The following is a 283267-nucleotide window of genomic DNA, read 5'->3' as shown; positions in this document are numbered from 1 at the left end:
TTTCTCCCTTCCTTACACCAGGGCACACCTCCCACGGCCACCAGGTGGCGCGCGGCCACGGTCCTCTAGACCAGCTGTGGTGGCTGTCTTCAGTGTCGCCTCCCACCTCCCTTAGGAAAACACTGTTGTAGTAAGTTACAGTCCAGGACATAGGAGCTATCTGTCCACCTAGAAGACAAAGACCCCTAGTACTTTGCTTGCTTGTCCTCTGTTGGGTCATTCAGAGGTGTCTTCACTATGTCACCTCACTCTGCCCCATCTGCCTCTGCAGTTCTCTGGCAGTTCTGGGTCATTCCTTATTTAATTGTTTAAAAGTCTTTATCCTGGTATATGCAATCTAGCCTGTTCCAATTCCTGCCCACAGTGCTCCCCTTCTCTTGCCTGCTCTTCAGGAGACTTTGCCACGCCTTCGTGCATCTACCAATATTAGTTAGCCTGGGTTTCATCCTTAACAGCCAGCTGCTGTTATGAGAGATTTACACAAATTATATGTTATCTAGACCTCCCACACCTGCTCAACGAGGTATCCCTGTTATTGTTGTTCTCACATGCCAATGAAATGGCCCAGAAGTGTTTGCTACTCAGTGGGTCAGAAAGCTGGAAAGCCACTGAGCAGTGGTGGCACACACCTTTAATCCCAGCACTCAGGAGGCAGAGGCAGGTGGATTTCTGTAAGTTTGAGGCCAGCTTGGTCTACAGAGGGAGTTCCGGGACAGCCAGGGCTACACAAAGAAAACCTGTCTCAAAAAAAAAAAAAAAAAGAAAGAAAGAAAGAAAGAAAGAAAGAAAGAAAGAAAGAAAAGAAAAGAAAGAAGAAAGCTGCAATGTCCTTAGCCTGACCATTGTAAACTCTTAACTCATCTTTTTAGATCCTGTTCCATTTCCTCAGTTGCACTTCCTTAATACCTCCCATCAAGGGACAGCTAGGTCCCTCTGTGTTCCACATGGCCCTGTCTGTCTATGTGGACTATAAGAAATGGTCTTGAAGTGGTTACTACCTTGCCACTGTTTCTGAGCTCCCCAAGGTCAGGGAGCTGTACTCTGAGGCAGGCCCCTGCAACAAAGGAGGTCCCTTAGTGTTGTGGGGAAGAAATCCTTCTTCAGCTGTGCATTTTAAAATGTGTCAGGATCACGTGGATGCAGAACTTCCCTTTCCCTGAATGTTCTTCCCTGGAATGCCAAGTGCCCTGCAGACATCTGACACCTGATTGAAAGGTGGATGGAGACTAAGTCAGCCCAAAGATTCATTCAACCACATGCACAGCTCCTGAAGACAACTCTTCCTCCTTTTCAACTCCATGCTTCCTCCTTCCCAAAGCCTTCCCAGATACCCTTGACCAGCCAATCCTTTACTCTCTCACCATTATCTCCTCTGCTACCGAGCAGAATGCAGTAGATACTCACTAAATAGGCATCCACTAAGGGTCCAGAACTCACACTGGGCCTTTTTTCTAATTTTTTAACATTTTCCCCACAATCCTGAAAAGTGAGAGCCCTCTGCTCTAAGTTGAGGAGACAGGTTCTGTAAGACAAATTTAAAGGGCTCTCAGCATTTACAGGGAAGACAGAAGAATGGGAAGGAATATATCTAAGGATGAGGGTAAGTCTGCAGAAGACCCATCCTGAAGAGGCCAGAGGCAGGCAGGGCTACAGCTAAAAACAAGCCAAGTGTGGGCCTCATCATGGCATCCTTGCCATACAGTGAATGATGCAGACATAAATCACACAAACCTACAGTCACATGTGTGCCATAGCTAAGAATCTCAGGTGTGCTAAGTGGGCAGAGACAGGGAACACCGAAGGTGGGGAGTTTAGCAAGAGTGAGCCAGGCTGAGTGAGAAGACTGTCTGTGGAAGTAACAGCTCAAATGGAGGTCCCAAAGCCAATTAGGGTCTTGGTACATTTGAGCTATGGGTTATTTATTCATGGTAACAGAGTAGGAGGACACTAGGTTGTCCAGAAGGGGACAGAGTTCCTCTGATGGCCTTTCTCTGCCTTGCTCTAGCAGGACCTGCCTTAAAGAGGCTGCCTGCTCCATGAGAAAGCTGGAAAAGAGAATTCTTGCCTTGTTGGATTTGTTTCAAGTATACCTTGTCACCTGGTGGCAGTGGTGGCACAGTCAGTGGTGGCACAAGCCCTTAATCCCAGTACTTGGGGAGCAGAGGCAGGTAGATCTCTGTGAGTTCAAGGCCAGTCTGGTCTACAGAGGGAGATCCAGGACAGCCAAGGCTACACAGAGAAACCCTGTCTGGGGGGAAAAAAAAAAAAAGATGTACTTTGTCTATATTTTGAAAACATAGAAGGCATGTTGTAAAACCCACAATTTAAAAAAAAAAAAGAAAGTATTTAATAAAGATTCTTCATCAGTTCCTGTCTATAAGATCCTCGTCCTTGGAAATAGCCACCATGCTGGTGTCCTGTGTGTCCTTTCAAACTTGGTCTGTGTACAGAAGAGCATGCCCAATAATTGGTTTTTATACTAGGTCTAGAAGAGTTCTGCAGAGGATCTCCAGAAACAAACACTGCACACATGATCTTTTACCTGAAGTCAGCTGAGAGTCATACAGTAATTAGGCCTCAGGCTAGCTCAGTAGTTCTCCAACTCTAGAGCCCCTGAGGGCTCCTGAGCCCCCACCTCCTGGTGAATCTGGTTCAGTAACTGGGCTGGGGCCTGAGAATTTGTTTTTCTAACAAGTTGAGGCTGCTGGCTGGAGGAACTCATACAAGCAGAGGTAAGGAGCAAATGGGTTTGGCAGCATTTGGGGCACAAGTCAGTGTTCCTTGCTTGTGCAGTGGAGGCCTGGTAAGCCAGGTTAACATACAAATGATCAGAAGAGGGGTCACCTACAGTGACTATAGAAGAGAAAGGGAGCCCAGCCCCTAAGAGTGTGCAGAGGGTTGGAAGGGCCTGCAAGAAAGTCTGGGAAGGCCTCCCTGTTAAAATAAAAGGGGGAGACTGAAGTGGGAGCAATTTAAAAGAGTGTGACCCAGAACTCAGGCTAGGGAAATGAATGACTGACTCAACAGTTACTTTGCAAACATAAGAACCTGAATCAGGAACTCCCAGCATCTACATTAGAAGGTGGTGGGGGTGTGTGTGTGTGTGTAAAACATCAGAAGTGGAGAGGCAGAAACAGGAGGATCCCTGGAGTTCATTGGCCAACCTATATAGCCAAAAGAAAGGGCTTCAGGTTCAGTGAGAGACTCTGTCTCAAAAAAAAAAAAAAAAATAAGAAGCAATGGAGGAAGAAGACACCCTCATCTTCCAGGAAGTATATGTAAATAAATACACTACACTACACACTACGGACGGACAGAGAGAACACCGAGAGCACTAGCTGCCTGGGAAACTGAAGACTCAGACGCTCCACTGAGGATGGAAAAGAGAGGGTTGTTAAAAGGTAACTGTTATTGGCACAACAGAGAGGAAAAAGATGGAAAATGTAAAAAAGAAGGGGCTGAACCTTGAAAAGGCTAGAATCGACAGTCTGAGAGAGAGATGGGATGGCGTTGTCGGAGCAAAGGGTGACCTGGAAGTACCATTTGAACTTTGTAACCATTCCAAAAAGACTATTTGACTATTTTCTCCTTTTTGTTTGTTTGTTTGCTTGTTTGTTTTTCGAGAGAGGGTTTCTTTGTGTAGTCCTTGCTATCCTGGAACTCCCTTTGTTGACCAGGCTCGTCTCAAACTCAGCGATCCTCCTGACCTTGCCTCCCGAAAGGCATGCGCCGCCAGCGCCCGGCTGTTTTCTCCCTTTTATTGATGTGGAAATTGAGACTCAAAAAGCAAAGGGACGTGTCCAAAGCCCTTCATTTCACAGAACGTGCCCTGGGTCCGCTGCGAGCCCGCACTTCTCTTACTGCCTGGTTGCTGCTACTGCTTTCTCCCAGAGGCATTTGACAAAGCCGCAGGACGGCAGGGAAGGGGCGGGGAGGGGCGGGCACCCCTCCACCCTAGCTCCGCCCCCAGCGGCGCTGCAGGAGCACCGGGCTGGGGGCCTTACCCGCTGCGGTGTTGCCGGCGCTCCCTAACGGGCTTGCGGAGACGTCGGTGCCCGTCGAGCCATGGCAGCGGCAGCCCTCCGGCCTTGGTGCCTCCAGTTGAGGCTGTTGCTGCTGCCGCTGCTGCTGCTTTTGCTTCGGACGGATCCTGTGCGGCCCGACAATAAGGTACGTGCGCTGCTGGAACCTGGCGCAGCTCAGCGGTGGCCAGCGCCAGGGGGCGCTATGGCTGAGGGTGCACGCCAAGGAGGGTGCCTTCAGTAGGGAGATGGGGACTAGGAAAGGCAGATCAGACTTCGGACTTAGTCTGGACTCTGCTAGAATCAAAACTCTTGAGAAAGGAACATGTGCGAGAAGAAGCACTGATAATGATAGGGTGCTTAGATCCTGGAGCCTGAGGAAGAGGTGCTGTGGACCTTCTCTTAATGCTCAGAGATCAGGCCTCAAACCCAAAGCCTCCGTGAATCTTTCTGGGCTGGCCGCTTGCCTTGGCCTCTGAGACCTGAATTCACAAACTATTCACCTGTCGCTGGTGCATTTACCTCTTTTAGCCTCCATCTGTCCTTTCTCCCTCCCTCCCTCCTTCCCTTCCCCTTCCTTCCTCCCTCCCTCCCTCCTTCCCTCCATCCCTTCCTTCCTTTGTTTAACCAGTCTCACTATGTAATTCTGGCTTGCCTGAGTGGTAGTGGTGCATGCCTTTACACTCTAGAGGCAGCCATAGGCAGATCTCTCAGTAAGTTAGAGGCCAGCCTAGTCTACAAAGCGAGTTCTAGGATGGCCAGGGCTGTTACACAGAGAAACCCTGTGTTGAAAGAAAAAAAAAAATCTGGCTGTCCTGGAACAAACACAATGTGTAGACCAGGCTGGCCTAAAACTCTCAGAGACGCTATAGCATCTGCCTCCCCAGCTCTGAGATTAAAGACATTCACCATTTCTTCACCTATAAGCATGGGGAGGGGAGATTATACCCACTCTCTACTGTTGATGATTTCTAGATTCAGTGAGATTATGCAGAATGTTGAGCACCACACCTAAAATCAAACCCAATCCCAAAACCAGGTATTAAATCCAGAACATAGAGGAAGCAAGCATTTGAGAAAGATCAAGAATCCCTTAAGGGTCATCTAGAAATGACCTGATGAAGATGAAGATGAGCCTAGAGCAATATTTTTCAACCTGTGGGTCTCGACCCCTCTAAAGTCTAATGATCCTTTCACTGGGGTCACATATCCTGCATATCAGATATTTACGATTCATAACAGTTATGAAGTAGCAATGAAATGATTTTATGGTTGGGGGTCACTGGCCTAGAGGAAAACTGCTTATCACAGAGGGTAAGGGAGGCAGTGACTTCTCTTGATGTCATTCCATTTTTCTTCTAGTAGAATCGAAGTCTGCCTATGAGCAGGTAAAGGGTAAAAGCTATTCTTTTGCTGTACAAACTTGGAAATATGACTCTGGGCTTCAGTTCCTCCTGGGACTCTTGTGATAGCATAGTATCATCTATTGGGCACCTACGAGGTGTGGTGCTAAACATTCTGCATAATCTCATTGAATCTAGAAATCATCAATGTTCCCTCTGGTTCAGTGAGCAAAATCTCAGATCAGCACTTTCTCACCCTCTGACTGTCCTCTGGCTGGGAAGAACTTTTGGACTTGAGCATCTCTGAGTTTTTGCAAAGGACTAGAGAGCAAGAGGGCTCTCCAAAACAAAGCCAAGACAAAGAAAACCCAACACCCTGTTTATGTAGTGAGTCAGCCAAACACTTGCTAGGTTGGGAAGGGGGTAAATTTACTTGTCCCAGGGCAAGCTGGAGCTGGTGGAATCAGGGAGGATAAAGCCTCTGCAGACCCAGCACAACCCTCCCCGAGACACCTCCCATCCCTGCTCTGCTTCAGCCAGCTGGGAAAAATAAAAATCAAGTGATGGGTGAATTTACTCTGCATTCCTGCCCAGCCAGTCTCCTGCTGGCTCTGCAGAGCTGTTCTCATTATCACCCTCTCTTTCCACTGTAAGGAACAACTTATTCCCCTCCAAACATGGCCTGTTTTTGTTGGGGTTGGATGGGGGGTTTAGAGGACCACCTTGAAACTTGAAATGGATTGAGGGTCCTAGAGCTTTGAATTTGTTCCTCAGCAGGCTTCGTCTTTCTGGCAGGCTCCTGCCCATTCTACTCACCCTAGTACTCTGTGGTCTCCCTGCATTTTAAGTTCATGTTTATAGTGAGGCTCTCCTAAACAGGATTTGGAGTTTCCATCTAAGGAAGTGCTTTGTCTGACCTGGAGTAGGAGGGGGACTCACAGCTGCCCTGGTATTTCTGCATGGCTGGCGAGCATTGAAGGTTGGGGAGGACAGGCAGGTCCTCCTATGACACCCAGGCATGGCAGTAGACATTCCTGGGAAGTGGTCATTTACCTGTCTCTCTTATCTGAGAAAGAGCTGCTGGGACCTCACTCTGCATACATGTAGGGGTGGAAAGGTGCTTGAGCAAAGAGAGAAAACTGATACCTGTGGGAACCAAAGCAAGGGACCAACCAGCAGGTGGTGGTTTCCTGGGCCAGGTCAGATGTCCCAGGCAAGCAAGTCCCAGGGGCTTAGGTGTTGTTTCACATCTACCCTAGAGTTTCCCGCATGTGGGTGTAATTGGAAACAGGCTTCTGAGCAGAAAAAGCAGAATGACAGGCTAATGGAGTCCTTTTTCTGGTACAGTGTCAGGCCAAGCAAAATCCCACCATCTCTCTGTAAGAAATGAACCTGCAGAGTTGGGGATTTAGTTCAGTGGTAGAGCACTTGCCTAGCAAGCGCAAGGCCCTGGGTTCGGAACTCAGCTCTAGGGAAGAAAAAAAAAAAAAGACAAAATAACAAAAAAGAAATGGACCTGCATCAACACTCCTTTTGGCAGAACACCAGGACCAAGGTCCATGCCCAGCATTGTACATTTAGCATCACATACAACTGTCCTGTTAACACTACCAAGTATAGTATTTCCTCCCCTGGGAATAGATTTGAACACCCTAAAGAATCACACTAGGCTGCCAGGAAGTGGTGCATAACTTTAATCCCAGCACTCGAGAGGCAGAGCCAGGCGGATCTCTGAGTTCAAGGCCAGCCTGGTCTACAGAGCGAGATCCAGGACAGGCTCCAAAATTACACAGAGATCCCTGTCTCGAAAACAACAACAACAACAACAACAACAACAACAAAAGAATCACACTGGGGCTGAGTGGTGGTGGCTCACACCTTTAAGCCCAGCACTCAGGAGGTGGGTCGCTATGAGTTGGAGGCCAGCCTGGTCTACAGAGCTAGTTCCAGTATAGCGAGGGATACACAGAAAAACCTGGTCTCCCAAATCATCATCATCATAATCATCATCACTCCGGGACACTGGGGTATCTGCATATTCCAAGTACAATCCCAGATACTTCTGAGGCACAGCCCCAGCCCAGTCCAGAATTTATGGAGGCAATATGAAACTAAGAGAGTAACAGATCATCAAAGAAAAGTGATTTTGGAAGATTCATCCAGCAGAGAGGAATACATACTGACATTGGGCTATGGTAATGAAGTTGGTAGCAAGGTGCAAAGGTAGGAAATATTTAGGGTAACACCTTAGGAAACCATTACTAGTAAATTGTCCAGAGTTCAGAGAAGGCACAAAGACCTTGCCTGGGAAAGAGGGAAAGTGGATAGGATGGGAGAAGATTCTGCATATAGCTTACCTGGATTGAATTCGGGGCCTCCAGAAAGAGGTGTCCAGATGACCATGGACTTCAGTTGAGGGCTTTGCAAGGAAACTGCCTCAGGTGAGATGGAATAGTCATGAAGAAGAAGGCATCCCCAACTTCAAAAGACAACCTCATATAAGTCTGCCCAGCCATTACAAGAACACTCCCTTACTCCAACCAGATTTATCTTGCTCTCTCCAAAAACACCTTAAGCTACCCTCTAGCAGCTCACTGTGCACTTTCCTTGCAAATAAATACTCAGAGGCCTTCTAAGCACTAACCACCACCACTAACACATCTGGGAGCTTTGGCAGGGGCATGTGCTGTGCACAGCTGCAGGGAAAGATGGGGGCTAAGGCAGGGACTTTCCTATTTGACAGCAACTTTCAGCCAAGGAACAGACCCAGGAGGTCGCCCCAGATCCTGTGACCTCCTTCTGTGCAGACTTCTGTCAGTCCCAGCTCAGTTGCTAGGACAGAAGCTTTGACTTGGTGGCCATAGGTGTTCAGGGGAATGACATTTAAACAAAGTTTTAGAGTCAGTCTGAATGGACAAGCTTCTAGCCTTCCCTAAGGCACTGTGGGGTTGTAGCAAGGACAGAGATGCAAAGCCCAGAGGTAATATGGTAATAGGAGGAAGGGCTTCCAGGAACAGTACATATAGCACAGATTGCTTAAAGTAGGAGTTACTGTGGGCAAGAACTATACCAGGTGCTCTCCATACATTGACTACAGTTTCATGAAAAGCTCAAGAAGGGATTAATAGCCACCCCATTTTACAGAGGAGGAGGCTGAAGTTCCAAGGGCTCAAGGTAATGCAGGAAGGAGGTATAGGTGCCAAGACTATAGTCCAGACATAGCTTTTCACCATGGTGCTTGGCTATTTCCAGCTTTGCCTTACTGGAGGCAGGACCCTGCTGCATTCCTGGCAACTGGGCTTGGGATCAGGGGCCTTCTTCCAGCTCCTGGCAGTGTGAGAGACTTGACCACCCCTGTCAGGACATAGCACCTCATCTGAGGAGGAAGGAATGTAGCAGTCTAATGTGGAGGCAGCTGCTGGTTGGGTGGGGTTCGAGGCAATAGATGGGGGCCTCCAGGAGACCCCTCTATGGTTTGACCACACGAAACACATACAAACATCTACCTACTGGGCTTTTGACGCTGATGGGGAAGTGATACAGTGTCCTAGAGTTTTAACAGAACTCAGAGAGGACACTGGGTTCCTATCTGATGGGTTTCTGGGGCCAGCAGAAGGCTAGAGAACCAGCAGGCCTCTGAGACTGACTGTCTATTCGAAAAGAAGGGAACATTAGCCTGCAGCATCCAGAGTGCACTCCACCCATAGAGGAACAGGACAGAGAGCAGGACTGCACCCTCCTTTCTAACTCTTCCTCCACCCACTGTTCCCTCTGCACAGCTGCAGACACACACAGACACACACACACACACACACACACACACACACACACACAAAAAAAAAAAAAAAAAACCAAAAAAAAAAAAAACCCAGGAAATCCACATAGCCCAGGCTCATCCTCTCCAACTGGGCATTTCATGGCTTGGGGCTGTTTTCTCGTCTGTAGGATGTTGCTAATGTTAGAAAAAAGTAGACCAGTGCACCCACACAGAGAAACAGATAGCCTACAGCCCAGTGTATTCCTGCCTTGTCTGAGTGTGGGACCGGGTCACTCCATCTGTCAGCCCACCTGTGTCCTTGGTGGGATAGGCAGCAGTGATCGGTGCTCACAGGGGTCAGCCCAAGGCTAACCTGGTTGGCCATGGACTCCAGCCACCCTGCCATCAAACAGCACATTGGGCTGGGTGGTGGTGGCATGCACTTTTAATCCCAGCACTTGGGAGGCAGAGGCAGGGGGATCTCTGTGAGTTCAAGGACAGCCTGGTCTACAGAGCAAGTCCAGGACAGCCAAGGCTACACAGAGAAACCCTGTCTCAAAAAAACAAACAAACAAAAAGCTCATTGGAGAAGGTGAGCCCAGGTTGTGTGGACTTCCTATGTTTCTTCTGAAGCTATGGAGGATGCAGGTTGTAGTGAAAGATGAAAGGAGCCGGGAGGGAAAGGGAAGGCAGAGGGTGGGCTGCAGATAAGACCCACTCTTCAGGGCACACCCTCAGTGACTTACTTCCCTCAGCTAGGCCCCCTCCTGCCTTGCACCACCTCTCAAAAATGCCACCCAGTTATGAATTCATCAGTGAATTAAGCTACAATGAGCTCAGAGCCTTTGTGATTCCACCTCCCTGGCCCATCAGCAGTCAACTGAGCCTTTACACAAGAATCTTGTCCTCAAGGGCACCCTTCTCTAGGCCACCCTCAACAGACTTTGTGCCCTCAGAGCTTCTTTCTGTGTTGCATCTTGGTGTCTAAAGGAGTCAAGAATAAACTGGGCTTGGTGGCACACACCTTTAATCCCAACACTCGAGAAGCAGAGGCAGGCAGATCTCTGAGTTTGAGGCCAGCCAGAACTACACAGAGAAACCTTGTTGGGAAACAAAAACACGAAGAAGTCAAGAATGTTCCCTGATCTACTTCTCCTGCACCACTAGCTGTTACCCACTCAGGGCCTGGCAGAAGCCAGGGACTCAAACAGGTGTCTGAGGTCTAGAGAGGAAATGGAGGTCTGAGTCCCTTTCCTTAGGGCTTTGGTGCTTGGCAGAGGCTCAGGGTGCCACGAGCTCACTTGTGTCCTTATGGTTTCTTATCCAGTGATAGCTGAGCAGCCATAGGCCTAGGGTGAGTTTTTGTGGACTGGGCTGAGATGAGCTGTACACTAAGGGTCTGGAGCCCAAGGTGAGATGTTGTCATGTGACCCCCATTTTGAGAAGGCTGGATACAAGAGTCCTCCATTCTGCCATTGAAGAAATGGGGTTAGAACCTGTTGAAGGTCACCTCTACCCACGGTGTAGGAGAACAGTTCTATAGAAGTCACCTAGGAAAAGAGGCTTTTGAGTCCTCACTCCTCACTCTGGGACAATTGGCAGTTAATGATTGTGGAGGAGGGGTGTCATTTTAAAACTCAGTGGGGCACACACACTATCAAAGTAGGAGGGGACATGGGGAAATGAGTGAAGGGCTTCAGCAGGAGAGAGAGGGGTAATAAAGGGTAATAGGGAAGAAAATGACCAGAGTATATTGTGTACATGAGTGAAACTGTCAAAGAATAAATAAAAAGAGAAACAAAGCAATGTGTCTTGGAGCCAATCTTCTACTTAAAAAGCTATGCAATCTTTGAGATTGTGACTCCCTGAGTCTGTATCCTTATCTTTTTCTCTTTTGGTTTTTCAAGACAGGGTTTCTCTGTGTGGCTTTGCACCTTTCCTGGATCTCACTCTGTACCAGGCTGGCCTCCAACTCGCAGAGATCCACCTGCCTCTGCCTCCCGAGTGCTGGGATTAAAGGTGTGTGCCACCACCGCCCGGCCCTTATCTATCTTAATGGCTTACACACAAGACGCACTTTGTATGTGCCAACTACTATTTGAGGGGTTTTAATTTTATTTTATTTTTCTATATTTTATTGAATCTCCACTAGCCACTGAGTCAGGAGCCTACTTTTCCAGATGCAAGAAGATGACAGGAACAGTATGCTGCCTTCTCACCCAGGATCCAGGCCTTGTGGTTTTTTTGTTGTTGTTGTTTTGTTTTGTTTTTGACAAGATTTGCCTGTGTAGAACTGGATTTGTAGACCAGGCTAGCCTCAAACTCACAGAGATTTGCCTGCCTCTGCTTCCCAAGTGCTGGGATTAAAAGCATGAGCTGAGGTGCCACACTGACAGTCTTTTTTTTTTTTTTAAACTTTTCCACAGCTGTGCATTAACATTTGAATTGTAATTATAATAATGCTGCTGCATCCCTGTTCCTTCTCTCTTACCTCTAAGTGCCACCCAAAGACCAGCAGGTTGAATTCTGCTACACTCACCATCCATCTCCCCACCCCTAGCCCTGCCTCCACAGTGCTGGCCAAATGGAACCCCTCTTGCCCACACTTTGCAGGTGTTTGGCAACCTGGACCAGGTACGGATAACCTCAGAGGGCTCTGACTGCCGCTGCAAATGCATCATGAGACCACTGAGCAAGGATGCATGCAGCCGGGTACGCAGTGGGCGTGGCCGAGTAGAGGACTTCTACTCTGTGGAGACACTAAGTTCAGGGACCGACTGCCGCTGTTCTTGCACTGCTCCACCTTCCTCACTCAACCCCTGTGAGAATGAGTGGAAGTTGGAAAATCTCCAAAAGCAGGCACCTAAACTACTCAAGGTAGGCTGACACAGTGAGGGGGTTGGCCTTGCTCTCTCATGACATCAGTATCACAAGTCAGCAAACTGAGGCTTCTGAGTGAAACCAGCTGAAGTCAGTGGGGCCCTTGAATCACTTGCTGTCCTGGGTGTCATCTAAACCATTTACCTTCACCTGGCTGTATTACAAATGCTGGGGCACTTTATTATTGTTTTGTTGGTTTTGTCTTGCTTTTTGAGACAAGGTCATAATCTGTTGCCCATTTTGGCCTGGAATTTACTGTATATACAGGGATAACCAGTCTGGAATTTTCAGCAGTCCTGCCTCTGCTGCCTGAATTCTGGAATTATAGGCATATGCCATCATACTAGGCTTATTTTTGTTTATTTTAATTGAGATAGGGGTTCATGTATACCAGGCTTGCCTCAATCTTCCTATGTAGCCCAAGACAACCTTGAACTTCTGATCTTCCTACCTCTACTTATCAAGTACTGATATTACATGTGGGCAGTGCCATGCCAGTGTTCAGTGTGCCAGGTGGGGCTAGGATTTGAGCCCAGGTCCTATTGTGTCTAAATCATATATCTAAACCACCTGCTCTTTTGCCTTTCTCTAAAGGACCACTTTGTTGGACCTTATATTAAGGGCAGGTTTGTTCCATATCTTATAAATTTTTTTATCTTATAATACATTATAAGTGTTTTGCCTACATGTATGTAAGTGTATTACATGCATGTCTGCTGCCCATGGAGGCCAGAATTGGGCATCAGATCCCCTGGAACTGGAGTTACAGATGCTGGGAGCTGAATCCAGTTTCTCTGCAAGAGTAGCAAATGGTCTTAACTGCTGAACCATCTTTCTATTCCCCTCTTGATATCTTTGTAAGTCTTTTCTCTTACAATCTCTTCCAAACATGCATCTCATTGGCCTGTTTGGTGTCAGAAACCATGAATGGTCTGAGATGCTACCTGACTTGTATAAGTTTATAAACTGACATAGCCCTGGATGCTAGTGGAAGGTTACAAAGGGACTTCATGACTCCCAGCTAATCTCCATTCTCATTCACTGGTTTGCTGTGCTTCAGCATACTATATTCAGTATGGTGTGGGATAGAAGAACCCTGAGTTCAGAGAACTAAAACCTTGTGTCATTTCCTGGAGGAAAATGTTGTCTCACCCAAGCTTACTCACTCTAACTAGGTGATTCCAAAGTAAGATGTTTGGTTCCTTTGCATACAAGATACACAGAGAAGCAAGAGGCCCATGAAGTGCTGTCTCCAGGATTTGGCTAAAAATGTTTTATTTAAATTTAACTTTAGGAACTGGGCAGTGGTGGCATATGCCTTTTATCCTATTACTCAGGAGGCAGAGGCAGGTGGATCTCTGCAAGTTCCAGGCTAGCCTGGTCTACATAGTGAGTTCCAGGACAGCCAAGGCTACACAGAGAAACCCTGTCATGGAAAAACAAAAACAGAAACAAAACAAAACAAACAAAAAATTAACTTTAGGTTTATTTTTGTACTACATACATTTATGCCAAAATTATTAAACTTGGAGGGAGTAGCACATTTTAAGCCAGTGACCTTCTAACAGTTTGGTGGTGCCTGGATCACACTGTCTCCCTGGAGCCTCCCCAGTGCCCTGTGAACTCTAGCATCTAACCTACAGGCCTGTCTGCAGTTACAGGGATAAACTCAGTTTCTTCTCAAGTCAGTGGTCCAATAACTGGAGGTCCTATTGTTTTGACATGTGGATCCAAGATCTCACACTGTAACCCAGACTGACCTTGTACTTGTAGCAACACTCCTGCCTCAGTCTCCCAAGTACTGGGCTTACAGGCATGCCCTATCATGCTCAGCTTCTGCAGCTGAGTTGTGAGCATGCTCACTATGAATTCGTACAGGGCCTTTTATCTAAAGGCTGCCTCATATCATCTCTGCTAGAAGCCTTTTAGGAAGGGAGCTTATGTTGTCAGCTTTATTTGTGAATCTGAATCCAAAGAAAGGATATAAATTGCCTGAAATAACAGAAAGGAGTGACAAGACTAAACTGAGCCCCAAATTCTCTGTTGCAGTCGCTTGCCCACCTAAAAGGTCATGAGGCTGAGGTTCCCACCAAGCCATTGTCCCTTAGGCCTTCTCAGTGGATAGCAGACACAGGGTCTTGGCCTGGCCTTAGAGATAGCGTTACCCTACCAGGTAGAACATGCGAGAGGTGGAAGAGATTACCTACAGGCTACCCAGGGAAACCCTAAAATGAGAACAGGGCAGAGGCAGTGGGAGCCAATACAAGGGTTTCTTCCACTCAATTGGATCTGCTGCCCTCAGCAAGAAGTTTGTGTAAACATCCCAGGGAGGGAATTAAGAGGACCCTTTGGGTACAGAATTTGCCTTGCAGCCCACCTCTCTATCCAAGCCCCTTTGCCCATGCTAATAACTCCAGCTGTGGTCTGGCCTAGGCTACATAGCTGTATAGGAGAGGGGATGCCATCTTGCCCCATTTCTTGGGTAGACTGGCCAAAAAAGAATGCCTCTTACCACTTCTCTCTTTGTTTTTGGACATGGGCCAGGCATAGGCCCATCCTTAGGCTTCTAGGGACACAGCTGCTGACCCCAACAATGTGCTTTGTGCTGGGCCAGGAATTGCCAGGGATTGTGGGAGCCCCAAAGTGAGGATAACATTGGGCATGGGCCTGGGGATGCATAGGAGTCCTCAGGCAGACAGCATTCTGGACAGAGGTTAGTGGAATGCTCTGACAGGGAATGCTGCCCTGCCCTCTCGCCCTTACTTTAGTCCCATGGCTGCCTGTCACTTCCTCACGTATATGGCTTCTTCTGATACTATCTGTAGTGAAGGTCCAATTTAAAAAGTGGGTGGGAGAGCTAGAGGTGGGGCTCAGTGGTTAGAGCACTGCTGCTCTTCCAGAGAACCTGGGTTCTGTTCCCAGCAACCACATGCCAGCTCACAACTGTCTGTAACTCCTGTTCCAAGGAATCTGACAAACTCATATAGACATACCTGCAGGTGAAACACCAATGTACATAAAATAAAAATAAAATTATTTTTTAAAAAAAGAGGGCCTGGAGAGATGGCTCAGAGGTTAAGAGCACTGGCTGTTCTTCCAGAGGTCCTGAGTTCAATTCCCAGCAACCATATGGTGGCTCACAACCATCTGTAATGAGATCTGGTGGCTTCTTCTGGCCTGCAGGCACACATGCAGGCAGAACACTATATATATAATAAATAAATAAATCTATTAAAAAAAAACAAAACAGAGGCTCTCTGTTGGGCTTGAGAGATCGCTCAGCAGTTGAGAACTCTTGGCTCCACCTTCAGAGAACCAGAGTTTGGTTCTCTACACTCAGATTGAACAGTTTACTACCTGTAATTCTAGCTCTAGGGGATCTGACACCCTCTTCTGCTGCTGAGTATACCTGTACTCATATAAACACACACACACACACACACACACACACACACACACACACACACTAAAATAAGTCTTTACAAAAAAAACTGAGGTTTTAAAAAGTCTGTCAGGGCTGGAGATGGCTCAGAGGTTAAGAGCACTGGCTGCTCTTCCAGAGGTTCTGAGTTCAATTCCCAGTACCCATGTGGTGGCTCACAACCATCTGTAATGAGATCTGGCGCCCTCTTCTGTGTACGTAATAAATAAATCTAAAAAAAATTTTTAAAAAAGATAACCAACAGAAAAAAAACAAACCCAACATTAAAAAAAAAAAGTCTGTCAATGCCAGGTGTAGTGTGTCATACCTTTAATCCCAGCACTTGGGAGGCAGAGGCAGGAGGATATCTGAATTGGAGGCCAGCCTGGTCTACAAAGCAAGACCCTGACTTGAAGAAACAAGCACCAGAGTCTGTCAAGGACTAATATTCGTGAAGTATTCTAGAAATGGTCTTTGGATAAATGGAGCTGGAGTACAGTTCAGTGCTAGAGGACTTGCTTAGCAAGCATCGTTCCTCCTCAGCGCAGAAAAGGGAAAGATGGGGAAAGAGAGGCACAAGAAGAGGAAGGGGCTGGGGGGAGGAGGCTTGATGGGTAAAATGTTTGCTTTGCAAGCATGAGAACCTGAGTTTGGATCCCTAGCACCCACACATAGGCCAGGCATGGAGACACATGCTTGTAACCCAGTGCTGGTGGAGGCAGAGACAGAAGGATCCTGGAGCTTGCTGACAAGTCAATCTAGCCAAAATGGTGACTTCCAGGTTCCCTGTCTGAGGAGATAAGATGGAGAGTGTTAGGAGATGTCTAACATTGACCTATAGCCTCCACAGTTGAGCTCCCCTGCATTGGACGTGGGGAGGGAGAAATGAAAGGAAGAGAGAGAGAGAGAGAGAGAGAGAGAGAGAGAGAGAGAGAGAGAGAAAGAAAGAGAGAGGAAGCAGGCATGCCAAACTTTAAGTCCAGTATCTTCTGAGAGTCAGCACAAATAAAATTGCTCTGCCAAGTGGCTACAAAGCATCATGGAAAACTAAAACCTCTTCTGTTCTCTACAGATTTTTGCCACAGCAGGCACCACAAGCAATTTGTGCCCATGCCGCTCACACGGCAGTAAAAGAGTAGAGCTCCATAACCCAGCTTGCCCAGCTCTGAGCGCAGGCCGCACCTCTGCTCCGCCAGTGTATGCCCCATCTCTAGAGCTCAGTTCAAACAATACTAATCTACTGGGGCTGTAGGGATGGCGATTCGCTTAAGAGCACTGGCTACTCTTGTAAAGGACCAGGGTTTTTATTCCCAGCACCCACATGGTAGCTCACAAACATCTGTAACTCCCGTTTCAGGGGATCCAATGACCTCTTCTAGCCTCCACAGCACCCACGTGATGTACAGACGTACACTCAGGCAAAACACCCATACACATAAAATAAAAATCTAAATATGAAAAAGTAAAAAGGTCCATATTTGGGGTTGGATTATCAATTGAATCAAGCAGGCCTGTCAGCCAGTGACTCATGACCAAGAAGCCTGTTATAAAAGCGCTCTCCAGAGTCACTACAGCAAAGTACATAAAGCAGGGCCATGAGGGGAGACCTCCCAAGTAAAAATGTGGCCCCAAGCCAAGGGGCAACTGCAGCCTGGCTGCTGAGGAGCCCACAGCCATCAGTCCCACCTCAGGACTGCCTCTGGAGAGCATGCTGACTGTGTCTTTGGAGGTACCTACTTTGTCATTCAGGAGGAGGTTTGCACAGAGAGGATGGTTACTGGGTATAAGGTACAAGGCATGGGGAGAGCTCCCATGTTCCATCAAACAGACAGGTGATTGTGGGTGATAACAGTTAACTGTCTATTTCAAAATATTTTACAAGAGAATGGTCCCATCACAAAGAAACTGGAGATACATGTATCACCCACATATATCCCCAACTTATTAGAGATGTGACCCAATGGTGGAATATTTCCTAGTATGTAGAAGACCTTCAGATCCATCCCCATATTTGTAAAAATGCATCAATGAAATCTTATCTGCTCCTTGTGTCCTATGATTATGATTGGCTGTAGCCCAAGCCACTGTGGGACTCTGGGATTCTGGACTTCTCTCCTGCAGTGGGGCTCCTTTTGTGCCCTCTGCTTGCTATGTTCATATACTTGCTTAACCATCTGTCTCCTTACTTCACCCCCCACCTCCAGCTGCAGTCTATGGTGGATCTCCTGGAGGGTGCTCTATACAGCATGGATCTGATGAAGGTGCATGCCTACATCCACAAGGTGGCCTCCCAGATGAACACGCTGGAGGAGGTAAGAGCAGGGCAGGGCCTGGGGCCCAGGGCTGTATCCAAAGGGGCATGAGACGTTCTGTTTTACCCTGGTGGCCACAGGAAGCAGAACAGAACTCCAGCAGGGAACTGGGAAGGCTGCAGGGTCCTGCCTTTGGCGAAGAGGTCTGGGGGTTTCCAGGACCCAAGGAAGCCGAAAGCCTGGATGAGGGAATTGAGGTACTATTTGGTAGCACAGAAGGAGTGCTGAGGGGGTGCTGCCAACATCAGGGTCCACACTGCACAACTCTAGGGTATCATTCACAGAGAAGTATCATATCAGTGGTGCCTCTGGGTTGGTACAATGTAGCAGAACAGATCAAACCTCCATGGGGCACAATCCCAGTACTACCTGTGTGGAAGCAAAGGTACTAGAGTACAAACTGGACAGGCTGTGTATTCTATAGGACTACCCTCTGGGTACGAGAACAGTTGAATAAGCCTGGAGGTCCGGGCTGAAGGTTCAAGGCTTGCCTTTCCCCTGGCATCGCCTGACCTCCACCCATTTCCTGCATCCGGCCTCTGCTGAGCACTAGGGATCTAGGGACATGCCGCTGCCAGGAGCAGGCATGGGGACTTCCTTTCCAGAAGGAGGTGGTAACTGGGCATCCTGTGCCATGGGAGGGAAGACTGACCCCTGATTAAACCCCAAGCTGGGGGTCACAGTGACACGGATCATCTGAGACCTGTTGGATCATCTCCTCCTGGCTGATCCCAGGCCAGCTTGGGAAGCTGACAAGAGAACTTTTCCTGGTAACAGTGTTACCTATACGTGCTGTCACACAGCCGGCTCTCAGGCCACCCTCCGCTGACCTTTCCTCTTTGTTTGTTTTTTTTTATATTTATTTATTATGTATACAGTGTTCTGTCTGTGTGCCAGATCTCATTACAGATGGTTGTGAGCCACCATGTGGTTGCTGGGAATTGAACTCAGGACCTCTGGAAGAGTAGCCAGTGCTCTTAACTGCTGAACCATCTCTCCAGCCCTGACCTTTCCTCTTTTTTTTTCCCCTCTGGAAATGCAAACTGGCGCCTCATAGCTCTGAGTCTGCTGATTGTCTCTTTAACAAGTTTGGTTTGAGTGCTGGCATCACAAGCAAGCACTACCACTCCCAGCTTTGAAAAAGTAATATTAAAGTAATTATTAAATTAAATTAAATATTAAATATTGGAGACTTTCAGGGGCCACCCTTAGAGACAGGCTAACTAAATTATGGCCTAGGTGTACAGTGGCATACTATGCATCCATGAAAAGGAGTTGGGAATGCTTTGTAGACAGATATGGAACTGTTCTCAAAATAAGCTGTTAAGTGAAAAATACAAGTGTTGAAAAGCTCGCTCTGTGTGTGTGTGTGTGTGTGTGTGTGTGTGTGTGTGTGTGTATTTGTCCCTATCATTAAAAACATGTAACATTGTCATCCCTGAAAAATGAATAAGAGAGAGGGATTTATTTATTTATCTCTATTTATTTAGTTGAGAGGGTCTCACTATGTGTCTTTGACTGTTCTGGAACTGCCTATGTAGCCCAGGCTGGCCTCAAACTCACAGAGATCCACCTGGCCTGCCATCCTGGGCTACGTGAGAAAGCATGTAGTACTGGGATTCGAGGCATGTGCCACCATACCTGGCCTACTTACATCTTTTTCATTTACTAATATGAACATATATTACCTATTTTTTATTCATTTGTTCATGAGAATAAAAATCATTAACTACAGGGCCTTATAGGACATGCTTTCTTCCACCCTGATTACCAGCCCCACTTGTATCTATGCCTCTCAAGTCTCGATGGACAAGTTGGTGTGTCCCTCTAGGGTTGCAGCAGCTCAGAAGCAGCAGGGCCAGGAATGACCATGAATCCTGCCCCACAGAGCATCAAGGCCATCCTGAGCCAGGAGAATGAGATGGTGAAAGACAGCATATGTCACCTCAATGAGCAGCTGAAGAGCTATGAGAACCAGTCAGCCATCATGATGAGCATTAAGAAGGAACTGTCCAGCCTGGGCCTCCAGTTGCTGCAGAGGGATGCCACCGCCTCAAACCCTGACAGCAAAGCTCAGGTGAGACCTCTGCGCTGATCACAGGGACAGAAGGTGGCTGGGCTTGAGAACACAGGCTTGTATGTGTTTGGAGCCTTAGGAGACAGCTAACAGAAAGCATAGCAGGAGAGTCCATGGTGTGCAGGGCAAGAACTGGGGAGTGTCTGTTTCCACTTTGTGCCTAGCACAGGTAAGCTAGGGCAGACTTGCAGATTCAGTCCAGGGGGATGGCTGGCCCCTAAACTTGGTATTTATTCTTATCCCCAGTTACCAAAGTACTGGAAATGAGGTTGGGGGAACCTCCCTCTGGCCCTAGAATGTAGTTAGAGTTTTCCTGTCTGGCCCAGTCAGGACAAATCTCTCTTACCCGCCAGTCCCACAGTCGCTCAGACCCAACCAAGAAAGCACACAGAGACTTACATTGTTTAGAAACTGTATGGCCGTGGCAGGCTTCTTGTTATCTACTTCTTCTCTCTTAAATTAACCCATTTCTGTTAGTCTATACTTTGCCACATGGCTTGTGGCTTACCAGTGTCTTTACATGTTGCTTCTCATGGCAACAGCTGGCGGTGTCTCTCCCCAGCCTTCTACTTCCCAGAATTCTCTTCTCTCTTGTCCCACCTATACTTCCTGCCTGGCCACTGGCCAATCAGAACTTTATTTACACAGAGCGATATCCACAGAACTAGAAGACCAAGCTAGCTTTCCTGTTTCTAGCCTCTTCTGTTGCAGCTGGGACACCGGGTGGGTGCAGAGTAAATAAATGGCAGTATCTCAGGGACCCCTGAGGACTAATACCATCTGACCCACAGCAGTCAGCATGTCTTTGCACAGACTTATCCCCTTGTTCTGGTAGATCCTTTTGTTCTAATTTGCCTTCAGAAGTATTACTATGATAAAGACCATAACCAAAAGCAATGTGGGGAAGAAAGGGTTATTTCATCTTACATACTCAGGTCATACTCCATCGCTAAGGAAAGTCAGGATGGGAACTCAAGGCAGGAACTGAAGCAGAGGCCATAAAGGAATACTGTTTACTGGCCTCCTTAGCCTGCTTTCTCATGTAGCCCAGAACCACTTGCATAGGGGTAGCACCACCCACAGTGGGCTGGGCCCATCGAATCCATCATTAATCAGGAAAATGCCTGCAGACTTGCCTACAAGCCAGTTTGTGTCAAGCCAGGAAAAAAAAAATTGACCTCCTATTTTCCAGATAAGTTAGGAAGTAAGTGTTCTTTCTTTGGGTGGCACTCAGAGTGTGTCACTTGGCCATGAGTGCAACAAGTAGCCACCCTTTTGGTGCCCCTCAGATCAGTCATCCATGGGCAGGACACAACCCAGTAGCCTCATTTTCATATTTTTAGGAGTCAAACTCTGAACTTGACTTCCTCACATACAATATTAGTTCATCCTACAACCTGTAAGTAGAATTGACCTCCTGCCTACTTGGCACATGAAGAAACATGGAGAGAGGTCACAGGGAGAGGGCGTGGCTGAGCCAGGGCTGCAGCCAGCCTACATGACTGCCTAACTCCAGCCCTTCTTCCTCAACTTGCAACCTCCTGTGCTGACAATGTGGTAGTGGGACTTGTTGACTGCAAGTGGGACCACCTAGATACAATAAAGCATGAGGAAGCCTGTGCCTCAGCCAGGAGCTGAGCAGCGGCCAAAGTGGGACTCGCCTTCTCGGTGAGATGCCTGATGTGCAAGTGCAAGTGAGTCCCACTTTGGCCACTGCTCAGAAGGCGTCAGATACTGTACGAGCTTTATCTGCCTCTCTCACATGGGTGGTGTCCCAGGCCCTGTGTTCTTGTGCCAAGCCAGCCTCAGAGCATTTGAGTAGGAAGCGAAAATAACAAAGCTCACAAAATGTTAGACACGGCATTCCTTAGGGCTAGCCAGACCAACATGGGACTGAAAGGCTTTTCAGGATGCTAGGATTTGAAGGCTAACATGGGAAGCATTCTGGGTGCTCTATAAAGGGACTCAAGAACCTCCCCCTTTCCCATACACCTAGACCAATGATTGAGAGACAATACTAGGAGGCCTGCTCAGGAGCCAAGCCAAGAGAACAAGTGGACAGGAGTTGGGAGTGAGTATGTAACCCACCAGACTGAGTCTCAAGTCTGCAGAGGAACTAGAATGCTAAGGAGGGAAACAGAGGCAGACAAATTATGAGTGTATCTACAACTTCACAAACACTGTGACCACCTCCATCTCCCACAATGAGCTTCTGAGACTCCTAGCCCATCAGTTTTCTGCCACGCAAGTCTGAGACTTCTGCTCTTCTCAGGACACAGCTGAAGGGCAAGGCAAAGACCTCAACAAATATGGCAGCAGGCAAAAGAGCTTCTCAGACAAGGGCCTTGCAAAGCCTCCCAAGGAGAAGCTGCTGAAAGTGGAGAAGCTGAGGAAGGAGAACATCAAGGGCAAAATACCCCACCCCTCAGCCAGGCCACGTGCCCTGGCCCAGCAGCAGGCAGTGATCCGAGGCTTCACCTACTACAAGGCAGACAGGCAAGAGACCAAACAAGAAGCACCCCAGGCCACGGCTGGTGAGTGGAAGGGAGTGGGGCCTATTTGAGGGATGGCCAACTCCAGAGATCCACCTGCCTTCTCAGCAGCCATAAAGCCACAGATCTCAATATCATTGTTTACTTTTTGAGGGTCCTTTGCTCAATCACATACTGGGTAGAAGACCCCAGGCAGGGTTGCTGATAAGGAAATGATGGAGGCAATACAAAGGACCTTTCTTAGTACTTACAGTTGTCCTCACTTTTTCTGGACTTTGTTTTGTTCAAAGATTTGCTGCCAGTCAGCTATGTACCAGATGACAGAGTGAGGTGGACACGGATCCCCCTCCCACAGAGCTTGCAGTTCTGTGGGAGGAGTGGCACCCATGACAGTGTAGGTGGGAGAACATGGGGCTTCCCTTGGGGAGCCCTCTCACTTCTAGACTGGCCTCTCCAGTTCTCTCATTTGTCATCTTCCTGAAGAAGAGCCCACAGACCCTGTACTTTTCCTGCCAACTTGTTCCCTGGTGTCTCCACCTAGGTCATGGCAAAGGGCTTCACAAGAAGTGACTGTGTTCTTCCGAAGGCAGGGAGGTAGAGCAGTTAGAGTCTAATATTCTTCAAGAATTCCCTCCTATCAGGTTCAGTGGTGCAATCCCAGGCACTCAAGAGGTTTAGACAGAAGTTCAAGATCAGCCTGAGCTACACAGTAAGAGCCTGACTCACACAACAAAAAAGGATACCCCAGGCTTGGTAGCATTGGCCTGTAAATTGCAGCTAGTAAGTACCAAGGCTAGAATATTGTTTGTTGTTGTTGTTTTAAAGATGCATTTATTTATTTAATGTACATTGGACTTTGCCTGCATGTATGTCTGTGTGAAGGTGTCAGATCTCCTGAAACTGGAGTTTTAGACAGTTTCAGACATGTGAGCTGCCATGTGGGTCTTGGGAATTGAACCTCAGTCCTTTGGAAGAGGAGCCAGTGCTTTAAGCTCTGAGCCATCTCTCCAGCCCCTAGAGTATTATTTTAAGTTCAAGGTCTCCCTAGGACACAGAGTGATTTCAAGACTAAGGTAGGGACTGAGACCCTGTCTCAGAGTGAAAAGAGGGCTAAGGCTGTAGCTTAGTGTAGAGATGGTACAGTGCTGATCTAGCACGCCCAAGACCTTACGTACAAGGTTAAATTCCCACCTCAGGTACTGGCAAAATAGCTCAGTCAATAAAATACTTGCCTCAAAAGCATGAGAACCCAAATTTGATACCCAAAAGCCACATTTTAAAAAATACTGAGTATGGTAGCACACACGTTTGTTTGTTTTTATTGTTGTTTTGATTTGTTTTTTGATTGTTGTTGTTAACTTATTTATTTTTATTTTATGTGCATTGGTGTTTTCCTGAATGTATGTCTGTGTGAGGATGTCAGATCCCCTAGAACTGGAATTACAGAGGGCTGTGAGCTTCCAGGTGGGTGCTTAGAATTAAACCTGGGTTCTCTGAAGAGCAACTAGTGATCTTAACTGCTGAGCCATCTCTCCAGCCCCACCCCCACCCCCCGCCTTTTAAAATAGTATTTTATTTTATTTTTTAGAGATTTATTTATTTTGTGTGCATTGGTGTTTTGCTTGCACACAAGTCTGTGTGAGGATACCAGAACCCCTGGAACTGAAGTTATAGACGGTTATAAACTCCATGTGGGTGCTGGGAATTGAACCTGGGTCCTCTGGGTCCTTTTAACCACTGAGCCTTTTTTCCAGGACAGTAACACACATTTGTAATCCCAGCACTAGGATTACAAGAAGATCCCTCAGGCTCACTGGCTAGCCAGTCTAGCAAATCTTTGAACAAAACAAAGTCCAGAAAAAGTGAGGACAACTATAAGCACAAGGTCCCCAGGAAGGTGACTGAGGAGATGGATAGTATTTCTGAGGATGATACCAAAAGTTGTCTTCTGGCTTCCACACACATTCACACCTCATATGTTTATTAAAAGAGAGACAGAAACACTAGAAAAGAAAAGGTCCCTTCATTTCTGAGCCCTTTAGGGTTTTACCTCCTCCCCTAATCCCTGATGCCAGCTGCTGTCCTTGAATCCTACCAGCTCAGCCTGTCACAACACAGGGCCTCTGATCCCTGGCTGGGCCACTGCCCAGGCACAGCTTTGATATCTGACTCTGCCAAGAAGGCTTGTGGTAACAGACCTCTCAGGTTCCGTTTTATTTATTTCTTAATAGCTTATAATTAAATAAGAATTAACAGTTTATGCTTTAAACTAGTATCTGGATAGCCAGACGACTAGTATTAACTTATATTCCTTAACATAGAGAACATATAAACTCAGACATTAAAAGCCAAACATACATGTGGCCACATTTTCATTCATACCTACAGAGTAGACAGACCCTGACAGGCTGCCAAGGCCATGCTCCCTGTGGATATCCTGACCAAAGAGTCTTTGCTCCCACTGGGTCCCAGGTATGGGGACAGAGTGACCTGCCCAACTGCAGCTAAGCCTGTGCCAATAGTGGGGACCCAGAAGGTACAAACACAGCTGGAAAAGTAAGTATCCAGAGATGAACAAGGGGCAGAGGTGGGGCAGAGGTCTGTAGTCTAGAACTGATAAGACATTGGCTTCATCCATCCCTTCCTAGCTTGAGGTGACAAACCCTAGGTGAGGGAGGCTAAAGGCTGTCAAGGTCCCCAGGAAGGTGACTGAGAGAAAGTCTACAATCCTGAACAAGGAGCTTTGCCCCTGGAACTAAGTTTAAGGCACGACAGAGTTGGAACAATGTTGTTAACACTTAGGAGAAAAAAAGAACCTCGCGTTTGCCACCACATGTTTGCAGAGTCAGTAGAGATGTTTTATATACATATTCCTCTAATCAGCACTATGGTTATGGCACTCATTTTACAGAGATGGGAATACAGGGCTGAGAGCCTGCTCATTAAAAACTCACCCAGTAAAGGAGTGGCAGAGCTGGGCCCCAGGACAGAATGATCATCAGAAAGTCCTATCCTGTTCACTAGAAAGTCTACCCATCTCCTACTTAAGGCCTCTCAATTCCTCCATGATCAGAGAAGCCCCTGAGGAGGTCTGTGGCAGACCTGTGCATCAGCACTGCTGGGGCACGGGCACTGAGTCCTCTTTTCTCCCTAGACAACACTCTCAGGGGCACTTCCTGGCTAGAGAAACTGCCACCCAAGATCGAGGCCAAACTTCCAGAGAAACTGTCACCCAAGATGGAGGCCAAGCTTCTGGAGCCGAACTCTGCCAAACGTGATGGATTCATGCTGCAGGCTTCAGAAGGAGCCATCTTGACCCCTGACATCTCCACTTTCACCCCAACTCCTGTCAGCACTCCCTGGCCCACTGAGCCATCTTTGTATCCAGAAGGCCCCAGCCAAGGTGAGTGAGTTTCCTAAGAATCAGAAATCACAGCTTATGACTAAATCCAACTCGGGTCTTGTTCGGCTCTTGATCCAAGAATGTTCAGCTTTATCAAATTATTGATGGTTTTTTGTTTGGTTTGTCGCTGTTTTGAGTTTTAGTTATTTTGAGGCAAGGTCTCACTGTAGCTCAGGCTATGCTGGAGCTCAGAGCTCACACCCTTCTTCTGCCTTAGTGCCTTAGTGTTGGGATTATAGACATGTGCCACCATGCCTGACGTACTTTGAAATTTTTTATTTTTTTAAAGGGGTGTGTATGAGTGTGTGTGTGTGTGTGTGTGTGTGTGTGTGGTGTGTGTGTGTCTGTGTCTGTGTGTGTCTGTGTCTGTGTGTGTGTGTGTATGTGTGTGTGTGTGGTGTGTGTGTGTGTGTGTGTGTGTGTGTGTGTGTGTTTGTCTGTGTGTGTGTGTGTGTGTGTGTGTGTGTGTGTGTGTGTGTGTGTGTGTTTGTCTGTGTGTGTGTGTGTGTGTGTGTGTGTGTGTGTGTACAAAGAGAGAGAGATCCTTTCTATCACTTCTAGCTATTCTTTTTTTGAGGCAAGGTCTCTCCCTAAACCCGTGACTTGTGTTTTCTTAGCTAGGCTGAAAGCCAGAAAATTCCAGCCAACTTGTTGTCTCTGTGCCCACAGAACTGGGGTTGCAGGTGTGTGTAGGATGCCTCACTTGCTAGTATGCTGGGGGCAGACACAAATCCTCAAAACTGCACAGCAAGCATGCTTAGCTGCTAAGTCACCCTCCAGCTGGGACTTTGCATTTTTAAAGAGTTGTATGGAAAAAGAAAGACTATGAGATAGAAGTTTGTCCTCTCCGTTTAACATAGTTATCCCAGGAGCCTTTACAGAAAGATTGCCAACATTTAAAGTGGCGATTAAACAAGTATATTTGCAGTAAACTCTCTTTAAAATGTCACTGGAACCCCATCACTAGATCCAGCCACGGATACCTGTCTTTAGGTCCTCTCCAGTCTGTTTTGTTTGGGTTTCAAGATGTTAGGACTAAGCCGTTGGCCTCTAGCTGTCACCCTGAGCTACATGAGCTACACCCCTGCACTCTACACCCCTGCACTCTTTGGCTGTTTTTTTTGTTTGTTTCTTCATTTTATTATTGTTGTTGTTGTTTGGTTTCTGGGTTTTTGTGTGTTTTTTGTTTGGTTGGTTGGTTGGTTGGTTTGCTTTGCTTTGCTTTGGTTTTTTTGAGACAGGATTTTTCTGTGTAGTCCTGGCTGTCCTGGAACTCGCTCTGTAGACCAGGCTGGCCTGGGAACTCCCAGAAATCCTTCTGCCTCTGCCTCCTGAGTGCTAGGATTAAAGGCGTGCACCACCACACCTGGCTCTTTGTCATTATGTCCACATTTATAGCTGTAATTTGTGTCACACGGTAAGCATTGTCCTCAGTAAATCGTGGATCTGTCCTTCTGTAGGGCTCTTGACTGTCTGTGATTGCAAGCCTTCAGACCTTCCTCAATCTGGCCAAGTGCCAGCTCTTCACACTTGTTTTTCCAGAAGGATCGACAAGCAATGCAGATGACAGCTGCAACTAACATGGTTTTCTCACAGCACAGTTCCTGGGCCAGAGCACTGGAGACAACCTACAGAGCTGACCCTGGGAGTGAACAATTTAAAGGGCACAGCTGTCTGGTGGCCTGGCAAGGGACCTAGAAATCACATCATTAAAAGACTATTTAATAATGTGAGACATCGGTCCATGGAAGGAGAAAACAGGATACAAAAAGCCATACATTCGGAAGGATCCCAGTCTTGAAAAGTCCGTGTGACTACAGACAAGGGAAGGATGAAGGGAAGGAGCACCACATATTCAAACGTTTCTTTGTGTCCTAGAATCCATCTTTTAATGTCTTCCCTCCTTCCTTCCCACCCCTCCCCCCTCTCTTTTGAGACAGGGTTTCTCTGTGCAGCAGCCTTAGCTGTCCTAAAACTCGCTCTGTAGACCAGGCTGGCCTTGGACTCACAGAGACCCACCTGCCTCTGCCTCCCGAGTGCTGGGATTAAAGGCGTGCGCCAACACATGCTTCTTTCCTTCCTTTTTGAGACAGGGTCTTACTATGTAGCTTGACCTGCCTGGCACTATATATAGAGCCCAGGCTGGTCTCAGATTCACAGCAATGGTTTTCTTCCTACCTCAGCCTCTACAATTTGAAGGTTACAGGCATTTATAACACCCAGCTTCAATTTTCAAGTATTAGGAGACACCCTGGACACCTTCTTCTGTCAAACCCAACCCCACTATTATCCACCGTCCTGTTCTCTGCTACTCTGAGATGGCCCTCTTTTTTGTGTTTTATTTTCATATAGAATGGATGCTGGATTTTTGAATAGTATGCATTTCCTCTGTTCCCCTTTCTGACTGTTCCTATTTTTTCCAGGAAGACGTTGAAAGATGAATTCTAGTACACAAAGAAACTTTTGAATATGTGGTGCCTTGCTCATAGGCCAAACAAAACCTTCAAGAGAGTTAAAGTGGACTTGGATAAACCAGGCATGGTGGTACATGCATTCAATCCCAGCATTCTTGAGGTAGGAGCAGGTGGATCTCTGAGTTCAATGCTGGCCTGGTCTACAGGGCCAGTTCCAGGACAGCCAGGGCTACACAGAAAAACTCTGTCTCAAAAACAAAGCAAAAGAAAAAATGGACTCAGATCACCTTCCTAGACCCACTGCTCTGGCTTGGAGCTAGTGGCTCTGTGTATGAAATACTGTGTCCTTTGCTCCTTGCAGGTAGGGAAGGCAGCTGTGAGGGCACCCTCCGAGCCGTGGACCCCCCTGTGAAGCACCACAGTTATGGGCGCCATGAAGGGGCCTGGATGAAGGACCCTGCAGCTCTTGATGACAGAATCTATGTCACCAACTACTACTATGGAAACAATCTGGTGGAGTTTCGAAACCTGGAAAATTTCAAACAAGGTCAGGGAAGCTGGGTAGGAGAGGGAAAAGTGAGAGTGTGGTTGACCTGGGGCAGGGGCTCCTATAAGACTCAGCCTTCTTGTGCCTGTTATTTCCAATGTACAGCCTGTCTTAGCTCCAGGTAGCCCACCTGCCCTAAGGAAGGATGTCTGGGGTTGCAGAAAATCCTGTTACCCACTGCTGGGAACTGAAATATAGAGCAAAGGAGATAGATATGGTTGTACCCCATGACCACATAAATGTGACCTATTATCACAAGCTTCTAGTTGCTGAGTGCTCTGTACCATTGCCTATGTATGTCTGTCTTAGTTTGGGTTTCTATTGTTGGAATGAAACACCATGACCAAAAGCAAGTTGGGAGGAAAGGGTTTATGAGGTGGCTCACTCTTTCTTTCTTTCTTTCTTTCTTTCTTTCTTTCTTTCTTTCTTTCTTTCTTTCTTTCTTTCTTCCTTCCTTCCTTCCTTCCTTCCTTCCTTCCTTCCTTCCTTCCTTCCTTCCGTAGTTAGAGTTTTTCTGCCTGGCCCACAGTCAGGACAAATCTCTCTCACCCGCCAGGCCCATAGACGCTCAGAACCAACCAAGTAAACACAGAAACTTACATTGTTTAGAAACTGTATGGCTGTGGCAGGCTTCTTGTTATCTACTTTTTCTATCTTAAATTAATCCATTTCTATTTATCTATACTTTGCCACATGGCTCGTGGCTTACCAGTACCTTAAATCTTGTTATGGTGGCGGCTGGCGGTGTCTTTCTCCACCCAGCCTTCCACCTCCCAGAATTCTCTTCTCTCTTGTCCTGCCTATACTTCCTGCCTGGCCACTGGCCAATCAGAACTTTATTTACACAGAGCGATATACACAGCCAGCACTTCCCCTTTTCTTTTTTTTTAAAGGAAGGTTTTAACTTTTACATAGTACAATTACATATAACAAAACAATTATCAAGCATGAATTACAGTTACAATATTAAAGAAGATATCCTATCTATCTTATATTTGTGAGTCTAAGGTTTTATATCTAACTTATCTTTTGTCATAACTGAGGAAATTATAACTATCTAGTCTTCAACCACATCAAAGACCTCAGAAGGATATAATATTATCTGAGAACCGGAAGAAGGATGCAAGTAACTTTCGGGAGTCTTGTAGGGTAGACAGAGACAGCTGGCAGCCTGGACAGTCACTTAATGTTTCTTTGTAAAGTTGGGGCATTTGTCTTCAGCCCACAGGGCTAGAGTCTCTTGGTCACTTTTCTCAGTGTCCTGTAGAATGTCTGGCAGTTTCCTCTGCGAAGCAGGAACCTGAAGGACCATTTTGTCAAGCAAAGTTTAATGGTTACCCTTTTATGGGTCCTGTACATCCAGTCGATCAGGCAGTCCAGGCAAGAACAGTTTCTTGCCCAAATGGCTATATTTGCCAAGGTGAAGATAAACTCCATATGAAGTGTCTTTAATGCCCATCCTCCTCTCTGAAGTAAATTGGTGCTGCCAGGAGCAGACATGTCTCACTGTCCAGAAAGTCTAAATTTTAAAAATATTTTAAATGCCATATTCTGTAGACCTTTGAAGTGTTTGAAGATTACCTGTCTATCTGAAATATTTCTGTGTATACCTAGAAGACTTAACTAACATGGCTATGAGTATGATTATCATAGATGACCAGTTATTAATCTATTTTTAATTATCCATAACAATTTTAAATGAGCTGTACAAACATAATACCTTAAACAAGAATAGAAATATACACACAGTATAACAAAACTAACTTTAAGTTTGTATCAATAGACTAAAATCTATACCAATGTAAAACATTTTAAACAAGTTGTTGCTCTTTAGAAGTTCCTTAATCCTCCCTTTCATCCTATTATATCTATATCATATCCCCTTTTTATCTTTAGAAAGAGATTGCATTTATAATCAACCTGTTTTAAATAAAATATTGGTTTTTCTCTGTCCCACACCAGAGGGCTCTTCTGATTTGGGACACAAGAATCTCTTAACCTTTTCTTTTAACAATGTGCTTGGGTTTATAGAAGGAGTGAGCCAATTCCATCTCCAAAGCCAGCTTGATAATTTTGGGAAATTGGGCGTAGTTTTTCTTACTACTTCTTGCTGGAGGGGGGCGCTGTATCTTATGGGAGCACAAAGAAAATTTTAGGATTATGGAGTAGTCTGTGAGGTTAAACCTCTGAGATCAGAACTTTATTTACACAGAGCGATATCCACAACATCCTTCCTTCCTTCCTTCCTTCCTTCCTTCCTTCCTTCCTTCCTTCCTTCCTTCCTTTCTTCTTTTTTTGTTTGTTTTTTGTTTGTTGGTGCCTGTCCTGGTTCTTGCTCTGTACCCCAGGCTGGCCTCGAACTCACAGAGATCCGCCTGCCTCTGCCTCCCAAGTGCTGGGATTAAAGGCGTGCGCTACCACCGCCTGGCAGCTCACAGGACGCCTTTAATCAGGAGGCAGAGGCCAGCCTCTGTGATTTGTAATCAGCCTGGTTTACATAGTGACAGGACAGCCAGAGTTGCATAGTGAGACAAACAAAATCTGTCCAGCTCAGTTTCCACTCACATTTTATGAATCTTCCTAAGTCCATGAGATTTTTCTCTGCCCTCCAAGAAAACGGGCCTCAGGCCTTAGAAAGTTGCAACTCTTGGCAATGCCCACAGTGGGGCTGTCAGCACATGGAGGGCAAGTTTTGGTTATAAGATCTGGGACAGGATAAGGGAAAAGTCATTAAAACCATCTCACCTTCCAGAAATCCATACTCTGTAGGAGACAAAGGCTTAAGTGGGCAATCTTCATACAGCTTAGGACAGTCTAGTTCAGTACTCTGTGGGAAAGAGTGTGGAGATACAGAAAGGCTTTCCCAGGGGCCTTCAGGTGCTGGACTGAGCCCTGTGGAGGATCAGGAGGAAAATAGGAGAGAGAAGGAAAAGTTCCAGACAGAGGCCAGCCAGAAGCAGCATGGTGTCATGGAGTAGGGTAGTGAGAATAGGCTGGGGTGCACACTGTCAGTCCCATGGAGGAGTTATGGATATTTACTGAGAACCATGGGAATCATGGAGAGAATAGCTAACATCTTTTCTAAGCTCAAAATTGGCTTTGTCTGTGTCTGGAGCAGCTTACAGGCTAGTGGTTGTGGAAGTGTCAAGACAAAGGGTTAGGAGAGGCCCTCACTATGACCTAGGGAGGTCACATTGGCTAGGGACAGGTAGGCATTCCCTATGCAGATTGGATGGGGAATAGCAAACCTCACTTAAGGAACATCATATGCAAAGTCTCTGAGACAAAGCACAGGGTTGGCATCACCTTACACCTCAATCCTAGCTACCAGTGTCACAACTGGGGACCTGGAACCCAGGACTCATAGACTCATGGACACATGGATAATGTCAGTACTTCCTTCATGGCACTATTGTATGAACAAGATGATGGGCTTAGGTCCAATCACATGGTCAAGTTTTGGTGCCAAGTATTTTTTGAGCACTGGTGAGCCCTTGATGGTTTCTATGGTGAATGTGTGAGGTTCTAGTTAGCTTTCTGCATGATCCCAAGCAACTTGAGATGGAAAGAGTTTACTTCATACTTCCAGGTAACAGTCAATCATTGAGGGAAATTAGGGGCAAGAAATCAAGGCCAGAACTCCAGAAGAACCCTGACAGCTCTCTGGATCATACACAGATAGTTTTCTTTTTTGGTTAGTTGATTGGTTGGTTGGGTTTTGAGCTTTTGTTTGTTTGTTTGCTCATTTTAAGACAGAGTTTCTTTTCTTTTTTTTCCAGAGTTGAGGACTGAACCCAGGGCCTTGCGCTTGCTAGACAAGTGCTCTACCACTGAGCTAAACCCCCAATCCCCAGAGTTTCTCTTTGTAGCCTTGGCTGTCCTAAAACTAGCTCTATAGACCAGGCTGGCCTGGAACTCACAGAGATCCACCTGCCTCTTCCTCCCAAGTGTTGGGATTAAAGACATGCATCACCCCATAATTGTTGGGTTTTTGTTTTTTGTTTGTTTTTGTTTTGTTTTGAGACAGGGTCTCACTAAAAAGTTCTGGCTATCCTTGGAACTCACTATGTAGACCAGGCTGGCCTCAAATTTACAGAGATCCACCTGCCTCTGCCTCCTAAGTGGATTAAACGCATGCACCTCTACATCCAGTCCAGCTAGCTTTCTTATACAGCCCTGGCCACTTGCCTAGGCATAGTACCACCCACAGTGGGCTGTGCCCTCCCACATCCATCATCAAGCAAGATAATTTCACAAATATGGCCACAGGCCAATCTGATCTAGGCCGTTCCTCCAGGGTTGTATCAAACTAAGCAGCACAGGTGGACTGGGGCTGCCCAGGGTACTCTGGTATGACCCTCCACTTTCCATATGCAGGTCGATGGAGTAACATGTACAAGCTACCCTACAACTGGATAGGCACAGGCCATGTGGTGTACCAGGGTGCCTTCTACTACAACCGTGCCTTCACCAAGAACATCATCAAATATAACCTGCACCAGCGCTTTGTGGCCTCCTGGGCACTGCTGCCTGATGTGGTCTACGAAGACACCACACCCTGGAAGTGGCGTGGCCACTCGGACATTGATTTTGCTGTAGATGAGAGTGGTCTGTGGGTCATCTACCCAGCTGTGGATGAACAAGATGAAGCCCAGCCTGAGGTGATTGTGTTGAGCCGCCTGGACCCCGGAGACCTCTCTGTGCACCAAGAGACCACATGGAAGACACGGCTGAGGAGGAACTCCTATGGGAACTGCTTCCTAGTGTGTGGCATCCTGTATGCTGTGGATACTTACAACCAGTACGAAAGCCAGGTGGCGTATGCCTTCGACACCCACACAGGCACTGATGCTCACCTACAGTTGCCCTTCCTCAATGAGTATTCCTATACTACTCAGGTTGACTACAACCCCAAGGAGCGGGTGCTCTATGCCTGGGACAATGGCCACCAGCTCACCTACACCCTCTACTTTGTGGTCTGAATGGGGACCTATGTTCACAGGGGAGGGCAGCAGAGGAGTAGGGGCTGCTCCAAGCCACTCCTGCAGCTGATATCAATATCAACTGAGGGTGTCCTGGGCTAGGTATTGGCTTTGATGGCAGCGAAGGCAGTACTTCTGTAGCACACAGCAGGTGACACTAGCTTCCATTTTGACTCTTTCCCCTGCTTCCCAGGGAGGCAGAGATCCTTAAGCCCATTGAGCAGAGGAGGTGACTGAAGCCCAGAGGGGCAGCATTCCAGTTGCAGTAGGGCAGGCTATGTTCTCACAATAGCCACACTTTATAGATGAGGTGACCTCGCCTAGTTCTTCCCATCTCCAGGATCCTTCCCAGGACTCTGCAGAGGTCTTTGGGAACCTATGCACTGAAGTTCTGCAGCTCCACTCACTCTTCTGGTTGAATGCCCATGACTTTGAGCCCAGAACTGCCTGTGGTCAGCCCCTGGGCTCTCTACTGTCTGACTACATTCCAGAAGTTCACCATCAGAGCCACAGAGCAACACCACACCCTGAAGTAAGCACTGGCTGGGTCCATGCCAGTCCCTCTGTGGCTACTTCTTATCTTCCTGTTCCTTGCACATTTCTCAACAGATGAGAAGGTATAGGTATCTCTGGCAGAAGAGGCTGCTGGTCTGAGCCCCCTCTCAACTCCTGTACCACCCACGAGGCCTTGGCTCCTTCCTATCCATTCCCTCGAACCTGGAGTCCTTTATGGGCCTCAAAGCTAGTCTTCCCACACTCAGGGGATGCTAGGAATAAGGCCTTTGTCCCTGGAGAGGGTGGCCCCAAGATGGATCAGGGTCCCTCTTCCTTGTCGATCCTGATCTGGTCATTTGGTGGGCTGGTCCAGCAGCCTGGGAATCTGGGGAAGACAGAACAGAGGGGTTCAAAAGAGACCTTGGGCCTTCTCAGGTTGCAGGACAAAGCCAGGAGGTGGTTTCAGCACCAGGATTTTCTTTGAGATAGGACTTGGGATTGTGGACATACTAGTGAACATGTACAATGGGACTGGCAATTGTCCTGGTGCTGCTTGTGGCTCACAGCACCTACATGTAGACACAGACAGCCCTGAGAACACAACCTTTCAAGCCAGCCTATGGCTGCTCTGGACATTCTTTTTAAAGCTGTAGAGAAGTTCTTTTGCCCATCTCCTCTTTTTAACCAAAGAAAATATAGGTCCCAACAGTTCTAAGATATGGAGTGGAGTCATATAGGGCAGGACATAGCTGATCTCATTTGGAAAAACCCTATTCCCTCCCACCTCAGAGACAGCTCTGCCTGCAAAGATAACAGACCCCCACAGCACCTTTGAAGGTGTCTACCACTGGACGCTGGACCCTTCCTTGCACGCTGTGCCTGCTCCTAGGCAATCTGCAGTGGATACCAGCTGCCCCATTATGAAATCCCACAGTGCAGCATTGGGTAGGGAGATTCAGGTTCTGTGCAGACTTCATTTCTTCCAGACATTGTTGGGTGATGTTTTGCTTAAGGAATAACTCACCCTTGAAATAAAGAGGGACAGTGACACCCAGCCCAGCCAGGTCTGACTCAGTAGTAGCCACATCCAGCTCCCCCACCCAATTGACCACCACAGACTCTCCTTCCAGCCTCTTCAGAGGATTTGGAACCCCCTTGTGCCACTGCCTGTGTACACCCTGACCTTTCCCTTGGCCCTGGGTGTTTTTTTTTTTTTTTTCCAAGACTTTGTTTTGTGATGTCATAGCCCAACCATGTGAGAGGTGCTCAGGCAGCTTGCAGCAGACTGAGGAAAGAGAACACTAGACCACATTGGTTTGAAGAGTAAACATGTAGCATAGTTTCCAGGGGTGGGACACAGGGCCTACCATAGAGCCCAGTCATTCTTAGGTCCCTTCTGTTTTCAGGTCTTTGTGTGTTGTGTGGCGAATATAGTTCATTTCCTCATCTATAGATAGTCACACTGGATCCCAGGTGAGCCACTTGTCACATAGGCTGGTAATGGAAGAGCCAGGTTTCCACATCAGGTAACCTGTCACTGTTATCTGAGAACCATCAGTATGCTGGACATACTGTGGAAAGAAAGGGCCCATGGACAGGTGAACACAATGACGTGGAAGAATTTGCCTAAGGTCACACAGCAGTGTCATTTGGCAGAGCTGGGGGTTCAAGGCTGCTCAGAACATGTTGTTTATCATCTTCATGCCGTGTTGGTAGCAAGCTCCAGGAGTGCTGGCAGTTGCAGTTAGTCAAGATGGCCATGGGAAAAGCCCCCCAAAAGGCCAGCTTGTGCAGAGCTTTGAATGGCAAGCCAAGGCGTGGACACATCTAGCCATGTCTAGAACAAAACAGTATAGACTAACAGAGCCCAGAAAATTCTGACATGGGTTCTAATTGGATTTTGTCCTATTGGTGATGAAAAGCAGCTGAGGAGCCTGAATCTGCCAGTTTGTGAGCTCTAGAGGAAATCTGGCTCCCACTAACACACACCACACACACACACACACACACACACACACACACACACACACACACACACACACCACTCATACTCACATACACATTCACATACATACCCATGTGTGTACTCACATAATACCTTGATGTATTATGCTGGGCAACAGGTACTTCATAGGCGGGGCCTGTACTGTATAGAACTGCCCACTGACCTTTTTATGAAGGCAAACCTTCGCCATAGGTGAAGGACCTTCGCTTTCCATCATGGGTTCCTCTCCAGAGATTGCCAAGCCTTGAATGGGTGTTGGGCGTGCTAGGCAAGTGCTGGATCACCGAGTCACTCCATCCTCTTGGTCTTTGAATCTTATCTGCGCTCCAGGAAAGAAAGAAGGGGAGCTCCACCCTGGGGCCGCACAGAAGGAGGACAAATGGGGGCTCCTGCGGAGAGTTTTCTTATCCCTACTGCATCAGAGAAGTTTTGTAGTGCAGTGCAGTGTACTGTATGGTGGTCAGAGAGCCTAGGCGCAGGAATCAGGAGCCTGCCTCTTTCATGCTGCCCTTCCCTCAGGCTGGGTCAGGGTATGAAGTCCCTGAGACAGCTGGGACCAAGGCTTAGTGAGGGCAAGGGACTTCAGGAGACCTCCCAGCACCTGCCAGAATTGGAAATCACCTCGACCTGTAGTCTCACTTGCTAACCCACCCTGGAGCCCCTAGATTTCTCTCATTGTAGGTTATAAACCTCAAGTTCAGAGAAGCTGAGCAATGTGCTCAGGCCCAGGTATCTAGATCTGAACTAGGTCTCTTTAAACCAAAGCTCCCAACTAACTGTTGTAAGTGGTCATGTTTTTTCTTGGTTTGGGCCAATAGAAAGCTTAAAGACAAGTTTGAGATCATTTTAAACACTTTTATGGAGTTTAACCAGCTTCATTCTAGCCTTTTATATGTACCTTTACCCTGATTTACTTTTATTCTACTGTATTTAATCTACTTTATTAAGGTGCCACAAGATCTTTTTGTAACAGTATGGACTATACATAAATAAAACCTGTGACCACAGCTGAATGTGGTAGCACATGACTTTGATCCTTGCCCTTGGGAAGAGGCAGGCACATCTGAGTTCAAGGCCACCATGGTCTACAAAGCAAGCTCCAGGACAGCCAGACTTATACAGAGAAACCCTGTCTTAAAGAAAAAAAAAAAAAGACTGAAACCTTGCACTGCATTGAACTACAACTAGGGGTGTAGCTCCCTGGCACACTATTGCTTACAGCATGTGTGAGGGCCTGGGCCTGATGCCCAGCATCACACAGGAAGCAAGCAAATATTTCAGGGTCTGTATCCTTGTCATATCATACATATTTAGTAATTTTTTTGACCCAGGCTGGCTGTTGGTTTTAAATAATAAGTGACACTGTTACCGTGCAAGGAACAGTCATGAGGCAGGGCAAAACCCAGTATCAGAGATTTCTTAGAAGGAGTAGGGACAGAAGAGAGCATCCAGGCCTGGGAAGAGGCACATGCAGAGTGGGGTGGGGGAGGAGAGGAGGAGTCTATGTCTGGCTTTTAAGGATTCCCCTACACATGTGCTGTGTGCATTTGCGCAATCACGCAGTGCACAGATGACGCAAGACCCCTTGCTTAGCTACTGAACTGCACATGTGCAGTCATGCAGCTGGAGGAGTGGCCGGAATCCTAACATTCCAAACTTTTTGCTTATTATTTTAAAAAGGCAGGTGAACAGGAATAGGGGCATTGTTTCTCCTGAAAAACTGCTTCCATCTGACTCAGGTGTTGGTTAACTCTTGGGGTGTAGGGAAGAGGGCTTCTGGGGTAGCAGGCATCCTGGGATGGTGAGCTATCATTTCTGCCTTGGAGCTGTTCATAGTTCTTGGCTTGAGACTCTGGCTGCTTGAATCTAGGAGAGTGCTGGTAAAATAGAGAAAAGCACAGAAAAATAATTATGATTTTTATTTTTTCCTTTTGTGGGGATTTCCAGGGGGAGAGAGGAGGTCCTGAGACCAGGAAAGTTTGGGGTTGGCACTTACCTGAAGTAGATCCAACGTGTCCAGATGGATTTAAGCTGGTTTCTGGAGCTTAGGAAAAAATGTAAACATATTAAGAAGCAGCCGTGAGAAAAGTAAGGTCTTGGGCTGGTGACCATGACATGACAGTGTAGTGTTTAGTACTCTGCTTATATTGGCTAGTGATAGATAGATAGATAGATAGATAGATAGATAGATAGATAGATAGATAGATAGACAGATAGATAGAGAGCGAGCACTGAGATAAACCTTATCAGAGACAGATTATTTTAAGGCACCTGTTTCTTGTATTAGTTTAGCATCCAGGAGACACAGATGATCAATTGTTGAGAGCATTTAAACAGTAATAGATGGTTATATTAAAGTCTGTTTTTGTGGGGTTGGGGATTTAGCTCAGTGGTAGAGTGCTTGCCTAGCAAGCGCAAGGCCCTGGATTTGGTCCTCAGCTCTGGAAAAAAAAAAAAATTTAATTTAATTTAAAATTAAAAAAAAATAAATTCTGTTTTTACAGGGCCCAGACACTTTTTGGTCTGGGGGTATAAATACCTTTGAACTGTTACTGTTCCTTATCACTTGATGGTCCTTGAACTCCAGCTCTATGGTGATCCTATAACAATTGGCCGAGTAGTTCATTAGAAGAGGGAATCAGGAAGGGAAAAGCTTGAGGGGTGAGTTCTCATTCTTCTGGAATTGGTGACAAGGATCCTGATGTCCTCTGGAACTTGAGAGAGAGCAGGGCCTTGTCTGTGTCACTGTGCATGAGGAGGAGAATCACTGCTGACCGGTCTGGAGTGAGCAAATGAAACAAAAGCTCCTACCTCAGCCGGAAACTCTTTTCCTATTAGGTACACCTGAAAGGACAATTAAGTCTGGTGAGGTGGGTAAGGCTGTCTTCCTACCCCAACAATAGGGAAATGAGGAGAGGTGGGACCCCAAAACTCCCTCAGGACTGAGTAAGTGGCTCGGTGTCCAACAGGAAGGAAATGGATCACCCCATTGCATCCTGGGTTCCCTGTGGTCCGTGGCCAAGCCTAGGAGGTCTACTGGAGGTCTTTGTTTGATGTCCCTATGCCACCAGGTGCATGAGGGCAGTCAGCTGACCAGTTATCTCTCTAGGTGGCACTTTGAACAAGGCTCAGTTGATGGCCGGAGGAGGGCAGGGCATGCACTAGCCTGCATGGCCTTTTCTAGCACACATTTGAAACAGGGACCTGGAAGTCCTTATGCAGTAGCCTCTCGGATAGCGTGTGCCAGCATTTGGCAATTTTGTTTATGGGCTTTCTCATCTCTCCCATGGTACCTTAAATGCCACAGCTGAAACTTCCACCTGTGGGGTCAGAAGCCTTGCTCTCCAGATGCCTAAGTTTAGCCCTGATGTCAGGAAACTCTGGGAGACAAAATGGATTTTATTTCGTATCTTGAATTACTTTTTTTTTTTTTTTTTTAATAGTTTGCTGGTGTGAGGACAGCTTTAGGAAGACCTGCAGGAGGCAGGTTGTAAACTGATCTCTAAGCCATCCAGATCATTATGATCCCAATGTGGGTTCTGGTTGTAAACTTATTTGCATGTGTCCTAGCCTGCTTCCAGACCTGTCCATGCTTAGCAGCCTGCCTGGTACCGGAGAACAGAGTGGAGGTCAGTATGTGAAGAAGGTTCTTTGGCTTCAGAGATTCCTCAGGTTCAGGTTGCACGTGGGCAGGAGAGAAAGATTCAGAAAGGGAGGGTTCAGAGTTTAGGTAAAAGTGTGGGGATAAGGTAACTCTTTTCATTTGCCTGTTCCCTGGCAGAAGTTAGATAATTCCCGTGAAATATCAGGGTTTAAGCAACCATTACAAGGCCAGATTTACTGGTATCTGAGGATATTTAATGCATTTTCTCAGTGAATGAATGGGACCAAGAGGAAGAAGCCTCTATGTCCCATGACTGCAGCTGAGAGAAAAAAAATTAAAATAAGCCAGGTGGTGGTGGCACACACCTTTAATCCCAGCACTTGGGAGGCAGAGCCAGGCAGATCTCTGTGAGTTCTAGGCCAGCCTGGTCTATAGAGTGAGATCCAGGACAGGCACCAAAACTACACAGAGAAACCCTGTCTCAAAAAACAAAAACAAACAAAAAAATTAAAATAACAAATGGGATCCAAGACTCCCATCCCAGGCATCCCTGACGGGAGGTAATCTGTGGACCAGCATAAATGAACAGCACCAGTTACCCCACCTAGTTGTCATGGGAGGCGCAAGGGCTGGGGCCAGATGTACTGTAGGAGCCCCTGGGGGTCCAGACAGCATTCTATACTTCATTCAATACTTTGTCAAGAGAGAATGGGGTTCAATGCCCAAGGACCCTCCAGGGGTCCAGTGCAAGAAATATATCTCAGGCTACAGTGGTGGGAAATGGTGAGGGATCGGAAAGGGAAAACTCATCAAATCCAGTTAGCTGGTGTGTTGTGTGGAGCAGCACCAGCAGCTGGGCAAATGAAAAAAAGTGGAGCAGGCAGTTGTAGGTCCAATAAACCTCAGTACAGGGTCCTGGATGCAGAGTTCTGGGAGAGCCTGTTTTGTCACAGCATCAATGTTGGTTTTCAAAAATGAGCAGCACTGTTACCGTTTAAGGAAAAGACACGAGGCAGGATAAAACCCAGTATCAGAGCTTTATTTGGAGGAGGGGAGTGGACAGAAGAGTGTGTCCAAGCCTGGGAAGAGGAACATGCAAAGAGAGCAGAAGAGAGAGAAGGAGTCCGTGTCCAGCTTTTAAGGATTCCCCTGCACATGTGCAGGTGGGCTACAGAGCTACACCATGCATGTGCAGATTGTGTGACCACGCTGCTCGCATTTGCACAATCATGCAGCATACATGTGATACCCCTTGCTTAGCTACTGAACCACGCATGTGCGGTCATGCAGCTGGATGAGTGGCCGGAATCCTAACACTGGCTTCAAACTTGGTATGACTCAAAAAATGGTCTTAATTCCTGATTCTCCTTCCTTGCTTCTTGAGTGGATCGCAGGCTTCAGTTATCATGTCCTGCAGTTTATTTGTCCTTGTTAGGTTTATGTTGGTGGAATAAAAATGATCAGAAACATATAGAGTGTTATTTATTAAGCAATGCTGTTTACCATGTGAGAGAAGCCATGGAATGTTATTTATTAAGCTTCGTTGTTTACCGTACAGGAGAAGTTACAAGGTGTAGATGTAACCGTCTTGTTAAATAAGAAACACAGAGCCGATTTTAGAGTTAAAAGCCAAGAGATCAGAGCAATAGCTGAGAGCTGAAAACCTTTACTGCTTCTGCTGTCTTTCCGCTCCACAAGAGAGCTACTTCCTGTGTCCTGTCTTTTATACAGACTTTCTGTTCTGCCTTCTCAGGTTGTAAACCCAGCCACATGACCTCCTCATCACTGCCTGTCTGTACAGACCTCCAGGTCTTCTATGGTTGGTATTGAGATTAAAGGCCTGTATCGCCATGCTGGCTGTATTCTTGAACACACAGAGATCTGCCTAGCTCTGCCTCCCAAGTGCTGGGATTAAAGGTGTGAACCACCACCGCCCAGCTTCTGCTATGGCTTGCTCTGACCCCAAGGCAACATTATTAACATACAAATAAAGTCACATTTCAATACAAATAAAAATATCACAAAAAAATCACTATATTTCCCCTTTTCTATTTTAATAAAAAGAGAAAAAGGAAAAAAGTTATAACTAATATAAGGAAACTATATACAAAAGTACAATAACTATATACCATATATACAAGCAATAAATACCGAAACAATTTCTAGTCCATTTGCATTTGACAAATTCAGAGAAAATAATTCCATTATCTATCCTATTTTGGTAAGTCTAAAATGTACCTGATTCACTTTCTATCCTAACTTATATTACTAACGGAACTGTCTTATAATGTCTTTCAAATTTATGCACTTACACCTCTAGTGAGTTTCTTTTCTGAAATTCTTTTTTTTTTTTTTTTGGTTTTTCGAGACAGGGTTTCTCTGTGTAATTTTGTGCCTTTCCTGGAACTCACTTGGTAGCCCAGGCTGGCCTCGAACTCACAGATATCCGCCTGCCTCTGCCTCCTGAGTGCTGGGATTAAAGGCGTGTACCACCATTGTAGAGAGCTGCGTACCGCACCCTAGAGATGGCGCTGGCTTCCGCCTTCCGCCTTCCTGATGGTGAGCACTCTCGGTGGTAAACAACTCCTTATTTGGCTTGGCTTTAGGATCTGGCTTGCTTCCGTATACCTGGACCAGTCTGCGATGCCCACGTGGCGGTTTAGGGTTGGCTACCTAGAGGCTATTAGGGCTGAGGGAGGGCTCCCCCCGCCCTCCCCGGGTCAGAAGATTGTTCGAGGTTCCTGAATAAACTGCAGAAAGAAGAGCTCGGTGTTGGCGGTCGCAACACACCACCACCACCACCCAGCTTAAATTCTTAACAAGGAAAACTATAACTATAACTAACTGATCTTCAACTCCCTCAGAGACCCAATAAGGAAATAATACTACCTAATAAAAAATAAAAACAGGAAGTGCCTGCAAGCAGCTTCCAAAAAAAAAATGTGAGTTGACAGAAACAGCCAGCTGCCTGGACAGTCACCTGAGGTTTCTCTGCAGTGTTGGGGCATCATCTTCAGCCTATAGGCTTAGCGTATCTGACAGACTCATTTGTGAACTAGGATGTACACAAGGTCAACAGTTTGACCTCACATTTGGTGAGAGCAGTCCATGTACCAGAAACACCTGAATTCCATTAGTGTCATGTCATGATTCAGGATTTTAAATTCTGGAAATTATTGATGTTTTTTTTTCAGTTCAGCTGTTCATTTTTCTTGGCTGTGGCTTCATCTTGGCATTCCATTCTTCTCCACATCCCTCTATTAAATGCCAGTCTACTATTGAGAGGGGTGAGCTTAGTTATTCTTCAAGAATAACTGTTTCAGCTGTTGTTCCACTGCACATCAGAAGCCATCGGTCCACTCCCTGTTCAGCTGCCTTCGAGGAAAAGGGCACGGTACCTTTTCCAGATTGCAAAGGCCACTCAGTTCAGGAATGGTGCCATATTGTCCTGACTTCAGAAGATGCCTTTTGTTAAAGCCACAACCACACTTGTTTTGGCAAGAATCGGTAGTCCTTGGTTTCATGTCCTGTCTATTCAAGGATACTTTGTTGTCCAGTGGCTAACTTTTGCCACAATGAAAGTTAACTCCATATGCAGTTTCTTCAATGCCCATATTTTCTCTGAAGTAGATTGGTACTGCCAGGAACCAACATGTCTCATAGTCATAGCTAAAAAGAAAAATTCCTAAGTTATTAAAACATTTTAAATGCCATATTCTGTAGATCTCTGAAGGGTTTGAAGATGACCTATCTAAAATATATCTGTTTGATCTTGAAAACATACCTAATATGACTACAAGTTCAATTGTAATGTCTAACTACCAACTTTCATTTCTATATATCCTAGTAGTTGGTAATAATAATATTCAAGGATTAGCAAATTGCATTACATTGTTAAATGAATGGTATAAGTACAATATCTCGAGCAAGATTAGAAATATGTTTATGGCATATTCTAACTAACTATATATATATATAATTTGTATACAATATAAAAAAATCCAATCCAATGCAAAGTAATTATCTTTTTCTTTTTTTCTTTTTTTTTTTTTTTTAAAAACAAGCACCTTAAATCTAATCTCCTTTGCCTAGCCCTTTTCCTAACCCTTAACAACAACTTGTAACCAACCCTCCTAAACAATGAAAACTATTCCAGACCCAAAACCCATAAAAAGACCAAAAAACCACCCGCCCCACACCACCCCTTTGTGAACGTGGGCGTCATATTCTTAAAATTGCTTCCTGCTGGGTATGGGCGAAGGTATCTTTATTCTGAAAAGAAAAATTTTGGGTTAATTGTCAAATTCTAGGAAAGGTAACTATATTCTTTGTTATCCATAATTTCAAAGTTCAGGGTTTATCTCAAGTCCTTATTCAAGTAGTCTTTGAAACTGGATCATCTCAGCTAGCCATCTCAGAATTGCTCTAAGCACTTTGTAGTCCAAAGCTGATCTGTAGATGATGTTTGTCAGCTTAGTGATATTACTATTGTCCGTGTGGAATTGTCGTTGTGGGGCCCCATCTACTTCCTGGAGATTTCAGTTGATGTTAGGCCTGGCTGTGATTTCCTGCAGAAAACTGATAAGAGACTCGAACACAAAGATATGTATAGGCAGCTAATTGAAGCCTTTTTTCTATGGTTTTGAACAAATTATTCAGTTCATCATTTTTTACCCCAACAATAGTTTGTAGATGAGAAATGTCTCCAAATAATCTTTGAAAGTCATTAAGAGTCTGTAGTCAATCTCTCCTAATTTGCACCTTTTGAGGTCTAATTTTTTTGTAGTTCTGTTTTATATCCTAAATAATTAATAGAATCTCTTCTTTGTATCTTTTCAGGAGCAATTTGTAATCCTCAGCAAGGTAATATTTTCTTAACTTCTTCAAGCATTCTTTCTAAAGTATCTGCATTTGAGTCAGCTAGTAAAATATCATCCATATAATGATAAATTATAGATTTAGGAAATTTTTTACATATCACTTCCAAGGGCTGTTGTACAAAATATTGGCACAGGGTTGGACTATTCAACATTCCCTGTTGGAGGACTCTCCATTGAATGAAATATTTAAACCGGTTGAGAATTATTGTAAGTAGGCACCGTGAAAGCAAATCTTTCTTTGTCTTTTTCTTGTAAGGGTATTGAAAAGAAACAATTTTTTAAATCGATAACTATGAGAGGCCATCCTTTAGGTAACAGAGTAGGCAAAGGAATTCAGATTAGAGAGCCCATTGGCTGAATTACTTTGTTAATTGCTCTAAGGTCTGTTACCTTTCTCCATTTACCAGATTTCTTTTTTAATAACAAATACAGAAGAATTCCAAGGGCTGGTAGATTCTTCAGTATGCTGAGCATTTAACTGTTCTTCTACCAGCTCTTCTAAAGCCTGGAGTTTCTCTGTTGTTAAAGGCCACTGATGAACCCATACAGGCTTGTCTGTTAACTATTTTAAAGGTAGATCTGTTGGTGTCTTTGGAAGATCATGAGTTTTTGTGCCCTATTCTTGTATAATATGGATGACTAGTAACCACTCATTAGAATAATACCTTCTAATATTTCTCTCAGAAACATGTGCTAATTTATGATTTATATCTGAGGTTGGAGGGATGTTAATCTGAGTATTCCATTGTTGTAACAGGTCTCAACCCCACAGGTTCATAGCTATGTTAGCTACATATGGTTTTAATTTTGTCCTTCTGGGCCTATACATTTGAGCCATCTTGCACTCTGTTTCACTTGAGATAATGTTCCAATTCCTAACAGTTGAACATTTACCTCCTGAAGAGGCCAAGATGGATGCCAAAATTCTGGTGCAATTATGGTCACATCAGCACCTGTGTCTACCAGACCAGACAACAGAACACCATTTATTTTTATTGTTAATTTTGGTCTTTGTTCATTTATAGAAGTTTGCCAAAAAATTTTCTTTATGGTTTCTCCTGAATTTTCTGTTCTCTCTGTCTCAGTTGTTCCATTACTCTGAGTAGCCTGGTTTATTCCAATAGGCATTTGGTTATTTAACTGCTCTGAGTAGGCGTTTCCTCTATGATTGCAGGAAAGTCTGAACTGGATTCACTGTAGGGGCCTGCCTGAGGCCCCTCTGGGAGTTTCCCAAAGTCTGAGGCAAAGTATTACCTTGTCTGTCCCTTGTTGATCTACATTCGTTGGTCCAGTGTCCTCCCTTACCACACCTTCTACATACTCCAGAAGGAAGGGGCATTCTGTTGCCATTGTTCCTTGAAGAAACATTGTTTCTAGAAGTGCCCTGTTTACAGTCCCTTTTCAAATGTCCTTGCTTTCCACATCCAAAACATCTGACATTCTTCAAACCTCTTGAAATTGCTTCTCCTACCCACATATTACCATGATCATGAGCCTCAACATTAACTGTGTCTCTAATTCAATCTTCCAAGGGTGCAGATCTTGCCTTTAACAGCCTGATTATTCTCTTGCATGCTTCATTTGCATTCTCAAAAGCCAAAGATTCAATTATTATCTGGCTAGCTTCTGAATTTGGGACCATTCTCTTTACTGCTGAAGTCAGTCTTTGTAAGAAATCTGTGAAAGATTCTTTTGGACCCTGTATAACCTTTGTAAATGGCTCAGTTTTCTTTCCTGGTTCCTCAACTCTGTCCCATGCATTCAAGGCTGCCATTCGACATAGAATTAGAGTTTGGATATCATATAAACATGGTGTTTGTACTGCAGCATATTGGCCTTCTCCAACAAGCTGATCCTGGAAGATTTGTATACCTCTATCCCTACATTGTTTTGCTATGTTTTTAGCTTCCTCTTTGAACCACATTTGCCACTGGAGCTGTTGTCTGGGTTCCAGAACAGCTTGTGCCAGCTCCTGCCAGTCCTGTGGTATAATCCTATTATAAGTTGACCAGGAGTTTAACATTTGCTTTACATATGGGGAATGCATGTCATAAGATACTATTGCCTCCTTAAACCTTTGTAAGTCTAACATTTCAACTGGAGTCCAAATATTTTGTCACTTGACCAGGTAGCTGTTTTATGGTCACTGGATAAATTAAGGGTGATTGTGTGAAAACAGGCTTTCTTTCTATAACCTTATAATCCAATCCTGAAACAACTTCACTGTTAATTTCTTCTGTCTGTATCTGAATTTCTCTATAATTCATTTTAACAGGTTTAACAGGTTTTCTAAAATTTTTATCCTGGCACTTAAATAGACTATCTTTTTAAATTGTAAAATAATAAGAAGAAGAATGTACATAATTCAATCAACATTAATCTTCTCATATAGTTGTTCCATTGTCAGACTGCCTAAAATTTCAAACAAAGCCCAAATTTCTTCTAATGTACACCTAAAACCCATTTTTTTTAATGTGGAAAAAAAATCTCTCTTAAATAGTTTCCTTTAAAATATCTGATATAATTGACTTTCCAATTCTGCATAGAACAGTAGAAATCCAAGGGAATTTCAACACGCTACCTAGCATCTGAGGTGGGAATTGAGAGAGAGAGAGAAACCGTAGCCACATTCTGACTAAAAGCTTGAATCCAACCACGTGTTCCCGCTTGAGCCAAGTCGAGCCTGGGCTCTGGCTTCCTTAAGCTCTGACCGACCACATGCGCTGGCGTTTCATCCAAAAGCAGCCTATCCACAGTTGCGTGTAGCTACTGCAATTAGCAGTAGCTCCCACAGGCCTGAGTTGTTTATAGCACTGGCTTTTTAAGCAAGTAACTCCAGCTGCAGCGGTAACTGCTTGTAGTTAAGGTAGGTTGGGCCTGAGTCCTAAGCTGAGCTAGGCCTGAGTTAGGCCAAGTTAGGCCCTAGCTAGGGAGCTGGGCCCACCCAGGCGGGAGCCGGACCCACTGCCAAGCCAAGCGGTTTTTTTAATGAATTCTTGCTCCACATTGGGTGCTAAATGTAGATGTAACCATCTTGTAAAATAAGAAACACAGAGCCCATTGCAGAGTTAAAAGCCAAGAGATCAGAGCAATAGCTGAGAGCTGAAAACCTTACCCTTCACCGCCGGGCAGTGGTGGCGCAAGCCTTTAATCCCAGCACTCGGGAGGCAGAGCCAGGCAGATCAATGTGAGTTTCAGGAAAAGGCACAAAGCTACACAGGGAAACCATGTCTCAAAAAATATAAAACAAACAAACAAAAACAAAAACAAAAACAAAAGAAAAAGAAAAAGAAAACCTTACCCTTCACTGCTTCTGCTATCTTTCCTCTCCACAAGAGAGCTACTTCTGTGTTTTTTCTTTTTTATAGACCTTCTGTTCTGCTTTCTCATTGGTTGTAAACCTAGCCACATGACCTCCTCATCACTGCCTGTCTGTACAGACCTCCAGGTCTTCTATGGTTGGTATTGAGATTAAAGGCCTGTATCGCCATGCTGGCTGTATTCTTGAACACACAGAGATCTGCCTAGCTCTGCCTCCCAAGTGCTGGGATTAAAGGCATGCACCACCACCGCCCAGCTTCTGCTATGGCTTGCTCTGACCATGTAATCTTGCTCTTAATCAGGTAATCTTGCACATATGGATTTATATATCTATGTCACTCATGCACATATGTGCACAGATTACTTTATCAAGTAGCGCATGGATTACAGAGGACATAAGGCCCTGGAGTGACTAAACATCTTGCCTGACTGCTGGACAGCACATGTGCAGTAATGTAGCTGGGGGAGTGGCTAGGAATTCTAACTTAGAGGAAAGGTTTTATCTCCTGGGCATGTCCAGGTAACAGTTTGTCACTGAGGGAAGTCAGGAAAAGACTCAAGGAAAGAACCTGGAGGCAAGAATTGAAGCAGGAACTGTGAAGGAATGGTGCTGACTGGCTTGCTCAGCTTCTTTCTTATACATCCCAGGAGTGGCTCTGTCCACAGAGGCCTTGACCCTCCCGCATCAATCATTAATCATTAAAATGCCCACACAGACATGTCCATAGGCCAATCTGATGGAGGTGATTTTTCTAATGTGGTTCCCTCCTCCCAATCTGACAAAAACTAACCAGCACAATATTTAATAGCTTAAAAAACAAACAAACAAAACATTTAGAGATAGGCACGATGGTGCATGCAATGCACTCAGGAGGATGAGGCAGGAGGATCTTGTGTTTGAGGCCAAGAAAGATCCTATCTAAGGCGGGCGGGCAAACTTATTTCAAAACAGCAACAAAAAAAGTTTAGTCTGAGGACTGGCATTGCTTCTCTGTCACTGGAAACCAACCAGTATACTGTGCTATGTAGAATATGACAGGGTAAAAACTCTGGTTTTTGCCATTTCCCACTTTATGTGCCACTATAGCAATAATTTGTTTGTTTTTCTCATTATGCCTCCATGGCTGTCCTTGAACTCACTATGTACACCAGGCTGGCCTCAAATTTGCAGAGATCTTCCTGCCTCTGCCGCCAGAGTGCTGGGTATTTGGCTGGAACCTCCAGCTCACTCCTGCTTAATCCAGAAAGTCCCACTCCTCTCTCTCCAAACCTAGCCCTTGGAGAATCTCCAACAAAGAAAAGGCACCAAAAAGTCCAGTTCTGCATTCTTGGTGGCTGCAGTGGCAGCTCCTCCCTGAAGTTGCCAGAAGCCCAAGACCCAACCTGAAATGGTCAGTTTTGACCATACTTGGGCACAAACCCAGCTTGGGAGGACTCCTTGCCTACAGGGTGTGTATATACACTCCCTGCTTTACTTCAGGCATGACTCCTCTGCCCTCCCCATTGCCCATCTCTGGGGCTGGAGGACTTGCCCAGGACTCGCCTTGCTCAAATAAACCTCTTCTTTTACTTTTTCAATTCAGCGTGATCTGGCTTACTTTGTTGGCGGAGAAACCTATTATGGAGTTACAGAAAACCTATTACTGGGCTTAAAAATATGCACCACCATGCCCAGAGAAAGAACTTCCATGTGCTCCTCCTCTGGGATCAGAGATGGGGAGTGGGGCAGTAAAAGAAGCAAGAACAAGAAGAAATGTTTTCTGTGGTTGGAGGTTTCCTGCCTGGCCCAGTCAGGACAAATATCTCTCACCCGCCAGTCCCACAGTCTCTCAGACCCAACCAAGAAAGCACACAGAAACTTACATTGTTTAGAAACTGTATGGCCGTGGCAGGCTTCTTGTTATCTGCTTCTTCTATCTTAAATTAACCCATTTCTGTTAATCTATTCTTTGCCACGTGGCTTGTGGCTTACCGGTGCATTTACATGTTGCTTCTCATGGCGGCGGCTGGCAGTGTCTCCTCCCAGCCTTCTACTTCCCAGAATTCTCTTCTCTCTTGTCCCACTATACTTCCTGCCTGTCCACTGGCCAATCAGAACTTTATTTACACAGAGTGATATCCACAGCAAGATACCCCATAGGTAAGAGCCCTGGCTGCTCTTCCAGATGAGCTACGTTCTGTTCCTGCTTGCCATATGGTGGCTCTGTGGCTCCAGTTTCAAGGCCTTTAACACTCTCTTCCGGCCTCCAGAGGCACCAGCAGGAATAGGACTCCCAGATGCTCATGCAGGCAAAGCACTCATACGCATACAATAATACATTTTTAAAGAATCAGAGAAAACAGCCAAGCTGTGGTGGTGCACGCCTGTAATCCCAGCACTCAGGAGGCAGAGGCAGGTGGGTCTCTATGAGTTGGAGGCCAGCCTGGTCTACAAAAGTAAGTTCCAGGACAGCCAGGACTGTTACACAGAGAAACCTTGTCTCAAAATACCAAACAAAAACAAAACAAAACAACCAAAAGTAGTAGACAGGAATAAACATGGGGCAAACATTAATGAAATAGATATAAACAAATATATAATATATATATATATATATATATATATATATATATATATATTACAAATATATATAAAACAAATAGTATTGACAGATCCTTAGCAAAACTAGCCAAAAGAAAGAAAGAGAAGGCCCTAATTAACAATATTCAAAACTGGCCAGTCATGGTGGCACATGTTAATATTTGTGCTCACTCTGGGAGCAGAGGTAAATGAATCTCTGCCAGTTTGAGGCCAACCTGGTCTATATAGTGAGTTTCAGCAAGGCTGCACAGTGAGACCCTGTATTTTAGGGTTTTATTGCTGTGAAGAGACTCCATGACCATGACAACTCTTTTTTTTTTTTTTTTTTTTTGGTTTTTCAAGACAGTTTCTTTGTGTAGTTTTGGTGCCTGTCCTGGGGCTTGCTCTGTAGCCCAGGCTGGCCTCAAACTCACAAAGATCCATCTGGCTCTGCCTCCCAAGTGCCGGGATTAAAGGTGTGCACCACTGCTGCCTGGCACTATAACTCTTATAAAGGAAAACTTTTTTGGGGGGCTGGATTACAGCGTCAGAGGTTTAGTCCATTATCATCATGGCAAGAAGCATTACAGCATGCAGGCAGACAGAAGAAGAAGCTGAGAGTTCTACATCTTAATCCACAGGCAGCAGAAGGAGACTGTCACACTAGGCTTAGCTTGAACATATGAGACCTTAAAGCCTGCCTCCATAGTGACACACTTCCTTCCAAGAAGGCTACACCTAGTCCAACAAGGCCACAACTCCTAATAGTGCCACTCCCTATGGGCCAAGCACTCAAACCCATGAGTCTGTGGGGGGCGTTCCTATGCAAACTACTATACACTCTCTCAAAAAAATATTAGAGATGAGAAGGGAGACATCACAGCAAAGATGAAATTCAGAAAATGACAAGCATATCTCTCCTCTTTAATCCCAGCACTTGGGAGGCAGAACCAGGTGGATCTCTGTGAGTTCGAGGCCATCCTGGTCTACAAAGTGAGTTCCAGGACAGCCAAGGCTACACAGAGAATCCCTGTCTCAAAACAAACAAACAATTATATATATATAAAATAACTAACAATACTGAGTCAGTAATAAAAATCTCCCCAATAAAATAAAGTCCAGGCCTCATTGGATTTGCTGAGGAATTCTACCAGATTCTCAAAGCTCTAATGGCAATGCTTTTCAAACTATTCTTTAGAAAAGGAACGAATGCCTTCAAACCCTTTTTATAAAGCCATTGTTACCTTGAAACCAAAACCGTACAAAAACAGAACATGAAAAGAAAATTACAGTTGGGCGGTGGTGGCACACGCCTTTAATCCCAGCACTTGGGAGGCAGAGACAGGAAGATGTCTGTGAGTTTGAGACCAGTCTGGACTACAGTGAGTTCCAGGAAAGGTGAGTTCCAAAGTGAGTTCCAAAGCTACACAGAGAAACCCTGTCTCAAAAAACAAAACAAAGCAAAAAAGAAAAGAAAATTACATCTCCCTGACCATAAATGCAAAAATTCTCAAGAAAATACTTATAAGCTGAATTTAAAAACACATAAAAACTATCATTCCCAGGACTGGAGAGATGACTCAGCAGTTAAGAGCACTTGCTGGAGGACCTGGATTCGGTTCCTAGCATTTACATGGCAGCTCACAACCTCCTGGAACTCCAGTTCAGAGAATCTAACATCCTCTTCTACCCTCTACAAGAACCAGGCATGTACACAGCACATATACATTTATACAGCCAAAATACTCATCACATAAAATAAAATAAACCTTAAAAAAATCATTTGCCATGGCTTCATTACAGCACTCAGGACTGATTTAACAAACAAATCAATAAATGTATAATATATCACATAAATTGACTCAAGGACAGAAAGCTCATGACCACCTCAATCAACCTGGAAGATTGTTGATAAGAATCCAACATCCATTTGTGATAAAAAGCCATGATGAGACTAGAACTAGAGGGAATGTAATGCAACATATCTAAGCAATATGTAACTAACCTGTAGTCAACATCACGCCAAATAGAGAAAACTCTCAAAAACGTTTCTACTAACATCAGGAGCAAGACAAAGATGTCTACTGTCCACTTCCATTCAATATAATACTTAAAGTCTTAGCTGAAGCAATAAGACAGAAGAAACTAAAAGGGAAATGTTTAGGGAAGAAATTGAAGTATCCTCATTTGGAGGTGATCTGATTCTATACATAAGGACCCTAAGGATTCCGTCACAAAATTCTTAAAGCTGATTCACACTTTTAGCAAAGAAGTAGAATAAAAAAAAGAATGTACAAAAAATAGTAGTGTTAGGGCTGGAGAGATGGCTTCATGGTGTCATCTGCTCTTAGCAGAGGACCTGGGCTTGGTTCCCACAACCTGCATGGTGGTTCATAATTGCTTGTAATTCCAGTTCCAAGGACCTTCTGGCTTCTGCAGACTCCTTCATGCATGTGGTATACTTAGTTATTTGGTTTTTGTTTTATTTTGTTTTTTTTGAGACAGGGTTTCTCTGTGTAGCTTTGGAGCCTTGTTGTGCTACCACCACCTGTTTACCATGTCTGAGCGAGGGGCTGTGGATCGAAAAACAGAGACAAAAGACAGTGGGTCATTCATGCCAGGCGTTTATTGAAGAAGGGAAGAAATCTTAAATACAGGCTTACAGCACAATGGAAGAACCCCTGGAGGGCAGAAGTTCGCTATTGAAGTTTACAATCTTACATCTAAGCTGTTAACGCCCAAATGCAGGATACACAGACAAAGAACCTCCGCTAAGCGTTCTGGAGGGTGAAGACTGGCAGGGAATCAGCATAGGGAGGACATCTGGTCAAGGTCGGCAAGCAGGGTGGCAGTTACCCAACATGGGAGTTCCAGGGCACTACAAGCCTGTCCTGGCACTCACTCTGTAGACCAGGCTGGCCTCAAACTTGGAGATCCGCCTGCCTCTGCCTCCCAAGTGCTGGGATTAAAGGCGTGAGCCACCACTGCCTGGCTGGTACACTTAGTTCTTACACAGTGCTGGTGGGAATGCAAATTTATGCAGTCATTATGGCAGTCAAGATGGAGGTTTCTCGAAAACAAAAATAAAAACAAAACAAAAACCACCCTCACAACTGGGCCAGTGAAATGACTTAGCAGGCAGAAGGGCTTGCCATGAGGCCTGACACACACATACCAGGAAAAAGATTACTGTGAAAATGATAATCTTACCAAAAGCTGTCTACAGATTTAATGCAATCCCTATCAAAATTCCACACAATTCTTCACAGAAATGGTAAAAAGAATCTTAAAATTCATAAGGAAATACTGAAAGCATTGGGGAGCTGAAGCAATCCTGAAAACAAAGAATAGTGCGGGGAAGAACACCTCTGTCCTAGTGTGCTCTGCTTGGGATAAAAACCGGTCAAAAGCAGCCCAGGAGGAAAGGGGCTTACACTTGCACACTGAGGGGAATTAGGACAGGTTCTCAGGCAGGAACCTCGAGGCAGGAACTGAAGCAGAGACCATGGAGGAACACTGCAGACTGGCTTGCTCCCTTTTGCTTGCTGAACTGCATTTCTTCTATGCCCCAGGGCCACCTCTTCTGGGGGGTCCCAGCAAGTCCAACAGAAGCAAAAAGATCCACAGAGAGACAAGAATGAAACTTGGTTCAGAATGGCTTAGTTAGCCAGGCTGGTTCAAAATTCTGGAGTCTGACCCTGAGTGGGTTTTTGTTGTTTTTTTGTTTTGTTTTGTTTTGTTTTTCAAGACAGGGTTTCTCTGTGTAGCCTTGGCTGTCCTGGAACTCACTAGGTAGACCAGGCTGGCCTCGAACTCCCAGAGTTCCTCCTGTTTCTGCCTTGAAATGCTGGTATTAAAGTCATGTGGCACAACTATTTTTTTTTTAAACATATTTAAACACAGTAAAACTTTGGGGAGAAAGTTTCCTCATGACAACTATCACAACAAAACTTAAGGCATGACGACATAGAAACTCCTTTGCAAAGTACATGTCTTGCAGAGCACCTGTGACCTCTTCTGCAAGAATGGGTTCTATTGATTGAGAAAAAATGATGAAGATAAGGGTCTAGGGAAGAAGGGTTTGTAATAAGAGTGATAGCAAATTCTTTTGCAAAGTATATGAGACCTCTTTCATGAGGATGGGTTCTATTGACTGAGATACAATGCTCAGGAGTCTTGGGGATTTGAATGAGGACCTAGTGTCTTAGGAGTTCTATTGCTTCAAGGAAATACCATGACCAAAAAGCAACCTGGGAGGTAGGTATAGTCGGAAGGTTTCTCCAATCTTACAAAATATTCAGAGGCTTATATTAATTACAAACTGTATGGGCATGGCCTATGGCTCAAGCTTTTTGCTAGCTAGCTCTTATAACTAAACTCAGCCCATTTCTATTAGTCTATATGTCACCATAGGTTCTGCGGTTTTACCTGTGTGCCATTACATGCTGCTCCCTGGACAGCGAGATGGTGTCTCTTTAGACTCTGCCTTTCTTTTTCTTGTCTCTCTCCTTTCCCGCCTGTCTCTAAGCTGCCTTGCCATAAGCCAAACGGCTTTATTTATCAATCAACCAATGGGAACAACATATATTCACACCATGCAGAAAGACATCCCACAGGAGGGTTATTTGGCATAAACTCCAGCATTGCTGTTCAATCATTGAAAGAGGTCAGGGCAGGAGCTCAAACAGCAGGATCCTGGAGGCAGGAGCTTATGCAGAGGCCATGGAGGGGAGCTGTCTACTGGCTTGCTTCCCCTGCCTTGCTCAGCCTGCTTTCTTACAGAACCCAGGACCACCTGCCCAGGGATGGCACCATCACAGTGGGCTGCCTCCTCCCCGTGTTGATCACTGATTGAGAAAATCTTTTTATTTTTTTTTTAAGATTTTATTTATGTATACAGTGTTCTGTCTGCATGTGTCCCTGCAGGCCAGAAGAGGCACCAGATCTCATTACAGATGATTGTGAGCCATCATGTGGTTGCTGGGAAATGAACTCAGGACCTTTGGAAGGGCAAGCTGTGCTCTTAACCACTGAGCCATCTCTCCAGCCTGAGAAAATTCTTTATAGCTGGATCTTTTTTTTTTTTTTTTTTTTTTTTTTTTTGGTTTTTCGAGACAGGGTTTCTCTGTGTAGCTTTGTGCCTTTCCTGGAACTCACTCTGTAGACCAGGCTGGCCTCAAACTCACAGAGATTCGCCTGCCTCTGCCTCCCAAGTGCTGGAATTAAAGGTGTGTGCCACCAATGGCCCGGCTACAGCTGGATCATAAGGAGGCATTCCCTCAATTCCTTCCTCTAATGACTCTAGTTTGTGTTAAGTTGACACAGAAAACTAGCTAGTACAGCTAACTCTATAGAATAGTAAAAAAATTAAAAAAAAAAATTACCAGGTTATTGAACAACATCCAATACAGACTTCCAGGTTAATAGATGTCAATGTCTGCTGTGTGTTGAATAGTCCTGGTTTCTCTAGTACTATCTGTGAGCAGATGGGCCTTGTGCTCTCATGCAACCTGACCTGGCAGGGAATCACCTCCAGTGGCTAGTCCTCCTGCATCAATCAGCAGTGAATAAATACCCCGCAGACATGCCCACAGGCCAACCCATGGAAGGAAATTCATCAACTGAGGTGACAAGTGAAGCTACGATAGTACTTGATGTCAGAGCCACTATAACAAAAGTCTCACATGATGGCACAAAAGCAGACACACAAATCAGTGGAATACAACAGGGGGTATCCACATAACCCACACAGCCACAGCCAACTGGTTTTTGTTTTTGTTTTTTGTTGGGTTTTTTTTTTTTTTTTTTTTTTTGAGCTGAGGATAGAACCCAGGGCCTTGTGCTTGCTAGGCAAGCGCTCTACCACTGAGCTAAATCACCAACTCCTCCAACTGAATTTTTACAGATGCCAAAAATGCACACTGGGGAAAAGCCTTTGGAACAAATGTACAGGAGAAATGGGATGTCCCTGTGTAAAAGAATAAAATGATCCCTCTATTTCAACAAAAGGTGGTTAAGACTTGGCATAACAGGCACTCTAATCCAGTGCTGTGGGGATGTAAATAAGTCCAGCCATTGTCAAAGTCAATGTGGCAGCTTCTCAAATAAACAGCATCAAAAACCAAACCAAAACAAAACAAAAACCAACTTAGCAATAGGCCAGGCATGGTGGCATATGAGTTTAATCCCAGCACTCAGTAAGCATGCACACACACTATTCACTATTGACACCCCTGAGGCCCCCAAAAGAATGCAGAACATTGCCACTCTGTCACCCACCAAAACTAGATGCTAAACCTTATTGCTGAAGATAATACACAATTCAGTTGCAAGTCACAGAGAAATCAAGTTAGGACTAAGCAGCAAAGCTTCATCTGTGCTGGCTAATTCTCCCAGTCCTGTTAGGTGCTATGCAGGCTGCTGGGAAGGCCTGTCATCTACAGTCTTCCTCCGCTGTGGACCTGCATGCTACAGTACTCTACTGTCCTGCCGGGGGATGTGCCCACTGGTGCAATGGTATCATGACTGGGGAATGACTGACTGCTTCTGATTGGACTTAAGGCCCACTCACAAGGGGCAGTTTCCATCTTGTATTGTAAACCTCGCTGAAAGCCTGTTGCTACAGGGGTCATAAGCCCTAATGGGTAATCTACTACTCCAGTTTTACTAAGTGGACATGGCATGTCTGTGACAAATCACCTTCTAAGTATATTTATGCCCATACATTAGTACTAATGTGTCAGCTTTAGTGAGAGAAGCTTGGTTTTGCTGCAGTCATTAATTACTGCAGATAATCACAACTGGTCAAAGCGCTGAGAGTAACTGACTGTCAAATGTGCATCTGTATCACCCTTCTCAGGTCCAGGGAATATCAAGAAAAAGGGCATAGGAAAGGTGAAGGAACTTGGGCTGTGATGTAGCTCAGTTTGTAGAGTGCATACAGAAAACTCTCGGTTTCATCCTCAGCACCACATATACCAGGCATAGTTGTGTATAACTATAATCCTATCACTTGAGAGAAGGAGACATGAGGGTCAGAAGTTCAGCGACATTCTCAGGATCCTTTAGCATAGCAAGTTAGAGGCTAGTCTAGGCTATATTATACTCAGTCTCAAAAAACCAAAGCTAGCAGACAAAAAGTAATAATAATAATAATAATAATAATAATAATAATAATGATGATGATGATGAAGAAAAAGCCCGAAGAAGAGGTGGGTATTTTGTTCTCTTCTGATTACACCATTGTATCCTTTAAATTCTCAGCAGCTGTGGTCACCTGCATAAGATGCACATAAGAAAGGGTTCACCAATATCCATCATAGAAGGGGTGGGGTTCATAAGGTACCACCCCCACCATATTATTTAGACAGTTAATAGTTGCTGAGAGACTTTCTCCAGAAGTGTACCATTGTCAAGTTGTTCTTACAAATGACTCCTCATCCATGCCCCAATTAATGTTTCACAGAAAGGAAGAAAGATTAATATAAACAAACAACATTAATATAAAAGAAATGTTGGAAAGGATCAGAGAAATTATAATCCTTGTGCATCCCAAGGGGGGAACAGTTGACAACAGTCTTAATGGTCACAGGGGAACAGATTTGGGTTGGCTTGGCTTTTCCTTAGGTTTCCACCCTCCAGAGAGACTCTAAAACATTTTTTTGTTGTTGTTTTTCAAGATGGGGTTTCTCTGTGTAGTTTTTGGTGCCTTCCCTGGCTCTCTCTGTCTGTAGACCAGGCTGGCCTTGAACTCAAAGATCTGCCTGCCTTTGCCTCCCAAGTGCTGGGATTAAAGGTGTGCGCCACCACGCCGGCTAAAATCTTTTTCTGAGTCCTAAACTTTACACTCGAACTCCCTACTGCTTGGGAACCAGAGTGCCCCCAGTCAAGCTCCTGGTGTGAACTGCATCTATAACTTGGGGTAGTTCCTGGGAAACTGAACTTCACAGCTTGAAACTTCCCCAAATCATCTCAGACAAAAGGACTGAAGGCCATGGAGGACCCCAGGTATTTCTAGAAGCAGCTTTTCTCTTCAATTCTCCTAAGACATGATAAATATTAATGGAGTTAGGGGTGGCGTTTTACATAGATTTGGAAGACTATAAAGACGTGTCTCTGAGATGATGCTTGGACTGTGCTTTTCCTGCTCTCACATTTGCTGCTTTGTCCCCTCGGAATTGGGATATGTTGATTTAGGACATACTTGTGTTTTGTTTGTTTGGTTGGTTGGTTTTTTGCTTTGGTTTTCGAGACAGGACTTCTTTGGAGCCTGTCCTATAACTTGCTCTTGCTCTGTAGACCAGGCTGGCTTCAAACTCGGATCCATTTGCCTCTGCCTCCTGAGTGCTGGAATTAAAGGCATGTGCCGTCACTGCCCAATTTTGTGTTGTTGTTTTAAAGGATGTGTTCGAAATAGCCCTGGTGGAGCTGGCACAAGTTCTTGGTAAGAACTTGAAAATGAGGTATGGTGGTGCATGTCTGTAATTCCAGAACTCAGAAGGTAGAGAATTGAGGATAAGAAGTTCAAAGTCATCCTCAGCTACATAGTAAGTTTGAGACCAGCCTGAGATACACATACCCCTGCCTAAAAATTAATAAAATTTAAAAGCCTGGAGTTGTGACTCGGTGATAGATCAATTGCTCTATCACTAGTCTTATCAGTAGCCAGAGTGACTTGTAACTCACTAGTAACCAGGCTAGCTTTGAACTCATGGTAGTCCTACCCTTAGCCTTCCCAGTGCTGAGGTTGCAGGCATGAGCCTCCATGCCCAGCTGAAAAGCCATCATCCTATGGCTTTCATTTAAATGACATATGCAGGAGGCGGTTTACTGCCTCCTGGCACTTTTCTCATACGGCAATGACCCTGAGTTGTCCATTAATTCCAGCTGACACTCTTGCGGGGAGCACTAACGTGGAACCCCTCATTTTCCTTCTACAGTTCTCTAGCCAGTCTGAGGCCTCTGACAGTAACCAGCAGTTACAACATGCCATGGAGGAGCGGGCTCAGCTGGAGACCCACGTAGGCCAGGTGAGGATTTGTGGGGAGAGGAGGGCATGACCTCAGGTGGCCAAGGGCAGGTGAGAACTAGTAACAGCCCTTCGTAACTTGTGCATTGACTGATGCAGCTGATGGAGTTGCTGAAGCAGCTCCAGATCGAGAGAGACCAGTATGCAGAGAACCTGAAAGGAGAGAGTGCCAGGTGGCAGCAGAGGATACAGCAAATGGCAGAGCAGGTGAGGCCTGGCCTTGGTGTCTTTGCTCTTCCTGCGCATCAGTAGGGTGCAGCTGAGGGGTTAGGGGCTTCAGTTTTACAGAGGTGGGACCAGGACTAGATGCCCGAGAGCTCCAGCTCTTTCCCTATGCCTTTGGGCAGCTGCACACACTGAAGGAAGAAAAGGAACACAGAGTCAGGTACAAGAGCTGGAGACCAGCTTGGCAGCACTCAGGAGACAGATGGGTGAGTAGGGCAAGGATGACCTGGGAACAGGAGTGGGCCCAAGGGCCATGACGGTGGTTCCCATCACCCTGGGGAGGCAGGCGGGTGCAAGGGCATTGTAGCAGAGGGCAAGGGGTCTCTGCCAGGAGGTGGCAAGTCTTGTCTGTCTCAGCATGTGTCCTTCTGTGCAAAGCAGGGTGCCATGTCTACTGCTCCCCCCTGTAGATGACTGAGCATCACAGAACTATTGGTGAAATTATTAAGGCCACTCCACGTAGTTAAAAGGGAGGTTTATTTTGTGGGGTAACTTACAAATGAAGGGATAGGTAGGTTGTAGGGTCTGGCAAAGGTATGGCACAGTCCGGTGGTGTTCTCTGGACAACTCTACTCAGTCTACCTCCGGCGTCCAGGGTCAGGGCACCAAAAGAGATCCCTCTCCTTTGGATCCTGGGTCTTCAGCGTCCACTCTCAGCCCCGCCTTGTAGGTGTGACCATTACCGAAGCCTCAATGGGGGTTGGAACTTCCAGGCCAAGGCTGGAATGGCTACCCACTACACAGAACTGTACTAGAGTGGCTTGAAATGCTTACCTCGTCTTAGACCTGACAGAAAAGAAGCCAAGGCTTGGGGCAGGAAGCCTGACTCGAGCTCACAAAGGAGCCAGCCTATCTGAGAAGCCAAGGGTGCATCCCCCACTGTGCCTGTTTCCTTTCTCAGAAGAGCCTCTCCCCCGCCCCCCCCCCCCCCGCCCCAAAGCCTCCAGCTGGGCCTTCTGAAGTTGAAGAGCAGCTGCAGAAGAAACTGGAGAATCTGAAGGGACAGCTGAAGGCCCAGGTGCAGGACAATGAGAGCCTGAGCCTCCTGAACCGGGAGCAGGAGGAGCGGCTACTGGAGCCAGAGCGGGCGGCCGAGCGCTGGAGTGAGCAGGCAGAGGAGCGCAAGCAGATCCTGGAGAGCATGCAGAGTGACCGCATCACCATCAGCAGAGCACTGTCCCAGAACCGAGAGCTAAAGGAGCAGTTGGCTGAGCTGCAGAAAGGCTTTGTCAGGCTGGGAGCCTGCAGACCCTCCTTCCTCACTGGGAACACACCCACCCCTTCACTGCAAGGGATGGGGTGCTGTCCACCTCATAGGAAATGGTAGTGACAGGCAGTAGGCCGATGGCTTCTGAGGTGCAGTGGAACAGCAGATGAAACAGTTATTCTTGAAGAGTAACTAAGCTCAACCCTCTCAATAGTAGACTGGCATTTAATAGAGGGATGTAGAGAAGAATGGCATCCACACAGCCAAGAAGAATGGACAGCTAAATTTAAAAACATCAATAATTTCCAGAATTTAAAATCCTGAATCATGACAATGACACTAATGGAATTCAGGTGTTTCTGGTACATGGACTGCTTTCACCAAATGTGAGGTCAAACTGTTGACCTTGTGTACATCCTAGTTCACAAGTGAGTCTGTCAGATTGTCAGATACGCTAAGCCTATAGGCTGAAGATGATGCCCCAACACTGTCAACTCACATTTTTTTTTTTTTTGGAAGCTGCTTGCATGCACTTCCTGTTTTTATTTTTTATTAGGTAGTATTATTTCCTTCTTGGGTCTCTGAGGGAGTTGAAGATCAGTTAGTTATAGTTATAGTTTTCCTTGTTAAGAATTTCAGGAAAGAAACTCACTAGAGGTGAAAGTGTATAAATTTGAAAGATGTTATAAGACAGTTCCATTAGTAATATAAGTTAGGATAGAAAGTGAATCAGGTACATTCTGGACTTACCAAAATAGGATAGATAATGGAATTACTTTCTCTGAATTTGTCAAATGCAAATGGACTAGACATTGTTTAGGTATTTATTGCTTGTATATATTGTATATAGTTATTGTACTTTTAGTATATAGTTTTTCTTATATTAGTTATAACTTTTTTCCTTTTTTCTTTTTATTAAAATAGAAAAGGGGAAATATAGGGATATTTTATTTGTACTGAAATGTGATTTTATTTGTATATTAATAAAGTTGCCTTGGGGTCAGAGCAAGCTATAGCAGACGCTGGGCCGTGGTGGTGCATGCCTTTAATCCCAGCACTTGGGAGGCAGAGCTAGGCGGATCTCTGTGTGTTTAAGGATACAGCCAGCATGGAGGCACATGCCTTTAATTTCAATACCAATCATAGAAGACCTGGAGGTCTGTACAGACAGGCAGTGATGGGGAGGTCATGTGGCTGGGTTTACAACCAATGAGAAGGCAGAACAGAAAGTCTATATAAAAGACAGGACACAGGAAGTAGCTCTCTTGTGGAGAGGAAAGACAGCAGAAGCAGTGAAGGGTAAGGTTTTCAGCTCTCAGCTATTGCTCTGACCTCTTGGCTTTAACTCTGCAATTGACTCTGTGTTTCTTATTTAACAAGATGGTTACATCTACTGTAGTGAGTGGTGAAGGCACCCTGCAAGCCAGAGCTCCAGGGTGTGGGAATGATCAGCAGTCTTCCCTGCTCTGTGGGAGGAGGGGCACATGCAGGTCTGGGCACCCTACCCACATTGGATCCTGTTGACTGCTGCTTTCTGTCTAGACCAACAAAAACATGGATCACCAGTGCCCTGTAGTCAGGGCAGCGTGTCAAAAAGGAGCTGACAAAAGAGGCTGGGGGAGCTGCAGGAGATGGTAAACTCATGGAGGTAGAGGCAAAAAGATCAGGCGTTCAACATCACCCTCAGCTACATAGTGGGCTCAGCCTGAGGTACATGAAATCCTGCCTTAAAAATGACACAAAACAGGCTGGTCAGATGTCTTAGTGGGCAAAACTGCTGCACAGACCTCAAGACATGTGTTCAATACTTGGAATCTATATAAAGGTAAAAAGAGAACTGACTCCACACAATGTCCTTTTCTGGAAGACCATTAACCTGTGAGTCATCTCTCCAGCCCCCTATTATTTTGCAACCACCACATTCAGCTATCCCCATTTTAAAGGCTGTGGTATAGACAGGGCTTGGCCAGGTGTGTCTGGATACTGTTGCCTGTACCTTCAGAACTCAGAGAGACAGGCAAATCCAATATCAACCAGTGTCCAGGAAGACATTTCTACTCTGGTTGCCCCAGAGGTAGCAGAGATGAGGCCTAGCCTGGCATGGTATCAGCAGTTCTGTCCAGTGGGCAGTCTGCAGGGTTGAGAGTATTCTTAGGGCACAGAGCACAAAGACTCCATCTGTACCCAGATGCTGTCTGCCCCCTGCTTTGCACTAGCCTGAACTCTGCCTATGTCTGGGGACAGGCTGCTGACCCTTAGCATTCCTGCAGAAACCCTATGAGACAGAAACAAACCAGGCTTTCAGAATGCATGCCTGCTGGTAGGATGAGTAGCACCAAGATTATCTGCCATGAATGCAGGGTGGCACTTCATGTGCCAAAGGTTGGCTGACCCTGCCCCAGCCCTAGCTGTTTGGCTCTAGGGCCCTCATTCCAACTGGGGTAGGACAGAACCCTTATTCTCTTCTTGAGTGAGAGGTCTCCATACCCCTATCTGTACAGAACCCTACCCCCAACCTCAGTCATCTCTCACTCCCACTCAGGGGCTGGATTTTCTATGCTTATAGTTTGGCACCAGACCAGATCAGACAAAGGTGATCTGAAGTCAAGTTTCCCAGGCCTCTTGAAGGCATTTTATTGGTAGGGAGAGTCACTGTTCCCAGGATGTCCACCCAGCCTGCTCTGGCTTTTCTGCACGAGGTCCTGACAGGTGCCAACAGCTTGAATAAGCTCCTTAGGGAATAGCTGAGCTTTTGAAGACTCTCCCCTCCACCTTCATCTGGTTCTGCTACCCATCACCAAGTGTTCTGCTTGGTCTCTGATATTACTCTTCCCATCTGCAAAGTAACCTAATATCCCAGGTTATGTTATGGGATTGAAATGGGTTCTTGGATGTGAAAAGGCTCTCTATAGGCCCATGGAAGGCACTTAGAAAGATAGTTTCTTCCCTTTGGCTTTCTCTGAGTCCTCCTTGGGCTGCTGCCACACCATCATCTGAATCTCATTGTCAGCAGATTTGGTGAGTCAATTGGGATTTCTTTTATATATATGATCTTTTATAAGATAATTCACATAGTATACAATTTTCCTGTTTGCACAATTTGATAGACTTTTGTCCAGCATCCTCATAGGCCCCTGACACCATCACCAGTTCCTGTTTTAGAACATTGCTGTCTTCAATTTCTTTCTTTCCTTTTTTTTTTTTTTTTTTTTTTTTTTTTAATGCTGAATGCCATTTAAAGATACGGGCTTACAGCACAATGGGAGAACCCCGGAGGGCAGGGGATTTCTTAAATGGAGGAATTAGTTAAAAGAAAGTTTTTTTCCCCACATTAAAAAAATGGGAAACATTTTTTACAATGGGGGACATTTGGTCTCTGTTTGATAATACATTGGACAATCTAAAAATGGAACAACTAAATGAGAGGATAATTAATGTTGATGGGATAGATGTAATGTCAGTTATAAATATTACTTGTTTGATCATTAAAAAGTTGGTTAATATGAGTGACAAGATAAAAGTTTTAGAAAAACTTGTTAAAACAGATCATAGAGATATTCAGACCCTGACAGAAGAATTTAAAGGAGAACCAATGTCAACATTGCATTATAAAGTTACAGAAAAACAGCCTAAGGCTTTCAAACAGCCAACCTTAATCTATCCAGTAACCTTACAGGAACTGCCAAATGCTCAAGGCTGACTGGACTCCTGTGCAAATGTTAGATTTGAAGAGATTCAAAGATGCAATAGTCTCATATGGCATCCACTCATCTTTTGTGAAGCAGATATTAAACTCATGGTCAACTTGTAATAAAATTATCCCTCAAGACTGGAGAGATTTGGTTACAGCTGTCTCAGAGGCTGGTCCCCAGTTACAAGGGAGGACCTGGTGGAGGGATGAGGCTAAAACCATTGAACAATAGAGTAGAGCTAGAGGTCTTGAAATCTCCCAAGATCAACTTCTTGGAGAGGGAGATTATGCTAATGTAGAAAGGCAATATCAATATGATGACCACACCCTGGCTTTATGCCAAATGCTTGGGACAGAATTAAAGAAGTAGGAAAGAAAATTGTGTCATTTACAAAAGTTACAGGGCCCAAAAGAAACCTTGACTGATTTCTTACAAAGGTTGTCTTCAGCAGTAAATAGAATGACACCAAATTCAGAAGCTAGACAGATAATAATTGAATCTCTGGCTTTTGAAAATGCCAATGCACAATTCAAAAGGGTAATTATACTGCTAAAGACAAGATCAGCACCCTTGGAGGAATGGATCTGAGATACAATTAATATTGAATCTCATGATCATGATGATGCATGGATAGGAGAAGTGATTTCAAGAGGTTTGAAGAAAATTAGTAATGTCAAATATTTCAATTGCAGTAAACAAGGTCACCAAAGAAGGGATTGTAAACAGGGCATTCCTAGAAATAATGTTTTCTTTCTTTTTTTTTTTTTTTAAAGGATTTATTTATTTATTATGTATACAGTGATTGTTCAGCCTGAAGGCCAGAAGAGGGCACCAGATCTCTCATTGTGGATGGTTGCAAGCCACCATGTGGTTGCTGGGAATTGAACTCAGGACCTCTGAGCCATCTCTCCAGCCCCCAAATAATCTTTTCTTAAGGAATAATCCCAATAGAATGTCTGGATTATGCAGAAGCTGTGGCAAAGGCAGACACTGGACTAAGGCATGTAGATCAACAAGGGACAGACAAGGTAATCTCTTACCTTTGCTGTCCAGAAACACCCTGAGTGGCCCCTCACAGGTCCCCATGTCAAATTTGGTTCAGTCCTTTCCTGTCATTATGGAAGAAACTCCTTCCCAGAGCAATTAAAGAACTTAATGCCTATTGTAAAAAACCTATTGCTCTGGATGATAGAACAACTATAGAAGAGAGAATAAAAATTTCAGGAGAAACCTTAAATCAAAATTGATAAAGATTAGATAGGGAACCTCCCCAAATTTAGGGTTGGGGAAGGGTTTTGTTTTTGTCTTTCAGGAGAATGAAGGCTAAGAAATCTAAAGAACACTGGACAAATGAGACATCTGAAGAAAAAGGAAAAATCACCAAGAAAAAAATGTCCCACTGCTCAGGACAATATCAAGATGGCTAGCTGAGAGCCTCAGTCTACTCCATTCAGGATTTGACCATAATCCTAAATTTTCTTTGTGTCCCCATAAGAATACCAGCACATGGGGTTGGGGACTTAGCTCAATGGTAGAGCACTTGCCTAGCAAGCTCAAGACCCGGGGTTCGATCCTCAGCTCAAAAAAAAAAAAAAAAAAAAAAAAAAAAAAAAAAAAAAACCAGCACCCCCAGTCAACAGGAAGTAGCCTAGAAAACTACAACCATATTTCCAAAAAATGAATTATGAATGTTTGTCTTTGTTTAGGGGTTGGTTAAAAATTGTTATTAGTCATAGTCAATATCTTTCTAAAAGAAGAAATGGGGGTTGGGGATTTAGCTCAGTGGTAGAACGCTTGCCTAGCAAGCACAAGGCCCTGGGTTCAGTCCTCAGGTCTGGCCAAAAAAAAAAAAAAAAAAAAGAAATGGAGGTATAATATAGAAATGTATTATATAGAAATGATAGGATAAAAGAGTAGATTATTGAATCTACTCTGAAAAGAATAAAAGGAGAATATAGATATAATAAGATAAAAGGTAGATTATTAATCTACTCTGAAAAAAAAAGATAAGGAAATGATGGATAAAGGGTAGATTATTGAATCTACTTTGAAAAGAAAAAGAGAGAATATTGATATGATAAGATAAAAAGGTAGATATTGAATCTAATTTTTTTTTGAGCTGAGGATTGAACCCAGGGCCTTGCGCTTGCTAGGCAAGCACTCTACCACTGAGCTAAGTCCCCAACCCTTGAATCTACTTTTAAAAGGCAACTGCTAGTTTTAAATATTTTATATTGGATTGGATTTTTGTATATTGTATACAAATTATGCATAATGATACAAATTTGAGATTGATTTTGTTAGAAAATACTGTACATATATTTCTAATCTTGTTCAAGGTATTGTACCTATATCTCATTTAATAATGTAATGTAATTTTCTAGGCCTTGAAAGTTATTATTACCAACTAATTAGGATATAAAGAAATGCAAGTTAGTAGTTAGTCATTATAATCAAACTTGTCATATTCAGTATTTTTTCAAGGTCAAACAGAAATATATTTTAGATAGACAGGTCATCTTTAAACACTTCAGAGATCTACAGAATATGGTATTTAAGATGTTTTAATAACATTGATTCTTTTTTTACCATACTGAGACTCCTGGTAGCACCAATATTCTTTAGAGAAGATGATGGGGATTGAAGAAACTCTTTATTGAGTTTACTTTCTTTGTGGCAAAAGTTAGCCACTTGGCAAGAAAGTGCCCTTGCCTCGACTACTGACAGTATGCTGTCCAAAATGGACACAAAAGAAAGGACTGCCAAACCTTGCCAAGACAAGGTAGGAAGGCCTTTTAGAAAATCCTGCTTCACAGATGAGTCTGTCAGATATGCTAGCCTACATAGGCTGAAGATAGTTGCCCCAACGTTGCAGAGGAACCTTGGGTGACTGTCCAGGCAGCCAGCTGTTTCTGTCATTTCTCACATTTTTTTGGAAGTTGCTTGCTTGCACTTCCTGCTTACTCAGTTAATATTTCCTTCTTGTGTTTCTGAGGGAGTTGAAGACTAGATAGTTACAGTTTTCCTTGTTAACAAATTCAGAAAATAAACTCACTACAGAGGTGTAAAGTGTATAAATTTGAAAGGCATCAAAAGATAGTTTTCAGTTGGTAATACAGGTTAGGGTAGAATGTGAATTAGGTACAACAATTTAGACTCACCAAAATAGGATAAATAATAGAATAGTTTCTCTGAATCTATCAAATGTTAATGGACTGGACATTGTTAATATAATTCTTGACTGTATATATTATACATACTTATTGTACTTACTGTATATAGTTTTTCTTATATTAGTTATAATCTTTTATTATTTTAGAAAAAAAACGAGAAATGTGGTTATATATTGTATACCTTAATAAAGCTTGTCTGAGGATCAGAGGACAGAGCCACTAGATTGGATTAGACATAATCTAGGCAGTGGTGGCACACACATTTTTTTTTTTTTTTTGAGACAGGGTTTCTCTGTAGCTTTGGAGCCTGTCCTGGACTAGCTTTGTAGACCAGGCTGGCCTCGAACTCACAGAGATCCACCTGCCTCTACCTCCCGAGTGCTGGGATTACAGGCGTGTGCCAGCACCGCCCGGCTGGCACACACCTTTAATCCTAGCACTTGGGAAGCAGAGATCTCTCTGGATCTCTGTGAGTTAAAGGCCACCCTGGACTGCATGAGATTGACTTAGTCTAGGAGAGAAAACAGAGCCAGGCAGTGGTAGCACACATCTTTAATTCCAGTACAGGGAAGTACACACACCTTTAATTCCAGGAAGTAATGGCTGGGAGGAGAAAGGTATATTAGGCATGAGGAGACAGGGTTCAAGATGGCTGCAACAGTTCTGGACATCATATCTGCACCATTGGTGTCCAGAGGTAGGAAAAGGCCTGCCTGGTACTTTGCAGCAGTCCCCTTCAGACTGTTCCTTCCTCTTTCAGAATCAGAATGGATTACATGCCTCCCTCAGACCATATGATCAGCTTAGACTCGGACAAGGCTTATTTGAGCATATTAGCAAATTAGTAAATAGACTCTAGGACAAAACCAGGTCCAGCTGGGCAGTGTTGGCACACACCTTTAATCCCAGCCACTAACTCCTCCAGAAAGCCCTCCCTGTTGTCTCTGGCTTCCTCAGAGAACCAGACTCCATCTATGGCTCTGGCCATGGTTGCAACCATATACTTCCTTGTGTCATTATTTTAATTCAGAGCAGTTCCACCCTGAATTCCCAGGGTGCAGAACCTGGCGCAGGGTTGCATTCATGACGTTTTCTTTTCTTCCCTTTTTTTTTTTTTTTTAACAGTACTTGGGGTGGAACCTCAGTCTTCACACATGCTAGGTAAGTACTCTATAACTGAGCTATAACCTGGCCCCAACAAACAGTTAACTAGACAAATGGATGAGTGGGATACAGGAAAGGGATGCTGAGTCTAGGAGGGGCCCTCACACACATTCTCTGGGTCATGGGAATTGTTGAGGCATCTTAGGTGGAGCTCAGCAACTAAGCTCAAGAATAACTTTCATAAGTAGCTGGGAGGTGCCAACAGAGGGTAATTTTTATTTTCCTCTTGGTCTTCCCAGCTGAGTAAAATCTTTTCAAATGATGTCATGAGCATCACTTATAAGAGGTTTTGTCGTTTTTTACCAAAACAAAGCTTTTACTTAAAAAAAAAAAAATCCAACCATTTTTTAACTATGGGGAATATAGAATTTGTAGGGTTCTATGAATTCCTTCCTTCCTTGTCTGAGGCTCTCCTGGACCCATCAGGAGCCTCTATAGAGTCTAGGACCCCTCCTCCTGTTTCCCCAGTAGTTCCAAGTTTGTTGAAAGACCCAAAGGGTGTGCAGGGCTCAGAATTAAAACCAAGGTAAAAGATGATTCTTGATGAGAAATGACACAGGTGTGCATTCTTTGTTGCTTTGATAAAACCCTGACCAGAAGTAGCTTGCATGTGTTGCAACTGGGGAGACATTTTAGCTTACAGGTCACAGTCCATCACTGAGGGAAGCTGAGGGAGGAGTTCAAGGCAGGAACAGAAGCAGAGACCACAAAGAAAGGCTGCTTACCAACTTGTTCTCCATGGCTCACTCAGCTGCTTTCTTATACCACTCAAGACCACCAGCCTAGGGTGACAGCAGCATGATGGGCTGAACCTTCCCGTTTGAATCATGAATCAAGAAAATGCCCCCCAGACATGCCCACAGGCCAATCTGATGGAGGCATTCTTCATTTGTGGCCCCTCTTCCTACGTGGCTCTAGTTCATGTCAAGTTGACAAAAACTACCCAGCACAAGGTGTTTATGGTTTCTTTTTCTCCCACAACTGGAATTTGGTGGGAGGTGGTTGAATCATCTGGCTTTTTTTCCCCATTTATGTGTTTTGCCTGCATGTATGTTGTGCATCATATGCAAACAGTGCCCAAAGAGCCTAGAAGGGGGTGATTGATTCTCTGGAAATGGAGTTACAGGCATTTGGGAACCACCATGTGGGTGCTGGGGATAGAACCACAGTCCTCTGCAAGAGCAGCTGGTGCTCTTAACTGTTGAGTCATCTCTCCATTCCCAATCTGGCTCTTTCAATAAAGCTTTGGAGTGTGTTTTCAAGCTATGTTAACGGGACAAGATCATGAGATTGTTTGTAAGTTCATCTTTTTTTTTTTTTTTTTAGATTTTTTGAGACAAGGTTTTACTGTGTAGCCCTGGCTGTCCTGGAACTCATTATGTAGAACAGACTGGCCTCAGACTCACAGAAATCCACCTGCCTCTGCCTCCCAAGTGCTGGGATCAAAGGTCTGTGCAACCACAACCTGGTTAAATTCATCTGCTTTTTCATTCATCCACTGATTAGCCATGTTCTCCACATCTAGTACATTGGGAACATGGGGAACTCTCATCTGTCCCTATAACCAAGGAGACAGACACAGACAGTCCTAACAGCTACTTCAAACCATGGTAGAGGCCAGTTGAGAAGAGGGTGGCTGAGGTGGAGCAGAGGCTCACTATTATGGGAGGGATGGGACAGAGGTAGTTTTTGAAGGACACATAGAAGATCGCCAGGGTGAACCCCTAGGCCTGGCCCCAGAGCCGTGACACAGTAACACCAGGCAGCCCCGTGATACTAGTACAATCTGGGTGAGGCATAACCAAGTGGGCTCTGCTTCAGCATCAGGGAATGAAGGAGGGCCCGGCCAGGGAGAAAAACTGTCACCAGGGCATGTCTCCACACCCCATAGTTTTCTAGAAAATAATAAGGCCATTTGGCTCTTCTTCCATTCGGGGTGGTGCTAATGGTGCCCACAATGTAGGGCTCTGTCTCGGTTTCTTTTCTGTTACTTAGAAAAGTAACTTAAAGAAGAAAAGCTTTATTTTACTCCCAGTTCAAGGGTTCACCCATCACGGTGAGGCAGTCGAGGTCACAGCTGATTGAAGCAGCAGGTCACACTGCATCCACAGAGAAACAGCAGTGAATGTGTGTTGCTTAGGTCCCTTCTCCACTTACACAGTCTAGTCCAGCATCCCTTCCAGGGAATGGTACCTCCCACAGTGGGCAGGCTTTCCAACTGGAAGGTAATCAAGATGACCCCCCACATCCTAATCCTAACCTAGAGGCCCATCTCCCAGGTAATTCTACATCTTGTCAATGTGACAATGTTAATTATGATAGGCACCACACCTCCACTTTGTGTGTTGTACTGGCAATGGAACCCAGGTCCTTGTCTTGTTAGGTAAGTACTCTACCACTGAGCTACATGCCCCCCAAGACCTTATTTTATTGAGACATGATATGTCTCAATATATAATATAGCCCAAACTGACTCAAGCTTACAGTTATCCTGCCAAAGCCTCCCCAGTGCTGAGATTGTTTACCACCATACCTTGCCCAGCTACCTCCAACTTAGAGATGAGAACATCAAGGATCAGAAAGATGAAAGATATTGTCTAGGGTTGCACAGTTCATCAGATTAGCTTACACCATGGGACTGTTAACCATTCTGAAGGTTGGCATTAATATAATTTTCTGTCTTTATTTCATGGGGGCAGTATGAGACAAGATCTCACTCTATAGTTCAGGAGTCCAGGTTTGCCTGGAACTTATTATGTAGCTCAGGATGACTTGGCCTCTAATATAGGACAATCCTCCTGCCTCAACTTCCCAATGGCTGGGGTTATAGGTGTGAACTCCTACGCCCAGATTTCTTTCAAGGCCAAGTTTGGTGATTCAAGTCTCACTGCAATGGAGGCCTACAGAAAGCATGGCTGTTACATCAAAGGGGAATCTCTAAACATGGTTTTAAATTATGCAGTTAAGAAATCGGGGGCCTGGAGAGACTGCTCACAGATTAAGAGCACTGGCTGCCCTTCCAGAGGACTCAAGTTTGATTCCCAGCACCCACACAGTGGCTAACAATCATCTGTAACTCCTGTTCCTGGGGATCCTATGCCTTCTTCTGGGACACTGTAAGCATGTGGTCCATATACATACATGCAGACAGAATAGCTATACACAAAAAAATGGATAAAATTAAAATAAATAAATAAAGTCAGGGGGTGGCAAAATGACTCATTCAGGTAAAGGCTCTTGTGACCAAGCCTGATGATCTTAGTTCCAGCCCTGGAACCCATGGAGCCAATTCCTGCAGTTGTCCTCTGGCATCCACATGTGAGCCATGGCACATGTGTATCCATCCTTATTCATGTACATTCACAAATAAATGTAATTTTTTAAAGATTTATTTATTTATTATTACATATACAGTGTTCTGTCTGCACATATCCCTGCAGGTCAGAAGAGGGCACCAGATCTCATTACAGATGGTTGTTGATGTGGTTGCTGGGAATTGAACTCAGAACCTCTGGAAGAGCAGCCAGTGCTCTTAACTGCTGAGCCATCTCTCCAGCCCCATAAACATAACTTTTAGAGGAAATTTTCGTTGGATGTGGTGGCCTATACCTATAATGCTGGCACTTAGGTCCTGAGACAGGAGGATAGCTACAAGTTTGGGACCAGACATGACTATATGAGTTCTAAGATAGCCTGGGCTTCCAAGTGAAGCTGTCTCCAAAAGTGGGGGAAGCAAAACCAGATTCTAGTTAATGAAGAGTACAAGACTCATCTGTGATAAACATTGATGGAGGTGGGAACCAAGTCATGCAAAGCACTTGGTGGCCACCGATGCCTGCCAATTCCAGGCTTTCTGGAGAGCCCGAGGCCATGCTCCTTTCTGGTCCTTGGGGAGCCCTTCACCCACTTAGGGTTCTTGGCCAAGGCCACTTCCTCAGACTTAGCTGAGTTTGCCTAGAGGCTGGTCCACTTCCCAGCTGTGGTTTTTGCTCTAGCATGATGGAACCATCACATAATCTGAGGTGTGAGCCTGCCTTCTTTGCTGCCTCCCCAGTGAAAAAAGGTCTGAGTTCAAACCCCATTCTACCTCCAAGAGGCCCACAAGATCTGAATATGAGCTGTGGAATCAAACCCTGGGTAAGACTACAGATTCAACTACTTTCCAAGTTGGTGGCCTGAGCACCTCACTGCCCTCTGAGATTCTGTTTCCTCACCTACCTAGTGAGGATTAAATTAAATGGCACCAATGTCAGATATATGTGAGGGGAACACTGAATGGCTCAATATATGCAAAGGCTCAGAACAGCCTGACACAGACGTGATACCCAGTGAACACAGGCCACTGCTGCCACTATGCAGTATTTTCCCCTCCTCCTCAGTTTTTCCATCTGTAAGATGGGGATGTACTGGTGCTGTCTTGGGGTGCTGAGGAGCCTGTTAGTAACCTTATACTTGAAAAGGGCCTGGCATGGATGGATAGTTGACAAAGCATTAACAATCATTAATCAAAAGCCTTCTGGGAACTCACTCAGAAAAGCTGCCTGAGAAAGTAAAGGAAATAACTTCATGCAAGAAGCCAAGCGGGGATAGTCTCACCAGCAGCTCAGGTTCTGGTAGAGGTTCTGTAAGTGGCACATGGTGGCCACAGGGAGTCCTGGGAGAGGAAGAAGGGTATAAGTAGGGAGGCTGCGGACTGGGCTGCGGAGGCCAATGTTGGGGTGGGTCTGGGTGGGACCTCTTGGAATCTGGACTAGTGGGTGGGACAGGGGTAGGGTGTCCATCTGGCCATGAGCTCAAGCCAGACCCTCCCCTCTGAATCCCATTATTCTCATCTTCTCATGGGCCAAGATGGCTCTAAGAACACATAATGGGGAGTTGGAGAGATGGCTCAGTGATTAAGAGCACTGGCTGCTCTTCCAGAGTAACCAGGTTCAATTCCCAGCACCCACATGGCAGCTCACAACTCTCTGTAACTCCAATTCAAGGGGACCCAACACCCACATACAGGCAAAACTCCAATGCACATGAAATAAAAAAATAAATCATTAAAAACATGCTTTAAAAAAACCAAAACACATAACAGGATGGAGGTATTAAGACCTGGCCAGGTGTGAGAAGTGGTCAGAGACTCTCCTGCCTGGCCTAAGATACCTCAGACAGGGGAAAGAAGGAACCTCGAGCTGGGCCTTTCTAGGTGCCTTGATATACACAGCAAACTCGGTGTCCCCAGATGAAAAGAGGGGAAATGGGCTTCTCAGCTGAGAGCTGAGTATGGTGCTGAGTATGGTCCTGAATGCCCCTGAGCTTACGGAGGGACCCCCCCACCCTCTCTACCCCACGGAATCCTGGAGACACTCACAGGCCCTGCCTCCACCCGGCTGATCTCTAGATGTTAGAATGCTGCTCTTTAGGCCTCCAACTCAGGCTCCGGGACTTTCCCTGGGAGCCTGGCTCTTCCTAGTGCCAGACTTCAGCCTTCAGCCAGAGACCCTGACCCTGGACTGACTTTTCCCCTGGGGATATTCATCCTGCTAACATTAATTTATAGTCTCATGAGTTGGCACTATTGCATGAAACTAAAGTCTACAGCTAACTGTGGGTGGTGCCTTCCCCTGTTGAGCTCTGTTATCCCTCTAGGAGGGCAGCCTTCCTGTGCCTTCTTCAGTATCACAGCTGAGGGTCAACCTGGTTGGTACCCAGCAACCCCAACTCAGTGTCGTTTGTTCGGCAAAGAGGCACTGGTTTGGGAGTCTGCAAGCCTGGGTTCTGCCTCCACCTTGTGACCTTGGGCTACCTTCCCTCACCAGAGACAGCCTAGCCCTGCCTTCACTGTGTCCTGGCTAAGGAACAAGCACATGCACCTGTGTGTGTGTGTGTGTGTGTGTGTGTGTGTGTGTGTGTGTGTGTGTGTGTGTGTCCTTTTCTGTTTAGTTTTGAGGCAATGTCTAATGTATCCCAGAATGGCCTCAAACTCAGTAGGTGATTTTAAGGTCCTGACCTCCCTACTCTGCCTCTTGTTTTTCTTTGCACTTGTGAAGATAGAACCCAGGACAGTGCTGACATTCAGTAAGCTCTGCTACTGAACCCAGCCCCACCACACTCACTAATATACCTTGTTTTGGAGACAGAATCTTACTTAATCCCACTGGGCAAGAATAAGGCCACTACCACAATTTTGAGCCAAATTTGAAGCAAGCTTTAATTAAATACTGGCCAGGATGATAGACTTCAGGCAGGTCCATTTTGGGGCTCCCAGAAAATGGTCATTAGTCACATTTTGCAGGGGCTTAAAAAGGCAAACCCATAAGGCCACTGTATTTCCAATCAGGTCCAATCAGGGGCAAGCATACATCCTGACATATTTTCTGCCTACAATGTGATCAAGGACATCTGGTGTAGATGGGTCAAATAAACTTGTTTAGGGGAGTAGAAACATGTGGCTTGTCATCTCCCATAAACAACAGCCTCCAGCATTTCAGGAACTATCTGTCCTTGTTTCATGGGTCTCTTAGGCACAGTAATTAAACCTTAAAGTATAACTTTGTTTCTCACATTAGCCTAAAACTCACCATATAGACCAGGCTGGCCTCAAACTTCTCTTGATTCTTTTCAGTGCTGTGCGCACATGCTTGCCCCCAGCTCCTGTTCCTTATTTTGTGACTGTAGGAGCTGGAAAGCCAGGAGGCCAGGAATTCAGGAAGATTGGTGCTGTTTTGAGGCAGAATGTCTTCCATGGTGCAGTAGTTTGCTCTCAAGACCTCCAGTTGATCTGAAGAGGCCCACACACCCTCTCGCAGGGGCAATCTTCACATCAGCTTACATGTTGATTGAAGCCCATGAGCAGAGCACCTCGATGACCACACTGGTCAGCACCACAGCTGAGATGATAGATGAGAGCAGCCAGCATAGCACAGCTTTACACCAGTGACACTGGGGCTCAGAGCAGTGGTGTTTGCAGCACACCTTTAGTCCCAGCCCTCAGAAGCAGAGTCAGGTGGATCTCTGAGCTAGAGACCAGCCTGGTCTAGAGTGAGCACAGCCAGAGAGTGTGTGTGTGACCATCACAGCCAGAGAGAGTGACACAGTGAGACCCTGTCTCAAACAAAAAAGCAAAACAAAAAGAAAAAGAAAAGTACATTTTGTTACCGACAAATGTTTTAAATTACGTTTATTTATTGTGTATATGCATGCATATGCCACATGCACATGTGGAGGTCAGAGGACAGCTTGTGGGAACTGGTTCTTTTATTCCATGTAGGTTCTGGAGACTGAACTTTGATCTATCAAGCTTATTGGCAAGTACCTTCAGCCACTGACAGCTTCCAACACTGACTTCCCATCCCAAACTTGGTTCTGAAACAAAACACTAAAAATGATCCATCCTTTGCTGAGAATGTCAGCCACAACAATGCCTGTGCTTAGGCCTCTCCTCAGGAGGGATCACTGCTCTGCAGTGTTAAGGCATTGCTGTGATTACAGAGATGGGGAGGTGGACATAGAGGGTCTATGGGGCTTGCTGGTGAGCCAGCCTAGCAGAATGGACAAGTTCCAAGCTCTCAATGAGACAGAGAGAGATAGGAAGAGGGGTGTTGTGAAACAGCATGCCAGAGGTCTTGGAATGTTTGAGCTGAGGAGACATGCCATGCTGGTGGCATCTAAGGGGACACGGTGGAAAGTTACTCACACCGTGCAGGCACAGCACCCATATGTAAAGTTTATTATTAAAGGGGGAGGGAGAGGAAGTGAGAGAAAAGAAGGGAAAGAAAGGGAGAGAAAAGGAGAGAAAGGAAAGCTGAGGTACATGCAACCTTGTGAAGAGCGAGGGAGAGAAGAAGGAGGAGGAGGGGTTTTTCCTCTTAAAGCAGGATTTATGTAAGATGATGTCAGGACACTGGTCGGATTCCCAAAGGGCAGGCCTGAATGCCAACATTTCTCCGTTTTTTTATTATTATAAAAAGGTGGCCGGGCAGTGGTGGCACACGCCTTTAATCCCAGCACTCGGGAGGCAGAGGCAGGGGGATCTTTGTGAGTTTGAGGCAAGCCTGATCTCCAAAGTGAGTTCCAGGAAAGGCGCAAAGCTACTCAGAGAAACCTTGTCTCGGAAAAAACAAACAAACAAACAAACAAAAAGGTGAGTTATAGATAGCAAGTATGGTGGGGAATGAGGGTGCCAAATTCTCCAGACTGCTCCTGCTGATTTTGGGGCAAAACGGGGGGTAGGGGAAGATTTGGGAGTCACGAACAGTGGGAGGTGTGAATTAAGAAGCTTTCAGTTAGCTGTCATCCTGAAGACCTCAGGCATCTGTTTCTTGAGGGAGCTGAGAAGGCAGGTTGCTAAGGAAAAAAAAAAAAAATAGATTGTTATCATTGGCCTCATGAGTGGGGCAAGCCAAGGGAAGAGTGATAACTGCCAGAAAGAATGGGATGGAGAAGTGCCCTTTTGTACAGAAGAGGCAAGGGTGGATGAGCCAGACGACAGAGCAGATATGTCCTTGAGTCTGGAGTAGTGATACCAGCAGTGCTGTTCCAGGAGCTTGGGGGAGTGTCATGCCAAATCAGGAGTACAGGAGCCATCACATCTGCTGTTTCTCTGGAGGTAGGAAATGCCTCCATCCATCCTGTAAAAGTGTCAACAAATTAGGAGATAATGGAGTTTTTATAAGTGGGCATGTGGCTGAAGCCAACCTGCCAGTATTCACTTGATAGGTACAGTGGCTGGTGGTGTATCTGGAGGGCCTTTGAGGGTCTGACCTTGACACAAGTCTGTCAGAAGGGGTAGATCTGTGCAGGAACCTGTGTTTGTAAAACAACTGGAACAGACTTACATCTTGGTGTCATAGCAAAAGCTTTGGGTTAAAAGGCATGATCCATCTACCTGTCTCAGCAAAAGAGACAACCCATTTCCTGCTGCTCCTCTTATTCACAGTAGACAGGATCTCAGCAGCAGTTTAAGGCAGCTTTTTGCTGTGTGGCTGGTCCTGTCACACCTGAAGCAATCCTTTAATCCAAAAAGTGAGCCTTTAATCCTGGGGAGTGATGGCAAAAACCAGAAAGATATATAAAGCGTGAAAACCAGAAACTAGAAGCATTTGGCTGGTTAAACATTTGGCTGGTTGAGCTTTTAGGCTTTGGAGCAGCACAGTTCAGCTGAGACTCATTCAGATGAGGACCCAGAAGCTTCCAGCCTGAGGAAACAGGATTAGCTGAGGAACTATCGAGGTGAGGAGGTGGTGGCTTGTTCTGTTTCTCTGATCGTTCAGCGTTCACCCCAATACCTGGCTGAGTTTGATTTTATTAATAAGAACTTTTAAGATTCCTGCTACAAGCATTTTTTTTTTTTTCCGAGACAGGGTTTCTCTGTGTAGCTTTGCGCCTTTCCTGCCTCTGCCTCTGCCTGCCGAGTGCTGGGATTAAAGGTGTGTACCACCAGCGCCTGACTGAAAAATTTTTTCAAGGCCCTATGATACCTCTTTTTTTTTTTTTAACCTCTTTTGTTTTTTTATTAAAAAAAAAAAAAAGTCAAGTGTCTATTGCAGAACCATTTTAGTTAATAAATCTATTAATTGACAGCTCTGGGCCCAGCTTCCCAGTATGTAGCCATTTTTGTCCCATGAGCCGGGGAGTTTTCCTTTGACTTCGCCAGTTTTGGGGGACAGGGGTGATGTGCTCTCTTCTAGCTGCTTCAAGCTTTAACAGGACACAGGTAGTCAGGGTCCAAGTAGGCTGAAAGGGTAGTCAAAGGCAAGGAGGGAATGTGAGCAATGGGGTATTTGTCAGAAGTGTCTGATTTGACACCGCTGGAAACAAGGAGTATTTATATTGGCTGGGTTGATCCTGGCCGTTTGGAGCAGGTTGCAGGCATTAATTGCTGGGATGTGTCTGCCAGCCAAGTGGAAACCTGTTGAGACAAGTTTAAACTAGCAACAGAAGTTAAAATTTATGAACTTATTTGGAACTTTAGGCCCATGGTCTTAGCAATTGGTAAGGGGAGTCCAGGAGAGAGAAAAATACCAACCTCAGGAATAGCCAGCTAAAGAAAACTCATTTTGTTCTTTTGACCTCTATAAAGTGGATCCAAGTTTTATGATTACTTTTTTTTTTTTTTTTTTTTTTTGTGGAGCTGAGGATCGAACCCAGGGCCTTGCGCTTGCTAGGCAAGCACTCTACCACTGAGCTAAATCCCCAAGCCCTTATGATTACTTTTGATCCTCTGAAGCTTCTATGAATTCTTATAAAAGGACATAAGAAGAAGTTAATGGGTACCTGTAAAGCAGCAGTAGACTTGGGTTGAGTAGCCCAGCCTGAGACATTGCCTTCTAGGCCTGACATATGACCTTGGCAGGCCAAGTGGCTCATGTGTGATCTTGAATCCAAGGTCTGAAGATTATTTCAGTTATTTGGCTTGTTGGCCCCTGGGAGAGTTGCTTACCTCATTAACTGGGCCCAGGTAGGCCCAACAAATGAGGAACGTTAGGAATTTCTTTCTTTGTATAAACAGAGACCTTGTTCTGTCCCTGTAATGGCTGTGCATGGAAGGCGAGGTTTGCGGAAGACTAGACCAGGCTTTTCTCCTCCCTGGCTGACTCAGTTCAGCAGCTCCATCCCACCGGCAGCCGATCTGGGTCTAGCGACACCTAGGGAATGTGTTCTTGGGGTACGGGATTTTTGTTGTTTCACATTATTTAGAGCGTGGGGTGGATTGTGTAAGGGGGCAGGAGGATGAGGGGGAAGAGGCCTCAGTTTTGGTCCGTCACCTTGTGTACCAAGGCTGGTGCAGCATAGGGGGTGGGGGTGTGGAAAGGGCAGTCTGGGAAGATGCCACTCTCTCCTCCTGGATAATATAGTTTCACCAGGAGTGTTCTGCTGGTGCAAGCAACTGACCCTAGTAGTCCTCCCCTTCCTCCCCTTGGCTACACCTCCAAGTATAACCACCAGCCGATCTTGTACTCTAAGAGCCTTTTCTGGGTTGCTGGATAGCACTATCCACAAGTCTCAGAGAGGGGCCCATTGAAAAGGACTAGTCTTGGGCAAGGCCTGTAGCTCTCGGGTCTGGGAGTGGCAAGGGAAAGGATACACCTAGCTGAGACCTTGGGCTCGCTGTGGCCTATCCTTTGAAGGTGTACCCACTCTGCCCAGCTTGACTGGTTCCCTGATCTTCTGCTGGACTTTGTAACCACCCGCAGGGTGGACTGGCTCCAGAGTGGAATTGGGGGGGTGGGATGGAGGTGAGTTGAAGCCAGAAAAAATATGGGGGCTCAGGGACGGTCCTTGCAATGGGTTGACCCCAGTGGAATTTAGGGTTTCAACTTGGAGTGCATCTCGGAGCTGGATCGAAATAAACCCATTTCCGTGTGAACTTCAGATCAGCTCAGTGTTTAAAACAAACAAATCTCCCATATTCCAAATCTGCATGATGGGGAAGAGACTCACAGAAAACTCTGGAGCACAGAAAAGACGAAATCAGTGCTGGTTCAAGTCCATGTGTGATGTACCCGGAGGAGAAGAGAAGGAAGCAAATCTGCTCTGGAAGTCTGGTGGCCTGGGCTGCAGCATTCAGCCTGCACTTGGCTACCACGGAGCAGCATATTGGCAGCTTGCAAAGCAGGCCACCTTGAAAACTCGTCACAAAACCACTAAATACACTCATCTCAGCTCCCATGCCCCAGGTCTGGCAATTTTCTTATATATTTAAGTAGCAAACAGATTTGATTTGAATTTAAAATGACCCTCACCCCAGTGAAATCTCCTAGTAACCCTGCAATTTATTTGGGAGCTTCTGTGGCTGTGACCCCTGGCAAACCCTCTTTAAGACAAAAGAGACCGAGAAAAGATGAACATTTGGCTAGAGACAATTGCTGATGCTTCCTCTGGGACCTGAAACATTCCTTGTTCTAGTTCTCCATGAAGCCTGCTGTCCGATTCCACCTAAATTTGGTACTTCAAATCTCTAGACACAAAGACTGCTTCCAACAAATTCAGCTCCAAGTCTTTTTTTTTTTTTTTTGTACATGTTTGCTTGTTTGATACAATTAGTATTAAAAACTTGAATCAATTTGGGAAAAAAAAAAGAATCCCTCAAGTATTTGAGTGTTGCCATCCCACCCCTGCATAGGAGAAGCCCTGCTCTTCAGCATGGGTAAGGGGTGGCTTGTGCAGTGAGGCCAGGAAGTCAGCCCCTCCCCTTCCCTTGTATACCATGTGGTGGCATGGGTGAAGTAAATATGCCCTCCTCCACTTGCCACCTGCAGTAGGTGGGAGAGCCAGCCTCAGGGACATGAGAACAGAAGAGCTGGCCCTGACCCTCACCTCACCTGGAAAAAATAATAGAGCTTGCCCTGGTGGTGTGAGTATGGGTGTGCTGGACCCAAAGGCCTGAGAGCAGAACTGGCCCCATCCCTGCTCCCTGCTGCATTGAGTGCGCTAGCTGAGGAGAACTTGCCTGGGTGGTGAACTGTGAAGGAAAACTTGCAAGCTGACCAACCCAGCTATCTCCCAGGTCCAGAACCAAGGCTATGAGTTAGCCCATCCCAACATCCACCTACCTCATCTATAAACTGCTGGAGCATGTGAAGGTGCGGAACATGCAGATCCAAAACTGCAGGATCTCTATGACATAAAACAACAGGAGATCCAAGAGGAGCCCCAGTGAGGGCCTAGTATCAGTAGGTCAGCAGAAGCCAGAGGCCTTGATTCAGAGCAATGACTCATTGCTTTGAACACTTACAAGTAAAGATATATTGACTAAACAGTATACTGTGGTGATACACTATTACTATACCCTAATAAACTTACCTGAGGATCAGAGGACAGAGCTAGCCACTAGATTAGACATTATAGATAGAGGTCAGGCAGTGGTGCCACATACTTAATCTTATCACTGGATCTCTGTGAGTTCAAGGCCATACTGGACATAGAGCCAGACAGTGGTGTCACATACCTTTAATCCCAGTACTTGGAAGCACACAGGCTTTTAATCCCACAAAGTAATATGGCAGGGCAGAGAAAGGTATATAAGGCATGAGAAACAGGAACTCACTCTCTTTAGGCTGAGGATTTCGTAGAGGTAATCCTCTATTAGTGTCTGGCTGTTCTGCTTCTCTGATCTTTCAGCTTTCACCCTGATATCTGGCTTTGGGTTTTTTATTAAAAGACCATCTAAGATTGAACAACAGTATACTGTGTGACTCACTGGGCCACACTACAGTTTGCACAGTAAGATTTTTGTTTGTTTGAAGGTTATAAGGGCAGAGGGTGGAAGTGAGGAGACTGGAAGAGGAGTGGAATTGGGATGCATGGTATGAAATCCACAAAGAATCAATAATTTTTTTTTTTTTTTTTTAGAGCTTAGGATTGAACCCAGGGCTTTGTGCTTGCTAGGCAAGTGCTCTACCACTGAGCTAAATCCCCAACCCCTCAAAAATTTTTTAAAATAAAGTAGTTGAGAAGCTTACCTGCACCTATTTTGAGGGCTCAATCATAGCTTAGTGGGTAATGGCACTTGCCTCCAAACCTGATGACCGGAGTTTGATTCCTGGTACTCACATGGTAGAAAATTACTCCCATAAGTTGTCCATTGACTTTCCACATATATGACATGGCACACAAAATAAATAAATGTGATAAATATAAATATATACAAAGATAATTAAAACATTCTCCTTGGAGAGTAAGAAACACACTTAGAGAAAATGATCCATTTGAAGTAAAAGTGAATGAATAAGAAAAAAAAGTGGGACCCATTTGGGCCTTGTCTACCAGGTCTGTGGGGACAAGCCAACATGTGGCTATGTTGCCCCTTGTTGCTGAAGTGGTTTTTTTTTTTAAGTCATTGATGACTAAGCACCTAGCCTGTGCCAGGCCCATGCTCTGTTGTGACTCCTCACAAAGGCATCCCATGAAAGAGACTTTGGGGAGGTCAAGTCACAAGCCCAGAGTTACCCAGCTGAAGAGCAGCCCAAGACTTTGGAATATCTGCTCTCTAGATATCCAGGACACCAAGTCAATATACACCTCACTTTTCAGGTGAGCAAACTGAGGTCTATATCACAAGGCTAATGAAGAGTAGGACCTGAGATAGTGGTTTCAGGCCAGGATTAGGGGTGCCAAGTCTTTTTGGGCTGTACCAGGCAGCCAGGACTTTTGTAAGAACACACCCTCCCCCACACCCCCACACATACCCTCCACACACATACCTCCCCCTACATACCCTCCCCCACACAACATGCACCCTGATCCTGCTCTGCCTTTGGGACTGGCTGGTCACACTGGCTTTGAGTTATTTCCTCTGCTAGGCTTTTAACTTCCTGTCTGCACCATGCCTATCTGGTGAGTGCTGTGATTGGCTGCGTGGAAGGAGTGGTGGGTCTGTGATGGAGCTGTAATTATTATCATTACACCTTCTGATGGCCCTGGAAGAAGATCAGGAGGCCAGCAAACATCAGCAGAGGGGCTCAGGTCCTTTTCTTCTTGAAACCAGTTTGTGACATCCCCTGCCTCCGTCCCTGTCTAACACAGCCTGCTGACCACTTGCTTGGGGCAGTACATAGTCTTAGGAATCAGAAGGTATAGGATCCTAGAACTTTTTTTAAAAAAAGATCTTTATTGACAGATAATTCACATAGTATACAATTTTCCTGTTTGCACATTTTGATAGACTTTAATCTAGCATCCTTATAGGCCCATGACACCATCACCACTTCCTGTTTTAGAACATCGCTGTCTTCAATTTCTTTCTTTGCTTTCCTTTTTTTTTTTTTTTTTTTTAAAGCGGAATGCTGTTTATTGAAGGAGGGAGGAAGTCTTAAATACAGGCTTACAGCACAATGGGAGAACCCCGTAGGACAGAAGTTCACTTCTGATGTTTTACAATCTTGCATCTAAGCTGTTAACGTCCAATATGCAGGATACACAGACAAGGAACTTCCCTTGAGCATTCAGGAGGGTGGAATTTTGCAGGGAATTAGCATAGGGAGATCCTAGAACTTTTAAAAACATAATTTATTCAGTATTATTGTATGGGTGGGTGGGGTACAGCAGGCATAACGTGTAGGTGTGCATGAGTAGGTATATGTGCTATAGCATAAATGTAGCTAGAGGACAACTGTGTGGAGTTGCTTCTCTCCCTTCAACTCTGTGTGGGTTCTGGAGAGTGAGCTTAAGTTGTTAGGCCTGTGTCCCATCTTGCCAGCTCCTAGAAACTTTTTTTCCTTGTTTTGCTAATAATTTCTTAACTGAAGAGGACTCTGGAGCCCCCTGTGCCTCCCTGACTACTTGGAGGTTGCTGTCCTCTTTGAGAGTTGAGGCTATTGCAGGCCAGAGCTTGGGACGGGAAGGCTGGGTGGGAGGGCCAGCCCTGTGGCCCTACATAGGGCTGTGAGCTGAGGGGGTATCACTGTTGATTTAGGAGCCTGAAGGCTATGGGTTCAGGTCTCAGGGTTTGGATCTAGGATGAGTAACTGACCCTCTCAGGCTACCTCCCCAAGGATGGGGGCAGGTTCCCCCAAATCCCAGGACATAGAGAGGGCCACCAGGATACAAGCCTTTGTAAATCATCTTTTTTGTTTGTTTGTTTGTTTGTTTTTTTGAGACAGGGTTTCTCTGTGTAGCTTTGCGCCTTTTCTGGATCTCGCTCGTTAGACCAGGCTGGCCTCGAACTCACAAAGATCCGCCTGCCTCTGCCTCCCAAGTGCTGGGATTAAAGGCGTGTGCCACCACCACCCAGCTGGTTTTGTTTTGAGACAGGGTTTTGAAAGAATGATAAGCAGCCCTGGTGGTGGTTACGAGCCACAGCCATGACTACCTAGTCACAGAGAGCTTTATTAGGAGGAAGTGGGGGGTAGGGTGGGGTACAAAAGAACCAGGCCTGGAAAGGAGCATGTGAGGAGGGCAGTGAGAAAGACGGTGGGAAGAGATAGAACAGAGCAAGAGCAGAAAGAGAGAGAGGGTGGGGTCTGCATCTGGCTTTTTTAAGGTGCAGTTTGTGTGACCACGCATACGTAGTCATCAGTGCACACTGATGATGTAAGACGAAAGTGCAGTCATGTAACCCGAGTGAGGGCAGAATTCTAACAGGTTTCTCTCTGCAGCCCTGGCTGTCCTGAAACTCTGTAGATCCTGGAACCAGGTTAGACTCCAATCTCAGTTCTACCTGCCTCTGTCCCCTACCTCCTGAGTATAAGACTTAAAGGTGTACACCACCAAACTGGGCAAAGATTTGTTTTTTCTATTTTTACTTATGTATGGGTATGTATATCTGCATGTGGGTAAGTGCACATGAGTGCAGGTGCCTGTGTAAGCCAAAAGTGTCAGATCCCCTGAAGCTGGAATTACAGACAGCTGTGACCCACCATGTTAATGCTGGGAATTGAACCTGTGTCCTTTGGAAGGACAACTAGTGAATGCTCTTAACCACTGAGCCATTTCTCCAGCTCTTTTTCAACCACCTTGGCAGAAAGAAGCATAAGCCCATGCCCTCACTTGCCATAGTGGCTCCTTGGATCTCCTAATTCCCACACTTCTCCCCAGGTAGGTGGACCTTGAAGGGTGTCCATCTTTATCCAGAAGCAGCCTCAAGGTCTCTGAACCCTGCAGAGGCAGGGTCGGATAGCTGGGGACTTGGCAGAGACATGCTTCATCCCTGTCTCTAAGGCTTTCACCCCTGTATTTGGCTCTGTGTTTCTTATTTAATAAGACCATTTAGAAATTGTCTACAGATGTTCTCCCATGCCTTCCCCTCACTCTATCAAAGACCTGAATCAGGCAGTCCAGGCATCAGGACAGTGCTCATACGTGATGTCAACTCGGCCTCTGTACATTCTGTTCTGTGGAGTTACCAGTATGTGGGAGAGGACTTGGCCTGAGAAAGGAATTATAGCCCATGTTGGAAGAGGGTGATGGTCAGACCCCTGAGCTTCTCAGTTTTCTTGTAGCATCTGTCACATTGCTGCCGAAACAGGAAAACCATCCTATAAAGACCCATACTAAAAATATAGACAAATAAATAAGACTTTCTAGGCAAATTTAAACTCAAGAGAGCCAGAGTAGGCAAGGCCTTGTGGCCTTGTGCTTAGAAAGGTACAAGGAGAATCCACATGTCAGGATGAAGTATTTAGATTGGGCATGTTAACTAGGTGATCTAAAGGGGGCTTCTGATTGCCAGACTAAAATGCTTTGATAGCTGGACCTTACTAGTCAGCCTCAAGAGGAAGTGGCCAAATAAGGGAATAGACCTTGATGGCTAGCTTTAGGAAAGTAATCTAGTGGTTTTTATCAAGGCAGAGAGAACTGGGGGAAAGGGCAAGGCCAGAGCCACATGTTCCAGTGGGCTAGTAGTGTCCTTTCAGAAGGATGTGGGAGACAGCTCCCACATTTATTTACCCCAGGGACTCTTGAGAAATGAGGGATAAGAGACTTAGTTAGAAATAAATAGGAGAGAGAAACAGAGAGAAACGTAGGATAGCCTTGAGTGGGCCTGGATCCTAATCCACAGGCCCAGAACTTTATTCCAAAGGGCTTTTTATAACAATGCCAAGGGGAGGGGCACAGGACCTCCCCCTTGCTAGAAACAGCCAAGTGCAGACCCTTCCAAACACCTGGTACCCAGGCCTGTGGTCCAATCAACCTCTTATGCAGTCCTGCTGGGTAAAGCCATTAGAAAAACTAGGTGGGCTCCAACAGAAGGATCACAAGTTCAAGGCTAAAGTGTGACCTACACTATCTCAAAAACAAAGAAACATGGGGGGGGGGTGCATGCCTTTAATTTCAGCAGTTGGGAGGCAGAGGCAGGTGGATCTCTGAGTTTGAGGCCAGCCTGGTCTACAGAGGGAGTTCCAGGACAGCCAGGGTTACACAGAGAAACCCTATCTCAAAAATAAAACAAACAAACAAAAAACCTAAAAACAAAGAGAAAAAAACCGGGCTGAGGAATGTAGCTGAGCTTATAGAGTGCTTGGTTAGCGCACAGAAGACCCTTGTTAGATCCTCAGTACACAATGTGTGGGTGCACATCTGTGTAATCCCAGCACCCATGAGGTGGAGATAGAGGAATCAAAAGCTCCAGGTCATTGAGGGCAGTTCCGGTTACCAGAGACCCTATCTCAGGGCACTCACCCTCTCTCCCCACAAAAATAAAAGAAGGAAGAGACAGAGATAGAGGGAAGATGGAAGAGAGGAAAAGAGGGAGGGAGGGAGAGAAAGACAGATGAGATGGATCAGCCACACTCTGAGGTTGGAATGCTGCAGTATCACCGTCCCTCTTTAAATTTTGTTTACATTTATTTTATGTGTATGAATGTTTTGCCTGCATGTATGCATGTGCACTCAAGGTGATTAGGAGCAGGAGTTCTGGATGGTTGTGAGCTGAAGAACCAGCCTGCTCCATTTTATAGTAAAGACAAACTGAGTTCGTTCCTGTTTATGATTAAACCTCTTTCTCAAGAATTGGATTATGTCTCACCTGTAACCTTAACTACAAATGGTTCTGTACTGCCTGTTCCAGGAATGGCAGTCATGTCTTTGTTTCAAAGAGTTGTTTATAGCCATTTTGCAATGCTACCTTTGTTTCAAGGGGTTATATGACCACCCATGACTTCCTTGTTATGCCCACCTTGCAACTACGTCTTTGATTTTTGTTGTTTTGTTTTTGTGGTTTCTTTTGAGGCAGGGTCCTCCCCAGCTGTCCTGGAACTTGCTCTGTAGATCAGGCTGGCTTCAAACTCAGAGATCTGCCTGCTTCTGCCTCCCGAGGGCTGGGATTACAGGTGTGCGCCACCATTCCTGGCCCACGTCTTTGTTTTAAAAAGCCCTAGGACTGACTTGTTTGCTCTGCTCCTGTAACTGCCTGTGTTGACTGCTAAATCCCCCATTTGGAAACTCCCTTACCTCCGAACTATAAAAGCCTTGTCTTCCTCAAATCCAATGCTGACTCTTGAACCCCACCTTAGGGGGATGCAGCCCCACCTTGTACACGAATAAAAAAGTTTGCTTTAATTAATTACTTGGGTTGGTGGCCTTTCACCTTCCATCTTTGGGATTTGCTGAGAATTGAACCCAGGTCCTCTCTCTGCAGGAGCAATGGGTACTCTAAACTGACCTGTCTCCCTACTCTCAGTCTCTTTCACAGGGTCATGCCCAGCATCGTTTGATCTTGTTACTGTTTGTTTTGAGATAGGGTCTTACTATGTAGACCAGACTGGCCTCAAATTTACAGAGATCTGCCTGACTGTACCTCCTTAGCGCTGGGATTAATGGCAATGTAGGATAAATTTTTGTTTTTGTTTTTCGAGACAGGGTTTCTCTGTGTAGCTTTCCTGGAACTCACTCTGTAGACCAGGGTGGCCTCAAACTCACAGAGATCCTCCTGCCTCTGCCTCTCAAGTGCTGGGATTAAAGGCTGACGTAGGACAACTTTTAAAAGTATACACAGGCACCTCTACATTGCCCACCCCCCTTTATTGTTGAGACAGTGTTTGTTATGCCAGATTTCAGGGACCCCCAAAAGACCACCACAGAGACTGAATCCCATATGTAAAAGCAAAGAGCCTTTATTCTCTTCAAGCTATGAGTTTGGTCCCTCTGTCTGTCCAATGCATTGGTGAGAGCAGAGAGCCCTGAGCCCAGGTGGTATTGGTGAAATTATTAAGGCCACTCCACGTAGTTAAAAGGGAGGCTTATTTTGTGGGGTAACTTACAAATGAAGGGGTAGGTTGTAGGGTCTGGCAAAGGTATAGCGCAGTCCGGCAGTGTTCTCTGGAGAACTCTACTCGGTCTACCTCCAGTGTCCAGGGTCCCAGGACCAAGAGCGAGTCCTCCTCTGGATCCTGGGTCTTCAGTGTCCTCTCTCAGCCCTGCCTTGTGGGCGTGACCATTACCGAAGCCTCAATGTGGGTTGTAACTTCCAGGCCAAGGCTGGGATGGCTACTCACTACAAGGTGGGGTGGGATTTTATCAGAGCAGAGGTTGGAGTGAGGGGATTTCCAGGGATCAGGACCCTGATTGGCTGACAATTGTCTAGGGGTATCTGTAAAACAAAATAGGAGTGTGCTAGACTCAGGGACATCTGGCCACCTTATCTAATGGTTGGTGATAAGTTTTAGGCCTCCTCAAGGCCTCTCAGCCTGTCGATGCAGCACACTGATTCAGACCAAATTGGAAAGGCCAGGTTTAATGAGTAAAATGCTCCAGGGTGATTCTCTGCAGAGATTCAGTAAGTGCCACTGGGGATGCCTTGAGCCTCTCTTGGGGAGGAGCTGTGTTTGGTGGACGTTGAAGGGGCAGGTTTAGGGAAAGAGATGGGGAGGGGAGTTGAGGAGGATCTTCCACCAGACTCGTTCCCAACATTCCAGACTCTTTGGGTATAGGGATGCCAGGGTGCCAGGGGTTGAGGTGGAGCTCCCACCCAAACAATTGCAATGTTTGGGATGTCAGGTACTTCCCCTTAGATGTAGGCCCTCCCTGGGTGGGGTAAGCTTATGGCTTTTCCCGAGTCTGGATGTTGCCTGCCAGTAATCCTGTCACAGAAGCTGGGTCTCTAAGCCTGTCATGGCAGCTGTGTCACCAAACTGTTTTGGAGTCCTTCTACAGTTTCTCTATACAGCGCAGTCTGGCCCCAAACTCATAACCCTCTTGCTTCAGTCTCTTTAGCACTGGGGTCATTGGCACGCACCTTATTACATGCTGGCTCCTTGGATTTCTGAAAAACACAGGTATTTTTCCTGGTGTCTTTGGGGCCACTGGGAAAAGAGCCCACAAAAGCCCAGTGTATTAGAGTCAGTCCAGCTCATCCCCATGAGAGCACTTACAGTGTGCCGGACACCCAGCTGTGAGAACTCAGTCCCCCAAAGCAAATGTGTTTGTCACCACCGTCAGCCAGAGTGAAGGATTACAGAGGAAACATGAAATAGAGGAACAGGACAGACAGACAGGTGAAGGACAAAAGGAAAGAGCCAGATTTGAATGTAGTCCTGAAGAACACACAGAGGCCAGCCCAGGCCTGAGTTTCAAGGTGGGTCCTTCAAGGTGGGTCCACCCCAAGCCAACTGTCACATGACTTAGACAGGACGAATCACAAACTCTTCAAAGAAGTTGCTGGCCTCTGACTCCCTGATGTGTAGCTCCACCTCCTGTCCATCCCATCTGCGACACCCTCCACCCCCCAACCCAAGGCTCAGCTCAGCTCAGTTGCACAGGAGAGTCTTAATCCAGGTCTATGAAGTGTGTCCTTCTCCCACCCCACTCCAGCAGCTGGTCCAAGCTCCCAGTGGCATAGGCACAGAGTGACACTGGACCCACTAGTGATGAGTCACAGAGCTCTTTTCTAGATCATTGCTTCCTAATTATGAGTTATATATAACTTATAATTTTTGCAGCTGCTATGCATCAAAATGAATGCTTTGTGCACCAGAGTGGGACTCCTACCACATTCCCAGGCTAGCTGGCTGGAAGGGAGCCAAGGGAATGACATTTAGCCAGCATAATGCAAAGTCTAAAATGAATCTGAAGAATTGTTATCCAAGTAGCAAATGTGGGAGGGATCCCTGGCTGGACAGGGACTCAAGGGAAAAATGCACACGGCATTTTCAAGAGAATAATGCTGGTGCAACCTCAAATAACCCTAGCATGAAGGCTACATTACTAGACATAGAATTTCCGGAAAACTGGAGGGGACAGTGCCTTGGAATGGCCCTGTCAACACAGAATCCCATACATCAAGAAGGACAATGACAAATTAGTGCATTCAAGTGAAGATGGAAAACCACAGTACCTGTAGGCATGCATTGCAGCTCCCTGAGAAGCTAAGACCCCTGTATGCAAGTGACTGTGGGGAAGGGGAAGGGAGATGGAGAGAAGCCACCCTGAACACACAGTACTAGAGAGAGGAACCCACTAAGACTCATGCAGTTTGTCTCAAGGCCTGGTGGTGGGGCAGGATAGCAAGACATGAGAGATTAAGGGGATATAGAAAAGAAACCCTTGACCCTGGAGTATGGGAGAAGTCTCCTGCCAGCTGAGAGTCAAAGGGGACTTGGGGATGGGTGGGCAGGTGGAGAGATGGGTTAGTGGTTAAGAGTACTTGTGGTTCTCTGAGAGGACCAGAGTTCAGTTACCAGCATCTACATAAAGCAGCTCACAACCACCTGTAACTCCAGCGCCAGGAAACTCAAGTCCTCTTCTGGCCTCCAAGAGCACCCACCACACACATGTGCACATACCCACCCACACACATGTGCACACACCTACCCACCCATATATGCATGTGTACACACACACACTCTCCCTCTCTTTCTCTCTCAAATCAAATCAAATCAAATCAAATCAAATCTTAAAGAATTTCAGCCAGGCAGTGGTGGCACACGCCTTTAATCTCAGCACTCAGGAGGCAGAGGCAGACGGATCTCTGTGAGTTCAAGGCCAGCCTGGTCTACAGTCTGCAGGATTTCAGAAACAAGGACTGGGCAGCAGCTACAATAGTTAGAACTGACTCTTAAGGGATGAGGGAGATGATGCCTACTGTGCCCTGGCTCTTCCCAGTCTTCAAGGCAAGCACTAACGCCAGCTCAGGGCTTTCCTGCTGTCTTGTTCATTTGAAAATGACCACAAGTTCCTGGGCCTAAGGACTAGAGGCTTCTCTTTTGTAAGTCTTGTTTTTATTTGTGTATGTGTGTATGTGTGTATGTATGTATGTATGTATGTATGTATGTATGTATTTTCCCTGAGACAGGGTTTCTCTGTGTAGCTTTGGATCCTGTCCTGGAACTCACTCTGTAGACCAGGCTGGCCTCGAACTCACAGAGATCCACCTGCCTCTGCCTCTTATAGTACTGGGATTAAAGGTGTGTGCCACCACTGCCTGGCAAGCCTCAGTTTTTAGAGTAGGGCTGACCTTCTATGATGCTGAACATGCTTGTGTAGTTAAGTCGCAGAGCAGGGACAGAGAGAGACATAAGGAAGGTCACAGCAATGGCTGAAAGAAAGTCATGGTGGGATACACTCCCTGAGAAGATAAGTGGTATAAAATGCTTCCCATGACCTTCCTTGGAGTTGCTAGGTGTAATGGGTATGGAGAATGCATTTCTGGGCCCCAGGAGCAGTCAGGTAGCTGGAGAACGTATTCAGTGACAGTGTTTTGGATCCAAATCCTTCAGACGTTTGGGCAGGGCCTGAGTCACCATCATTACCTCAGGAGTTCCCAGAGACTGTAACTGCCCCAAATCAGGGCCTGCACATCTGCTGGGCATGAAGCTCCTAGCTGCCAGGCCTTTTCTGCATTATCAGTGTCCCCAGCTCTATGCTTAGCAGGAAGGGCAAACCCTCAGGAGGAGGGTTTCTGCCAGTCACCACTCCTGAGAGGGAGGCAGCACGGCTTCCTCAGGCAAATCTTCAAGTGCCTGCTTTACATACAGTGCTCTTGCTTCTATAAAAAAGCAGGAAGCAAGCCATGATGAGCAAGCCAGTAAGCAGCATGGCCTCTGCATCAGCTCCTGCCTCCAGTTTCCTGTCCTGTTTAAGTTCCTATTCTGACTTCCTTCAATGATGGGACTACAATGTGAAAATGTGAGCCAAATAAAAACCCTTCCCTCCCCAATTCACTTTGGTTATGTGTTTCATCACAGGGTTACTAAGTAGGTCAGATGGGGAGGGTTGCTGGAGGCAGACAGTCCAGTGAACAGGCAGGCCCAAGGTAGGAAGCAGCAGTCAGGTGGCTAGGGAACATGCCTGCAGGGTATTGGTGCCTGAGCAGGGAAGAGAGAGGCCAGGGACCTCGGCTTCCCAGTGCTCCCTCTGGGAGTCATGTCTGGTGGTGAGTGGCTTTGAAGTCAGCACACACAGGTCTCTGAGGAGCCAACTCAGTGACTTGGGCCCTTTGGGAGCATGGACGAGGGTGGGCCTGGCTCAAAGCCGCCAGTGTCGCCACCTCACATACCGGACTAAAATAGAGCAGGAATAGAGTGGTCCCGTGAGAAGATTCTGGCAAAGGGCTATGGGGAAAGGGAGTGAGTCACCACTAGGAACTCTTGAATTTCACACTCCCAAAGCTGCCTCCCTGCCCAACCTAAGGAGTCTGAAATCCCCTAGGGGGGAGCATTCCACACCCATCCCTGTCCATTTTGGTCTAGTTGGGGAGCCGGAAGGCGTGGCTCTGGCCTCAGCTCTGTCATGGAGGAACTGAGTGACTTGCCCATGCCTCCCTCATCCCACCTTGGGAGCCTGTTTCCCAAAGGTATCAGAAACAAGGGACCTCAGACACCCGCTGTGAGGGCTCTGGTGATGATAGAAAGGACCAGGACCAGCACCACTATCCACCTCTGTATTTCTTTAGACCTCAGTTTCCTGTCTGTAAAGGTCTGTTATTTGGACGTTTCGGGTCAAGCAATCCATGTGCGATCCTGAGAGCTCCTGGAACCTCCCACCTACACCTCCATCCCCAGGTACTCAGCTGGCACAGCAGGTAACTTAGCCCAGAATGCCCTACTTTTTCATGACCTGTACTGGACACACTCTTGCCTCCTGTTCCTTGCATCCTGGAAGGTGGAGATGCATGTTGTCTCCAGGCTCAGGCCCAGCCAGGAGGCCTGGCTCTTCGTGGTCACTATACTATGTGCTAGCCACCCCCACCACCCATATTTGACTCAAGTACCCGTTGTGCGGTGGTAAATTGGATCCAGTTCTGCGTAAGGAAGGAGACTGTGGGGCTTTGCAGCTGTTGTCCAGGTATGTAGCTGGCTCGCCCTCTAACAGCCACTCTGCTCAGATTCTTGCTCCACCGCGGGCAGAACTGTCCCAAGGTCGTGAGACCCTTTACTGGTGTCTCCTGCTAACCTACCTGCAGCAGCTCCTTTTCCTGTAACCAGGGGGATGAGGGATGGGCAAGTCACTATGGCCTTACACAGAGGCTTCTCAGAGACCTTTCCCCACTGCGGCTGCGCACCCCACCCCATTACCATGGCGACTGCTTGTACACAGCTTCCCTTCCCCTTCCACTGTGTCCTGAGCTGAGGCCCCTCTGACGGGACTGGTTCCTGCTTAGGAGGGAGCCCGCCGGGCTCTGCAGCGGGCGCCCATGAACATCAAGGCTCCAACAAAGCTGGCGGTGGGCAGAGTGAGGTTCTTCGGTCAACACCAGGGAGAGGTGAGCCCCGGGTCTCTGGAGCTCAAGAACAGACTCTAGGTTTATCTTTTCTTCTTGGTTTTTAAAACAGGGTTTCACTATATGGGTCTGGCTGTTGTGGAAATCACTATATAGACCTGCCTCTGCTGTGCTGGGATTCAGGCGTTCGTGCTAGGCCTTTATTTATTTTTTCCTATTTGTTTGAAGATTGGGTATCACTGTGTAGCTGTTTAGCCAGGAACGCTCCATGTTAACCAGGCCTCAGACTCATATGGATGTTTTGTTTTTTGAGGCATCATCAGGCAATCCTCCTGTCCTCTGCTTCCCTGGTGCTGGGTTTAAAGGAGTGCACTGTTATAGCCAGCCTAGACTCAATGCTTCCTATAGTCGACTTTGAACTTGTCAATTCTTTTATTTATTTTCGAGACAGGGTTTCTCTATATAACAACCCTAGCTGTCCTGGAACTTACATCAGGCTGGCCTCCAGATCCACTTGCCTCTGCCTCTCAAGTGCTAGGATTAAATGTCCACTCTACAATGCCGGCTGATTTGTCAATTCTTGATTCAGAACCGGCTTTAGGATTTGGGTTCTAGCCTAGGTTTAAAGGATCCTGGCTGTGGAGTGCGGACTTGGAGGTCATGACCTCACCCTGGGTTCCTGGGCAGATTAGAGCTGAGGGGACAGACAACTTCTGATAGGCATGGTACTTTTGCCCTGTACTTTCAGGTCAACTGCTCTGCCTTCTCCCCTGATGGCCAGACCCTGCTCACAGCCTCAGATGATGGCTGTGTGTATGTATGGGAGACGAAGAGTAGACGACTGCTGTGGAGAATGGCAGCCCACAGAGGTGGGGCTCAGCCACCTGGAACCTGCCTTGGTGACATATGACTTTGGGGGAGAGGGTTGGAGCAAGAGTCTGGCAGGGGCTGCTGGTAGGGAGAAACCAAACCTAGCACTCAGGGTACAGCCTCTCACCCTAAGAGACCTCGACTCAACTCTTACTTTGTTTTTCTGGGACAGATTTGTGTAGCCTTGGCTGGCCCCAAACTCAGAGATCTGCCTGCCTCTTCTCAAGTACTTGGGATTAAAAGTGTGCACCACCACCTGGCTCAAATCTTACAAAAGCCTAGACATGCAGCCCAGTGGTACATACACTCAGGCTAATTCTCCAGAACTTTCCTTTTGGCGGAACTCACCCACGAAACACCCCATTCCCTTCCATCCTCAACAATGACGTTTGACCTCTCTAAAATCCCCCCCCCCCCCCCCGCCCCGGTAAATCAACAGTATTTAACTGGCTTATTTCACTTAGCTTCATGTCGAGGTTACCTGTTGTCCTGTAGGTGTGAACTTAACTGTGTTCTTGGTCTTGGGATAAGCCTGTGCAAGCAGGTGTCTAACCAGTTGAAACAAATGAGGGAATGATGGGACAGTGACTAACACTGAAGGCAGTTTAGACCAGAGCCAGAGTGCTGCTAGGAGGAATCTGGTTCTAACGATGGTTTCTCAGATGGGCAGACTGGGATGGTATTTCAGCTGTGTACAGCTCAGGTCTAGGCCTGAGTTACTCACAGATGACAAATGTGGTCTGAGGCAGAACAAACATGTGCTCCTGCCTCAGGCCCAGTGAAGTTCTGCCGCTTCTCCCCCGACGGCCACCTCATTGCCAGCTCCTCCAGCGACTGCACTATTCGCCTTTGGGATGTGGCAAGATTCAAGTGTCTACATGTGCTGAAAGGTGAGAAAGTGGTTGGCTTGACTAGGAGCCACAGGCTTTGTGGACTGTGTCCTGTACTCTTTCCCATCTTTGGGCTGGTGTCTACAGGTCACCAGCGGAGCGTGGAGACAGTCAGTTTTAGCCCTGACTCAAAGCAGCTGGCGTCAGGTGGCTGGGACAGGAGGGTCATTCTCTGGGAGGTGCAGGTATGAACGAATGGGGCCCAAGTCAGAGGTGACATGTGTTCTCTGCACCAATGATCCTTAGTGGTCCCCCACCTCCCCAACCAGGTACCTAAGACTATCTGGCTATGGCAGGCTTTCCAGGCCTCCCTGCACAGCATTTTCCAGCCTGCATGCCCTTCCTTCCTGTGGCCAGGCAAGGAGCATCTGCCTGCCCACCTCCACCTCTGTAGCTCACTCTCTCTCTACAGTCTGGTCACAATGTACGCCTCTTGGTTGGGCATCGTGATTCCGTCCAGAGCAGTGACTTCTCCCCCAATGCAGACTCTCTGGTGAGCCTCACCCCACCCTACCATCAGTGGCCACAGGAGTGCCAAGAGCCATTTCATACTCATGGTCACTACCAACAGGCCACTGGTTCCTGGGACTCGACTGTGCATATCTGGGACCTGCGGGGGGCAACCCCAACTGCCTCCTATCAGGAATTGGAGGGCCACACTGGCAACATCAGCTGCTTGTGCTACTCAGCATCTGGGCTCTTGGTAAGGTGGGCTAACCAGTGCTCCAGGCCGGTCCCTATTTGCCCTGAGACCCTCAAGGGCACAGGCCATTGTGGGGTTCACTGAGCTCAGGGATGTCTGTTTAGGCATCTGGCTCCTGGGACAAGACCATTCGCATCTGGAAGCCCACAACTAGCAGCCTGCTTTTCCAGCTCAAGGGCCATGCCACCTGGGTGAAAAGCCTAGCCTTTTCTCCTGATGAGCTGAGGCTGGCCAGTGCTGGTTACTCACGCACAGTAAGTCACCCAAACCCAAGGCAGCACCTTCTTCAGAGAAACCTCAGCCTTATTATACTAGGTATGCCCATGGGCCCAGCTGCATTCCAACGGCAAGACCTAAAGCCAGCACAAAGGACTGGGCTAATCTCTGAACATTTCACATTTCTGTGCCAGAGGCTACACTAAACTTTGCCTGCATAAGAGCCCAGACCATGGCTGGCACACAGAGACTCGTAACTCTATCGCCTCTTTTTACATCCAGGTCAAAGTCTGGGACTGCCACACAGGAGAATGCCTAGAGACCCTAAAGGTAAGGCTGTCCTACAGTGCTGACCAGGATCAATTGCAAAGGCCCCTGTAGAGGCCCAGGACTGGCAGGACCCGCCAACCCTGACTCTGATGCTGTGCTACTGACAGGGCCTGCTGGATGTGGCCCACGCTTGTGTTTTCACTCCCGATGGCAAACTTTTGGTGTCAGGGGCTGCTGATGTGACAAGATGACAAGTCTACCACTCCAAGTCTCTTCCACGTAACTTACTACAGGCCTAAAGTAAGACCTTGGCTGCATGCAGGGACTACCCCATCCTGTAACCAGACCTCACCCACTGTAGATGAGTGGTCACCTGGGCCACCCCTCCCCACCGGCTCCAGTGGCCGGGTGAAACAGGAAGCAGAGTAAGCCGGTCTCGCACTTTATTGCTCCCCATCAGGCCTTGACTGCGTACTTGCGCAGTGGGTACAGCCTCGCCTTGCGCTGCTGCTTCTTGGTCTTCAGCTTCTCTTCATGCTTGGTGAGCTGGCGGCGCATGGCTCTAGTCCTCTTGGGTCGCAGGTCCAGAGGCTTGTACTTCTTGCCCTGGGACAGAGACAACAGGCTGAATCTGAGTATGAGGGGCTACAGGGAGGTGCTGAAGCAGGAAAGCACATGCGACAAGAAGCTGGACTTCTCCAGGCAATTTGTAGGGCACCCAGAGCCTTTCAGCTGGGAACTGCCAATAAGGTACTAGAAGGTTGGCAGGCCTACTACTTGTACACTGAACCCCTAATTTCAAGACTACAGGGCTAAACTTCATTCTTCCTATGTATTAATTGCTAGTAACTAAGTAAAAACCACTGCACAATCCAAAGGGCACAAGACACACACTGGGGTTCTGTGGTGGCTACTGCCACTTGGCTACAATTAACTGGATGGCCCATCAGGCAAGGCTTACTAGTGCTCCAGAGGCTTGGCCAAGGTCACCCTGACACAAGGGCTGACACCTTCCTCTATCTCCTAGTCTTTCCCAAGTGTTCTAAAGTAGGCAGTCCATATGGAGAGTAGCCCCACCAAGAACTTCAAAGCAAGCTCCCCAGCAGCCATTTGAAAAGCAGAGCAGGGCATGCACAAAGCCTTTAATCCCAGCCCCCAAGAAGGCATCTGTGTATGCAAGGCCAGCCTGGTCTACAGAGCCAGTTCCAGGACAGCCAGGGCTACACAAAGAAACCCTATCTTCCCTATCTTGAAGAAAAAAAAAAAAAAAAGAGGTACAGTCATGTGCTGGAGAAATGGCCCAGGAACAAGAACACCGGGTTCGATTCCTAGCACCCACATGCTGGCTCATGCCTTTAATTCCAGCACTCAAGAAGCAGAAGCAGGAGGCAGAGCTCTGAGTTCATGGCCAGCCTGGTCTACAGAGCAAGTTCCAGGACAGTCAGGGCCCCACAGGGAAACCCTGCCCTAAAAACCCAAAAAACCAACAAACAAAAAAGCATAACCATGCTCTCTATTAATGGCTACTCTTATCCTCAAAGGACAGGCACCATGAGGTCACATTCTCATGCACCTTGCAGATGGATGGAGGACCCTAGAAAAGCTGTGCAGGATAGGGTGGGGACACAACAAAGTTACCTCAGGGAGGCCCTCATCCATGTTAAGGTAATCCATCCACTTAGAGCTCTGCCTCCAGAACCCCCACTAAACACACCTATCTAATGTTCTTTCTAAAAACAGGGTGGCTAGATGGCAATTGTGTGTTCTCTGTTATCCTGGTCTACTGAGACCCTGTTCTGAAACCAAAAACAGGACCCCCAACCTTGTGGTCTAGGGGTAACTCAGTGCTGGTTTACTTACTTGCCTGACATTTGAAAGCTCATGGTTTTAACCACCAAACACCTAAATAAAAAACCTACACCTCCAGTCTCTCTCTCACCACACACACCCACAGCCCAGCAGTCACAGGGAAGCACAAAGTTCTCTACATCCAGTTCCCTGACTGACAGGTGCCTGGTCCCCAGACTCTCAGAAACTGAGGAACACTTCAGGCCTTTAGACTCATCCAAGCCAAAATTCCCTTGAACCACGACAGCTTTCTGAAGTGCCAAATCCCAATACTAATTTGGTGAAGTTTGCAGAGGCAATTAAACTACTCAAACAACTGACTTCAATTAAGGGGAATTGACTTAAAATGATGAGGCTCGGGGGCTGGAGAGATGGGTCAGAGGTTAAGAGCACTGGCTGCTCTTCCAGAGGTCCTGAGTTCAATTCCCAGCAACCTCATGGTGGCTCACAACCATCTGTCATGAGATCTGGTGCCCTCTCTTGACCTGCAGTCTTACATATTTATTATTAAATCTCCCCCCACCCCCCAAGACAGGGTTTCTCTATGTAGCTTTGCGCCTTTCCTGGATAAATAAATGAATCTTGTGACTCTGCAGCTTTGCTTTGCCTCTACACTAACATGACAAATATGAATTATTCCAGCAATGCTCTAACACTGTCCTCAAGAAAGGGTTCTTAAGAGGAGCTTTGGGACTACAGTTTACCCACTGTGGGTGCCCCCAGCAAGTGCTTGGCAGGTGAGACACTGACAGTGAGACAACCCCGAACAACTGGCCAGGGCTCCAGCTCCGAACAAACTCAGTAACTGCAACACAACAGCGGAGAAGGCTGGACTCAGCTGTGTCCAGACAGAGCACTCTCCGACTCTCCCCCTGTCCTTTTGACACCAGCAGAACTTATGCCAGTAAGGGAATCTGGTAACAAGGCAAACTCGGCCACAAAATGGGAGCCTCTTGAGGGCATCCCCCCTGGCCCGTGTACCACAGAACCTCTCCACAACAGCTCCTGTCCAGTGCTCACCTTGTAGAATTTTCTGAGGTTTTCTTTTTGAGTCTGGTTAATGACGGTGAGGACACGGGCAATTGATTTGCGAACGACTCGTCTATAAAAACACACGTCAGTGAAAACCAAGAAGTGCCAACTTGTGTCCAACTCCCCAAGTCCCCCATCTATCACCGAGAGGGCAAGTTTGTCAACAGGCTCCCCAGGGAAATGTATGTGCCCGGAAACTTAATGCAGACAGGACAAGGAAAGGTCTTTTAACTCAGGCCAAGAGCTTATACCAAAGGCTACACTGAAGCTATGCTGTGAAATGGGAACTAGTCCAGCTCTAAGGAATCACAATCTGATGAAAACATGTGTGAAGAGAGAACACCGAAGAAAGAAACAGGCTGAGAGCAGGTGGTCAGAGGACAAGGGCAGGTCTGTTACTGTAACACATGGTCTGGAGGTTTCAGCACGTAATTTTGCTTATGCGCATCTTCACAAGATTGTCTGGGGTAGTATACTGATGGCAACCATTAAAAACAACCCATTTCTCTTCGCCAAGTCTCCCTGGTCTTTAGCATGTGACTCTAAGTCCCACTACAACCCATTAAAGGGTCCAGGTAGGTGGCACCGCCATAGACCTTGAGGAATGCCCAGTTCTTTAAAACTACATAAATTGGCCAAGGGTGAGGTGGGGAAGGGCATAGGGGGCCAAGGCAGAAAAAGTGTGCCCAACTGGGCCCACAAGGGCCACTTACATCTTGGAGAGCTTGGACGCGGCGCCGCCTGTCACCTTGGCGACGCGAAGCTGGGACAGCTCAACCTTCAGATCGTCCAGTTGTTTTAGCAGCTCCTCCTTCTTCTTGCCGCGCAGGTCCCGAGCCTTAATCTTGGCCTATATGAGAGGCGACTCTGTGGGTCACGAAGCGGAAGCTCCCGCTTTCCCCGCGGAAGATCGCGGAGGAAGTGTGCACGGATAGTGTAGGGTAGGCGGTCTGTACCGGCCCGAACCAGGAGCAACCATGCAGAGCGAAGCCGTAAGACCCAGACGCTCCTTGCGTCCCCCGCTCACGCCCCACGCCCTGTGCCGCTGTCCCCAAGCATTCCCCCGCCCGGATGGCACTCGATTCTGCGGGCTCACCATGGCTCAGCTGCTCACCGCCGAGGCCGCCTGGTCAGAGAGAAAGAGGAAGAGGCGGGGCCGACTTCCGTTACTTACTGCCGGTGGCGCCGAACACCGCCAATAGAGTCGCGGCGTGGAAGGCCCGCCCCGCCTGTGCGCAGTCGCGTCGGTGGTGCCGGCCCTTCCTGGGTGTCGCCCCTCCCCCCCCCCTCCTTAAGTTGCCTGGTCTCTAAGCAATGCTGCTGGGGAAACTGAACCTTAAGCTGCGCAGCTCATGCCTGGAGATGGCGCAGTGAAGGCTGCAGTAGTCCAATCAGTCGTTTATTCGCGAAGTCTGTCATTCCCTAATCTGTTCCCCTCTCAGCTAGTCGTGGATGGTCTGGGTGCGTAGGGCATGAAGTGTGAGGGTTTCATTCTTTAAAACTTTATTTGACAGGGTCTCACTGTAAGTCCCTGGCTGGCCGGGAACCTTCCTAATGCTGAGACTGCAGGGGGTCGCCACCATGCCCTGCCAGTGTGTGTGTAGGTTAGAACCACCTGCGATATTTGGTTCTCTCTTTTCACCACGTGAGTCTCGGGGCTTGAACGCAGGTGGTCAGGTTCCGAACCATCTAGTCAATCCAGTTTTGTTTTTTTGTTTTTCGATTCAGGGTTTCTCTGTGTTGTTTTGGTGCTTGTCCTGGATCTCGAGACTAGAGGTGGCCTCAAACTCTCAGAGATCCGCCTGGCTCTGCCTCCTGAGTGCTGGCATTAAAGGCGTGGGCCACCACCGCCCGGCTGTTTTTGTTTATTTGTTTGTTTTTGGTTTTTTGAGACGGTTTCTCTGTAGCTTTGGGCCATTCCTGGACTAGCTCTGTAGACCAGGCTGGCCTCGAACTCACAAAGATCCACCTGCCTCTGCCTCCCGAGTACTGGGATTACAGGCGTGTGCCACCACCGCCCGGCTTGTTTTTGTTAATACAAGATCTCCATGTGTTTCCAGGGCTGATCTGGAACTTATGTACCTGAGGAGGCTGGCATTGAAAGTGTCCCACCACCTGGCAAAGGGTAAGAGTTTTCAAGGCTAACAATACAGTCAAACTCCATTGTCAATCAAGAACTGGTGGAGACAGTGTAGAATAGTACAAATTACATTCCTGGACTTTTTGGATTTCTGATTATTGCTCTAGGTCTGTGCATGGTGTCACAGCCCTGTAATTCTAGCATTCAGGCAGTGGAAAAGGAGGATCTGGAGTTCAAGCCTCCCACAACTACATAGAGTATTGGAGGTCAGCCTGGGATGTTTATTGAGACCCTGCCTCAAAAGGTAAAGTGTTTGCCTGGCATGCACAAGGCTCTGGGTTCAAACCCCAACACTGAAATATGAATAAATAAAAACAACTCCAAACTCAGATTTTTGCTTTATTGCTAGTTACTAGTTGATATCTTGGTAATTCCATTCCCATCTTTGGTTGGTTCTCTTACTGCCAAATAGTCTATTTTTGAGGATTAGAGACAACCTGCAAAGCTCCCAGCCAAGACCTGATATTGGGCAAAGTATCATTGATATTAACATAGTTAATGTGTCCACAGCTCTTCATCTCCACAGTCTGACAGACCACTAGCACCTAGGTCAGCAACAGAGTCAGTTTCTGTAATAAATAACCATATGGACCAATTGGAGCCTTCCAGTCAGCAGCCACCCTCTCTAGCAGTTTCTCAACGTTGTTCAGTTCATAAAACTGACTTGGGTAGCAGAACAAACAAACAGGGACTCAATAGGTCGTGTAAGGAGGGTTTTTAGTTATCTCCCATCCCTAGGAGTAGCAGCCTACCCTTGTATTCCAAATGCTCAGTATGAAACTGAGTTAAAAGATGCGTTCCTGTTTCCAGGGCCAGTCTTACTTGTTTTTTTTTTTTTTTTTTTTTTTTTTTGGCAGGAGCTGAGGATCGAACCCAGGGCCGTGTGCTTGCTAGGCAAGCACTCTACCACTGAGCTAAATCCCCAGCCCCAATTCCAGAGCCAGTCTTAAAGGTCTACAAGGGCAGAATAACGTATTCGGTTTTGTGCTCTCCAGGCCCAGCTTGTGAATACTGGATGGATGGATAAATGAGCCTTGTCCCAGACTACTGTGAAGTCAAGGGATATGGAGAAATGAGCAGAAAGTGTGAATTAGTTTTAAATGGAAGCCTAAAGGTACAACTTCCTAGATGCTCAGGATTCTACTAGAGTTATGATTATGCATAATTTTGGAAATTTTTCATAGTGTTTATTAAGCCCCTCTCCTTGAGGATCGCCAGCTGTCAGGTTCCACCCACAGAACACACTAACTGCCCTAACGGTTGGACCCAGCCCTCTCCCTACAGAGTAAAAAGCCCAAACTCTGAACTTTTAATCCCACCAATACCTACCCTGGAAAGCTTTATCCTAAAAAGTTCTACCCTCCTTCCCAAGAAGCTCTATATAAACCCTGCCTTCTGCTCAGTTTTCTGCTGTTTCTTGCCCAAGCAGAGACAGCCACCATCCTGGTTTTCTCCTTCCCAATAAATCTCTTGTGTGAGGTTTTATTGTGTGGTGTGACTGTGGTATTCCTTGGCTCTCAACTTTCAGGATACCGGGGTTGGGGTTAGGGATTTAGCTCAGTGGTAGAGCACTTGCCTAGCAAGCACAAGTCCCTGGGTTTGGTCCTCAGCTCTGAAAAAAAAAAAGACAAAGTAATTTTCAGGATACCTTCCTATCCAAGCTGTAACACTTACACACTTCCCCTCAGATCTGTAACACTTATAGCGCTAGGATTAAACCCAGGATCTCCACTGTATTGGGTGAATACTACTACACACTAGGCTACATTCCTGCACCGGCATCTTTGAAGTTATCTGATACTGCTTGTTTCTATTACATGTCCCATCTAATTTACCAGCAAATCCTGTAAGCTTTATCTTGAAAACACCTGATATGTTCCCATCACCCCTTTTTTAAAAATCTTCTTGGCATGAGCTACTATTGCCTACAGCCTACCCCCCCCCCCCCCCCAGCTGAGGACCGAACCCACAGCCTTGCACTTGCTAGGCAAGCACTCTACCACTGAGCTAAATCCCCAATCCCCAGCATACTCCTAAATAAACTTTTTTTTTAGATAGGGTTTCTTTGTGTAGCTTTGGAGCCTGTCCTAGAACTGGCTCTGTAGACCAGGCTGCCTTGAATTCACAGAGATCCTCCTGCCTCTGCCTCCTGAGTACTAGGATTAAAGGTGTGCATCATCACCACCACCACCATCACTACTGTACAGTCTTTTTTTTTTTTTTTTAAAAGACTGAATCACTTCCCTTTAAGAGACTTACAGGTACTGAGTAATTTTCTCCGTAGCACTTTGCCATTTCTGATGTAATATAAGACAGCTTTTAAAAATTATTTTATGTGTCCTATGTATGTGCAATGCCAGCAGACGTGATGATCTCCCTGGAGGTGGAGTTACAGAGCACTGTGAGCCACTGTGTGGGTGCTGGGAACTGAACCCAGGTCCTCTGTGAGAGCAGCAAGTACTTTTTATTTTGAGACATGGTTTCACTAAATGCACCCCCCCCCCTTTTTTTTCTGGGTTTTTGAGACAAAGTTTCCCTGTGAGGCTCTGGCTGTCCTGGAACTCTCTATGTAGACCAGGCTAGCTTTGAACTCACAGAGATCCACCTGCTTCTAAAGGTGTGTGCCACCACTGCCTGGATAATGAACAGACTCTTGATCCTCAGGATTACAGGGGTGCACTACTACGTAATATTTCTTATCATGGATTTAAAAGCCTATCTGACAAACATCCATAAACATGAACTAGAACATTATTTCACTCACTCAAATAATAATTTGAGGCCATTTCCCTGTTAAACCGGTATTTCTGATATTGAGATATGCTAGGGGACACATTGGAGAGATGGCTCTGCAGAGCACAGGTTGCTCTTCCAGAGGAACCAGGGTTCCGTCCCAAACATCCATATGACATAATGGCTTGCAACCATCTGTGTAATTCCGGTTCCAAAGGATCCCACACTCCCTTTTGTCCTCCAGTGGGCACTACACACACGTGGTGCTGCACAGAAACACTTCCAGGCAAAACACTCATTTAAGTAAAATAATAAAGAAAATTTAAAGATGTTCTCCTCAGAACATCTTTATAATAGCAGATATGAATTTATGCTATTTTATGACCTGCCTGCGTCCCAAATTTCTTCTCAGGCATGGAGCAGGAATACAGGTGGGTTCTGATTACTTTCAGGATCTGAGACTTTATCCATCATCTACTCGTTCCCATGAGAGCCTGGCTTTAGCATCCCAAGGTTATGTTGCATCAGCCTTGCAGTTTTTGATCTTCAGACACAGTTCGATAAGTATGCAAAGCAAAAACCATGTTTCAACTACCGACTTTTGCTCCAGTGCTATTAGATGAAAATGTAATAAAAGTTCCCGTATTATTACGAAAAAGGTACATTTTAGCCTACAGCTGAAATCAGGAGAAACCAGCATCCTAGGCGTCCTAGCCACTGCCCTTCTTCCATCAGTTCCTGAATGATGCTGCTTTCGCCTCCTAAAATACGCCTCGAAGTGTCAGGATCAGCCTCCAGGAGTACAGGTGGTCACAGTATCATCTTTTTTTTTCCAGAGCGCCCGCAGGGGTCGCTACATCTTCAAGTAAAGATGTCATCAAGCGTCCGATCAGCCCCTGGGTTACACGTTAACGCCATTAAAACCCTTTACTCCTTTAACAAAGAAGTCACTTCTATGTAACCGGACAGGGATCCTCTTGTGGGTCAGTGCAGTTCACGTTCAAAGTTGTCAGGCGCTTCGCTTCACTCCCACTCATCCCTCAGCTCAAGGGTTTCATCCTCAGGAGCGGATGGTGGCCGTGGCTGGGCTCGCAGGCCCGTTGCTGGTAGAAGGACGCATAAGAGGTGCACTAACAGACTACGCCACACCAGCTGTGTGGCGGAGCTGCCCAGCTCACGAGAGCTTCCGGTTCCGGCGTGCCCCGGAAGTGGGCGGGCGGCGGCTGCTGCGCGCGGAGGAGGGGAGGAGGTTCTGTGCAGCCGCTTCCCGCCCCCGAGCGGAGCCGGTGTGGAGGGGAGTGGAGCCGAAGCGGCTGGGCGGCCGTCGAGCTCCCGCTATGGCCCGGAACACGCTGTCCTCGCGCTTCCGTCGGGTGGATATCGACGAGTTTGACGAGAACAAATTTGTGGACGAGCAGGAAGAGGCGGCGGCGGCGGCGGGCGAGCCAGGACCCGACCCCGGCGAGGTGGACGGGCTCCTGCGGCAATATCCTTTCTGGCGCGGCCTTCTCACCCTTCTCGCCCCAGTCCCTGCCCCTGTCCGGCTTGTCAGTCCCGGGGTCCCCGGGTCCGTAGTCCCTGGCCTCAAGCCTTTCTCAGCAGCGCGGCCTTGGAGCTCGTTTTACACCTCCGCTCGGCTGTGCTCCGCATCCCTCAGGGAGGCCATGTATGGGCCTTGGTATCCCTCCATTCTTCCTTGCAGGAAACCGGGCCATTCCCCGCCACTGATCTTCGGGAGGGCTGGAGGTGAGCGACCTTGGATTCATTGAACAGCCAGGCCCACTGTCTTGCTGCTCCTGTCCGTGGCTTTCTTGGGCCGGATTGCAGCCCAGCATGAAGAAAATAGGTGGGTGGGTTGTTGGGGGTAGCCGGACCAGAGGGCGGGGCTTGAGGAGGATGTGGGATTGCCGTGCCACCTTTTCTCACCTGTCACCACATTCCTCTGAGCACGTCGGGTTTTGAGCCTTTATAGGCCGAGGCACGTTCAACAAGTGATTTGCTACTCTCTCATTAACTGCTTTGTGCAGGAAGCATGGAAAAAAGCTAGTGATCAGAGACTAAGAAACACCATACAGTGTCAGTCATTAAAGTAGTTCCCAGGCGACTAGAAATGATTGCTTAGTGGCCACAGAAAACAAACGTTTAGAACAGAAGAGTAAAAATAGAGGTGATTGTCACAGCTGGCTTGGCCTCTTAGCAGTTTGAGCAACACAGGAAACTGACTTATTCTCACAGGAAGATTTTTTTTTTTCTTTATTCAGATGGTTTGACAGGAAGTGTACCCTTCCCCCGCACTTGCTAGGGCAGGGTTGGAGGCTCTTGCTGTATATAAATCAGGTTCTGGGTGTTTAATCAGTTGACTCAGCCTGGGAAGTCAGGCCTACTGCTTTTGGGAGGAGTCCTTTAGTGCTTCTCTAATATATCTTTTTTTGTTTTGTTTTGTTTTGGTTTTTGAGACAAGGTTTCTCTGTGTAGTTTTGTGCCTTTCCTGGATCTCACTTTGTAGCCTAGGCTGGCTTCGAACTCACAGAGATCTGCCTGCCTCTGCCTCCCGAGTGCTGGGATTAAAGGCATGCGCCACCACTGCCTGGCTGTCTAATATATCTTTAAAACCCTTCCAGACAGAACAGGAGTGTTTTCAAACGTGGAGATTTAAAACTTGTATTTCCTGCACTATTCAGATGGTTAAATGGGGTCATGAGAACGGCCCCTGGAGGGAAAATTGGTTTTTAGTGTGGTGCAGGAGATTGACCGGCTTATGGGCACTCATTGTTGACAAGGCCCCAGAGTGAGGCATTTGCCCTTGGCTTATAGAGATGGTTTCTACACTCATGGCAGTATCAGAAGCCTTGTTACCATGGAGAGTGTACCTCTTGGGATTGGGAGAAGGGAGGTTAGCAGATGACAAGTGAAACCCGAGCAGATGTCAGGCAAGTAGGGAGGAGTTCCAAGGCTGGAGCTAGTACCTGAGTCCCTGCCAGGTGCCAAGTGTTGCACTTAGATCATTGCATTCAATCTATAGAAGAGCAAAGAGGTTTGGGGGGAAGACTAGGAGGAAGTGGTCTCAGGGCTGTGCTGAGAATTGTCATTGTGGAATAGGAGACTGAGAAAGTGGAAAGCTGTCTGTGCATCCACATATGCTAGCTGTCATCTGCTTAAACCTTCCATAAGTCACATACTCTCTCAGCCTCAGCATTCTTTTCCCAAATGATAGAGACAACTATGTTGTCCTCACCACTTTACTGGGAGGTTTACTGAACGAACATCTGGTGTCCTCCACAGCTAATGGCAATGGATTGTAGAGAGGGCTTGGATTTGAAGGTCATTGTAGCTTTGTGACCTTGACCTTGGGCAGGAAATTTCTCTTCTGACTCAGTTTCATTGTCTCAGAGGAAGAAGTCAGGTTCTTGTCCTAGAGGATTTTGCAGATGTTGACTGCATCTGGTCCTGGGTCCAAGACCCTGGGGAGAATTTTTCCTCCACTCTGGAAGCTTTAAAGTATCACTATAGCTCATTTTCTTCCTCAGTGAAGCAGCTTTTGGTCATTGAAGCAGTGGCTTTTATAGTTTTCACCCACACCCTCCACATCCTTCACCCCAAAGAAATTTGGTAAAGTTTGGTGACATTTTGATTATCATAGTTTTAGGATGTTACTGGGAACTTTAGGGTGGAGGTCAGAGAGGCTTTTAAGCATTCTGCAGCACACATCAAAGAATCTTCTGGTTTAAATGGCTGAAGGGCCATGGCAGAAATAGTCTAGAAGGTTCTTCAGTTATCACAACCTGTTTTCTGAAAGTGTTGGAAGCTATCTGGGTGTAGAGGTAGATTAGTAAACTTTGTGTGTTTGCAGAGATGCCCCCTGCTCCCCATTCTACCCAGCAGTTGGGGGCCCTTGATTGTCAGTGGCTGCAGAGCTTGCTTGACAGAAAGCTGTAGGTGGTCAAGCAGTACCCAGCCTAACATTTTTGTCCTCATGGACAAATTAATCATTTCTGTCCTTCCCCATCATCCATTTTGTAAATGAAATGATAGTCCATGTGTACTGTTAAGCCTCTGGGGATATTGTCTAGGGATACCAAGTTAGAAAACTTATGGGGAAGAGGATTATCAGTGACTGTATCAGGACTAGCCTTTGTTTGTCTGAGGAAAAAGAATTCTAAAACTAGAAGATAAGGTGTGGGTGCTGGTCTACTGTATCAGGTAGGTCTGATCCAGCACACTGAGTGAGTGGCTTGCCTGGTGGCATAGACCATTTTTTCTAGATGGCACTTACTGGGGAAGCTGGGAATTCAGGTTTGCACCAGAGGCTACCTGTCACACATGGGGGTTGCTGAGCAGGGGTAAAGGCCTCATTGGGCAGAGTCAGCAGAGTCAGTCCTTGTTCTATTTTTGAAGTTTTTTGGCTTAAGCCAATGTTTCACATGAGGAAATGAAATTGGCTGATGTAATTCAGTTTAAAATAGGTGTCACCTTTGGGGACATAACCTACTTTGTAATTTTCTTTTGTGTGCTGGGTATTCAGAACTCAGCAGTGAATGTGGAGTTGGGATTCTAAGGTTTGTGGGACAAGGGAGCAAATGGCTCATTTTGTGGGCCAAAAGCAAGACCTTGCTGACCTGGAAAATAGATGCACCCCCCCCCCCTTTTTCTTTTCTTTTTTTGAGGCAGGGTATAACCATGTAGCTCTCTCTGGCTGTCATTTAATCTGTCTCCGCCTGAATGCTGAGATTTAAAGGTATGTGCTACTCGGAGGCCTGGCCTGGGAGGTAGACTTGACACAACTTGATTTCTGTAGCAGTTTGATAAGAGGCACTGAGTGAAGAGTTAGGATGTGTTTATGTCTCTGATCTTCCTCTTATTAAGAAGGCGACAGAGAACTCCTTCCAGTCCACTTGTGCATGAAGATCCTGCAAGGCAGACAGTGTCTAGTACTGAGGAGGTGCACATAGGCTCTATCAGACTCTTAAAAAGGTGGGCAGTTTTTTTGAGGAGGAAGGTTTAGGGAGATACACAGGAAGAGCTTTCAGGTGAACAGAGGTAACCTTCACTCCTTCCTGTAGATTAAGAAAGCTCAAGGCTATAACAGGCTATGTCTGTCTGGAAGAGCCCAGCAGGAGACAGTAGTTGGTATGGATAAGGATCCCTTTGATTACTCTTGAGCTGTTTATTAAGTAAGGTCATTAATGATAACATGGACATGTTTTGAGCTTAGCCATCCTTAACTGGCCTCGATGCACAGGGGACATGCTTCGGGCGTTCCATGCAGCCTTGCGGAACTCTCCAATCAACACCAAGAATCAAGCTGTGAAGGTAGGACCAGGGCTTTGATTGTGTCCTCAGCAGCAGCATGAGCTCCCCGAGGCCTAGACAGCAGTTACACATCAGTGGGAGTGAGGTGCTACTGGGCCTTGCTTTCCACTGAAGCCACCTGCTATTCCCCAGATACTGGTGCAGTAGGTAGCTTGATAACCTTGTAATCTGTAGTCTAAGGCCTTGCTGATGTATCAAAAGTAGTGACACTTGAGGCTAGGCTGAGCTCAGTGGTAGAGGACTTATGTAGCATATGGACTGCCCTGGGTTCAATCCCTGGCACTGGGGGAAAAAAGTCATATTTACCTGCAGTAAATTATTTGTAATCTCAACACTTAAGTGGAGTCACTTATTTGTGGAAATATGAGATACAGTGAAATGTAAAGCCAAAGAAGTTTAGCTCATCTATGTAGCTCTTCCCTAGATGAATTAGAAAGGGATGGTGTTTCTGTCATGTTTTGTCCAGTGGTGTTCTGTAGCAGTGTTAGGATTGAAACTCTGGTCTCACTCACTTTTTCTTTCCTCTGTAGGACCGAGCCCAGGGTGTAGTTCTGAAAGTACTCACAAACTTTAAGAGCAGTGAAATTGAGCAGGCTGTGCAGTCACTGGACAGAAATGGCATTGACTTGTTAATGAAGTACATTTATAAAGGATTTGAGAAGCCTACAGAAAACAGCAGTGCTGTGTTACTCCAGTGGCATGAAAAGGTATGTGACCACATTGCTCCACTGCAGGCTGCAGTTCACCCAAGGTTCATACTGGCATGTCAGACTCAGAACAGAAGTATGACGATCATTTAGGTATGGCAGGCCTCAGCTGTGACATTGCACTTTCTCTTCACCTTGGAAGCACCTTATCAGGATCTTCAAATACTGGCAGTCTTATTACGTTTGCTTTTTAGCTGTGGATTTAGGCTAGGCAGGACAAACTACCCTTGATACTGAACATGAGGCAGGTGGCATGGTGAGGTAGGAAGGGGCTTGATGTTTTCTTTGTGGAAGAGAGCTGCTGCAAAGAGGGAATTGAAGACATTTTAGAAATGCTGGTCTAGTCTCACTGACAGAAGGGGCAGTTGGCAGAAATCGGAGTTATTTAATATGGCTTTTATTCACTTGAAGCAGAAAAGGCTTTTTTTGGTCCATTACTTGAAGGGTATAGGACTAAGGCCATGTGTCAAGCTTTTGTCCTGCTTATATGTCAGCCAACCCTCCCTCCCTCCCCTTCAGCAAATACACCCACCACTCAAGGGGACTGGACTGGTCTGTGATGGATACAGGTTTTTTTTTTAAAAAAATTATTATTTTCTGTTTTCATTGGTGTTTTCCTGCATGTCTGTATGTGAGTGTCAGGTCCCCTGGAACTAGAGTTACAGACAGTTGTGAGCTGCCATGTGGGTGCTGGAAGCTGAACTCAGGACCTCTGGAAGAGCAGCTGCTCTTAACTGCTGAGCCATCTCTCCAGCACTGCCTGTGCGGCGCCCCCCCCCCCCCCCAATACAGGTCTTGCTAAGAGGGTCAGCATAAGATTTTTAAGAGGGTCTTATGTAGCTCAGGTTACCCTCAAATTTATTTTTTATTTTTTTGAGACAGGGTTTCTCTATGTAACAGTCCTAGCTGTCCTGGAACTCACTCTGGACCAGGCTGGCCTCAAACTCAGAGATCCACCTGCCTCTGCCTCTTGAGTGCTAGGATTAAAGGCATGCACCACCACCGCCTAGCACCTCAAATTTGTTTAACTGGGGATGATTTTGAACTTGTGATGTTAGTGCAGAGATTGTTGCAGGCATGTGCCACCATACTGGGTTTATATGGTGTTGGAATGGAATCCTGGGCTTCATATATGCTGGCTGGGTACTCTACCAATGCAACCACTTCTCCAGCTTGAGATTTTTTGAGAGGCAGACCAGGGTTCTGGCATGTGTTAGGCAAGTGAGTCACTGAACTAGACCCCTTGGCAGTATTGTTTTTTTTTTTTTTTTTTCTTCCCGAGACAGGGTTTCTTTGTGTAGCTTTACGCCTTTCCTAGAACTCACTTGGTAGCCTAGGCTGGCCTCGAACTCAAAGATCTGCCTGCCTCTGCCTCCCAAGTGCTGGGATTAAAGGCGTGCGCCACCACTGCCTGGCTCAGTATTGAGTTTTAAGAATGCTGCTTTTATTAGTAGGTCAGTTTCCAGCCAATGGGCTGTGGCCTCTGGTTCTCTTGGTAAGGGTGCTGAGCCCTTAAAACCTCACCTTTCCTAGGCTCAGAAGTTGCTGGTGTTGGTGGTGACTCAAGGTGGTGATGCAAGGCTCTTGCATCCCTGTGAGGTGACTTTGTGTCTGTCAGCAGGCTGTTCTCCATGGGCTGCTGTGCATTTCCATGGATAGGTAGGTGGTGGCAGGCTGGAAGCAGTGAGCTTGTTACAAGGAAACTCGGACTGTTTTGTGCTTGGGGTCACAAGCCAGTTCTATTGCGTCAAGAGTTGGCAGCTTTTGGGACCCTTGGCTCTAGGACGGGACTCTCCCTAGAACTTGATCTTTCCCAGCAAGTCTGGAACATGGTGGGATTTAGGTCTGGGAATATGTGTCCTTATCTCTCCAGACGAGTGATGCTCCCTTCTGGCCAGTCAGGTACCATTTGACATGTTTCCTTTTCCTGTCCCCACAGGCCTTAGCTGTAGGAGGACTGGGCTCCATTATAAGAGTTCTTACAGCAAGAAAGACTGTTTAAAAAAAAGAATGTTACCTTGAGAAGAATTTTGGATGCCCAGGCTGGTAAAGAAGGGACTGACAATGGACCATCTTCCTGAACTCCCAGCTCAATATTCAGGAAACATAACTGCTGAAATGTATTTTACTTTTAAGGTGGAGGGAGAAATTGTCTTACTGTTTCCTAAATTCTTTGCAGGATCAGTGTCTCCGCCTTTGTCTACAGAGTAATACAGAACTGACACTTGACTATCAGACTGACTGGCTAGATTACGTCAGGTGTACCTGTGTACACTGTTTGAAATGGGGAGGGACTATTTGGGCAGGTGCAGATCCAAGGGCTGCTGTGAAAAGGAGGGCTTGGGTTCTGAAGTGGAAAAAACCTCTGAGTTTGTACAGACACTCTGTCTTCCCAGAGAAGACAGGCTCTCTTGGGTTCATTGTAAAGTGCCTGCTGCATCAATAAAGCTCTTGGCTTACTAGTCTATTCATTGCGGTGTGTTCTCTGTATGTTAAATGGTAAAGAAAGGGGTGGTAATGAATGAGTTTGATGGTTTGGAAAGCTGATGTAGAAGGGATACAGGTGTCCCTGTCCTGCTATCCCTGAGGCGGGTGGGGGGTGGTGGCAAGCATGACAGTGCCATGGCTATGCCACACTTTGACCACAGTGATGCTAGACGCTACCAAGAGGCATTTTGCTGATATCTATTGTTTCTTACTCCTTTGATTTGTATGTAATTTTGGAGCTTATTTAATAAAATGTCAAATGTTTAATTGAGGCTTCAAAAGTCATCCATTTGTATGATTACATTTGGAGTCTTGGGAAGGTTCTGGTCACCATCTCTTGGTGTAGGGTCTGATGTATTATAGGAGTCAGTCATGCCTTGACAAATTTTCTTTCTAGACGAAATTAAACCCAGCAAAGGCAGTTAGCTATTAGCCATAAAGCAAGAGTTCCTGAGCATCATAACTGCAGCTTAAAAGCTGGCAGAGGCCCTGTTTCATATTCTTGCAGCTCTGTGGCTCAAGTGCCATGGCCTTGCCCTTCCCAGATTCCCTGCAGAACCACTGACGCTTGAGAGGACTAGGCAGGCTTTGTTAAACCATGCATTTATTCGCCTGTAACCTGGGGAGTTTGCTTCCTTTTGAAAGACATCTATAGCCCTTGAAATACTAAATACAAAGCCAGGCAGTGGTGGTACATGACTTTAATTCTAGCACTGGAGGCAGAAGTAGGCAGATCTCGAGTTAGAGGCCAGTGTGGTCTACAGAGTGAGTTCAGGACAACCAGGGCCACACAGTAAAACCCTGTCTTGAAAAAAAAAAAAAAAAAAAAAAAAAAAAAAACCAGAAAGAAAAACCCAACCCAAAAACCACATCTCAAGCTTTATCAAGTAAATCTCACTGTAGTTGCATCTTGAAGAGCTTTAATCAAAAAGTATTGCACCACAAATGACTCGGTTACAGCAGTTTTTAGATAATACCATCCATCCCTATTTACATGGGTAGTACGATCACAGTCTAGTGCTCATGTATAAAGGGTTACACGCACTGTCTCATCACCAAAGTTTGTAGAAGTAAAGTGCATCAAGCCACTTGGAATAGCTACTGCACTCTTCTAGGCTAGAGGGGCTCAACATGCAGCAGGAAAGCCATTTAAATGAGTGGGCCCCACGGCCACACCTCAACCTGCAGTGGTGTGCGTGTGTGTGTGTGTGTGTGTGTGTGTGTGTGTGTGTGTGTGTGTGTGACAGAGAGAATACCAGCTCAAGGGGCTGGGAAACCTCAGGCCTAGAAAGGGCTTCCAAAGCTAGGATTGTAGCTACTTTTGGACTGCCCAGTCCTCGGAGGGTTCTTACCTGGGACAGGAGGAAAGGAGGAATTCTTACTTGGAGAAGCTACATCTTCCTCAGTAACGTCACAGAACAGTGGTACTCTGGTTTCATGTCCCCACTAAATGGGAAGGGGCACCCTACAGGGAAACTTCAGGAAGAGCCACAGCCAAAGCAATGCCATCCTGACTTAGAAGGCAAAGGCTGCAAATACTTGGATTTCTGTACGGCACAGTATATGTATGTACATACATATGTTGACCTGAAGCTGAAAAACATAAATTTACTTAGATAAATGGTAACTTTAGAAGCTCCAGTTATTAGTTTATTTGCTAGTGAAACTTTGATCAAACTCAAATTGTTTCCCTTGAGATCTGATGTGACTTATCCAGAACAAGTGTAAAAATGAACCTAAGTTTCTTCTATCAGCTAAAACTGAGGCATGTGTGCTGTCAAGTGGCAGCCAGCTGGGCTGTCTGGATGCCACGTATGAAAGTAGTGTTGAATACTGAGGGTAGGAGGTTGAGAGCCTGCTTCCACTGAATTCAGCAGGTTGTCCTTCAGTAGAAAAGTGTGATTGGCTTTGCTCAGTGGTAATATGATAGAATTCAGAGCAAAGCCAGAGAAACTTACTGCTTCAGAGAGCAGGTGCCACAGAAGGCAAGCAAAATGACAAAGGGGCAAGAGTCCTGGCACTAGAAAGACATGGTGCTCTGATTTTCCTTTTTAAGTGGATTTTATAATACAGGAGACATGTTTATAATAGTGAAGAACTTTTGCTATAAAAAATAGTTTAAAATCGTTTACCAGCAACCCATCCAAGATGAGTACATTCATTAAGAAGGCAATTAAGTGTATTTGGTGCTATATGTAGAGATCATTCCATCTGCTTGCTAGTTTTTTCAGGACTGGAAAGTTGCAAACTTGTCAGTCCACACTGGCCCCATTACCTATGAGACGAACACATCTCAAGTTCCAGGTGGTTGGGGAAACAAAGTGAAATGACACTTTCATGAGAACCCTAACATGCTAATGCAAGGGGACTTCAAAGACCACCCTTGAGTTGGCTTTTTATGAAAGGACTGGCTCCACCTTTAGTCATGTCACCTCTGTTTGATAATTAGTTGTTACCTCACATGCCAATCACTTCAATTTTAAGTGCTAATGTTAAAAGATAGAGGACTCAACTGCAGCTGGCCAGGGCTGGGATATTAGCAGCACAGTGAAGATCTGGTCAGTGCTCAGGATCCCTCTTGTTTGGTGACCAGAATGACAGGGTTGGCTCCCTTCTGAAGTTCATATCAGCTTGCAGGCAGGTAGGCTTGTAAACAGTGTCTAGACACTTGTACAAAATACTGCAGTTACAGCGTTTAAAAACCCACCCAGTCTGGTGTGTCAGTGTTCTTTTCACAGATAGAGTGTCAGCCCATGTAGCTCCATCCTTGGGTGGTTCTAGGACCATGGTATCCGAGGGTTGGAGATAGATGGCCGGATGCTGCCCTTGGGAGCTGGTTTGGATCCAAACCAAGACATCTGCATTTGAGACAGAAAAGGCTCCTGAGCTGAGAAACAGAACTAGGGGCAGTGGGAGCAGAAACAACCTTTGTCTTCTAGTCATCCCAGCTGGTCAGAGGAGTAACCAGGAAGTTTCCAATACCCCAGTCTGCAGGGCCAAGAGCCCAGACTCAGGAAAAGAAACGGTAGAAAGGAAGTGGACCGGTGAGAGGAGAGTGGGACTGGAGGTGGGTTCCTCCCGTTCTATTACAGCATTTATGCAGGCACCTTAGCAATTTTATGGGGTTTGCTGTGCTGGTGACTGAATCTGAGACTTTGCATGTACTAGGCAAGCACTTTACCACTGAGCTATACCCTAGCCCAGGGGAAAAAAAAAACAATGTTAAATGTAGGTGCCAGGCCAGAACTGGGGCAATAGAGAAGTGCCATCAATGAAAATGCTGTGATGAGCAAAGTCTGGCATTTGGTGGTGACAAAAAACAGAACACTGGGCTAAAGAATGTTCTTTAGGAGCTGGAGAGATGGCTCAGCAGTTAAGAGAACTTGATGCTCTTCCAGAGGTCCTGAGTTCAATTCCCAGCAACCACATGGTGACTCACAACCATCTATATAGGATCTGATGCCCTCTTCTAGTGTGCAGGTACACATGCAGAACACTCATACATAAAATATAAAAGACTGTTCTTTGAACTGCCTGGCCAATTTCATCTTACAAAAGCAAGTAAACTGCCGGGCGGTGGTGGCGCACACCTTTAATCCCAGCACTAGGGAGGCAGAGGCAGGCAGATTTCTATGAGTTCAAGGCTAGAGCAAGTTCCAGGACAGCCAGGGCTACACAGAGAAACAGTCTTGAAAAACCAAAAGCAAGAAGCAAATAAGCTGAGGTACAGCTGTGGCTGGTCACCTGCCTCAGGATCTGGTCTGGATGCCAGTGCCTGGGTAACTGACAATCCTGTGCAGCAGTGGAAACAGCAGGCTAGGGAAGCTTACCTTATATTCCAGAGTTTCTTTGAGCATGTTCTCTTCTTCCTGTGAGAAGTTTAACAGCACTGACACTGCCTTTATGAGATGAAAAGCCTGAAACAAAACCCACTTTTATTGCCATTGGCCTGGGGGGTGGGGAGAGGAGGGTGTAGGTAGGCAGGCAGTTAAGGAGTTAAATGGCACTTCCTGTTTGCCTTGGTTCACAAGGATGAGGTAGTGGGTGCAATTCCAGCTTTTTGAGTTATCTCTCACTTTGGGGACTGAGAGCCAAGAGAACATTCTCAACAGCTACCCTGCTCTTCATGCTGGACACACTGTTTCTAGGTCTTTACCTTCAGCAGCATTAAAGCTAGAATTCAGAGGGGAACCCACATCTCCCCAGGAGCTACTTCCCATTACAGTCTGCTTAGCAGGTCAGCACTGAGGGATGAGGGGAAGTAGGTAGGAGACTGAGGGAAGCCATGCAGGATAGACTCTACAAGCCCAACACCCAAAAAAGCAGCTGCAAGTCTTTACCTCAGATTCTCGACAGGACATGAATTTTAAAACAACATGTTTAAGGTATTCAAAATTGATCTCTCGGGCGTCAGTCAGGTCAGCATTATTGGTGACAGAAGGGGCCATATTTGGTATCTCAGGACCTGTCTTCTCCCGGACCTCAAAAAGCTCACTGTCAGGCCTGATTTTCTGAAAAGCAATGGGAAACAATGGGAAATGTGCCATGTCAAAGCCCTCCAGCTAGGTCTAGGATCACAGGAAGATTCACCAGACCTAGCTGTGACCAGCTCCTGACTAACTGTACATCATTGGGCAAAAGGGCCCTTGACTAGAAGGAAGTGCCTGAACCTGAGGAAGGCTTAGCTCTTCTCTTGGGGTCAGTGGCTGAGAGGAGGGAACTAGGTCATGTTTTTCTATCTAAGTGAGAATGCATGCAGGCATGGAGAAGGCAGATTCAGACCTCATGCCCAAGGTTGCATGGTCACAAGAACACTTCTCAAGACCCTTCTCCCACCAGCCCACATCCAACCTCTCAGAGAACCCTCTGCAATCAACTAAGGGAGCACCCCAGGCAGCCAAGGACCCCAAGAGGAGCAGAAAATCAGGAAGGGCATGGGAGTGGGGAGATGTGGGACTGAGTGCATGGAGGGCACAAGTGGGCACTCACCAGCTCCTTCTGCAGAGTCTTCTTAAGTTCCAGCATCCTCTGTTGCATCTGCTTCATAATCTGAGGTAACCCCCACCCCAAAGCCAGCTGTCAGTACCATGTTAGAAGGCTTTAAGAGGCCCTCCTATAGGGTCACTCTTAGTGACCCCTTGGGCTTCCTTGCTGCTGCTCCACCCTTCGCCTTCCCAGGGCCCAGAGGGTCCAGAGAATCATCATGTTCTTTCAGTAGCACATTGCCTACCACACCTTGTGTGCGGCCCCTTAGGCCTGTCGGCAGTGCCCGTACACTTGGAGAGGGCTCCTATGAGTGGCTCTGTAGAATACATGCCACTTTTTAAAGTGTGGATGTTTTGCTTTCTGATGTGTCAGATCCTGGGACTGGAGCTGCCACGTGGATACTGCCAATTGAACCCAGGTTCTCTACCAGCAGTGCTCTTAACCATTGAGTCATCTATCCAGCCCCTCAGATTTCTTTTTCTTTTCTTTTCTTTTTTCTTTTTGGTTTGGATCTCACAGTTATCACTGCTGAATTGATATTCTACAGTGTAATTCAAGATAGTGTAAAAGGTCATGAAGTTTTTCTGTATAATCCACCAACACTGTTTTATTTTATTTTTTAATTTAATTTAATTTAATTTAATTTTGAGACAGGGTTTCTTTGTGTGGTCTTGGCTGTCCTGGAACTCCCTCTGTAGCCCAGGCTGGCCTCTAACTCACAGATATCTGCCTGTATCTGCCTCCTGTGTGCTGGGATTAAAGGTGTGCTCCACCACTGCCTGGCTCCTCTGATTTTATTTTTATATTACAATCAGTGGGTTTATTATTATAAGGCTTAAATATAGTTTACTACATATCCCATCATTCATTAGAAAGGCTGAACTCCACTTTCCTAATTTAAAATTTCATAATCTATAACAAGGGATTTTATCTTCCTTAGCGATGGGGGGGATCAAGCTCAAGGAAAAGCTTTGTTTTGACAGGGTTTCCCTGTGCAGCCCTGGCTGTCCTGGAACTCTGTAGACCAGGATGGTCTCAAACTCAGAAATGTACCCGCCTTTGCCTCCTAAGTGATGTGATTAAAGGCATGCACCACCACTGCCCAGCTACTTGGGAGACAGAGGCAGGCGGATTTCTGTGAGTTTGAGACCAGCCTGATCTACAGAGTGAGTTCCAGGGCAGCCAGGGCTACACAGAGAATCCCTGTCTCAAAACAAACAAACAAACAAAAAACAAAAAACAAACAAAAATAAAAATAAAAAAAGGAAAATGTTTTAAAGATTAAAAAAAAACCCTTTGTGTATGTACACTGGGTGGTGGTGGCACACAGCTGTAATCCCAGCACTCAGGAGGCAGAGGTAGGTGGATCTCTGTGAGTTCCAGTACAGTCAGAGCTGTTACACAGAGAAACCCTAACCCTATCTTGAAAAACAAACAAACAAACAAACAAACAGCTACATGGTAAGACCAGTCTCCAAAGAAAGCTTCACATGGCCCAGGCTGGCCTTTTCTTCTGGCCCTTCTGCATCTGTCTCCAGAGTGCAGGGTTACAGGTGTGTATCACTACACTCAGCAAGGATTTCAATTTGCACTCAGAGATGTAAACATAGTAGGACAGAGGAGTGAGACCAACAGCCATCAGAAAGTCAGCACCAACCTCTTAAGGAGAGATGGCAGACTTAGTGGAAGGGAAAACAACAGTGAGGAGGAACAGCAGGGCCTCAGGCCTGAGAGCTGGGCTAGAGAAGACCCATAGCTAGCCAGGTGTAGGGTGTCCTCACCTTATTTTTCTCTGTAAGTTGCTGTTCTAAGTCCTGCTTTTCTTTCTGTAGCTGCTCTAGATCCATGGCCTCAACCTCACCATTTGGAGTTCCTTTTGCAACCTGAAGCTCATACTCCGAATCCTGCATGGCTTTTGCGATGACCTATGGGATAGTGGCAACAAGACAAAAGGCAGGAGCTGAGATGCAGGTCTGTGAGGAAGAAGTGCCAGCTCATTGCATAGGTGTTCTTTGGCATGCTGTAGCAAGCACCTGATGGGAACTAAGGTCAGACATAAGATTCCATTCAGTGGCTGCCAGGCAAACTAGAGGCAAACTGGCACACTAACAGGTGCTGCCACACAGATGGCCCTATAGGTCTCAAGTCCCCTAGACAGGTGAGCACCTTTACCATAAAGACAGGACCCTAAAGGTGCAGAGCAGGCACTCTACCCTAACCCTAGTATAGAGCTAGCACTCACAAGTGGCTCCTGGCCCTGCAGCTGCAGGGCGTTTTCTCCTCTTGCGGTTTGCACTGCCTCCTGGGCTCTGCAGCTCCTTAAAGCCTCCACTTCACTCTGCAGTTGCTGCATCTGCAGCAGGGCAGAATCGTGACCTAGGGTGGTAGAGTATAGTGTGAGCCAGTAACTGTACACTGCTTTGTGACAGGCTGGCTCACTAGTGATACCATTGCTGGTCATGGGTAGACTTACCTTTCTCCAGCTGGCGAAGTTCCTGTTCCTTCTGGAGAAGCACGTCGTCCTTTTCACACAGGCTCTGATTTTTCTCTTCTATGATGGCTGTCAGCTGGGCAGCCTTAGCAGAAAACTTAGCATGAGAGGGGCTGACAAAATCCCCTCTCCTACAGGGACTCCATTTTCCAATTGGGGGCGGTAGTGGCGAGCCCTCCATGACATCCGTAGCCTAGAACAAACCTATGGCAATTGGATCCGTTCTGGTAAATGCCCTACAAGGGCATTTGCCCTATGGCCTATGCTGGGCCAAGGTAGAGTGTAGAAGTTTTGGTCAGCCTCTCAATCCATCCTTTCCTGAGCATGCTGCACCACCCTTTTGCATCACCCCATTCTGGTGTCAGAAGGTATGATTACCCTAGGTTCTTTTTAGAGGTGACTAGCCTTCAGATTGGTCAAGAACTCATTGGAGGCCTCAGCCAGCAGACTAGAGCTAGGTGCTCTATCTGTCCCCACATATAGTTTTCCCTATACTTCTGGCTGGGAACTCACCCTTTTGTGGGTAGCAGATGGTGATGTACCACTTCACAGAATTAAGACCGTTAGATCCCTACCAAAGGACTTTTCTCTAATCAATATTTTACAACTAAGTAACTAGCCATGAAAAGTTAGGAAGGGCATTACCTGGGATAAGGTTCCTTGGTAATAGTTTCTCCTAGAATACTACAGGTAATAGGGCATCTCCCAATTGACTATGTTGCCTGAGACCCCTGACATGCCTACCCTGGGTGTGTGTGGCCTCTCTGATGGCCCCCAATGGGAGGCACAGTGCTCTTGAGACTTAGTAGGGGGGAGCATACCTGTTGTTGGAACTCTTCCCTCTGTTTCCGCACCTCCTCCAGGGCTTGAGCCATAGCCACACTCACAATTTCTCTTTGGCTCCATTCATCCTAGAATTAAAAAAACAGGTGTGTGATTGAGTCCCCAAAGAGTCTATATTTTCTTATCTATGTCTTTCACCTCTAGCCCAACAGAGGGCCCCCCCACTTTGCAGGGTCCTCTGCTGACTGCCTTGTTGGACACCGCATCTGCTCTCACAAATGGGCACATCAATGAGGGTTGATGGTCCTGGGAGCTCACCATCTAGTAACCAGACCTGGTCTAAGAAATCCACACAAAACAAGACTCACAGGCACAACCTGGTAACAGGAAATGCAATGAAGCAGCTGCTGAGCGTTACAAGAGCTCACTCTCATCCACAAAAGCCCTTTTAAAAGACTTGTTTTTATTACTTATGTGTGTGCAAGTGTGAGTGCATATCATGTGTGTATGGAGACCTGCATAGGCCAGAGGGGGCCTTGGATACCTCTCAGCTGTTATGAACTGGCTAACTTGAGAGGTTGGAATTGAACTCAGGTCCTCTGGAAGAGTAGGAAGTTCTCTTAACTGCTGAGCCACCTCTCTAGTCCCTATAATGGTATTAAAAATTTTAAAGTTATATTTACTTATTGTGTGTGTATACATGTGGGTAGGCATGCCACTGTGTACCTGTGGAGGCCAGAAGGCTTAGTAGCAAGGCCTTTATCTGCTTAGCCTTAATCACTAGATCATAAGCCCATTTTCTTTTCTTTTCCTTCCTTCCTTCTTTTTTTTTTTTCCCCCCCCCAAGAAAGGGTTTCTCTGTGTGGCTCTGGCTGTCCTGGAACTTGATCTGTAGACCATTCTGGCCTTGAACTCAGAGATCCACCTGCTTCTGCTTCCTAAGTGCTAGGATTAAAGGTGTGTGCCAGTACCGCCTGGCTTATGAGCCCATTTTCTCAGAGTGAAATCAGGCTCCAAGAGGTTTGGTGATTTGCCTCAGGTTCCAGAGCTAGCAGGTGGCAGGACCAGATTGAGAGCCAGAGCCAGCTGGACCCAAGTCCAGGGACTCTGGGTGCCAGCCTCTCCTTCCTAAAGCCTCTTCAATGAGAGCAGACACATCAGTCCCCTAGCTGACTGGCAGGGCTTTTGCAGCATAGGACTGTTAGTCACCACTGTCCTCTGACAGTGTGTTCATGTTTGTTAAGAATCACAGTGTAAAATACAACCTCTTGGGTCTTGACCATGGTCAGGAAAATACCCAGGGGAGAACATGAAGTAACGTCTGCTGTTTCTATCTACTCAAACCCCCCCTGCTCTTTCTGTGTAAGCATCTTATTTCTGTATCCCATTCCCACCTTGAGACTCTAGATGGCAAGGATTAGGCTGTCAATAATGATGCCCTAATTTTGAGGCATATGATTCAAGTCTGACCTGTACTAACATCTCTTCCCCTTAACCAAATTCAGCTATCAGGTAGTTTTGTCACTGAGATGAACAACCATATTCTTTTTAAAATCTTTTTTTTTTTTTTTTTCAAGATAAGGTTTCTCTGTGCAACAGCTCTAGCTGTCATGGAACTAGCTCTGTAGACCAGGCTGCCCTCGAACTCACAGATCCATTGCCTCTGCCTCCTGAGTGCTGGGATTAAAGGTGCATGCCACCATCACCTGGCCAACTATAGTCTCTTGTATAAGGACCCTTCTTTATATTCTGAAACTAAGTTGAAGAAGGCCTCCTGAAACCTGAAATGTTCCAAGATCAGAGCTGATGTATGTCTGTCCTCCCATACAGGAAACTGTCTACTGAGTGAGAAAGAAGACCATCAGTTTCTCTGGGTCTGTGAGATCCTGACCTTCCTTCCAACTCTCCCTGGGTCAGCTGTAGGACCATGGTATGCTGGACCTTAATGGAGTAATCACAATTGTCTTCACAATGAATCTAGCTCTGGCAGACAAGGACAACTGATACTTGAATTTGAGAGGCTAAAGATGAGACCTTGAAATACACTGTACAAGATTCCTTGCCAAGGTCCTCTGCTCATCTATTACTACCAAATGTAGGTTTAGGATGGGGCTCTGTTGGCACAGGGGAAGGAGCTAGAGATTCTGGCTTGGTAAGAATGCTTTGCCTACTAAGGAATGTTTTTTTGGGAAGTTTAGGAGAGATGCTTGTGACTACTGGTGTCTAGAAAGGCAGATGGTCTCAATATGTCTGAGAAGACAGGAAGGCAGGCTGGGTCAAAAAGGAAACGCATGCTAGAGAACTACCCTTGGTACTCCTCCTCCCCCACCCCACCCCAGTTTTTTTGAAACAGGGTTTCTCTGTGTAGCTTTGGAGCCTGTCCTGGAACTCCCTCTGTAGACCAGGCTGGCCTCGAACTCACAGAGATTTGCCTCTGCCTCCCGAGTGCTGGGATTACAGGCCTGCGCCACCACCGCCCGGCTCATTGGCACTTTTCATCTGCAGTCATGTCTGATCCTCTAAATAGTCTTCTTGAGGCCAGAGGTTACAACTTCCATTTTAAAAGGAGAACATGGGCCAGATGTGGTAGCACAGACCTGCAATCCTAGTGTCTGATAGGTTGAGGCAGAGAATTCCAAGTTCCAGACCAGCCTGAGCTACATGGAGACACCCTATGTCAAAAAGGCAAACAAACAAACAAGGCTGGGGGGCTGCTCTATAGTAAAGCACTCAACTAGCATGAGGGAGACTCTATGTTTTAGGCCAAGTACCACTAGACAACTAAATAACCAAATACCAATAAATACCAACTGTAGCAACACCACACACACACACACAGACAAATATGCACAGGCATGCACAAGCTCATACACTCGCATTCACACGCGCAAGCATGCATAACAGATTTATGATAATGAGGGATTACACTGGCATACATGGCCAGGTAAATATAACTCTGAAGTGCCTCAGAGTCCCAAGAGCATCCAACTATTGGACACTAAGTTGATACTCCAGCCTGCCAAAGATATGATATAAAACATGGTTTTATATCTTTCAAGAGCTGTTAGGCCTCCCACACATGGCAGCTATGCACCTGGGGTTGAGCCTGGTTTTGGGGGGAAGATTTTCAGGGAATAGCTTGTTTTAAAAAATAAAAACAGGGTTGGGGATTTAGCTCAGTGGTAGAGCGCTTGCCTAGCAAGCACAAGTCCCTGGGTTCGATCCTCAGCTAAAAAAAAAAAAAAAAAAAAAAAAAAAAAAAAAAAGTTGGGTGTGGTGATGAACACCTTTAATCCCAGCACTTGGGAGGCAGAAGCAGGCGGATCTCTGTGAGTTCCAGATGGGACTTAAAACAATAATACAGCAACAGAAACCCTAAACATTTATAGACATCAAATGACAGTCCATTAGAAACATACGAAGACAGGAAGAAGAGAGAAAGGCTTGGAGAGATGGCTTAGCAGTTTAATTCCCAGCACCCACATGGCAGCTAACAACTATCTGTGACTTCAGTTCCAGGAGAGCTGACATTCTCACACAGATAAACAAGCAGGCAAAATACCAAAGCACGTGAAATAAAAATCAAAGAACAGACACCAATGAAAACTGGTGGTCCAGTGATCCAGCATCTCAGAAAGCCTCTGTTGCAGTTTCCTCAGAGTTCTGCATCCAGAACAGCTTGAAGACTGATGGTTGAGACAGTCTGGCCTCACAGATTACTCCAAGAGCAACAGGACTTGAGACAAGCCCTGCACTTTCCCATTGCAGAGACTGGACAACAAATGATACAGCTGCCTCTCCCAGGACTTGACCATTACCCCACTTCCCAGGGTCTCTTAAAGATGCCAGCACCCTCAGACGACAGGAAGCAATCTTAGAGAACGAATGGATGGCTTTTGGTATTTAGTGGGTTATAGATGTTTGTCATCGTTTAGGGGGGTTGGTTAAGAGTTGTTATTGGTCATAGGAAAAGAAGCTAAACAAGGGAGTTAGATTCAAGGATCTCTTTCTAAAGGAAACAAAGGGGGATATAGTATAAAAAGGATGAAATAAGAGGGTGGATTGTTGAGTCTACTTTTAAAGATTTATTTATTTATTATGTATACAATGTTCTGTCTGTAAGTATGCCTGCAGGCCAGAAGAGGGAGCCAGATCTCATTACAGATGGTTGCGAGCCACCATGTGGGTGCTGGGAATTGAACTCAGGACCTCTGGGAGATGAGTGCTCTTAACCGCTGAGCCATCTCTCCAGCTCCCATAAATTTTTTTTTTTTTTTTTTTGGTTTTTCAAGACAGGGTTTCTCTGTGTAGCTTTGTGCCGCTCCTGGAACTCACTTGGTAGCCCAGGCTGGCCTTGAACTCACAGATATCCTCCTGCCTCTGCCTCCTGAGTGCTGGGATTAAAGGCGTGCGCCACCACCGCCCAGCGAGTCTACTTTTAAACAACCATTAGTCTTAAATACTTTACATTGGTATGAATTTTTGTATATTGACACAAATTTAGGGCTATTTTTGTTATACTATATATTTGTTTCTATTCTTGTTTAAGGTATTATATCTGTGCAGCTCATTTTAAAAGGTTATATAAAGTTTTAGTCTCCGAAAGCTATTTAGGATAGTAGATATAGGTTAATAGTCATCTATATCTATCAAACTTATAGTCATGTTAGATCTATTCTCAAGGTAATACAGAGATATATTTTATATAGGTGATCTTCAAATACTTCAAAGACCACAGATTATGGCATTTAAAATGTTTTCATAACATGAGGCTTTTCTTGACAGTGAAACATGCCTGCTCCTGGTGGCACCAATCCACTTAAAAAAAGGATGATGGGGGCTGGAGAGATGGCTCAGCGGTTAAGAGCACTGATTGTTCTTCCAGAGGTCCCAAGTTCAATTTCCAGCAACCACATGGTGGCTCACAACCATCTGTAATAAGATCTGGTGCCCTCTTCTGGCCTACAAGCATGCATGTAGGCAGAACACTGTATACATAATAAATAAATCATTCTTTAAAAAAAAAAAAAAAAAAAAAAAAAAAGATGATGGGCATCAACGAACCTCCACATGGAATTTGCTTTCTTTTTGGCAAAAGCTAGTTATTTGGGGAAGAAACTGCCCTTGCCTCAACTGCTGACAATATGCTGTCCAAACTAGACAAGCAGGACACAAAAAAAGTGACTGCCAAACTTTGCCAAGACAGAGTAGGACAGCCCTTCAAATATTCCTGCTTTACAGAAAAGTCTATCAGATATTCTAAGCCTGTAGGTAGAAGATGGATGCCCCAATGTTGCAGAGGAACCTTGGGTGACTGTCCAGGCAGCCAGCTGTTTCTGTTGTTTCAAAAGTTGCCTGCTCTGCACTTCCTGTTTACTAAGGTAATATTATATTCTTCTGGAGTCTTTGATGGAGTTGAAGACTAGCTAGTCATAGTTAGTTTTCCTTAGTTATGATAGAAGGTGAATTAGGTACAGAGTTTTGGACTCATCAAGATAGAATAAATAATGGAGTATTTTCTCCAAATATGCCAAATATAAATGGTAAATGTAATTCTTACCTGATAATTGTTATTGTTTATAGTTTTATTATGTTAGAATTAAAACCTTTCCTTTTTATACAGACAGAAAGGGGGAAATGTTGGGGAATAATCTTTTTATACACTTCACTCTTGTGAAGATTTGTCACTTGGACTGGTTTAATAAAAAGCTGAACCACCAACAGCTATGCAGGATTTTCAGGGCAGAGAGGATGCTGGGAAGAAGGGTGGGGAAACTGAGAATCGCCAGCCAGATGCAGAGGAAGCAGGACATGTAGGAGATGAGGTAACAAGTAATGCACCTCAGAGCAACGCATAAATTAACAAAAATGGATTAATTTAAATTATAAGAGCTAGCTAGAAACAAGCCTAAGCTATTGGTTGAGCTTTCATAATTAATTAGAAGTCTCTGTGTGTGATTATTTTGGAGAGGCAGGAAGGACAGAAAAGTCCACCTACAACTGCTCCTTCCTGGGGTCTTCTTGGTCCTCATACACATCCTTTTGCACTGTCAACAGTAATTTTTCCTGAAATAGCAACTGCATCTACCTTGCAGTTTTCCTAACACTTGCCACCCAGTCCTTCCACTGCCTCCTTCCCACATACACCAGCACTCCATCTGAAGTCTGTGTGGCAGATGTACACAACCACTTCCTTTATCTAAATTTAATAGTTGTAACTTCTGCCAGGCAGTGGTGGCGCACGCCTGTAATCCCAGTACTTGGGAGGAAGAGGCTGGTGGATCTCTGTGAGTTTGAGGCCAGCCTGGTCTACAGAGCTAGTCCAGGACAGGCTCCAAAGCTACAGAGAAACCCTGTCTCGAAAAACAAAACAAAACAAAACAATTGTAACTTCCTCACTTTACCCCTCCTCTGAGGGTTGAAGATGCCTTTGTAGTTGCCACCTCTGTGACATCTTTGTTCTTTCAATAGAAGTCTTCTATTGCATCATAACGCATCACAAATTGTCTTATGACTCAAGGTCTTGTTTCTGTGGCTGGGTCACTGATCTTATTCATCAGCTTGCTTCTTCTAAAATATGGATGATATCCCCCAAATGTGTAAGATTTTTGTTTTTAACTGTGTGGCTTGCTAAATCAAACCAGCTAAGTGTGAAACAAGTTTGGTATCTTTCCTTCAAGGACTAACTCCCTTGGGCTAGAGATACTGAACGAATAATACTTGTCCTCATTTGAACCCTGCCAATGAATTTGTCATCCAACATTGTAGATTTCACCAAGAGATTCATCTCCTGAGTGGCCTTGATGGGAAATTACGCATCCACAGGCCTTCTGTGGCAACGGAAGCCCAATGTTGCCCTGTGCATGACTGCTGACAGCACCAACAGTGGTCAATCAGTTCTATTTTCTGACTGTAAGTCAACCCAAAGCTATCATTCTTACAGATGTTTACAAAAGTGTCCCTTTTCATTTTGCTTTGAGACATGGCCCTACAATGTAGCAATGGTGGCCTTTGGCTCAGCATTTTCCTGCTTTTGCCCATGTGCTTCACTACACACCTGATAACCAGCTGAGACCATCCCGTTAGAATACTCTCTCATTCAAATGGCTGTGGACCAACACCCTAGATAGCAGAGCTTCTGGTGTCTGCATATTAGTTTGCTAGAGCTGCTTTAACACAGTACCTTGACCTTATTAACATGGTTGACCATGTGACTAGGTCTGCAAGTCTCTGTGTACACTGAGCAAACACTACCAACTAAACCAACACCCTAGCCCTCCTTACAGGACTTAACCACGATATTAGTAGTCCTTTTTCTGCCTCTCCAAGCTTCCATAACTGCAATCCTCAGTCCCAGGCCCCATTCCTCCATCTTCAAAGGCAGCAGTGTAGCAGTGTCTCTCTATCACTACTTGAACTTAGGTGGCAGGAGGATCAGGAGTTCAAAAAAAACCTTGGCCAGTGATTTTTGAGGCAAGCCTTGGCTATGTGAGACTCTGTCTCAATCAAAACCAAAACACCTCTACTTATTTCTGCTGTCACATCATGCCTTCTGTCTTGTGTGGCATTGTGCCTCTGCCTCAGTGAGAACTCTTGATTCTTTAGGGCTCACCCAAATAAACTAGGGAAAACTCTCAATCCAGTTCCAGCTCCTCCACTTAATCTTACCGATAGCTCCCTTTGCCATAAAAGATGACTACGAATTAGGATGTGCATACAGAGAGAAGGCTGCCCTTCAGCTTCTGCTCCTGCCTCAGCCTCTGAGTACTGGGACTACAGCATGTACCACTACATAAATGATTTCATATAACTTTCCTCCACAAGACAGATTTTCTTTGTGTAGCCCTGGCTGTCCTGGAACTCAAGAGATCCACTTGCCTCTGCCTCCACCTCCCAAGTACTAGGATTAACTATGTGCACCAATACTGCCCGGCAATTTCATATAACTTGTACAAAATATACTGATATAACACTTTGGGGTGTTTTGTTGTTGTTTGTTATTGTTGTTTTGTTGAGGCAGGGTCTCTAGTCTAGGATGACCTCAAACTCCCCAAGTAGCTAGGAATTAGTTGTTTATATTTTCAGTTTATATTTCAGTTTTCTTTCCTGACTTTGGTTATTTGTGCCATTTTTTTGGTGGCATTTCCTTTTTTACTTAATCACTTTCAGTTTTAACAGTTCTACTGACTTCAATGAATCAACTTTAGGGACGTACAAGATGGTTAAGCCAAGTAATGGTGTTGACATCAAGCCTAGTGATCTCATCAAGCCCTGGGACCAGAGGACAACATACTCTACTTGTTCTCTGACCTTTACACCTGCCCCGCCCCCAAATAAATGTAATTAAAAAAAAAAATCGGGCTGGAGAGACAGCTGGGGCTGGAGAGATGGCTCAGAGGTTAAGAGCACTGGCTGTTCTTCCAGAGGTCCTGAGTTCAATTCCCAGCAACCACATGGTGGCTCACAACCATCTATAATGAGATCTGGTGCCCTCTTCTGGTGTGCAAGCATACACACAGAACACTGTATATATAATAAATAAAATCTTAAAAAAAAAAAAATCAACTTTAGGTTTCAATGACTTTTTTTTTTAAATGACTCTTACATACTTTATTTTTTATTTAAGTTGTGCATATATGTACACATGTTCGTGTGTGTGTGTGTGTGTGTGTGTGTGTGTGTGTGTGTGTGTGTGTGTAGGCCAGAGGTTGACCTTAACCACCTGTCATCTTATCTTTTGAGATAGGGTCTCTCATTGAACCTGACACTCACTGCTTTGGCTTGATTGGCTGATCTCCAAGCTCCTGGGGATCCATCTATCTGCCTCTCCAGCGCTGAAATTACAGGTGCCCAATATTGTGCCCGACTTTTTCTTTTTCTCTTTTTTTTGAGACAGGGTTTCTCTGTGTAGCTTTGCGCCTTTCCTGGAACTTGCTTTGGAGACCAGGCTGGCCTTGAACTCACAGAGATCCGCCTGCTGGGATTAAAGGTATACACCACCATTGCCCGGCTCCGGCTTTTTTCTTTTCTGTTTTTGAATGCCTACATTGCTGCCTCTATGTAGTATGTAATGCTGGCAGGCCTGGAATGCACTATGTAGGCCAGGCTAGCCTCCAACTTGAAGAGACCCACCTGCCTCTGCCTCTGCCTTCCAAAGGCTGGAATTAAAGGAGTGCACTACTACTCTTGGCCCAGAAGTACATTTCTCTCTCTTTCTTCCTCTCCTTCATTCCTTTCTCCCCCTATTCCCATGAGACAGGGTTTCTCTCTATCTCTGGCTGTCCTTGAATCCCTCTGTAGACCACGCTGGACTTAAGATTGGGATCTAAGGTGTGTGCTACCACTGCCCAGCTGCTATTCTGTTTTTCTAATTTATATTTACTCTAAACCTCTGCCATGACTTTTCAGTTAAAAAATTACCAGATATGTCCTAGACACCTGTGAATGGTATGCCTATGTGCCTGGCTATCTCAATGTCCAACTGTGTGTGCAGGTGGAATTTTGGTCTCCAAGACATTTCTGCTTGTCATCAGTGGGCTAGCTACTGACATCTAGTGGACAGAGACCAAAATACTAATAGAGTCCCAATAATGCAAGTCTGCTGCAAGGTGCTCACATCAAAGAATCAAATGCTAACAGTGCTGAAACCATGGAACTCTGAGTTCCATACACCAAACCTAGGGTCACTCGAATGCCCATTCCTCTCTTTTCCTCCCTGCAATTGGTGGCAAGTCTTAAATGTTCCATGGCTAGCATTTATCCAGAATCTGAATGTGTTTTCCATATACTCAACTAGCATGACCAACTTTTTCCTTTTTACTAAAAGCTTTCCTTACAGAAATTTCCCTATGTATAGTTAGAGAAATCCCTTCAAAACAAAACCTCTCCCATGCTTTTCTGCTCAAACCCTGTAACAGCTTTCCATTATACTTCCTAATTTCTGGTGTGTTCTGTACTGTCAGACCTGTTCTCCCTGCCACTCAGCTCTGGCCACACTGGCCTTCTTGCTGTTCTTTGAACAGAACAAGCTTTCTTCTGCCTCAGAGTCTTTCCTTGAATGCCTAATTGCTGGCCTCACTATTCATATCTTTTGCTGAAATGTCTTAGAAGCCTTCCTTTCCCTCCTCTGTCCTTCCCAAGCTTCGGCTTCATTTCCCTCACAGCATTTGCCTCTATTTGCAACTAGTTTACTGTTTCTAGTTATATGCTCCATGAAAGAGGGACTGTCTGTCTTGTTCTTGACATATCCCAGCACCTCCTATGATGCTTGGTGATTAGGGGCACTCAGACATCTGCTGATGGAATAAAACCAAAAACAAAACAAAACAGAACAAAAAACAGAAAAACAAAAACAAAACAACTTACTCCAATCTGGGCTTTATGGTGCAGGTCTGTATTCATAGGTGCCTGGGAAGTTCAATCAGGGTGACTGCAAGTTCAGGACCCTTCTCTGGGCTACTGAGAAATTCAAAGCCAGCCTAAAACAACTTAGTAAGACCTTGTCTCAAAGTAAAAATATAGAAAGTGATGGATATAATTTAGCATTATAGTGGTTATTTGGTATTCACAAGGCCTTGGGTTTGAGTCTTAGTTTAAATAGAAAAAAGAAAATCTGATTGCAAGATATGTGATTTTCATGATGCAGCACCATTGCATTAGTGCCTAAGCAACTCACTGGACACTGTCATTGGGAGTTTGCAAGGGGCACGCCCCGAGCCATAGATGTTCACAGAGAGAAGGTCTGCAAAGGCTTGATACCAGGACCAAACTGGACAAATATTGCCATTACTCACCTCCCAAAGGTATTCTGAAGGGCCCAGGGAGCCTAGAGGGCCTACAGAATGTGGGCATGCAGTTCTGTCTAGGGAACAGTAGGAGTAAGATCTGATTAAAACACTAACTTCACCGATGGGAAAAGACAACAACTCAGCACTGTTCACTTATTTACAAGGTCCCTATCATACACAAACATCCTGTTAAGGACTTCTCTATATGTCCTTTTGAAAAAACAAGCCAGAGGAGTGCTCTGATCACATAGCTTTCAGTCAGCTATTGAGAAGACACAGAGGAAGAGCTGGGCTTTGGAATGGCATGAACAGATAGAGGAGACTAGCCCAACTTATGGCACTTGGACTGACTGCCCTCAGACAGCATTACATACAAAAGAAGCACAACTCTTCCTACTTCTGGGTCACTGGGAAGACTTGAGCAGATAACTAACAGAAGTACTGAAGCAGGAGCAACTTCCATTTCCTCTTTGTTCTAAGTGTAGGACTTTCACCTGTCCACTCAACTTGTGACAGATAGGAACTTCTGTAAAACTGATTCTATTAGATAAATACCTTTAGTTTCTTTAGTTCAAATTGGTGATGTTGTAAAGAACGTTCACATTCATTTTTGCTTTCTTTAAGGACCACATTTTCCCGCTGCAGCTGTTGCTGTAAATTGAGCAGAGCACACGTAAGAAAAGTCTTACCTGTTGTATTTCCTCTCAGGCAGACCTTTTGAAATGGCCTTTCTGGGCAAAGGAAATGGCTCCATTGGTGAAGTAGCCAGGGAGGTATGAGGATCTGAGCTCAGATTTCCAGCATGTGGAAATAGTGAGGGGTGGTGCACGCCTGCAATCCCAGTGTTGGGCAGAGACTGCTAGATCTCTGGGATTTGCTGGCCAGCTAGTCTAGCCAAATCAGTGAGATTTCATCTCACACAGTAAGGTAAAGAAGAACTGAGGAAGGCAGCTGGTATACAGTCTCTGGCCTCCTTAAGAGAAATGGCTTTTCTTTTGGTCAATCTAAATGTAAGAGTAAGCACTAGAGTGGGGACAAGGAAGAAAAACACTAAAACTCTCTAGGGGAAGGAGACTGGCTCAGTGGTAGAGCACATGCCTAGCAGGTATGAGGCTCAGTCTCTGGATCCTCTCGAGGAAGAATAGCATGCTTCTTAAGACTGTGGGACACACAGAGGGATCATAGAAAGGAGAAGCCATTAGGGAGGAACAATATGGATTTCAGGAAAAACTGGGAAAAGCTGATGGGACCATCCCTGTGAAAGAAAACCCATCTGTTGTCCATCTCTGTGAAAAGCAGTCTTTTTACTTCCAGTCACCTAAGCAGGTGAGTCCTTATAGAAAGACGTGAACTGCTTTCTTCAGTGGCTTCCCAGCCGAGAGAGGCACCAATCTGCTCAACTGCCATGACACAGTGCTCTGCATGGACTCACCATTTCCTGCTCTGAAGCTATCTGGTCGGCCACCCGTGTTTGTTCCAGAGCTTCAATCTGGGCCTCCAGTGCATGGGTGCGCTCCCTGCAATGCTGCTCCAGGGCAAGAACCTGCTGTTGAGAAAGGCTGCTCTCTTGGTTTGTAGTGATCTGCAGGAAAACCAGAGGACAGTTAGTCAAGACATAAAGATTTCAGAGGAGGGCCTTTTTCTGACTGTCTAACAGAAACTACCCTCTTTGACCTCTGCTGGCCTGGTGTGGCTTTAAACACCTTCATGTTCTACATATTGCTGCTGGGTCTGGCCATCCCTGGAAACTGAAGTCTGGCATTTGTCCTGATGCCACTGGCACACCGTTCATGGTGTATGCTGAGCACCACCCTGTCTTCAGATATAGGTCTCCGTCAGCTACTCACTGGACCTCTATGGCTGAGGTTTTCCTAGGGGAGGCAGGAGAATGAATAGGGACATACACGAGACAGATGTGAGTCTTGTCACTTCTGAGCTCATCTCTACAGAATGAGTATAACATATGGTGACAGTTTATTAGGTGTGCTGCAAGGACTAAGTAAAAAACATCCCGAACAGTGCCAGGGTTGCCACAAACAGGGAATCAATGCTGGCTGCTTTGATTTCCCTATGTCCAATTTATTAGCTCACTCAGGGTATGATGACTATCCAAATGCATTAACCCTCCCTTTTTAAAAAAGAGGTTCTCCCTATGCAGGCTTGGCTAGCTAGAACTTACCATGTAGACCAGACTGTCCTTGAATTCAGAGAGACCTGCCTTCCTCAGTTTGCATATGCTGGGATTAAAGCAATGTGTCACCATACTCAGTTCATTTCATGGTTTTGACCTGTTTTCCACAACTCTGCTGAAAGCTAAGCTTTGAACTTTTGAGGACCCACAACAGGGCAGGATCATCAACAAAAGCAGGCAGATTTTGGATGGAGACTACCAGTTACTCCATGGTTCTGGGTAACACTGACCCTCTAGAGTAACCCCTTGCTTTGTTCACGTCAAGTACAGATACTGTTGCAGGCACAGGTGCACATCTGGAGCATCTGCAATGGTGTTGAAGGAATTCACTGGAGTCTGGCACATGGTGAACACTTACAAGCTCCTGGATCTGGGCTTGCTGGGCAGTCACAACATCCCTGCTCTGGCTCAGCTGCTCCTCAGTGGCCTGTAGGCTTTGCTCTAGATCCTTCACCTGAGGGGAAACAGAAACATTCTTTCTGTTCACAAGAAGATGGAAAGGTTTAATGCATGGTTTAAAATTAGAGCAGGTGAAAACTCATTAATAACTACAGCAGTAAACATAATGAACCATCACTTCACAGTCACTAAACTGGCAAACAAATAAACCAAAACTAAGGCTGTGTAATATCCATGCAGGGAGCTAAGAAATGCAGTTGGGGTAGAGTAAACAAAACAACTCTTCAACCTCACCAAAAACCTATCCTTGGAATGCAGATGCTTTGACCAAGGACTTCTTAGCTAAACTGCCTCCTAACCAGGTTATACACATCACAGCAAATACTGGAGTGAGGTCATACCCGAGTCTCTAGAAGGTCAATGGCCTTGGTGTGGCTGCTCCTGGCAGCCAAGAGTTGCTGCCTAGTGTCTTCTAGATTCTGTTCCACAACTGTTCTCTGTAAGTTAATAGATAAGAAGACAAAGGAGTTGTTTCTACATTTAATGAGTATTTACTGATGTAGTAACATTTTGCCGGGCATAGGAGACATGAATAGATAGTCATAGCAAAGTTAGATATAATTCACATATTATAGAGGACGCACAAATAAAGGCTGGGACAAATGACTAACGACAAAAGAATACAATAGAAGCCGGGTGCAATGGTGCATGCATTTAATCTCAGCACTCAGGAGGCAAAAGGAGGTGGATCTCTGAGTTTGAGGCCAGGTAGGGCCACATAGTGAGACTCCTTAGAAACCAAAGTGATGATGGGCTTAGGTCAATAAATCAAACATTGGGCAAAAGGGTCAGATGATGAGGAACTCTTTAGTGCTGCAAAATTTTACTTTACTTTGCAGGCAGAAAATTTTCAAACAGATCATTCAAAACCTGGCATTAGCTTTACTATAGATCCTGGCTAAACGTGAGGTCTTACTCTAGACATGTGGATATCAGCATTTCTGGGAAAAGGACTAGAGATATATGCTTTAAACAAACTTCCAAGTAATTCCTACTCAGTCTTTAATATTAGCTGATTATGGAACAACAACAATAATAGCTATATGCTTCAATTTTTACTCTGATTTTATCAAGTTTGACACACTATTAAACCTAATTTTACAGAGAAGATAATACAAAGAGATAAGTTACTTGCTTTAAGTCACAATGACTAAACACAAGATACAAACACAGATGCTTGCCTCTAGAAACCATCTTAAACATTAGATTCCATCTTATACTAAATGTAGATAGATGTCTAAGGGAATTGTGGAAGATGTACAAGGGAATGATATGATCAGAAATACAGGTTGGTAAGGTTAGTTTTGTAGGTGAAGGAGAGACTGGTGCTGGGTGGCCAACCTGGAGACTTCAATATACCTTCAGTTAGTGCTTCAGGAAGCTCTGGAGTACCACAGTGGTTGGAGAGAAGGAGAAGCTTAGCCTGACAGACAGTGGAGTCTAGAATAAGCTCAAAGCTCATGGCTTTGTCAGCTTTGTCATGAGGAGGCAATCACTGGGCTACAAAGAGGAGAGGAAGTTTATCTCTACTATGGCATAAGGTCAATCTGTTAATAGCTCCCCCAGCCAAGGGAAGTCTATGATGCAAGGTAGTTCTTGCTCAAGCTAATGGACTGGTGATAATTTCCCTTGACAGCAGAGGTGGAGGTTGGGGGAGTATAAGGAAGGAAATAGTGCAGCAAGACAAGACAGCTTAGGTGGCATCAGTTATCATGTAGCTGTGTGAACAAAGCTCTCCCCTTTTCTGAGAAACACACAGGAGACACATGTTGATTTTTATTTTGAGATAGGGTCTCATGTAGCCTAGGCTACCCTCAAACTCACTGTGTAGCCAAGTATGACCCTAAATTTCCCGATTCTTTTGCTTCTACCTTCTAAATTATGGAATTACGGACATATACTTCCACACCTGGTTTATGAAGTGCTGGCGACTCAATTCAGGGCTTTGTACATGCTAGGTAAGCAAGTAGTCTAATAATTGGGACACATTGCCCAGACCTGCCAGGGTTTCTCTGTGTTTAGCTCTGGCTGTCCTTGAACTAACTCCCTTTGTAGACCAAGCTGGTCTTGAACTCATAGAGTTCCGACTGCCTCTGCCTCCTGAGTGAGTGCTGGGATTAAAGGTATGTACCGCCACCAACACCTGGCCCCCTAAAGGCTATTTTTGAAGTCAATCCAAAATTGCATAAGCCAGGTGTCATGGTATGTGCCTATAGTCTCAGCTACTCAGGAATTTAGGTTGAAGGACAGCTTGAGCCCAGGAGCTTGGGGCCCAAAAGAGCTATGCCTAGTTGTAGAGAGCTGTCATCGAATCCTCCAGATCAGAAACTTAGAACATATGCAACAACCAGCATCACCATGCCTTTCTAACACTGGTCAGCATGAGCAGATATTACCTCTTTCAAGAGTTCTTGTATATGATCTTCTCCTGATAAATTCTGTTCTAGTCTCTTTTCCAAGGATATAACCTTTTCTTGCAACTGTGCGATAATTTTTTCTTTCTCTTGAGTTTCAGCAGTGACCTGCAGGGGAAAGCAGAGTCATTCTTTAAGTCCTCTTTAGACTGTAAGCCTTCTTACCTACTTCTCTTCCCTGCCCTATTGTATCATCATGCTTCTCTGAAATCCTGTGCTCAATCACATCAGAGAAAAACAAGTAACCAAGAAAGCTTTCCTAAAAATGGGGGTGGAGATGCCAGATGAGAACCAGGAACATTAAAAGAAGAGACCTATCACAACAAGAAGCAAGCACCAGATGAGGAGACCTAATGCATCAAGAAACAAACATCTTTACTTTAAGTACCCGACAACCTGGGAAGAAAACTAACCACTCTCTTGGTAGAGGGAGCAAGGCCAATCCCATTGAAGAAGCTCCCAGTGTCTCTGGAATTACGTTCCTAAGGCCCTGGATCCAATCTCTAACACTGGCAATAAACAAACATCCCAAACTAGAAAGCTATAATGATGTTCTTGGGAAAAAAAGAGCTGGGCACAGCAGGGACAAAGCTGAGATAACTGCTTTAAGGCCAACAAAAGAACTTCTGAAACAAATGATAGGAACTAACAGCACCACTGTGAATTTCACAGGTTGGCCTGAGAACAGTGCCCACTTCAGCTTGACATTCTGTCAACGAATGCAGTGATGGTGGTGACAGAATGGGAGCTGGTTCTTTCATCACCAATCAATCACCAAATGCTGCTCAATGTCAGATCCGAGAATCCAGGAAGCTCTGAATACACAGGCACTCAGATCCACGGTGGTCCTTCTTCCACTGAGGATGCCAATTCTCCTCTCCCAGAAAGGTGCAGGGTGTCAGGCTTTAACAGTGGTGTGCACACCCCTCACACTCACTCTGCTCCCTTGCATGCCATGCTTATACTTCCATTGCTTCAGCTCAAGCCACAGACATGTTCAACTTGGGTCAATTTCTCCTCAGGAAGACGCAGCTCTGAGTATAGGGTGGTGGAGAAGTATTTGCCATTCTCAACTGTTACTAGTGAAAGCAAGATTGAGTGGGAAGACTGAAGAATGGATGCACAACCCCACAATTAAAAAAAACAAACAAACAACTTTTGTCAGGCCTAAACATTATCTGTTGCCTTCCAAGAATATACAGGTTCTAACCCACAAAAGCAAGAAGTCTGGTCTCTGGAAGTAGAGACAGATACCTACTCATATAAGTAACTATAAAGTAACATAATTATCCTGTAAGACAGTGATATACAAAGTGCTTGAGAGAGCAAAGGCAGTAGGGAACAACTATTTGAGATACCCAGACTAGGCCTCCCGAACAGGTGCACAGAGGCAGGAGAGGAAATGGAATTGTGGGTAGAGAGCAGTGTACTGGTTTGTCAAGTTGGCACAATCTAAAATCACACTGGAATAGTCTCAATGAGAGATCATCTGCATCAAGTGGGTCTGTGGGCATATTTGTGGGAGATTGTCTTGACTACATTAATTGATTTAGGAAAAACCAGCCCAGCCCCTAGCTTTAGGTCTTGGACCATGTAAGTACAGACAGGGGGCTGAGCACAAGTGAGCATGCATGCATTATTTCTCTTTGCTCTTGATCATGAGTATAATGCAACTAGCCACCTTCACTTCTCCTCAATAATGGACTATGTGGTGGTTTGAATAAAAATGTCCCCCATAGATTCATATATTTGAATGCTTAGTCATCAGGGAGTAGAATTGTTTGAAAGGATTACAAGGATAAGGAGGTGTGACTTTATTAAATAAAGTGTGTCACTGGGTGGGCTTTGAGGATTCAAAAGCCCATGCCAAGCCCAGTCTCTCTCTGGACCAGGATGTAACTCTCAACTACTGCTGCAGGTCTGCCTGCATGCTGCCATGCTCCTGGCCAGGATAATGCACTAAGCCTCTAAAACTGTAAGCAAGCCCCCAATTAAATGTTTTCTTTATCAGAGTTGCTTTGGTCATGGTGTATCTTCACAGCAATAGAACACCAACTAAGATAGACTGTAACCTGAAATTATAAGCTAAAATAAGCCCTTTCACCCTTAAAGTTGTTTTACTAGAACAAACAACATATGCAAAGAGCTAAGATAAGTTCACCTGGATCAGGAAACTTGGTGGAGGAGGCCAGAAAGGCTGAAGACACACCTGAAACCTGTGGCCCAGATGCTGAGGTAAATGGCAATATTCAGAAAGTAGATAACACAAGAGAGATGAATGTTAAGACAAGAAAGAAAAACTGGGCTGGAGAGATGGCTCAGAGGTTAAGAGCATTGACTGTTCTACCAGAGGTCCTGAGTTCAATTCCCAGCAACCACATGGTGGCTAATAACCACCCACAACTCGAGAGATCTGGTGCCCTCTTCTGGCCTGCAGGCATACATGCAGACAGAACACCGTGTATATAATAAATAAATAAATCTTTAAAAAAAAAAAAACAACTTTGCTCATAATGATATATCCTATAGATCTCTCATTATAATGCAAATCAGGGCAACAGAAATACTTGCAAGAAGCATGGTTCAGCCACAGCAGCAGCAGCTCCAGCATTTCCCATTATCTCTAGTCTTTATACCACTCATCATTGCGTCTGTGTTACAAGAAAACTAACAGATAGATCTCTCAGCAACACAGTAAGGGTTCAGACTGGCCTTCAGGATCTAAGCCTGCACTTGTTCTGCTGTTCAGCACTCTGAACTTGAGGGACACTTGAGGGCGACCCTTCCCACTGAAGACCAACCATCTTACACAAGTTACTGTGTTGGTTAGGTAGCGCATGAAGTTGGGATCAGAAAAAGAATCAAGATGCCAAAACTCCAGCTAGTCTTCTTATGGATTGCATCCTATAGTACAGTCTGGTTGTGCTACATCAGGTCTTCAGCATCTGGGGCTGACTAATGGAACTACTACCAAACACAATCCCTGCTGCCAAACCTGCTTATTTCCTAAGTCTCCCTCTTCATCTACTCTCTAGTCACATCTGAACCTCGCAGGTACGGACCTAAAATAAGAGCTATATTGGGGTAGAGAAGTGGGGTGGTGTGGTGGTGCATGACTTAATCCCAGAACTCAGAAGGCAGAAGCAGTTGGAGCTTTGTGAACAGCCTGGTCTACATAGTGAGCTCAACTCTGTTTTAACAAAACAGCACGATTTAGAATACTTACAGCGTGATTTCATTTATATAATACTAAGAAGGATGAGAACAAATGAAGATACTGTATAGGAATCAAATATGGTAAAAATATAAAACAAAGCAAGAATTAAAACAATCTATGGTGGAGGGCTGGAGAGATGTCTCAGAGCTTAAGAATACTGGCTGCTCTTCCAGCAATCCTGAGTTCAATTCCCAGCAACCACACGGTGACTCACAACCATCTATATAGGATCTGATGCCCTCTCCTAGTGTGCAGGTACACATGCAGAGCACTCATACATAAAATATAAATAAAAAAACAACAACAGTCTATGGCTTGTGCTTATTTATTGTTATTATTATTATTTGTTTTTTTGAGGCAAGACCTCTGCCTCCCAAGTGCTGGGATTAAGGGTGTGTGCCACCACGGCCAATTGTGCTTATTTCTGAAGGAAGAAAGGACAGGATAGAACAGTGAAGGACATACAGAAGCTTTGTGCCGAAGCACTGGTTTTTTTAGCCTGAAGAATATACACATGGGAAGTCGGCAGTTTGTTACACTTTTTTTAACCTCATCCTTATTTTTATACATCTGTAAAGTTTATAAAGTCATATCTGGGAATTAACAACAACAATAAAAGGGCTGGAGAGAGGGCTCAGAGGTTAAGAGCACCGACTGCTCTTCCAGAGGTCCTGAGTTCAATTCCCAGCAACCACATGGTGGCTCACAGCCACCTGTAATGAGATCTGGCGCCCTCTTCTGGCCTGCAGTCATACATGCTGTATACATAATCAATCAATCAATCAATATTTAAAAAACCCACAACAACAATAAAAACCTACTCTAAACTTAGGACCTTGGTACTAACTGACCTTCCTGTAGTGCTCTCTGAGTTATGACTGGCAGTATCAGCAACTAAGATGCTCAAGCCAGGAACCAAGGAATACAGTTATGCCAATCTCCTCATTATTTCTTAAGCTGTCCAGCCTCCATTTGCCATCACTCTTAGCAACGCTACCATCATGGGCTGGTGAGATGTCTTAGTAGGTAAAGGTACCTGCTGTTAAGCCTTAGAGCCTGAGTTCAATCCCTAGAACCCACATGTTGGAAGGAGAGAAGTGACTCCTGAAGGTTGTCATCTGACCTCCACATATGTGCCATGGCACATGTTTACCAACACATACACAAACACACATATGAATAAAAAATAATTAAAAAAAATTAAGCCATCATCACATCACCATTGGACAAACAGCCAATCACCGGTATTATTTTTTTGAAAGGGAAACTCCTTTCAGTACGCCCTCTCCTACAGTCAGAGGAGTCTACTCTTCTATGCTGTAGTACCCTTCCAGCTCTCCTCCACATCCTTAAGGTGCCAGTTTCTTTACTTATCTCATGGTTTTTGCACATGTCGTTTCCTGACTGAGATTCTATCCCTTCGTCCTTCCCTTCCAACTCCAGCAGGGAATTATCAGGTACCACTACTTGAAGGAGATAATCTGATCCCAGTGTGGAGATCTGAGCTGATGCCCTGTACAGGCTCCCAAAGCATCTCAGTCTTCCTTCAGTGCACTCATCAAAGTCAGTAATTACATACTCATGCTATTACTGGTAAAATCTGTCGACTGTCAAGACTAAAGGCACCAAACAGGCAGGGGTAGTATCTGTTCTGCTCACCATGGTATTTCTAATAGCCAGCATATAGCCAAGCACATAGAAGTCTCAGGATTTTCAGAAAGGACAGAACTTTCTAACTACAGGCTTGACCTTCCTGGGCCTTTTTTTCTCAATAACAAAAAAGATGACGAGCGAGTGTGGCAGTGCATGTCTTGTATCCCAGCACTTGTAAGGCAAAGAACAACCTTCCAGTTCCAGGTCAGTTTTAAGCCAGCCAAGGCAATAATGAGACCCTGTCTTAAAAATAGAAAAGGTGGGGCCAGGTGCACACCTTTAATCCCAGCACTCAGGAGGCAGAGCCAGGTGGATCTCTGTGTGAGTTCGAGGCCAGCCTGGTCTACAGAGTGAGCTCCAGGACAGGCACCAAAAAGTACACAGAGAAACCCTGTCTTGCAAAACCAAAAAAAAAAAAAAAAAAAAAAAAAAGCAATCTCTGAAAAATGGAGTAAAAATGGTTATACTAGATAAGATTGTAAGTAAACTAATGACAGAAAAACAGAGAGAAAAAGAACATGAAGTTGGGTAGGTAGGGGTGGGGGATCTGTAAGGAGTTGGAGGAGGGGAAAGAACATGATCAAAATATATTGGGTGTGGCTGGAGAGATGGCTCAGCGGTTAAGAGTGGTGGCTGCTCCTTCAGAGGTCCTGAGTTCAGTTCCCTGCACCCACAGGTGGCTCACAGCCATCTACAATGGGACCTGACACCCTCTTCTGGTGTGCAGGTGCTCATGCAGACAACACTTACACACATAACCCCTGCCCCCCAACCAACCTTTAAAATACATATAGTATGGAAAGAAGAGCTGGATGGAATAGTCCTTCAGGGCTGATGCAGTTCAGTAGGTTAAGGCCTGCCACCAAGCCTCATGACCTAGTGAGATTCTCAGGAACTATGTGGTGGAGAGAGAGTGGTGGTTCGACTTCCAATACACACACGCACACACACACAAATGTCAAAAATAAAGAATAATCTTTCATACTTAGCTATCATTGTTCATCCATCTGTTCTCAGAATTTAACATAGGCCTATGGTTTTTGCCTACTGGGCAATAAAATGTCTTTCAGCCAAATAAGAAACAAAATTAAAAAGTGATGTAAATCCTAGTACAACTGTGGCCATGTCAGCGACTGTTCCATGTTCTTCCATTCAAGGTCTAGTATGTGGTACTTTAAGACATAATACTATTTTTCTTTAAGGTAACAGGGATCGACCTCAGGGCCTTATGCTAAGCAAATGCTCTACAGTTGCACTATACTTCTAGGCCCATAGGAATAGGTAGAACAAATAAATGACAAACTTTATATGGGTACAGTGGCATAAGCTTTTAATCTACTTGGGAGACTGAAGTTGGAGAATTCCAAGTTCTAAATCACTTTAAGCAATTTAGACTGCCAATCAAAAACAAAACAAAACAAAACAAAACAAATATTATGCTTTGAGAATGCCTGTTAGGATACTATTTTTCTTTTCCTCCTTCATCTCTTCTACTTTAATAAATATTATATATAAAAATTGGTGGTTTCACATTGTTTTCAAAGCCAGCCTCTAATGTCTAGGGCCAGTAAACCTATCTTAGTGTATAAAATCCCTAGACTATACGTATGTGCCACCATACCTAGGAATACTATCTTTTCTGTTAAGCAACCTACGTAACTGAGTGGCTGCCCCACATGAGTGCAGCTTGGCTAGAACAGGAAGTAGGACACATGGTCCACATGGGCAACACACACTCTGGCAGAAGGAAATTCCTACTCATGCTCCTGTGTTTACCTTTTGCAAGTCAATGGAAAGCTGCTGAATGAACGCTTGGAGCTCTTGTTCCTTTTGTTCCAGGACTATAATCTTATGTTCTGCACATGCTTTTGAAGATGCCACACGATCTCTTCATGGAAAGAAAGCAGACAATGAGCAAATATTGGTATTTCCTGTATGACACACTCTCCAAAGGAAGGATGCACAATAAGTTTATCTTTGTGAAAAAGCTCCTTGGCTTTCAGAAGCAGAAGCAGGAAGACCACCAAGGTCTAAGCAAGGAATTCTGATCTGTCTTTGAGTACTCAATAACCTTACAAATCAAATCAGATTGTACTGCTCAGCAGGAATGGAATGGACTCATGCCTACGAAGGTGAGGGAGAGAGCCATTGCTGTGACAGCATGGAGGGCCTGAGGACTAGCCACGTAGGAACAAATGCAGAAGCCTTTGCCAGCTCTGAGATCACAAAGTCGAGATGAGCAATGGGGACATGTGGGTAGGCTATAGCAATGCTATACCAACACCTCTCCCAAAGGCCCCACAGACCAATCAAGAACCTCTGTTCTTCCAGCGTTGAGCAGTGTCTCTGCAATTCTTCTAGCTGCTGGGTTAAGCCAGAAAACATCTGATTGGAAGTCATCAACTCCTCCTGAGTGCGATTAAGTTCTCTGGTTCGTGCCTCCAACTCTTGCTCCACTTTCCCCAAGCATTCTTCTTTTTTTAAAAGCTGATAAGAAGACATAAGGTCCCATTAGGCCACCACTAAGAAACACAATTGGAATACATGACCAGACCGTTGAGATGGCTCAGTAGGTATAGGAATTTGCTGCACAAGCTTGACCACCTGAATTCAATCCCTAGATCCCATGACAGAGAGAATGGACTCCTGAAAGTTGTCCTTTGACCTCCACACAAATGCTATGGCATATGCATGCCCTTGCTGCCCCCACCCCACACCTCTATTTCACCACACCCACAACCCCACATACACGAGAAAGAAAAAAGAGAAGGGTGACATTTCTGTGGGATGAGAATTGGGCTTAATGTGTAGTACTTACACAGATAGAAGGTAAAAAGGATACATTTCAAATAGAACTTTTCCACTTTTAATAAATCTGAAAACATTGCAATGTGGTTAGTATCAAAGACTATGAGGGTGTTTACAGTCATGAAAGTGATGACCTCTGGAGGCATAAGGACTCATTGCTCCATGGTACTATTACTGAGCTACTGAAACAGAAAGACCTACCATGTGCTTTACTTTGCTGATTTCCTGTTGCTGGAACCCCTCTAACTCATCAATTTCATCTCTCTTTTGAAAAAAGCTCAGGCTCTGGTTCTTCATTTCCTGTAGCTGAGTTGTCAGAAACCTTTTATCCTGTTTGCAAGAAGACACCAAGTTAGGCAACCCAAATATTAGAAATCTGTACTATACAAGCAGAACATTTTAATTGTATGTCTGCAGACATATACATACATGCCGTAACACACATATGAGGTCAAATGATAATCTGTGAGTTCCAGGGATCAAACTCAGGCCAACAGACTCGGCAACAAGAGATTTTCCCATCACTCCAGCCCTCAGCTATTATTCTGAGTCAGGGCTTTGCTATGTAGCAACTAGCTGCCTATGAAGCCCATGGAACAATGGTTCTAGAATAATCATCTCATCTCTGTCTATCGAAGAGGCTCTCTTACTTCCTCAGTGATAAGTCTTGAGAAACGTTCTGGTTTCTCCTGTTTTGTTAGGCAGAACTCCCAATGTGAGTACAAGGTCAATCAGGGGCCATAAGCAAACAGATAGCAGAGTCAATTTAGGGATCTTGAGAATGGTTTAATAAAAGAATCTGTCCATTTCGTAAGTAGAGATATCTATAGAAATAATACAGTAGTAACTGTTAGGTAAGCTGTTAGGGCACTAAAAAGAGGGGGTGGCTATGAGAAAAGCCGTATCGAGTGTTCATCATCTGAACCAATGGGCCAATGGAAGCTTCAGAGTTTTGACCATGGGATTAAGGAAATCCAAGGAACCAGCTGTGGACAAAGCTGAGGAATAAACATATGAATTATACTCTTTCCATCACATTCTTCTGGTGTTCTCAAGCAGCCACTCAAATCCAGAAAGTACCAAGCCCAGGTGATGTCATCACCTTCAGGAAATAAGGAAAAGGATGAGAGCAGGGGGTACAGCAGGAAGAGCCAACAAAGGATGCCCAGCATATCCACTAAGGAAGAGTATGAGGCAGGCTGCCGAAGCCAATTGCCCAGTGTCCTGCTTCCAGGAGGTGCTATCGTAACGTACTGTGAGCTGGGTACTGGGGAAAACAGTACCCCTACCCACCTTTTTCTTCTGGTTTCCTGGGATTAAAACTAGAGCCTTGCAGGGCGGTGGCGCATGCCTTTAATCCCAGCACTCGGGAGGCAGAGGCAGAAGGATCTCTGTGAGTTCGAGGCCAGCCTGGGCTACAGAGTGAGTTCCAGGAAAGGTGCAAAGTTACACAGAGAAACCCTGTCTCAAAAAACCAGGAAAAAAAAAAAGAAAAGAAAAAAAAGAAACTAGAGCCTTACACATGCTAGGTAGGCACTGTATCACTAATCACTATGCTCAGGTTTTTTTTTTTTTTTTTTTTGGTTTTTCGAGACAGGGTTTCTCTATGTAGCTTTGCACCTTTCCTGGAACTCACTCTGTAGCCCAGGCTGGCCCTGAACTCACAGAGATCCATCTGGCTCTGCCTCCCGAGTGCTGGGATTAAAGGCGTGTGCCACCACCACCCAGCTAATGCTCATTTTTTAAAAAAACTTTTCTTTTTTGCATTACATGTGAGATTTGCTTTTATTAATGTGTATAGTTTATGTGTATATGTATATGTTTGTGTAAATGTGGCACAGGTGTGCCATGGTATATATGTGTAGAACAGAGAACTTGTGGGCGATGGTTCTCTCCTTTTCACCATGTGGGTCCTGGAGACTGAACTTAGACTGGTCCATTTTGCTGGTTCCCACTTCTAATTTTAGAAGAATTGAAGTGGCTTGCTCAATGGTTAAAAGCATACTCTGCTACTCCAGAGGAGCCTAGTAGCTCACAGCTAACTGTGACTCCAGCTCAAGGAGGCATCCAGTGTTTCTGCCTCCATGGGCACCTGCATACATACAGTGTGTGTGTGTATATAGTCACACAGACACACACACACATATATGAATTTAACAAGCAATCTTTGTTGTTTTCTTTTTTTAAAGCTAGAACTTTATTAAATTGCTTGGGCTGGCCTTGAATTTACGCAATAGCCAGGGCAGACTTGACCTTGAAATTCTCCTGTTTCAGTCTACCAAGCAGCTGGGGTTACAAGCCTTTACTAACTAGGCCTGGCAGGAGAAAACATTTCCTAAGCCTCAGAGACAATGCTATCATGCATACAACAAAGATGACTAACCTTTTCAAGCTGGTCCATCTTTTCTGACCATTCCTAAAACAAAACAAAAGAAACAGTTTCTAGGGAGAAGAATCTACAATATCAAGACTCTCAGAAAACAACTTGCTCCTAAAAGCTATCAATCAACCAAAAAAAAGGGAAAGATAAACAGTAACATAAACAAGCAAAAATACCCATAAAATTGGTTCAATATTAAGAAAGCTAAATATCCTAAAAGAAAAGGAAGATACACTTTACATAAAGTTCTAGAACATAGTACAGTTTCAGGTGTCCACTCAGAGGACACTCAAGCTCTGCTATTCTTTAAGTCGTCTATGAATACTGCTATTACTTCTTCTGAGTGGGCAGCTAGGAGCCACTGAGTTGGGTCACACAGCTGATGTTTAGACATCAACTTACTGAAAGTCTAGGGGAGCATGATCAACAGTATTTGGTAACAATCTGCTCCCTTGGCTTGAGACTCTGGTGTATGACAAAGGAGAGGGGATATTACACTCCTTATTCACAAACTACAGAATACAAGGAAAATAATATTGGTACAAAAGGACCAAACTCAACAGCTGCTAATCAGAATATACTTTTAGATTTTTTTCCTCATATTTATATATATCCACACCATAGCTATCTATTAGGTAGTTGTAAATGATGCTTTTATATTTATACTTATATTTTTACATTTATGCTTTTATATTTACTATTGACTAGCAGGGCAGAGGTGACACATGCCTTTAATCCCAGCACTCAGGAGGCAGAGGTAGTCAGATCTCTGAGTTGGAAGCCAGCCTGATCTACAAAGTAAGTTCCAGGACAGCCAGGGCTACACAGAGAAACCCTGCCTCAAAAAAACTCAAACAAACAAACAAACAGTCAAGCACACAAACAACAAAACCCAACAACAACCACAAGACCCAAAACACTACTCACTATATCAAACAAAACACATCCCATAGCTACTGTAGTATTATTATTTTTCTCTTTTAAATTTTTTGTTTTGTCTTAATTTATTATTGTTTTTCCTTTCTTTGGAGACAGGGTTCATGCAGTCCAGGCTGTCCTTGAACACCTGATCCTCCTGTATGCCCTAAGTGTTAAGAGTAGAAGAGCACACCACAGCTGGCTTACTTTACTACCATTTGCTGCTATTCACTTAGTATCTCTCAGTAGCTGTTTCCATGGAGATCAAGAGTCTCTTCCTGCCTATATTTGGTTCGGGAGAAGGGGTCAGAAGGGTTATGTGAACTGCTGTGACTAGTGTGACAGCGTCTTACTCTGGAAGAGGGAGGTGTTTGTGGGTGTAGGTTGGGGGACAACTTTTTAGAGGGTGAGACCCTTTACTTATTTGTAGGCTAACTAGTAGATTATGGACACATCAGTTTCTGTCTCTATTTTACAAAATGCACACAGAGAGAATTCTGGACACACTTTGCGATTAAAGTGTTAAGTCTGACTCCATAAGAAAAGGTCAAATGAATCCTTAAATAACTTATTGGCTTAACAGTTGAGAGCACTGGCTGCTCTTCCAGAGGAACTGGGTTCAACTCCCAGCACCCACATGGCAGCTCACAGCGGTCTGTAACCCTAGTTCCAGTGGATCTGGCATCCCCACAAAGACATACATGCAGACAAAACACCAATGCACATAAAATTAGATAAATCTTAAAAAAAAAAAAAAAAGGAACTTATATTCATTCCTTTCCTTCTAGGTTGTAAAGATTTTTACCAGGTCTGCATCATGATTTTTAAGTCAAGTCCCTAAATGAAATCTTTTCCTAGCCTTGGGCAGTACCACATATAACATACCTGGTCCTTCCTGGCTAATGCCAAAGCCAGTCCTTCTGCCATTTTGGCTCTGTTGGCTTGGAATGTCTCATTCTGCTCTTGGAATTTCCGCATGGAAGCTGTTAACAAAGAGGCTCTATTTGAGATATGGAAATACTTCAGAAACAGCATGACAAACAGTCCATGTGAATTGTTTACAAATGCCACCAAATGAAAAAGGCAAGCTCATAGAAATGGATTATGAGATTGTGAAGAACTCAATTTCCCACATCCTTTCTGCCCTGGTAAGATGAATTTAGTTTGCTGTCTGGGTCCTCACCTTTGCCTTCTATAATAGTGAAGACATCAAACCAGTAGGTGGGCAGAAAATACCATCCACTGTGGTTGCTGTGAAGTCACAGCTGCTACCTCTTTATCAGAACTGAAAAAACAAAGGCTGCGTGGTGGTGGCACACTCTTTTAGTTCCAGCACTCAGGAGGCAGAGACAGGCGGATCTCTGTGAGTTTGAGGCCAGCCTGACCTACAGAGCGAAATCTAGGACAGGCACCAAAACTACACAGAGAAATCCCTGCCTTGGAAAAAAATAAAAAAGGAAAACAAAATCAAAACCAGCAACAAAAATAACAAAAAAAAATATTCTTTAGTCTTTTTTCTTCTCCCTTAGCATCTTCCTTGGATGACAATACCCAAGGAAAACATGAGTTGGGATAGGGTAATTTAACAAAATATATGTCCAGTCTATCGATGATATAGTAATGTCAGAGCTTTCCCATAGTTAGTCAATATAACAGTAATGAAGCTACATTGAGAATATTCTCCTAGGTTAGACTCAAGGGCTAGGTACTAGACTATACCAAAATCATCCAAGGACAATCAGCAGGATAGAAATGAGCACAAAATTATCCCCTTTTAAGAAGTATGCCCACAATGCAACAGATATATGCTTATACTTGGTAACTTTCAGTCAAACATCATATCAGTCTGATTAAGAATACTATAAAATAGAGATATGAGTTCTGATGGACACATGCAACAATATACTAAGTCATTAAAAGAGCTAAATCCTGAAAAGATTAAAGAAAGCAGGAAAAAAAATACGTACAATCCTGATGTTTTTCTAATGCAATTTCAAGCTTCTCTTTTATCTTCTGCAAGTTTCGGACCTGTTCAGCATAGTCTTGGGTGAGGAGGGTGATGCACATACCAGGAGTGGACAAACATTAGGAAAGGAAGTTAATTAAACAAACAAACAAAAAGTAAATGAATTAAAATGATGATGATTTTCTTAACCTGAAAACCAGTCCTGTTAAGGAAAGCTAGATAAAAAGCCTCCAGTAATAAGGAATGACACAGGCAAACAGAATAGTACAACTTTCCATGGTATTAACAGTGAGAACACACAAGATTTGTTTAGCCTTGATAAAGAACAACAACAATTAGGTGAGATTTGGTCACAGAAGTTCCCTGCTATGAAAAACCCGCCATAATCTTCATTACTTAGTTCTAAGTCTCAGTGTTCCTGTGGTGGTCTGAATAAGAATGTCCCCCATAGGCTCATATATTTGAATGCTTAGTTATCAGGGAGTAGCACTATTTAAGAATGATTATGAGGACTAGGGGGTGTGGCCTTGTTGGAGAAAGTGTGTGTGTGTGTGTGTGTGTGTGTGTGTGTGTGTGTGTGTGTGTGTGTGTTTATAAGAACTGTTGTGGTCACGGTGTCTCTTCACAGCAATAGAACCCTGACTAGGACAGTTCTCATTCCCTGTTGCCCTTAGCATTATGGCAGTTAAGGGTATTCACTAAAAGCTCACTTGTAGATCATACAGCTGGCAGCAGTGGTTAGGTAAACAGCAAACACCTAAGCATAGAACTGCCTTTACGGTGCAGGTGCTTAATTCTCTAGAGAAGTGTGCCTATGTCACCTCAAAGGTGAAAGAATTACCTGGGGATCCAAAGAAAATAGTATGATATAGTATAAAAGTAGAAGTAGTTCAAATCCCAACTCTGTCACTTCTTAGCTAGGGTTTAAGTAAATTACTGACCTGGAATATTAGTCTCTTCATATGTTAACTGATATTAAACACATCTCTCTTTCTCTCAGACAGAATTTCTCTGACCTGGCTGTCCTGGAACTTCCTCTGTATACCTGGCTGGCTTCAAACTCAGAGATCCACCTTCCTCTGCCTCTGAAGTGCTGGAATTAAAAGTGTGCTGCCTAATTATATGCCTAACCTAATCACATCTACTTTAAAGGAAGCATTAAAATAATTTGTATGCATTAACTGCTTGGCACACAATGATGAATAAAACATAGCTGCCATTGTTATTACTCATAGGAGGCCAGTGACAATGCCTAAGATTAAGTGGGCTGATAAATGTCAACTCTCTAAATGTCCCCTGCCATTGTTATGTCAAGCCAACTAATCTTCTTTCTGTATTGGGAAAAGCACTTACTACACTGCAAGTACTTTCCCAACATTAAGCAACAGTTATTTCACTTCTGTTACTGGTGTTGTTTATAGGGATCAAGAAAGAACAACTGACTTTACAGATAGGTGTTCAAGACAGTAACAACTGACTTAAACAGACTATTTGGAGCTTGAATCTTAGTTTGAATCCCAGCTTTACTATTTGCTACCTGTGTGCCTTACCTTGCTGACCCCATGAAGCTGATCCTGAAGACAAAACTACAGTGTGAACAATACTTTGGACTCTTGATAGCTAAACAAACCCATTTCACATACAATCTAGTGAATTTTGGTTTATTGCTTTTACCCCAACTAAATAGGTATAAGGCAAAGGATACACATAAACCATGGACCACATCACAGGATGAAGCTATCAAAGTGTGTTCTCTGTCAAAAACCAATATAAAAACTCACATTTCAGTTGGGGATTTAGCTCAGAGGTAGAGTGCTTGCCTAGCAAGCGAAAGGCCCTGGGTTCGATCCTCAGCTCCACATACAAAACAAAACAAAACAAAACAAAAAACAAACAAACAAACAAAACAAAAACAAAAGAAAACAAAAAAACCCTCACATTTCTATCATGAACTTGCATTGCTCAGGTAAAGGAGATAATGGGAGCTGTGTAAACTGTAAACTGAATAGAGATTGTGGTGGTTTCAATAAGAATGGTTCCCAGCTGGGCATGGGGGTGGGAGCTGCACACCTTTAATCCCAGCACTTGGGAGTCAGAGGCAGGTGGATCTCTGTGAGTTCAAGGCCAGCCTGGTCTACAAAGCAGTTCTAGGACTGTTATACAAAGAAATCCTGTCTTGAAAAAAACCACACACACACACACACACACACACACACACACACACACACACACACACACGATCCAAAACAAAAAGGAATGGCCCCCACAGGCTCATATATTTGAATGTTTAGTCACCAAGGAGAGGTTCTATTTGAGAGAGATTAGGAGATATGGCTTGCTGGAGAAGGTGTGACCCTGTTGAAGGAAGTATGTCACTAGGGGTGTGCTTTGAGGTTTCAAAGCCCTCACCAGGGCCATTTTCTCTTTTCTTTTGGATCAGGATGTAGCTCTCAGCTACTTCTACAGCACCATGCATGTCTGCTGCCATGCTCCCTGCCATGATGATAATGGACTAGTCTCTTGAAACTGTAAGCAGCCCCAATTAAATGTTTTCTTTTTTAGAGTTGCCTTAGTTATAGTATCTCTTCACAGCCAACAGTACAGTAACTAAGACAGAGATGTAAAGAGAATTACATCTAAATACAATTCTCCTTGTATTGAAAGCAGGTATTGAAACCAGGAAAACCACAGAAAAATGGTCCCAAGTCCTGGATCAAGACTCCCATAGGTGATGTGAGCTACACCAAGTAGCAGCCCAGCATCAACACCTGCTGATCATCCCTTATAGACAGAGTAGCCCCTATAAATTTCTACCTGAAAATAAGATATGCTAACAGTGGAACATGGCTAAATCTATTCTACACACACTTTCCTCATTTAAAAATTTAAAAAAGATTCTTCAGGGGCTAGAGAGATGGCTCAGCAGTTAAGAACACTGTCTGCTCTTCCAGAGAATCCAAGTTCAATTTCCATCACCCACATGGCATCTCACAACTGTCTGTAACTCCAGTTCAAGGGTATCTGACACCTTCACACTAATGCATGTAAAATAAATGGAAATAAATTTAAAAAATTCTTCAAGCTTATTATTATTATTATTATTATTATTATTATTATTATGTGTATACATGCATGTATGTGAAGATCAGAGGGCAACTTACAGGAGCTTGTTCTCTCTTTCCTCCATTTAGGTCCCAGGGATCAAACTCAGGTTGTCAGGCTTGGCAGAAGGTGCACTGATCCTCCGAACCCTACTCACCTAGCATCTTGCTATGCAGCCTAGGTTGGCCTTAAACTTAGAATCTTCCTATCTCCCTACGTACTGTTATTAAAGGTCTGCACCACCATACCAGCCTCTATATGAACTTTAAACACTTTTTATAGCCATGACTAGAAACCTCAGGAGCAGAAAACTTAAAAACTTTTATATTCACTATGCTAAAATAAATAAAGAATCAAGGCAACAAAGTGGGCATAGAATTTTTCTTTCTGACTAAGGAGATTAAATGCTGTGGGAAGTTACTATAGTTACCCTATAAAGCAGGCTTATATCAGGAGAGGGTCATTTGTCCTATGTCTGTTGTTTATGGCTTTTTAACACATACCAGAAAGTCTGGCCTCTAACTTCCGTATCTGTTCATTTCTTCTCAAAAGCTGGGATGAGAGATCTTCTCTGGAGCTGCTTCCATCAGAAGCCTGTTGGGACAGATAAAAGGAGATATCACATGGGTCTCCAGCCCAGTGAGCCAGCACCAGATAGAAAACCAACACCTCTTTTCTTTTATTTGATTAATTTTAATTAACTGTAATTACTAAAACCTTCTTAAAGTAACTGACTTTAGCTCCTCCACCTGGGAAGTGGAAGCAACACTGCCTTCCTCTGTGACAACAAGGTGGCAGGGCCTGTTGAACACAAGTCATATGTAAGTGTGGACTACTGGAAAAACGCATTACGGAGTAGCATGGAATAAAAGAGTTCCTTATGATCATATTACACCAAGAATATAATACAAAATAGAAATCACTTTGTCTTTTAAAGATTACACTCCTAGAATAAAAGGGGAGAAATTTTTAACAAGAACCAAAGTCTTGTACATGGCTAAGACTTTGTTCTGTATTGATAAAGCTGCAGTATTCCGATTTACAAAACAAAGTTATTAATCCAAACCTCTGAAATGCACCAGACTTCCACAGAAAACATGCATCTAATAGTTCAATATATGAACAGGCTTCCATTTTCCCAACTGTCAATTATTTTAAAACTTATGGAAAGTTGGGTGTTGTACACCTTTAATTCCAGCACTGGGAGGCAGAAGCAAGTGAATCTATATGATTTTGAGACTAGCCTGGCCACATAGGGTGTTATAGGACAGTCAGGGTTATATAGTTGAGACCCTGTCTCAAAAACAAACTTACTTACTTATGGGAAGCCAGGCAGTGACACTGGCCTTCAAACCCAGCTTAGGAAGAAGAGAAGGTGTACCTCTGTGAGTTAGAGGCCAGCCTGGGTTACACGGTGAAAAACCCTGCCCTTAAAACAACAACAACAAAACACACCCAAACCTAAACATTTATGTGTACCACTACTATTACTTTGGGTTTTTTTTGGGCGGGGGTTGTCTATTTTTAAAAAGAGTGATTTATTTTTATGTTATGTGCATAGGTGATTTGTCTCCATGTATGTCTATGTGAGGGTGTTGAATCCTCTGGAACTGGAGCTATAGATAGTTGCCATATGGGTGCTGGGAATTGAACCTATTTCTTTTCTTTTTATTATTTTTGAGCAAGGTCTCATTCTGTAGTTCAGGCTGGCCTTGAACTTGGTTATATTATTGCCTCAGCCTCCTGAATCCTGGGATTACAGGCATAAATCACCACACCTAGCTGTTATAATGACTTTTTTTCCTCTTTTTTTTTTTTTTTTTTTGCACTTTGCACTTATTTGTGTATATGTGTGTACATTTGTATGGAGGTCAGAGGACAATTTTGCAGTTGGAGTTGGTTCTTGTCTACTACATGGGTCCTGGGGATCAAACTCAGGTTGTCAGGCTTGGCAGCAAGAGTCTTTATCCACTAAGCCATCTCACCAGCTTGGATATACAGACTCTCACCTTTTTACTACTACTGCTACTACTACTACTACTACTACTACTACTACTACTACTACTACTTCTTCTTCTTCTTCTTCTTCTTCTGATGGAGAACAATGAGATGAAGGAAAGTAGGGGTGGGATGGGATCAGTAAAACAGAAGTAAGCATGTAGGAAAATGTCATAAGGAAATCTATTGGCAAGCTACTTACAAAATATTTTTTAAAAATTTGGGCTGGGAGATGATTCAGTAGATATACAGTATAAGGACTCTTAAGTTTGGATCCACAGTATCCACATAAAAGCCAGCTATGGTGATGCATTCCTGTAATCCCAGTACTGGGTTGGAGGACGAAGACAGGCAGATAACATAGCAAAATGGTGACCTCCAGGTTCAGTGGGTAAAAGTGCTTGTCAGTCAAACATGAGGACCTGAGTTGAATTTCCCAGCACTTAGATAAAAAGCCAAGCATGTCTGCAAGTACATGAACCCCAGTGTTGGGGAAGGAGGGCTGGAGACAAGTGGATTCCAAGAACTCCCTGGCTAGCCTGCATAGCCCAAAGGGACTTCTTACTGAGCGAGAGACCCATTCTGCAAGAAGTCAAAGAGCAAGAGGAAGGTACACCCCAAAAAGTAGGGATCAATAGAGGTAGATTTTCAAAGTTGTTCTCTGGCCTACACATATGCCTACACAAGTGAGTGTACCTGCATATATGTGCATGCACATGCATACGCCACACACATGTGGAGGGGAATAAAAATTTAAAATACTAAAAGAAACTACTTAAGGTATTCAGCCTGCATGTATCCCTGCAGGCCAGAAGAGGGCACCGGACCTCATTACAGATGGTTGTGAGCCACCATGTGGTTGCTGGGAATTGAACTCAGGACCTCTGGGAGAGCAGTCCATGCTCTTAACCTCTGAGCCATCTCTCCACCTCCCCTCCCCTTTTTTGTGTAGCCCAGTCTGGCCTTGAATGGGACACTCTTCTTCCAAATGCTAGGATTACAGGTGTGTGTTACCCTGTCTTTGCTTTTATTATAAAAGTTTTCAAAAACAGCAGAGGGATGAGTCGCCTAGTAGTCATTTCCCATTTTTCAATCAAGTGCAAGGTTGTTTTTTCACATTTGCTTCTTTAATTCTTATTAAATGTGCATGCCGAGGTTCAAATGATAGACATCAGGACCTTTCATTCTGAACTCTGACACACATTTCTAAAGAATGGTATTTTTCCACTTAGAATTCTGTTACCACACCAAACAAAATTTAAAACAATACTAACACCCAGTCTTTCATACTGTTTCCTCATTTTATCCCCAAGATGATTTTAGAGGTGGTTGAACAACTCACAAACCATTTTAAACATTAATTACCTGTTCAGCTACTTGCCATTCAATATTTACTGGGAGTCAGTTTCTTTTTTCCTCTGGTACTGAATAAACCTAGAAACCTAGGGCTTTAAAAAAACAACAACAACTCTGCACTAGGGATTAAATCTAGGGCCCCACTTATGCTAGGAAAGTGCTTTGCCAGTGAACCTTAACCCAAGTTTCAGTATCAAGGACAGTTAAATCTGTGGAGTCACAGCACCTGGATTCAACCCGTTTTACCACTTAGCTGCAAGAACCTGAGCTAATTACTCAAATGCCCTGTACACTGTCTTCCTCTTGGGCAAACTGTGACAGTATCACTGACCTCACAGAGCTGGAGGAGGGTATGTATCTAAGGCTGCAGAAGAGAAGCTGCCACAGACCTGCTTCTATTACCTACCATCTTCTACTAGCCGTTTTCTGTTTAGGCTGCTGAAACTGATACCATGAATGGGTAGCTTGTAGATGGCAGAAATGGACTTCTCAGTTCTAAAGCCTGAGAAGTCTAAGATCAAGGCCCAGGAAGAGTTTAGTGTTTGGTAAGGACTCACTTTTTGGTTCATGGATAGGCATCTTTTAGCCATACCCTGAATAGTAGAGAAGGAAAGGCATTGTCTGGAGCTTTTATAAGGGCACTAATACTAAATATTCAGGGCTCCTGACTTAATCCTCTTTCAAAGGTCCTACCTCCTAATGCCAAACAATGGCAAACTGTAGGAGATATAAACAGAACAAATTGTTTTGATTATTACTGTGAAATATCCTAGCCTTTAGCACTGTGTTAATGTTAGAAAAAGTGGTAAAACAGGCTTTCCTAAACAGCAGCAGCAACAACAGGAGCTGATTATGAAATGCTTACTAAGAACTGGTTACTACAGTATTTCTTTTTTCATGGGATTGAGGATGGAACCCAGGCTTTGTGCTTGCGCTAGAACACTGAGTACTCCTGGCATGTCATCAAGCCTGGAAATGACTTGGGAAATCCCTGACACATACTTTAATAAAGATAGATACCATTTCTATTCCTGTTTCACAGATGTGGGAACTAAACAAAGAAGAGTGAAGGAAGCTGTCCAATGTCATAGAATAACAATACAACAAGAATTCAAATTCAGCTTGGTGTGGTGTCACATGCCTTTAATCCTAGCCCTCAGGAAGCAGAGGCAAGGAGATCTCCATGAGACTTAAGGCCAACCTGGCCTACATAGTGAGTTCCAGGCCACCCATGGATACATAGTGAGATAATGTCTCAAGAGAAGAAAAAGAAAAGTAATAAAACCCAGGTCTTTGTCCTGTAACTGACCCCTGTGAGTTATTAAGTGCTTCACTTTATTGCCTTTCATGGAACCCTAGTTCAGTGGAGGTCATCAACTGAGGCAGCACTAGTAACCCCGAGAACAGAGGCTACTAAGAAGGCAAGAGGGGGTAAGCAGCAAACTCAGGAGGAGGGAAGGGTCAGGGTTCAAGGGGCTCTCTAGAACTAGAGATATGTGAGGAGTCTCTGAAAGAAGTCCAAGAATCTCTCAGAGGAACACAGGTACAAAAGGGAGACATTAGACATTCTAGACAGAGTAAATAGCACAGGCAAACATTTGTAGGCAGGAAACAGTGAAGTCTATTTCAGGATGTTAAAAAATTAAGTATGGATCTAGCATAGGGTGTAAGAGAGTTGAGTGAGATGAAGTTGAGTATGTAAGCTGTGATGAAACCATCAGTTTATTCACCACAATAATGAGGTCCTGAGGCCGGGTGGTGGTGGCGCACGCCTGTAATCCCAGCACTCGGGAGGCAGAGGCAGGTGGATCTCTGTGAGTTCGAGGCCAGCCTGGTCTACAGAGTGAGATCCAGGACAGGCTCCAAAGCTACACAGAGAAACCCTGTCTCGGAAAAAAAAAAAGAGTTCCTGAAAAAGAGGAGAAAGCTATAGAATTTTAAGCATTGAGAGACACAAACAGATTTACTTTTAAGAAGATCATCTTGGGAGAAAGCTACTGGAAGCAGGGCATCCAGACTGGAGACTTTTTAATTGAGGAAAAAAGGTCAGCCTGGGATAAGAGGGAAACACTAGTAAAAGCACTAGCTGATGGAGTAAAGAGGTAAGGTGCAGAGACATTTGGCAAATAGAACCCAAAGTACCTGTTGACTGATAAGGCACTAAGAAGTCAAAGGAGGCAGGGATCTAAAAAGCCTTTATGGCTTCTGTTCAAGGATTTGAGAGGATGTGATGCACATTTAGAGCTGGAGTTAAGGAATTCAATTTGTTCATTTTGAATCTGAGATGTCATAGGGAAGATGTTTATTTAGAGAAATATACTCAGTTGGATATAAGGGTTCAGAGATTGCGAATAAGAGTCAGACTATGTAATTCCTTAAATTCAAATAGGTTACTGGAAAAGTCTAAAAGCCAGAGTCCCTAAACTCGAATCCATCTCTATGAAACACACTCGAGATATGAGATTTCACTTATCAACATAAAGGGAAAGCAGGTCATTCTGCTGCAAAACTCAGTGTTAAAACTAAATTATTTAGCTAGTTGATCAAACATTCACTCCTAGTTCCTGTTAATTACAGATGCCAATGATAATCTTGATTTTGTAACTTTATTGCTCCACTCCAATAACCTAATAGCTTCTGGCATGTGACCTGGATATGACCTGTATTCAGGTAGAGGAAGAAAAGAGAAGGAAGACTCAGCTGACCATGGAAATATTCAAGTGTCAATCGCTAAAGAATAAAGATAAAACACAGCCTTTTCAAATGTTGATAGTTTAGCAATGGTAATAATAAATGAGCCATAGCTTTGGGAACACAGATACATTTTGGGAAAATGTTAAGTTAAAAAAAAAAAAAAAAAAAGGTAAGCCTAAGAAGACTATGGCATGCCATTTTCATACAGTTCAAAAATAAAGTTTTGGGGGCGCTCACCAACCTAAGACAGAATGCCTGTATGGCCTGGACAGGTGTTTCCATGACGTCCCATGCAACCTAAGTCAGAAGCTCATTTTTTAGTGAAAGGGGGAACATGTAGATCCCTGATTCCGTTTGGGTAACTGTTGCCTTGCTTGCCGACCTTGACCTTGATATCCTCCCTATGCTAATTCCCTGCTAGATTCCACCCTCCTGAATGCTTAAGGGAAGCTCCTTATCTGTGTATCCAGCATATTGGGTGTTAACAGCTTTGATGCAAGATTCTAAAACATCAGGAGTGGGGGTGGGGATTTAGCTCAATGGTAGAGTGCTTGCCTAGCAAGCGCAAAGCCCGGGTTCGATGCTAGGCTCCAAAAGAAAGAAAAAAAAAAAAAAAAAAAGTGAACTTCTGCCCTCCGGGGTTCTCCCATTGTGCTGTAAGCCTGTATTTAAGACTTCCTCCCTCCTTCAATAAACAGCATTTGGCATTCAAAAAAGAAGAAGAAGAAGAGGGGATCAAGATCATGATGGGGAAACCCAGAGACAGCTGACCGACCAGTGCCAGTTGGAACTCACTGACTCTGGACTGACAGCTCGGGAACCTGCATGGGACTGAACTAGGCTCGCTGAATGTGGGTGACAGTTGTGTGACTTGATCTGTTTGTGGGGTCCCTGGCAGCAGGACCAGGACTTATCTCAGGTGCATGAACTGGCTTTTTGGAGCCCATTCCATGTGGTGGGATACCTTGCTCAGCCTTAATGCAACGAGGAGGGGCTAGGCTCTCCTTCAACTTGGTATGCCAGACTTTGTTGACTACCATGGGAGGCCTTACCCACTCTGAGGAGTGGATGGGGGCAGAGTGGGAGGGAGGTGAGGAGGCGGGAGAAGGGAAGGGAGGGGGAACTGGGGTTGGTATGTAAAATGAAAAAAATTTTAATAAATATATTTAAATTAAAAAAATAAAGTTTTAAGTAATACATTATTTATGAGCTCAAACTGTTAAGATATTTTAAACAGCAAGTGACTGATAAACATAAAAATTTAAGCTGGCGCCTATCTGTAAGGGTATAGGGAATTTGGAAGTTGCATGTAAGTGGCTTTAACAGTATTAAAAACATTCTTTTTAGATGGGCACTAGATTTACTTCATGACTTACACTTTACATATACCTTGTTCTTTACATGCTTTCTTTCCTTGTAGAGCTGGAGATGAAGCCTGCTTTATATACATTCATATATAAGAATATCTATCAAGCACTATAAGCCCTTAAAGAGCCATTTAACTTAGTTTAATCCTTAAGCATGACCCTTTTCTGATAAAGCAGTATATTTATTGTGAAATCTTACCAAACACACACACACACACACACACACACACACACACACACACACACACACAAAACGTTGAATACTGAATCCATTAGAAATAATTTTCCATCAACCTTCCCAATAAAACTGCATTCTGTCTGACTTAAGTCCATAATTCACAGACCCTGCTAACCAACAATGACTTAAAGTGTATGTGCCTGAAGAGGAAACAAGATGTACATTTTATTATTTATTTATTTGGTTTTTCGAGACAGGGTTTCTCTGTGTGTTCCTGGCTGTTCTGGAACTATCTCTGGAGATGACACTGGACTCAAATTCACAGAGCTCTGCTTGCCTCTGGAGTGCTGGTGTTAAAGGCATTCACCACCACACCCAGCAAGGCATGCATTTTAACAGACTAAAACATAAAAAAAATGCATAGGTCATATAACTAGAAAAACAGAAAAAAGGTAATGAACAAAATACACAAGGGAAAAACAGACAAATAACAAAAACCAAATGCTACTAAGAATGAAATATAAAGCTGGGCAATGGTAGTACAGGGCTTTAGTCCCAGCACTTGGGAGGCAGAGGCAGGTGGATCTCTGGGAGTTTGAAGCCAGCCTGGTCTATGGGGCAAGTTCCTAGACAACCAAGGCTACAAAGAGAAACCCTGTCCTAAAAAACCAAAGGGGGGAAAAGAGAGAGAGAGAAAGAGAGAGAGGGAGGGAGGGAGAGAGGGAGAGAGAGAGAGAAAGAGAGAGAGAGAGAGAGAAAGATATGCAGTTTTTTTTACATCTATAAACTAGAAAAAGCATAAAATAATCATGCAATCTAAAAGCTTCCAATGGAAAGATTTCTTGCAATAGTATTTAAAAAGTATATACAGACTGTACCAAATATTCAAAGCAGGAGAAGATACTTACAAAGTCATCTCCCGAGTCAGCTCCCATAGAGGCCACAGACTCCTTGCTCACAGACCTTGGGATCCTAGTCGAGCCTGCTGGCCTCTGAGCAACAGCAGTCTCTTCTGCAATTTTCTTCTTTAGTTTTGCGAACATTTTTTCTGTGTGGCTATCTTGCAGGGGTAACTAACCATTGAACTTCTCAGTGAATGAAATAAAAGACACAAGTACCTACAAAGGTTCAGGTCTCCAGTTTAGCTGCATCTCACTTAAATGCTGGCCAAAGAATTTTGACAACACAGTATCTATAAATCAGATGAAAGAGATAGCTTCAAGTTAAACACTAGAAAGATTTCACATCTCAGTTGTCATGTTAAGCTTCAGGTTTCAAAAGTAGTCTCATAAGTACACACACACACACACACACACACACACACACACACACACCACAGAGAAAACACAATTATTAAACACTTAAAAAGCACTCAGGGGCCGGGTGGTGGTTGTGCACGCCTGTAATCCCAGTACTTGGGAGGCAGAGGCAGGTGGATCTCTGTGAGTTCGAGGCCAGCCTGGTCTATAGAGCTAGTCCATGACAGGCTCCAAAACTACAGAGAAACCCTGTTTCGAAAAACAAAAAACAAACAACAACAACAAAAGCACTCAGGTACTTCATTTGCATATGGTCAGAAAGAGGCAGAATAACCTGCCAAGGACTATGTGGCTAAATTAGAGGGCTAGTATCTGAACACAGAGCTCTCTGACTCAGAAATCTCAACTTTTTGTTTTAGTACACTACATTAGCAATGGTGTATGGCATGCAGTAATATTTCCCAGGTCAATACCATGTAATCATTACTTAATGCTTTTGAATCTTCTAATAATATGTTTACTAAGGATTTAGTGCTCTCTGTAAGTCAAAGACACAAAAGTAAAAAGATATAAAATATGCAACTCAATCCCTGGTTTTCAATTAGGTGCTTCTTCCCAGAGGGGGAAAAGAATCACAACCTAGAAAAAAACCCCAAGAAACTCAGACTAAATATAGCCATCAGATACTCTTTAACTTTTCACATTTGTGTGGAAATGTGTGATTTTCTTTGTGCTTCAAAATATTACTTCAAGCTACAATTTCTTTTCTTCCCATATGATATTTACCATGAGATTAAATAATTATTTCCTCTCAATCGTATATAAAACATTACTGGGCCAAGTGTGGTGGTGCAGGCCTTTAATCCCAGCAAAGGCCAAATATCTCGGTGAGTTCAATGCTGGCCCGGAACTTGTCTACACAGCAAGTTCCAGGCCAGCCAGGGCTGCACAGTGTGATCTTGTTTAAAAAACAAAACAAAACAAACTCCTACCATTCTGTTTCAACCTTAATTTTTCATGTCTTGTGAAGGATACACTGCTCTAAGATGACAAATAATTCCTTACCACTTCAGATTATCCATTAAGTCTATAAAATCCTTCAAAAATTTTACCCCCAATATCTGTAAACCATTGTACTCACCTGTCTTATCTACTATATTTAAAACAGTCTGGAGGTCAAAGTCACCGCCCTGTGTGAAAACAAAGATAAAACGGGTTGGATATTTCAAGTGCAAGACCAAAACGTTCATCGAAGGCGGTATGAAAGGAGGGCAGGGATGAGTTAAATGGACAAAACATCTTGTCACCATAGTACAGCTGTTAAGAGGATGCACCGCAGTCCCTGTGAACAATCTGAGTTTCACTTACAAAAGCAGAAAGAATTTCTCACAGCGTTAGGTGCCTACATTCATTTCTTCCTAGGAGTACTGAATTAGTTGAAGGTTTCCAAGGGACAGTGTTTCTTAGCTGATCCTCACACACATAGTGTTTACCTGGTCAGACCTGAGAGTCTGCTTTCTGTGTCTTGACTAGCACTAAGTCTTTGGAGCAAAGTTCATACAGATGCTTAAGGTCCAGAGATGCCATCCACCGCAATTCGGATCCCACTCCCTCTGGCTCGCTCTGGAGCCGCGTCCTCGATAGTGCTGTCAACCAAGGGAGGGACCCAACCTCTGCTTGACAGCAGGAAGACTGCGTCCCAGAAAGAAGTGGTGACTTGGCTAAGGTGGCAGGACGGCTTGACCCCCAGGTCAAGGGGCCGCTTCCGCCCCCATCCGAGTCCCTTGAGTACTCCAACAACGCCCCCACCCCTGGGTCGAGGTCCGGTGTGTCCCCGCCTGGCAGCGGACCGCCCTAGACTACTGGAGGAGGCCTACTTGCGTCCTGCGGCTTCGGCAGCGAACTTGCTGCTTTTGGGGCAGCCAACACGGCCCCGCCTCCGCGGACTCTCGGGGGCGCGAGGAGCGTCACCAGCCCCCCACCTCCAGCGGGCTAGCCGAGCACCAACCCGGAACCGCACGTTTGCCGCGCGCCGGAAGTGGTTGCGCGTCGGTGTGTTCTATGCTCGCGCATGCGCTCACAAGCAACTCATCGGCCCGCCAGCGGGTTGTTTGGGCCATTGGGCTAGAAAGGCAACTGGGAGCGGGTACTTATATCTTGGCTGCCCGGCCACTGCCACATCAGCATGTGCAGGACCGCTGATACCAACCAGGCTGCACTCGACCGCCGAGAACTTCGCTTCTGAAGTGGGAGGAGCCCCGTGGCTGACGCGGTCCTGGGGCAGGCGGTACCTGAGGGCTGGTCCTTTGGCTACAGGAAACTACTCGGAAAAACTACAAGGCGTACCTTGCACATTGTGATCCAGGTTTTAACTTTAGCACCTGACGTCCGAGTTCTTGTCTAGTGCACATTTCATACAACTGAAAGAAGTTTCTAGAACCTCATTATTCTTGTTCTGCCCCGGACTTCTATATTCTTCAATTCCAAGGCAAGCATTCTACATTAAAGGAACTTCAGTCCTGCCCAAGGAAATACCAGCCCATGGGTTTGTTGATTCCATCCATTGTTTCTAGTTTTCTCCATGTCCTAGTTGTAGCAAACAGCAAAATCAGTACTCTCAAATCTACAAAGTAGCATTATGAGCGTGCCTGAGGTATATATAACCCCAAACAAGGAAACAGGTCAATAATACTAAAGAAATACACAAAACTTTAAGCAAATAATGTTTATTTTTTATATTGATGATACACTTAATATATACGTGATTCAAGATACAAAATTCATTAACAAGAGTTCACACTTGATGAATGTATACACATTCTAGAGAATATTTATCAATGCAAAAATCACTGACCACAAAAACCAAATGTTCTGTAATCTTGTTATTTAACAAACATCAAAACAACATTTTATTTTCCAACCTCTAGTACTTAAGTGCCCTCAGTGACTGCCACTGTGTAACAGGAAAGTACATTGCAATGCCTACAGAATCTGCTCTGCAGAATCACAGTGTTTGAAATTTATATAGCGAAGAAGTGAAAGGCTTGCATCCTTTATGACAAATCACGAGTCAAGTGATCAACTCAAGAAAATGTTCAAGAACTTGTCAATATCTAAGGTTTATAAAATGTTAATTTAACAGACAAAAGCAGAAAATGACTGCTGGAAAGGAACAAGACAAAACTCCTTTAAGAGAAAGTATGGTTTAAGCAATGTAGAAACACCAAAACACAAGACTTTTTTACAACGCAAATGTTCAAGTCAAATGATACTGACAATATAATTTTCCCCTTAAGTCATTATAGTAATAGTCTCTTCAAAATTTATCACTAACACATAAACTTTGTGAATCCGAACAGTTTACAGAGCTAGCTGACTGACAGGTTTATTCTAAAATATTAACTCACAATACCCAAATTTTAATACAAGTGAACAAGACTGCCTCTAGGATGACAGTGATCTGTGATCAACGACATAAACAACTGGTTAGCTCTGTTACTTGCATGACAGAGAGCACTTGGATACGGACTGTTACAAGAAAGCTGTTGTGCTTCAATCTCTTGAGAGCTAATAAATATACTCTATAATCCCTACAGTGTTACAACTCTATAACATTTCAGTTACAGACAAGCATAATTTTTTAATAAAGTGTTTCATATTACTAGAAAGTCAAGTATAGTTTCTGCTATGATTTCAACAAGTGCATTTCTGACTAACAATGTAGACAATGGATTTACCATTATTTTTACGGTAAAGAAATCAAACAATTTTAAAAAACTTCTTACTTGATTAAATTAACATTTAGTGATACGTTGAACAAAGCTAACTAACAGTCTTAAAATGGAAACTGCTCAGAAAACAACAAAGTTCTGTGAAATTATACAAATCTTTATAGCAAAGTAAAGTAGGTAATTTCTGACTACTTCATGTGATTCAGTGACAAATGCAACCACTACTTGTACTGGTGCTCGAAAACCAGGGCAACTTATCTGGGGAAGAAGTGCCTCCCTTGCAGTCTCTATTAAGAATGTGTTGGACACTTACCTGCATGTCTTAGTACATAAGACCTTTCTGCTTCAATTTTAACAACCCCCTAACATACAGGGCTTGAGCTGAAGAGCAAGGCTTATTAAAAAAAAAAAAAAAAAAAAAAAAAAAAGTCTGGAAAACTAGTGATTATGGTCCATGTGGTGAACAAAAAGCCACAAAAATCAAGTTTTGAATTACTTTACTGAATCACACAATGTAATTTAATGATGATATAATAAAGAATTATTTTAAAAAACCCATTTTTTCAGGAACTAGTAACAAAATTTATTACCCTATGACACTTTAGTCCCCCCCTCCCCCCTTGAAGTTTTTAAAATACATCATTGTATCCTTTTAACTTAGGGATGCAGAAGAGGATGGGAGTTAAATTTTGAAACATACAATGGCATGTCTCTGTGGTTTGGAAATGTTTACTGAGGAAAGGGGTAACATCATTTGAAATTTTATAATGGTTATTTATTTATTTATTTATTTTTGGTGGGGGGGAAGGTTTCAAGACAGGGTTTCTCTGTGTAGCCCTGGTTGTCCTGGAACTCACAGAGATCCACCTGTCTCTGCTTCCTGAATGTTGGGATTAAAGGTGTGCACCACCACTGCCCAGCTATTTTTGCTTGTTTCATGTTTAAGAAAATTCATGGTTCAAACTGTAATGTTTATAAATCTCACTTTTGAACCAGGGACCAGTGGACATTCATGACAGTTTTAAAAGGAAAAAAAAGGGGGGGGGGAGGACTGGAGAGATGGCTCAGCGGTTAAGAGCACTGACTGCTCTTCCAGAGGACCTGGGTTCAATTCCCAGCACCCACATGGCAATTAACAACTGTCTGTAACTCCAAGATCTGACACCCTCACATAGACATATGTGCAGGTAATGCACCAATGTAAAGTAAAAATAAATTATTAAAAGGAAAAAAAAGCAAAACAGTGATAATACACAAAAACAAAAATTTAAATACCTTGCACTGCAGACCTGTAACAACTTGCCATAATTCCTTTAATTTTAAAGTGATGTAACTCAACTCATTAATTTTCATTTCATCAGCCTCTGAGAAAATTAAAGTCTGAAATCTGAAATTAGTGATATTCCTATAAACAATACATCTAAAAAGGTGATTGTCTTAGGATACAGACTAGAATTGTCCACTTAAAGGAAAAATATTTGCAACTTGTAGACTGTTCTGTGACTAAATTCAGACTGAGTCTGTAAGCAAGTCTGTACAATGCAATGTAATGTACTTTAAATTGTTTTTAAAAGTCTGAATCTACTATCAGAATATGTAAAACAAAACAAGACAAAAACCCCCAAACCATTGCTTTGAGTAGTCTGCTAATGTAAAAAAAAAAAAAAAAAAAGATAAAACCACAAAAAGAAATAAGGATATTTTAAAATTATGAATGGTGTTACAGTTCTGAATAATTAACAGTGTTGTGTAAAAATGGAGTTCTATACTGATTTTCACTTTAGAAAACATAGTTACAGAATTCCAAAGAAAATACTTCTATGGTACCAAATTAGTTACACTTCATACACTTATGCTCGCCTAATCACATGTTCTTCTTTATCATTCCTTCCAGGTAAGCAGGCGATTATCCCATCCACACATTAATTATTCTCCATTAAATATGAAAATTAACTCTTGTGCTCAGAGCTCAAGGAAAATGGGACTATGTATAGATTTATGTTTGGAAAGCCTAGTCTGAGGACGATGGCAAATCACCTTTTTATCTTCATTAAGTTAAGTGGTCCCAGTATTCAGGAAAGACTCGGAGTTGACTATGTGTATGTCATCAGCATATAAGCATTCAAGAGAATGTAGGGGAAAGACTTGGTTTTCTAAGCAATTCATGTTTTATCCAACTGCAAAGTTACCAGCTTTGTAACTGTTTGGGGCAGAAGTTACAGGCACAACATCAACCTTACCTACTATGTTTTTTTAAAAAAAATAATAAATGAATATTTAGGTGTATGAGTGTTCAGCCTGCATAATATGTCTATGCATCACACACATGCAGTGCTCACAGAGACCCGAAGAGGATGTCAGATGCCCTAGTAATGAAGGTTGTGAGGAGCCATGTGGGTACTAGGAATGAAACCCAGGTCCTCTGTAAGAGGCCTCTTGGCCGGGCATGGTGGTACATAACTTTAATCCTAGCACTCAGGAGGCAGAGGTAGGAGGATCTCTGTGAGTTCGAGGCCAGCTTAATCTATATAGTAAGCTCTAGGACAGCCAGTACTACATAGACAGGGTCTGTCTTAAAAAAGCAAAAAAATAAACTGCTGAGTCTTAACTGCTGAGCCATCTCATGAGTCCCTAGTACCATCGTTTTAAACAACCTGAAAAAAGCTTTGGTTGCTTAACCAACACTAGAGCCTGTGAATATTTTTTGAAGTGTTTCTCAGAAACAACACCTTAATGCATCATAGTGTATTTTGAAAAAAGATAACTAAGAGTATAATTGAAAGGTGTTTTTTTTTCCTTTGAGCTGAGGATCGAACCCAGGGCCTTGTGCTTGCCAGGCAAACACTCTACCACTGAGCTAAATCCCCAACCCATTCATAACACAAAGGTGTTATGAATAACTGGGTGCTTTATTAACAATGGAGAGATAAATGTAATAATTTTAAAAGTGGTAGAATTGACCTGAACTGGTTTTTCTCTTTAAAACAATTTAATGTTAATAAAGGAGGTTTGATTTTTTGAAGAATGAATTAGGAAGTTGTCTTGTAGTTATATTTTACAATGCAGAAATAACTTTACTCTTTTCAGTGAATGTATAGAAGTGTTTAAACATCCTTTATATTCATTCATGCAAATAAATGTGTAAACTAAAGATATACTCTGTAATATCCCAAACATCACAAACTGGCACTGTACATATTTTCTATAATTTTACTGCCCCAACACTATCATCCCAAGCCTTTCTGATATGATTTTTGAGCCAGGGTTTCCTGTAGCCCACGCTGAGGGTTTCTTAGCCTCTCAGGCACTGCATATTAAGAAATCTACTTCGAGGGTGAATGTATGGTTAAACTGTAGAACAAGCTGAGCAGTGATGCACAATGCCTGTAATCCCAGCACTCAGGAGGCAGGGGCAGAGTCGGATCTCTGAGTTCAAGGCCAGCTGGTCTACAGAGTGAGTTCTAGGACAGCCATGGCTACACAGAGAAACCCTTTCACAAACCAAACCAAAAGACTCATCTTTGATATGCAATGCCAGAAAGAAAAGTCTACTTAAACAGACACTGCTATAGACACACACATCAACAACCCAGCTCCTCTCTGTCCAGCCCACCAAGGTTCGGCCCTTTCTTCTGCCTCACAGTGACACATACAGTATGAGCATATTAATGGAAAAAAATCCAAAATTAAAATTTAATATCAGATATTGAAATGATAAACATGGGTATTTCTTCTACTTAAAAGCCGTTTCCTATTTTCAAACGTAAGCAAAGTAATTTTTTCAATAGCCCCCAAAGTCCTAATATAAACAATTTTCTACTCAGTAGTAGCTCTCAAATATGTGCTAAGAAAAATAAGGGACTAAGAAAGATTACGACCCTCCTGGTGTCTCAGTTTCACAAACTTAGGTTTCTAGGTTTCTAGCAAACTTATCAATGTAAATTGAAGTTTGTACATAACTTTAAAGCTGAGAATATACAGCCATTTCTTAATATCTTCATATCCTAATTTCAACTCCAAAGGAGCCCATTTTATCCCAACACAGCCCCTTAAAATTGAGGCTTGTGGATGAGATCCAGCCATAACCTAATTATAGTAGCATGAACAATGCCACTCTGATGTCCTCACAGAACTAAAATAAATTCAGCCCACAATGGGTATGGGTATATAATATACACACACTGTATAACTGCATACCAAGATATTCAGATATGTACACATATATACAAAAAATTTATAGAGATTGCATTTAGCATCACAAAAATATACACATGCCATTAAAAATAAGAATTTCAAATAAATAAGTTCTAAAAAGAGCCCTCAACCTAAATACTCTTTAATTCTCCAAATAAACATGAGAACAGAAATCACTCTCATATCACCAGGAGACTCAAGGCATTCAGATTCAGATTCATATTGTCTTATACTCACACAAGGTGGACAGATGATTCTGGCATGGCCAAGTTTGCAGATCCTGGCACCTTAATATGTATCTATTCCAGAACATTCTCTGGTTATTGGGGTGACTATAAGTCTCCAGGGATAATTGAGACTTTTCACCTACATTGAAACCACACCTCAGACACAGACAGAGAATAATGCTAGAGAAGGGTCTGTAACTGATTCAGGAGTCTTATTTGGACTTCTCCCTTGACATTAATGAAATTCAGTACCATTACCCATTTAAGAGAATTCTATTGCGTGATAGAGAAGAAAAACAAAACCAAACTCCAAACCCAAACCCGAGTCAGGAAAACCTCAAGTACAATTCCCAAACTGTGGAACATTTAAACTTTGTTTAAAAATATAAAGGGCACAATAAATTCTGTGCTTTGAAAGGTTTCGAGAGCACCACTTCCTAGGAAGGAAACACATACAAAGAATATATCATGACTAAAATCAAAGGAAAAAACATGATTTTGTAATTGTTAAAAATATGCTAGAGTTAATGATTCACTGGCATGAATATTCATTGTACTGGGAATTAAACATAGGGCCTTGCAGATGCTAGGCAAGCACTCTATGACTGAACTTCATCCTGACTAGTTTGAGTATTTGATACAGTGAGGATAAAATCTTAATTCTTATGTTAAATATAGCTCTCAAGTTTTCCCTCTTGTTCATTACAGAAAGAAGCCTGAGAGACTGGAGAGAGGGGGCTGAGATGAGTTTAGCAGCTTCTGACATCTCAGCTTCTTCTTCCATAAAACAGGGAAGGTGGCTGCTTTATATCAGAACTATATGAATACAGAAAGAAAATCTCATTGTGTTTCACTTTGCTTTGTGTATAACTGGTCTCTTGCAGTTTGATGCTTTCTAGTTGGTTTACAGCTGTTTTTTGTTTGCTTGACTGCTGTTTTTTGAGACAAGGTTTCTCTGTGTTGCCCTGGCTGTCCTGGAACTTGCCCTGTAGATCAGGCTGGCCTCAAACTCAAAGATCCGCCTGCCTCTGCCTCCTGAGTGCTGGGATTAAAGGCGTGTGCTTCTTAAGAGACTAGAAAATTTACCAGGATCTATAGAGATTTGTGCAATTTGAGTACAAAAATGTTGCTTCCTCAGCTTTGTTGTCTTTAGTTCCAATATTTAAGGTATTTTTTTTTTTTTTAAAGAAAACCTATGATTAAATAGGCTTAAAATAAGCAAATCTGTTTTTGTGACAGGGTCTGATATAGCCAAGGTTGATCAAGAGCTCACTCTGTATACCTAGGGTGGCCTTGAACTCCTGAAGCTCTCCACCTTTAAGCACTGGGAACCGAAACCAGGGCTGTGTGCATGCTAGGCAAGGTTCTACTACTAAGCCGCAATCTTCATCTTCAAGGCAAGGATTTTTAGATTTCCTTTCTTGCATTCCAAGTGTCATTAAGAAAATGTGGTACACAGCAGCTGTACAACTATATAATACATGTTTTTTGTTTATTTGTTTAAAGGCATAGATTTAAAAAAAGCTTCAAATTTCCTATGTAGTTTTGCTCTCAAAGGATTCAAGATCTTTTAGCAATTATTTCTGAGATGGGCTTTTGCTATACAGTCTAGATTAGCCCTGGCTTTGCAATCCTCCTGCCTTCACCTCCTATGTACTAGGACTATAGGCACACATCACCATACCCATCTCAAAATTGCTTCTATTTTTTTCTTTTTGATTTTTTTTTTCCCCTAGTGATGGAGACCAAACACTGGATTTCTGAATATTAGCTTAAGATCTACCATTGAGCTACAGCTTCAGTTTTGGTCCACTCTAGATCTTTAAACGGGTTGGGGATTTAGCTCAGTGGTAGAGTGTTTGCCTAGCAAGCGCAAGGCCCTAGGTTCGATCCTCAGCTCAAAAAAAAAAAAAAGTAGATCTTTAACCACCAGTTAGGAAATGCATTACTATTAGTTTAAGGGCCTGTGTTATAATCTAGATTTACTTCATGATCTCTAAGACACATATATTTCTGATCACGGAAGGTCTAATATTCCCAGGACAGTCTCTCTAAGCAAGTCTCAAAACAACTAAGTAGGATGTAGGATTTAAAAAAAAAAAAAAAACAATCTTATTAAACATGATATGAAAAGGATGTTATAGTGCTAAAAACATACAAATCAACTTTTCTGGAAGCAACAGGGAGGAAATCAACATTTTTGGAATCAAGGCTCCAAACTGTAGAATCACAGACAGGAATAGGATCTTGGGTGAGTTGCTCTGACTCTGTTTTATACAGAGGAGTGCTAAGAAGCAGACACATGAAGCTACTTGTCAAGGGCATCATGCTAATTACTAGAGAAGACAGGATTAGAACTCAGATTTCTTGGATTTGAAAGCAGTGGTTCTTATGCTTAGCAAAAAAGGATTAAGCACAGGACAGAGCCACTTTAAATGTCAGGGACAGTAAATTGTATGCTGTAGAAACAGCACACAAGAAAGGGGACTGGACAAGAGGCCAGACAGCTAATCATCATCTACTGCTATAGTCCAGGAGAAGAGTTGGGAAAGGAAAACCATGATATGTTATGGTTTTGCAAACAAAGGCAAATAGGCTATTTCTTGTTTGTTTTATTTTTTATTATTATTTTTTTTGAGACAGGCTTTCTCTGTATTGTAGCCCTGGCTGTCCTGGAACTTGCTCTGTAGACCAGGCTGGCCTTAAACTCACAGAGATCTCCCTGCCTCTGCTTTCCCAGTGCTGGGATTAATGGTGTGTGCCACCACCACCTGGTGGGAAGTAGATTTTTTTCCCAGAGTAACTTTTTTCTAAGCTTTAAAAAATACTGAATGAAAGAACAAGCAAGCAATTTTAAAAACAAATAAAACATCCTAAGTCCCTGATCCAACCATAACCCAGACTTCATGAAGATAGTGTAACTTATCCTTAAGTGTTACTCTAGGTGAGAATAGATAACCAGTTTAAAACAACACATCAAAATTTCCTTAGAAGGGCCAGGGGTGGTGGCACATGCCTTTAATCCCAGCACTCGGGAGGCAGAGGCAGGTGGATCTCTGTGAGTTCGAGGCCAGCCTGGGCTACAGAGTGAGTTCCAGGAAGGGTGCTACACAGAAAAACCCTGTCTCAGGGAGAAAAAAATTCCTTAGGGGCATAGGAAAGAGGTACAGGAAATAAATACCCCATTTCTCTAGGAACCACCAGAGTTAGACAATGAGACTATACAGAAAACAGGCAGAAGGCCTGTGAGTCATACATTTCTGACCTAAAATGCCATGCAGTCCAAAGGAGCCATGATGGGAGGAACCTTCACAGCTAGTACCTTTGAGATTATGAAGGAGATGGAGGAGAAGAACACACAAAAACCTTTATATTACTGAGCCCTACTTAAAATAAAAATAAAAACTTGTGCATGAATATAAAATAACAAAACATAGGGAGTTTTAATATCTTACTACCAAATTGTCAAATGTAAAACCAACTCACAATTTACTTTCCAGTAATCCAGTTATCCTCAACTCACATTGACAGTATCTCTGACACTGATGCCTTGGAAACTTGAATATGAAAAAGAATTAGAAACTGTGCAGTGAGTATACCAATGAATCCATCAAGATACACTTTAAAGCCTGATATTGTCAATGAATAGTCTACATAGAAATCCTACTGGAGACAGTGCAGGATTATGAAACCAACGACTTGATTTCTGCCTGAAATATTTAAAAGGATTTTCCTTTATATTTCCAGCATTCAAGACCACAAAGAAAATAAAATATGGGGTTGGGGATTTAGCTCAGAGGTAGAGCACTTGCCTAGCAAGCACAAGGCCCTGGGTTCGGTCCTCAGCTCCGGAAAGAAAAAAGAGAGAGAGAGAGAGAGAGAGAGAGAGAGAGAGAGAGAGAGAGAGAGAGAGAAAATAAAATATACAAACAAATCTCATGATAATATATTCACATTCTAAGTAAGCTCTGTAACCTCAAAGTTCCAAGTGAATATTTAATTTCCAGATGTAAATCAACCCTAAACAGATTCTAAAAGTTTGAAAACATTTAATGAAATTTAGTGATCTCAAGAAATCCATTTGTACATTATTTTCCTACCTATTATCGTGCAGGGAAAGAAACTCCACAGAAGGGCTCTGCTCTTGATTTTCAGTAGCCCATGTGGCCAGTTTCACCTCTGGATTTCCTAAATCCAGACATTTAAAGGTCCAAGTATAACTTCTGAATTATTCTCATTATGTAAAAATAAACAATTTATTCTTCTTAGGGAGGCAATAATACCTATCTGAATGTAGGATTAGATATTGGAAGTAAGTATCTAATTTCAAAACCAAAAAATAAAAATTTCAAGATTGAGACTTTAAAAGACTTGAAAGACTGTATTTTAAAAGTTATTCTAAAAGTTTGAACTTTTTTTCAGTTTGCTTTTAAAATGGTGGTTCCTAAATTCACACACACACAAAACAAACAAAACAAAAACAAAAACTGAATAATGATCTCTGTCATTACATAAAAACTGCACCGTCTAAAGCCCGTGGAAGGCGAAAGCTGTTAAACAGGAGGCTCTAATAGTCGTCCATAGACTTCTCAAAGAAGGTGTTCCGAACATCCAGAATGGAGGCCAACTCTAAAATATGCTTCTGAAGGTGAGGATTCTCCACAGTTTCATCCCTTGGCAGTTGTGGATAGGATTCTGGGTAATTTCGAGTTTCCTGTTAAATAAGGAAAGTTATGTGTCACAATCTTATGGGAGGAAACTACTCAGTTTGACAGGAGTAGCTCACTGTTTATTTTCCTCTCTTGTCAGTTATTATTACTACTATATGTGTTTTTTGTTGGTTTGGAACTTTTATTTGTTAACTTTAGACAGGATCTTGTTATACTTCTAACACATGGCAATGTTCCTGAGTCAGCTTCCTCAGTTACTAACAAGTGACAATTTTAAACTCTCAATATAGCTTCCTATGGGTCAGCCTAATACATCTGCACACTGCATTACTTCACAAATATTTGTTAACCTCTATGACTGTTAGGTGTAATACTCTATACCATAAAAAAAAAAAAAAGACAAAATCTAAAATAAAAACTCCTAGAAGAAAACAGAAAACCTTTGTAAACTTAGAATGGATAAGATTTCTTAGGGACTTGAAGAAAAAAGAAAACCTGATTAATTGGATCTCCTGAACAAGTCAAACTTTTGTTACTATTAAAAAACAAACAAACAACCACAAACACAAGTAACAAACTAGCCAGCCAGCCAGCAGATGGAAAGGTATTTACCACTATTACTGATGAGTAAAATACATATTGGATCTAACCCACTTGGTCAGAATGTAGGCCTGATGGCACCCAGTGCAGCCAGGTACACAAGCAACTATCATACCATGGGAGTGATAATGACCTGCTTTGAGAAAAGGTCTGGCAGTTTCTAGAAATGGAATATATAACAACTTTCTGCTGATAAAAAACAAAAAGTAGGAAGGGGCAAGTGGTCTGAAGTAGAAGACACATTCTACAAAGATGAACTTACACTGAATGACAAATAATCAAGAAAGAAAAGCAAAATAGTGACAATAGGAGACACTGGGTCATGTCAGTGAAAGAGGACAAAGAGGTAGGAACAGAGACAGCGATGTCCAAATTTCCTAATGATTATCTTGGAAGAGATCGAAAATGAAAAGGTCTTGTTAGCTAAGTTGCTAACCAAGCTGCTGTCTAGTGGTGAAGCAGTATAAAATATGACACTCTGATTAAAACAAAGCCTTTTCTGCATGTGGGGAAATTACAAAAAGAAAAAAAAAATCTGCAAAGACTAACAGAAGCTCTTCTATTTGTACTGAAGAGTTTATTTTACTAACTAATGACTTACAACTACCCAGGTGAGCATCAACAGTAGAACAATGAACTACTACTCAGAAGTAAAAAGAACTAAGTGGAGTTAGTTGGAGGGACAGCTCAGTGGTTATGAGCACTTGTTGCTCCTCCAGAGGACCTGGATTTAGTTCCCAATACCCACACGGTGGCTCAAAGCCATCCAAAACTCCTGTTCCAGGAGATCTAATGATATCTTCTTGCTTCCATGGGCACCAGGCATGCATGTGGTGCACATATACACATGTAAGCAAAACACACATACATAAACAAAACAAAACAAAACAAACACTAAAAAACAAAAACCAACTAAAATTGGAAAAAAAAAAAAGCTAATGATAAAAGAAACAAAATGTGTCAATCTTAGTAATGGCTTTACACAAGATTCAATCCAATGTGATTCAAGTTCATAAGGCAGTGTAAAAACTATCATATGATTAATGATCTATGATGTAGTGGCTTGTAGACTCACCAAAAAGGTTAGGGAGGAAATATTCTGGAATGATGTATGACTTAGTAGAGGTTTGCATTCACAATAACACAAAGTATTAACCATGTAGTAACACATGCAATAACTAGTGGTATATTTCAACTTTGTGCACTTTACTGTAAGCATGAATAGTGGGGCATACCTATAATCCTGGCAGTCAGGACACTGAGGTAGGAAGACAGAAAGTTCAAGGCCAGCCTGGACTACACAATGAGACTGTATCAAACTATACAAAATCAAACCGGAAAGAAAATCAAATCTGTGGCAGAATATTTTGAAACTTAAGTTACAAAAGCTTTTTAAAAATATAAATATATATAAAAACCCAGCCAGGTGGTGGTGGCAGCACATGCCTTCAATCTCAGAACTCAGGAGGCAAAGGCAGGCAGATCTCTGTGAGTCCGAGGCCAGCTTGGTCTACAAAGTCCAGGATAGGCAGAGCTGTAACACAGAGAAACCCTGTCTTGAAAAGCAAAACAAAACAAAACAAACAGCACACATATATAAATAAAACCCTTAATGTTGCACGCTGAAGTAAAAAATGCAACAGACAACATTAAAAACAAAAAAAACCCCATGAGTATCAACTTGTTTAGGACTCAGTTCAGTGCATCACCCAGCTCTCATCAGACAAACTTCTTTTGGTAGATGACATAACATGAAGACCTACAATGGACAATGTGCAGAGAATGGAGCTGTGGAACACTCAATCCTAAACAGGATATCTTCATCAAACCCTAACCCCAGAGCTCAGCAATCTACGCAAAAGAAGAGATGAAAAGATTCTAAGAGCCAGTGGTGATGGGTGACTCCAAGGAAACAGTGTCCTCTAAACACAACAGGGGTGATGCACATCTGAACTCACAGAAACTGACAGCATGCAGAAGACCAGCACAAGTACAAACCAGACAAACTCCCAACCCCAATCAAGAGATATCTGCAATTGATACTGCCAGGGAAAGGAAATCAGTTTTCTACAATGGAATGTCATTGGATTTATCAATCACACTCCAGGGCAGGCCCCATGCCCAAGAATAGTTGGCCAACATACACAGGGCCTCTCTGGCCCTGGCTGCCCTGGAGCTTGCTCTATAGACAGGCTAGCTTTGAATTCAGAGATCCACCTGCCTCTGCCTCCTGAGCTACTATTGCATCATTCATACAATAAACACCTAGTAGCAATCCAAATGTCCTTTATTGGCAGAAAGGTAAGTAACTGAGACACAGACAATGCCAAAGAATAAACACTATAATCAACATGGCTCAACTGCAGCAATGTCATACATACACACACATATATATGCATGTACATACATTTATAACATAATTACACATATATTATATATATAATTTTTCCAGTGATACTGCTGATTGAACTCAGGGTCTTGTACATTCTAGGTGGACATTCTACCACTGAGCTACATCTCCAGCCCTCAGAACACTACTGACTAAAATAAAGCAATATAAATCCACTAATATACAAGACAGAAAACAAAGCACACTTTTTTTTTTGGAGACATGTTTTCTCTGTGTAGCTCTGGCTGTACTAGAACTTGCTCTTTAGACCCAGCTGGCCTCAAACTCAGTGATATGCCTCTTGAGTACTGCCCAGCAACAAGGTTTTAATAAAAGGTAAATAATCACAACACTTGTTATCAGCTGCATTTGAGGAGAGATTTGGCAGGACCCACAACAGTCCTCCTAGGTAAAGAAAGTTTAAAAAAAAAAAAAAAAAAAAAAAAAGGACAATTGTCTCATATGTCCCAGGCTGACCACAAACTCATTAGGTAGCCAAGGGTGACCCTGAACTTTGACCTCTACCTCTCAAGTGCTGGGAATACAGGCAGCTCATAAAAATATTCCCAAAGGGAACATGCATCACAGCATTGTGAATCTTTTTCTGTTTCAGCTTTTAAGAGACAGGCTTTGCCTCAGCCTACTAAGCACTGGGATTATAAGCACGTACCACCAAGCCCACAGTACTGCTCATCGTAATGCTGCACATGCTTTCTTCTGAATATTATTCTGAATCTGTTTAAATCTTATTTAGTGTAAGTAAAATGTAATACATGACTAGCAATAATGGATTTAAATAATGAACTTGATTTTTAATGATTTCACTGCCTACCCGAAAGGCCTTGTGCATCCTCATGGTGGCTGAACAGAAGACAAACCTTGTGAGAAGCAATCGAAGAAACTCATCTCCGAAAAACTGGAGAAAGGCCTGATCTGCAGAGGAGAAGGGGGCAGTGAATGGAGGCAATATGAAAATGCCACTTCAATAGGGAACTAAGTTAAGGAAAGCCTTCATGACTTTCCTATCTGGGACAAATACCTTAAAATACCCAGTTTACAGTAGGAAACCATTTAAGACAGAAACTACAGTAAGCTTTGTGAAGTGTTCAGGTAGATTAGCAGGGTACCTATGGAACGTGAATGGGTCAGTAGCTGGGCAATATCACGGTTGATTTTTCGAAGATATTCTTGACACTTTTCCCACAGGCCTCTACGCATGCTTGACAATCCAGAGACAAATAGGAAGGCCATTAGAGGATTGTTCAAAAAGAGAGTGAAGAGGCTACCTCGCTGAGACTGATCTGTAATCACAAACATGTTACAAACAGACAAGAGGTTTACAACGGGTTAGCAAACACATGAGGAATATCTTAATATCCTGATAATGTATAAAATTAAAGCTGTATCAGTAAATCACAGTTCAACAACGTAAATTCTTCATGAAGCGATGAAAACACATCCCAGGTACATTGCCTTCTGAATAAAATAAAAACACTGAGCCTCCTTCAATTATAAAATGATAAGTAGACACATTTCTTTTTTGTTTTTTGAGACAGGGTTTCTCTGTATAACAGTTCTGGCTGTCCTGGAAATCACTCTGTAGACCAGGCTAACCTCGAACTCACAGAGATCTCTGCCTCCCATGTGCTGGGATTAAAGGTATGCACCACACTGCCCGGCTTAAACGCATTTCTTACTAGCTTAACACAACTAACCAATTTCATCTGAATATGGCAAGTATTGCCTCATGAAGCATCCATGATGTAAATATCTGATGAGTACTTGATCTGCCAATTTTCTGATAGTTGTTCTTTCTCTGCAACTCAGGCCCTTTTTGAGACAGGGTCTTAAGGAACCTAGGTTGGCCTTAAACTCATGAAGTAGCTAAGGACAACCCTGAACTCCTGATCTTCCTGCCTTTTTTACCTCCCAAGTATGGGATTGTAGGTATGTAAAACCATACCTATAATCTGCCTAGCTCTTCAATGTCAATATTTTCTGTCTTTGGCCATATACATTGCTGATCTCACTAACTCCTAGGACATTAGTTGCCACTCATGCTCATGGATGCTTAATTTTCAAAGAATAAGACTGAATTCCATAGTTTTGGTTCTGTGCTTTCCTGTGATCTACCATACACAAAGACTGGCTGCTCCAAACTATCTCTGAATGCATCACAGACTTCAAAGACTTAGCACAAAAAGGCATATTGTTAACACTCACTATATATGCAACTCATCCTACATTTCTACTGAACAGCTCTGGGCTAGATTCCACTCCATTCTCAGAAAGACCCTGAATTCAACACATGCTTTCCTCTACAGTTTTCTAATGCAGATTCTCATCAAGATTCAGGATTTCCACCAATACCTGAGCCACAGACACCTGTCTTCTTGCTTTCTGTCTCCCAGTCTATCAGCAAGTCCTGTAGCATCAGCAAGCTTAGCATTCTGTCACTGTTGAGCTCCTGACACCATCATCTGGCTACTTTCCTCAGTATCCTTCTAATCCATTCTCTCTGCACGCTCTTTTATCCTCCTCCTCTGTTTAGCATTTTTCACTCCAATCTCTCCAATTCAAGTCATATTGTCACTCTTTAAAGGGTTTTTTTTTTTTTTTTTAATCATTCAATCACATAATCCCTTCAGTCAGAGACACCACTTAAACTTCTCTAATGTTTTACAGGCTCTCATAGCTCAAGGCTATAACACATACAGTTTTTCTGTTGGAATTCTGCCTGCTCAGTCACTCTGAATCTCCATCCATCATCTCTCCCTTTGCTTTACTCCTGCGTGTTAGTAGCAATTCCTTGTTTGTACTACTATGCTTCCTCCTGTCAGGTCATCTCTATCTTCTATTAGACACTGGCTCGATGAGAAACACAACTGGAATATCAGATGCAGTGCTGTTCCCCAGTGCCTAGCCTGATGAATTAATCTTAAAAACTGTACTGCATGAATAAAGTATGTCTTGACTAATGATAGAGCTACAGACATCAAAATTGTAGAAACCTTATCAAATAAATACATCTATTTTGTGGCCAGAGTGCCAAGCCCTGTTGTTGAGGTCAGAAGCAACAATGCTACTGAATAAATCCTGAATTGAATATTAGAATATTTAATCTGTCTGGTGGCTGAATTTTACTTAGAGGTATTTGTAGTCTAAACTTTATAGTGTAAAGACAGGATGTTGGACAAAAAAAAAAATTAAGGAAATAAATCACAACTACACACATATTAACATCACAAACTGAGTACTTTCTAGGTACCTAGCACTATGCTATAGGGTTAAGTCTTATTATTATTTCTATTTGATAGATGAAGTAACCGAGGAACAAAATGGCTGACTAGCATTCAAAGTCACACAGCTAGTAAATGGCTAGGCTGGGACTCAAGTTCAGCTAGTAAATGGCTAGGCTGGGACTCAAGTTCAGCTAGTAAATGGCTAGGCTGGGACTCAAGTTCAGCTAGTAAATGGCTAGGCTGGGACTCAAGTTCAGCTGGTAAATGGCTAGGCTGGGACTCAAGTTCAGCTGGTAAATGGCTAGGCTGGGACTCAAGTTCAGCTAGTAAATGGCTAGGCTGGGACTCAAGTTCAGCTGGCATGTCTGTGCTCTCCTTCTTTGTGCGATGAAGTCACTAACTGAATTTTGGTATTAACCCACTTGACCATGTAGTTTTAACTAAAACTACATTAAAACAGGATGATGACAGCACTCTTTAGTAGTGGGAAGAGGTTACTTTCCTCCAGAAACAATAAGAAACAGGATGCAAAGTCCTCAAAGCAGGAGAATTTTACCGTTGTTTGAAGGTAAGTTCTATCCCTTAGGATTTGGCTTTGGCTATGTGAACTTAGAATTGCTACAAGATTTTCCCTGTTAAACAGCAGAACTTACCTTAAAACAACGGTGTAAGTCTCCAGCTTCTCTCAGGCATTCAAGTGCTGACCATCACTTCCTGTGTCAAACTATGTCAGCAGACTGGACTTCGGGCTGGGAAGTAGCAGTATAATGCCATCTCCCACAGAGACATCAGCACTATTCACAGTCAGGGAGATAGTGAAACAGTGACAAGTACTGCTAAGACAGTGTGAAGTTTCACTTAGCATTTGACCTAGGAAATGACTGGGAGTTAGAATTAGATTTTATGTGTAACCTATCAAGGACAAAATACTAAGGACACAAGGCTTTCCCTTTGTAGCAACTGGAGAAATGGCCCAAACAAACTTGTCCTTCTGGTGAATTCTAAAGAGAATTTTATTTTAAAAGTATAAGATAAAAATTCAAAGAAAAAAGTAAACAAAAAACAAGAAGAGAAAGAAACTTTGAAGTTGTGCCAGCTCAAGTATCCTAACTCTTAGACATAGGCTGAGAAGTTTCCTAGACCAGCAATTTTACAGTCTTCAAAGATGCCTAAGGTATATAACCAAAGATGTAGGAAAATCATGCTATATGAACATGACAAGAAAATCAAAGCCGATTTTTAAATCTATAAACCAGGAGCTCTCTCAGCAATGGATCAAATCACTTCTTTCTCAGAGATGAATCACTTCAAGGCCTAATCACAGCACATTATCGAAACCTTGCCAGCAAGGATTCCAGGTATATTTCAGACTGACACTTGCTACAAGAACCATACATCCATGCCTAATCATGATGGGAGATCAAAACAAATAAGGTCTTGTTTCCTTAAGACCTATTGGTCTAACAGGCACTAAAGAACATACCTTGCAAAGCTTTTGGATATGCCGTGGGAGAAAGCAAGCAGACGAGTGGCTGTCCAAATAAGTTTGTGAAATTCTGCAATATATAAGAATTTAAGACTTTCATTAAAGATTTGACAAAGTGTAGTGACCTAGTAATTTTCCAACGCATATAACTAGTGTACAGATTGGGCTCTAACTTACAAGCAGATATGGAAACAGCAGCAGTTGCAGATATGCAGTTCATGTTTCATTACCATGCATACCAATTTGCTAAAAAGGACTGCCACCAAAACAGTGATGTTCACTATGTAGACTGATTTTTTAAAGTAATAGCAGATACATAATTGTAGCTTTGCAGATACAGGTTATCTGGGTCTCTTGAAACAGAGGTCCCACTGGATACACCAGGGTGAATTTTCTGGAAGATCTAGCTTTCAGTCTCAAAGGCTCTGGGAATGGGTAAATAAATCCCTTACTGAGTCTCACAGCAACAACTCATACAGGATGGTGCCAGCATGCTCATTACAGCAAGAACTAAGTGGACATTCAGACTACAAGTGGAGTACTCTGCATAATTTAGAATATAATTTCTCTAAAGGCAGATCTATTATAATAGATACAATTTTAATAACAAATTATTTGGTGAAGCAACAAAAAAGATGTAATTCCTAGGATTAAACTGAATAAATCAGAAAGTTAGAAATCCTAAAGGGTATAAATAAAAGTAAAGAAATGGGAAGACACATTATGTTCTTACAGATGAACCCATTTTAAAATGTCATGATAATGTATTAAAATTTGAACCAAGCTTAATAAAAAGAGCTACTAGTGCCTCCTACCCACCTCCTCTTCCGCCAACAAAAAAAAAATGTACTGCTGAAGTTCAAATGGCAAAATCAGTCAGGAAAGCAAAAGAGAAGATTCATCAGATATTAAAGTATACTTAAAAACTTCAGTAACTGAAATGTGTTGCACTGGTACAAGAGTAGGCAGAAAACAAATGGAACAGAATGGAAAGTACAGAAAAGGAACTATAAACACATAGGACTTCTGTATGTGTAACACAGTAATTTTTTCCCACATTCAGAAAAAACATGCTATCTCTACATTTCATGCTATAAATGTGAATATTAAATCAATCAAAAATCTAAATGAAAGAAGCAAGCAATAGAAGTGGTGACCAAAAATACAGCAAGTCATTTTAGTGGCCTGGAAGCCCTTCCTAACTATTGTGATTGCTAAGATTAATAAAGCTAGTTACATAAGCAAAAACATAGCCCAGAAAAATGCAGTATGAGCCATGCAAGGTAGAAATGTTCTCAGTCACAGCACTTGAAAAATGAGGTAGGAGGTTCAGGAGTTGGGGCCAGCCTGGGCTCTGTAAGATCACGTCTCCAACCAACCAACCAACCAATCAACCAATCAACCAACCAACCAACCAACCAACCAACCAACCAACCAACCAATCAACCCACCCACCCACCCACCCACCCACCCCACCACCACCACCACCACCACCACCACCACCAAAAAACCCAAGCTTGCCTATCCTGTATGAAGTCCTGAGCTCCATTCCCAGCACTGAAGAAATACCACAGTATTATTCCACATTTTGGAAATGCCTGCGGGTCCTAGTCTGTGCTGCTCTTGCTCTGGATAGCACTAAAAGACTACCATTCATTTCCACAAGGTCTCTTCTTTCTGCTTGCTGGCCAAGCTCTGTCTTCTGATACATCTTATATACATACACGCATATTCTTACTAATATTGTGCCAGATATTGCATTAGGTCTGAGTGCCAGCTTATAAAGTTAGCTTTGGCTGGCTGCTGGAAGCTACGTGTGGGAAGACTCACATGATTGGGCTTACTCTGCATAGATGGGGTAAATGAGACACTTGAGGGGAATCCCAACATTCCCTCTGCAAGCATGGCAGAGGACACTCTAGTGATTAGTTCCCATTAAAAGCCTTGACTTCAGCTCTCTAGTGAGTCAGTCTTTAAAGTTTTGTGACTGGGTCTCATGTAATCCAGGTTGCTCGCTTCTGATCCTCTGGTTTCCATGTCCCAAGTGCTGAGGACAGAAAACGGAGCTTCATGAATACTAGGCAAACACAATACCAACTGATCTTCACCCCAAGGTCTGTAATAAGCATCCCTAAAATAAAGTACTTAATCCACATGGTCATGCTTGGGAATGAAGAACATTCTGGGTCAACACCTTGGTAGTTTAGACCTGGTTTTCTCTAGACTTTCTTACATTTCCTTATCCTTTGCTGATTTTACTATCTTCATTTTACTCTATTAAGTCTTCACATAATTATATGCTGAGTATTAAGTCCTCTGTGAAATTATGAACATCTTGGGGGTTATCGTAGGATCCTGATAGACAATACTGGGTTGTATATATTATTTATTTACTTAGATAAAGGGTCTTGTGATGTTGTTCAGGTTGGATTTGAATTCCTAAAATCAAGTGAACCTCCCGCCTCAACCTATAGGCATAGGTGACCATGCCTGGCATATCAGATTATATTTCAATTTTAGGAGTTGGTTGATAAAATACTTGCCACATAAGCATGAGGATCTGAGTTCAATGCCTAGTGAACATGTAAAAGGCAAAATGTGGTAACATGCTTATAACACCATCACTGAGAAGACAGAGACAGTTGGACTTGGGGCTCATTGGCTAGCTAACCTAGAATGATAGACAAATCCTAAGTCCTAGTGAAAGAATCTATTAAAAATAACAGTGTGGCTGGCAAGAAGGCTAAGCAGGTAAAGGTGCTTTACATCTGGCAACCTATTTGATCCCCAGAGACCAAATGGTAGAAAAAAGGACTGACTAAAAGTTGTTCTCTATGGTGATATTTTATTTGTACTGAAATGTGATTTTATTTGTATGTTAATAAAACTGCCTTGGGGTCAGAGGAAGCTATAGCAGACGCTGGGACGTGGTGGTGCACGCCTTTAATCCCAGCACTTGGTAGGCAGAGCTAGGCGGATCTCTGTGTGTTCAAGGATACAGCCATCATGGAGACACACGCCTTTAATCTCAATACCAACCACAGAAGACCTGGAGGTCTGTACAGACAGGCAGTGATGAGGAGGTCATGTGGTTGGGTTTACAACCAATGAGAAGCAGAACAGAAAGTCTATAAAAAAGAGAAAAACACAGGAAGTAGGTCTCTTGCGGAGAGGAAAGACAGCAGCAGCAGTGAAGGGTAAGGTTTTTGGCTCTCAGCTATTGCTCTGACCTCTTGGCTTTTAACTTTGCAATTGGATCTGTGTTTCTTATTTAACAAGACAGTTACATCTACAGTACTCTGACCTCTACACATAACAACCCACTCCCCAACGTGTGTGTGTGTGTGTGTGTGTGTGTGTGTGTGTGTGTAATTACAAACAATTTAGGAGTACTGGAGAGATGGCTCAGCAGTTGAGAGCACACTCTACTCTTCCAGAGGACCCAAGTTTGGTTCCCAGCACTGATATGTCAGGCAACTGACAACTGCCTGTAACTCTGGCTCCAGGGGATCCAATACCCTCTTCTTGTCTCTGTGGACAACCATACATATGTGGTATATATTCTCACACACATGCACACACACACACTTTTAAAAACTGGTAAGTTAAAAATTGTGTCAAACTGTAAGGCTTGGTGATTCATACCTATAACGTGGGAGGCTAAGAATGGAGGATCTCAAGTTCAAGGCCAAACTGATCTACAGAGCAAGACTGTCTCAAAATGAAACAGAATAAAACCTCCAACATTAACTTACATCAATAGATATAGTATCCATTTAAAAGGTCTATCTTCAATAAATACTCATTGAGGAGATGGAGCAGACTCTTTCTCAGATGCTAAAGATAGGATATTAAACAAAACAGAAAAGCCCTGTCTCCCTGAAGATCACATTTGGACACGGATGCAAGTGGCAGATACAGGGAGCTCCCCAGTAAACAAAATGAATAAATTATGTAAAGACCTCAAAGGTAACAAGGAATCTAGGCTAAATTACCAGCTAATTTAAATGCTACATTACCACAGAGAAAGCCAATCGATGTGCCCACTTTAACACTAATGGAAACATGTTAGACAAAATATGGGTCATAGCTATCACACAGATCTTGGTTTATCAATAACTTCCTCCTACCAGGAAGCTCATATGAACATGCAAAGCTCCTCTTTTTCCAAGAATGGAAAGAACAGGAATTTGGAATCAGGAAGCAGAGTTACACAGGACATTTAATCCTTAGCATAAGGATTCCTTATGTATTTACCAAGAATCTTAAATGTGAGGCAGGGGAAGAAAAACATTTATGTATCCAAACAGCCACAGTGCACACATCAGGGAAATTATACATATGCTGATAGTCAGAACTTTATATTCTAGGTAGAATAATGGGTTTTATCTGATAAATATGATGTAAGCATAAAGGAAGACCTAATGACCTGACGTAAGCGTTTACCATCCAACTAAATAATCCATCTTAAATATGACAAGTCACATCCACTCACCTAGTTTCTTGCTTCCATTCTAAAACAGAACCAGACAAGCAAGGGTTATGGTACTCTGAATAAGGTCTCATATAAAAGGCAAAAAGAAACAGACACAAGCCAGAAGGTAGTGGTACACACCTTTGATCCAAGCACTTGGGAGGCAGAAGCAGGCAAATCTCTCTATGAGTTTGAGGCCAGCCTGGTCTGCAGAGCGAGTTCTCGGACAGGCACCAAAGCTACACAGAGAAACTGTCTCTCAAAAAAAAAAAAAAAAAAACAACAAAAAACAAAAAACAAAACAAAACAAAAAAAACCACCACCACCACCACCAAAAAACAAGAGACAGAGACAACTCAGCACAGAGCAAAGCAGAATATAAGATGACTTCTGTGGCTGGAAGTATAGCTAGGTAAAGCATTCACCTATCATGATGAGGCCCTGGGTTGTATCACATACAAACAAAATGAAAATAATCACTTACGTACTCAAGAATATGAGAAGCTATTTCAAACATGAGAAAAAGGCAATTATATATGCCTATTGTATGTGCATGTATGTATGTGTGTATTATATTTCTCTGGTTGTATCTATAGCAAAGAAAAAGGCAGGGCAATGATCTGGGTGTATTTTGAACTGCTATTGGTGAATTCTTTCAGTATGGAAGCTGCTCATTTTCTTGAATTACTCCATTGATCCCCCCCCCCCCCACACATTTTTCTGTTTCTGTTCTATTCTTAAAGAACTTTTATGTACAAGTAATTCATGTATTTATATGCTGGACCTTCTTGTCTAGATATTTTTGTTTCAAGACAGGGACTCATTCTGTAGCCCAAGCTGCCCTGAATTCTCACCAATCCTGCTCTGGCCTTCCTTTAGTAGCTCCCCATCCTTCCTACCATCCAGCAGATATATACAAATACACAAATTAAGAAAGGACAGATATGTTTGCTAAAAATAAAAAAAAAAAAAATCTAACATTGAACTTAACAAAATGGGTAGCAAGAAACATGCTAAAAATTTTAGGGTGAGTTATATGCTCTTAGAATTCATGTTTTATTTTTAAAATGAAACTAAACATGAGAAAATGGAAAACATACATGTTGGGTCACCATTCTTGGCTACCAGCCATTTCCACTGCCATGATAGAATAAACTAATGTTTGCTTCTCCATTCAGTAGTGGAATTTTCAGGAACAGAAACAAGCACCCAGCCCAGTGTGGACATGCTTTTCCCTAATGAGACATCCTAACAAGACACAAAAGAGGCTAAAGCCTGTTTTGCTTTATTATAAATGATTACAGCTTGAATTCTAGTGATGTCAAAGTGTTTCACTGCTGGTGCTTTTTTAGTTGCTCTGGATTTGTTTGTTTCTTCTTTCTTTTTATTTCTGTGTGAGGGTGTCAGACCTTGGAGTTACAGACAGTTGTCAGCAGCCATGCAGGTGCTGGGAATTGAACCCAGGTCCTCTGGAAGAGCAGTCAGTGCTCTTAACCATTGAGCCATCTCTCAAGACCCTGAGGATTTGTTTCAGTATCAAAACATTGCAAAAGCACTTCCTGGTTAAACCACTGTCACTTACTCCAACATTCAGACTCAATCACGGAAAAACAAAGCATATGTAAAATTGTTAATAATCAAGATCATTACTATGTAATATATGAGAGGGAATTTCATTTAAACTCTAACAGTTAGGTGTGCAGAAGTGAAAAGTGTTTAAAAACTAGAAAATAAGCCACCCATATTATCTCTAGCTCTGTAAAGGAAAACATTCTGGGTCAGTCATATAACAAAAATAAACCTTCCACCAGAGATCTTGGAAATCTTGAAATTTTTTTTTTTCTGCAGGAGCATTTAGTATTTTCCACTGAGAGTCCATTCATGCATTTCTTCTTATTTCTATTCATACCATCAGATCCTGACTAGCATGCACAACCTCAAAAGAAAAGAAACACTAAATACAAACTGTAAAATTAAGTAAGTAAAACAAAGCAAAATAAAAGGGTACATGTTAGAATGGGGACCCTGGGGTTACTACTATATACCTGGCATGAACACCAGCTCTCCAAGGACTCACCTTGTAGGCAACACTGTTGGAGGAGTCCACGATGATGAACAGGGGTTTTCTTGTGAATGGATAGAGATCTCCAGGATGAAGGCTACAGAAAAATAACAGTGAGGAATTTTATAACTGTATGGCCAAGTATCAATACGTCATTTCTAAATCTTGACTTTTGTGAGTAACGTAATGAATATGGGGTGCAGACATTTAGTTTAGATAGTGTACTAAGTGACATAATTTCATTTCTTTTAGAGATAGACCATGAAATGGGGTTACCGCTTTAAAGTCTATTTTTCTTCTTCTTTGTAGTGTGTTGTATGTGTGTGTTGGACATGATGGAGACCTGAGGTTAATGTAAGGAATCGTCTTAAATCACTTTTTACCTTATTATTTGAGGTAGCCTTTCAGTCAAACTCAGAGGTTGCTGAGATGTGTAGTCTGGCAAACCAGCTTACTGCTTGAATTTCCTCTCCTCCACCCCAGGCCAACACACACACCCAACAATTACATGGGTTCTGGTGATCCAAACTCTGGTTCTCTTGTTTGTGTGGCAAGGGCTTTAATTGTTGAGCTATCTCCCCAGCTATCTAGTTCAAATTTATTTATGTATTTATTTATTCATCTGTTAAAGATGGAGACATGAATGACTTTGCTATGTAGCCCACCCAGACTGTCTTGTACTTGTAAATGCTAGGATCAGAGGTATATGCCATCATACTTAGTCTATTTTAAACTTATTTACATTTATCTATCCATCTGTCCATCCGTCCGTCCATCCATCTACCTAGTGCGTGTGATCTCTTTCTTCCTCCACCCTCCACCCACCATACACCTTCACCACAGTGCTGACATGGAGGTCAGAGAACAACCTGTAGAGATTTAGTTCACTTCTAACCTGTAGGTGTAAGGGATTGAACTCAGGTCATCAAGCTTAGTGGCAAGTGCACTCACCTGCTTAGCTATCTCACTGGCTCTTATTTTTATCTTTTAGAGGAAAACCCATACCATTTTCCATAATAATTGTACCAATCCAATGATATTCTCACAACAGTCTTCAAGGGCTCTCTGCTCATATCCTCAACAACACTTGTGTTTTGCAACAACTCTCCTAACAGATGCTAAGTATTAACTTCTCATGCTTTTAATTTGCATTTCTCAGATGATTAGTGATGCTGTGCATGTACTACTCATGTATGTGTGACATTTTCTAAAATAAATGATTTAAAACTAAGGTGAGCAACATATGTGACTTGGGGAAACTTTAGCTAAGGCATGAAGAATTTGAAATATGCACAGGCCTGGTCTCCTCCTTTATCCATTTTTCAGTATGAACAGTTCAACAGTTGATATTAAACATAAAGTATTATCTGACAAGCCAACTGTTCACTAAAAGGAGAATTTTCTCTTTCAGCTATAGAAATTCTAAAGATGGTTCTGTGCTAGAGAAAGAGCAAGCTTTCACAAAAGAACACAAATAATTGCTATCAACAGTAGTCTATGGGAACCTGTCCAGTAGCAAAATGAAGTCTCCATTTCTCTTAATATTTAAGGAGTTTTTAACCCTAGAATAAAAAGAGACACTAGAATATGTACCAGTGCATTTCCTTGTGGGACTGATTTCGTTTGTGGATTGCATCTCCATTTATAATGTCCCGGTTACTATTAGTAAGTACACCTCCAAAGTCGTAAGGACCTAAAGAACAAAGAGAAGAAACCTAGAACTCAACTAGAGGGTAACACAGACCGATCTGAAGCTCAGATGCAAGAGTACCAGTGAATCTCCCTTTGATACAAGTGTAAGATAAGCACAAAACATTTAAATAATCTTTAAATTTAATATTTTAATATAACACAGTACTTTCATGATTTCAGCACATTGCCTACTTCAATGCTTTAAAAAAAATCACTTAATATTTACCTGCTTTTCAAATAGAATATAATGAGAAACAAAATAAGAATCTACAGCCAGGAATGGTGGCATGCCCCTTTAATCCCAGCATTTAGGAGACGGAGGCAGGTGGATCTCTGTATTTGAGGCCAGCCTGGTCTACACGACATAGTGAGCTCCAGGACAGCCAGGGCTACACAGACAGACTCTGACAAAAACAAAACAAAACAAAAATAACAAACAAAAAGCAAACAAACAACCCAGCAGCAACAACAAAACCAAGAATCTAACAGCATCCCATTAATTTGGGTGGTAAAAAGGGATGGAGACCTGGGATGTTTAAAATAACATTTACACTGCAAACAAAATTTCAGTCTCTGGTTTACCCTTACAAAGAAAGCTGCTAACTGCAAACTGCAATCTCGCTCCCTACCCCCCCCCCCCCCCCCAATCTACGGATTCAGGATTCAGGGCTCTCATCATGTTGCACAGGCTGGTCTTGAGCTCCTAGGCTTAAGTGATCCTCCTGCTTTAGCATCCCGAGTAACTAGCATTACAGGGGCACACTATTGTACCTCATCCAGAAAATATTATTTTAAATTAAGTACTAAATGTAAGACATAAAAATTAGAGGGCTGGAAAGATGGCTCAGCAATTAAGAGCACTGGCTACTCTTCCAGAGGTCCTGAGTTCAATTCCCAGCAACCACATGGCTCCCACCATCCCTGATGAGATTTGTTGCCTGCTTCTGGTCTGCAGGGATACATGCAGACAGAACACTATATACATAATAAATAAATAAATCTTTAAAAAAAGAAAAATTAGAATTAAACTTGAAAATTCTGATTAACAAAACTTTATTTTTATGAAATATTCTGCCAAATTCCAGTACATGAAAAATACACTATTTTACTATTATAAACCTCTTTAATTATGGTTTACATGTTAGCCTTTCCCCACTGGTCATAAGAGTTAGCTAACCCTTGTCTAAGTTAAACAGTGACTATGAATGTTCAGATAATCTCTGAGAAAGGATCATTTAGTTAATACCTATATTAATTACAAAAGCAAAATAAGAGGTCAATACTCTAATTTAGACCCAGAATAGCTTCTTTAATAACATGTTTTCAAACAAGAGTTATTTAAATATAAAGTGATTAATAAGAACTAAGGCAGGTGTGATTGTCTTCTCCCTCCCTTGTATCTGCCCGTTAGTATTCCACCACACCCCATTCCCTCACATCACATGTGGATTATAGCCCTTTAAAACATCATTGCAATGTAAAGACTATAGAGATTTGCCCTGTTTTATTTTCACTGTAACATTTTACTACTTTGTAGGTCATGCAAGGAAGATGGTGGGTCATGCATTTTATAAAGGAATGCCAATTCCAACAGACAGATGAGGAGGAAAATGTTGAAAATGTTAAACTATTTTTCTTCAAAGATGTAATTCCTTCATTTACATCTAAGTTGCTCATCTAGTCTGAACAATTTCTGAGCTCATATGTTCTGACATATGTTTTAGGTTTTACTCTGAAACAGCATCCCAATATTGCATGGACTGAATCCATAGAAACAAAATAAAAAGGATTGAAAATAAAATCGTAACAAGGACTTGAACTTTCACAGTTACAAAAGTATACTGATTTCTACTAAGACTTTTGGCCATAATGTTGCCTCTGACCAGATCCCCAAATGTATTAAAAGCTTACAATGATCAATGATGTCAAATAAATAGGTTGGTAGATTTCATAGTTCTTTACAATGTCAAATATCAAACTGCATATGTATAAATCTACGTATGATGGTTTTGATAAATTTGATAGCAAAGTATGAATTTGATCTATGTACTATTTCAGGATATTTGGACTTCAAGGAATAATAGTTGAATGTGGAGAGTTAAGCACATTCTTTTCAACACTGTCACTAAACAAGCAGACCAGGTTTTAAATTTGGACACTTCTCTAGAAAGCTTGAGGTGGTCTCTGGGCTGTGGGCCACTGTCTTGTAGAAAATAGAGAGAATTCAAGCCCTGCTCACGGTGGGAGCATTCCTTTATTGTACCTTCACCATCAGAACGACCTGTGGGGAAAACACCAGTGGCTGACAGGTAAATCAGAAGCACACTATTGGCAGGCAGCTCCTGAAATGAAAGAAAGTCACACACAAAACCACAGACAGAAAAAACAATACAGTTTTATTTAAAGTTCAGGGCAGTTTAAGGTTGTGGGGAAAAGGATATCATTTAATAACTACTATTATTTCCAAGAGAATTATCATATTCCCACTTGTTCTAACTTAAAATCATATGGTAAAGATTCAGTATAATCTATACTGCATAACTGTTACCCAAAGCTGTGAACACATTTTCTACTTGCAACTACCCATATGTTAAAGCATGTTCTCTGAAAACATGAAATGGAGAGAGAAAGACTCCACTAGGGATAAAAAAGGGGCAAACTCCCCTCCACACCTTCCTCTATATAAACTGTGGGAAGATACCACCTAATTCTCATCACTCTTTTTTTTTTTTTTTTGAGGCTGTATGGCCTCAATCTTTCTGTGTACTGACATATCCAGGTTGTCCTTGAACTTGCTACTGTGTGGTCCAAGAAAGAGGGTTTCAACTCCTGTCCAAATGTAGGATTATAGGCATTTACCACATTTATCTAATTCAGATATTAACAATGTCTCACTGAGCTGCCTGAGCATATGAATGCTATACATTCTGTTCTCATTCTTCAGTTTTTCATTGAGTGTTAAGCCTAAAGTTGTTTAGTAATAAAAATCTGAAAGGGAGAGAATTAACCAATAGTCTCTGATTGATGGTAAAAAAAAATTACTGACATCATCAGCATCTACTATTCCCCAAACAGCAAGGGGGTCAGAATCACTACTGGAACAGCACTTGTACATGTTCATAGATTACTAAACACTTTAAGTCAGACATCTGAAGAGTGACCAAGTCCACCATGAGCACACTTTCCTCACTGTACAAGAAAGGACTGGGCCAGACATACCTTAAAAGATGCTGCTAAGAAAGTATATAGCTGGCTGAAGGTTGGTTTGTAGAGCAGATACTTGTGGGGGTTTTCTCGTCTGGTGGGCTTGTCAGCTGATTCCTATGGTGACATACCCAAAATGATGCATAAGTAGTATGTGACAGCTGAGTTATCAGGGTCAACAGTTCCTATTTTTTTTTTTAAATCAAATGTCCTCATATTATTGTGTCTGTGACTGTGCTTCATTTTTCTGTCTTAGCAAGCACTCTTTTTGTTTGCCACAGGAACTCACTGCCTCACCAGGCAGGCTTCTAACTGGCAGCAATTCCCCTGTTCAGCCACCCAGTGTGCCTTACAGATGTGAGGCAACCATGGCTGGCTTGAGAGAATTCTTTATTTACAAATGTGAGAGAAGAAGAAGCAGTAAGAGCTACCACTCTGGCAAATGTGGGCAGAAGGTCACCTGTATTCCTGGTTTATTCATCTGGGATGCTAAATTCATTGGCTCCCTCTCCAAGGCTTGCAACATCCGGAACATGTCAACAGTTAATTCACTGAATTTAACCTGAAAGAAAAATATTACCTGATCATTAACGTAATAAGCAGACTTCTGATCTTTTTTTTGTTTTTTACATTTTTTTCAAGACAGGGTTTCTCTGTGTAACCCTGGCCATCCTGGGACTAGCTCTGTAGACCAGGCTGGCCTTGAACTTACAGAGATCCACTTATCTCTGTCTCCCCAGTCCTGGGATTAAAGGTACGGGGCACTATCTTCCAGCTAAACTTCTGGTCTTTAATCACATTACTCTTGATTTTCAAGTATACTTAATAACAGCTGATTTTTAATATATATATCAGTTTTTAAAATAGAAGTTATATCTTTCTCCCCTTCCCTTTCCTTCCTCTAAACCCTCTAAACCCATGTACCAACTGCCTTGTTCCTTCTTGAAATCATGGCCTCTTTTTCTTTAGCTGCTATTAGCATATGTGTTTATGTGTGTGCATCTAAATAGATAAATATAACCTGCTCAGTCCATTTAGTGCTACTTATATGTATATGATTTCACAGCTGACCACTTGGTATTGGATAAACAATTAGGAAGTATACCCCTGAGGAGGAGTATTCTTCTAGAGTTAGCTTTCCTTAGTTGCCTGTTGTTCTTTGTCTATGGTGGGTTGGGATTTTTGTTTGTTTGAGATAGGTTCTTACCATGTTTCCATGGCTGTCCTGGAACCTGTTATGTAGACCACAATGGCCTTGAACTTAGAGAGAGCCACCTGCTTTTGCTTCCCAAGTCCTGGGATTAAAGGTTATGCCACCAAGCTAGGAGACAGCTCATATTTTATTCTTGAACATTTAATTACAAGACTTTCAAAAGGCAAATGTGGCAAAAGAAATGTGCAGTGACACTCCTACGCTCACTATCTGCTTTGTATAATTAACAGTGTTTATGTTGCTCATAATGCATCAGTTTCCTCAAATGGATTTTAAAAAGCAACAAAAGTTACAAAAACAGTCCTATAAAACATGGTAATATTTGCTTAAGCTGAGCTATGTCTGGTTTCATACTTTATAATCTCTTCAAATGTTTGGCACTACACAGCATTTAAGAGTGCATCCTTCTCTCATGAGGTTAGAGAGATGGCTTAGCAGCACTGGAGGTTCTTCCAGAGGACCTGGGTTCAATTCCTAGCACCTACATGGCAGTTCACACCTGTCTGTAACTCCAGTTACAAAGCTTCTGACACCCTTACACAGACATACATGCAGGCAAAACAATGAACATTAAAAAAAAAAAGTGCATCCTTCTCTATTTTCAATGACACTTATACAGAAGATCTTGGAACATGTGATGACAGAGGAGAGGCTTATAAAGTATCTGCTTGGTATAAAATAAAACAGAAATGTTTTAGGTAAGGTATTTGTTTACAAAGATTATTGACTGAAGTTTCAAAACTGTACCTGACCAGGTGTGGTGGCACATGCCTTTAAACCCAGCACTGGGGAGGCAGAGGCAGAGGCAGAGGCAGACTCTTTGAGTCTGTGGCTAGCCTGGTCTACAAAGAGAGTTCTAGGACAGCCAGGGCTACACAGAGACCCTGTCTCTAAAATCAAAACAAAAATGTACCTCATTCATACATACATAGTACAGTGCTAGAGATCAGGCTTAGGGGCCTCATGCATGCTAGGCAAGTGCTCTACCATTAAGCCACACCCTAATCCCATTTATTATCTCTTAGCTGATCAGCAAAACTGTTTCTCCTCATCCAAAATTTCACAGAATAAAAAGAAATTAAAAAAATTATCAATCGAAATCATTAATACAGGTATTTCTAAAAACATTTAACATTTCAACACACCACTGAATTTCCAAAACTTTTAAAACTGCACCACAGCCCCAAATTGTTCATAACCCACCACCTACATGAGAATGAAACAAGTTCTAGATCACAGCAAGGAGACAACAACCTGGCTTTCTGTCCTTTCATTGTCAAAGAGGAGATAACTGAGAGTACTCTTCAGGACAAAACCAACGCTAGCAGCCTCACTCATTCTTTTTTCCTATTTGTTTGGAGAGGATGGCTTAAACACCTACTTCTGCCTTCCAAGGGCTGTGATAATAGGCATGTGCCACAACACTTAGCTTTTTTTGTGTTCTAAGGAACAAACTCCAAACATCGCACAATTACATTTTCTTATTTTCCTATTTCTGAGGTGGTCTGTTGGTTATTCTTTTGTTTTTAAAGACAGGGTCTTGCTGAGCATGGTGGCACATGCCTTTAATCTCAGCACTTGAGAAGCAGAGGCAAGGCTCAGTTCAAACATGCCCTTATTCTCAGCATTTGCAATGCGAAGTTCAAGGCCAGCCTGGTCTACATAAAGAGTTCTAGGACAGCTAGAGCTACATAGTGAGATGCAGTCTCAAAAAAAAAAAAAAAGCCTTGCTAGAGATCATTGCCCAGGCTGGCCTTAACTTACAGCAATACTCCTGCTTCTGCAATCCCAAGAGTTTCGATTATAGGTGTGTGCCATCACATCAAACAGAGCTACCACTATTAAAACCTACTGTCACATCAGCAGAGCACATACATTCCACACTTCAAGCCTTATTGACCTTTGTCTAATCCTGAATGCCAGGCAGCACTGTTCTCAGTACTGGCTCAACTCCCTTCAGTTCTTCAGCTCCTTACACTCCAGCCCTAACCTGTGTTTTTCTTTTGTATTTTTTTTTTTTTAAGAAAGGGTCTTGGGGGCTGGAGAGATGGCTCAGAGGTTAAGAGCACTGACTGCTCTTTCAGAGGTCCTGAGTTCATTTCCCAGCAACCACATGGTGGCTCACAACCATTTGTAATGAGATCTTGTGCCCTCTTCTGGCCTGCAGTCATACATGGTGTATACATAATAAATAAGTATTAAAAAAAAGAAAGAAAGAAAGAAAGAAAGAAAGAAAGAAAGAAAGAAAGAAAGGGTCTCTCCAGCCAAAGGTGACTTCCTGCTCCATCTTACACAGTGCTGGGGTTACAGTTGTATGCCACCAGACCCCATTTTTGTAGCTTTGGGGCTGGTAGTCAGGGCTTTATGAGCAGGTAGGCACTCTACCAATTGAGCAACATCTCCAGCCCTCACTAGCACTTTAATTATTCTCTAATTCTTAACAGGTGGATTTTTTTCCTAGGCCAAACCATGGAAGCAGGGTCACCCAAGGAACAGCTTATAGCATATATACATGCCGTACAATAAGGCAAAATATAAAGGTCACCTTTCTTTCCTTCCATGTGCCATGACATATCAATGCTGTACCTTCTAAGTATCTGTGGGAACCAGCCTTGCAGATCTATTATTACCTCTGTTCCTGTAGCACAAGGAAATAATACCACCCACTGAGATTCCTGTGAGCTTCCTAACTTCTCGGCCAACTCCATTGTGTCTTCAATCTACTCTGTACAATTACAACCAAGACGATCCTCTCCAGGGGAGGTGGGTGAAGAGCAGCAAAGTATGTTGCTGTATCTACATTTGTCTATATGTACATATGCAAGTGTCATAATGAAACCTATTACTTTGTCTGACAACTAAAAACTAAAAAAAAAAAAAAATAATAAAACAGTTAATGAAAAACTACCTTCTCAAAATGCAGCCTTCACCAGCTCCTGTTCTTGCCTTGGGCCTTTGCTATTTCCTGTGACTTGGGAAAAGACAACCTTCCTGGCTTTTTCCTGTGCTTCTTGTTCTCTCCCAAGTGCAGCCTTCTACCAGTGTCTCATCTTCATAGGCCACCAGGCTCAGTAACACAGCTGTTACTACTGCTTGGCATGCTTACTCTGGACAACTTGTTATTCTCTAGTAAAGTACTTAACCAAAGTACTTTCTCAGAAAACACCCCATCATCTCTCAAACTAGCTCAAATCCCCTGATACCAGACATCAGAACAGCACACCTCTCCTTTCCCACATCTGTTGAAATTATATTATCTAAGTAGTTATTTTGTTAATAATTGTTTTTACAGGTGAACAGGAAGATCCATCAGTGAAGGCACTTAAGTCTTTTTTGATACATACACACACACACACACACACACACACACTCTGGAGATGTGACTGATGCTTCATAAATACTGACTGGGCTGGAGATGTAGCTCAGTGGTAAATTAATAAACTAATAAGCATCTTCCTATGTCATTAAAAATTCTTTCTCAACAATGTCAAAATCAATATTATGTATCCAAACATGGTATAATGGATTTAACCATTCCTCACAGATATTAGGATTTTACAAGGGAAAAAATCCCATGATGCACAAAACTAACATTTTCAAAGTGAATTTTAAGCCTAATTCCTTCACAGTTCTTTACCTGATTATTACAATTACCAATAATGAGTGCATCAGCTAGAGACAACTGTCCCACAATCATGCCTTGCTCCAGCAATGGAGCTCCTGTTTCAGCGAGGCGATTGGATGTGATAACAATGGTGTTATCATCATTTAACACCATCACAGGGTCCGCCTGAAGAAAAAAGAAGCACATTAAGGACAACATAGAATATCACTGTTATTTGTTCTTCTCAAAGTCACATATACACCATAAACACACAACACAGTCATTTCCCTACCTGTGATTGTGACAACCTTTCTCTCAAGAAATTACCTCATCGGGGATGGTGGCACACACCTGTAATCCTAGCACTTGGGAGGCAGAGGCAGGCGGATCTCTGTGAGTTCAAGGCCAGCCTGGTCTACAGAGTGAGATCCAGGACAGGCTCCAAAGCTACAGAGAAACCCTGTCTTGAAAAACCAAAAACCAAAAACCAAAAAAAAAAAAAAAAAAAAAAAAAAAAAAACAAAAAACAAAAAACCTCAATAGGCTGGGCATGGTGAAGCACGCCTTTAATCTCAGCACTTGGGAGGCAGAGGCAGGTGGATCTCTGAGTTTGAGGCCAATGTGGTCTATAAATCGAGTTCCAGGATAGACAGGGCTGTTATACAGAGAAACCCTGTCTTGACCAAAAAAAGAAAGAAAGAAAGAAAGAAAGAAAGAAAGAAAGAAAGAAAGAAAGAAAGAAAGAAAGAAAAGGAAGAAAGAAAGAAAGAAAGAAAAAGAAATTACCTCAATAAATGCTGCCACCTCTTGAAGCACCAGGTTCCACTCTACTTGATCTTCAGTATTAAAGCGATGAGTATAATCTTCAATTTCATCAGACAATTCCTGGTATTAGAAATACCACAAAGAAAAGGGGTTGTTAAAAATCTCTATAAAAAGGCAAGTGAGATGGCTCAGCAGGTAAATGTCCCTGCCACCCAGCCTAACAACCTGAGTTCAATCCATGGAACCCAAGCAGTAAAATGAGAGAACCAATTCCTACATGTTGTCCTCTGACCTGATGCCTATGTATTATTATGCCTGCATATGCACTCATACACAATAAATAAATGGATATAAAAAATTTTAATTTTGACAGTTCTACCCCAGATCTACCTGGGGTGGGAAGAATTACACCCATGAGCCCACCACCTCTGGCGCTGGGTACCATTATGGTGAATGGCAAAATGGGAGAGAGACTGTGGGGCAGTACAATTTATGTGCAGGGGAGAGAGGCAGATCTGAAGAAGAGAGGGTGGTGAGAAATGGGCTGAGGTAGATGCCCTGCTTGCTAACCAGGGTCATGGTGATGTCTCAGCCTGGGGTGCGGCCAAGGACCATGACTTGGTCTGTGACCCTGATACAGCTGTGGGGGTCTGTGTTGCGTCCTCGGCTCCTGATAGCACTGAGGGCCCTGTGGATGTCAGAGTCTAGGCCACTACTTGTGACTAAGCTGATGTCTAAGGGATATGCCCCATCATGGGGGCCATGCTGATCCAGGATCAGTTTGCCGCCAAGCCTCAAAATTGAGGCAGGAAGACTGTCAAATTTACAGATAGCCTGGATTACATGAGATCCAGGGCAGCAAGGGCTGTCTCTGTCTCCCAAGTGCTGGGATTAAAAGCATGCAGTACCATACCTGGCTGGATTATAGTTATTTTAAAATACATTTATAATCTCAGCACTAGAGAGACTGATTCACAGGGATTACAAATCCAAGACTAGCCTGAGTTATATACCAAGACACTGCTTCATTAAAAAAAAAAAAAAAAAAAAACCAAAACAAACAAACAAACAAACAAACAAACCCCAAAAAAGCTTTTTTACCTTTACCAGATCTTTCACAACATCCATTTTGTTAAGAAGAAGACAAACTACTATGAATCTTGCATAGTATCGGAGTTTCTTAACAACCAACTCAGGCCTACAGTGGACAAAAGAGAAATCAATCATTATATTAAAATGGAAAACATGCTGTTTTGACTTCTGGGTGGCTTTTAAAACTTTACCATTTTCAGAACAGAGATAAAAATTTCCACATAAAACCACACAGCCTTAGCTTGGCAGGGTAGCACGTGCTTGTAATTTCACAACTCAGCAGTGGAGGCAGGAAGAGTTCAAGGTCAATTACTGAGTGCAAGGCAACTTGGGGTACACGAGATCATGTCTCAAAATCAAAACCCGAAAGCCTTTTAAATACATTTTAAAACACTGATTGAGTCATCATTTTATATTCGTTCATTCTACAAGTATCTATGGGGAATTTAAGTGTATAAGAAACAATGTCATGATGGGGCTGGAGAGATGGCTCAGCATGAGAGAACTTTTTTCTCTTGCAGAGGATCTAGGTTCAATCTCAAGCACCCATATGGTTCACAATAATCTGTAACTTCAGTTCTAGGGGAGCCACCCTCGTCTGACCTCCTTGGGCATGAGGCATGAATGAAGTGCACATACACACATGCAGGCAAACATACATATAAAATAAAAATTTAAAATCTAAAATGATAAGAAATAGCTGGGTGGTGGGGGACGCTTTTAATCCCAGCACTTGGGAGGCAGAAGCAGGCAGATCTCTGAGTTCGAGGTCAGTCTGGTCTACAGATTGAGTTCCAGGACATCCAGGGATACACAGAGAAGCCCTGTCTTGAAAAAAATCAAATAAACAACAAAACAAAACAACCCACCCCCCAAAAAAAACAAACCCAAAAAAGAAAGAAAAAGAAACAGTGCGACGATGCTAAAGGACAATGATTAAAAACAGAGACAAAAATCTCTACTTCATAGACTTACAGATGGAGTAGTAATTAAAATATAGATGAGTTAAGTGAATAAACAAAACAGTGGAATAAATATGATCACAAAAATAAATAAATAGCCGGGTAGTGGTGGCGCATGCCTTTAATCCCAGCACTCGGGAGGCAGAGGCAGGTGGATCTTTGTGAATTCCAGGCCAGCCTGGTCTACAGAGAGAGATCTAGGGCAGCCAGGGCTGTGTAGTGAAACAATGTCTCGAAAAAAATAAAACAAAACTTATTTTATGTTCATGAGTTTTTTTCTTATATGTATGTCTGTGTACCATGTATATGCCTAGTCCATGAAAAAATAAGAAGGCGGCATTGGAGCCCCTGAAACTGGAGTTAGGAATAGTTGTGAGCAGGCATGTGGGTGGGAGGAATTAAGTCTTTAAATGCAATAAAACCCTGCAGCAGATCCCATTTCTTCTCTAGCTGCACCCTCATTGACTGCTGCCAGTCAGCCTTGTCCCAGTGTCTACAACCTCATTAGAAGACCATCTTCAGATAGTACCTCGTACACATCTTGCCCTGCCCAAGCACTTGTCAAGGTCTCATGTGTATGGCAAGTATTCAACAGACTTCTACTGGGAATCCATGAATTCTATAAGACTCCATGAAGCAAATAGTGGTGGTCAATTGGGCAAGGTAGCCCAAACAGTATTGGGCTTTTGTATTTTGGGACTTTTTTGAGACAGTCTCACTATGTAGACCTACCAACCTCCAACACATAGAGATCCACCTGCCTCTGCCTCCCAAGGGCTAGGACTAATGACATTTGTCACACTTCACAGTAGTGGGTTTAAAAAAGAAAATTCAAAGAAAACTAGCAGTCTTTTCTCTGGTCGAATGTAATACTTGTCAATAGGCTTTTGAAGACATAGGAGTAAAAGACTATATGGGCTAGAAATAACAAAGGCATTAGTTAAGCCTAGGCTTAGAGTCCTTTCTTCCCTATGAAACCTGTGCAACCTATATCTGTCATAACGAAACAGCCTGACTGACAAGATGGCTCAGTGGATAAAAGTAGTTGCCCGAAGACCTGAGGTGGATTCTCAGAACCTCTGGTTGAAGTAGAGAATGACTCCTCCCTACAAGTTGTCCTCTTACCTTCACATGTGCACATGGACACACAGACAGAGTAATAAAAGGAAATGTATTGTTTTTGTACCATTTCCACATGGACTAAAATGCTGAATGTCTTGTCACCTTTCTGAAAGCATAGCTGACACATACCTGTCCTCTTTATTAACTTGAGAGTAGTATGATCTCTGTCTGATCGCAGAGTAGAAAGAGAAGGCCTCATTCAGATAGCTGGTCTCAGATGTTCGTAAACTATAAGAAAAAAATTTAAATATAACCCAAATGTATATATTCCTCATGAGACACACTTGTTCCAGATTGTCCTACTCTGCACAGGAGGATGCGGATGTCCTAACTCTGAGTCAACAAAGTATTACTAATATTGTCCTTCAATTGTGTAGTAACAATAGCAACAATAAAGTATTTCCTGTTCCTAAGCTTTTTGGAAGCCAACCAAAGCACATGTCATTCTCATTCTACAAAAGAACAGCACTCTCCTTGAGTATGTCTGCTCCCAGTTCTAGACCTTCTATAACCTCTCCCTAAGCAGCCATTATTTGAACTTTGGCCCATTTCTTTAGCTTTTCCCTCCTTACTAACCCAGACTACTCTTTGAGTGATGCTAGTGAGCTATGTAGTCTGTTTAGCATGTCTAATAAATTAGAAATAAATAAGAAACTTTCAAAAATAATTTACTTTAAAAAATTTACTTCATGCCTTGACAATTTACATGTGTGTTGTATTTGTTTAATGATGCAAAGATGTGTTGCATTCTTTTATGTTGCATTTGTTTAACTCTGTGAAGCTGTGTTACTGTGCCTGTCTAAAACACCTGATTGGTTTAATATAGAGCTGAACGGCCAATAGCAAGGCAGGAGGGAAGGCTAGGTGGGGCTGGCAAGAAGAGAGAAAAAAAATAGGAGGAGAAATTTTGGGAGAGGGAGATCAAAGAGTGAGAAATGAAGAGGCCAGCCACTCAGCCACACATCCAGACATGGAATAAGAAGAAAAGAAAAGATATACAGAAATAAAGAAAGGTAAAAGCCCACAGGTAAAAGCCCACAGGCAAAAGGTAGATGGGATAATTTAAGTTAAGAAAGGTTGGCAAGAAAGAAGCCAAGCTAAACCCAGGCATTCATAAGTAATAATAAGCCTCTGTGTGTATTTATTTGGGAGCTGGGTGGCAGGCCCCCAAAGAGTAAAGAGTAAAGATTAAAATAAACAACAATTCTGGTTACTCTTTCCTCTCTCTCACCTTACCATTCTCATTAAGTCTTATTTCTTCCTGTCTCTTTCCCAGATTCATGACATGGTTTTGTTGTGTGACCCATTTAGTTTAACCAGGGCCATTTATGCAACCATTAGATAGGGACTATCTCTGGGAGCCTGGTAAGGTTAACAGTAAATACACAACTGCAGTACTGATCGACTATCAGTGGGAAATGGCTCAGTATTGAGTAGAGCTCCCTGACTTTTTCATCAAGGTGGGGCTGCTAATGGGCCCTTTTAAGTGCAGATCCAGTGTAGACATCTGTAGTTGTTGAGGGTTCATGATTACAGTGGCTGTGTCTTGTCCATAAGATGGTGTTAGGGACCAAGATGTCAGGAACCAAACATGAACCATAGAAAGTACTAGCTAGACCAGAGAACAACTCATAAGCCCCTTCCCAGAGCAGTAACCAGAGGCCTCCCAAGGTAAGAGAACATCCCACAGTCAGGTGCCATGACAACCGAAGATAAAGAGCATTCCAGGGTCAGGCAGCCTAGCAACAGAATATACTGCCCCTGACCAGTGACCTTAGCCGATATCTTGCAGGTGCACTATCTGCCTCACACGTCTTGCACCCCTTCCATGTTCTACACGCCCCTTTTCCCTTTCCCTCCTTCCTGCCCCTTCCCCCCTTATGCTATATAAGCCATGTGGAGAACAATAAAGATTGGCGGCTTGATCAGAACACTGTCTTGCTGCTGTCTCTTTGTGTCGCCCTGTCCTTCCATTCTCTCCCACAGGATTGGTGGCCCCGTTGACACCCCGCTGGCCGGGGCAAGATGGCATGTCCCAGCCTCTCTCCCTATCTACAGGCTGGTACTATCTTTCTGTCCCCTCTTCCATAATTCCTGTTCCCTGAGTCTTGGAGGGATGGCATACATGTCTTCTCCAAGGATGAACACTCCAACAGTCACTTATTCTCAGCACTATAACGAAGGGATTTTAAGATCTTGTTCTAGCAAAGAGGGATTTTAGTGGCGGGACTCTGAGTGTGACGTCAACACCAGGAAAATGAGGGTTTTTCTTATCTTTTTGTTTTGTTTTATAGACAGGGTTTCTCTGTGTAGCTCTGGCTGTCTTGGAACTCACTCTGTAGACTAGGCTGGACCTCCAGCTCAAAGAGATCTGCCTACCCGAGATTAAAGGTGTGTCCCTAGCTTTTTTTTTTTTTTTTTTTTTTTTTAACTTTTAAATTCTAAAAGACCCAAGTCTTTTGTTACTGATGTTACTTTGTGTTGAGATTTACATTTGTAAAAGATCTCTTCTTTCCTTCACTCAAAGGTAGGACTACACAGATGTTATTATTCTAGGGATGCAAACAACTGTCAATTTACCTCATAGAACCTTTCAAACATAGCCAACTAGGATGAGTGTTTAAAGAATCCTGTGAACATTCAAACATACATGCTATATGTCTCTTCACACCATCAAGACTTAAAAAGTTCTAAAAACAATACATCTATTTAATATTCATCATTAAAAAAACAAGATCAAATTCCCCAGGTCTGACCAAATGAGTTACTGAAGAGAACACCTGACATAAATAACACTGCTTGAATTTATACAAGGCCATTGCATGGCACCATCTTGATCCATCTGGCCTCAACAAAATCCCGTACATAACTCACTGTCCTCTCTCCTACATATTCTTTTAGCCAAAGAAACACTTTCTTCTTTCCATGCATAAATCACTTACTAATAGTGGTAATACAGCTGCCCAATCTTGGAAGCAATTTCCCCTATTTGCCACCGCTTCAAGCCATACCGATTGTCCAAGACTTGTCTGGATAGGAGACAAAAAATAGAAATAACAAAATATAAATTTCAAAAAGAACCAGTTGTGTAAATTCAAATGATAAAATATCATCCAATTTATATAGCTTATGAATTATAAGATTTCAACATAATCATTCAACTACATTTTAAAAAGTTCATTGATTTGTGTTATGTCTTTGTGTGTATATGTATATACAATCTGTGCATTCATATTTGTGCATGGGCAAGTGATTGTGTGACTGCAGGTGTGTATGCCACAGCTCAAGTGTGGCAGTCAGATGATAGCCTCTCACCTTCTTGGTCACCACTGTACACGCAGGCTAGCTGGGGATTCTTCTGTCTTTGCTTCCCATTTCACCACATGATTGCTGCGATTACAGTGTCACATTTGTAAGACAAACACTTTACCTACTAAGTCATCTCTCCAGCCTCAATTGATTTGGGGAAAAGATTTCATGTAGCCAAGGCTGGCCTATCTGTGTAGCTGAGGATAACCATGAACTCTTGATCCTATTTCCACCTCCTAAGTACTAGAATTATAGGTGTGCACTATCACACCCAGCTAAAAAAAATATTTATTAAATGTCTACTGGTGGCACACACCTTTAATCCTAGCACTGGGAGACAGAGGCAGGCAGATCTCTGTGAGTTTCAGCCAGCCAGGTCTACAGAGAGTCCCAGGGACAGCCAGGACTACACAGAGAAACCCTATCTTGGGAAAAAAAAAGTCTACTGAAAATATGGTGCAATGGTTCACATTTGTAATCCCACTACTCAGTAGGCTAAGGCAAAAGTCAGTCGTGAGGTGGTTGAGGCAAGAGGACTGATATAAGTTTCAGACCAGCCCTGAGTTCTCAGTGGGTTTCTAGGCCAACCTGGATAATGAAATGAGACCCAATATCAAAAGAAAGAAGAAAGAAAGAAAGAGAGAGAGAGAGAGAGAGAGAGAGAGAGAGAGAGAGAGAAAACAAAGTAGTCTGAGTTGTCTATACTTTCACCAGGCCTGGGGGAGCACATCTTTAAAAGTAGCACTTGGGGTTGGGGATTTAGCTCAGTGGTAGAGCGCTTGCCTAGCAAGCACAAGGCCCTGGGTTCGATCCTCAGCTCAAAAAAAAAAAACCAAAAAAAAAAAAAGACAACAACAACAACAAAAAAAAAAAAAAACAAAAAACAAAAACAAAAACAAAAACCAACCCAAAACAAAACAATAAAAGTAGCACTTGGGAGACAAGAGGCAGATGGATCTCAGTGAGCTTGAGACCAGGCTGGTCTACAGAGTTCTAGGCCAGCCAGGGCTACATAGTGAGATCCCATCTCAAAAAAAGAAAATATGTAACACTTTCTTCCCAAACAGTATGGACAGCTAACCACTCACATTTCAGAATGTGTTTTAGAATAAAACCACAGATCACCTTCCCAGGTACAAGTAGGAGTAGACCCTTCCATGCAAACATCGTCATTAAAAATCAGAGAACACATTAAAAATCTTAAACAGAAAAAAAAATTTTTTTCATTTGGGACATACATATATATTACTCTACACTTGCTCTTAACCAAAAGGTCAAGAAGCACTGAAATATGTTATTTTAAAAGCTCTGAGACTCAGCTGGCAAGATGAGTCAATCTGCAGAACCCGACAGTGGAAGGCAAGATCTGATTCTAGCAAGTAATCCTCTGACCCCCCCCCCCACTATGAAAAACAAACAAACAAACAAAAGAACAAAACAAAACACTAGATTTGTTCATGGTCAGAACTATAGCTAATATACAATTATACAATGCATCTTTACTCCCTTTAAGCTATGAAACTCTTTACCGATGCTGTTGCTGGAATTTCCAGAGTTTGGTGTAAACATCAAAAGTTCTTCCAAAGTAGGACTGCCACTGCTTCTGTCCATACTGCGGCAAATCTCTGTAAAAATAAAGTGTGTGTTTACTTTAAATTTTTGGAAATTTTGTCTTGTGATGATATAAACTGTATCAATTAAAGTATTTACACTCAGGTTTTCTCTGTTAAACCAAGTTCCAATTTTTTTTTTAATTCATTCTCTCTCTCTCTTGTTTTTAAGATTTATTTATTTATTATGTATACAGAAGAGGGTGCCAGATCTCATTACAGATGGTTGTGAGCCACCATGTGGTTGCTGGGAATTGAACTCAGGACCTCTGGAAAAGCAGCTGGTGCACTTAACCTCTGAGCCATCATCTCTCCAGCCCCCAAGTTCCAATTTTTTTGAAGCAAAAATCATTCTAGGGATCAGAACACATGTTTTCCTAGTCTTGCACTAAGTTACAATTCATCTTAGTGTCCTCTGTACATACTTCTCCCATTGGACACAATCATATCTTCACTGGCAGGTGATATACTTACTCGGGTACTGCTGATTTCCAATGTATGTTTAGCTAAGACAGCAGCAATTTGGAAACACTGCTTCAGGAAATACAGCCATAACTTGAAGTGGGTGTGTAGTTGGTGCTATTCTACTTCTTTATTTTTAAAAATATATTTATTTATTAAAATTTTTTTCATTTTACATACCAATCCCAGTTCCCCCTCCCTCCCCTTCTCCCGCCTCCTCACCTCCCTCCCACTCTGCCCCCATCCACTCCTCAGAGTGGGTAAGGCCTCCCATGGTAGTCAACAAAGTCTGGCATACCAAGTTGAAGGAGAGCCTAGCCTCTCTCCATTGTACCAAGGCTGAGCAAGGTATCTCACCACAGGGAATGGGCTCCAAAAAGCCAATTCATGCACCTGGGATGAGTCCTGGTCCTGCTGCCAGGGACCCCACAAACAGATCAAGCCGCAGGTCTAGTTTGGTCCCATGCAGGTTCCCGAGCTGTCAGTGAGCTCCAACTAGTACTGGTCAGCTATCTCTGTGGGTTTCCCCATCATAATCTTGACCCCCTCCTCCTCCCCCTCCTCCTCCTCCTCTTCTTCTTCTTTTGAATGCTGAATGCTATCTAGTCTACTTCTTAGAAGAAAAATACATGTCCTTAAGTCTACTGACCTGTGGTATCTGCCTTAGAGAAACAAATACTCCCTATTGTATGAACATTGGGCCTAACCATACTATCTTGTTTGGGGCAAGGAATATAATTGTAGTTATTCCATTTTCACTTCACCATATGATCTAAAATTGACTACTCTATAGCCTGCAACACAGAGAAGAGATATTTAATGGATTCAGAGAGCTGCAGACAACTCACAGTTAACCAGGGAGTTAGAAATAAATTCCCATTGTAGTAAGGCATGAAAATTTGGGGACATTTGTTATAGCAACAGTATGTAAGAAAAGATAGTGTAAAAACTGGTGCTGAGAGCAGGCTGTTCTCAACAGAGGGACCCCAGTATTGGGCTGAGGAGCAGGTAACTATCACCAACAGCTGGAAATGAGGCTATTGGTGGGATGGTAGAACTCTGCCTACTGTAATTTGGAATGCAGGCAATGTGACAAATAAACTTGGGAGTCTACACAAGAAGGCAGAAATAGATTGTTTCTAGCTTGTCCTGGGTTGTATCGGTTAGTTGTACTTTAATAAAATGCTCTAAGAAACAGATAAATTCTGCCAAAGGGGGAGGAGAGGAATAAAGGGAAAAAAAAATAAAGGAAAGGCTATAAGCAATCAAAATATAGAAATATAGAAATATCAAAATAGAGAAAATCTACAAATTCAAGAGATTTCAGAACTGAAAGATACAATTTCAAATACTTAGCTATAAAAAAATACAACTAAGCCACACATGTAGCACCTAAGCAAAAGGTCTAAGCGAGGGGGGGGGGGGGGGGGGGGGGGTGGGGGAATAGGGGTGTCCATGAGTTTGAGACCATTCTAAGCTACACAAAGGGAGACCCTGTATATATACAACCACTTAATATTTTAGTAAAAAAAAAAAAAAATTCCGAGACAGGGTTTCTCTGTGAAGCTTTGCGCCTTTCCTGGAACTCACTTGGTAGTCCAGGCTGGCCTCAAACTCACAGAGATCTGCCTGCCTCTGCCTCCCAGATGCTGGGATTAAAGGCATGCACCACCACTGTCCGGCTATTTTAGTGATTTTTTTAATGTCAGACAATATTTCTTGTAATATTTGTTTTGTTGCTTAAATAAAGAAGTTGTGGGCTGCTGAGATGGCTCAGTGGGTAAAGTGTTAGCTGTTTCAAGCCTGAGCCCAATCTCTGGAATCTATATAAAGATGGAAGGAAAGCCAGGTGGTAGTGGTGCACATCTTTAATCCCAGCACTCAGGAGGCAAAGAAGGCAGACATTTTGAGTTTGAGGCCAACCTAGTCTACAGAGTGAGTTCCAGGCGAGCCAGGGCTGTTACACAGAGAAACACACTATCTCAAAAAACCAAACCCGATCCCTAACCCCCCCCCCCAAAAAAAAAAAAATGGAAGGAGAGAATGGATTCCCCAGGTTGCTTTCTGACTTCCACAGAGCTCCATGTCATAAATACCAAACATATGTCACAGACATACAGAATGATGATGATGATAAAAGTTGTATTTATAATTTCATTGTGAAGGGAGCAGGCAAAAGGCTTGCATTGTATGCTGGTTGACAAAGATGGAACACACAAGGAAAGTCCCCAATCTTTGATTTCTGATTGGTGAAAATTGTAACTGTAACTTGGCAATAAATATTTGTGGATTTTACGCTTATAAACACCACTTCTGCCTCTGCTTAGGGCTGTCAGGAGAAACAAGGCTCTGGAGTCCTTGTCCTGCAGCCCTGATTGATCAGTGACCCACTTATGTGGTGAAATATTAAAATCTTTGGGACCCATAGTGTTGTCTCTCATGTTGCATAATGGGCTAGATGTAACAGCTGTTGTGCAAAACAGGGTTTTAAAGATGAATGTTCTGTGCCGTATGTTGGGGTTATTAGAAGAAGAAATAACAACAGAGATAAAAGTGATTAGGTTTTCTAGTATCACTAAGAAAATTTCCAAACAGGGTTTGTCAATAAATGATAAACATTTCTCACATTTAGAGCAATGAACAATGTTACTATATACATATTTTTAAACACTAATTTCCTCAAAAGAACTCAGAGCATTTATCATTCCAGTCTAAAGAATCAGCGACTGGGCTGGCAGGATGGCTTAGGAGATAAAGGAGGCTCTTGCCGAGGCTGAAGACCCAAGTTTGATCTGCAAGATCCACATGGTAGAAGAGCACCAGCTCCCCAAGCTGTCCTTTCACCTTCTCATAGATGACATGTCAGCACTCCTTCCCCCCACCAAACAGAAAATGTTAAGAATCAGCTATAAAACAGTTTCTTCTATAAAATAAGGTTAATTTGTTTCCTTATGATCACCCTATTCCTAATGACACACATGTTAGAAGCTAACATACAAACCATTATAAAATGCTTAGTCTACAATTAAATAAGGTATTTGATAAAGAGTTTTAGACTGGGCAGTGGTGGCACACGCCTTTAATCCCAGCACTCTGGAGGCAGAGACAGGTGGATCTCTGTGAGTTCCAGGCCAGCCTGGTTTACAGAGATATCTAGGACAGCCAGGACTACATAGAGAAATCCTGTCTCAAAAAACAAAAACAAAAACAAAATGTTTTAGATAAATTCTAATATTCAGAGCTTGACTATGGCTTTTAACACTGGATGCATCATCTGATTATTATTGCTGTCAATAGAAATAAATAATTAATGATTCATATAGTTAAAATTAAATGATCTTGCATTTCATTTTGCAAAGGCACTGTTGTTGCAAGCTAGCTGCTCACATTCTTTTTTTTTTTTTTTTTTTTTTTTTTTTAGAGGAATGTGCAGGTGTGTGAGTGACACCAATCTCTCTTCAAATCTTCAGTGCTGTCAGCAGACATCAGTAGGAGGCTGGAAAGAAACAGACCAAATGACTAACCTGATTCTTTTTGTGTAGCCAGTATGAAGCTGAGTTGTCAAAAATCTAGAAGCTTCTTCCAAGTTTCTATAAATTGACCATCTTCATTCACTTGAATGAGCTATGATCACTAATGCCGATCTACAGATTACCCTTCAGCTCTCCTCTGCCAGTCTTCTGTGGTATGACACTTCCTTAATTCCTGACCACTTATAACTCTTCTGTTTTTACAATGTCTTTCACTGGCTTCTCTTTCCTTAGTAGTCCTCAAATGCTTAGTGACTCTATTATATGTGTATATACACACAAGTTTATATATGCACACGCTCCTGTGTCTTTGTGTGTGTGTGTGTGTGTGTGTGTGTGTCTATGTAGTTCCTTGGGAATTGTGGCCAGTGGCCAGTATGCTAGGACTCAAATTCAAACTCCTTCTAACTCTTAATTCAATATCCTCTTTTTCTCGGGGTTGGGGATTTAGCTCAGTGGTAGAGCGCTTGCCTAGCAAGCGCAAGGCCCTGGGTTTGATCCTCAGCTCTGGGGAAAAAAAAAAAAAAACAACAAAAACCAAAAACAAAAACAGAAAGCCAGGTGGTAGTGGCGCACGCCTGTAATCCCAGCACTTGGGAGGCAGAGGCAGAGGCAGGTGGATCTCTGTGAGTTCGAGGCCAGCCTGGTCTACAGAGCTAGTCCAGGACAGGCTCCAAAGCTACAGAGAAACCCTGTCTTGAAAAACAAAATAAAACAACAATATTCTCTTTTTTCTACCATATAGGGTAACAGTCTAGATTTTCTTTTATCCCCTTAGTACTGAGATTGAATGCAGGCAACACATATTCTAGGTAAACAGTCTACCACTCAGATATATCCAACAGCCCTAAATTTTCTTACATTAGCAAGAATCATATTGTTTTGTTCTTGAAGCAGAGTTGGAGCTTTAAGAAGATATTTTAAACTGCACAGTGCTAGCACAAGTCTTTAATCCCAGCACTTAGGAGGCAGAGGCAGGTGGATCTCTGAGTTGAGGCCATCCTGATTTACAGAGTTCCAGAACAGCCAGCTATGTAGGGAAACCCTATCTTAAAGAAAAATAAATATATAAAAAGAAAAAAAAAGATATTTTAATACAGACTTAATAAAAAGGCATAGACACATAGGCACTCCAGCCCCACAAAATGACAGATTAAAAACTTTTGAAACAGAGTCTCACATATTAGCAAAGTTCTTTTCTGGGAACTAATTCTGTCCCCAGAGCTAGAGTGCTACAGATCTCCCACAGAGCTGTGGCCAAAGACCAAGAAATATCTGGTTTCTCTGAATCAGCCTCTGGTCAACAAGCACCTAGCCCATGCACAAATCTGTATTTATGCAGAAAAAGTTGTAAGGCAGACATCACATCTGTTGCAATCCATGTTCCTATGTGTTTATTAGATAAAAGGGTACCTGAGGCTGTGAAAGCCAAACTCAGCATTTCGTTTAGTGCTTGCACTAAATTTTTAAAAATTCCCTTTATTTATTGGAATGGGTATGTGTGATACAATGTTTATGTGGAGATCAGAGGAGAACTTCCAGTACTTAGTTCTTGCATTCTACCATGTGGGTCACAGGGGCTGAAGTCACGCCATCAGGCTCTAACAATTACTTAAAAGACATATCTTGGGTTGTTAGTGAAGTGATTTCCAGAGAGGTTTAACTGAGAATGGAAGGTCTACCCTGAGTGTGGGTAGCACTGCCCCAGGGGCTGAAGACCCAGAGGAAACAGAGGAAAAGACTAGAGCACTAGCATTCTTTACTGTGTTCTCTAACCTTGCTCCTCCTTCCGGATACCACGTTTTTCTTCTCCATACTGGGCTCTGCCTTCACACTGTGAGCAAAACCAATCCTTCCTTCCTGAAGCTGCTTTTTTCAGGTGCTTTGTCTGAGTAACAAGAGAAAATTCAATACTACAGGGTGTTAAGTTTCAAAAGTATAAAATGTTGAGTGTTTCTGGTGGGGGAAGATACCTTAATATAGCTGATGAATAAGCCATGTTATATTTTTGTTTTGAATAAAAAGGGGAAAAAAGGCTCTCTACTTATCTTTATATCCTGCCCTGTGTCCAGTGTGATGCCCAGAATGCCAGTGCTGGCACATAAAAGGCACTTAGTACATCATTCATTCTAAGTAACTGAATAATTTGAATTCAGACATGCTAAGTCAAATACAACAATGGAATAATATCTGAGAGCCACCTGCAGGAGACTTAAGGGTGTCACATCTAGACACAGACCTAACAATAACTTTATTTTCTAATGCTATCATGCTCCTGGCAAAAGAAGTTGCCAACTTTTAATTTTATTTTGTTCTTACTCTCACTATGCTGCCCAGGCTGGTCTTGAATTCCTGGGTTCAAAAGACCCTCCTGACTCAGTCTCTGGGGGAACTAGGATGACAGATATATGCTGCCATCAGCCAGCTTGGGTTGAATCTTTAAAACCCATGATGCCTCCTCCTAAGAGTTTAAGGCTCACTTCTGGTAACTTGGCCAAGACTATCTCATAGACGTGGTAGTATCTATAAAGTCCCAGATGCTTGTTCTTTTAAGGAGCAAAAGACCAGAGGATTCTATTCCTAGAGTAAAGAACTAACTGATGTTTGAGATTCTTGTTCCTACCTTGGTGAAGAGTTTCAGTGTCTACAGCAGGACCTCCCACTATGATACACACAGGCAAAGCTGGGTGTTATTTGCAACCAGGACAAGCACAAGAGGCTGTTCAGGCAGCCTTAACATGCCTCACATCCTCTCTCATTTTTCTCTTCCTGGAGGAGTCTTTTTTTTTTTCCCCCTCTGAGACAGGGTTTCTCTGTGTAGTTTTGGTGCCTACCTTGGATCTCACTCTGTAGACCCAGGCAGGCCTTGAACTCACAGATCCACCTGGCTCTGCCTCCCAAGTGCTGGGATTAAAGGCATGCACCACCACTGCCTGGCTTTTTTTTTTTTTTTTAAAGATTTATTATTTTTATTTTATGTGTATATGTGTTTTTCCTACATATATGAAAGTACATCACATAAACACAGTGCCCAGGGAACAGAAGAGAGCAGAGAATCCCCTGGAACTGGAGTTATAGGTAATTGTGAGCAGACATATGGGTGCTTGGCAACCAAACCTGGGTCTTCTGCAAGAGCAACAAATGCTTTTTTATTATTATTTTATGTGCACTGGTGTTTTGCATGGGTGTTGGGTCCCCTGAAACTGGAGTTGTGAGCTGCCATGTGGGTAATGGAATTGAACCCAGGTCCTCTGGAAGAGCACTCTCAACCACTGAGCCCTCTCCACTCCCTTAAGATTTTTTTTTAAATTTAGTTGTATAATGAAAAATCCATGGAGTTTGCTTAAAGGGTAAAATAATTTATTAGGAAGGAAGACTCTATACAGAATAGGAGATTTATCATAGATTCCTGGAAGGCCCTTCCGCCTGAGTCTGTCCAAGCATCCAAGCCCATGAGGGAGAAAAGTAGGAGGCATACATGCATCTTAGATCTTAAGGGTAGTCCCGGGACTATGCCATAGGGGCAGGTACTTCAAGGTCATAGGTAGGTAGGACTGTTATCTGCTACATCTCTAGGGGTGGTGCTTCAAGGTCATAGAACAGATAGATATCCACTACACGGTTGTGTGTGTGTGTGTGTGTGTGTGTGTGTGTGTGTGTGTGTGTGCTTGTACATTCACATGCCCAGGTAAGCATGTAGTTGGTTCTCTCCTACCATGTGAGTCCCAGGGATCAAACTTAGAATATAAGACTAGGCAGGAAGTACTTCTACCTGCTCATCCACCCCACACATCCTCCTGGAAGAGCTTAAAAACAACATACTGGGCATGGTGGAAAATGGCTTTAATCCTAGATCTAGGAAGGCAAAGGAGGCATCTCTGGTTATGTCTCAGGACAGTCAGAGCTATCTTGTCTCAAAACAAAACAACAAAATCAAACCAAAAAACCAAAAAACCCTACCTTAAGAAAAACAAACAAACAAACAAACAATAACTACAGCTACATTAAACCAAACTCATCTCTGATCTAGCTTAATGGGAACAATAAGAAGGCCCTGCTCTGTACCCATTAGACAGTTAAAATATGAGAAGAGCTGTCTTATGAAGCCTCTGAGAGTTACAGAGAACTGTTGAGAACACACCAGTCTGCCCTAGGTTTACTATGTCATTATGACATTTAAATTGCTGGATTTGGCAGAAGTTTTGAACCTACTCAGAGCCTTTCCCAAATTGAACAAGAAAACAGATCTAAACCCACAGAAAACATTTTTCATCAATACTAACTTTTGGGTCCTACACCATTATGATTTGTGTCCTGAGATCTGGGCACAGAGAGAAATGCCAGGGCCATCATAAAACAGTGGCTGTGTGAGGACACAGGACAGAGTACAGTCCTCAGAGGAAATCAAACCCGTCAACATCCTAAGCTTGGATATGCAGCCTCTAGAACTGGGAGAAAATATATGTCCAGTGCTTAAGCATCCAGTTTATGATACTTTGTTATGGCAGCCCTTAAAAAAGAATATAACAAATGATAAAGCACCTGACAATCACCAAAATGTAGGTGGTTGGTTACAAACTGCCAACAGCAAATGCTCTCTATGATGTTAGCATCTATAGATGGGAACTGAAAGACCAAAAGGAGACAGTGATGGACTAGTAATGAAGAGGATCCTGAACAACCAATACAGATTAACCAAGGAACTGTGTGGGTTACCAGGACACAGAAGCCAAAACTGGGTAAAATTTGGCCTGAGCCATGAGCACAACTCACAGAACTACTGAGTACTAGAAATGAGAATCTCTAGTCTAATCTAAATTGAGACCCAAGCCAGTGAAACATAGTCACTGCATCCAAGGACATGACATGAAAAGGGACATAAATGTCTTTCTTGGTAAGTCCTACACAGATCACATGATGAAATAGAACTATTGACATATTGAATCAAATAAAACATATTATTGTTTCTTTACTTTTAGAAAGGCAGCTAAAATATATGGTTACATTTGTAGCTCAGATTAAATCTCTTTTTTCTTTATTATTTTTATTTTTTCTTCTGATCTAATTGTGTAGCTCTGGCTGGCCTTGAACTTGTGGCAGTCCTTCTGCCTCTTCCTCCCAGGTGCTGGGATTACAACTGTACCCACACCCAGCTCACATTAAATTTCTTAACTGCTGAGTTGTCTCTCCAGCCCCTCACATTAAATTTCTAAGTAAATGATTTTCTAGACCATGAACCCAAGACACCCAATTTATTTTGTGGCTGTCTATGTTAAATGCACACTTTGAATGGTAAGCCATATGAAATAAAAGCATGGAGCACAAGTCTGAACAGATGGCGTCATTTCTGAAATAACATTATTAGTTTGCTGAACTGGTCTCTGGGAGAATATTAAGAAAGAAGAAAGGGGGCTGGAGAGATGGCTCAGTGGCTGCTCTTCCAGAGGTCCTAAGTTCAATTCCCAGCAACCACACGGTGGCTCACAACATCTGTAATGAGATCTGGTGCCTCTTCTGGCCTGCAGGGATATATGTAGGTAGAACACTGTATACATAATAAATAAATCTTAAAAAGAAAAAAAAAAAGAGAGGAAAGGAAGGAGAGGATAGAGAAAAGGGAAAGGGAGCAGAGGACAACAGAACATACTTCATTTCTCAGTTTTCCTTTTTTTTTTGGGAACAAGGGCATCACAAAGACAAGCCTCTAGTGAAAGTACTAAAGATATAATTCCTTCTTTTTTAAGGGTCAAGAGTACATTTATTTAATTTCTGTAATTACGTTCATCCAAGACTGTTACACTTCACTTTGGTGCTTATCCACGACTCCACCCTACTCCTCCAAGGCTTGTTTTGGCTTTGTATACTTACTCCTGTAGAGTGAAATAATTAGAGATTTAGAGGCCTCCACTTTTGCAAGTTACCACTATCACTGGAAGACACAGCTGTGTCTCTCAAACCTAGGTTTGGAACAGCTGCCTGGAATAATCACACCAAGTATTCCATTCTACTTCCACAGTTTTAGTCACCATGGCAACCAGAACCTGATAATGCACTTGAGCTTTTGATTATTTTCTGAAATTATTCAAAGCTTTTAAATAAACACTATTCTCACTTCATGAATATTGTAACTACATGCAAGCACTACCATAAGCAAATCACTCATTTGACCCACTTCTCATTCTCTGGAGTGTTTTCTTACACAGTGAATGGAAAGAAAAGCTAAGTACTATCCATATATTCTAGACATAAAATTTCTATCAGGAAAAACATTTTGTTAAGATAAGTATAGCTGGAGAGACAAAAGGTTCTGATAACTCAAGTGAGCATCTCATATAAGATGGAGAGACACAACCACTTGAGTTAGAAGGCCACCAAATGAAACGACACACAGATAACCTTGAAGCCTCTCATGCACTGACAGGCACTTTTAAACTTTGTTTCTAAAGGGTTAAAAACCCCATAACAGAGAACACCAAGGGAGTTTCTGAGGCTATATTTTGTATCTTTATCTGAGTTCAGGTCACATGAGTATGTTTGTTTGTTGGTTTGTTTGTTTAAATACTTGGGCTGGAAAGCACAATACTCGGCATTAAAAGCACAAAGGCTCATGTAAGGACCGGAACTCAGTTCCCAGCACCCACACTGGGTGGCTCACACTAGCCTGAAACTCCAGTTTCAGGGGAATCCAATGCCTCTGGCTTCCTAGGACTTGTGTGCCTAAACCCACACACATATACACAGAATTTAAAAAATAAAATATTAAAAACCTTTTAAATTTGAATCTAAAAAGCACACTGGTCTGGGGTTAAGGTTCAGTGGTACAAGTGACTACTATACACGGAGGCCTGGGCTGCATCGCCAGCACTGTGCCATCTTTACAGCCTCCTCCAAAACAAACACATAAAGCTCTCCTCAAACCAGAGAAAGAGAAAACACAAAGGACACCTACCAAAATGATGAGCAACAAGAGTGGAAGGAATGTTCAGGGAAATGGCTAGTGTTAAGAGTTGACACCACTGTACCTGGATGCTACTTGCCTCCTTTACAAGCTGGTTTGGACTACCAATGTATTTTGTGTGCTCTATTGATACTGTGATCTTGTTTTCTATTTAAACCAATACAAATATAGAAGGAAGGAGACAAATAAAAAACTTCCTCAAGGCGGGTGGCGGTGGTGCAGGCCTTTAATCCCAGCACTCGGGAGGCAGAGGCAGGTGGATCTCTGAGTTTGAGGCCAGGCTGGGCTACAACAGAGTGAGTTCCAGGAAAGGCACAAAGCTACATAGAGAAACCCTATCTCCAAACGCCCCCCACAAAACATCAAAACACCAACAAAACAAACAAAAAAACTTCCTCAAGACAGCAAGAAGTCTCATGGATAAAACTGCTTGCTATACAAACCTGGCAATCTGAGTTTGATCCCCAGAACCCATATAAAGGTGGTAGTAGAAAATCAATGAAAAACAACTTTTTCTTTGTTATCCCCAAGGAAATCTTATATATTATAAAAATATGATCAAAACCAAACCAAAAGAAAACAAAAACATCATCACTTGAAAGAAGAAAGCTTTTTAGTTTAGTAATTCAAATAAGACAATGTATATAAGTGGTGAGAAGGTAACATTCTTCCACCCTGCCACTCTGGGGACCCCAAAGAAGATACTGAACTGACAGAGCCCTTTCTAAGAATTTTCAACTAAGGTTCAATATTGAACAACAAACAGTTACATTTTAATAAACATATAAAGCACACACATACACAGGATTTTATTTAATACAAAAATTAATTTTATTTTTTTGGGAGTAACAGAGTTTTTAACTGTTGTTCAAGCTAGTCTAGACATTTGGGCTCAGGAGATTATCCTGCCTCAGTCTTCTGAGCAGCCAGATTATAGGCACTGTCCCAGTTTGCATTCTATTGCTGTTAGGAAACACCATGATCTAAAGTAACCTGAGGAAGAAAGGGTTTATTTGGCTTACATTTCCCAATCACAGTCCATTATGATGGGAAGTCAGGGCAGGCACTCAAGGCAGGAACCTGGAGACAGGAACTGAAGCAAAGGCAATGGAGGAGTGCTGCTTACAGGCTTGCTCCTCATGGCTAATAGAGGTACTTCCTTACACAGCTCTGGCCCACCTGTCCAGTGTGGCACAGCCCTTGGTGGATTGGGTTCTCCCACATTATTCATTAATTAATAAATTGTTAAATAGATTTGCCTACAAGAAATCTGATGGAAGCAGTTTTTTCAACTGAAGTTCCCTCTTCCCAGATGACTTGTGTCAAGTTGACAAAAAAACTAGCACAGGCATACACCACCATGCCTGTCTCAGAAAATCCATTTAACCCAAATAAAGCAAAATATCATGTGGGTCCTGAAGACATGGCTCGGCTGGAAGATAGTACTTGCTGCTCTTGCAGAGAGCTCAGGTTCATTTCTAGCACCTACGTGGTAGTACACAATTCTCTGTAACTCTAGTTCCAAAGGACCTGACATCCTCTCTGCTGGCACTGCACACACAACATACACATAGATGTATAAACAAAACATTCACAGATTAAAAAAAATAAAATCTTAAAAAAAAAAGGCATGTGGGGCTAGAGAGATGGCTCAGCAGTTAAGAACAGGTACTGTTCTCAAAGAGGACCTGTGTTCAATTCATGACATTCACACCAGGTGGCTCACAACTGTAACTCTACCTATCAGGGATCCAGCTTCTTCTGGACTCCAAGAGTACCTGAACTCAAAATTGTGCATGCTCTCTCCTGATGGCACTAGATATGCAAGTGGTGCACAGACAAACATGCAGGCAAAGTACCCATATACATAAAATGAATTTGAATAATAAAAAGATAGTTCTAGATACAAATATGATACAATAAACAACTGTTAAATAATAAAACAATTTTCTCTTTCTCTCTCTTTTTTTAAGTGACTAGGGATATATACCTCAACAAAAGAATGTTTACCTAGCATGCACTAAACCTGGGTATGAATTCCAACAATGAAGGTAGAAAGCCAAGGGTAGAAAAGGGAAGTTAGCAGAGAATCAGAATATCAATATCTCTATGAAACTGAGGCCAAGGCTACCCAATAGGGTTGCCATGAGCTAATATTTTGCACAAGACACAAATGTTCACAGAAAATTTGGACTTTAATTAAGGCTTAAATTGAAGAGGATCATTCACATAAAACACTAACGTGAATCTCTGGTAGATTTTCTTATCCACTGTTCTAGGTAAAATATGAAAATTCATCATTATTAGTATTGTTAAAATTTAAGACATTATTTCATGAATATACTATCCTGCAATTAGAAAGACTGTGTCTCAAAACCACAGTCGGTAGAGCATGAGACTCTTAATCTCAGGGTTGTGGGTTTGTGCCCCACGTTGGGTGCCAGATATTGGTGAAATTTATTAAGGCCACTCCACGTAGTTAAAAGGGAGGTTTATTTTGTGGGGTAACTTACAAATGAAGGGATAGATAGGTTGTAGGGTCTGGCAAAGGTATGGTGCAGTCCGGCGGTGTTCTCTGGAGAACTCTGCTCAGTCTACCTCCAGCATCCAGGGTCCTGGAACCAAGAGAAGCCTCTCCTCTCGATCCTGAATCTTCAGCTTCCTCCCTCAGCCCCACCTTATGGGTGTGACCATTACCGAAGCCTCAATGGGGGCTGGAACTTCCAGGCCAAGGCTGGGATGGCTACCCACTACACACTTGTACTAGAGATGCATTAGCTGTTAAGAGCACTGGCTGCTCTTCTGGAGGGCCAGAGTTCAATTCCCAGGACCTGTGTGGTGGCTTACAAGGTCCATAACTCCAGCTCCAGAAGTTCCAGCACCTTCTTGTGACTTCTACAGACACCAGGCATGCATCCAGGCATTTATGCAGTATACTTACATACATGCAGGCAAAACATTTATACACACTTTAAAAAAAAAAAAAAGGAATAGGGTGCTTGAACCTCAATACCTTCATGCATAAAATCATGTTAAGTATGAGATGAAAGATGAAGATAAAGCCATCTATAAAAACAACAGAAAACAATAAAATACTCATCTAACAAAAGAGCTCCTCTCAACTTGAGTAAAACAAATACTTCTTGCCTTTCCTATTCAGACAGATTAGAGGGAACCATCTCCCCTTGGAGCAGAAGTTAAGCCCTGCTAAAGCACTGTTAAACACTTATTAGGGCTGGAGAGATGGCTCAGTGGTTAAGAACACTAACTGATATTACAGAGGATCTGGGTTTTGTTCCCAGCACTCACATGTTGGCTCACAACTGTCTGTAACTCCAGTTTTGATGCCTTCTTTTTCTCTCCACAGGCACCAGCCTCATACATGGTACACATACTTTTATACAGGCAAAACACTCATACATATAAATAAATCTAAAAACTTTTTAGCCGGGCGGTGGTGGCGTACGCCTTTAATCCCAGCACTCGGGAGGCAGAGCCAGGCGGATCTCTGTGAGTTCGAGGCCAGCCTAGTCTATAGAGCGAGATCCAGGACAGGCTCCAAAGCTACACAGAGAAACCCTGTCTCAAAAAAACAAACAAACAAACAAACAAACAAAAAAGTGACTTAATGGATATATTTTTCTTTTTCTTTTTTTTTTTTTTGCTTTTCAAGACAGGGTTTCTCTATGTAGCTTTGCACCTTTCCTGGAACTGACTTGATAGCCCAGGCTGGCCTTGAACTCACAGAGATCCGCCTGGCTCTGCCTCCCGGGTGCTGAGATTAAAGGCGTAAGTCACTTAATTTTAATAAGCCTTTTATTCCCTGCACTTACTTTAATATTTCATTTTTCCTTTAAATAAGCTAAGATGTTGGGCAATTTGGTGACTTGTCTCTTGATAGATGTTAGACCTTTTCCTGGTGTCCCAGCTTGCTTAAGGGAAGGACTATCAACCAAGCTGTCAGGTGGACTGTCTTCATGCTAGCACTCTTTAGACATCTTGTGGAAACTACATGGTGATCTCAGTACAGCTCTGTCCCTAGAAGGTACTATTCCAGCTACAAGTGCTTCAAAAGAGTTTGTGCCAGACTTCTGACAACCAAAACCTCAGTGACTTCTAGATGAACCTGTAGCCACTTTTACTCAGGCCAGAAGGGAAGTATCTGCACTGATGGTCCACCAGAAAAACTGTGATTGCTATAAACACAGTCTTTTTTAGCAAGAACATTTGCTGTGATTTGCTGCCCCCTTGTGTTGCAACACAAAACCTGACAAGGAAAGGCCTCTGTCTTTTCTTTAGTCTACTTTTGATTTTTATCATTAGTGTAGAAGACTGAGCTCGTAGCACAAAGGTTGACATCAGCAGTGGCACCAGCAGAAAGTAATGAAGGGAGCAAAGGCAGTGTCAACTATACTGCAAAGGAGACAGCAGTGATGATGATCAGAGCGAATGACACAAGGGCTGTGGAGATCCAAAGATAAGAAACTGTAGGCACTACCTGCCACAAGAGTTCCAGGGAGCTGTCAAACATTCAGGACAAAGGGTCACAGACATTGCAGGCTCAAGAGATACATTAACTATTATAGAGGGCTGAGACTCCCAACAATCTGGTTGCTAAAGGCTGAGGGTTCCAGCACCTGTTCCAAGAGCTATTACAGTAGGAAGAACTGCTTGCTTGCTGTCTGTTTCCCTGGTTATCAATGCTAGAAGAGGTGTAGGCTAGCTTCTAAATACTGGGGATGCTGGTGGAAAAAGCACAGAGCTACAATCAGATTGCCTGAAGCTCTAAGTCACTAGATTTTAAAGCCTGGAACAAGAGGCCCTGGGCCTGCCAGAAGAGCCCTCAGGCCTTAGAACTCAAGGGTTGAGGACTGTCAACACTAGGAGAATCTCCTTGACTACTCATAATTCATATCAAGGAAAAGCAAAGGAACCTAGCCAGCTGACTGGTAATAATTTTTAGATTTATTTTTATTTTTATTTGTGTGTAACTGCCAAATAGGGCACTGGATCCTCTGAAGTTGGAGTTACAGGTAGTTGTAAGCTATCTAACATGGGTACTGGGGACTGAACTGAGAGCCTCTGGAAAAGTATTGAGGGCCTTATACATGTGTTGTCAACCCAACACATGGTTTTTCATCTAAGAATAAACATTGTCAAAGAAAAAGACTATAGTCACTACTTCTTTCTGTTTGTTCTTTATTTTTGTTTGTTTTGTTTTTGAGATAGGGTTTCATTTTAGGCCAGGCTGACCTGGCCATTTGTAGCTCAGACTTAACTGTGATTCTCCGACCTCAGCCTCCCCAGTCCTGGGATTACAGGCATGAGCTTCCTCATTGAGCTGCAATTATTTCTAATACAGCTCTGTATGTATGTGTGTGTGTGTGTGTGTGTGTGTGTGTGTGTGTATTTAATATATGTAAATTATATCTGATATATCTGATATATGATTCTAAGCATAACTTTCTGAAACCTACCATATATCATGGAGAGGAAAAGCAGAACTAGAGAAAAGTTTAACACATCAAGAGTCTACTAACCTTAACCCATTGAACAGCTGCTTGGATTTATCCAAAAGATAACAGAAATCTGTAACTGTTTTCCGCTCTCCCTGTGGGATGTCATCTTCAGCACCTCCAGAGGACATGGTTTCTTTAAGAGTAAATTCAGTCCTGTAAGAAAACAGATGCTCATTTACTCAGTTGGTGAACACAGGGTGGAAGTAGGCCCTAGTTACAGCAGCTGACGGCAGTGTCGTCCCCACACCCAAGACAGAGAATTTCTTTAATTATTCAAATAATCAAAACATGTAAGATGTGTTGGAAAGTAAATGATCTCATACTGGTAGTATTAAAAACTGTTGGAAACATACTCAAAACCACTTTTAATGTTCTTTCATCTGATAATTATAATTTGAATTTCTATTCTATTGCAGGCATTTGGTCTGTTTAATAATCTGAAATATTGATCCTTTTACCTATTTTCCCAATTTGATTCTGTAAATCCATCCTAGAAAATAATCCTTAACATCTTCTCCATATTTTATTATTACAACAATTAAAACCTAAAAACAATATAATGAATCCAAAGAGTGAACCAGGGAAATATTCCAGGTTATAAATCCTAGTACTTACCCTATGGCTGACTTTCACTTAAGATGAAGGTGGGGCCTGAGGTGATATCCCAGCACCCACACAAAAGGCTGAGCATAGTGGTACACATTTGTAATCCCAGAGGTAAGGAGTAACAGACACGCAGACCTTAGGGATGGCTGGCCAGCCAGAGTTTGCCAGCTTTAAGTTCCAGTGAGAGACCCTATTTCAAAACCAAAGAGGACAGCACCTGACAAATGACAACCATCACACACATGGGTACCAGCACACAAATGAACACAAACACACATGGAGCATGTGTGCACACACTCTAAAAAAAGGTGAGGCAATGAGCATGAAAAAGGATAAAAATTCTCTCACACACAAAGATATATACTAAAACCGTACTTTTTGAAATGTCCAGCAATGGGGCTCAATGGGTAAAGAGCTTGCTGTCAAGCCTGATGATCTGAGTTAGATTCCAAGAACCTCTATAGGGTAAATTAGAGAACCAATCTCTGTGGTTCTCCCATTGTGCTGTAAGCCTGTATTTAAGACCTCCTCCCTCCTTCAATAAACGGCATTTGGGATTCAAAAAAAAAAAGAAAAGAAAGAAATTGAAGACAGTGATGTTCTAAAACTGGAAGTGGTGATGGTGTCATGGGCTATGAGGATGCTGAACTAAAGTCTTTCAAATTGTGCAAACAGGAAAATTGTATACTATGTGAATTATCTGTCAATAAAGATTTTATTTAAAAAAAAAAAAGAAGAGAACCAAGTCCCATAAATCATCCTCCAAACCCCAACCATTAAAAAAAATTAACCCGGGGTTGGGGATTTAGCTCAGTGGTAGAGAGCTTGCCTAGCAAATGCAAAGCCCTGGGTTTGATCCTCAGCTCCACATACCAAAAAAAAAAAAAAAAAAAAAAAAAGCTTTAAAAAGGAAAAATGAGGGCTGGAGAGATGGCTCAGAGGTTAAGAGCACCAACTGCCCTTCCAGAGGTCCTGAGTTCAATTCCCAGCACCCACATGGTGGCTCACAACCATCTGTGTCTGGTGCCCTCTTCTATATACATAATAAATAAATAAACCTTTTAAAAAAGGAAAAATGAACATTGTATTATTTGTATGACAAATCCAAATGCATTAAGACACCCTAAGACTGACAAGATGGCTCAGTGGATTAAAGCAGTTGCTGTGAAAGAAAGAAGACTTGACTTGAATTCCATCCCTGGAATCTTACAAAAAGCTGCATGTTATGTGTTGGCTACAGTTTATAATCCCAGCATTCCTACTAAGATGAGAAGCAGCCAGTTAGTCTGGAGCAAGTAGACCAGCAAAATCAAGAGAGATCCTGCCCCCACAAGGTTCAAGAAGAGAGAATGACCAAAAGTTGTCCTTTGACCTCGACAGGGCTGTACACACACACACACACACACACACACACACACACCCCACCCCACCCCACCCCACCCCACCCCAGGATCAGGAGAGGGGATGTAGATACAGATGAAATAAAATTAGCCAAGAATTCATAACTATTGAATTTAGGTGGTGAGTACATGAGAAATAACTTCATTTCTGTAAGTTTAACTGTTTTACATAAGAAAAGTTTGTGTTTTCCTTTCAGTGTTATCTATAGTATTTTATAAGTACATTTCTTCCTATCCTTCCATTTACATATATGTGATGATGCCTGTGTCAAGGCTTAACTGTCATCAGAGATGGGTATGATTTGGGAGAACTTTTTTATCTTTGGACTCTTTGTTGAATAATCAAGTGAAAAAATAAATAACAAAGTACTTGAAAAAATTCTTTAACACTGTGTTTCTCAACCTTGGCACAACTAATATTTTAGGGTAAATCATTTTTTTTCTGCAAAAAATTACATTGTGTGTTTCTGTGTCTATATGTATGTGTACATACATGCATAGGCCACAGCACATGAACAGAAGTAAGAGAATAACTTGTGGGAATTGGTTTACTTCCACATTTACATAGGTTCTGGGGACTCAACTTAGGCCATCAGCCTTAGCAGCAAGTACTTCTACCCACTGAGACAACCCACCAAATAATTCTCTGACTGTTCTGGTGGAAGCTTTACCTCAATTTCCCTCCCTCATATTTCTCTCCCCAAACCCTGCCTCATCTCAGAAAGCCTGCCAAACACAGCTCCTCCCCTAGAGATGATCAAGACTACTCCCAAGGAGTATTTAAACTGCCCCCTAGAAAACAGACACATAGTTTTTCAGTCTTTCTTTCCCATTTCCTCTCTGGGTGGGGTGGGAGGGTGGAAAATCATCTGGGAGTGCTGTACCCATGTACCCATTAAACCTGGGCTTTTTCTAATTAGGTTTGATTTAAATTGCTGTGTTGGAGAGGCTTATTGAGGGGCTGATTTTCCCCCACAGGCCCAGGGCCTTGTAGTGGGAAACATCCTTCTCCCTGATACCCGCTCTTCTCCCTGACACCTGCTCTCTGCCGGACTAAGATTGGCTTTTTGCTGGGTAAGTTGTCCTTTCCAAGTCATTGCCTTAAGAGGCCTGGGGCCTCATTCAATTTTCGGGGCGTGCTGCCAAAGACGTGGTCTCGCTAGGCCCCTGACCTGTTACAGGAGCAAAGACTGTTGCCTTTGTTCTGTGGGACCCTTTCTGTAGAAGATGTTCTGTTCAAAGCAATTTTCCACATACCCTTTTTGCTCAAAGCCTACCACAGTGGATGCACTGCATCAGGCTTTGGGTCCCAGCATAGACTTGTGAAATGGGCACTTACAATTCGAAGCCAGATCCCCAAACGCCTTTGGGGTGTCTTTTACAAAACCTATTCAAATTGGGGCTATCTGATACCATCAGTCCTGAACAGCTGATTTCTCTGAGCAATAAGGCCAGTCCACAATATGCTCTTTATAGCCATTCAAAGTGGCCACCAAAGGGAACCTTGGAATTTTCCATCTTGTGTGATCTTGAAAATTTTTATCAGTATAGAGATAATTGAACAGATCTGCTCTATGTCCACAGGTTTTGGGTTCTGTGTTCCTGCCCTCCCTACAGCAGCCAGTGTCCCACAGAACCGGTCTTGTTGGGCCTCTAGACTCCTGCCTATCTGGGAACTAGGACCTTGAAAACTCTGCTTTCACCATGCTGCCAGAGACAATGGCCCCTCCCCCCACTCCTCTGAACCCTGCCTACCCATTCCCTTCTTGCGCTAACACATGTTCCTTTCAGTGGCCAGCACTCCTCACATTCCTCCCTCTATCCACCCTCCTTCTCCTCTGGGACAAAGGTCCAATACCAAATTCCTCCTCCTTACCTGCCTTCCTGTCCTCCCATCCTTCCCACTGCTCCCCACCCCCAATGCCACAACCTACAAAAGCAAAACTCCTTCCCCAGCGTAGGGCATATCCAGGTTTCCATTCTGAGGTCAACACATCTTTGAAATAAACCAGTTGGTTTAGCTCAGGAGTTTTGTCTGTTGTCCAATGTCTTTCCGCAGCTGTTGTTCCTTTCTCATCACCATTGAGAAAATTCAAGGTTAGGTTAATAAAGCACTATGCAATCTATTTCTAGGAGCCATTGTTACCTGTTGCTGTTTATTTAGCATATCCTTTAAAGTTCGATTGGATCTTTCTATGACTGCTTGGCCTGTGGGATTGTGTGGTATACCTGTAACATGCTTTATATTGAAATAAGCAAAGAACTGTCTAATTTTATTGGAGACATATGCTGGGCATTGTCTGTCTTAAGTTGTACAGGTATTCCCATGATGGCCATAACTTCTAATATGTGTGTAATCACAGAATCAGCCTTTTCAGAACTCATAGTAGTTGCCCACTGAAATCCTAAATAGGTGTCAAGGTATGGCGTACATACTTTAATCTTCCAAATTCTGCAAAATGAAACACATCCATCTGCCAAATTTCATTTATTTGTATACCTTTTGGATTGCTCCCTGTAGGTAATGGAGTTTGGTTATAGAAAGGAACAAGTAGGACATTTTTTCACAATATCCTTAGCTTGTTGTCAACTGATGGAGAAATCCTTCTTCAATCCTTTGCTATTTACATGGTGCTTCTTATGAAATTCTAAGGCTTCTAGCACCTTGTGCTAGAGGTACTGGCAGACCTGTATAGAATCTGATATGTGTTATATATATAGGATGTTCCCTTTTTCTGATGATTTCCTGCAATTGTATGAATAATAAAGTTAATTCTGTATTATCAGGAATAAATTCAGCAGTTTCAATATGTAAAACAACTCTCTCTGGTCTCCTTCACTGGTTTAACGCCCCCGAATCCTCCCCAGTCTCCTCATACACAGTCTCGCCAGACTCTTGAACCTCCTCTGCCCTCTCCAGAGGTAGCTGGAACTGATGGGATTGTTCAAGTCTACGCTCCCTTCTCTCTTGAGGACCTCTCACAAACAGAAAAGTGGTTGGGTTCCTTCTCTGCTAATCCCCCCCCCCTTTTTAAAGATTTATTATATATACAATGTTCTGCATGCCAGTAGAGGGCACCAGATCTCATTATAGATGGTTGTGAGCCACCATGTGGTTGCTGGGAATTGAACTTTGGAAGTGCTCTTAACCTCTGAGCCATCTCTCAAGCCCTAATCCTTCTCTTTATATCAAGGAGTTTGGTTATCTGTCCCAAGCCTATGATCTGACCTGGCATGACCTCTATGTGATCCAGGCCTTCTCTCACTCCTGAGGAGTGAGGGAGTTCAGGCAGCAGTTACAGTGTGCAGATCAGACCCACCAAGTGGACTATATGGTCCTTGTGGTTCTTCTGTATGAAGATGCCAGCTACAGAGCCCTACTGGGGCTAACAACTGGGTCAAAACAGACAACAAAGAAGAGACCTTATGTTTCATTGCCTTCTCCAAGGTATGGAAATGGTTTTGGATAAAGTTGTTCATTTTGATAAGCTCCAAGACATTGATTACAAGAGATCATGGTTTACTATACTCGCCTTGACCCAGCCTCCCCAGTGGGAGCCATAGCCTGGCCATCTATTTGATTTCTCAGTCAGCACCAGATATTAGAAAGAAATTAAAAAAGGCTGAGTAGGGTCTTCAAGCCCCTCTACAGGAATTGGTGAAAATGGCTTTTAAAGTTTTTAATGCCAAAGAAGAGGCAGCTGGTCATCCTAACAGACGAGATTGCAACAGAAGCTAAGCTCTAAGACCAAGCCTTAGAGGTTGCTCTGAGGCCACCAGGGCCCCCACAAGGGGGACAAGGCTCCATCCAGCTGCAGTTCAACCCAACTCAATTATGCCAGGAGCCTGCTTCAAATGCTGCCAGGTGGGCCACTGGTCATGGTACTGTCCTGACCCCCAGCCACGCAGGAGACAATGCCCTGTCTGCCGACAGCCTGGAAACTGGAAATCAAGTGCTCCCATGCTGGCTCGTCCTCTATGCCAATGGAGGTCCAGACTAACCAACACCTAGCATCTGAGATTCTTCCAGCCTTAGTATTCCTCAGCCTGGTAGACTGACATGTAGTCTAGACTTGGTGACTCCCATTGTCCTCTCTGAGCTCATGATGCTGCAGGTAGTGGGTAAGTCCATTGACTTTCTATTGGACATAGAAGCTACCTATTCTGTTTTAACATCTCACTGGCGTTCTACAGTTCCCTCACCAATTTCTGTCACAGGGGTGGACAGGACCCTTTCCTTCCCACTTAAGACCCTGTCACTTTCCTGCATTCTTGCAGGGAGATTCTTCTCACACCCTTTCCCAGGCATACCTGTTTGCCTTGCACTTTCTGGTTGGGTCATGATATTCTCAGCTGCTTTGGGGCCACACTCACCTTGGCCCCCACACTGTCTCCTGAATCCCACTTTCTTCTCCCCTTAATAGCCTCACAAGTTCCTCCCCCAGACTGTCCTGTCCTTACCCTCCCTTATCATTGGAGGCTACTTACCACCAGCCAGTTCTAATTCACCTTAAGAATCCTTCTTCCTTCCCTTCCAGACCCCAGTTTCCTATTTCTGAAACCTATCACTGAGGCCTTAAGCTTATTATCACCTGCTTTTTTTTTTTTGCTGGAGCTGAGGACTGAACCCAGGGCCTTGCGCTTGCTAGGTAAGTGCTCTACTACTGAGCTAAATCCCCAATCCCTATTGCTGTGGGATGTTCTGTATGTCAAATGTGCTGCTCTGACTGGTTAAAATAAATAAAGTGTCGATTGTCCAGTAGCCAGGCAGGAAGGATAGGGTAGGCGGGACAAGGAGGAGGACTGTGAGAAGTAGGATGGGTAGAGAGATACTGCCAGCCATCGCCATGACAAGGAAGATGTAAGGTACTGGTAAGCCACGAGCCACGTGGCAAAGTATAGATTAATAGAAATGAGTTAATTTAAGATAGAAGAAGTAGATAACAAGAAGCCTGCACAGCCATACAGTTTGTAAACAATGTAAGTTTCTGTGTGTTTACTTGGTTGGGTCTGAGCGTCTATGGGCCTGGCGGGTAAGAGATTTGTCCTGACTGTGGGCCAGGCAGGAAAACTCTAACTACACCCTATCACCTGCCTTTTATCTCAGGGACCTTTAATTCCTATTGACTCACCCTGCAACACCCATTCTTCCTGTGCATTTGCCCTCTGAGGCTTACCGTTTAGTTCAAGACCTCTGCCTCATCAATGAGACAGTTATTCCAGCACACCCAGTGGTCAACATCCCATACAACCTCCTGTCTAGCATTCCCCCTGCCACCCCCCACTTCACTGTTCTGGACCTGAAAGGTGCCTTCTTTACTGTCCCTTCATACCCTGACTCATACTTCACCTGGGAGGACCCCAACACCCAGTCCTCCAGACAACTTACATGGACTGTTTGTTCTCCCTCAGGCTTTTCAGGACAGCCCCTCATTTCTTTGGCCACGTCTTGGCTCCGGATCTCTCCACCTTTGACACTGGTCCTAAAACACTCTTCAATATGTAGATGACCTCTTTCTCTGTGGCTCCACTCTGCCTCTGCACCAACAGGCTACCTCTTTGCTCCTGAACTACCTCAGCTCCCTAGCTATGCTCTCCACTGTGGTGTATCAGGTGTTCAACTCAGCCAGGAGTCTAAGACCCTCACCTCTGACAGGGTCCAAGCCCTGCGGGATTTACAGTCCCCGGACCACTGCAAACCAGATTCCCTCATTTTGGGGCCTGATGGGATTCTTTCTTCACTGGATCCCTAACTTTGCCATTGCGGCCAAGCACCTTACCAGGCAGCCAGAGAGACTCCCAAGGGGCCCCTCACGCACCTGGCCACTGTCTGCCACCAGCCACTTCTCTTTATTGCAAGATGCAATTTTAACAGCCCTGACCCTAGCTCTTCCAGATCCTTCTTGACCTTATCACCTTTATACAGATGAAAGGCTGGGAGTGGTCACCAGGGATCTAGTCCAACCAGTTGTGCCTTTGGACTGGGCCATGGCATTCTCTGGACCCCATGGTCTGTGGATGGCAGCCATGCTTGAGAGCCCTAGCAGCAGCGGCTGAACTCACTCAGGAGGCTCTCAAGTTCCAGCCAATTACAGTTCACACCTCCTGACAGATGTGTGCTAAGGCCAATCCACAGGGAGCCTTCTAGATTTGTCAGCCTCTGTACCAGTTTCAAGGAGTCCAACTGGATGGATAGAAGCCTTTCCCATCTCCAGGGAAACAGCAGATGTGGTGGCCCAAGTACTCCTGGACCACATCAACCCTAGATTTGGCCTGCCACAGACCATACAAAAGGCCAAAGGCCATACAAAAGACCAGCCTTCACTTCCAGGGTCATGGAGCTCATGTTGGAGACGCAGAACATCCCACAGCATTTCCTGGAAGCTCCACATTCCCTAGCTCCCACAATCCTTGGTAAAAGTGGAAGGGGCCAATGGACTCATTAAACAACAGCTCAACTAGTTCTCCATTGAACTCAGCTTATCTTGGCCTGCCCTTACCTGCTCTCCGGGCTACCCCATGCTGTACTACAGGCATGAGCCCTTCTGAACTCCTTTAAGAAAGGCCCTTTCTCCTCAATCACCATCTCCTGGCCCACATTCCTCCATTGGCCAGTTACTTCTCCTACCTCTCCCTTCTGAGGTCCCTTCTCTGTTTACATGCTGACAGCTATATCCCTGCCCCCACACCAACAGACCCAACTGCCCCTGAGCCTGCCCCACTCTCCTGGGCGGAGGGGGGCTGAGGGGAGGGGAACGGGGATGGGATGGGGGACTGGGACAGAGTACTCCTCAAACAGCTAGCTCCTAAGTCTCTTGAGTCCTGATGGACACTGTGATCCTTACCACCCCTTCAGCTGCCAAGCTTTTGGAACATTCATGCTGGTACCATCTCTCCAGGCTCAAGCAGGCACCTATTCAGGATACATGTCCAGCAGCTGGGACCCTCCATCACACGATTTTCCAAGATGTCCCAATGAAAGGCCTATCTATTCTTTGCCTTGAGCATTCATCTTTGTACAACTAGGCCAGATGTTAATAATCCCCAGCAACTTGCCTTTTCTGCTTCCTCAAGAAACAAATGCTTGAGGTCTCCAGGATATGGCAGTTATCCGGATGCTTCTCTACCCACACCTGCTGCTGAGTGTGAACCCACCAACTCCCGACTCCCCTCCCCACACTGTCCTATCCCCGCAGGAAGCAGCCAGATATGAACAGGCGGCCTTGTACTCAGAGTCTGGGACATTCTGTGGAAGCTCCACCTCAATTCCCCTTCCCCATCTCTCTCTCTCTCTCTCTCTCTCTCTCTCTCTCTCTCTCTCTCTCTCTCTCTCTCTCTCTCCAAATCCTGCCTCATATCAGAAAGCCTGCCAAACAGGGCTCCATCTCCCAGAGATGCTCAAGACCACTCCCACAGGATTTTTAAACTGCCCCTCCCAGAAAACAGTGTTTTTTCTGGTCTCTCTTCCCCATCTCCTCTCTGGGGGGGTTGGCTGAAAATCATCTGGGAGCGCTTTACCCCTTAAACCGGGGCTTTTTCTAATTAGGTTTGATTTGGTCTGATTTGGATTGCTGTGTTGGTGGAGAGGCTTATCAGGGTGCAGAAAGTTTTCAGTGACTATCATGGTATACTGTAGTGTTGTGCAGCATTCCTGGCTCTGACACACTAGATGCCAGCACCACCACCACCTCTCCACCTGCTATTGGCATGTCCAAAATCTAGAGGCAAAATCATCTACAGCTAACAACCAGTACATTTTCTGCTCCATAAATATGAACTCTAATCCTTAGGTAAACCTGCATATTTAATAAATTTCAACATGCTTTTCTTCCTTAGTCTTAATTCAGATATTAATGTTCTTTTAGTTTAGGCTATTTCAAGAAGAAAAATAAAAATACTGATGTTGCAGATTTAGTACTTCAACAAAAAAATTTACTGCTTCTGGCATTTCATCATTCATCTATTTAGAAAGGCTGAGACTATAGACTGAGCTCTACACAACACAGTAGCCTTCAAAAATGGAAGAAGACAGCCAGGCGGTGGTGCATGCCTTTAATCCCAGCACTTTGGGAGGCAGAGGCAGAGGCAGGTGGATCTCTGTGAGTTCGAGGCCAGCCTGGGCTACAGAGCTAGTCCATGACAGGCTCCAAAGCTACACTGAGAAACCCTGTCTCAGAAGAAAAAAAAAAAAAAAAGGAAGCTGGCACAGAAGGGTCTGTAACCCAGTGTTCTTAAAACTACTAATCAACCTCTGGTCAAACTAAACAGCCCCCAAACAAGCCAGTCAAGCACACAGAGGGTACAGGATCATTGAGAAGGTTCTACTGTGGCACTGAATGGGGAGACCCATTATAAAAATTCTCACAGAAAACAGAGAAACCCTGTCTCGGAAAAAACAAAAAAAACAAAAACAAAAACAAACAAACAAACAAAACCCCTGTGATTCCAGTACCTGACTTTTGTTTTCTGATACAATGTCTCACTGTGGAGCCTAGGCTGGTCTCAAATTCATGTGTGCCACCACATCCAGCTAAACCTGACTGTTTAATATTTAAAGATGCAGATTTTCAGAACTTACTGGGTACTATAGAGTGTGTGTGTGTGTGTGTGTGTGTGTGTGTGTGTGTGTGTGTAAAACGTTTTACCCATTTCTGATTAGTCCCATCTGGAAATCACACTCTTAAGAGGCTTTCAAACCATTCTTATTGTTTTGAAACAAGGTCTCATGTAACACAGGTTGGATCTTAACTCCTAACTCTGCCATCACCCTCTAACTGCTAGGATTGCAGGTGTGCACCATCACACCTGTAGGACTTAGATACTGTTTCCTTTCTTACTATTTTTAGTAGGTGAATATGGGTTTGATTTACTTCAGATAACTAACAAGGCACGAAAGCTAAATTATGGGTTGGTTATCTGTTTTTTTTTTTTTTAAAGGGGTCTCAAGCTCCTAGGCTCAAGTGATGCTCCTACCACAGCCTCCGGAGTAGATGGAGTCCAGGTAGAAGCCACTGCACTCACTCCAGACTGCCCCCCTCCCTTGCTTCCTGACTACATCTTGGACCAGAGTTTTCATACTTTATATTAGCTGTGAACTTCTTTACAGCCCTCAAAGAATTCCTTTTTGTATACATTGGCTGGAATTAAACCCTATAATTTTTATCCAAAAACCTTGTCTGGAACAATGCCATGCCCTTTTTAAATGACTGCCATTCACTAAATTCAGCCTATCAAAACAGATGTAATCAAAAAGTTAAAATTCTAAATGCAATTCAAATAACTCCAACCTCATGATAAGAGTTTTGACAGCAAATAATGCACTTCGTTATTATTTGGTAAATGCAACCATCTAACTACTAGCAGCTAAATATGGCTGAAGAGGGCCAACACACACAATTATGCTGACTGACCGAATTCTCCATCCACAACCTCACAAGGGCATTTCCAGTCTAGTCCCCATTCCATTCAGTCTTCAGCTTCCTAGAGCACTGTTTTCCTTCTTCCTTTTTCCACAAACAGTCTATGCTTCAGTAACAGCAAATGTCATCCAATCCGTACAGCTCGTCCACACATAGCCAAACACATTCCAGTTGCCATGTATACTACTTTATTTCCATTTTGTTGATTGAGCTGAGCATGCTCCTATTTGAGAACAATCCTTCTATTTATGCATTAACCCTTACATTCCCCCACAGTTATCCAAGGATCTCCTTCTGTTCTAGTAGTGCCACCAACTGTCTCTTCTCTACTGAGTAGTTAAAAATATCAAATGAACTATCATTCCTCCTGACTTCCCTCTTTCCACCAAACAATGCTGCTCCAGCTTTCATGTTAGCCTTTCTATTCTTCGGTGTCTTAGGGTTCTACTGCAGTGAAGAGACACCATGAACACAGAAACTCTTATAAAGGAAAACATATAACTGTGGCTGGCTTACAGTTCAGAGGTTTAGTTCATTATTGCCATGGCAGGAGTCATGTAGTCAAGCAAGTACTGGAGAGGTAGCTGAGAGTTCTATATCTAAATCCACAGGCAGCAGGAAGAGTCAGTGAGCCACTAGGCCTGGCTTGAACTTCTGAAACCTCAAAGCCCACACCCTCAGAGACATACTTCCTCCAACAAGGCCCCATCTATTTCAACAAGGCCCCACTTCCAATAATGCCACTCCCTATGAGTCTATGAGGTCAATTTTTATTCAAACCATTACACAGTGTAACTCTTTAAAAGGCCCAGGGTGGTTCATTCCATTCTGTTTGTCTCAAAACAAATAATTATTTAAAAGACCTGTCTTTCTGGCTGCACTCAATTTGTCTTCCATTCACATCAACTAATCCACTCTGTCCCCTTCATTACAAAAGCACTACTAGTCAGTATTAATGATCTCTATACTAGCAAAGTCAGACAAGCAAGTCTTCACTGATGTTACTTAGCCACATTCAGGAACAGTCTCAGATGATCATATTCTTCCAAGCAATAGAATGTTCTTGACCTTAGATCTGAGACCTCTTTCTCTTCATCACTTATTATAAAGTTGCCCATTATACCCAGTCATGACTTTTTTATTTCCATTTTTTCCCTCCTAAATACAGGATTTTTATATCCCAGATTGCCAGACTGGCCTTGAATCCACTATGTAGCCAGACTGACCTTGAACCAGCAATCTCCTGCATCAGTCTTCCAGGGATTGGGATTATAGGGACATGACACCAAGTCTGGTTATGCTCATGGCTTTAAATATCAAATATATACACTAACAACTCCCAAGATTTTAAGCTGCATGTTAGACTTCTTGCCTTATTTGTTTCCTTTTTTACAACTTCCTACTTGACATCTGTGGGGATGGCCAACTGGTGCTGACAGCTTACAATATTGGAAACTGAATCCCAACTACGCCCCTCCCCCAGACCCCTTCACCCCCCCAAAAAACCCCCCAACCCTGCTCTATTCACGATTTTGCTCATCTCAGTTACGGACTGCACATTTTCATACTGCTCAAGTACAGTGTACTCCTAATACAACAGACAAAGTGATCTCTTAGAAACATGACTGATTCTATCATTTCTCCCATTCTCAGCAGGTCCTCCAAGTCTTTGCCATGGATTTTAAGGTCTCATATGACCAGAACTCTCCTATCATCCTTCATTCCATCATTCCTAGTTCACTCTAGCTAAACAGCTCCTTGCTGCTCTCAAATAAAGAGAGGAATCCACAGGAGTCTGCCTAAGGAGTATTAGGGAATTTGCTAGGATATAAATGGAGGAAATACACTCATGAATACAGAACCGAGTAGACAGCTGAAGTCGTTCTCTGATCTGACCGGGGAGTTAATACACTGGGCAGTTCGATCATACCAGGAAGCAGAAATCAGGGACCTCAAGACCCCTTTCCCTCTCCTTTTTTTTTTTTTTCCTTTTAACAGATGGTTGTGAGCCACCATGTGGTTGCTGGGAATTGAACTCAGGACCTCTGGAAGAGCAGCCAGTGCTCTTAACCTCTGAGCCATCTCTCCAGCCCTCCCTTTCCTTTTAAAAGAGGTCACATACAATGGCAAGAAGCACCACCTCCACCCACCCCCCCCCATAGCCCAAGGTCATAGGAGGAGCAAATACCACCACTACACTCAAACATACCAACACACTACATCCCTTCCACGGCTGCCTTGGTATTTACTGAAATCTCAGTTTAGAATGTTCTTCCCCCTAAGACCTACATATCTAATTCATCATTTCACTCAACATCCAATCAAACCACTTTGTCAGAGAACAACCTTAACTACTTAACATATTATGAATTTACTTACTTACCATCTATCTCCAAATATCCCCAGGAGGAGAGAAACTTTGTTTTAAAATTTCCTTATCTCCAGTGTCAGACAGTAGTTGATTAAATTCTTGGTTGCCAGGCAGGGTGGTGCATGCGTTTAATCCCAGCACTCAGAGGTGGGCAAAGCCTGTTGGGGCAACTACAGTAGCAAATTCAGCTGGACAAAAACTGAAAAACATACACAACCAGGTACTCCAGCCTGATACTGAGCAACTCTGCTAGGACAGCAGCTCCAGGGCTTGCAAGGCAATCAGTGATGGCTACTGTCAGAACAGAATCTCAGCAGCTTCTCTGGCCAAATCCTACTTTATTCCTGCCATGTCCACAGTGCTTAAAACAATGGGTACTATTTAACAGCTCATACAACAAATTCTGTCTCAAATTCTGCTTCCTAGAGACCCAGCCTGTGCACAATTAAAATAAAATGTGTGCTTGTTGAAACTAAAAACCAACCAAACCAACATCCTTGTAAAATACAAAGTGGCAATGTCTACAAATGGTTCTGTGATTCTATAGAAACAGTTGCATAACAGTCTCCTATGTTAGCTGGGCACAAGACCAAGCAGAATAAAACTATTTTATCTTGCATCCAGGGGAGGCCATGAAACTAAATCACAGCTAATGGGACTTGAGCTGAAGTAACATATAATTTCCAGAACTGGTCCTTAGCAGAATCAATGTGTTCTTTCCTGCCTTTTCCCTCTGTCTTCTAACAGGATATGAACATCATTTTGAATATTATGGACTACACAGTTCTGGGCAACAACCCTGTGATAGCACAGCAGTGCAAAGAGAAGCAGCCCAAATCTCTGTGGAACCACCACAATAGTTAGCCCTGGAGAGTTTAAAGTCAATTTGTACATTTCAAAAACCAAGTCTCTGGCTTCAAATCTTCATTTGCTGTCAGCCACAACTACAGCCAGAAACTGTCCACATTTCTTCCAACTCCAAGCTCTCACTCTTACACCCAGTACGTGCAGTCTCTGTAAGGTAACTTCATGCAGGGCCTAGGTACTTCCTGACCTACCCTTCCCTCCATTGGAGGTCCGAGGACACAGAACAGCAAAGAACCACAGGCTCTATTTCCTTTCTTTGGTTACTGACTTAACTCCAGCTGCCTCACTGGCTTTTCTTTCTTTTTTAAAAAAGATTTATTTATTTATTATGTATACAGCATGTATGACTGCAGGCCAGAAGAGGGCACCAGATCTCATTACAGATGGTTGTGAGTCACCATGTGGTTGCTGGGAATTGAACTCAGGTTCTCTGGAAGAGCAGTCTTAACCTCTGAGCCATCTCTCCAGGCCCTGCAACTGGTTTTTCTTGATGTCACACCTCTGCTTGGGGTCCAGCCTCAGTCTTCCCCCAGTCCTACTTTCTTCCTCTCTGAAACTCTTTCTAGCAAGTCATTTTCCTATGAATATCAAGGTCTGATTCTGCTCAGCCTGAGGACTTTGCCTTCCACTCCATTGTCTAGGGTTCTTCACAGTAAACAACTACACGCCATTTCAAATCCTTTTTTTTTTTTTTTTTGCATATCAAACACTGCTTAAATGAAAATGGGATTCTACAATATAAACTATGCAACTTGTACTTGTCATTTAAAATACATCTTGGATCATATGATTTATGTATTTGTGTAGATATACATGCATATTAAATGTAGATAAAATGTATTAACTTTCTAGTTCAGTAAATACCTGAGTTTAAAGTCCTAAAATATATTAAAATGATTGTATACAAAATCATATTATCATATTTAAGTATTTTAGATTGAGATATGTATGATTTTCATCAAAAAAATGTTCTTCCTCTGAATCTTGTGGTTCAGTGAGGAAAGAAGAAAAGAAGTGATGCTGGGTATCGCAGTACACTGTGCGGTGGTTTGAAAGAACATGGCCCCAAAGGGAGTGTCTCCTATGCTCAAGACACTGCTTAGTGTCACAGACCACTTCCTGTTGCCTGCAAGATATAGGACTATCAGCTTTTTCTCCAGCACCATGTCTGCCTGCATGCTGCCATGTTCTACCACAATCACTATAATTTCTGAATTCCTAAAACGAGGCAGTGAGATACAGAAAGACGCAATGCTGGTAAGCTGAGAAAGAGGGCAGGTCAGGCGTGGGAGAGAATGACTGTGGTAGTGTTTTTCCTATTAGTGCACTGTGAAGGGATGTCTCCAATCAAGTTATTAAATGTTCATTCTGTCTGTGGTTAATAGCTAAAGCAATTACTCAGGCTAGAACCAGAGATATAAGGGGCAGGTTGCTGTTTTAATACTTTAAATAATTCCTGGGTTTGTAGAGATGTGTCCTATTCCTCAATCAGCAAGCACATTTACAACAGCAAGACTCTCCTTCCTGCTTCCAATTCTTAAAAAAAAAAAAAAAAAAGCAACACAAAACCAAGGACTGGAGTGGCTAATCTTTATATCAACTTGACACAAGGTAAGAGTCCTTTTGGAAGAGGGACTGTCAACTGAGAAAATGCTTCCATCAGATTGGCCTGTGAGTAAATCTGTGGTGTATTTTCTTTTTTTTTTTGGGGGGGGGGTTGAGACAGGGTTTCTCTGTGTACCTTTGATGCTTTTCCTGGAACTCATTCTGTAGCCCAGACTGGTCTTGAACTCACAGAGACCCACCTGCCTCTGCCTCCGAGTGCTGGGATTAAAGGAGTGCACCACCACTGCCCAGTTATAGTGTATTTTCTTAGTGATTGATGTTGGAGGGCCAGCCATTATGTATGGAGCCATCACTGGGCTGGTGTCATGGGTTCCATAAAAAGCAAGTTCAGCAGCCATGGGGAACAGGCCTACTAGCAGCACTTCGCCATGGCCTCTGCACCAGTTCCTGCCCTAACTTCCTTTGATGATGGACTGTCCTGAGAAGTATAAGACTAAATAAACTCTTCCCCTCAAGTTGCTTTTGGTCATGGAATTTAAACACAGTAATAGAAACCCAAACTAATACATTGCCCTTGTAAAAGACCTGAGTTTGTGTCCTAGTACCCACAGGGCAGATTCACAGGGAATCTTACCTCTTCTGGTCTTCTTGGACACTGCATGAATGTGGTGCACAGACACAGATGCTGTAGGCAAATCACCCATACTTATAAAATTTAAAAAAGTTTAAAAAATTAAAATGAAAAATATATTGTTGGAACACAGTCCAAGAATGGAGTTTCTTCAAAAACATAGACTTGTTCTTGGATTATGTTTTCGTGTCCCTCACAGGTGTAGTAGATAGGAGTGAATTTACTTCAGATTATTCATTACAACTGGCTATTGCTATTTGGTTATATGTCTTCATGAACAAACATGTCTGTCATATGCAGCTTGTACTTGTACACTTTACTCAGGTGACTCCTCTTAACCCTCAGTTAAGTATAAATTGGCCGATGCTCTGAATAAAGTTGGCTACTGCAGGACACGTTAGTTTGCCTCTTTTATAATCTCCATCATTCTTCCAGAGTCTCTCATTTCCACTGCCTCTAGAGCAGTGACAAATACACATTTCCATATGTAAAGAATAGAAAAAAAACATATTCAGATAGTCCCTAAGTTACACTAAGCACAATGTAATTCCTACGGATTAATTAATTAATTAATTTTTTGTGCATTGGTGTTTTTGCCTGCACATTTCTCTGTGAGGGTGTCAGATCTTAGAGTTACAGACAGTTGTGAGCTGCCATGTGGGTGCTGGGAATTGAACCCAGGTCCTCTGGAAGAGTAGCCAATGCTCTTAACCACTGAGCCATCTCTCCAGCCTATATATTTATTTATTTTGAGGCAGGGTTTCTCTGTGTAGCACTGGCTGTTCTGGAAGTCACTCTGTAGATCAGACTGGCCTTGAACTCAGAGATCCGCCTGTCTCTGCCTCCTGAGTGATTAAAGGGGTGCTCCGCCACCTCCTGGCTCAGAATTTAGCTAAGAAAAGCTTTTGCTTCACAAAGTATAAGTACTATCATTAGTACCTTGGCTTACGTTCTACCTGAATTTGAATGCTCCAAGATTGCACACGGAGAAATTCCTCCTCCTCCTCCTCCTCCTCCTCCTCCTCCTCCTCGAAAACTCTGCAGAGGATTCTGCAGTTGGCCTTAGGGGGCCACTGTCGTGGCTGAGGTAAAGCTGAAGACAAGGAGTGGATCCCCGTCACGAAGCTTGGCTGCCTGGTTAAGGACATGAAGATCAAGTTCCTGGAGGAGAGATCTACCTGTTCCCCTTCCCATTAAGGAGTCCGAGATCATCGACTTTTTCCTGGGCGCATCCCTAAAGGGTGAGGTTCTAAAGCTCATGCAGTGCAGAAGCCGACTTGGGCTGGCCTGCGGACCAGATTCAAGGCTTTTGTTGCTATTGGGGACTACAGTGGTCATGTTGGTCTTGGTGTTAAGTGCTCCAAGGAAGTAGCCACTGCCATCAGAGGGGCCATCATCTTGGCCAAGCTGTCCATTGTCCCTGTGTGGAGAGGCTACTGGGGGAACAAGATTGGCAAGCCCCACACTGTGCCGTGCAAAGTGACAGTCCACTGTGGTGCGTCTCATCCCTGCCCCCAGAGGCATTGGCATCATCTGTGCTCTTGTGCCTAAGAAGTTACTGATGATGGTCGGTATTGATGACTGCTACACATCAGCCAGGGGCTGCACTGCCACCCTGGGCAACTTTGCCAAGGCCACCTTTGATGCCATCTCCAAGACCTACAGCTACCTGACCCCCGACCTCTGGAAAGAAACTGTGTTCACTAAATCTCCTTATCAGGAATTCACTGACCATCTTGTAAAAACCCATACCAGAGTATCTGTTCAGAGGACCCAGGCTCCAGCTATGGCCACCACATAAGAGTTTTTATACAAGAAAAATAAAGTGAATTAAATCTGTTTAAAAAAAAATTATATTTCTGTTAATAAGGTATGCTAAATTCTTCTTCTTCTTCTTCTTCTTCTTCTTCTTCTTCTTCTTCTTCTTCTTCTTCTTCTCCTTCTTCTTCCTCCTCCTCCTCTTCTTCTTTTTTGGGTATTTCTGAGAGAGGATTATACTTTGTAATATAGGTTACTGTCAATACTTTCTTTTATGTACTGGGACTACAGGAATCAATCTGGGGATGCTGAATTATTCTTATAATACTTGCCATTTTACTTAGCAAGATGTCTTTAAAGTTTACTCAGTTGCATCTGCCAGCATTTAATTTCTTTTTACAACAGGGTATGGTTGAATGTGTACACTATTTTGTGTATAAATTCATTCATGGATGGACATTTGAGTTGTTTTATACTTTTGGCTACTGTGACTAATATTGCTGCACAAACTGATGCGTAATATATTTGAATCTCAGCTTTCTATTTTTGGGTCATGAGGCAAATCTGTCACTCTAGGCAGAAAAAAAACAACAAGAATACAGGCCACGAGTCAACCTTCCTGGTGAGTCTAAGCAACAGCAGGAAGGTCAGGTGTAACAGAAGTGTGACACCTGAGCTGCTGAGGAAGAAGAAGGTGCTAGGAGAGCTGGTTTGTATCAGGTTTCCTGGAATTGTGTACTAAGGGAACTGAGGAGCCACAGGGGCATTCTAAACAGAGGGCTGATTCAGATGTACATTTCCAATTTGATGATTCCCAGCATTTCTACTACCTGATACAACCTTTTGAATGAACTGAGAAAAGTATCTGAGATCTGGTAATAAATAAGCCAGTGCCCTGAATTCCATGGCTTTCTCTTAGACTGTTTCCCTGTTTCTGTGGGCAGTGATTTTCAGTCCTTTCCCACATAATTTCCACTACTCCAAACACTGTTAAATGCATTGATATAACCTAAGATCCAAATTAAAGTTCGATTTTTATCAGTTAGTTGGCAGATTTTTTTTTAGAGTTTATAGCTTGTTTGTTTTTGCTGATGTTTTTGGGACAGGTTCTCAGTATATATAGCACTACTTGGTCTGGAACTTACCGAACATACTACCTGTCTCTGCCTTCCAAGTGCTGGGCTTAAAGAAGTATGTCATCATGCCATGCAGTCGGCAATTTTTTAAATAAAAGGAATCAGAAGTAATACTAATATCTGCAATAATAACAACTATAATCACCCAAACTTGGGTCTATATTCCATGCACTGAAGAAAAGCACTTCATACATATTCATAAAACTAGGACTGGGACTGGCCTCTACCACAGAGCCGAATGCTTCCTTAGCCAGGCAGCACTGCTTCATTTCTTCAATTACTCCCCAAAGCGCAATCCTCTCAGGTCTTCCTCAGGTCCACATAATTAGAGGACAACTCAAGGTCAACTGTAACTCGTGGTCTCCGTATCAAAGCACACACTATTTTTTCTAAGAATCCTAGAGCTGGACAGAAGCCAGAGTTATATACTTGGCTCTAAGGCTGCAGGCACATCTCTATAATCCATTCGAGACAGATGGATATTTTCTATTTTTAATGACATCCAGGAAAGGAAATTCTTGCCCACTAAATTTAGATTGTGAGCCAAGGAAGGAAGCACATCCCATTTTATGCTCCATATAGCTACACCATCACATGGATCCTGAACACTATTGTCACAACTAAAATTACACTTACTAATTACAATCCAAAAATGAGGCTGGTCACTAGAAAGGGATTCCAACTGACAAGAGAACACAATAGTTCTATTCCAAAACACAATGGAGATGATACTGCAACAACTGTCACTACTATCTAAAAACTTACCTCTCACAAGTAACTGGAAAAATGACAGTGCCCAGTATGGTGCTTGTTACATAGTTATAACCAGACTTAAAAAATGAACTTCAAGCCAGGCACTGTAGTGTAGACATTTAATATCAGCATTCAGGAGGCAGGTGGATCTCTGTGAGTTCGAAGTTAGCCCCTGCTGTAGAACAATCTTTTTGTACACTGTGAATATGTATTACTCTCAGTGGTTAATAAAGAGCTGGCTGGCCAATAGCTAGGCCAGAAAAAGGTTAGGTGGGACTTACAGTAAAAAAGAGAGCACAGAGAAAAAGGGTGGAGTCTCAGAGGAAGCAAGATAAACATGTGTGCTGAAAAAAGGTACTGCCATGTGACAGAGCATAGATAAGAAATACTTGTTAATTTAAGGTGTAAGAGCTAGTTAGTAACAAGCATGACTGAGCATTTATAATTAATATTAAGTCTCTGTGTGGTTATTTGGCAGCTGGCTGGCAGTCTGGACCCCCCCCCCCCAAAAAAAAAGCAAAACAAAACAAAGCACTGCCTACAAATGGTGCCCAAAATCTGACAATGTATATCCACATAAAACCCAAGAAAGCTTAAGAAAAGGTTCCAAACACACAAAACACAAAGTAAAACACAGTTTCCAAGTCTCACAATCTTTCACCGGGGCCCTAAATACAAAGAGGCATCTCCTGGCCACTGCCTGTGGGCTTGAGCCATCAGCATGATGATGAGCTAAGCCACATGGTAAGTTCAAGGTTTTGCTCATGCAAATAGAAAAGATTACAATATGAAGTAAAGACAGTTTCAGATGGAAAAAAGAACCTCTAAACGAGTTACAGTATATTAAAAAATGTACATAGGTTTGGGAGAGAAGATAGAAAGAGTATTGTGGTGATATTTTATTTGTATGTTAATAAAGTTTGCCTGGAGATCAGAGGTCATAGCCAGCCATAAACAAGTCAGGTGGTGGTAGCACACATCCTTAATCTGATCACATGGCAGGCAGAGTTTCTGTGTGTTCAAGGACACAGCCTTTAATCCCAGTACCAACCAGAGAGACCTGGAGGTCTATACAGACAGGCAGTAATGAGGAAGTGAGGTGGCTGGGCTAAGAGCCAATGAGAAGGCAGAACAGCAAGGCAATAAAGGCGCAGGTTAGACAGGAAGAAGCTGGTTCTCTTGGGAAGCTTAGGTGGCATGGTGAGCCAAGGTTCGTTGGTGGCTATCATTATTTCTCTCACCTCTATGGCTTTCACTCCTGTATTTGGCTCTGTGTTTCTTATTTAATAAGACTGTTTAGAAATTCACCCACAGGGTATAGACAGTCATAGAAAAAAAGTAAGTAGTTTAAAAATAATAGTAAAGTCTTTAAAGAGAAAAGTAAAATAATAATAAAAAATAAGTCACATAGAGATGGAAAATACACAGCGAGTTTGGATCTTGTATGTTATTGCGTTGTCTTCAAATTTTTGATTGCTGATAAATGAGTGGTAGTTGCTAAGACATTGGATTATGGAAGTTGATAGATTAAATCAACCTATATATTTAAAAAATACCTTGACTTCAAAATGGAAGTGAAAAGGTGTGTTGCTTTGGGGAAGAGGTTAAACTTTTGTTCCCACAGAAAATGGAAGGCTGTGGATTCATTCAGCATTGATGAAGATCAAGTTTAATCAAGGAAGACCCCCTGAAAATCCTGGCTACAGACATAAACCTAAGAAAAACTACAAAACATATAATGTATATTTTACCTGCTCAAACATAAAACAAACCATCTTTGGCTGACTTGTGTACAATGCACAGTGCATACTTATTTAATGCAGATGTGATTGTTACCTTTAAAAGTTTATGTATTTTCAGAGCAAGGGGACCAGTAATAAAATGAATGGCCCAGGTGATCCAGTATCTCAGAACACCTCTGTTGCAGTTTCTTCAGAGTTCTACTTCCAGAACAACTTCAAGGCTGTTGGCTGAGATGATCCAGCCTCACAGACTACTCCAGGCAGGACTTAAGAATTATTCTGATTTTCTCAAGGTTCCCCCAAAGATGCCAGTGCCCTCAGACAACAGGAAGCAGTCTAGAAAAAACAAGGCCCACATTCCCAAAATATGGGTTATGGATGTTTGTTATCATTGAGGGAGGTTGGTTACAAGTTGTTATTGGTCATGGTCAGGAAAAACGCTAAACAAAGGAGTTAAATTCAAAGATCTCTTGCTAAAGGAAAAAAGGATATAATATAGAAATGATGAGATAGATGAAAAGTATAGATTATTGAATCTACTTTATTCCAAAAAGCAACTATTAATCTCAAAAAAATTTACCTTGGTATGGATTTTGGTTTATTGATACAAATTTAAAGTTATTTTTGTTATACTGTATTATGTTTCTATTCTCGTTTGGAGTATTTGTGCTTATGCAGCTCATTTTAAAACATAATGTATAGTTAAGAAATACAGGTTAGTAGTTAGTCATCTATAATAAACTATAAAAAACATATTAGGTATGTTTTCAAGGTTAAACAGATATATTTAGATAGATGGTCTTCAAATACTTTAAAGACCTAAAGAATGTGGCATTTAAGGTGTTTAATAACCTAAGGTTTTTCATGACAGTGAGACATGTCTGGTCTGTTCCTGACAGCACCAATTTACTTCAAAAGAAAATGATGGGCACCAAAAAAAAAAAAACTCTGTATGGAATTTGCTTTCTTTATAGCAAAAGCTAGTCACTGGGCAAAGAAACTGCCCTTGCCTCAATTGCTGACAGTATACTGTCCAAACTAAACCAGCAGGACACAAAAGAAAGTGAATACTAAACTTTGCCAAGACAGGGTAAAACAGTCCTTCAAAATTCCCTGCTTTTCAGAAATGTCTGTTACAATACTAGGCCTATAGGCCAAAGATGGATGCCCCAATATTACAGAAGAATTCTGAATTATTGTCCAGGCAGCCAGATGTCCCTGTTGTTATTAAACCCTCGTGGGGTCTTTGATGAAGTTAAAGACTAAATAGTTAGACTAAGTTTTAGACTAGTGTTAGAAGTTAACGACTAAATAGTAAAACTAAGTTTTACTTAGTTATGATAAAAAGTAAATTAGGTATAAAACTCCATACTCACAAAGATAAGATAGATAGTAGAGTATTTTCTCTAAATTTGTCAAATACAAATGGACTGGATATTTTAACTGTAATTCTTACTTAGTAATTGTTTTTGTTTTATATAGTTTTACTATGATAAAGTTAAAACCTTCCTATTTAATTAGACAAAAAGGGGAAAAATGCTGTAAAACACTCTTTTCCTAAAAATTTTATTTATTTATTTATTTGTTTGTTTGTTTGTTAATGCCAAATGCTATTTATTAAAGGAAGGAGGAGGTCTTGAATACAGGCTTACAGCACAATGGGAGAACCCTGGAGGGCAGAAGTTCGCTTTGATGTTTTACAATCTTGCATCTAAGCTGTTAATGCCTAATATGCCGGATACACGGACAAGGAACTTCCCTTAAGCATTAAGGAGGGTGGAACCCGGCAGGGAATTAGCATAGGGAGGATATCAAGGTCAAGGTCAGCAAGCAAGACAACAATTACCCAAAACAGGGGCCAGGGCCCTACAGGTCCCCCCTTTTACTAAAAAATGAGCTTCTGACTTAGGTTGCATGGGACGTCAGCAGGTCACCTTACTCATCATAGAGATGCCTGCCCAGGCCACACGGGCACTCTGTCTTAGGTTGGTGAGTGCCCCCCCAGGCATTATCTGTCTCTGAATACTCATTATTATGCAGGCTCAATCGTGGGAATACTCTTTTTGCACACTGTGAATACATATTTCTCTCATTGGCTAATAAAGAGCTGACCGACCTGGGGCTGGAGAGATGGCTCAGAGGTTAAGAGCACTGCTCACTCTTCCTAAGGTCCTGAGTTCAATTCCCAGCAACCACATGGTGGCTTACAACCATCTGTAATGAGATCTGGTGCCCTCTTCTGGCCTGCAGGGATATGTGCAGACAGAACACTGTATATATAACAAATAAATCTTAAAAAGGTACTGCCATGTGACAGAGCATAGATAAGAAATATGGGTTAATTTAAATTGTAAGAGCTAGTTAGTAACAAGCCTAAGTTATTAGTCTAGCCTTTATAATTAGCATTAAGTCTGTATGGTTATTTGGGAGCTGGCTGTCAGTCCTAACAAAAAAACTCCACCTACTCTGGTCTAGTCTACACAGGCAATTCCAGGATGGCCAGGGCTACACAGTGAGACTCTAGTCTTTTTTTCCTATTGCAGTGATCAAATACCTTGACAAAAGCAACTTGGGGAGGACAGAGTTCACTTTGCTTACAAGTCCTTAACATAGTACATAATTGAGGGAAGTCAGGTCTGGAACTCAAGGTAGGAGCTGATGCAGAGGCCATGGAGGAGTGCTGCTTATTGGCTTGCTCCCAATGGCTTGCTAAGTCTTTCTTATAGCACCCAGGACCAACAGCCTGGGATGGCACTGCTGGGCCCTCTCAAATGAAAAATTCTCAATCAAGAAAATGCACCACAAGCTTGCCATAGGCCAATGTAGAAGGGGCATTTTCTCAACTGAAATGTTCTCTCTTCAAAAATGACTCTAGCATGTGTCAAACTGACATAAAAACTAGCACAGAATCTGTCTCAAAAACAAAAAAATGAACAAACAGAAAGTTAACTCTAAACCCTAATACAAAGACTAATGAATGCAACATAGTCTTGCTGTAAATTTAAATATCTCTCAGCTTTGTCTTTTAAAGGTTTATTTTATTCTTTCATTTAAAATATTTTATTTGCCGGGCAGTGGTGGCGCATGCCTTTAATCCCAGCACTTGGGAGCAGAGCCAGGCAGATCTCTGTGAGTTCGAGGCCAGCCTGGGCTACCAAGTGAGTTGCAGCAAAGGCGCAAAGCTACACAGAGAAACTATGTCTCGAAAAACAAACAAACAAACAAAATTTATTCATTTACATACCAATCAGAGGTTTATTTTATTCGTGTATGTGTGTGTGTGTGTGTGTGTGTGTGTGTGTGTGTGTGTGTATTGGTACAGGTATTAGCAGAGATCAGAAGATGATGTAGGCGTCTCAGGGGCTGAAACTATATAGGAGGTTGCAAGCTGCCACATTCATGATCAGAGAACCAAACTCATAAGCTTCTGCAAAAGCAGTATGCACTCTAAACCACTAAGCCTCCTCTCCAACCCTTAGCTCTAGGCTTTAGAATCCAAATACTTAATAATCTCCCAAAAGATTTTAGTTTAATTCTAGCTGTTAAATCATATTCTGTCAGATCTTACCACATTAAAGGCAAAACAAACAAAACTCACAAATTCTGTGAAACAGAGATTTCTAATAGTGTGTTTAACTGAGGGGGAATTCTTTACACTATTAGCTATGATGGCTAAAACAGAATTTTCTTCCATAAATTACTAGTTACAGCTGACACAAAAGTTAAATCAGTACTAAGTAAAATATTTCCAAATTCATAAGACATGGTGGCAACATGCCTTTAGTCCCTAGCACTCTGAAGACTGACAGGTGGATTTCTGTGATTTCCAGGATAGCCAGGGCTACATAGAGAGACCCTGTCACAACAAAGCAAAACAAAACCAACCAACCAACCAACCAACCAACCAAATCCAAACTAACCACTGAGCTTACATTTCCTCAAAGTTAGGATGGCTACAGAAACATGGTGGTTTCTAAAAGCATGAGCTCCAGTCAGATTATGTCAAATTATTTCACCATTTTATAATGTTCCAAATATTGCAAAGTGATCTCCTAAACATTAAAATGTGGCAGACCAGCAATAAATTCAAGTTGATAAAGTTAAAGTAATGTTCATATATTACAACAGTAATACTGGTTTTAAAAACCTGAGTTTTTCAACTAGCTTTGTGAATTCTAAATTTTTTTTTAATTATTATTATTTTGTTTATGTGTGCACAAGGGTATGTGTGAGTGCCATGTCATACATGTAAAAGTTAAGAGGCCAACTTGCAAAATTCAGTTCTTCCACCATGTGGGTCCTGGGAATTGAATTCTGGGAATCAGGCTTAGTGGCAAATGCCTTTACCCACTAAGCCATATAGCCAGACTAAGATTACTTACTCCTCTTCCCCTCTACAACATGGAGCTAAAGGGCCCATTGAGTTACATCCCTAGGATGCCAAGATTATTTCTTCAAGAGATCTGTTTTGAGGGCTAGAGAGATGGCTCAATGCTATACTTCCAGAGGTCCTAGGTTTGATTCCTAGCACCCCGCCATGGTAACTTATACCCATTTTTAATTCCAGTCACAGGGGATGCGATGCTCTCTTCTGGCTTCCTTGGCATCTGTACTCATATGCACATACATATAAATACACTCACAGACTCACAGAGTAAATAAATAAATAAAACCTTATGAAAAATATTTAAGACCCATAGTTTCAACTCATTAGTCTCAATTTATTTATTTTATTATTTATTTATTTATTTAAAATTTTATTTATTTATTATGTATACAGAAGAGGGCACCAGATCTCATTACAGATGGTTTTGAGCCACCATATGGGTGCTGGGAATTGAACTCAGGACCTCTGGAAGAGCAGTCAGTGCTCTCAACCTCTGAGCCATCTCTCCAGCCCCTCAATTTATTTTTTAACCTCAACATCTTTCTCCATTAATAAGCCATTGTAAAAAAAGTAAATAAACATTCAAAACCGAAATAGGGCCAGACAGATGGCTCAACCGGTTAAGGCACTTACTGCACATGCCTGACAATATAAGTTCAAGCCCTAGAACCCACATAAAGGAAGGAGAGAGCTGACTTCCTGTCAGCTCTCCTCTGAGTTCTACCCTTGCACTGTGACACTCCCCACCCCTGGAAAAATAAAAGGTAAAGTTCTTTTGTTTTTGTTTTTGTTTTTATAAAACTAGAAAAAAAAAAACAGAAAGAACTAGTCTTTCCTTAAAAACTTCAACATAAACCTAAGTATGTTTGAGCCCAATTCACATCATCTACTTGGCCTTAGATGGTCCAAAGTTTTATCAGACACCAGAATCTGCCCCCATTTAAGAAAGGACAAAGAGAATGCAATTTTTTTGTTTGTTTAAATTACTTTCTTTTTTGAGACAAGTTCAGGCTGGTCTCCAATTCTCGATCTTTCTGCTTCAGCCTCTTAGGTGCTGGGATTTTTGGTGTAGGCTGAGAGTATACAACTTAAACATATATATCATGATGATAACAGTCTAAAATACAGGACTGGAAAATGAGCTCATTACACAATACATGACCATGTATAAGCCATTTGTCCTCACAGAAAAGCACATTGGATCAAAGCTGAAAATGGAAAGTTCAACAATCCTATAATTTTCCAAAATGAAAACAGTACATAGCTTAACTAGGCAATGTGCCTAGCCATTAAAAGAAAAAGGCAGGTCAAGTGCGGTAGCACATGCCTTTAATCCCAGCACTTTGGAGGTAGAGGCAGGAGGATCAGAAATTCAAAGTCATCCTCAGTTACAGTTCAAAACTAGCCTAGGGATGCTTTTGTCATACAAGTACACTGAAAGGTAGAGGAGAGAGAATCAGAAGTTAAAGGCTAGCTTTGGCTACATGATTAGAGAAACATACACACACACACACACACACACACACACACACACACACACACACACTCTCTCACACAGATCTTTCGAGCTATCTCAAGGCAAGGCAGGAGCACATGCCCATAATCTTAGTTGGAAAGTAGAAGCAGAAGGATCAGGAATTTCAGGTCATCTTCAGCTGCATAATGAGCTCAGGCCTTGGTTACACAGTAAGTTCAGGACAGTCTATAGGACACCCCAAACAGTAAAAGGAAAAGAAGCAAGGAAAAAAGAAAATACCTCAAACACTTTCACATTTGGCCAAACCAAAAATGAATGAGATAGCTAAACTACAATTTCCAAACGCTGCAACAGTAACAACCAGGCAGGTTGGGGATTTAGCTCAGTGGTAGAGCTCTTGCCTAGCAAGCACAAGGCCACAGGTTTGGTCCTCAGCTCTGGGAAAAAAAAATTCCTGAATAACAACCAGGCAACAGCAGTTCATTTTAAAGTCAAGATAAAAAACTGCCCAGCTCACTGTTCCACCAGCACACCTGGTGCAGGCAAAGAAAATGACTCCCAAGAAAAGTCCCAAGATGTCCTGGATGAAAAGCTGAGACTGAGCATGAGGGCCCCGAAGGTAGCCAGAGAACAAGATTCCCACAGGTCTGTCTACACAGTGAGAAAACATTGGAGCCCCATCTGTGTAAGTTCCTGTCAACACACTGCCCAAGAAAGAAAGAAAAGTGCCAAGGGAAAAGAATATCTGACAGGATCAGAGGAAACAGAGGCTGGAGCCACACAATTCCTCTTTCCACCAGCCAGGTGGGGGAAAGCCTTCTAATCCTTAAGGATTCCACAGTGTCATGCTACAGTAGCAAAGAATAATACGTCCTAGTAATGACAACCCTTCATACTATTCCAGTCCCATTTAATAAAGCTTAAAAATATGACCCAGAAAGGATCAAAATGTTTCTAAGTAATTTACCTGTATCCCGGGTAGACAATGTAAAGAAATGTGTAAGATGGGGAGAGCAAGGAATGGACCCTGGAGTGCTTTCTGGCAGTTGAATGAGAATGTCGCCCATGGGGTCATATGGCTGAATGCTCTGACTGCTTGATAAATAAGGCCGTTTGGCCTATGGCAAAGCAGCTTAGAGGCAGGCAGGAAATCCAAAGAGAGAGACAGGAAGGAGAGAGGTCAGTGAGCCCCCAAGAAACAACATGTAATGGGATGCAGGTAAAGCCACAGAACATGTGGCGATACATAGATTAATAGTTATAGGCTAATTTAAGATATAAGAACTAGCTAGCAAAAAGCTTGAGCCATGGCCATGCAGTTATAATTAATATAAGCTTCTGAGTGGTTATTTTATAGGCAAGCCTCAGGACTGTGGGTGCGTGGTGGGACCTGGAGAAAACTTCCAACTACAAAGTGTGATCTTGTTGGAGGAGGTATGTCACTGGCTTGGAGGTTTCAAAAACCTAAAAGGTTTCTTTCCCAGTTAGCTCTGCCTCCTGCACTCAGATAAGGATGTGAGCTCTCAGCTACTGCACCATACCTGACAGCCTGCTGCCATCCTCCCCATCCATAATGGTCATGGTCTCTAACCCTCTGGAACCATCAGCCACAAATTAAATCTCTCTCTCTTTTTTTTTTAAATGAGTTGCCTTGGTCATAGTGTCTTATCATAGCAACAGAAAAGTAAGCAAGACAGAAATTGGTACCGGGGAGTGGACTATTGCTGTAACAGGTCTGATGATAGTGGTTTTTGTTGTTATTTGTTTGTGTACTAAGGAATGTCAATTTTGGACTAGAAAAGGAGTTGAACCCTGTAAGCCAGGCTCAATGGCCCATCCTAGTAGAAACTTGGAAGACAGTAATGCTGAAAGCAATGTGGGTTATGGAGGCACAGCTTAAGATGTTTCTAATGGGAGCAGTATTATTAGCAACTGGGCTAGAGACCATTTTTGTGATGTTCTGGCAAAGAATGTGGCCGTTTTTGCCTTTGTCCTAAGAATCTACCTGAGAGTAAATTGAAAACTTGTAGACTAATTTTGTTGGCACAGGAAATTTCAATACAACCTAATAGTGACTCTGTCATGTGGTTATTAGTAATCACTCTTACGTAGGTCTACAATGAGAAAAAGAAAGCAGAGCAAAAAGAACTATGAAATATATAGCCTGAGCCAAAAAAAAAAGCATCAGGAAATTTATTGTTGGAGCCAAGGTTTGTGTGGAAAGACAGGAGAGGCTTAATGGAAAATGGAATAAAAGGAGTGGTGCCCTAGGGGCAAGATCCTACCCAGATATTCCTGCAACTGTCAAAGGAAAAGTCCCAAATTATTTTCTCTGCCTAAAAGGCAACTACAAAGAAAAGTTTATGTAAATATTCAAGGAGGATACTAGGCTCCATCCTAAGCAGGCACACAACTTGACAGCTTTGGCCACAAGGTTCTGGCTTCAGAGTCATGAAGGGTACAGGAGAAAAGGGGTTGTGGAATCTTTCTTCATGGTTAAAGAGAGCCTCTGAGGCCAGGAGTGTGTCAAGAGAGTCCTGCATGGAGGTCCTGAGAAGCCATTTAGTGACGCTGTGAAAGTGAAGCCTGAATTTCATTGGAGACCCCAGGATGTTAAAGGTGCAAGAGCCATGGGATATCTGCCAAGGAGAGCTACAGGCAGGGAGTGGAACCAAACTAAGAGAAAGACAAGTTATTTTAGGCAGGAAGGTGGAAGAACAGATGCATCTAAGTCCTTTGACATCAGACATGGAGCTACAGAATTTGGAGTTTGCCCTGCTGCATTTTACTCTTCCTTTGGGTCACTATTTCCAAACTATACCTCAATTCCTCCCTTTTGGAATGGTAATATATATTCATACCACTGTATGGTAAAAATACACTATTTTTTTATTTTTATTTTACAGGGGGTTACAATTAAGAGATTGCCTTGAGGCTTAGACTTTGAAACAGTGTTGAGACTGTAAAATATGATGGAGACTTTTTAAATAGGATTAAATGCGTTTTGCATAATGATATGACTACAAGCCTAGGGGGCAAAGGAGTGGAATGTGGTGATTTGAAGAAGAATAGACCCCATAGGCTCATATATTTGAATGCTTGGTCCCCAACTGATGGAGCTGTTTGGGAAGGATTGGGAGGTGTGGCATTGTTGAATGAGGTATGTCACCGAGGGCAGGTTTCGAGGTCTCAAAAGCCCATTCCATTTCCAGTTAGCTCTGTTTCCTTCTTGTACATAAGTATATAAGTTCTTAGCTACTGGTCCAGCACCATGCCTGCATACTTCCATGCTCCCTCTCATGATGGTTATGGACTCTAACTCTTGAATCATGAGCCCCAAATAAAATACTTTCTTTTATAACTTGCCTTGGTCATGATGTCTTATCATGGCAACAGAAACTAACCAAAACTTACCTCTATAGCCATCTCAAACAAAAACTATACAAGGTATACTAAGAAAAAAAAAGATGAGAGAAAGGTAACAACCCAGTACTGACATTAAAATAGTTATTACACTGTCAGGTATGGTGGTACACACCTATGACCTCAGAAATTGGGAGGCATGAACAGGAGGATTATGAGTTTGAGGCTAGCCTGGGCTATAGAGCAAGAACACATCTCAAATGCCTCAAAAACAGGGGAAAGGGAGGGAACATGGTGTCAAGGTTAACATAACCTAACCAGTCAAGTGGGGAGCATGTACCCTCCACATGACAGATGGAAATCTCATCATGTGGGTTAAATAGGAAAAATACCAGACAACTCTCAGTGGAGAGACATTCTATAGAAACCAGAGTAGTACTCCTCTAAGTATGGCCATCAAGAATAAGAGTTCTAAGCCTGGCATAGTGGTACATACCTTTAATCCCAGCACTCAGGAGGCAGAGGCAGACAGATCTCTGTGAGACCAGCATGGTTTACACAGCAAGTCCCAGGCCAGCCAGGGATGCATAATGAGACCATATCTCAAAAAGAGGTTTGGAGACACTGTCCCTTTCAAGAACCTGAAGGAATTTAATTAAGACTAAATACAACACAGCTCTCTGGGTGGAACAAAAAAAGAATAATGCCACCACACTACCAACAAATAGGTGAATAAAGTATACATTTTAGATAAGAATTTTGAATAAATATATACACTCATTTTTTTTCTGAGATGCTTGGTGCTATAGTTCACTATAAAAGAAGCAGAAATATAAATAAGTTCTGCTGATGGAAAGTGAGGCACAGTGACACATGCGTATGGTCTCAGTGCACACAATGTTGAGGCTAGAGTAAGAGTTTCAGGCTAGCCTAGCTACACAAGAAGACTTCTACTCTTTGAATGTAACCATGATTAACATCCCAAGGCTGTGGAATGTGTACTCAGGCATATGGTCAATTATTTTACATTTTCAAGGGAAATACACTGACATTTGTGGGGTCATATGGAAAGTGTAAGCTCTGTCTTGTTCAAGTCTAGCTTTAGCCCACTGTATATTCTTTCTACGAAGGCTAGAACTGTACTTCAGATGGAAGCATGCACAATGTCCTGGGTTTGATCACCTGCATAGCATAAACCAGATGTGGTTGTACAAGGCAGGAGGATCAGAAGTTCAAACTTATCTATACACAGAAAGTTCAAAGCCAGTTTAGACTACATAAGACCTTGTCTCTAAAAACTAAAAGCAATCACACATCCGTTCTATTAATGCAATTTTGAGAAGGCTTGTTTTTTTCAGGGGCTTCTGGTCAACAACGCCACCACCGCCTAGCCCATCAGAAACTCTTGAAGGATATAATAATACCTGAGTAATATTAGGAAGTGCAACATAAACAACTTCCAAAACTATAGAAATGACAGACATTTGGCTGCTTGGGCAGTCACCCAAGGATCCTTCCTCTGAAACGTTGGGGTATCCATCTACAGGCTTAGAGTATTTGACAGGTAGGAGGAGGGAAGAGGGGGATCTGTGATTGGTATGTAAAATGAATAAAAATTTTCTTAATTAAAAAAACTGGAAAAAAAATATCTGACAGACTTTCCCCTGAAGCAGGAATTTTGAAAGACTATCTTACCTTGTCTTGGCAAACTTGGACAGTCCCTTTCTTTCGTGTCATGCTTGTACAGTTTGGATAACATTCTGTCAATAGTTGAGGCAAGGGCAGTTTCTTGCCCAGTGAAAAAGTTAACTTTGCCTCAATGAAATCACCTCCATACAGAGGTTCTTCGATGCCCATCATCCTTTTTTGAAGTAAATTAATGCTGCCAGGAGCAGGCATGTCTCACTGTCACGAAAAGCTTTATGTTATTAAAGCATCTTCAGTGCCATATTCTGTAGATCTCTGAAGTGTTTGAAGAACTTTTGTCTATCTAAAATGCATCTGTTTGACCTTGAAAATGTACCTTGCATGGCCAGATGGTTAGATGACCATTAACCTGTAATTTTTAATTATCCTTAATAGTTTGTAATAATAACTTTCAGGGACTAGAAATTTACATTACATTGTTAAACGAGCTGCATATGTACAATACCTTAAACAAGAGTAGAAACATATATACTGTAGTCAGAAGTTTTCCTGTTTCTCACCTGTCCCGCAGCAGCTTGGACAAGTAAACACACAGAGGCTTATATTACTTACAAACTATATGGCCTAATGGCTCAGGCTTCTTGCTAGCTAGCTCTTATAACTTAACCTATTTCTATTAATCTCTTAAGTTGCTACATAGCCATGGCTTACCAATACTTTCACATCTTGTTTCTCCTGGCAGTGCTGGCTTCTCCTGGCAGAGCTGGCGTCTCCTGACTCTGCCCTTCTTCCCACCACTCTCCTAGTCTGCTCACCCCTCCTACACTTCCTGCCTGGCTACTGGCCAATCAGCATTTTAATTATCAACCAATCAGAGCAACACATAGTCACAGCATACAGAAAGACATCCCACAGCAATATACAATATAACAAAAATAATCTTAAATTTTTATCAACATGTAAAAATCCATACCAATGTAAAGTATTTTAAACTAGTCATTGCTTTTTTAGTTTAAAAGATTCAATAATCTACCCTTTTATCCTATTATTCATATATCCCCCCCACTTTTTTTCAGAATGAGGTCCTTGAATCGAATCTCCTTTGCTTAGTTTTCTCCCTGACTATGACCAATAACAACTTGCAACCAACCCCCCTAAATGATGATAAGCATCCATAATCCACCAAACAACCAAAAACCACCCACCCTACTTGGGGATGTGGGCATCATGTTCTTAAAATTACTTCCTGTTGTCTGGGGGACCCTGAGAATATTAAGATAATGGTTAAGACCTAGGAGAACTACATGTTGTCCAGTTCTGGTATAATGGGAAAGTTCCAGGCTTATCTGAAGTCCTGGCTGGAGTAATCTGTGAGACTGGACCATCTCAGCTAGCAGACTTCAAATTGTTCTGAGCAGTTTGCAGTCCACAACTGATCTTTGGTTGATGTTTGTCAGCTTAATGGCATTACCACGATCCAAGTGGAATCTTCTTTGTGGGGCCCCATCATCCTTTTGGAGACTTCAAATGTTGCTGTTAGGAATTGTTATGGGTTCACTGTAGAAACTTTTTTTTAAAGATTTTTTTTTTTTTTTTTAAGATTTATTTATTTACTATGTATACAGAAGAGGGCACCAGATCTCATTACAGATGGTCGTGAGCCACCATGTGGTTGCTGGGAATTGAACTCAGGACCTCTGGAAGAGCAGTCGGTGCTCCCAACCTCTGAGCCATCTCTCCAGCCCAAAAACTTAAATATTTTAAATGTCATATGCTACAGATCTCAGAGAGGTCAAAGTACCACAGTCTATTAAGTACATCCGGGTTACACAGAAACCTAACTCCCTGCATTGTAGTATTGTTCCCCATTCTTTTTTTTTTTTTTTTTTTCCTTGAGACAGTTTCTCTGTATAACAGTCCTGGCTGTCCTGGAACTCATTTTATAGACCAGGCTAACCTTGAACTCACAGAGATTCATTTGCCTCTGCCTCCCAAGTGCTGGGATTAAAGGCATGTGCCACCACTGCCTGGCTTGTTCCCCATTCTTTTTTTTTTTTTTTTTAATTTATTTATTTATTGTTATGTATACAGTATTCTGTCTGCACATATCCCTGCAGGCCAGAAGAGGGCTCCAGATCTCATTACAGATGGTTGTGAGCCACCATGTGGTTGCTGGGAATTGAACTCAGGACCTCTGGAAGAGGTCATCTCTCCAGCCCCTAATTTTTGTTTATATTCCAAACTGAAAATTAATGCAGCCCTGGCTGGCTTAAAACTTGGCAGTAATCCTACCTCAGCTTCTGAAGCGCTGGGACTAGGCTCATACTATGCTTGGCTTAGACTTTATTTTAAAATAATTTAAAATATTCACTCAACAAATCATCTACTGAACATTTACTTTGTTCTGCATATGTTTTGTGCTTTGTGAACAGGAAAATATTTCTGCCTTCATAGAGCTTACATTGTGGTAGAGGAAGAAAGCAAAACCTAGAATAAATAGTTGGGGGGTGGATTATAGATGCAAAAACTCTCTTCTTAAAAAAATAAACAGCAGCAGAAGAAATATCAGGAGTATGAGTTGGATTGTAATATAAATTGCTGAACTTTTACTACAAATAAAATTTTATTCCAAATTAAGAAAACCTCAAGTTTTTATCCGCTTAAAAAAATTAGGACTGGCTGTATTGGCACACACAGTATTTGAAGGGTGGAGACAGGAGGATCTGGAATTCAAGGTCACCTTCAGCTATATAACAAGTTCCTGGCCATCCTGTGCCAAAGAGACGCTGCGTCAAAGTAAACAAATCTTATGTCAGGGCCAGGGATGAAATTTTGTGGTAGAGCACATGCCAAGTATACTTGAAGCCCTAGGTTGGGTCCTTAGCACTGCAAATATAACAATAATAAGGTGATAGATAGGTCATGAAGCAGAGACTATGCATGACCCTAAGTACCAGCTCTTATCAGTGCCCCCCTTCAACACTGTGCTACTCTCACACTCTTCATTCACATCATTCTTGTGTTCTCACAGTACTCTTGCCACCAAGAGGCATGTTCCTTTCCATCCCATGCTTCTTCCATCTCTTTTTAGTTGGTAACATCCAGATATTAAGAGCTGCATCTTAACTCATTAGACCTTGTTTTGAGTTTTTTTCCTAGTGCTACATTTCCCAAGCATTCCTAATTTGAAAATCCAAAATCCTCAAAAATTCAAAAATTGTTTAAGCACAAATATGACACCTAAGTTCCACAGTTGACTAGTGTGATGTGTTGCAATTAAAATACTGCTTGCTAGGACTGTTCTAGAATGCATGCACTGTACATACAGCAGAACACACTGTATATAATGCAAACAAATTCTGCTTGTAGACTTGGGTTCTAACTGTGAAATTGCTCCTAATGTATAGGTACATGTTCCAAAATCTGTGCTGACCTCCAAATCTGAAGGATGCAAGTCCCAAGCATTTCAGATACAGTATACTCAACAAGTAAGGATAAAACTATACACCAAACTGTGTTTGTCTTGACTACTTCCCAGCCATTACCTTGAGCTGTTTTCTTGGGTCTTAGGGAAACCATGTTTCTCTGTAAGTGGAATAATCTACCTGTCTTCCAACAAGTTCCAGTGAGGTGAAAAATAAACCTGTCTGCAATCAAACACCACAACCTCAGAATTAAGATATCATCTCTTGCCCTCTCCTCCCACTTTATTTCAGTGCCTGCTGATAAAAGGGAAATTCCAAGATGACCTAAAATTTAACAAGGTCCAGAGTTGGAGAGAAGAAAATAGAGAAGTTTACTAGCTAACAGCTGTGTGTCAAACCAAAAGCCCACCCCATATTTATGACTTGAACAATGCCCAGAATGCTGTGGGCTGTTTACATATAACCTTTTCCTATAACAAGTCCTTAGGGACACTCTCCTAACAATTTTCCCTACCAGTTCATGTAATCCCTCTTAAAGTTTACTATAAACAATTTAGGTTTTCCCTCTGGGTTTGGCATTGCTGTGGGTACTTGTAGAATTTGGCCAAGGGCCACGTTTTATTTTGTTTTCCTACAGATGTTGTATTGGCTCAATAAGCTCTTTGTTTCTGAAACCCTTCAGCCTCTAGTTTAATACTGTTCTTTTCAACACTCAATCTAAACACTGAACTGAGAATAAAACACACAAGGAATTTAAGATATATATATATATATACATATATAAATTAGATGTAAAAATACATCCCAATAAACCAAAAGGGCTGGACAAAACTAAACATAGTGCAAGCAAGTAATATATCTGAGACACTGCTTCTAATCTTTCAGTTTATTCTGGTACTACTAACAAGTCCTAAAACTATCATCAGCCCTTACCCCAACCTGCTTTCAAAATTTCTCAATTACCTTTCTTCTAATGCATTTCTTTTCCCCAAATGATCAGTATGGTCTTCACTTCTTCAGTAAATGTTTAAAGTCTTGAAAAGAACTGCAACACATTTCATTTATTAGCCCTTTCAGTCTTCTCTGACCTTCTGTCCTTAAATTCTAGGGAGTGCTACTCATTACCCATTTTGGGTCACAACTTAGCAGCAGTGATGACTGGATGGACATCAGCACACATCACTGAAATCTCCTAACAAATTTCTATCTCTATACCACTGACAGGACTGGAGTGATGGCTCAACACTTAAGAGCACCTGTTGGCTTGCAGAGCATCTGGGTATTCTATTCCCAGCACCCATATGGCAGCTCACCACCATCTATAATTCTAGTTCTAGCTGACCCAATACCTTCTTCCAAACAGGCACCAGACACACATGTGCACATACATACACACAGGCAAAACACTCACATACATATGATAAAAAAAAAATCAGGCCGGGCGGTGGTGGCGCACGCCTGTAATCCCAGCACTTGGGAGGCAGAGGCAGGTGGATCTCTGTGAGTTCAAGGCCAGCTTGGTCTACAGAGTGAGTTCCAGGAAAAATGCGCAAAGCTATACAGGGAAACCCTGCCTCAAAAAACCAAAATAAACAAACAAACAAACAAAAAACAACCAAACAAACTTACATATCATTTTTATAGATGAAAAAAATGATCTGCAAAGTTGATGTGTTTTCTCCCCACAAGGTGATACAACTGGCTAGGCTCATCCCAAAGTCACTGCTTTTTCAAGATTGAGGTGGGGGACTGGGGTGTTGGAGAGAGAGCAGTCATTCTTTCAGAGGATTCAATTCTCAGCATCCACATGGTACCTCCTAACTGCCTGTAACTCCAATCTCAGGGAATCTGATACCCTCCTTTGGCTTTTGTGGATACTAGCGACACACATAGTGTTCAGAGATACATGCAGACAAAACATTCATATACTCATATGCATATACATAAAGTAAAATAAAAGATGCAGCAAAGAGTGGTAGTACATGCCTGTAACCCCAGCAATGAAAGAAGCTGAGTGGAGCATCATCTGTTCAAGGCCAGCCTGGGCTACATAGAGGCTACACAGCAAGGGGGGAAAAGTATACTAATTCTGACTCAGTTACTTTTCTATTGCTTTGATAAGCACATCATGGAAAGTAACATACAAAAAGAACAGTTTACTGGGAGTCCATGACAATCATAGAAAGAAGCCTGGCAGCAGGCAGGCAGGCAGAGTGCTGAAGCAGTAGCTTGAAAGCTTACATCTGATTCACAAGCACAAGGCAGAGAGAGAAAGCTAACTAGGAACAGTATGGGCTTTTAAAACCTCAAAACCCAGCCCCAGTGACACACTTCCTCCAAGACCATACTTCCTAATCTTTCCCCAACAGTTCCACCTAGTGGGGACCAAGAATTCAAATATATGAGACGATGAGGGTCATTCTTATCCAAGTATCAGTAAAGGCAAAGGACACATAATCCATCATTCCTCTATGGGGAAATTAACAGCATTTCCAAAGGTAGAAATAATTTTCTTTATGACTGAAGCAGGCCAATTCATGGTATGATCTCTACTGTAAATGTTGGCAAAACAAAACATCAAGCCAATCACCTACTGCTTAAACTAATGCTTTTCTGGGTTCATGAATCTATATTCTGGGCAGACTTGGCAAGAGCACATCTCTGCTCTTTGTGGATACAGGGCTTTGGAAGGGATCTGGAGGATTAGGCTCTGCATTTGTGATAGACAGCTAGCTCAGCACATGGCTGGCAAGCTGATGTTGGATGTCTGCTGGGAACTCAGCTGGGGTTAGAACTAGGGACTTCAGTTTCTCTTACACAGTCACTCATAACTATTTGTCCTCTCACAGCATAGCTAGGTTCCAAAAGGAATGGTCCAATCCCAAAATTCACTAAGTGTTACTATAGTCACATTCTATTGGTGGTGGCAGTTACAAAGGATAGCTCTGGTTAAAAGACAGCACATGGACATGAAAGAAGTGCTGTGGTCACAGTCCAAATAGAAGATCTGGGATAAAAGACATAACCTGTCCTATCAATGGGATAGGTATATATCAGAAGATAACAAAGGTGACTTTTAGTTAGTAATGTTTATTGGTTGTTGTTAAGTAGGCTTTTCCTATCAAAAGCAAAGAGCAGCCAGGAGAGATGGCACACACTTTTAATCCTAGCATTGAGAGGAAGAAGCAGGTGGATCTCTATGAGTTTGAGGCCAGTCTGGTCTACAAAGTGAATTCTAAGCCAGGGAGGGCTACATGAGACCCTGTCCCCAAAACAAACAAAACAAAAATAATAAGCCTATCGCCTTTACCTAGCAGATACTAAAGAACAGGCTCTCTCATTTATTTTTCAATGAAAGTTAGGTGTTATGGCTATTCTGGTGTCAACTTGACTACATTTAGAATTAACAGAAATCCCAAAATGGAGGGCACACCTGTGAGGGATTTTTGCTTAATTTCAAATAGGAAGATTAACTTTTAATCTAGATCTTTTGAGCTGCAAAAAGACATGCCTTTAATCCTGGACCTTGAGGTGGGAAGACACTCCTTTAATCTGGGCCACATCTGCTAGAAGCCAGAGCTTTTGCTCTAGCCCATTTCCTCTTACCTTGCTAGCAAGTCCATTCGTACACTGGCGTCTACTGAAGACCAGCTGAGACATCCAGCCTCGTGGACTGAGCAACTTCTAGATTCTTGGACTTTCTGTTCACAGCCAGATATTGTTGAATTAGCTAGACCACAGCCTATAAGTCATTCTAATAAATTCCCTTTCTATGTATATAGAGATTCATTCTATAAGTTATGTTACTCTGGAGAACCCCAACTATTACATCAGGAGTGCTTCTTTTAGTAAAATTATAAAATGAAAGAATTTTCATTCATTCAATTCACTCTGTTGTCACTAAAGTAAAAAACCCTTCAGAGTGAAGAAAAAGCTGAGACACCTGCAGCCTGTTTCTAAGTCAGGTTTCCTGGCAATTTCACCAGCACACAGGAATATATACTCTTCTAATGTTCTACAAAGACTACCCTTCTATAAGCCGCCAGTCCTTTCTGCAAACTAGACAAGAAATATCTGCAGGGATGTCTGTTCAGGCGTTTCCAACATACTGATTCAAAAGGAATTCTTTTCCAGAGTAAAATTTCTGTGGACTACCATATGCCAATGTGATTTTATCATCAGATCACTGAGAAGGATCAGGAAGGACATAAGTTCCATGAATGAACGAGAACCTCTCTCTACTAAATTTTATTTGTATTTTGTCATAAGGGCATTCATATAAAATAGTATGTTGAAAAAATACTTGATTGGGTAAATTTCTTAGAAAACACTAAATACCTACCAATTATTGGTAAACATTTGCATAAGCTATATTTGAAAAAAATTGTAGACAGGGTGCGAAGGCACACACCAAAAACCCTAGCATTCAGAGGCTGAGGAAAGAGGATGGCAAGTTTGAGGCTAGCCCAGGCCACAAAGCAAAACCCTGTCCGTCCCAAGAAAGGAGGAGGAAGAGGGCTGGGGAGACGGCACAGTGGTTACAAGTTCTAATCCCTAATCACATATCGATCTGGGCATAGTGGCCTTCAGTGGATGATTGATTGATTGATAAATAAAGTGTTGATTGGCTAGGAGCCAGGCAGGAAGTATAGGCAGGACAAGGAGAGAGGAGAATTCTGGGAAGTGAAAGGCTGAGGCAGAGGGACGCTGCCAGATGCTGCCATGAAAAGCGAGATGTAAGGTACCAGTAATTTATAGACTAATAGGTATGGGTTAATTTGAGATATAGGAACTACATAGCAAGAAGCCTGAGCCATTAGGCCAAACAGTTTAAATAATGTAAGCATCTGTGTGTTTATTTTATAAGTGGGCTGACTGAGGGGGCTTGGCGGGAGCTGGAGAGAAACTTCCCAGCTACAGTGGCCTAGGTGATTCCAGTGCTCCTATGGTGAGATGGGAGGCGGAGGAGATTGGCAATGAAGCAATCCACAACAGAGACCCTGTTTCAAACAAGATGGAAGGCAATGATCAACACCTAAGACTGTTCTCTTATATACAAATGCATAATATGGAACTTACAAACTTGTACTCACACAAAAACAGATACATACATGTACACATATCATACATATGCATATAAATATACACCCTTCACACACAGAAAAAAATGAGACAGAAAACACAGGGACAATTTTTTCATTGTTTCTAGATTTATTTTATGTGTGTGTACACTTACTCATATGTATGCACATGTGTGGAGGTCAGAGGATAATTTATAGGAGAGTTGGTTCTTCTACCTTTAAATGGGTTCGAGGGATCCAACTCAGATCATCAGGCTTGGCATCAAGACACTGACCTAATAAGCCATCTTACTAGTCCTCTAGAAATTCTTTTTTTCTTCTCAAAGATTGATTGATTGATTGATTGATTGATTATGTATACTATGTTCTGCCTGCATGTGTGCTGGCACACCAGAAAAGGGCACCACATCTCATTACAGATGGTTGTGAGCCACCATGTGGTTGCTGGGGATTGAACTCGGGACCTCTGGAAGAATAGCCAGTGCTCTTAGCCTCTGAGCCATCTCTCCAGTCCCTAGAAATTCCTAAGGAGTCATTCTGGGACATGCTACCCCAGGATTTCTTCTGCCACACATGTAGCTAGATAGATTCAGTAAATAATCTTTTCTAAAACATTGTGTGTTTCTCTTTTAAATAATTTTCATTTCATCCTTTTTCATCATATAAACCTTTTTCTTTTTCTTTTTGTTTTTCTAGACAGGGTTTTTCTGTGTAGCCTGGTTGACCTGGAACCTGATCTGAAGACCAGGCTGACCTCAAACTCAGAGATCCACCTATCTCTGCTCCTTGAGGGCTGGGGTTAAAGGCATGGTACACTAAGTCTAGAAGACATTCTTTCCTTTTCTGTTCTTGGTGTGTGTGTGTGTATGCAGTTTTGAGACAGGGTTTCTCTGTGTAGCCCTGGGTGCCCTGGAACTTGCTCTGCAGACCAGGCTCGCCTCAAACTATAAGATCCGCCTGCCTCTGCCTCCCAGATAACTGGGATGAAAGGCGTGTGCCACCAGTGCCAGGCCAGCACATATTCTTTTTAATTAAAAATGTAAGAATTCTCTAACTAGTTGGTAACAAAGTATTGTTTTGTTTTTAAAGATAAGGTCTTCTTTCCTTGTGTATATCTGGCTGGCCTGGAACTCACTACATAGACCAAGATGGCTTTGAACTCACAGAGATCTTCCTGTCTACCTTGTACTGACACTAAAGGCCTGACCATGTACTGACCATGCCTGGCCTCAGACACTAGTTAGTTCTAGGCCAGCCAGAGCTACAAAGTGACATCCTGTATGGAAAAAAAAAGTCAAGGAGGGTCTGGTAGAAGACCTTTGGGTAAGGTGACTGTGAGACCCCTACTTCTCTTTGCCTTCATGCTTCCTGGCCATGAGATAAGTAGTTTTGTTCAACCACACCATGTGTTGCCAGCCACAAAGCAATGGGGCCAGCCAATCATAAGACGGAAACATACAAAATATGAACATGGGGAAATAAAACAAAACAAATCTTTCTTCTTTATAAGCTTATTATGATCTCAGGTATTTGTCATAGTGTCAGGAAGATGACTTATGTATTAGGCACATATGCTTTCAAGGCCTTGTGGAAAGTGTAAGAACTTAAATGAAACAAGTGTGACAAAACAAGAACACAGAGGTACCTAGCATTAGAGTGAAGTATTTCCACAACAGGTTTATGAAAATCCATACACCTCCCCATTTACATACATAAAAATAATAACTAAAAAAGACATTAATGCATCCATTTTTTAAAATTTTTTTTACCATATTTATCAATCCCCAAGTCTCCTTTTCTTTCCCAAGGGAGGTTTATGTTTGTTTCCTGATAATATAAACTCCTTCAGGAAACTGTGCCCAGACAAAGGTGAGAGCTGCCAGGCATGGTTGTCACATCTCTAATCCCCACACTAGGGATACAGGCCAGCCTGGGGTACACAGTATAAGAAAAATGAAGGTTACATCACCAAGAAGGGGAAGCCTTAGAGATGTTATAAAAAGAGGAGGTCTGAAACCACAGTTCCCAGTAGTTTTAGACAAACAGCACAATCACAGAGGGAAATAGGCAAAGAAAGCTAAAACCCAGACTCCAAAATCCCTGGGCCAGAACCCAAAGGATCTTATGCCCTGAGGCTGCCTATGACCATTACACATATCAAACTCTAAAGACTCATGTTAGTCAACATTCCATCACTGTGACCAAAAATTACCTGAAATATGAATTCAAAAGGAGAAAACATTTACTCTGGCCTATGATTTGGGGGGTGGTTTTAGTCTATGGTTACTTGGCCAATTTATTCATTCTGGGCCTGATGCAGCATAGTACATCATGACAGGAGCTCACACTCATTTCACAGGAAGTAAAGACACAGGAAGGGCTCTGGAGCTCAAAGTCCCCTTCTGTGACATACTCTTTCCATCAGATCTCTATATTGTGACTGTGCTGTTTGTGACAACCATGCCTGGCAGTTCTCACCTTTCTATAGGTTCCATCATCTAAATAAGTACTAAGTCTTCAACAGAGAACTGAAGACTAACCTACCCTTCTTTTGGTTCTCATGGCTTCTCAAAATCTTTGTTGTTGTTGTTGTTGTTTTTGTTTTGTTTTGTTTTTTGTAGACAGGGTTTTTCTTTGTAGCCCTGTGAGGGGATCTGACACCCTCTTCTGGCCCAGGGAGCACTGTGTACCATTTCAATAGCTGTAATCTGGGTGAAGGAGAAAACCCAGGTGTAAGGAGCAGGCCCTCTTAGAAGCATCAGTCCATTTTTCAGATCAGCCCCAGTTCCCCTGACTCTCCTCAGGATCAATAAGTAAGAACTTACTCGAATGATATATCAGAACAAAGATTTAACCCAAACACCCAGAGCTCTAAAATAAAATTTAAAGAAAAAATGAAAAGCTGAACCTTTGTTTAAAACTATACAAGGCCAAATGACTTAACTATCTGTAGAGAATTAAGACTGTTACTGATCACAGCGAAATTATCTTGGGCTATTTTTAATCCCATTGAAAGCCATTCATAGCCCACTCCTATGTCTGACTTAGCATCCTGTGACTATCAAAACCTTTAAATTTATTCTTTACTGAGAATATCTTCAAGTAATATCTGTAACCTGTAACAGGGTTTTCCAAATCTTGCTACAACCCACCTATAATAGATCTGTTTTTTTTTTTTTTAAATTATGTTATTTCTAATTTTTTGTGTGTTGCTTTTATGCATGTCTGTAAACTAGTTTTGAGCCTTGTAACTGTGGAGGCCAGAAAAGGGATTAGAGCTTGAGTTATAGATGGTTATGAGTCACCATGTGGGTGCTGGGAATTGAACCTGGGTTCTCTGCAACATAAAAGTTAGGCATAGTGGTGTACATCTCTAATCCCAGCACTCTGAAGGCTGAGGCAAGAAAGTCAAATGCTCAAAACCAGAGCCAGAGGCAAGCAGATCACTGCAAGTTCAAGGACAGTCTGGTCTACAAAGTGAGTTCTAGGACAGAGAGCTACACAGAGAGACCCTGTCTCGAAAACGAAACAAGTTCAAGACTGCCCTGGACTACCTAACCTGATCCTATAAAAAAATAAGGGGAAGAGAAAGCAATTAAAGTCAAAGATTAAATACTTTGTCTAAGTTCTGTTACTTAAAAGCATTGTAATTCAAATTTTAGTTCAGAATTTGTCTCAGCATTATTAACTTTCCAAAATATAGGGACTGGCTATATACAGTCAAACTGGCCTTGACTCTTCAGTCTTCCTTCCTCAACTTCTGAAGCCTGGGATTACAGCAGGCATGTAGACACTGCTGACATTTGAGCTAGGTAACTGAGGCAGCTGCCACGGCACTGCAGAATGTGTAGCAGCATTCTCCCACCCACTACCCAAAGCTCTAACAACCAAATGCTTCCAGATTCTGCCAAATGTTTCTTAAGAAACAAAAATCTCCTTCAGTTGATGTGTTAGCTAGGGACAAGAAATAGACTCCCAAGATCCATTCCCTTCAACTATATCACACCTCCATATGTTTTTATCAACTGCTAGTAGTGTATCAGACTATGAACCCACCAATGGATTAACCTGAGGAAGTCAGAGTCCTTATGATCCAATCACTTCCTCAAAGTCCCTCTTCCTCTCAACACTGCTGCGTTGGGGACCAAGCCTTCAACACATGAGCCTTTTGGGAACATTTCAGATCCAAACCATTAACAGTTGAGAAGCATTGCTTTTGTCTAGGTTCATCTCTGTCATTCCAACAGTCACATTATCACCAAAATTAGCCTTCTTGGCCTTCAGGCCTATAAAAGCCTGGAATCTACCCTCACCACCAGTAAGCAGAGTTAACTACAAATCCTTTGTATATAAACAAAGTTATCACACTGCGTTTTCCCCACTAATATGAGTTTTCCCCAGCATGGCCATATATCACTATGTCTACATCTGAAGAACCCTGAATTAGAAAGCATTCCAGTAGTACTCCAATTTGTTTAAACAAATTACATATACCAGAGGCTAGAGAGATGGCTCAACAGTTAAGAGCACTTATTGCTCTTCCAAAAGATCCGAGTTAGTTCTTAGTTTACACTGCCTGTTCCAGGGGATCCAATGCCCTCTTCTAGTCCACATGGGTGCTAATCTGCATTTGAATGCATGTATGTGAGCACACACAGAAATAAAAATAAATCTTAAAAAAAAAAAAAAAGTAGCAGCTCAGGACATTCTGAGTAGTTAAAGTAACAGAGGCATCTTTTGGGCCAGTGAAATGGCTGACGTGCTGCCAAGCCTGATGACTGGAGTTTGATCAAGACACAAGTGGTGGGAGGAAAGAACCAACCACCTCAAGTTTTCATCTGACCCCCCACATTCACACCATGCTATGCGCGCGCGCGCGCGCACACACACACACACACACACACACACACACACACACACGAACAACTCTAATTTTTAAAATGACATCATTGTATGTATGTACGTATATATGTATGTGTCTATCATGCTAGGGATCAATCCATCTACCCATTATGCTGGGATTTAACCCAGGACCCTGTACAACTGACTAGATTTCAGTGACGTGAATTCTATCGATATAAATTGGACTTTGTTCAAAATAGGACCCAAAGACTTCTCCATCTCAAAACCAAAACATTATATTACTAACAGATATACTGAACTTTTCATAATTTTCCAAAACCAGAGAGATATCAACTTTCCTAATTTGAATATCCTTTTGGTCTGATCCATCTACTAGGGTCATGCAATAACATCATATGACTTTCAATCATCAAGTCCCCAGCCCACAGGAACCCCTTTCACTAGCCATTCATTTATTAGTACACTAGTTTACTGAGCTATCTGTCTCTCAGTACAAAGTAAACTGAATTCTGTATATAGTACCAGGTGGAAAGATGAACTAAGATGAGTAAATGGAACTATAAAATTAATAACAGCAGGTCATCAGGTGCCTTTGGAGACTGTTCCACTTAGATTGAGAAACACTAAGGAATAATCCTTAAAAATTCATTATGGAGGCCTGGGGACGCAGTTCAGGTGGTAGAATACATGTTGTGGTGGTTTGAATGGGAATGGCCCCCATAGACTCATGTATTTGAATGCCTGGCCCATAGGAAGTGGAACTATTAGGAGGTGTGGCCTTCTTGGAGTAGGTATGGTCTTCTCGGAGAAGTGTGGAGATGGGCTTTGAGGTCTCATATGCTCAAGCTATGCCCAGTGTGGTACAGTCTCCTTCTGCTGCCCTGTGGATTAAGATATAGAACTCTCAGCAGCTTCTCCAGTACCATGTCTGTCTGAATGCTGCTATGTTTCCTGTCATGATGATATGGACTAAACCTCTAAGCTGTAAGCCAGCCTCAATTAAATGTTTTCCTTTATAAGAGCTGCTGTGGTCATGATGTCTTTTCACAGCAATAGAAACCCTAAGACATATGTCTAGCATGCATGAAGCCTTGAGTTCAAGCCACCACAAATATAAACAAGGATGGTTATATGTGTGTAATCCCAGCATTTGGAAGTTGGAAGCAAGAGAATAGTATCAGAAGCAAGAAAATAGTATCAAAAGTTCACAATCAACCTCAGCTACATAATGAGCTTGAGACTAGCCTTGAATACCCTTGCTGAAAAAACTTCATGGTAAGCTATGAGTGTAGCTCAGTCATACAGTGCTGACCTAGCATGTACAAGGTCCTAGGCTTAATCCCTAAAGCCATATATTAAAAAAAAAAGGGAAACATTGGTATATATTGACTTTTCCCTCCTCCCATGAATAGCCAATATCCTAGTATATAAACCAACTAGAGAAATCCATCCATCTTAGGTCTTATAGTAAAAAAAAAAAAAAAATAATAAAAAATAAAAAAGAGAAAGAGAAAGTTTGTGCTTCTTTTGAGCAATTTATATTTGATGTTAGACAACATTGATGTGGAGTATTAATTTTAATCATTTCTTCACTTTACTCCAGAAAATACAGAGCCAAACTAGGTTTGATTTTAATCTTTTTTTCCCCTCAAAATCTTCCTTGACTTAATTGATTTGTAATCCTCTCAACTAAAATGTCTTAAAAAGGAGTGGGATAAGGCTGTAGAGATGACTCAGTGGGTAAGAACACTTACTGCTTTTTCAGAGGACTCAGGTTCCATTCCAAGAACCCATATGGTGGCTCATAACCATCTGTAACTCTAGTTCAAAGGTATCCAACAAACTCTTCTGACCTCCTCTGGTTCTAGGCCCACAGGTGCACACACACACACACGTGCAGGCAAACACCCATACACATAAAAATAAACATTACTTTAAAAAAAAATTGAGAACTGCCCTGCTGTATCCAGAAAACTTTCCTTGTAGCCATCTATTACTATGTCTCTTACTGTCTTTCTGCTTCCCCTTTTGCCACAGACCTTAAGCCTTAGGTGGAGGGCAGCTGACATATGCATTCATAGCAGTTACAACAGCATGCACAAGACCTGCCAGACAAAATTCCATCTTTGAAAAGGTAGATAGACACAAAGTCCTACTCCTGCCTAAAGAGCTACTGGCAGTTGATAGCTGCTGTGAGAGCAACAGTCAGTTCTAAGGTAGTAGCTTCTGGTGGGTAGACTATCCTCCAGTGAAGGCCACATATCTAAGAGTATATGGCAACAAAAACTGCACTTGGGGAGAAATATAGATAGGTATGTACACACAAAGTTGGGTGGTCGGGAAAGAGGGTGGATTTGGGAGGAGTGAGAAGGGCTGAATATGATCAAAGTGCATCATTCAAAATTCTGAAAGAATTAATAAAAATGAGGACAGGTGGGCTTGAGAGATGACTCAGTGGTTAAGTGCACTGTCGTCTCTTCTCAAGGACCCAGGTTCAATTCCCAGTACCCACATGGCAGTTCATAGCTGTCTAAATTCCACCAGATCCAAAGCCCTTTTCTGGCCTCCACAGGTACAGAGAATGTACATGATGCACAAATATGGTACATGGTTTTCGTAGTTCTTTTTTACTTGGAACTTACTGTGTCTAGAAATTTCTGCGCCAAGCACTATACCAGGGACTTTGTAACCCTTAGATTGTTGAACTAATTTTCTAGTTTGCTCCTCCTACCCCCAAGGCTTAGAAAGGAACCCCCTCCATCCCGGTTCTGACAATTTAGCTCAAGACCTCACGCATGACAAGGAAGACAACATATATGGGAAAGGATCTTCATACAATACACAGAACTGTGCAGTACCAGACACAGGAGATGCATTGGGAAATATTTACTGAGTGAGCAATCTTGTACATTATCTTAGCCACACAGTTTATGAGCTCACATGCATGTGACAAGAGGTGGATTCACAGTCAGCCAAAATCATCACATGTATGTGTATAGGATATTGTGCGAGCTAAAGAGGAGAGCATAGGGAAGAAAAAGAGGATGGAGAAAGCCCCCACCAAGGATGTAATGTATGCAGTAAGTTTTTTTTTAAATAATATTATTATTTTTATTTTATTTTATTAAGATTTATTTATTATGTACACAGTATTCTGCCTGCATGTGTCCCTGCAGGCCAGAAGAGGGCACCAGATCTCATTACAGGTGGTTGTGAGCCACCATGTGGGTGCTGGGAACTGAACCCAGAACCTCTAGAAGAGCAGACAATGCTCTTAACCATTGAGCCATCTCTTCAGCCCCTTTATACAGTAAGTTTTAAAGAAAAGAACAGAGTGAAAGTATCCAGAAAGAAAGAATAATCATGTATAAAAATTAAAGAGGAGAGAAGAAAAGTTCTGGAAATGGTAAACAGAAAATACATTCAACAATTCACTTATCTTGGCTTACCAGGTATTAGGTCCATCAGAGAGAATTCTATGGCTACAGCACTAACAGTGGCTGGAAAGGCAGGTAGAAGTGAAAAAGAGGCAGTCCTTAGCTGCTACACTTAAGCTAAAACTCTGAATTACGTTTAAGAGCAAAGAGGAAACACATGAGGTTTCTATACAAGAAATACACAATCAACTTGCGCAGTATAGCGAATAAATTAAAGATTAGAAGCCAGGAAACCAGTCAGGAGGCTACTGTAAGAGTCTGGCAGTGCATAATGAGAAATAAGCTAGGACTATCATAAAAATAAATAATACAACTTTGTAATATTTTTATTTTCTAGTTGCCACCATTAGAAAAAGTTAAAAATAAAAGTTTGTGTATGTGTGTGCATGTATCTATGTATGTACACATAAATGTAGTAGACTTACTACTACTGTTGGTAGGATGGGGGAGGCGAATAGATAGATTCACACTTCAGACCACAGGAAGCCTAGTTGATGGCATAGCCTACAAAGAAGCAATAGGCTAAGCAGTAACTAAGCCTGCTATGAAAATACTTTTAGCAATAGCAAAAATTACATAATTTGGTCCAGCAACATAACTTGTGGATAAAGACACTTGCCATAATGCCTAACAACCTGAGTTAAATCCTTGGGAACTACAAGATGAAAGAACTGACTCTTGCAAACTGTTCCCTGACCTCCATACTTGTGCATATACACACATATATGCGTGAATGCACACACACACTAAATAAATGCAAAATTTTATTTACTCCAATACATCTTATTGTTCTACCATATAATCATTAAAAAATGTGAAATTTCACATTCAGATTTTTTTGTGCTAATTTAAATCCAATTTTATACTTGTCTCATTTGAACATTAAATTTTAATTAGTAGGTTTGGTAAATATTTAGACTTCCTAAAATTTACAGATGAAAGAATAGATTTACATACCCAAGAATTCTTGAGACATACTTAAATGTTTTTCAGTGAATTATGAACTTGTAAATTTAAAATAAAGAGCCAGTAAGATGCTTAGCAGGTAAAGATTCCTGAAGCCAAGTAGATGACCTGAGTTTCTTCCCAGGGACCCACATGGAACACAAAGAGAACTGACTGCTGTCAATTATTTTCTGACCTCCATATGCAATGTCCACACTCATATATACATATAAAATGAATAAATAAATGTAAAAAATTTAAATCACATTAAAAATTCACAGTACTGGCTAGGTGTAGCAGCAGAGACGGGCAGCTGAATTCAAAGCCAACCTGGTCTACAGGGTGAGTGAGTTCTAGAACAGCCAGGGCTACAGAGAAACCATGTCTTCAAAAACAAATAAACAAAAACAAAAATTAAGAAAAAAAAATGACAGTACAGGGTTAAACACAGGCAGATAGATCCAGGGACTTGTTGGCTAACTAGCCAGCTTAGCCAAACGGTGAGCTCCAGGTCCCAGTGAGAGAGCCTGCCTCCAGAAACAAGGTATATGATTCACAAGGAACAACAAAAGCAGACCTTTGGGCTCCACATGGACACACATACATGTGCATTTACAAGAATATACACACATGCACCTGCATACACAAAAACACATACCCACCTACAAAAAATCCAGTTCCTCAGTTATGCTAGCCAGCCCGTGGGTGGTCAGTAGCTCTATGTGACTATGACAGTGGACATTTAGGCCTACAAAGTAACAAAGGTATTTTGCTACTGCCCACTCCCACCATTGGCATTTGTATATACTTAATGTTGAGGATATCTATAACAGACAACCTCCAAAGTATTAATTATGGACAACAGTGCCATTGGCCAGATCCTCATTACTGTATAGCTTCCTTTCTCAATTCCAATACCAAGATAGGAAAAAAAAAAAAGGAAATCTGCAAATTGTGGTATTGTGTTCCCAAAAATATTGTGCAGGTAATAAACTTATCTGGGGTCAGAGAACAGACAGCCACTAGATACAGAACCACAAATTGTGGCTAGAAAATGGGAAGAGTAAGCCATAGCAGAAGTTGGGCGGTGGTGGCGCATGCCTTTAATCCCAGGCAGTGATAGCAGAAAGCAGAAAGGTATATAAGGTGTGAGGACCAGGAACTAAGTTGGTTAAGCATTTGGATGGTTTAGCATTCAGGCTTTGGGGCAGCACAGTTCAGCTGAGATTCATGTGGAGGAGGACTCAGAAGCTTCCAGCCTGAGGAAACAGGATCACCTGAGGAACTAGCAAGGTGGGATAGCCGTGGCTTGTTCTGTGTCTCTGACCTTCCAGCAGTCACCCCAATAACTGCCCTCAGGTTTGAGTTAATTAATAAGACCTTTCAAGATTCCAACTACAGCAAATAACTAAATAAAATTGTGCTGTAGTACTTAACACATAAAACACACTAAAACATATTTGTGGGAACACTCTTTTCATGGTTCAAGGAATAATTCAGTTGTCTGTGGCCTACGTAAGTCTTTAATTACTATTTTCCTATTACTTATTTAAGTTTATTAGACTTTATTTTTAAAAAATCCAGGAAAAAATTACTTCCACCCGTGTGTATTTGTTAGAAGCATTACAGTATAATGGTTAAGAGCATAAGCTCTGCAGTCAGGTAGCCTGGGTTCTATCATTATTAGATGTGCGTTCTTGGCCAAGTATTTGGCCACTCTGTGGTTCAGCTCCCTCTTCTGCAAAACTGTGCCTCAAGGAAATAATACACAGGAAATTTATACACAACACTTGGCACACAACACAGCAGCTGTTCAATGAACATCTCTGTTAGCAAGATGCCTGAGAAGTTGAAATTATGACTAAAGTCGAAAGCCAGGCTTCTTAATGTTTCCCGCATCATATCATATACCTCAAGGTGTGTGTGTGTGTGTGTGTGTGTGTGTGTGTGTGTGTGTGTGCTGAAGTTCTCAAAAGGAGTATCTTCCATGCAGTTACAATCACTAAAAAAGACCTAAAGAAGAAACTTCATCTACTGACCATGTAATTATGCAGGACAGGGGCTGCCAAGCAAACAGAAAAACACGAAGCTAGAGAGGAAGGCACTGGCCTTACCTGCTTTTCCTTTTTCGAGGTGGTTTCTCCACTGTGCCAGTCAGTCTACAGACCAAACAAATGAGACCTGTAACTAAAAGAGAACACACCCTCGGCCTCCCCTTGTCTGTGGGGCACTCCACGTATCACCTTTTGGGGCCACAGGCTGACCACAGGTTGGCCGTGCCTACCTCTGCCCTTACAAACCCAAGTCGGGCTTCTCTTCCCTGCCACGACCAAGCGTTCCCGGGACTCACTGGTCCTCGAATGCCCTCAGTTCGGCGCCCCAATGCTCGGCTCCCCCAAACCACCCGCCCCGTCGGCCTCATTGTCTTCCCGGAGCTGCAGGGCCCCCCCCCCAGCTCCCCTCGGCCGCAGCCCCGCCCCTCAGCCCCAGTCCCCCGCATTCCTAGGCCCCCGATGGGGCGTGCGCCTTCTGCTCCGGCCCTGCGCATCCGCGCTCCCCACCCGGATAAGATGCTCGCTCTCGGCGCCCCCAGATGCTGCATGCCTGCACCCCCGCCCCTTAGGGCTCGGAGTCCCGACACTTCGGCCGCTCCCCCGGGCCTGCTCCCTCGGCCCCCGGCCCCAAGCCTCCGCCTGGCACCGAAGCCCGCCCCACCTGGGGGCCAGGCGACTCCGCGTCTGCTGTGACTGCCGAGCTCCTCTGACCATCCGGCTCCTGCTCCGCCGCGGGAGCTGTTCCGGCGGCCGCAAGGCTCGCTCGGGATGCTGAGGCGGCGGAGGTTGGAGTAGGCGGAGAGACGGGAGGAGGGCCTCGCGCCTCGGCTAGGCTAGCAAGCAGGGTTTGCCCCCTCCGCGCCTCTTCTCGGCTTCTATTGGCTGAAACTGCAGAGTGCCCGAAAGTCCGACCGCCGATTGGGTACTCGGGCCTTCACATCTCGCGCGGCACACCCCGAGGTTTGGTTGAGACTGCAGGTGGCAGCAGAGGTGCCTTAAAGACTGCTAGCAGAGCGGTAGGAGCCTGTGCGCCACCGTGCGCCAGAAAGGAGGAATTGCATCTCCGGCGCCTCCTGGTTCTTTGGCTTTGCATCCTGCATCCTAGACACCTACTAATTCCCCCGCCTCCGCACCGCCCAGAACCCAAATCAAGCACTGCACTTACTCCAAATACATCCAGAAGTTCGAGGGCAAAGCATCTTTCCTTCATAGCGTCGTCCTGAATCACCTCGAATGCAGTCCCTGCCAACATCTTGAATATTCTCGGCTCAATGCTGCCCTTCAAAGAGGTCTCGATACCAAATTGTAAAGATTCAGCAATATAAAGTATGTACTGCAAGAAAGATCGTAAGCTTGGGTGGAAGCTTGTAAGAAAGCATGAAAATTTCTTTAATTATCACGAAAAAAGAAACAGCATTGTACAAAGAACCAATTACAATAACTGTAAGAAATGTATTCCATTTTGAAAAGCCTAAAAAGAACTGCTTCTTGTATAAGCTAGCCATTTTGTGCATTGCTGATGATTTGAAAATCTACATCAGTTAATCAGTTTTAGTATAAAATTCACTGCATTTTTTACAGACTCAAGTATGCAAAAACTACCATGTAAGTACAATAAACATTGGTAACCTATTCTACTCTAACGAAGCTATCTTTGAAAATATAGCAGATATATATGTATTGCATCTGAAGAATATAATTTGGGGGAGAGGGTTTCTCTGTGTAGCCCTGTTTGTTCCAGAATTCACTTTGTATACCAGGCTGGCCTCGAACTCAAAGATCCGCCTCTGTAGTGTGAGCTATCATGCCTGGCAAAGAATACAATTCTTAAGATGAGTAATAACTCTGTACATCTTTATTCCTATGCAAAGTTGTCTGGTAGATCCTAAGTTCATTTCTTCCTGTTAGATTTGGGAGAAGGCATAAAACTTTCTCTTGAGCCACTTTCATTTTATTAGAGCACATTTTGTTAAAACACACCAACAATGCAGTGGCAGAGATATGGCTCAGAAGAGTAACAGGTGCTTGCTGTTCAAGCCTGACATTATGAGTTTAATCCTGGAGCCCACAGAGGAACAGACTGTCGAAGACTCTAACCTCCATGTGCACACGACACACACACCTGCACACACAGCACATGATAGCAAATAAAAAATGCATGAGGACAAATATCCCACAAATCTCCATAAATGGATAGGATCCCAAATAGTGAGATGCTAATTGTTCATAGAACCAAATGTATTTGATGCAATGGGTTCTTTATTCCTAAATGGTTCATCTTGTATCCACCCTTTATGCTTTTATGAAATGGGATGCAGTAAATTGTAGTGGGATTTTATTTTTTGCATTGCTGAAGAGAGGGAGGTGGAGAGAAGGAAGGAAGAGGAGGGAGGGAGGGTGTTGTCATGTGGGGACATTTAGGGGGTCAGGAGTCAACTTGTGGGAGTCAGTCATTCTCTCTTTTCATCATGTGGGTTCTGGGGATCAAAGTCATCAGGCTTGGTGGCAAACACCTTTACTCACTGAGCTACCTTGCTGTCCCACTGCTAAGGATGTAGCCTAGGATCCCCAATATGTGCTCCTCCACAATTGCATTTCCAGGTGTTAAAGGAATTTTAAAATTGTATTTATGTGTATCAGTATTTTGCCTCCTTGTATGTTTGTGCACAACACAGTGCACAAATGTGGGATCCCGAGATGGGAGTTGCAGATTGTGACTTACCATGTGGGTGCTGGGAATTGAACCCCAGGCTTCTCTGAAAAGAGCAGTTTGTCCTCTTAACTACTGAGCCATTTCTCCAGCTCTGTTATGGGATTTTTAAAAATGACTTTGATTAGAGAAAATATTATCAAATGTCTGTTGTTTCCCCTAAATGAAGTAATTCTAGGGCCATAGAGCCATCGATTTTCTCAACTTTATTTCTATTTACATTATCAATTCAGCAAAAATAAATCAAGGATTTTTGGGTGGAGAGGGCATGTTCTAATCTTGAAATTATCACTCATGACATTCTTACCGCCTAGAATCCTCCTCCTACTATCCAACATTTTCCATGATTGGTCAGTCCTCTCTGATGCATAGACAGTCTGTCAACAGAACTGCAGCTAATTGCTGGGCCTTCTTAAAATGTACCCTTCATGTGTGTCCATGTTCTATCATCTCAGGTTCTGGGCTCTTGTATAAAACATGCACATTCCATTACCCAGCCCATTATTTCATGTCTCCTCCTGCATAAAACACTTTCTTCAAATCCTTGAACTTAAAAGGCTACACTATGGGGCTGGATTAACGACTCAGTGGTTAAGAGCACTTGTACTTGCAGAGGACCTGGGTTCAGTTCCTAGCATTAACATGGTGGTTCACAATCATACCTAAACCTGGTTCCAGGGGGATCTGATGTCTTCTTCTGAACTTTTCACATACATAAATGCAGGCAAAAACAATTATACACACAGAACAAATAAATTCTTCTTTTTAAAATGCTACACCATTAGTAACCATGTTTCACTGAGTTCCTCTTCCTAACCACACTGATTTTAGTTGAGTCTTTTAGTAAATAGACTTGAGCTTTGTGCCAAGTACTGGGCATTTTTTGGGTGCCATTTTAAATATTATGACCAACTTCACTATATTCCTTTTAGAGCAGAAATGAAAGATCAGAGAACTTAACTTGTTCAGCGTCACAAAGCTGCAAAACCCAAGAGTGCTTAAAATAGAAGGCTTCAGCAGTCACTGTGGTGTGCCCTCCAGGGGTTCAATTTCCAGTTCTTTTGTGACCTGGACAGGTTACCTGTCCAGGTCCAATGCCATTTCCTTATATGGGGAAGGTGAGGATGGGGGTAGGAGCAACTTAGGCAGAGATCCATACCAAGAGTACCACAAGATACAGGTTGGGTATGGTGATGTGATCTATGTCCTTAATCTCAGCACTTGGGAGGCAGAGCCAGGTAGATCTCTGCAAGGCCAGTTGTCTACATGGTGAGAACCTGTCTCAAAACAACCAGTGTCCCCCACCCTCAGAAAAAAAAGGATCACAAAATAGGACGTGTGTGGGCTGGCTGGGAATGTAGCTTAGTGGTAGACTGCTTACCTAGCATGCATATGGTCCTGGGTTCATTCCTTAGCACTGCAAAATAGGGCATGGTTAGCATTAACCTAAAATGCTTGATTATAGACTTGCAATAAATATTTTGGTATAAACTTCATACACTGTTGAATTAGGAACCATGTTAATAATCTAAGCATAAATTTATTCTCATAAGAAAGATACATGTTCATGTGATAAGGAAACTTGCATCATTTTAGGGGACTTTTCAAATGTTTCTTTTTGGTTTTGATTACCACATCTTTCATTATCATTACCACACTATAAATACACAATTGAAAGAGTTGTGATGACCTCATGAAGCATGGTTCTGAGCACAGAATCTAGGCTGGAATAGTGCTTTTAAGGAGCTGGAACACTTAGCTCATAGGCAAATGCAGGGAAAAAGAAAGGTTAGTTTTGTTTATCAGTCACACAACCAAGTGAAAGAATAAGCATTTCTTTGAAAACATAAATTATACAAAATGCTACCTTCTTCTCAGGAAATACTATAGAGTGTATTAGATAAAATTATTTTTCACAAACTTCCTACAATCTTTTTATTAATTGACACTGAGGGAATGTAGCACCTTTCATTCAAAGAATTGGAGGTGCTTTACAAACATTAGCATTTAAAAAACAATGACATATAAAAATTGGGATTCTTGCAGTTAAATCAAACTCTGTACACAATTTTCTGGAGGCTGACAAGTGATTCTACTTCTGACAATGGCAGGTTTTCACAGTACAGGCATTTTCCCAACACCTGGAGCTGGGTTTACAGAGCAAACACATACAGACTTAAATGCAATGAACATTTTGAACCTTCTTTCAAAAGCAAAACTCAGTGTTTAAGATGTCAAAATCTTCTGACAGTTCTAGACATCCAGATGGAACAGGAACTGATACAGGTTGCATATTAGATGTAGTCTTGGTCCAGGCTTTTTAAGATCATGCCCAAGTGAACATATTTAAAGAAGTGAGATTCTTCAAGGAGAAGCAATGATCTATGGAAAGCTAGCCAAAAGTCTATCAGCCAAATGAAGAAAGGGAGGAAATGGCAATTCAAAGTAGATCATTTTCACTGGAGTCTAGGACACTTTATTAGAAACCAAGTATATCACAGGCAAATAAAAATAGTTCTTAGCCCCATTGATAAAACATAGGGGATTTTACATTCAGCCTGGATACAGGGAGTAGCAGATTCCCTAGCCTATGGATCTCTGGCTTGCAAGTATCTCCCACCACATGATTACTCTGTATAATATATAGCCCTTGTTTGGTAGAGGGATCCAAATATTCTTTTTCAGGCTTGCAAGGTCCAATATATTCACACTCTCTTTCCTTCACAAGTCCAATAGTAAAAACTACTTTTTCCAGCCGGGCGGTGGTGGTGCACGCCTTTAATCCCAGCACTTGGGAGGCAGAGGCAGGTGGATCTCTGTGAGTTCGAGGCCAGCCTGGTTTACAGAGTGAAATCCAGGAAAGGCACAAAGCTACACAGAGAAACCGTGTCTCGGAAACAAACCAAACCAAACAAACAAACAAACAAAACCCCCTACTTTTTCCATGCCTCAAAGCCATTATTCAGTTGAAGAAAAGTCAGGCAAAACAGAGATGGCAGTTAAGGGATGGACAGAATATTATTGGCACATGCCCAGCTAGTGACAAACAAAAGCAGTACACAATGACTTGAAAACAAGTCTCATTAACGGAGAATGAAACCAACTACATCAACCTAAGCTAAGGAGTGTGAAGTGGAGAGGGGACTGAGAGTTACCAACTTTACAGCAGTGCAGGGCAAGCACTTACAACTTATGGTAACACAAACAAGAA

At 43.2% G+C, this 283267-nt stretch overlaps 6 protein-coding genes across 15 annotated transcripts; 3 read left to right on the top strand and 3 right to left on the bottom strand.

The window, feature by feature from the left end:
* Positions 1-3989: 3989 nt before the first annotated feature.
* On the top strand, positions 3990-36169 carry Olfml2a (olfactomedin like 2A). Of its 2 annotated transcripts, XM_036186316.1 has the most exons (8): positions 3990-4170; positions 11736-11999; positions 17628-17735; positions 19624-19812; positions 22085-22346; positions 25459-25707; positions 28483-28668; positions 33046-36169. In XM_036186316.1, exons 1-8 carry the CDS (start codon positions 4066-4068, stop codon positions 33648-33650), a joined length of 1968 nt encoding a protein of 655 aa, XP_036042209.1. In that variant the 5' UTR covers positions 3990-4065; the 3' UTR covers positions 33651-36169. The 2 variants fall into 2 exon arrangements, with proteins under 2 accessions (XP_036042209.1, XP_036042210.1); XM_036186317.1 differs by lacking the exon at positions 11736-11999.
* A 23204-nt stretch (positions 36170-59373) lies between these two features.
* On the top strand, positions 59374-98211 carry Wdr38 (WD repeat domain 38). Its single transcript, XM_036183290.1, has 12 exons — positions 59374-59544; positions 59643-59750; positions 60709-60996; positions 94029-94130; positions 94837-94957; positions 95732-95848; positions 95936-96033; positions 96261-96341; positions 96420-96551; positions 96656-96805; positions 97050-97097; positions 97205-98211. The coding sequence occupies exons 1-12, from the start codon at positions 59374-59376 to the stop codon at positions 97286-97288; spliced, it is 1500 nt and encodes a 499-aa protein (XP_036039183.1). The 3' UTR covers positions 97289-98211.
* On the bottom strand, positions 97464-101099 carry Rpl35 (ribosomal protein L35). Its single transcript, XM_036186548.1, has 4 exons — positions 101014-101099; positions 100631-100767; positions 99906-99987; positions 97464-97643 (listed from the first exon to the last, which is right to left on the bottom strand). Exons 1-4 carry the CDS (start codon positions 101014-101016, stop codon positions 97494-97496), a joined length of 372 nt encoding a protein of 123 aa, XP_036042441.1. The 5' UTR covers positions 101017-101099; the 3' UTR covers positions 97464-97493.
* A 4883-nt stretch (positions 101100-105982) lies between these two features.
* On the top strand, positions 105983-113565 carry Arpc5l (actin related protein 2/3 complex subunit 5 like). 4 transcript variants are annotated; one of them, XM_036183081.1, is made up of 5 exons: positions 106285-106636; positions 109459-109525; positions 110003-110100; positions 110631-110807; positions 110910-111387. In XM_036183081.1, the coding sequence occupies exons 2-5, from the start codon at positions 109510-109512 to the stop codon at positions 111036-111038; spliced, it is 420 nt and encodes a 139-aa protein (XP_036038974.1). In that variant the 5' UTR covers positions 106285-106636; positions 109459-109509; the 3' UTR covers positions 111039-111387. The 4 variants fall into 4 exon arrangements, with proteins under 4 accessions (XP_036038972.1, XP_036038973.1, XP_036038974.1 ...); XM_036183079.1 differs by lacking the exons at positions 106285-106636; positions 109459-109525 and adding an exon at positions 105983-106276 and having other exon boundaries at positions 110028-110100; positions 110910-111060; XM_036183080.1 differs by lacking the exons at positions 106285-106636; positions 109459-109525; positions 110910-111387 and adding exons at positions 105990-106276; positions 112747-113565 and having other exon boundaries at positions 110028-110100.
* A 614-nt stretch (positions 113566-114179) lies between these two features.
* Positions 114180-164317, bottom strand: Golga1 (golgin A1). Of its 4 annotated transcripts, none has more exons than XM_036183075.1 (23): positions 163795-164317; positions 163443-163491; positions 161951-162234; positions 153953-154043; positions 150349-150423; positions 149267-149364; positions 147467-147499; positions 145285-145413; positions 144593-144762; positions 144052-144163; positions 137388-137513; positions 135333-135428; positions 134891-134986; positions 133774-133923; positions 132897-132992; positions 121593-121682; positions 120754-120856; positions 120523-120656; positions 120062-120205; positions 118284-118343; positions 117635-117805; positions 117125-117211; positions 114180-116152 (listed from the first exon to the last, which is right to left on the bottom strand). In XM_036183075.1, the coding sequence occupies exons 3-23, from the start codon at positions 162083-162085 to the stop codon at positions 116072-116074; spliced, it is 2277 nt and encodes a 758-aa protein (XP_036038968.1). In that variant the 5' UTR covers positions 162086-162234; positions 163443-163491; positions 163795-164317; the 3' UTR covers positions 114180-116071. The 4 variants fall into 4 exon arrangements, with proteins under 4 accessions (XP_036038968.1, XP_036038969.1, XP_036038970.1 ...); XM_036183076.1 differs by having other exon boundaries at positions 164179-164317; XM_036183077.1 differs by lacking the exon at positions 163795-164317 and adding an exon at positions 163670-163785.
* Positions 164318-174347: 10030 nt separating this feature from the next.
* On the bottom strand, positions 174348-278169 carry Scai (suppressor of cancer cell invasion). Of its 3 annotated transcripts, none has more exons than XM_036186288.1 (18): positions 278008-278169; positions 277407-277451; positions 224440-224571; positions 207869-207964; positions 205973-206059; positions 203160-203258; positions 200956-201052; positions 199876-199974; positions 199123-199275; positions 194733-194834; positions 194288-194389; positions 193332-193410; positions 190970-191069; positions 189392-189473; positions 182838-182910; positions 179240-179413; positions 178945-179045; positions 174348-175167 (listed from the first exon to the last, which is right to left on the bottom strand). In XM_036186288.1, exons 1-18 carry the CDS (start codon positions 278058-278060, stop codon positions 175021-175023), a joined length of 1821 nt encoding a protein of 606 aa, XP_036042181.1. In that variant the 5' UTR covers positions 278061-278169; the 3' UTR covers positions 174348-175020. The 3 variants fall into 3 exon arrangements, with proteins under 3 accessions (XP_036042181.1, XP_036042182.1, XP_036042183.1); XM_036186289.1 differs by lacking the exon at positions 278008-278169 and adding an exon at positions 277577-277607; XM_036186290.1 differs by lacking the exons at positions 277407-277451; positions 278008-278169 and adding an exon at positions 238227-238288.
* Between the last annotated feature and the right edge of the window lie 5098 nt (positions 278170-283267).

This window comes from Onychomys torridus, chromosome 4 (genome assembly GCF_903995425.1).
Source record: "Onychomys torridus chromosome 4, mOncTor1.1, whole genome shotgun sequence".
In the NCBI taxonomy this organism is placed as follows: domain Eukaryota; kingdom Metazoa; phylum Chordata; class Mammalia; order Rodentia; family Cricetidae; genus Onychomys; species Onychomys torridus.
Note: the sequence above shows the minus strand (reverse complement) of the source record. Positions and strands in the feature narration are given on the sequence as shown.

Excerpts from the sequence above, each read along its gene's own strand:
- Scai (XM_036186288.1), bottom strand. The coding sequence starts at position 278,060 with ATGGTCAGAGGAGCTCGGCAGTCACAGCAGACGCGGAGTCGCCTGGCC. Across the intron at positions 277,452-278,007 it reads CGGAGTCGCCTGGCCCCCAG|ACTGACTGGCACAGTGGAGA; the intron begins GTGGGGCGGGCT and ends TTTGGTCTGTAG. Across the intron at positions 189,474-190,969 it reads TCCCACAAGGAAATGCACTG|CCTTCATCCTGGAGATCTCT; the intron begins GTACATATTCTA and ends ATTTTTCTGTAG.
- Wdr38 (XM_036183290.1), top strand. The coding sequence starts at position 59,374 with ATGACCCTGAGTTGTCCATTAATTCCAGCTGACACTCTTGCGGGGAGC. Across the intron at positions 94,131-94,836 it reads TCGGTCAACACCAGGGAGAG|GTCAACTGCTCTGCCTTCTC; the intron begins GTGAGCCCCGGG and ends CTGTACTTTCAG. Across the intron at positions 97,098-97,204 it reads AATGCCTAGAGACCCTAAAG|GGCCTGCTGGATGTGGCCCA; the intron begins GTAAGGCTGTCC and ends TGCTACTGACAG.
- Olfml2a (XM_036186316.1), top strand. The coding sequence starts at position 4,066 with ATGGCAGCGGCAGCCCTCCGGCCTTGGTGCCTCCAGTTGAGGCTGTTG. Across the intron at positions 17,736-19,623 it reads AGATGAACACGCTGGAGGAG|AGCATCAAGGCCATCCTGAG; the intron begins GTAAGAGCAGGG and ends CCTGCCCCACAG. Across the intron at positions 28,669-33,045 it reads CCTGGAAAATTTCAAACAAG|GTCGATGGAGTAACATGTAC; the intron begins GTCAGGGAAGCT and ends TTCCATATGCAG.
- Arpc5l (XM_036183079.1), top strand. The coding sequence starts at position 106,128 with ATGGCCCGGAACACGCTGTCCTCGCGCTTCCGTCGGGTGGATATCGAC. Across the intron at positions 106,277-110,027 it reads GTGGACGGGCTCCTGCGGCA|AGGGGACATGCTTCGGGCGT; the intron begins ATATCCTTTCTG and ends GCCTCGATGCAC. Across the intron at positions 110,808-110,909 it reads TACTCCAGTGGCATGAAAAG|GCCTCAGCTGTGACATTGCA; the intron begins GTATGTGACCAC and ends TAGGTATGGCAG.
- Golga1 (XM_036183075.1), bottom strand. The coding sequence starts at position 162,085 with ATGTTCGCAAAACTAAAGAAGAAAATTGCAGAAGAGACTGCTGTTGCT. Across the intron at positions 150,424-153,952 it reads GTTAGAGGCCAGACTTTCTG|ACTATGCTGAACAGGTCCGA; the intron begins GTATGTGTTAAA and ends TCCTCACCCAAG. Across the intron at positions 137,514-144,051 it reads TTTCCATTGACTTGCAAAAG|GTCACTGCTGAAACTCAAGA; the intron begins GTAAACACAGGA and ends TTTCCCCTGCAG.
- Rpl35 (XM_036186548.1), bottom strand. Across the intron at positions 99,988-100,630 it reads GCGTCCAAGCTCTCCAAGAT|ACGAGTCGTTCGCAAATCAA; the intron begins GTAAGTGGCCCT and ends GTGTTTTTATAG. Across the intron at positions 97,644-99,905 it reads ACCTCAGAAAATTCTACAAG|GGCAAGAAGTACAAGCCTCT; the intron begins GTGAGCACTGGA and ends TCTCTGTCCCAG.